This window comes from Sarcophilus harrisii, chromosome 2 (assembly GCF_902635505.1).
Source record: "Sarcophilus harrisii chromosome 2, mSarHar1.11, whole genome shotgun sequence".
NCBI classification, from domain to species: Eukaryota; Metazoa; Chordata; class Mammalia; order Dasyuromorphia; family Dasyuridae; genus Sarcophilus; species Sarcophilus harrisii.
In genome coordinates this window covers 53,274,627-53,544,931 of record NC_045427.1, presented here as the reverse complement: position 1 = coordinate 53,544,931, position 270,305 = coordinate 53,274,627, and the positions used below count along the sequence as shown (strand labels likewise).

Genomic DNA, 270,305 nt, shown 5'->3' with positions numbered 1-270,305 from the left:
CCAATGCGGCAGCTCCACTATCTTTAGATAATCGCCTTGTTTGAGAGACCAGAAAGGATGAATGGAAAGGACCAGATAGGCTAACTGCTTGGGGAGAGGGTTTGCTTTAAATCCACAGGTGGAGCAGGAATCAGATGGGTGCAACGAGCTGTATTCGCCTTGTCCATAGCAGAGAGATGGAGCAGACCCTTGAAACAAAGGAGAAGACCCAAGAAAATAGGTGGTTCTATTGCTGATTGTGCTTTACCATTGAAAGAATGTGGGTATGGCATTTGACCCGGACATCAAAGTTGTTGGATTCAAAACCCTCAAAATCATTGGATTCTCGAGACATAGGACGAAACCGTGGAATCATTGGATTTCTGAGACATAGGACTTGAAAACCCCAGGGAGTCATTGGATTTCTGAGACATAGGGATTGAAAACCTCAGGAATCATTGGTTCTATGAGAAATGATAAGACTGTTACAGGACTTCAAAATCTGTGGAATCATTGGATTCCCCAAACAAAAAAGACTTTTGCAGGACTTCAAAACCTAGGGGATCATTGGACCCTGACATGTGGCAATGGACAATAGATTGGTTTTGACTATCTCCCTTTGTTGAAGAAGGTTTGTGACATTTTACATACCCTCCTAGGACTTCGGGATCCCACCCTGTTGATCTATATTGTTTGTTATTCCCAAACTTCCCTCAATTCATGTTTGTTCCCACCAGCCTGCACTGACTGAGGGGAGGGTCATCCCCTTTAGCCTCGCTTATTGCTATGTGCTTGTGTTACTATGTGAGGGTTTGTATAATAAGACCCCTTCATCCCAGAAACCAGTTAGCAACCCCATTCCCTTTGATGCTTTTCAGCCCCTTCCTGAGAATCAGGGGGTCATGATCACCTCCCTTTTCGGCTTTCCCCCTTTCTTGAGAAGCCGGGGAGGCTGGATCACCTCCCCTTGGGCTCTGACCCCCTGAGGAGCGGGATGGCATGACCACCATGTTCTAAAACAAAAAAAGCGGGAATGGGAAGGCCTGAGGATTGAGTTGATACTGAGGTCCCCGGAGGCTAAATAGTTTGGACTATATTATTTAAAGTTGGAAAAGAATGGCCCCCACCCCCTCTCTGTGCAAGTCCTGATGTGTTGTTTAAGGAAATGACGATTTTGGTGGGTGGAGGCAGAGAACAGGAAGAGAGCCTGGGAGAATTTGGCCGGGTTCTATGTGAGCTGCTGATCGGTGGTGCTGTCTAGCTCTTCTTTGACTCATTGCCACATTGCTATCGCCGATTCTCTTCCACCTCCGATCTTTCTTCACTGACAAAAGATTGGCGATTTTCCCCTAACCTGAATTCCTGACTCTGGCTGATTTTGAAGTACCGTCTTCACAAGAAAGTAAAATTTAGATGACCCAAGGGTTTAGCATAAAACATTGGGTTAAAAGGCAAGCTGGGTAGATGAGTTGGACAAGGTTTTAGGGGTTTTTTAAAGGTTAACATGGGAAATAACAGTGGAAGAGAAGAAGGGAGAGACTGAAAATAACTAAGAGAGTAGGGATGCTAGAGGGCAATCTGCTATCTGCTAGTGGAAATATGTATAGAATAATTACACATGTTTAACCTATATTGGATTACTAACTGTCTGGGGAAGGGGAGGGGGAGGAAGAGGAGAAAAATTTAGAACACAAGGGTTTTGCAATGGTGAATTTTGCAAATACCTGTATTTTGAATATTAAAAGTTATTATTTTTAAAAAGAACACAAAAGAAAGTCATAGAAGCAAAAAAATTTGATGTAATTGGGATCACTTGTATATTTAGAGTTGTAAAATTTTAAACCCAAATTATTTAAATAAAGGGAATGGGAACCAATTTATCAAGGCAAAGTATCTTTAAAAATTGTAGGTAATAAAAGTCCCCTTTTTTGAAATTTTTTCTTCCAGCTCGAGAGGTATATGTCCATTTTGCTTTTCTAAATTAGCAAAAGAAACAAATTAGAAACTTTTTTTGACTTACAATAGCTCGGAGGGTTAATTAAAAAAAATCCTTTGAAAAATCTGTATTCGGGGAGGAAATAATCCATATTATAAGTGTTTCAAAGTATTAATCGAATACCATTTATAAGATATCGGGGAGTTTTTAAAAATAAGAAAATTTTAAAGGAAATAGTTCAAATGGCTTGGAGGGAAAATAATCCCCAAAAAGGCAAAATGTGTGGGGGAATCATTAATTTAAAATTTATTTATTGGTGGGTTTCAAGAAGAGAGAGATTATAACTTTGGGCAGGGGAAAATCAAGAAAGGTTTTATGGTAGAGATAGTATCTAAATTGAGTCTTGAGGGATTGGTGAGAGTCCAAACAGGCAAAATTGGATTGGGGAGAGAGAGAAATACAATAGTTATTTAAAGTGATAATAACATGAGCAAAGGTTGAATAGCATAGGGATACATTTTAGTGAACAGCATGGAGTTCAGTTTGACTAAAGCATGCACTACACGCAGGACAGTAATGGGAAAGAGAATCCAGGGATATATTGTTTTGTCTTCATTCAGCAAATACGGCAGGCTTTAGGAAGATTAATTTGGCAATATATGTAAGATGGATTTACCAATGGCTTGGGGTGGGAGGAGGGAAAGAGATCAGTTAATCTATTGAAATAGTGTAGGTGAGCAAACCTGAACCAGAATGATGGCAGTGGTCATGGAATGGAAAGAATACATGTGTGAGAGAGATTATGACAACAGAATGAATAGGACTTGGCAGGAGGTGAAGAAGAAGCAAAGATTGATTTGAACACCTAGGAAAATGCTTTAAACAAACAAAAAACAAAGTCGGGGCAGCTAAATGGTACAGTGGATAGAGCACCAGTCCTGAAGTTAGGAGGATCTGAATTCAAATTTGGCTTCAGACACTTAACACTTACTAACCGTTGTAGTCCTGGCCAAGTCCCTTAATCCCAATTGCCTCTCAAAAAAAATTTTTTAAAGCAGTTAGAAGAATAAATTATAGCTTTGTTTTCCAAATAGCTAGGCTTTCTATGAGCATCATAAAATGGTGACTCAAAAGAAATAGCCTTAATTTTTTCCCAATATAGATGGGACTTTTTTATGAGGACAACTAAAGAATAAATATTATAATGCTATTTTACAGGGGAAAAAGGACATTTAAAGAGCAAGATTTAAAGGAATATAAACTGTTATGTATAGTTCAGTACTCCCACTCCTTTTCAATCTCCTCTGCTGTATCATTGTATGTCCCAATCTTTATTGTGATGGCCATCAAAGCTCAGTCCTGGACCATTTCTCTGTCTTTTGGTGACCTTATCAGTTCCCACAGGTGTCTGTCTGTGTGTTTCTCTGTGTCTCTGTGTCTCTGTCTCTGTCTCTGTCTCTCTCTCTCCCCCCCTCTCTCATATATCTAGTTTGAACTCAAGTCTTCTTATGTCCAGGGCTGGAGGTCTATCCACACTTCACTACCTAGCTGCCCATCCCTCTCTCTTTATATCTAATCATTTACCAAGTCTCTTTGTTTACATCACTTTAACAAGACTAGACACTTTTTCATTCATCACTTCTTGCCTAGACTATTATAATAGTCTTCTAGCTGATGTCCTCCACTTTTTTCCATTTCTAATTGCATCTTCCATGTCAAATATAATCTTCCTAAGGCACAGTTATTCTCGTATCTAGTTTGCTCAGAAGGCAACAAGGACTTCCTAATGCCTTTAGATTAAAGTTCAAATTACTCAGCTTGGCATTTAAGGTCCTCCATTGCTTGTCTCCACCTAATTTTCCCGTCTCATTTCAAATCATGCCTTCTACTCCACCTCATTCATACACTCCACTGGGTTAATTTGCTAGTCTCCAGATTCTAGAATATTCCTTGCTGCTTCTGATGCATTCACACAAGCCACTCGTATACTTTCTCCTCAATTTGGCTTCTCTTTATCTTCTGTTAAGGTTGAACCCGAGTATTAACCCTTCCATGAAGTTTCCCTTAAATGTCCCCAGATCTTGATGTTTTCTCCCTCATCAAACAACCTTGTTTTTGTTTATTTATGAACATATTGCATATACTCCCACTCGCAATTTTTAGAAGGATCAACCATAGCCCTAGAGGAATAAAGATGAAATCTACTGCCCACCTCTTGATGAAGGAGAAGTAGACTAGAGTTGAAAAAATGGGACATATATTTTGGATGTGGCTAATGTATAGATTTGTGTCATCCTTTTGATATTTGCTGGGCTGTGCCTTATGTGAAATAGAAGAAAGGGACGATAATACCAGGCAAAAGAAATGATAAGAGCATCAATAAAGCATTAAAAAATATACAGGACAGAATAGAAGGAGGATCAGAGGGAAACAGACAAGAGAACAGGTTTGGACTAACATTCAGTGTGTTATATAATTTTTAAAAAAAAGGAGTTGCACATCATGAAAATAATAGCTAGCATTTCTATAATAATTTAAGGATTGAAAAATACTTTACAAATATCTTATTTGCTTCTCATGAAAGTCCTGGTATGTACGTGCTGTTCTTATATCTGTTACAAATGAAGTAACTGATACAGACAAGATTAAGTGACTCAGCTAAGAAATGTTTGAGGCTAGATTTAAACTCAGGTCTTCCTGACCCCAGGAAAAGTCTATCTACTCTAGTCATTGCACCACCCAGGAAATGGAAATGTGTAGTTTCACATATAAGCCTCTTTTTCTGCTCTTATCAAGTTTAGAATTTTAAAAATAATTTAATCTCCTTAAATGGAAAGATTGTTTCCACTTTGATTTCATATCTCAGTACCTAATACATAGTAGTTTCATAGATTAAGAGCTGGAAGGGATATTAGAGATCAACTACTGCATCATTTGACAGAGGAGGAAACTGAGACCCAGAGATATGAAATGAATTATCATAGCTCACAAGTCCTGTGAGTATTCTTTTTACTGCACAAACTTCCCTTCCATGTGTGTTGAACTAGATGTATTTTTAAAAATCTAAATCTAGGCTCAGAACTCTTTTAAAATTTTGCTTCATTGTGATTCTTTCCATTAATGAGATGATTGATGCCAGTTCCAATGATCTTGTGATGAAGAGAGCCATCTACACCCAGAGAGAGGATTGTGGGAACTGAATGTGGATCACAACATAGCATTTTCACTCTTTTTGTTGTTGTTCGCTTGCATTTTGTTTTCTTACTCATTTTCTTTCCTTTTTGATCTGATTTTTCTTGTGCAACAAGAGAATTGTATAAACATGTTTACACATATTAGATTTAACATATATTTAAACATATATAGCATATATTAGGTTTCTTGCCATCTAGGAGAGAGGGTTGGGGGGGGAAGGAGGGGAAATCTGAAACACAAGGATATGCAAGGGTAAATGTTGAAAAATTATCTGTGCATATGTTTTGAAAATAAAAAGCTTAAAATAAAAAAAAATTGCTTCAAATCTTGAGTCTTAGGATTTTAATTTATGGGATTGCTCTGGTATACTAATGGAGCAGATTGTATAATACTCATTATTCTTTACCTAGCACATAGGTCTTGTGTAGATTAGGTATTTAATTAATAGTTTATAATTTAAAGTTAATTTTATTATTCTCTAGATTTAGAAACAGAGGCACAGAATTATGTGAATCATGAAAACAGTTCTTATATTCGAGTTGATTATATCAGACCACATAAATATTTAATGATAGAGCCAGGACTGAAACCCAGGCTTCTTGAATGCCAATCTTGAGCTCTTGCCACTGAATTACCCTGGTATGGGTTTTCATTTGGTTTTTCTAGTTAGGGAGTTCTGCTGACTATCTGATACACAGCCAGCATGATTGCTCAACCCAGTTCTGGTTTTTACCACACCCCAGAATGTCTCCAGTAATCTCAAGAGGAACCACAACTGTAAGATCAAATTATCTGAACAAAATTCATTTTAATTTACTTTTTTAAAAATCTGCTACATATATGGAACAGGGATGGGCACCACAAACCATGCAAAAGCATTTATGCCCCTTGCCTTGTCTTGCCCCATCCTAGAGATGTCTAGTGGTGATAAATGGCCTTTGGAGATGGAAAGTGCTTTTCATGGAATATCTCATTTGAGCCTTACAATACAATGCAAGGTGAATGCTATTATTATGTCTGCAACTGAGAGAGATGGCATGATTTTTCCAGGGTCTGAGGCAATTTGAGCCAGTCTTCTTGACCCACACTTTGTCTACTGGATCACCTAGCTGTCAGTGGTATACTATATAGGGTTCTGTCCTTGGTCCTGTTCTGTGCTTACATTTGCTTATTTGAATATCTACCCCCTGCTCTTAGATGTGCCCTCTGGAACCAAAACAGGATAAATTCAATCAATCTTCCAGGTGGTATCTATACTTGAAGAGGGTGCTCACAAACCTCCTAGATCTTCTTGATTCCAGGTTAAATATCCCTGGTTCCTTTAACTGATTAGGTTCAAATGACATGACCTTGAAGTCCTTCATACACATTTGGCTGCCTCTTCTGAATGTTTTCCACCTGTCTGATGCTCTTCCTAAAATCTGCCACTTTGGGCTGAATTTTCCAGCTATCATCTGGCCAGACTGTAGGGGTACTACCACTAATCAATCTCTCTCTCTCTCTCTCTCTCTCTCTCTCTCTCTCTCTCTCATTGTGTGTGTGTGTGTGTGTGTGTCTGCTCCCTCTACTCTTTCTCTGTGTATAAATCTGTTTCTCTCTGTTTCTGTCTCTTCCTTTTTCCTTCCCTCTCCCCTTCTCTGTCTCTCTCTGTATCTCTGTGTTTCTCTCTTTCTCTCTCTGTTTCTCCCTCTTTCCCTTTCTCCCTTCTTTCTCTGTCTCTGTCTCTTTCTGTCTCTGTCTCTGTCTCTTTCTTTCTCTCCCTCTCTTCTTCTCTGTCTCTGTCTTTCTCTCTCTCTGTCTCTGTCTCTCTGTCTTTTTCTCTCTGTGTCTTTGTCTCTCTGTCTCTGTTTCTCTTTCTCTCTCTTTCCCTCTTCTCCCTCCTCTCTCTTCTCCCTTCTTTTTCTTTACTATTTCAGATAAGAGTAAGGTTCATATTAGCTTCTCATCCTGACATCTTTTTTCTTATTTGAATAGATATCTACTTATTTACCCCGATTATGTGAGGTAATTTTCCCTAACTTTTCCTCCCTTCCCCTGTAGTATATTTCCCCCTCTTATTCCCTTTTTTCTTATGATCATCAAGACCTTACAGAACCATTCCCAAGCCTTGTCTAATTGTACCCTTTTATTACCCTTGATAATGTTAGGGTTCTGAGAGGGCACATATATCCCCATACTTGAATATGAGTAGTTTTTCCTTGCTTAGTCTTTTACTGCTGTTTATTCATATTTGCCTTTTTATGTTTCTCTTAACTTCATTTTTTGCACTCCAAAATATCTTTGCAGCTCTGGTCTTTTCATTAGGTATGCTTGGAAGTCTCCTATTTCTTTAAAAGTGCCCCCTCCATATTATACTCCATTTTGATGGGTATATCATTCTTTGTTGCAAGGCTAAAGACTTTTGTCTTCTGGAAAACCATATTCCAAGTTCTTCATTCCTCTATATTTGTAACTGCTGTCTTGTGTAATCCTGATTGTATATCCTCAGTACTTGAATTCTCTCTTTCTGGCAGCTTGCTATATTTTTTCTTTGATCTAGAAGCTCTGGGTTTTTTTCTGTGATGTTCTTGGAAGTAATCGTCCTTTGGGAGTTTCAGGAGATGGTTTGGTGGATTCTTTCTGTTTCCACTTTGCCCTTTGGCTCCAAGCAATCTGGACAGCCTTTCTCACTCCCAGAATGGGCTTGAGCAACTCTGCTTCTGGGGCCATCCCCCTTCTGCTCTGAAGCTAGAAGATCACTGAGCTACTATGATCTCTCACCCTTACTCCTCAGTTGAACATGTAGCCATGTGAAAATTTCAGTGGTTTTGGAGACAGAGAACATAGTTCAAATGCTGAGTCACTCAGTTTCCTCATCTCTAAAATGAAGAGATGACCTCTAAGATTTCCTTAGGAAACTAGGTGATACAGTGCATCGAGTAGTGCTTCTGGACTCAGGAACTAAGTTCAAATCTGGTCTCACACACTCACTAGCCTATGTTATCCTGGACAAGTCATTTCTGTTTGCCTCAATTTTCTCAGCTGTAAAATGGAGATAAAGTAACACCAACTCCAAGGATGGTTATGGGGATGAAATGAGATAACATTTGTTAAGCATGTAGACTAGTGCTTGGCACAGAGTAGGCACTATATAAATGAATACTAAGCTTTTTCTCTTTTCCATGTTCTTAGGATGCTATAACCTCACAACTGAGCTAAATGCCTTGAGACATAGACACAGGAATCCTAGACTTCTGTTTTCTTGTGGTGGCTTGAAGACCATCATCAAGATAACATCCTAGTTTCCTGGTGACATCTTTCTCTGTAAGTATTAGTCCTGACCACAATAAGGGAAGAAGGTTGGCTATCCTGAAGGAGTTGTTAATAGACATATTTATTAAGCACTAATAACTGCCAGTAATTAGACAGTGTTAAGTGCTGTGAATACAAACATGAGCAAAAGGAAAACCAATCCCTACCTTTGAAGGAGCCTAATGGAAAAAAACAATACATTCAAAAGAAAGCATAAAGGGATGGGTGGAGCAGGAGGTAGATTATGATGAAAAAACAAGTCTAGAGATACAGAGAAGGAGAGGAATGAAGGTGTGAATATGGTGTGCTGGGGCACTTTCCTTATTATAGAGATTCCAGGAGGAACCATCCAATCAAAGGAAGGGACCATAGAAACAGAGTGATCTTCTAGAGTGAGAAGACTAGTAGGAGAAAGAACAAGATGAAGAAGGTTTAAATATGTCAGTCCTACCTCCATTGTGAGGGCCTCATTGGGGCATTCTAATAGAAGTTAAGTAAAAAGGGTCTATTTCTCTAAACACTGGTGGATTCAGCTACACCTTCTATGAAGCCCCTTTTAACTTGTCAGCCAACAGATCTTCATTCAATACTGTTTGAAAACATTAAGTTTCTAGAGGAATTCTTTTTCTTCTCCCTCTGTAAGAACATTAGCACTACATCATCATGCAACTCCTTCCAATTGCCCAAATAAATTTACCTCTGGACTTGTGATTTTGTTTCAAATCTTTTACTCGGTCTGATCTTTTCACCAGAGATGCTTGAAAGTCAACTATTCCACTAGGGATTCAATAGTAAGATTTATAATCAGCCTTGCAGAAAATTATTCTTAATTAAAAGTTTTTTTAAATTAAAAATTTTAATTAAGAATAATTAAAAGTTTATCTTTTTTGGAATTTGCAAAATCATTTTTTTAGTGAAAACTACCAGGACTGATATTCCTTGGAATTTGAACTGCTTCTTTCTGGATGCTTGCCATATTTTTATTTGATATAGAAGTTCTGTATATGGGTGTATCACATTCCAAAGACTTTTCCTTTCGGAATTCCTTTCTGGAGATCATCAGTGGATTATTTCTATTTACATTTTGAGTTTTGATTCTAATAGATTTGGGCAATTTTTATTTATAATTTATCAAAATATAGTCTCCAGGCTATTTTTAAAAATCATGATTGAATGGGGAAAGTTTGACATTTCTTCAAAAAGAAAACTATAAATTAACCAAGCTATGGGATCAAATTCCTGTTTTTCCCTACCTTTCCTCCCTGACAAACAGTTCCCAGGAAATGGGTAAATAGAACAATTCTGGGAATTATAGAGCAGACTGATCTGGCCCTTATCTACTCAGTCCATAAGCTGAGAACACACTCGGAGTCAGCAAAAGCCATGTCTTTGTTTAAATTTGAATTTATGTGTTGCTTCCCCATTTGCTGCAGCTTTTGCCCTTAGAATGTAAGGTCACATTCTCAGTCAGTGAAGATGAACCAACAGGAAGAGGATGGTGTGTCAGGGAACATGTATATTGCCCATGCTGCTTATGGTTGGGGCCTTACTTTCACCTTTTATATGGTGAGGGTGACACCTGTTTCTCATGAGAAATGAATAAAACTTTTTCTTTACACCTTGAGAAATCTCTGAAATTTATATACATACCACACAATTTGGGGGCTCGTCCAGGATCATGTAATCATTGGGGGGGGGTCACCAGGTTATTGGAACTTGGCAAAAGACATCCTGCCTAATTTTGGCAGTTTGTCAAGGCTTGAGAGTTCTTCCCCCACTTTGAGTAAAAGTGACCTGAAGCAGAGAGACTTAGTGTAAAGTAAAAGTCAATCCATGGTTGAAAACCTGATTGGTCAGTGAGAGGATGCAAGCCACTTTTTTGTGCTCAGAACCCAAAGACAGGTAAGCTAGATTTTGGAATCTGAGTGCACTAGATTCCAGAAGGGTCTGAACCTTTTGGGTGACTGAGGATTTGGGGAGGACCCCACTGAATTGGTGTAAGAGCCTGGGATCTAGGCACACCTGATCCTGAAAAGTCTTATCAACGATTCAAAATGGGAAGAGCTCAGTCCAGGCTTACTTCCATGGAAAAGAAAATAGAGATACTGGTTTATAGTCCCTTGGGAAGATTAAATATGATTAAAATGATTAAATATTGTTGTACTTTATGGGGACGACGCTCCCAAGGCTGATTGAGTATGTAACTGGATATGTCTGTGTGGTTTCTGTGTGTATGTGTGCTTTGCATTCTGTATATTGTGTTAAAAAGTTAGCAAGCTTGTGAGAGTTAACAGCCTGTGTTGCTGTTTTGGAAAAGATTAGGCTGAATTGTTGAAATTGTTGGAATTTATAGTAGTAATTCTTTTTTTTCTTTTAAATTTTCTTTTTTTTATTATAATAACTTTTTTATTGACAGAACCCATGCCAGGATAATTTTTTTACAACATTATCCCTTGCACTCACTTCTGTTCCGATTTTTCCCCTTTCTCCTTCCATCCCCCTCCCCTAGATAGCAAGCAGTCCTAGATATGTTGAATATGTCTCAGTATATCCTAGATACAATATATGTGTGCAGAACCAAACAGTTCTCTTGTTGCACAGGGAGAATTGGATTCAGAAGGTAAAAATAACCTGGGAAGAAAAACAAAAATGCAAACAGTTTACATTCATTTTCCAGAAATATGTTCATATTTCTCCTCTGACCATTTATCAATTGGAGAATGGCTTGGTTTCTTATAAATTAGAGTCAATTCTCTATATATTTTGGAAATGAGGCCTTTATCAGAACCTTTAACTGTGAAGATGTTTTCCCAGTTTGTTGCTTCCCTTCTAATCTTGTTTGCATTAGTTTTGTTTGTACAAAAGCTTTTTAATTTGATGTAATCAAATTAAAATTACATTCTTTCTTTGGGTGTAGCTACTTCTGTCCATCACTGATCAACTGAAACTGAATTAGGTCTCTTTGTCAAAGAAATCCACTTCCATCAGAATACATCTTCATACAGTATCGTTGTTGACGTATATAATGATCTCTTGGTTCTGCTCATTTCACTTAGCATCAGTTCATATAAGTCTCTCCAAGTCTCTCTGTATTCATCCTGCTGGTCATTTCTTACAGAACAATAATATTCCATAACATTCATATACCACAATTTACCCAACCATTCTCCAATTGAAGGGCATCCATTCACTTTCCAATTTCTAGCCACTACAAACAGGGCTGCCACAAACATTTTGGCACATACAGGTCCCTTTCCCTTCTTTAGTATCTCCTTGGGGTATAAGCCCAGTAGTAGCACTGCTGGGTCAAAGGGTATGCACAGTTTGATAACTTTTTGGGCATAATTCCAGATTGCTCTCCAGCATGGTTGGATTCATTCACAACTCCACCAACAATGCATCAGTGCCCCAGTTTTCCCGCATCCCCTCCAACATTCGTCATTATTTTTTCCTGTCATCTTAGCCAATCTGACAGGTGCATAGTGGTATCTCAGAGTTGTTTTAATTTGCATTTCTCTGATTAATAGTAATTTGGAACACTCTTTCATATGAGTGGTAATAGTTTCAATTTCATCATCTGAAAATTGTCTGTTCATATCCTTTGACAATTTATCAATTGGAGAATGGCTTGGTTTCTTATAAATTAGAGTCAATTCTCTATATATTTTGGAAATGAGGCCTTTATCAGAACCTTTAACTGTGAAGATGTTTTCCCAGTTTGTTGCTTCCCTTCTAATCTTGTTTGCATTAGTTTTGTTTGTACAAAAGCTTTTTAATTTGATGTAATCAAAATTTTCTATTTTGTGATCAATAATGGTCTCTAATTCATCTTTGGTCACAAATTTCTTCCTCCTCCACAGGTCTGAGAGATAAACTATCCTATATTCCTCTAATTTATTTATAATATCGTTCTTTATGCCTAAATCATGGACGCATTTTGATCTTATCTTGGTATACGGTGTTAAGTGTGAGTCCATGCCTAATTTCTGCCATACTAGTTTCCAGTTATGCCAGCAATTTTTGTCAAATAATGAATTCTTATCCCAAAATTTAGGATCTTTGGGTTTGTCAAACACTACATTGCTATAGTTGACTATTCTGTCTTGTGAACCTAACCTGTTCCACTGATCAACTAATCTATTTCTTAGCCAATACCAAATGGTTTTGGTGACTGCTACTTTATAATATAGTTTTAGATCAGGTACAGCTAGGCCACCTTGATTTGATTTTTTTTTTCATTAATTCCCTTGAGATTCTCTAGCTTTTATTATTCCATATGAATTTTGTTGTTATTTTTTCTAGATCATTAAAATATTTTCTTGGAAGTCTGATTGGTATAGCACTAAATAAATAGATTAGTTTAGGGAGTATTGTCATCTTTATTATATTCGCTCGGTCTATCCAAGAGCACTTAATATTTTTCCAATTATTTAAGTCTGACTTTATTTGTGTGGAAAGTTTTTTTGTAATTTTGTTCATATAATTCCTGACTTTCCTTTGGTGGATAAATTTCCAAATATTTTATGCTGTCGACAGTTATTTTGAATGGAATTTTTCTTTGTATCTCTTGTTGTTGGATTTTGTTAGTGATGTATAAAAATACTGAGGATTTATGGGGATTTATTTTATACCCTGCAACTTTGCTAAAGTTATGAATTATTTCTGATAGTTTTTTAGTAGAATCTCTGGGGTTCTCTAAGTATACCAGTAGTAATTGTTTCAAAGTGGCTCAAGATAAGATTTTTAACTGATCACTCTGGATGGGTGAGTGTATTGGTTTTTTATTTTGGTAAAGTAATTTGGGAGCTAATTTTGGGATCGTTAGCCCAAGGAAAGAGAATCTTTTTCTCCTCTCTCTCTGAGTCCGGTTCAACTACAGAACTTTGCAGAAGAGGGGGAGAAAAGAGGAAAATACATTTAACACAGTGAAGATGGTAAAAACAAGTAGAAGAAAGGAGATATATGTATATAGAAAGGTGAATGAGAAAGTTTAAGTATGTAGGAATTTGGTTGTGATAGATTGATTCTGCTCTATTTGAACTGATAAGCAGTAGGTTCTTTCTGAGATCATAGAACTCAGATTTAGTTTGTTATCTAGTATCCTGAATGTTATTAGAATATAAACTAAAAAAAATAGGAACTTGAAAATGTGTTTAAAAATCTGTTATTATCAGCTTTTCTAACTCAGTAAATGTAATTTAGGAGATTGGGTATTTCCACCTTTGCTTGTAAACTGAGAAAATTATACCTAAGACCATTTGGCTATTATTTATGAAAATTCTAAGATTGTTCATTATATTAAAAACTACAATTGGTAATTACTGTATTGTGTAAAACAAGAGTACAAAAGAGAAGATTCAGTAGTTACTGGAGTAAAGAGATCTTCTATCTGTAAATTAGTCTGAAATTTAAGGAATTGTTAATGGATGGGGATAAAGGAAAAGATTTCTGTGTACCTATATAGAAGTCACTCCTGAATATGGAAAAAAATAAAGAATAGATGTAAATTCCAGAGGTGGAGAATAATTTGTGAGGCTGAGATTGAATCAAGCAATTGGTATTGGAATTAAAAGTGTTGAAATGTTAGGTAGTATTTAAAATGCACCGTCTTTTGGTAGAATATGAATGGAAGAGATGGGGAAGTTTAAAAATTCCCCATTTAAAATCAATCTGAAAAATCCAGAGGATGTGGCATGTGTGTTAAACAATATTCTATATCATTGGAAAGAAAAATAAGATTGTATTCAGTAATAGAGGGACTTGTGAAGGATGGACTATTAAAGTTTTGTATGTTCCCTTTCAATATCTCTATTTTGTTCCTTAAGAAATCTGATGAGACTTATAGATTAATACAAGACCTTGGGGGAGTAAACAATTTAGTGTTATAGAGCATTGAAAGTCAATAACCTGTGAGGTAGTGGGAAACTGTTTGACTGAAGAGGAAAATGTTTGAAGGAAGTGGCTTTGTAAAGGGAGGAGTGCAAAGCAAATGTTTGTCCTTATCCCCACTTTGTGGTTGCCCCAATGTGTTCTAAAGAGGAAGAGAAAAAGTTGGAAGATAATGGAGCAATAAAACCTCCTTCAAGGATATTGGCTATTACCTGCTGAGAGGAGAATGTTGAATAAGCCTTCGACTGGGGAGATTTTAACTGTATTGTATTAAGAAAACCATTGGGATGCTCAAGCAATGTGTGATGTCTTTTAAGAAAATTTGGCTATATAGGGATATGTTCAATTACTACACCTTGAAAAAAATGACATTTCTGATCAATTTGAGTCTACAGAAATAGTGAAAAGTTATATAACTATCAAAAACATTTTCAGCAGATACTGGGGTTTTTGAGAATAAGTTTTAAGTTGCTTGGCACTATCAGCTAAATTGAGTTATTTTATTATGATTTTAAGTAGACCTAATTTACATGATTAAGAGCCTTCTGAGGGAACTGTCAAAAAAAAACTGCTCTCTCTGGGTTTTTCCAAGCTTTTCAGATTTGTGTAATCTATCTTGGCTGGCCTGAATTCGTTTGGGGTTTGCATGGTGCCTCAACATCTTTGATATGGGCCCTTTCCCCAGCATTTCTGAAATAGAGGGGGAGATAATCACTGGCCACAGACCTGTAGCCTGGCACCTGGGTCCAAATTTCTCCAACCCTCTTTCCCAGAGTCCTAGAGTTTGCCAAATTCTTAAAGACCTGCGATCAGACTTGAAAGGGCAGTTTTCTATTACCTTAAGTTTGGGTCTGTGTGTGGAATTGTATGTGTATTGGAATTCTATTTCTGAAATTGTATAAATAATTACTATGAACTGCATGCTAAAATTGTGAACTTGTTTATTCTGGTATAAGAGGTTGGAAATGTGTGCATTGATATTCAAGTATTGTTACTAGAAATTTAAATCTGTATTTGATTTGATTTTAAGTTAAAATTTTTGGTTCTCTGGTAACTTATCTAAAGAGGTCACATGTTTGTATCTCCTAATTAGATGAATTTTGCTTGCTAAATTATATATTGGGTAATTTGTAAAAATTGTATGAGCTGTGTTTGAACATTTTGTCAGCCCAGCTAGATATGTGGCATAAATTTTGTGAAATTTGGTACAAAGCTATTTAGAATATTAATGTTAAGGTTTGTCTTGCTTTCTCCCTTTAACAAAGAAATAAAAGCAAGAAAATTTTGTGGGGATATATGTAATTGCAGAACAAATTGTGTCTGAAAGGTGTGTGATATGTCTAAAGATAAATAAGAAGGTATTGGGGAGGTGTCCCTTCACAGGAAGGGAGTCTGTCTCCAAAATATTTAGGTTAGGGTTTTAGTGAAATGACACCAGTGAAGAAACTGAAATACAGGGAATGGGGTGCAAACCTTCCCCTGAGCTCTCCTGCTTTAAGAGTGGTTAATGGAATAACATTGGAATAAATTGTACTGAAGTATGGCTTGGTAGAGATTATTGATTCTGATAAAGGAACATATTTTACTTTTAAGGTTTTATAAGAAATAATGGGCAATTCCATACACCTGGGCATCTGCTCTCATCTGGCAATGAATCAGATTCTTAAGAAACTGATTACTAAATTGATGTTAGAAACTAAATTACCTTGGACCAAATGTTTTCGTATTGCTTTGTTAAAGAATTAGAACTGTTCCCAGAAGTGACCTGGGACTTTTCCTATGTGAAACTGGTTTGTTTTATTTGGGAGGAGAAAGGAAAGACTCTTTTGGAACAAAGGATAGGTTTTTTAAGGAATTAAATACTGGCAGTGTCTTCATCCCTTTTTAGCCCTTAAGAAGCAAGAATTGCTGATCCAGACAACACCTTTGGAGTGTGTAATTCCAGGAGACTGGGTCCCTTTTAAATCCTGGAAGGCTTGGAGTGAGAAGGACCTTATCAGATATTACTATGACCTAGACCATGATCCAGAGGCTGAGAAGAGGTGGACTCTATACCATAGCTAAAACATTTATAGAGGAACCTCAAGAATAGAATGTTGAAGACAATTTATAATCTGTAAAAACTGACTTTGCACCAGGGCAATGACCATTTTGACAGCCGTGGGTAAAGAATTTGTTTAGGTTTTATAGTCTCTAAACAAGAAATGGGTTTATTGATGATCTACACGTTTATTATATAAAAAATATTTTTAATGTTTACTGCATACCAGAATGAATTTGTGAAATATTCTCTTCTCTAAAATATAATCGTTTTCTGGGTACAGATTTCTTGGGGGATTTCTGGAGGCAGCCTTAGTTTCAGTTCAAAGTAATAATCACCTCAAATGCAGCCAGGAGTTAAAGTCCAAATCCTTTATTGTCAAAATAGCCTGATTAGCATCTTTGTGTAGTCCCCATATAATTCTTTTGCAAATCTTATTAGCATTTTCCTTAGTCAAATGTCTGGTCATTATTTCTGTAGCTGCATTTTCTCCAATGGTTCTTGTGACAGCTGTCTACAAATGTCCCACAAAATCTGCAACGGTTCATTGGGACCTTACTCTATTTTTGTGAAGGCTTCCCCTCAATCTTTTCCTGGAAGGGTATCCCAAGCTTTTATAGCAGCAGTTGCGATCTGCTCATAAACTGTTGTGGAGTAATTGATCTGTTCTGAATTCTTTCCATACTGACCTTCACCTGCTAGTTGGTCAAAAGCGATTTGTGCATTAGCTCCTGTTTGCCTATTGCATCTGGCCTGAATCCTACATAATTCATGATGCTCCAAAAGTCACAACAAGTTTTGTCCAGGTGTCCTTGCTTTGGATTTCCAATCACTCAGGGTTAAGATTTCATAAGCCAAACTATTTAGTAACATCTTAACATAAGATGATGTAGCCCCATAAAGAGTGCAACCCTTTTTCAAATCCTTAATTTTTTCCAGATCAAAAGGAGTGTATCTTTTCCTTTTTTGACCTGAAGAGTCAATCTCTTTAATCACAAGGTATGCATTTATAAAATCAGATACATCCTCTCCTTCGTTTTTTGCCTTAACCAATGCCTTTTCTAATCTTGTCATAGTCTGCTTCATAGGAGGAGCTGATTGCATTACTGCCTCTCCCTCTTCTCCTTCTCCCTTCACCCATGAAGGGTTAATTGAGGGAGGTAGGTCAGGATATTGAGAATGATCTAATTTCTCCTGCTGTGAATTCTTATCTAATTCTTCATCCTTTTACCTAGTTTAGTTGGCACCTCCCCCTCCTGCTTTTTCTTCTTTTTCCTTATTCTAACACGTATATAATTTCCTAAATCCAGTGGTATTAAATTATATGTATTAAGTGTGTCTTTGAAAATTGAGTCAGGTCCATTTTTATTGTAGAATTGACAAAGTTGCTCTCCTACTAATTTCCACTCATCTAGATCCAATTCTTTTTCCATAGAGAACCAAGGAGATGTGTACTGTACAGTTTCCAAAAGTTTAGTGATCTGCTCCCAAATTATAATCAAACCTTGGCTTTTCATAACTGACAATGCTCTCTACACATTTTCCTTGAAGAGAAACAGAAGGCTGTTTTCTAAACATCTGTCCCATTTCAGCTGAAATATTTCTTTAGCCCTTAACAAAGTTTTCTTGTTGTACTCATCCTAATTTCTGGATCAAGGCGACTTTTCCACTGGATCAGGATCAGAGACTTTTCCACTGAAAATCAGGATTGTATATATCCCTCTTCGGGCACCAAAATGTAATATTCTCTACTGTGAAATATAATCATTCTCTGGAAGCAGATTTCTTGGGGGGCTTCTGGAGGCAGCCTTAGTTTCAGTTCAAAGTAATAATCACCTCAAATGCAGCCAGGAGTTAAAGTCCAAATCCTTTATTGTCAAAATAGCCTGATTAGTTTTCTTAGAGGCCTATCTCTCTCCTTGGTTCTGAGAGCTCTTGCTGCTAGTCCTTTGTCTCTTCCAACTTCAGCCTCTAGCTCCCTTTGAATCCAAAGACTCCAGCCAGAACAAAGGTGGAAAATGGAATGAATTGAATCTGCCTCCCAGAGAGTGGTCTTGTGGGTTTCTGACTTGTGAATCTCCCGAAGTCTCTAGTGGGCTTGTGGGAGCTCCTCCTTATATATGAGCTCTTAAAGGTGTGAACTCTAATGTATGAACTAAGTACATAAGCATTGTCTCTATCAATTCCAGTGACTTAGCACCTTGTTTCAAGTTCTGGCCCATAACAAATTTGTACTATAAAAAGGGCCAAAAATGTTAAGTAAAATCTTTTATGTATGTAAAGTTTATCAAATTTTGGTTTTGATTGTATTGAATCATCTTAAAATTGTACCCATTATTTAAAGGGCGGATAATAGTTTTTGCCTTTGTCCCTCTCAACATGTTTCCACTATAAACAATAAGCAGTTTAGAATTTTTCCTATGTATCAAACATTTTAAAGGCAAAATGATTTGTGTAATGTCGAACTTAAAACCATCTGCTTAGATATGAAAGATAAGCTGTGAACTTTCTAGGATGAATCTCTTACTGTTATCAATGTAAGGTCATAGTTAATTCTTTTTTTGGGATATGTGATCCTTGAGAGCTAAATTAACCTAAAGTTGTGATTAATGACATTTGCTATTGGAGATAAAATCTCTTGGGACTGTAGCTGATATCATGTGGAGTTTTAAATTCAGATATGATTGTCTTATGGATCATCAAGTCAGTTATCCACCATCTAAAAGGAATAGGCCATAAGCTATTCATTCAAAACATGATCCTGAATTGTTATAGGTGGAAGTCAATATTTAGCTAAGAGTTGTGAGGACAACCTTGACCTCCTCTTAAGGTAGGATCCTACTGACTCAGTTTCCTGTGAAGTTCGGGTCAGCTCCCTGTTGACCTCAGGATCAGCCAGAGTCAAGATCAGCAAAAGTCCTTGGTCTTTAGGGAGAGAAATAAAGGAGATGGATGAAACTCCATGAGGCTTGCCACCAACCTCCTCTCTCTTCATTGTCCTCCTCCAAAGTGACTCTGGCTTGTCTTACTCCACCCCCTAATCCCTCCTATAATTATCTGTATACACCAAAAGATCGAGCCAGCACAGAATAGGAGAAGGGCCATTTTCCAAGCATATGCTAATAGAGTATTGTCCAATTAGTAATTAGCCTTAAGTGCTCGGTTGTCTGATTCCAGTGCACCTATTCAGAGGTTCAGCCCTTTACAGTTTCCCAGTGGTGTTCTTTTGAATAAGAACCCACCTGATTATTTCTGAGTATGGATTAAGGTAGAATTGTTACTACATGATTAATTGAAAACTGGGACAATTTATCTGAAGTAAAATTGAGTTAAGGATGTTTTATCTTGTATCATGAATGTATTCTCAGGCTAAGGCCTTAAGGACCAGTTTTGATGCTATTTAAATCAGGTCCCTGCCTTTTTTTCTCTTATGGCAAGTTTTTATAATCAGAGCAAATGGTCAGTAGAAGCCATGAGCACAATTTTTAAAAATGTGGTCATTATATCTTAAAGTAGATAAGTGAGTTTTTGACCTAGTTATCTATCTATTGCTAAGTGCATATGTCTATCTATTTATTTTAACATTTCTGTCATTGCTGACTTTTGTGGTAGACATCTTTATTTGTGAAAGGTTAGCTACTCCAATTGTGGGAGACATAACTGGTTGGGATGATAGATGGCCCTAATAACTGAACCCAAGAAGAAAACTCCAGTCAATAAGAAAGAGATGTCTATGGACTATTGCCTTGGTAAAAGAAACTACCAAGGATATTAGGAAACTAGTGCATGTTCCCATACAGACTTGGAACTTTCCCTTTGGCACCTAATGGCGGTCCTGGTTTAGTGGGAATTGGTGGAAACAGATTCTTTCATTCTCCTTGGTGACTGTGATTGGAATTATTTTACTACCTATCTGTTTACCATGCTTAATTCAGTTAATGACCTGAGTAGCTCAGGATAGTCTTAACAAGATGGTGACCATTACTTCTAATCAAACAAGGATGCTAATCTTGAAGGGACAGGGATGGATTCCCCTCAACAGTATGGGATGATAGGATCCCAAGGCTGAGGATCAGATAGATCAACAGTGTGAATTAATCTTACCAAATTATGAAGAAATCTCATTAAAATAAAGAAAAGGGATTGAATGGGAAAACTTTGATATTTCTTCAAAAAGAAAACTATAAATTAACCAAGCTATGGGATCAGGTTCCTGTTTTCCCCTACCTTTCCTCCCTGACAAACATTCCCAGGACATGGGTGAATAGAACAATTCTAGGAATGGACAGAGCAGACTGACCTGGCCCTTATCTACTCAGTCCATAAGCTGAGAGCACATCTCAGAGTCAGCAAAAGCCTTGTCTTTGTTTAAATTTGAATGTATGTGTTGCTTCCCCATTTGCTGCAGCTTTTGTGCTTAGAATGTAAGGTCATATAATCAGTCAATGAAGATGAGCCAACAGGAGGAGGCTCATATTGTGTCATGGAATATATATTGCCCCTGCTGCCTGTGCTCAGTGCCTCACTTCCACCTCTTGTATGTTGAGAGTGACCTCTGCTTCTCATGAGAAATGAATAAAACTTTTTCTTTATACCTTGAGAGATCTCTGAAATTTATAGGGTGGGTTATATACATACACACATGATTGCTGAATTATCTTTCTGTGCCCTATTTTTCAAGTCAGTTGTATTTCATATCAGATATCTCACATTTTCTTCTGTTATTATTCAATCTTGTAATTTTGTTTTATTATTCTTTGCTGTGACATGGAGTCATTGATTGCTCTTTGTTTTCTTCTAGTTTTCAGAAAATCCAATTCTGAGGGGCAGCTCAGCCTTTGGAGTCAGGAAGATCTGAGTTTAAATATGGCCTCAGACACTTACTAGCAGTGTGACCTTAGGCAAGTCATTTAATTCTGCTCCCTACCCCCCCTCCCGCCAAAAAAAAAGTCTACCCCTTATTTTTCTAAGTATTTTTTCTCTTTGAAGTTTTTTCTCTGTAGCTATTGTGAGAAATGACTGGGCATTTTGATTTCCATAGTTATGAAAATCAAATTGGAGAAATGAAACTTAAATTGGAAAATTGAAACCCAAAAGGACATTAAAAAATAATCAAGGGTGGGGTTGATCTTCTCCCAAAAGAATGCAAGTTCCTTGGGAGTAGTGTCTGACTTTTGTAATCAGGGCTGAGCCTGAGATTGAAAAGAATCTTTTGTTCTCTGCCCTTAGCCCTCTTCTGTTAGCTTCCCCCTTCTAGAATATAAGCTCCTTGGGAGCAGGGACTGGCTATATAATGAGTGGTGGAGATTCATGATAGATAACTTTTGTAATATCCAATTAATGAGGAATCAGGGGAGAGATGTGCTTCAGGATAGGAAATAAAATGCTGCCTTTAGAGGTTTCAAAGGTATGTCTGCTGACCTAGGCGCCCATTCTTGGAAAAATGTAAAATAAATCTTTCCTACATTCATCAGTGAGTCAGTAGAGTTCTTGATATTTTGTTTGCTATTATTTAATTTTCTTCCTTTTGATGAATTTTTTTAGGTATTCATGTAGTTTTTGCAGAAAATTTGATTCTTTCTTTTGTTTTCTTCTAGTTTTCAGAAAATCCATTTCTGAGGGGCAGCTAGATGGCAGAGTGGAGAGAGCATCAGCCTTGGAGTCAGGAAGATCTGAGTTTAAATATGGCTTCAGACACTAGCAGTGTGACCTTAGGCAAGTCATTTAACCCTGCTTTCCCCTCCCTCCCAAAAAAAGTCTACTCCTTGTTTTTCTAAGTATTTTGAGTTTATGTTCACTCTTACTTTTGAGGGATTTCTAGGTTTCTAATGTATATATTTTATACTAGTCTGTGTTACCTTTAATTTACTCACTACTTCACTTATCCCTTTATCTTTAGTTACTGAAGTGGGTTTTGTACCAGAACTAGGCTCTACCCTGTGTCCTGCTTTTGGTCAGAGTGGTCCCCCCTGCTTGACTTCATCCTATATCTCCTAAAATTTTGACAACAAGATTGTGATCTGGTACACTGGTCTCTTTTTGAAAGTATTATAAAGGACTAGGAGGTTGGAGTTCCCTGGCCATCAGCAGCCAAGGAATAATGAAGGCTGTAGAATTTGGACAGCGCCATCAACACTGGTACTAGGGAAAGCAGTGATGTCTTGTCCTATGTTTTACTAGCCTGTGGCAACAGCCCCAAGGGAGCAAGATAAGGAAGCAGTGACCCTTCGGCATTGGCAGCAATGAGATATTGACATTGGCAGTGGTATCCTGACTCAAACATCTCTTCTGGTCACACCTGTAGCAGGAAAATAGAGAGAATATTGGCAAACAATAAAACCATAGAATTTTAGAAAGAAAAGGGGGATACCCCCCTCATTTTACATGAAAAAAAAAGACTGAGGGGAAATGGTTTGTCCAAGGTGTCACCTAGTTAGAAATGGCTTAGCTAAAAATGAGAGCCTTATAGAACTGCAAACTGTCATTGATGCCTAAGGGAAGCAACACTTAAGGACTCCCTCAAATTAGCTTTTTTTTTTCAGATGAAATCATATACTACTTAACTGGCATTTGATTTTTCCAAATGCATGCAAAGATAGTTTTCAAGATTAATCTTTGCAAAACTTTGTGTTCCAAATTCTTTGTCCCTTTTCTCTCCTCCTCTTTCTCTTCCCCAAGACAACAAGCAATCTGATGAAGGTTAAACATGTGTAATTCTCCTAATTATATTTCCATATTTGTCATGCCAAGCCCCCCAAAACATCAAATCAAAGAGGGAAAAACAAGAAAAAGGAAAACAAATAAACAAAAAAAGTGATCCACATTCAGTCTCTATAGTTCTCTCTCTGGATGTGCATGGCACTTTCCATCACAACTCTATTGGAATTTCCTTGAATCACTTCATTGTTGAAAAGAGCCAAGTCCATCACAGCTGATCATCACGTAATCTGTCTGTTACTATGTACAGTGTTCTCCTGTTCCTGCTCACTTCACTTAACATCAGTTCATATAAGTCTCTCCAGGCCTTTCTGAAATCAGCCTGCTCTTTGTTTCTTATAAAACAAGAATATCCCATTACATACATACACATAGTATCCCTATAACTTAGTCATTCCCCAATTGATGAGCATCCACTCATTTTCTAGTTCTGTACCACTACAAAAATAACTGCTATGAACATTTTTGCACATGTAGGTCCTTTTCTCTCTTTTATGATCTCTTTGGAATACAGACACAGTAGAGAAACTGCTGGATCAAAGAATATGCACAGTTTGATAGACCTTTGGGCACAGTTCCGAATTGCTCTCCACAATAGATCACTAAATCAGCTTTTAAAGACAATTTTACTTGAGTAAGGAACACTCTGAGACCATTGCTAAGGAAGCCTTAACTTGGGAAGGAATTAGGGTAAGGTCTAAATGGAAAAGAAGTCATCTAAGATACAACTGGAATATAAATGAGACCCAAAGAGAAGTCACTTTCCCAAAGTGCCAGGCTTCCTATTTTAATTAGTTATTCTTTCTAACTAGGTGCTGAAGCAAGTTCTTTCTGTCTGATGGGATGTGAATAACTTTCAATGCCTAGGACCAAAACTCTGCTTGCATCACCTTAGTTATGTCTATGATCTTGTTATTATTTCTGGTAAGACAAAATGAAGACATTTTAGCAAGGCCTTTCTCCTCCTGGTAGCTGTGACTATGAATTTTCAGCTTTGCCAATATGTGGAGGAAGGGAGAAGGGTTAGAGATTTTCTCAGTGATCCCTTGAAATAAATGCTAGTAGAACATGCTCAGGGCAGTTCGGTGGTACAGTAGAGAGAACACTAGCTTGGAATCATCTTAGAATTATCTTCCTTAGTTCAAATCTGGTCTCAGACACTTAAGAGTTACTAACTGTGTGACCCTGAACAAATGGTTTAAGCCTGTTTACCTCAGTTTCCTCATCTATGAAATGAACTGGAGAAGGAAATGGCCAACCACTCCAGTATCTTTGCTTAGAAAACCCCAAATCTTGTGGAGATTCGGACTCATTGATAAAACTCAATAATAACAGATTGTGTTCAACCTACAGCTTGGTCTGGTTCTCTCTGTCCTCAAGCAAGGGCCTTAATTCCACAGGCTCAGCACTATTATATTTGTGGGATTTCCCAATTTGTAAAGTCTTTACTGAACAGCCTCTTTCCTTTATTATTTACTTTTCAGAACTACCCCCTGAAGTAACATTTTAATCTGAATCACTCATTTTGAAATTTAGCAACTAGGCAGAATAGCGAATTATTTCAATAGCAGATAGTGGGTTAATGGAAAGCAGACTTCGGGGCTCTGCCACAGAGTGAGTCATTGGGTCCCCATGGAACTCTAAGGGAAGACAAAGGAGCTATCATCCTTATTAGTGCCAGACCTGACTCTGCCTCTTGGGTTACCCTCTTCAGGATTGTAGCCCACCTTAAGCCCTCACTGATGGTCCATAATATCCATCCCAATCCCCAGCAGGGGAAGGAAGAAATGAGGTACAAGTCCCCTCCAAGCCTAGGACTTGATGACCTATTTTAGCTCTTTCTTAGTCTGGAGCTGAAGAAAAAGTTGATTTCATGATACAGGATAGTTCCTTGGGGTTTGAATACACCATCAGCTCAACATAAGTCAAAAGCATGATGGTACAATCAAATGAGTGAAAATTTGCAAAGTGCTGGCCCTTAGTAAGCACTTAATAAATACACACTTCTTTCCTTCACTGACCTTTTTACATTCTAGGCTAGGACTCCAAATTGTAGGGAAAGATGCTAACGTGCACTGATAAGCATTTCTCCTTCCAACCCAATGAAATCACAGATTCAGACAAATTATAAATCAAATGAGTTGTCAGCTCCACCAGACTGGAATGTGTTTCCCCATAATTTCCACTCATCATTTTTCTATCCTGCCTTTGTCTAGGAATTCACAAAATAAGTCAGCATAGTTTCTCTTTGCCTTAGAACAGTTGTAATTTGCCTTATTTTCAAGGTGTGATGCTATCGCCTGCATTTAGGCTTTGACTTCATCTTTAGCCTTGAGTGTGCTGAACAGTTTCCAAGCACAAGCAAAAGGGAAGGAAAATTGCTCCCTGGAGGGCTGCATGAGGCAGGCTTATTTTAAGCAAAGGCAAACTGGATTCCCTCGGCTGAAGGGTTTCAAAGAAAGTGCCCAGGTAAGATAAACACCAGAAAATACAGCAATGTGACTCACTCCTACACAAAGAACTGCTATGCTATATATTTAGCCATAAGTCCCAGAAGCCTTTTATACCTCATGTAAAGCACAGGACTGAAAGGAGTCACAGGGGGAGTTTTTTCCCTTTTGATTCACAAGTTGACATCAGTCAACCAAGCTAGCAGTGGTGGGAAGAATTATGAAGTCACCAACGTGGCAACTCAATTCAATTCAACAACTACTCATTAATCATATGCAATATGATTCACCCTCAGTCTAGTACAGGGATTCTTGACTTGGGGCCCCCGAATTACTTTAGAAAGATTGATATACAGACAGACATATGAATGGACAGACAGACTTCCTGACTGATAAGTAGATAAAAAGATAGAAAAAAAGAAAGAAAGAAAGAAAAAGAAAAAAGAAAGGAAGAAAGGAAGGAAGGAAGGAAGGAAGGAAAGAAGGAAGAAAGAAAAAAAAAGAAAGAAAGAAAGAAAGGTACATGAGTGTGTGGATAGATATATGGATGACTGATAGATATATGGATGGATAAAGTAGACAGATAGATTGATATGATGGATGGATTGATAGGTAGGTAGATAGATATATGAATGGATATATAGATAGATGATAAGTAGATAGATGTATGGATGGATATATGGATATATGATAGATGATAGCTAGCTAGATATATGGATGGATAAACAGACATTGGATGGATGGATGGATAGAAAGGTAGATGGGTAGATGGATGGATAGATACATGGATGGATAGGATAGATAGAAAGATGCATGAATAAATAGATGGCTGAATGGATAGATATATAGATGAACAGATAAGAGAAATAATAAGTAGATAGATTTATGAGTAGATAGATATAGAGATGTATGTATGGATATATGATAAATAGATAGATATATTAAAATAATAAATAGATCTATGATAGATAGAAATATGGATGGATGGATAGAAAGGTAGATGATCAATGGGTGGAATATGAATAGATAGATAGATAGATGTATATAGAGATGGATAAATATATAGATTTGATGGGTGGATAGAAAGGTAGATGGGTAGATGGATGGATATTTGGATGGATGGATGAATAGATACATGGATGGATGGATAAGATAAATAGATATGATGGATGATAGATAAATACATAGATGAAGTGATAGATATATGGATAGATAGATTAGATTAGATAGATAGATGGATGAATAGATATGATAGATGGATATATGGATGGATGGTTAGGTAGATAGACAAATAGATATTAATATCTATATGTAAGGGGTGGTAGTGTGGGAAATATTGTTTAGTTTTTGTCCACGTAGGTCATGTACATCTGTGTGGGTCTCTCTAGAGGTGGCTCAGAGGGAGATAATGTTTCTTCTCCCAACTCTTTTCCAAAGGACATTGCTTCTTGCCAGGATGAGAAACAGGAGATTGGGATCAAAGGCTAGCTACTCTGTTCTCTTCAAAGAAAGGGGGATATTGGACTGGATTGTATCTGTCATCTCCTTTATTACTTTAGAGAAGCAGTTTTCAGATTTAATGATCATCATCATTATGTCTAACATTTATATAGTGTTTTATAATTATTGTCTCATTTGATCCTCCTAACTATCCTGGGAGATAGGTGTTATTGTTATTTCCATTTTATAGATGAGGGAAATGAAGCAAGCAGATATTAAATGCCTTAAATGACTTGTCTAGGGTCACACAGTGACTCTGAGGCCATATCTACAGCCAGATTTTAATTTAGATCTTCCTGATTCTAGACTTGAATCTCTATCAACTGTACCATTTTAGCTCCCCTTTGTTTAAGTTAATTTCTAACAATTAGTCATTAATGGAGAAGGAGTATCCCCAGCTCTATATCCAAGGTTTGACACTCCCCACTTCTCACCAAATGTCAATTCCTCAATGAACACACATAGCAAATAGCAAATAACCCTATTTATCCAAATAGATAACAAAACAAATCAAAAAAAGTACATGTAATAGAATACATATCCCCCAGAATTCAAAGCAAATGACTTCTGCTTTTAGGAATGAGATAATTCAATTCAACTGAGAGAGAGAGAGTCATGTTATCAAAATAGAAAGTCTCCAAAGTTTCTAGTACAGTACATGGAGAAAAGGAACATGATCAAATTTCTATTTGAAAAATTGAAGCTTGAAAAATCAAGCTTTTTTCCAGAACCTTTCTCTCATTGTGGACCTAAAGAGAAATTGGAATTGCACATCTTTTCTCTTGATACCAAAAGCCAGAAGAACCCAGATCTCTCATTTCTCTCTCAACTGCTGAAGTTCAGCTCCATTTGGGCATGGGGCATTGAGAGTCCTATACTCATGAGGAGAGGGTCCTGTACAATTGTCTCTGAGCCAAAATTTTGTACATGGGCATGCACACATACACACACACACAAACACAAAAACACACACACACACATATATATATGTGTATATATATATATATATATATATGTATATATATATATATATATATATATATATACGAGTAATGTAGAAGTATATGTGTGTATATACAAATATGACTATTTGGATTTCCTTTGTAATCATACATGTTTTATTTTATGAATTTAAAAATATGATTTCAATAAAGACTGGAAAAAGATCTGGGATTAGTCACTTATATTTCAATGTCAATCTATCACCATATTCCCATTTCTTCTGGTAGGAAATTGCTGTGTTATTAGCCTCAAATTTACTGTTAGAGAATCTTGTGATGAGCAGAGAGGGAGGTTTTTGAGAGACAGAATCCCTGAAATCATACTCTGGCAGTCTGTTAGGGCAGAGGACTGAGAACCAGAAGCAACCTTTGAGATTATCTAGCTTCACCTCTTCACTTGTTTGAAAAGGAAATGCCCAAGAGTAGGGGACTGCCCCAAAGTGAGGTAACTCACCCACAGGCATATATACCAATATATATACCAATAAATGACAGAATCAGAATTCAGACCATTGACCTCTGACATCCAGTGCCCTTTTCATTATATCTTATAGCTTCCCATGATGGTGTTAACCCAGAGAAGACCATGTATGTGCTCTCTTCTCTCTTCTAAGCTGTCATGAGCCCCAGGTAATAGATTAGTTTACTTTTATACCAAGAAAGTTGGGAAAGCTCCAAAATCAACTTAGAGACATTAGTGTTATGCAATAAAGCCAAAAGAAATCTTATAAGGCTAAGACAAAACAATCGGGTTTTCAGGGAAAAAGTGGCTCCACTTGGGCTAAATGTGGGATATGCTAGATTAAGTTTTTTCAGGCTCAGGAGAGCTGGTTGTTAAATTTTCAGTATGAGCCTTTATACCTTGGAAATTGGCCTATACTACAAATCAGAGCTTGATTTATTGTTTTGTCGATTGCCTGGTTTAAGAAAGTGATGGGGGAAATGATAATAATACAAATTAAAATTAAACTTGTGCTGTGCATATATTTTCCCCCAGAGAACTGGTTGTTAACATTTACCATCAAAAGGAAAAAAAACATTTATCATCACACCCTTGGCTAAATATGTCTACTGAAAGACATAAAGAAAGATATAAACATATAAAGAAAGAGTGCTTTCCTTATTGAGGAGCAGAATATCATTGGGAAGATGTTAAAGCCAAAAACATAGAGTTTTAAAAAGTAAGTAGAGGAGATGATTTTTAAATGATAAACAATTTTTTTTTCAAAATTTTAAGAGAGGAGGCAGCTAGATGGCATACTAGATAGAGCACCAGCCCTGAAGTCAGGAGGACCTGAATTCAAATCTGGCCTCAGACACTTAATACTTCCTAACTGTGTGACCCTGGGAAAGTCACTTAACCCCAATTGCCTCAGCAAAAAAACAAAACAAAACAAAATTTTAAGAAAAGAGATGATTTTGGAGAGGGTAAACAAGAACTTTGACTTCAAATACCTTGAAGAATTTTCAGTTCATATTACAGCCATCCTAGTTTATGTTCATATCACCTCCATTCTGGCGTCTTTTTTTTAAAAAAATTAATTTTTTCAACAACATTTATTTTTACTTTCTTATACTTTTCCCCACCCTTGCTGCTTCCATGAAGCAAAAAGAAAAAAAATCTCAACCAATGTGTTTTCTTTTCAAAAATTAAATATTATTTTCTTAATGAGTAGAAATCTGCCTTTTTTCTATCCTACCTACCCCTTCCAATTTCAAAAAGAAAAAAAAAGAAAAAACAAAACCTCTCTTACAAACATGTTGAAGAAATCTGCATTGATCATTCTTTCAAACTCTGAGTTGTTCATCCTTCTGTGAGGAGATGGGTACTTTTCTTCATTGATCCTCTGGAATCACGATTGGTAATTTCACTGATCAGAATTGTTATATCTTTAAAAGTGTTTTTATTTTTAATTACCTTTTTCTAAATTGTCAATTTTTTTTCTACCTTTCATCTTCCTTTCCTTTCCATCTGGAAGCCTTGGGGAGAAAGTAGGGTAAGGAAAGACAAAACATTTAAGTAAATATAGTCAAGTAAAGCAAATCGTCATACTATGTCTAAAAATGCATGTGCCATTCTGTATAATTGTCCATTATCTCTCTGTCAGAAGGTAAGTAACATTCTTCATCGTTGGTCCTCTGAAACGGTTGTTTACTATGCTGATCAGAGTTTTAAAATCATTCCAAATTATTACAGCATTAATGATATAATATAAATTGTTCTCTTGGTTAGTTTACTCTGCATTGGTTTATACATATGTTCCCAAGTTTCTCTAAAACCATCAATCACAGCATTTCTCACGGCACAATAATATTCCATTACATTCATATGCCATAATTTGTCTAGACATTCTCTAATAGATGGACACCCCATTAATTTCCAGAGTTTTTTGCTTCTACAAAAAACACAGAGATCTTTTCATCTTTCTTTGATATCTTTGGGGGTTAAAGATCTAACAGTCATATTTTTATGTCAAAGGACATTCAGTTTAGTGACTTTTTAGGTATAGTTCCAAATTGGTTTTTAGGATGGAATAATACATGGTGCAGATGCACCATTTACCATTATATATACTAACTAGTATGACAGAAATATTAATTCAATTTATACTTTTTAATGCTAGCAATTGAGCTTTATCAATCAAATTCAGGCAAACATTAGTTCATGTTATCAAACAATACCAGCATCTAGGTGGCAGAGTAGATAGAGCCCCAGGCCAGGAATCAGAAAGATTCGCCTTCCTGAGTTCAAGTCTAGCCTCAGTCAATTCCTATCTGTATGACACTGAGCAAATCATTGCAAGTCTGCCTCAGTTTCCTCATCTGTAAAATGAGCTGGAAAAGGAAATGGCAAACCACTCCAGTTTCTTTTTCAAGAAAAACCCAAAATTGTGTCACCAAGAGTCAGACAGCAAGAACAAGACAATATGAACATCAGTCTTATAAGGAACAAAGCACCAATTTAATTTCTTAAAGCTTCCTAGTAAGTATGTCTCATACTGGCAACTTGAAAGGTTTCTTCTCTGTTCAACCAGAAACTGTCTCCCTGTGTACCTGCCTGGCAAGTTGAGTCTCCATTAGTCAACTGGCAATGCTTTTGTGTGAATGAGCTGTTGGCTAGAGTTTCAGATGTGAGTAAAGCAGGAGGCAGGCGTAGTGTGATCCAGGAACAGGCTGAAGGCTGGACTTCTGATGGTTTCTTATAATTTTAGCTATGAGCATTATTAGCTGGTTATATCCAAGTTCTGAATGGTAGTCAGTGATTTAATTTGTTGACTAATTAACTTGATCGGGACCTGAAAAAATAAGCTAATGACAGGATTGTTTACGAAATTTTCCATCTGGTGGTCTGTCCTATCTGGGGGGCCCATGAGTTTATCCACTGTGTATTAATACAAACAAGCCATTTACCAACCTTTTCCACACATGTTCTTATGTTAATACTGAAAAACAAATTATGAAAAACAGACATCAAAACACATCATCACAAAATGGTGACCTTATACAAAATGAAGCTGGTTATATCAAGGCAAAAATTGATTCTCACTACAGATGAACCAATTTGCAGCTCTACCAACAGTATGTTAGCATGCTTATTTTCAGTAATCTCTGCAAAAAATAGGCATTTTCCTTTTTTGTTATTTCTGCGAAAACTTAGAGTTGCACTAACACTTTTATTTATTAAATTATTAGGGATAGAGAGCGCTTTTTCTTATGGCTGTTGATAGCTTGTGGTTCTTCCACTGTAAGCTTCCTATTCATATTCTTTCACCTCTTATCAGTTGGGAATCCCCTGAACTCTTGTAATTCTCTCCTGATTGGTCCCCCCAAATTCAGTTTCTCTCCTGTCCAACTCATCCGTGTCAAATAGATATTTCTAAAACATCAGTATGATCACCATTCAACAAAATGCTACTCTCCTGGCACTTGTCTTGCTGATGGGCATACAATAGTCAAAAATTAAAGAACCCTTGAATTCAGTACATTCTAGTGGCAAGAAAAATAAGTATAGTGATAAGCCAATGTGATAAAAGTAATAAAATAACTAAATAATAAACACAATGAAATAACTAAAAGGGATATGTTTTACATTATTGCACACACTTATATTTGATTACTTATTATCTCAGGGAGGTGGGAGATACATAATTGCACATGTACAACCTGTATCTAGTTGTTTATTATCTCAGAGATGGGAGAAGGGGGAAAGGGAAGGAAGGACAGAATTTGGAACTTAAAACTTTAAATTAAAATATTAATACAAAAAAAAAGTAAGAACAAAATAATTTATGGGGAAGGTACTAGCATCTAGGGTACATTAGGAGAGTTGTCATGGGGGAGAGAGCACATTTCAAGCGTGGGGAAAAGCCTGTTTAAAAATGATAGACTTGGGAAATAGAATGTTAAATGTGAGAACCACTGAGTGTTCAGTTTGGTTTTTTAGTTTAACAATTTCCAGTGCATCCTTTCATTAACATGTGAAGCCCTTTATAAATGGCCTCAGTCTGTCTCTCTAGGAGGTTTCCATATCACATTGTCTTCTTCCCACACTTTGTTCTTCCAGCCAAACCAGTCTCTTTGCTATTCCCCATATTGAACATCCCATTTATAAAGTGTTTCAAGTGTTACACAGCACTTTACACATGTTGGCTTCCTGGATCCTCGCAAGAGTTAAATCCTCTTATAGTCCCCCTTTTACAGATGGGGAAAGTGAGGCACAAATAAGTTCATGATTGAGTTGGACTAGAAGGCCTCTGAGTTCTCTTGCCAGATCTAAAATTTTCTAAATGCCAGAGGCAGGATTCAAACTCAAGTCCCCTGCCTCTGAATGCAGATCACTTGACATGACAAAACCCTTTGTTATCGTTGGAGTTTTCTTGGCAAAGATACTGGAGTGCTTTTGCCATTTCCTTCTCCAGCTCCTTTTAGAGATGAGAAAACTGAGGCAAATGGGGTTAAGAGGTTTGCTCAGAGTTGTACAGCTAAGAAATATCTGAGATGAGATTTGAACTCTAGCTGATCTGAAAAACACCCTACATTAATAAATATAATTAATAAAAGTAATAAACATTAATCAGGGCCATTTTATAACCACTGACAGTCAAATCTACTACCACATGGGAGGGTATCTGAAGAACTATTTTAATCAAAATCTTGGGCCTTGAGATAGAAATCACTCCTATATGCCTGAGAAGGGAGTGACTGGGCCCATTAGAGTATAAGCTACTGGTGAGTAGGGATTATTTTGTTCTTCCCAGGACCTAACACAGAACCTGGCAAATAGTAAGCACTTAAATGGTTTCTGACTGATTGATCATATCCCTGGATTGAAGGGAGGGCTGTATTGTTCAAATGTTCTGGTTGGAGAAATTTTACAAGGGATAGGGATAGGGATAGAATGGGGAAAAGGGTGAAAAATATATATTTAAAATTAGCCATTAAGCCAGTGAGAAACCATCCTGTCACTTTGTGGACTGAAATTTTGGAGTTAAAGGCTGAAAAAAAAATTTGAACTGAGTTTAAACAGCAACCCAAAAGATTTGTCCAAGGAGGGCCTTTGGCTACCTCTTGGACAGTGAGAAAGCAGCCTCCAGGAGGCCTTCAGGCCGGGTCTGCTAAAAAAAAGTTTTCTAAAATAAATTCCAATGAGTCACCAAGTTTCAGGGAAGCCACACTAGCATTAGTGATGTATAATTTGGTTAATATAAATATTAGCAATTTCTCCAAGACCCAGCTCTTGCACAGACAAGCCATAAAGAAAAGGTGTATGTGTATATACATGTCTACTCTCTTTCTTCCTCCCTCTCTTTTTTCTCTTTCTTCTCATTTCTTTCGCTGTCTCTATCTCTTTTTCTCTCTTTTTTCTCCTTTCCTTCTCTTTCCTTCCTCTTTTTTTCTCTCCTTATTTTTCTGTGAACTCTCTTTCTCCCCTTTATTTCTTCCCTCTTTCTCTCTTTCTTCTTTTTTCTATCTCTGTCTCTTTATATTTTTGTCTCTCTCCTTATTTTTCTCTCTTCATTTCCTCCCTCTTTCTCTCCTTCTTCCTCTTTTTTCTCTGTCTCTCTTCTTATTTTTCTTTCTCTGTTCATTTTTTCTTTCTCCCCTTCATTTCCTCCTTTTTTCTCTCCCCCTTCCTCTTTTTTCTATCTCCCTCTCTTTTTCTCTCTCTCCTTGTCTGTGTCTTGTTTATCTCTCTTTCTCCCCTCCATTTCCTCTTTCTCACTTCCTCCCCTCTTTTCCTCACTTTCTCCTTCCTCTCCATTTCTCCTCTTCCTCCTTCCTGTTGTTTCTATCACTGTCTCTCTCTCTCTGTCTTTCTCTTCGTGTTTCCATCTCTGTCTCTCTCTCCTTCTTCATTCTGTTTGCCTGTTCCAAGCTGCTCCCTCTCACATCAGAGGTTGGCATTAACCCACTGTCTCTGGTGAAATGGGTTGACCACGTTTGAAGTCCCTAGAGGACAGCGGTCAGTTCTGGAAAACTTCTATGTCAAATGTAGTTCTTCTTGGCAAAGCCAACAAAATTTATTATACCAGGGCCTAGCAAGACCCGCAGACAGAGCGGTCAGCCCAGGTTAGTAGGGAGGTCAGGGGCAGGACAGGCTGAGGAAGAGCCTGCCTCAGACTTTGCTTGGTTACTCCGAGACAAGGCATATTTTGGTCTTGATCCTAGGCTGAACTGTGATTTCATGGATGTAGGTGTTCCTTCCATGGATTCAGATTGCAGCCCCTCCAAGCCATGCAAGCAATGTCATCCTATGTAATACTTGTCCATGTTTTCCTATGAATCCCTTACTGCAAGTCCAGCCAATGGAGACCTTCTCATTCTTTTAGTGCCTCAGGGTCTTCCAGGACAATCATCTTCTAATGCTTCCTCATTATGTGACTGTGATCCTGGGTTCAGGGAGTGAGTTCATTCCTTTCTACTTGACTATCAGGTGATGAATCATTTTGCCTTAGCTATTCACAAAGGCTTTGACATTGAGAATGACTTATGTCAGTTATGGAGGTCTCCATACAAATGAAACTATGGATTCTAGAAGGCTTGAATTTCAGTCTCTGTCCATCTGTGGCTTTACATTTTTGTTTCATAACTGGCCTAGTTTATCCTTTGTCAATCTATATCTTTTGTCAATAGATTGACCATCTGTTAAATTATTGAAATCTTTTTTCATTTGTTTTTCCTTGCAATTTTTATCTCCTTTCCCTCTCTTTTATACTTCATCCCACCAAGTGATTGATTTTCATATGCTATCCCATGATTGCTATTAGGAGAACTTGTGTTTTCAAATCCTGACTTTACCAACACTAGTCTTTCTAGTTTGGACTAATTTGCCTAATTGCCTCCGTACCTCAGGTTCCCCATCTGTTAGACTGGGAGACTTCTGAAATTCTGTCTAGCTCTGATCATATGGACATGCCTAAGAAAGAAGAGGAAACTGAGGTCCAAAGAGGCAAAATTATTTACCTGAGATTGTACAGCCAGGAAATAGCAGAATTCAGATCAGAACTTGGGTTTTCTGACATATGACACTTGTAGAAATAATCAGGGTTTGAAATATGTTTTGGAATAGAGTCAATCAAGCAGAAAAAAAGATGGGATTGCCTTAGAATTAGAGAAAAGTAGACTATAAGGACTTAGGATATAAACTATCAGCGTCTGGAAGAGATCTTAGAATACAGAATGTCAGAGCTGGGAGGGCCCTTAGAATATAGAATATCAGAGCTGGGAAGCCCCTGAGAACATAGAATGTCAGAGCTGGGAAGGACTTTAAAACACAAAATATCAGAGCTGGGAGGGCCCTTAGAACATAAAGTATCAGAGCCGGGAGGGATTTTAGACATCACTTGATTCAACTCCCTTTTTTATAGGTAAGGAAAGTAAGAGAGCAAAAAGAAGAGAAAGTAACCTGTTCAGAGTCACACAGCTACTAAATGGAAGAGGCAGGATCTGAATCCAGGTCTCCCTAACCACAGGTCCAAAGTGCTCCATCATGGTGCTGTCTGTGAGAAGAGTTTTTCCACTGATGTAAATGAGATCTGTTGATGGACAGAAACCTCCAGGATTTGGGGATGAGAAAGGATGAGAGAGAGTGGAGGGATGGTGAGGGGAGTAGAAGGGGTGACAAAGAAGACAACAGAATCTCAAAAAGGTTCTTAACACAGAGCAGAGAAGGATTTAACATCCAAATAAAAGGAGCTGCAAAATCCAGAGGGGCTGAGGAGCCAGCAGCTAGCTGAAGCCAAACAAGGAATTCTTGGCTCCCTTTAAAAACTGCAATGGGCCTGCTCTGCTACCACATGGGTGGCCCTTACTTGTGTTGGTATATTGTGTTGATTTGTTGTTGTGTTGTGTATGTTGTTCTGTCTTGTTACATTATCTTCCCGACTTTTAAAAACTTCAGACCAAACCACAATCTGTCCTCAGGCGCCATCAAAACCTAAAAGCATTAAGCCACATTAAAAAATAATAATAAACTACAAAAATATTGGTACAAAAGGCACAGGTTTGGGAAACCTCGTATTTTTTTTTCCTTTTTCTACTTTCATCTTGGCAAAGTGCATTGGTCCCCTTCCAAGAACTGGGGAGATGTTCACCTGAACAAATTTCTTCTGTCAGCCCCTGGAGAGTTTCCAGGGGCCAGAGAAAGGCCTCCCTGTATGCCCTTGAGTAAACACGCCAGTGGCCACAGCGCTGGCTAGGGAGAAAGCCTGGTGTCAGGAAGTGTGCGCCCAGCTGACCTGCACTCACCTTTGGGCCCCATTTGGGACTTGGGAAATCAAGAAAATGTCTTCTTCTAGTTCTGGTACCAATGCTGGCCAAGCTCTCGTCTTATCATCTTATTACTTATCATTTTATCTTATTATCTTATCATCTTATTATTTATGAATAGGGTGTCTCTTTGCCTCCCTGATAATCCATACTGCACATGACAATCAGACTATTTAAAAGTTCCCAGGGGGAGAATATGTGATTCATTAAATCCAGTCCCCTCAATTTTACCCAATTGTAAAATTATGTCCTATGGCTTAAGGTCCCATAGATAATAAAGAACAGAGCCAAGATTTGTCCCCAATGCCTCTGATTCCCAAACCATTGCTACTGATTGATTTCTCCTACCCATTTCTGTCCCTTCATTTGATCATATATAATACTCCAAAGAAGGGGAAAGGAAACCCATATATAAAACTTATGGGTACAAAGGAAAATTTTTGGTACTATTGCCTGGAGAGAGGTATAGGATGTTTTGCTGTTAATTCAGCTGTTTCAGTCATATCCAGCTCTTCATGACCCCTTGCCAAAGATACTGGAGTGGTTTGTCACTTCCTTCTCTCTCTCATTTGACATATGTGGAGACTGAGGCAAATAGCAATAAATGGATTGCTCAGAGTCACACAGTTAGTAAGTGATTGCTCCTAACTGCTTCTATATAGGATGTAATAGACATTGAAATTTGTGATCCAGATGGGATTGATGTGATAGCTCCAAAGATAGGTTCCTAGATTTCTTTTTCTTTTTGTGGGGGGAGGAGGGAAGGAGAAGGAGGAAAAAAGTTTCATTTGTTCTGTTTTCCAGGGAGGTGGTGCAGGATGACGATTAATGGGGAATAAGATATTATCTGATCCTTCTACTTCCAGATCTATAATTTGGAATCTTTGAAAACAGTAATTGGTTGAAAGGGATACGGGCAATGGGAGTGGAATGTTCCATGACTTATCCAGCTAATTAACAAGGGTAACATGGTGCCCCATATCTATGTCACTAGGGGGTGGGAGAACAAGTTCTAAGTATCAGAGCTATCTAGGGGCCCAGATGGATCCTTTAATTATCAAGTCAGCACTGGGGAAAGTAGGGGGAGACCTTCTGGGCTATTTTAGGAGGTGAGAGCCAAATAAAAGAGACACTGAATACATATAGAATACGTGCCAATTATCCGACTAGTTTCAAGAAAATTGGTCTCAGGTGATTCTCTCAGTGAGGAATCAAAACATTTTTTAGAGGTTTTTAGGTGGTTTTCCTTTCTTTCCCTTGGGAGAGATTCCCTAAGGAAAGAGAAAATCAACTTCCAATGCACAAAGAAACTAACAAGAGAATTAAAGTCTTACTTATTAGTATAGCAATATATACATATAGTCATGTATAAATATTTGTTCACACATGTAACACTGTTATAAAAATATTTTATTTAATTGCAGAGAGTAATATTATCCCTAATGTACACATAGTTCCCTCCTCTTCAGCTTTTGGTAGTTTATTTAGATGAAAAATAATGCGTTCAATCACAATCATGCTGGGACCCCAGTTAGAAAAATTCCTAATTTTTAAGCACAGGTTATACAATTTGCTTAACTTTCTATTTCAATTTATCTCTTTGGAATGGAGACGAAATTCCATTTACTGGAAATATTTGGATAACAAAACATCAGGTTATATTATAGTGTTTGTGGATAGACAGACACTAGAAGGAGAAGTTGGAGAAAGAATTTACCTTTCTATGGGCCTTTTCTCAGTCTGGATTTACTGCACTTAGCAGCCTGTAGACTTGATGATCTGACTCTGTGGCTCCTTTTTCTGCCATATCTAAAACAAAGCTTTGTTCTCAGTTATACCTGCTCCATATTTATTCCAAAAGAACAGGTACTTGGCACTGGGAAGATGGCAAAGTTAAGTGTCTAGAGAGATGGCAATATGGAGTCTGAGAAGTCAGAACACAAGTATTTACTAAGTGCTTCCTATGTACCAAGTAATGGACTATATGCTGAAAATTAAAAAAAAAAAAGGCAGACCCTTTCCTTCAGGAGCTTATATTATAATAGAAGATTAACAAGATATAAAAAGGAGCTGAAAAGGAAGGGGAAGCGGCAGCTGATGTGAAAAAGTCTAGAAGTCTAGGAATGGAGCCTGGAGAGGAACATGGCTTATCTGGATACTTTCCTTAAAATAATGGTTCTGAGAAGAATCAATCAATCAGAGGAAGTAGCCATAGGGGTGAAATTACTTCCAGTGTGAGAAGGCAATGTGTGGAATGAATTTCTAGAGTAGAAAAGTTGGCATGAAAATAACTGTATGGACATGTATACATATATTATATTTAACATGTATTGGCCAACCTGCCATCTGGGGGAGGGGGTGGGAGGAAGGAGAGGAAAAGTTGGAACAAAAGTTTTTGCAGTTGTCAATGCTGAAAAATTACCCATGCATATAACTTGTAAATAAAAAGCTATAATAATAATAAAAAAGAAAAGTTGGCATAGAATGGTAAAGAAAAGAGTCATATATGGAACCCAGGATAAAAGGGTGGGACTAAACTATAATGGTAGACAGATTTAAGAGTTGGTGGGTACTTCTTAGCCATCTGAATGGCATCCAAGGGCCCTTAAGTTAAAAAAAAATTACCCTGATATAGTATTTTATATGGAGATAGGATCTGAATCTGCAATTTCATTGATTTTTTCAATACTATTTTATTTTTCCAAATATATACAAATACAGTTTTCAACATTCACCTCTGTAAAACCTTGTGTTCCAAATGTTTCTCCCTCCTTTCCCCCATTCCCAAGACAATAAACCATGTGATATAGATTAAATATGTGCAATTTCAGTGATGTCAGAAACTCCCAGATGAAAAGACTCGCTCTGGGGGGCAGCTAGTTGGTGCAGTGGATAGAGCAAAGAGTCCTGAAGTCAGGAGGACCTGAGTTCAAATTTGACCTCAGATACTTAACACCTCTTAGCTGTGTGATCCTGGGCAAGTCATTTAATCCCAATTGCCTCAGCAAAAAAAAAAAAAAAAAAAAAAAAAAAAAAAAAAAAGACTCTCTCTCTCTCTCTCTCTCTCTCTCTCTCTCTCAATACAGGTCAAGACTTTTTTTCAGAAACCTTTGGTCTTATAGAGTTACCTGGCTAGATTTCTGAGAAATTAAATGACTTGTGGTCATACAGTTAGTATGTGCCAGAGCTGACCCTGGAACCCAGGTCTTCCTGACTTTGAAGCTGGCTATCTATCCACTATACTTCAGCACAATTATATATATAGATATAGATAGATAGATAGATAGATTTATATATATAATACATAATATATAGATAATGTCTGAATAACCCTTTAAGGTAGCTAGAATAGATGAGGAAATTGAAACTAAGGAGACCTGAAACCTTATTTTACAGGTAAAGAAATTGAGATAAAGGGGACCTATATTATGCAATTAATAAGTGGCTCAGCTGGGATTCCAACCCAGATATGGGTACTCCCTATCTGATGGTCCTTTTTTAACCACATCCCCTTGTTTCCCATGTACTCAGTCTGCCCATGAGGCCATTTTGGGCTAGGGCAGCTTCTCCAGCTGTAGCCTGGGCTGGGCGTGTTCATTAAATCATCTCACTTGAGCCGTGAGAGCTGAGCTTAAGACGACAGGCAGCTGGTGTCCAGCTCCTGGAGCCGTACCTCCAACACCCTCCCTGTTTTGACATCTCACCCATGGTCAGTTGCCTGGTACAGCAAGTCGGAGAGAATGAAGAGCGGAAAGAATGAAGGGATGCAGAAGGAGGAATATGGTTTGTATTACTTTGTTTATGAGGAACACCTTCCAGTGGCAAATAGCTGTACCCTCTGAAAAGTGTGTTTTCAATTTTCCATTTGAGATCTCGAGTCTCCCAGGATTGCCAATGCTGAGTGACTTTTCTTGAAGGATGGAATTTGTGGCAGAGTCCTTGAACAGTTCTGGAAAGTATAGCCTCTTGCATTGACAGAGTGAGTTCAGGCACATGCCCAACTTTTTAGGACCCAAATCACAGGCAGTTTAGTGAATTAAGCAGAATGGAGCAAGAAAGGAAAATCAGCAGGTGCCAGGCAAAGATTTCTCTCCCTCCATCAATCCCCAGGATGATGCTTCCTAAATGAGAGTCTTATTTACTCAAAATAGTTTGGCTTAATCATCCACAGAGATCAAATCAAATAGAAGTCCACACAATGTGTAGTTGAATGGACAAATCATCTGTAGCATATCTCAGATAGACACTGAAGTAGAGCAATTAACTAGGCCCCAAATTGAACAGAAGGAAGAGAAATCTGAGAAAATGTAATGTTTTTAATGATTCAAGTTTCTCCACTAGAAAAAAAAGCCCATCTTTCTAACATCAGTGTTTTTCCAATACTGCTATATAGTTAAGATAATTGAATACCACAGTTTCCAGATAATTTCAGTTACAGGCCATCCAAAAGATTAGGGAGAGACACATGAGTGGGATATAGGGACTATAACATATTTTAGCAAAGTACTGCAGTATTAAAGATGTTACTGAAAAGGCAGTGGCTAATAAAGAGGTAGTCTAGTCATACTGTGAGAGTGAGGAGTGACTGATGGTCAGACTATGTGCTCCCACATAGCCCCATGGAACATTAAAAGATCCAGAGGAAAGATTCATGCACATTAGGAAGGCCCTGGGAGGATAAGGACAAGAGGATGACACATGGATGAATTGGGATGTACACCACTGAAGGGAGTACTTATGTTGATGGAATCACAGATCCTTCAGGGTACTAAAGAAATGCATCAAAGAAAATGTTATCTTACCTCCAAGAAAGAAGGAGGCATTCAGAACCTTGAGATTTATGTCTAGCTCTTGCTATTTTCCCTCAGACTCTCTTGAGAGGAAAAAAGAGCCATAATTAACCTTGAACAATAGAGAGAAAAAATCACAACCTTTTTTCTCCCCAATCTTTTATATGTTGCAACATGAAAGGGATGAGTTGGTGAATAATGAATAAGGTGAATGCTTTTTTTAAAGATTCCATTATGGATATGACTCACAATTCGTGCAATATTTTTAGTTTCTTATACACAATGGATACCATCTGGTAAATGACTTACATATTAATTTATTGGTTCTGGGAGGGAGGGGACTTTGCAATAATAATTCATCACATTCAATTTCCTTTCTTCCTAACTAACCATCCCTCTTCCCTAATCTCAATAGATCTCTGATCCCCCACCCTGGGAACCCTCCCTAGAAAGCCCTTATGTTCTAGTTCTTTCTTGACTTCTCTCCTTACCTTCATCAAAACTGATTCAATTGATATCTCATTCTTTTATTAGAACCAGACTTTTAATAAAAAACAGCAATAGCAGCTGGCATGTATATTATACCTATTATGGATTATATTTCCAGGAGCCAAGATGGTGGAGTCCTCAGTAAATCACTGTAATTCTCCCATGTTCACTTCAGAGAAACCACAAAATAATGTCACAAGACAAGTCCTGGAAAGGTGAAACCAGCAAGGAGATGGAGTGAAACAATCTGTTAGCCCAAGAAACTCCAGTGAAAAAAAAATGGAAGAAAATGTAAAATATCTCATGGGAAAAATAATTGACCTGGAAAATAGATCTAGGAAAGAAAATATCAGAATGATTGGACTACCTGAAAGCCATAATCAAAGGAAAGATCTGGACAGCATTTTCCAAGAAATTATCAAGGAAAATTGTCCTGATGTCCTAGCACCAGAGGACAAAAGAAGCATTGAAAGAAGGCACAGTCATCTCAGGAAAGAGATCCTAAAAATAAAAGCTCCAAGGAACATGATAGCCAAATTTCAGAATTATCAGTCAAGAAAAAATAGTACAAGAGTCCAGAAACAATTAAAATATCAGAGTCACAATCAGGATTACACAGGACTTGGCAGCTGCAACATTAAAGGATCAGAGGTCATGGAACATGATATTTTGGAAGGCAAAGAAACTAGAATCACTTACCCCACAAAATTAAACTTAATACATCAAGAGAGGGAAAAAACTCATTCAATGAAATAAAATATTTCAAGCTTTCATAAGGAAAAGACCAAAACCAAACCAAAAATTTGAACTTCAATATCAAGACTCAAGAAAAGCATAAATAGGAAACAGGGAAAAGAAAGCATAAGGGATTCAATATATTATACCTATTATGTGCCAGGCACTAAGCTAAATGGTTTAAAATATTTCATTTGATCTTCACGATAACCCTGGGAGGTAGATGCTATTATTATCCTCATTTTTTTTATAGAGGAGAAAACTGAGACAGACAAATATTAAGTACCTTTCCTAGAGTCACACAACTAGAGTCTAAGGCTACATTTGAACCTAGATCTTCTGTACTTATGGCCAAGCTCTATGTGCACTATGACACCACCTAGCTACTAGTTAGAGCTAGAGAGAACTATGGAGATCATGAAATCCATATATTAGAATCATGCACAATTTCTTGCAAAGTGAAATAAAAGAAACACTTTTGTTTAATGGGGGCCTTATGATTATTCATGTCAAGTAATACATCAAACCAGAAGATAAGCATTCACCAGGTGTTTAGTATCCTGTGGAGGAAACCCAGTGGAGAGCCTAAAGGGATTTCCCTAGGGTTGATGAGCTCCTTCCAATGATCCTGTTTTGTGAGTTTTGTCATGATGATTTCATTCCAGTCCAAAACATTTCAGGACCAGTAATTTAATGCATAATTACTCAAAAGAGGTCAGCTGAACAATCTAAATAAGAGGAAGAACTTCCAAGCAGATGAATGAAGAATGCTTATTGTTCACAATGTGCTCTATCATTTAGCCGGATGGACAACTTACTAATGTAGTCCATCAGTGTAGATCTCAAATAATAATAATAATAATAATAGCTAGCATTTACATGGTATGCTATGGTTATAAGTACATTACATTTTCTTATTCATAAACCATCTCTACACTCTTCCCTTTCATTGTTGTAATCATTTTTGTTTCTCCTCCTTCTTTCTTCTTTCTTCTTCTTCTTCTTCTTCTTCTTCTTCTTCTTCTTCTTTTTCTTCTTCTCCTCCTCCTCCTCCTTCTCCTTCTTCTTCTTTTCCTTCTCCTTCTTCTTTCCTTTCTTCTCTTCTCTTTTCTTCTCTCTCTCCCTCCTTCCCCCCTCTCTGGTTTAGCGCCAGACAGTAAAACTAGGAGCAATAGGGAAAGTTGTCAATAAGAAATTTAGGCTTAACATACAATTCTTAATAATCAGGGTCATCCCACTGATGCATTGCTGGTGGAATTGTGAGCGAATCCAACCATTCTGGAGAGCAATTTGGAATTATGCCCCCAAAGTTATCAAACTGTGCATGCCCCTTGAGCCAGCAGTGCTACTACTGGGCTTAGATCCCAAAGAGATACTAAAGAAGGGAAAGGGAACTGTATGTGCAAGAATGTTTGTGGGCAGCCCTTTTTGTAGTAGCTAGAAGCTGGAAAATGAATGGATGCCCATCAATTGGAGAATGGTTGGGTAAATTGTGGTATATGAATGTTATGGAATATTATTATTCTGTAAGAAATGACCAGCAGGATGAATACAGAGAGGCTTGGCGAGACTTACATGAAATGATGCTAAGTGAAATGAGCAGAACCAGGAGATCATTATACACTTCAACAACAATACTGTATGAGGATGTATTCTGATGGAAGTGGATTTCTTTGACAAAGAGAAGATCTAATTCAGTTTCAATTGATCAATGATGGACAGAACCAGCTACACCCAGAGAAGGAACACTAGGAAATGAGTGTAAATTGTTTGCATTTTTGTTTTTCTTCCCAGGTTATTTTTACCTTCTGAATCCAATTCTTCCTGTGCAACTAGAGAACTGTTCGGTTCTGCACACATATATTGTATCTAGGATATACTATAACTTTACTTAACATGTATAAGATTGCTTGCTATTTAGGGAAAGGAGCGGAGGGAGGGAAGGGGAAAATCAGAACAGAAGTGAGTGAAAGGGATTATATTGTAAAAAATTACCCAGGCATTGATCCATACTTAACACCGTACACCAAGATAAGGTCAAAATGGGTTCATGACCTAGGCATAATGAATGAAATTATTAATAAATTAGAGGAACACAGGATAGTTTACCTCTCAGACCTGTGGAAGGGGAAGGTCTTTATGACCAAAGCAGAACTAGAGATCATTACTGATCACAAAATAGAAAATTTCGATTATACCAAACTGAAAAGTTTTTGTACAAACAAAACTAATGCAGACAAGATTAGAAGGGAAGCAATAAACTGGGAAAATATTTTTACAGTCAAAGGTTCTGATAAAGGCCTCATTTCCAAAATATATAGAGAATTAACTCTAATTTATAAAAAATCAAGCCATTCTCCAATTGAAAAATGGTCAAAGGATATGAACAGACAATTCTCAGATGAAGAAATTGAAACTATTTCTAGTCATATGAAAAGATGCTCCAAGTCATTATTAATCAGAGAAATGCAAATTAAGACAACTCTAAGATACCACTACACACCTGTCAGATTGGCTAAGATGACAGGAAAAAATAATGACGATTGTTGGAGGGGATGGGGGAAAACTGGGACATTGATGCATTGTTGGTGGAGTTGTGAACGAATCCAACCATTTTGGAGAGTAGTTTGGAACTATGCTCAAAAAGTTATCAAACTGTGCATACCCTTTGATCCAGCAGTGTTACTACTGGGATTATATCCCAAAGAGATTATAAAGAAGGGAAAGGGACCTGTATGTGCACGAATGTTTGTGGCAGCCCTTTTTGTAGTGGCTAGAAACTGGAAACTGAATGGATGTCCATCAGTTGGAGAATGGCTGAATAAATTGTGGTATATGAAAATTATGGAATATTACTGTTCTGTAAGAAATGACCAACAGGATGATTTCAGAAAGGCCTGGAGAGACTTACACGAACTGATGCTGAGTGAAATGAGCAGGACCAGGAGATCATTATATACTTCAACAACAATACTAGATGATGACCAGTTCTGATGGATCAGGCCATCCTCAGCAACGAGATCAACCAAATCATTTCTAATGGAGCAGTAATGAACTGAACCAGCTATGCCCAGAAAAAGAATTCTGGGAGATGACTAAAAACTATTACATTGAATTCCCAATCCCTATATTTATGCACACCTGCATTTTTGATTTCCTTCACAAGCCAATTGTACAATATTTCAGAGTCTGATTCTTTTTGTACAGCAAAATAACGTTTTGGTCATGTATACTTATTGTGTATCTAATTTATATTTTAATGTATTTAACATCTACTGGTCATCCTGTCATCTGGGGGAGGGGGTGGGGGGGGGTAAGAGGTAAAAAATTGGAACAAGAGGTTTGGCAATTGTTAATGCTGTAAAGTTACCCATGCATATATCCTGTAAATAAAAGGCTATTAAATTTAAAAAAAGTCAAAAAAAAAAAACATTATAAGGAGAAATGAAAAAAAAAATTACCCAGGCATGAATTCTGTCAATAAAAAGTTATAATAAAATAAAAAAATAATAATCAGGGTCATCCAAATGTGAATGGGCTACTTTGAAAGATGGTTAGATCCCCCATAAATGGACAATCCTTTGTTGGGTACACTTCATAGGCTTGATCACATATGGGTTGGATAAGTTGACTCTGTAGTTCATCCTTTCCAATTCTAAGATTCTGTGATTTTGTAAATTATTAGTAGAGTTAATAAGGATGTGAATTTTGAAGGCTACCATGTATGATTCAAAAAACAATCAAAATTATCTGTTACAAATATGAAACAGATTCTGGCCATGCCCAAATAAGCTCTTTAGTTCAGGCCACAGTAAATGGAATTTGAAGAGTAAACTATTTTGTTACTAGCAAGTTGGAGAGGGAGAAATTTATTTCACCAGACTTATATCAGCTGCTGAATTTTTCCTAGAAATAGTTGACTTACAATTCAGTGGAACAACTTTCAAAACAGCACTGTTTATTCAGCTTTCAGGAAATAATGTGTCCTTTCCTGAGGTAATCATTGACCCTGCAGGTGGCTGACCATTATGCCAATGCATAGAGCTCCAATAATGACCTACCTACTCCTATTTGCCTTATTCTGGGTTTGCTCCAATTCAATTTCTTCTGATTCTGGATGTCAAGTCTTTGACTCTATTACCCTTCATTTCACCTCTAAGGGCCCTGTATTACTCAGTTTTGAAAGGGGAAGATTGGACTAGATTACTTATTATTTAACCAAATCTAATAGCTCCCTATTACCTCTCTGTAAATATAAATTGCTCAATTTGACTTTTAAAATCCTTTACAATCTGATTTCAATCTACTTTGGGAGACTTACTCCCAATTTTTCATTCTATGGTCCAATCAAACTCATCTTTTTTGTTTTTCCTTACACAATACAGTCTCCATCTCTTACTTCCTTGCCTTTGTACTTCCTGTCCCTCATGAATAGAAAGCACACCCTCTCCTTGGAATTTTAGCTTTCCTTCAAAACTCAAATACCACTTTTTCTATGAAGTCTTTCTTGATCCCCCTCAGCTTCTGGTAATCCTCCCATAATTACCTTGCATTTAATTGATTTAAATTTCATACTTATATATATATTGTTGACTCTTCCAATAAAATACAAGTTTCTTGAGGTCATAGAGAAAGACATGCATTTTTTTAAGCACTTGCTGTGTATCTGATGATATTATAAATGCTGGGGGTGCAAATAAAGACAAATAAAGCAATTTCTCCTCTCAAGGAGCTTACATTCTACTGGGGAAGACAATTCATTATGCCATTCTAGCTGAAAATGCCCATTTTTTGCTGTGCAAGAACCAATCAAGATGAGGTCAAAGTTTATTTATCAAAGCCCAGCTTGGTTTAGGAGACCCAAGCTAATTGTCCCATGGGAAGACAATAAGAATGCTGGTGTGGATGGAGACCACATGCTCTAGGTGTCCAGAAAGAGTAAATAACTTTCTTTTTTTTTCCCCTTTGTATACCCGGAACCTAGCACGTGTCTGATTCATAGTAAATATTTCATTCATCTATTCAATAAAAATTAAGCACCTACTATGTGCCAGATACTGTGCCAATTCTGGGGATAGAAAAAGAGGCAAAAGGAGTCTCTTCCCTCAAAGAGCTTAAACTCTCAAACATACAAACAAATATATACAAAGTAAGTTATATAAAGGATTAATAGGAAATAATTGAAAGAAAGAAGGCACTGGAATCAAGAGTGGCTGGAGAAGGCTTTCTATAGAAGGAAGATTTTAACTGGGACTTAAAAGAAGTTAAGGAAGTCAGTTGTTGGAGTGCTCTTAATTCTAGTACCTTCACCTTATTAATTATTTTCTATTAATATTAAACATATAATCAATCCTTAACTTTTGTGGAAGTAAAATTCCTAGGCAACAGCACACACACACAAAAATGTGATTGTTGATACATTGGGAACCTATGGGAAATAGGAGGTTAGGTTCCCACAATCACCAAAACCTGTTATCTTTTGCTAGAGATTGTTGAAAACACATTTTTCTGCACAAAATTATTTATAACAAAGTATAATTCTGCTAGCATGCACTTTTCCAAATACAGTAACCATAAAATAACCCATGAAATGCAATAACTAAAATAATATCGGTAACAGGCAAAATGTTTTTCTTATTAGAAATTCCCCAGAATTCTGTGACCTTTTGTGCTAACATCTCAGTTAAAACCAAACAAAACAAAACATGGATTTCAGATAATATTATACTGCTGTAAACTTCTCCATCTTGTCCATCCTCCAAAAACCAAGGGAGAGATTGCTGGGACTTTAGTCACTGAAGAAGCCGCTGAGACTGGTGAGGTCTTGACATCATCTCCACTGGTCTGAATGCACAGGGAACTTTAAACAATGTTAGGTGAGGGAAATAAAAGATAGAGAGGTAGGGCAGAGAAGCACTCATAGTGTACTAGCTACTCCACAAACTTGCATATATTCTGACTCTTTTTTTTCTCTACTGTGCATAGCAAAATGTGCTCAGTTGCCAACATGAAAGTGAAAATTGGGGCAAAAGTTAAATGCCTAAATAATGAAGATTGATTGTAGCTTGTTTGTAAATCTGTATTTGCTTACTGTCTCCCTCATTATATTGTGAGTTCCTTCAAGGCAGGAACTGTATTTTGAAAACAAAGAATTTTTTTTTTGTATTCCCAGTACTTAGCAGATTGCCTGACATAGTAATTACTTAATAAATGTTTACTGTCTGACTGATTGACACTTCTACTGATTTGGTTGAAACTGTGAAAACAGAAAAGTGATGGTATAATTCTTTCTTGATGAAATTGTTTTAATGAACAGAATTCTCTGGGGGAAAAAGGTTTTTCTTGGTATCTTGAGTGTTTAAATGGAATTTCTCTAAATAAAGAGAAGTCATCTGCAGGTACATGATGGTTAGAGGGAACTTGTTTTTATTATTGAGGCCATTGTTTAAAAAATCACATTCTCAGTACTTTTAGTATTGACTTAATCTTAGAAAATTAAGGTATTTCATATAGGGAGAAGTGAGGAATTGCTTAGGGGAGGATCTTTTATTTGTTAAGTAATAGCTGATGGACTGGATAAGGGCTCTGAATTTAGCTAATTAAATTAGTTCTAATTTAAATAAATTAATTGTATTAATTGAAATTTTATTAATTATTTTGTCTTGGAAAAATGTTTATTATTAATAACATTAATATAATCTTTTTATTGCTGAATAATTTCAGTTATGTCCGACTTTGTGACCCCATTTGCCTATTATTTTAGAAAGGGGCATTTCACCCATAGATGCATCCCCTACAGGGAAAAGACAAATCTTACATATGTGCAAAGTGCAGATTAGGTCTTCTGAGATAAACACTGACTACATATGGGGTGAGGGCTAGATCTTTCATGTAAGCAGGTCCTTGATAAAAATACTTTATTACAGATACCACGGAAAGTTCAAGTTAGGAACTCTCTTAAAAAAGAAATCTTGCTCTCTTGAGGAAAATCTTAGTCAGGCATGTAATACATTTTCTGTAGGACTGATGCACTTCTGATAGGGACAAGACGAATTATTTCATGTAATGCCTTGAAAACCATCCTTTTTTAAAAACACCATCAAAGACTAAGGAGAAGGAACTTAGGACTCACATATCTGGAGTTCATACAAAGACCTGACTTGCCAAAAACCTAAAATGATGAAGACTAATTTTGGCAATGTATCAGTTCAAAGGGAGAACTTCCATCTGGATTTCTTTTTGAGATGCATATCAAGTTAGCCAGACTAGTAATAAAGGGAATGAAACCCTCTGAAGAGGCAGGTGTGATCAGAATGATTCAAGAAGTCAATGGACTTGACTTTAAAAATATTTTAGCATTGAAACAGTCATTGAATGATGCTGACCTAATAGATGTCTTGAAATCCCTTGAGTGCTATGAAAAAGAGCCCATAAAATAAGAAATATTTCTAGGATCTTAACTCTAATTACCACTAAGACTTTTTCTTATGCATGACCCAAGAAAAGTCATCTGAAGGATCTCACAGAAAATCTAATAAGAAAAAGACATGGGATCAAACATTCTATATTTGGAAAAGTAATTGGACAAGGGAATTCCACCTTCCAAATCAAGATGAAGAGACCTTCATAAAGTCAGAGTCACATTTTGGAACCAGTGTACACATTGCCATCCACATATTGAACACATTTGTGAAGAGAGTGTAGTTTTGGTGCTATGGATGGTGAGGTCGGTAGGACCAACATCAAAAAATAAAAATGGTGATGGAGATCTCTCTGGAGTCTGGAAACAGTAAGAATGGTCTCATCAAGAATTGGAGCCCAATGTTTGTTACAAGAATACTACCATTAAGATATAAGCAGAATAGCAAAGAATTGGAAATTAGTAGATGCCCATCAATGCAAATCAATTGGGGAATGGCTGAATAAGTTGTGGTACATGAAGATAATGGAATATTATTGTTCTATAAAAAATGATGAACAAGATGATTTTATAAAGGCCTGGAAAGAATTACATGAATTGATGTTGAGCAAAACAAGCAAAACCAGGAATATATTTTACACAATAACAGCAAGAATGTGCAATGATCAACTATGAAAGACTTGGATCTTCTAAGTGCTTCAGTGCACCAAGGAAAGTCCAATAAATTTTGGACAGAAACCGCCATCTGCATCCAGAAAGAGAACTATGGAGATTGAATGTAAATCAACACATGCTATGTTTACTTCTTTTTTCTGGTTTTTTTTTTCCTCTCTATCTCTCGTTGTTTTCTCCCTTTGTTCTGATTTTTCTTTCCCACTATGATTCATAAAGAAAAGTGTATTTTTAAAGTTAATGTATATGTATAAAGAAGAAAAAAATTAATAAATTTATTTCAAAAAGATGCAACCAGAAGATTAGGCATTGGAACAGAACTGTCATCATGTTACAAATATGGACTATGTAGTTATAAATATGACAAGTTCCCTTGAGAAGAAAGTTTTCATTTGGTTCAGAAGAAGCCCAAGGAACTAGAATTGAATAATAAATAGCTAGCATTTAAATAGCACTTTAAGATTTACAAAGTGTTTTACACATATCTCATTTATTCTTATATTAACTCTGGGAGGTAGGCTCTATTACTACCTCCATTTGACAGATAAGGGAACTGAGGCAGACATAGGTTAAGTGCCTAATTTAGGATTACATAACTAGCAAGTATCTAAGGCCACATTTGAATTCAGGTCTTCCTGAACTACAGGTCCAGAGCTCTAGCCACCATACCCAATTTCTAATTTCTTCTAATTTCTCCTATCGCGAAACATTTGCTTTCAAGAATAAAAGCAAGTTGATGAAATCCTGCTAAAACACTTTAGTGCTTAGAGAATTTTGAAGAGATTTAAACAGAAATTAAATAGATATTTGATAATTAGATAGAGAGGACTAAATGTAACATGTATCTATTGGGGAAAAAATAGGAAAGAGAGGTAGAGTCAAGATCTATCCTTATGAGAAATGAAACAAGTCATCAGCTTGATAACAAAAGAATTATGAAAAACTTAGCAAAAGAAATCATTATGATGAGGCAGCTGCTTCAAAGTGTGGATCCCCAGCTGGTTCCCCAATCAGCACCAGAATGGCAGAGGAGGTTGTTACTGTACAATAAAGCCAACAGGACATAGAAGAATGCAATAACTTTGTCTAGAATTAAGGATTTCGCTTCAGATAAGGAGCAGGAGAAGGCTGAAACCAGAGGAATACCCATCTTGTCTAGAATCCCACTTATAGAGTCCCCTTCGTTCTTGAAGGAGACCATGACGTGAGGGAGGTGATACATGATATGCAAGTGAATTGGACTTAAATAAGGGAGGGCTATGCAAGATCGCCTACCTTACTTTCCCCTCCAGAGCCATCTGGGTCCAGTGTTAAGCCACACATCAGGACCACTGGAGATGGCCCTGAACACATAGTGTAGCAACAACAACAACATCCAAGATAAGGATTTTAAACCTTTTTGAGGTTCTGGTCCCCTTTGGCAGTCTGAAAAAATCTATGGTCCTCTTCTCAGAAGAATATTCTCCAATGCAAACAATAAAAGATAGAAAATTATAAAAAGAAACCAATTATGTAATTGTCAAAAGATGGGGAAAAGATATTTGCAAGCATTAGTCCTGGAATAAGGAGGATCAGAGTTCAAAACCAGCTTCAAATATTTGACACTAGCTGTGTGACCCTAGGCAAGTCATTTAACCCTAATTGCTTCCCAAAAAAACAAAACCAAAGTCAACCAAACAAGAAAAACTTACCAAGTTCAAAGCTGAGAATGTCTGCTGGGGCAGCTAGGTGGGGAAGTGGATAGAGCACCAGCCCTGAAGTCAGGAGGACCTGAGTTCAAATCTGCCCTCAGACACTTAACACTTCCTGACTGTGTGACCCTGGGCAAGTCACTGTTCCATTTCCTCAATTATAAAATGGAGATAATAATAACGTCTACTTCCCAGGATTGTTGTGAGGATCAAATGAGATAATTGTGAAGCAGTCTGAAAGGCTCAGAGTGCTGAGGAAATTCTACTGTTGGTGTTGGTGCTGTTCCTACTATAATGTAACTTGTCTCTAAAAGTGATATTATTTCAGTCCTCTTCAAAAATGAAGCACAACAACTATAACTCACAAGAATTGTATAGGGAACTTTAACATATTTTATATGTATTGGTCAACCTGCCATCGGGGGGAGGGGATAAGGGGAAGGAGGGGAAAAATTGGAACAAAAGACTTTGCAATTATCAATGCTGAAAAATTACCCATGCATATATCTTGTAAATAAAAAGCTATAATTAAAAAAAAAAGAATTGTATAAGGAGACAAAGATAGGCAATGGCCCTTGTGGGAAAAGAGCTGGGGTTTTATTGAAATGCAGACCTCCCCCCAAAACAAATGCAGCTTTGGAATGGATAGAGAGAAGCATATCATCCCTGATGAGGGATGTGAGTGTTCCCCATGGTCCTCTGTCCCCTCAAACCTCATATATATAGGTGTATATAATATCCTGGTCACCATGTTTTAGGCAGGATGTTTACAAACAAGAGAGCACTAGAGAAAGGTGACTAGGAGAGTGAGAAGACTAACTTAATTAACATAGTGTCCATCACATAGTAGATGCTTCAGTTGTTCAGCAGTTTTTCAGTCTCATCCAAGTTTTTGTGACCCCATTTAGGGTTTTTTTGAAAGAAATATTGGAGTGGTTCACCATGACCTTTTCCAGTTCAATTTACAGATGAGGAAACTGAGGCAAATAGGGTTAAATGATTTGCCCAGTGTCACACAGCAATAAGTATCAGCATCTGGATTTGAACTGAGGAAGATCACCTAGCTGACCTAGTAGATCCTTCCTGAATGTTTATTGTGATGATGTCATAAATATATCAATGGAAGGGACTAGGGTTGTTTTTTTTAATCCTGGAGAAAAGGCTATTTTGGGATAAAATGAGGGCTGCCTTCAAATATTTGAGAGACTGTCATATAGCAGAGGTTTTAAGTTGGCTCTGCCCAGTCCCAGAGGACAAAGTCAAGAGCAGAGGGCAAAAGTTGCCAAGAATCAGATTTGAATTGGACGTCAGGAAAAATTTCACAAGCAGAGCTGTCCCAAAGGGATAGCACCTTGTCCTCAAAGATCACCTTCCATCTGCTCTGTAACTAAGACCCAGTGAAGACCTTAGCTTAAAAATGTCCAGGTCTCCCAGGGCATCCATGGTCATCTCCATCATCTGGATCTGGATCTGGCCCCTGGACCCAGATGGCTCCAGAGGGGAAAGTGAGACAGGTGACCTTGCCCAGCTTCCCTCACTGAAATCCAATTCACTTGCATGTCATGACATCACCTTCCTGATGTCATGGTCCTTTTCGAGGATGAAGAACAAAGGACACATCGGACCATTGGGGAGAGTAGCTTGGACCTGTGCTCAAAGGATTCTAAAACTGTGCATACCCTTTGACCCAGCAGTGCCATTACTGGGTCTGTATACCATAAGGGAGGGAAAGGGACCCACATGTGCAAAAATGTTTGTAGTGGCCAGAAACTGGAAACTGAGTGGATGCCCATCAGTTGGGGAATGGCTGAATAAGTTATGGTATGTGAATGTTATGGAATATTATTTTTCTATAAGAAATGAACAAGAACTCTGGTCTCGGATACTTAACACGTCCTAGCTGTGTGACCCTGGGCAAATCACTTAACCCCAATTAACTCAGGGGAAAAAAAAAAGATGAACTAGCTGATTTTAGGAAGGTCTGGAAAGATTTACATGAACTGATGCTGAACGAAACAAGAAGAACTAGGAAAACATTGTGCATAATAACAACAAGAATGTTCAATGATCAGTGATGAAAGACTTGATTCTTCTCAGCGGTTCAGTGATCCAAGGTGATCCCAATAAACTTTGGTTGGAAAATGCCATCTGTATCCTTAAAAAGAACTACAGAAACTGAATGTAAATGAACACATGCTCTGTTCACATCTTTTTTCTGTTTTTTTTTTCCTCTCTCGTGGTTTTTCCCTTTTGTTCTGAGTTTTCTCTCCCCCCGATACATATTTAAAGAAGTTAACATACGTGTATAGCCAGAAAAAAAAACAATAAAAAAAAAAAAGAATGAACAAACTAAAGCAACCTCTGTAAATTTCTACACACTTAGTTATTTACATCTCTCCATTTAGAATGTAAGTTTTCTGAGGGTAGGGACCAGGTTTTTGCCCTTTTTGCCACCCCAGTGCTTAATACAGGAATATACTGGAATATAATTTCAATGCATCTTTGCCAATTGACCAACTAGCTGAAAAAACAGAATTGTCTTCCTTGAAAGTTAATGGGTTTCAGAGAAAGAGCTCTGGGAGATGACTAAGAACCATTACATTGAATTCCCAATCCCTATATTTTTGCCCACCTGCATTTTGGATTTCCTTCACAAGCTAATTGTACAACATTTCAGAGTCCGATTGTTTTTGTCCAGCAAAATAATGGTTTGGTCATGTATACTTATATTTAATTTATACTTTAATATATTTAACATGTTTTGGTCATCCTGCCATCTAGGGGAGGGGGTGGAGGGAAGGAAGGGAAAAATTGGAACAAAAGGTTTGGCAATTGTCAATGCTGTAAAATTACCATATGCATGTAACTTGTAAGTAAAAAGCTATTTAAAAAAAAGGAGTTAAAAAAAAAGAAAGTTAATGGTTTTTTTTTTTTTCCTTCAATGGTGCTTTTAGAAACTGGATGATCATTTGTTAGGGATTTTGAAGAGGGCATTTTTAGTCTGGTCCAGGTTGAATTGAATGATTTCTGAGGTTCCTTTCCACTTTGAAATTGTGATTCTTTTGGAATCATTTTGGGGTAAGGACTAAACTAATATCATACCCTGTTTCCTCTCTGATGTAGAAAAAGCCCTTGGGCTGCTGACTTAAAAAAAACAAACCCATCAAATGCCCCCTCAATGCACCAGTTTGAAGATATTCAGAAGTTTGTGACATAAATTGAAGGCTCTGTGCTGGCCCCTGGCCTTCACCTACTGCATGGACCATTCCTCCAAAATTGCCTTCCATCTATTCTGATCATATATCTTTTATAATCTGGTTCCTAACCTGTTGTCTCCCATTTTGAATGTGAATTCCTTGGAGATAATGATCAAGTTTTTGCCTTTGTCTCCCCTGTTCTTTGCATACACAGCACCTGGAACATAGGAAGTACTTAGTAAGTATGGTTATCTGTGATGACTGCGTATTTTAAAATCAGCCAGAGTCAGGAATTCAGGTTAGGGGGAAATCGTCAATCATTATTCTTAGCAGAGATGAAGAAAGATGGGAGGAAGAAGGGAATTGGCAATAGCAATGTCAGAAGCCGAGTCAAGAAGCTAGCTAGACCAGAAGCCACACAACCAGCAGCTACCAGGATCGAACCCAGGCTCAATCTCTCCCAGCCTCTCTTCCTGTCTCTCTGCCTCCACCCACCAAAATCATCATTTCCTATATGACACATCAGGACTTGCACAGAGAGTTGGCGGGCGGGGGCCATTCTTTATCCAAGCATGTATATTAATACAGTATAGTCCAATTACTATTTAGCCTCTTGTGCTTGGGACTTCAGTGCATCAACTCAAACCTCAGCCCATTACATCTCCCGCTTTCTTTTGTTTTAGAACACAGGTGGTCATGCCATCCCTGACTCCTCAGGGAGGTCCGAGCCCCCAAGGGAGGTGATCACACCCTCCCTGACTTCTCAGAAAAGGAGGTGAAAGCACTGAAAAGGAGGTGATCATGCCCTCCCTGACATCTCAGGAAGGGAGATGAAAAGCACCAAAGGGAAGTGGAGCTTGCTAACGGGTTTCTGGGCTGAAGGGTCTTATTATGCACAAACCCATCAGCATGGGAGGTATTACACAAGCACATAGCAATAACACAGAGGCTATTAGGGATGACCCCCCCCCTCAGTCAGTGCAGGCTCGATGTGGTGAAACAAACATGAATTGTACATGCAAGTAGCGAATAGCAAACAATATAAATCAACATGGTTTTGGAAAAGATCACCAGAAGTCCTAGAAGGAGGGTATGTAAACAACAGTCACACATACACCTTCTTCAGCAGCCAAGAGATAGTCCAAAACCAATCTATTGTCCATTGCTTCACATGTCAGGGAATCCAATGATCCCCCTGAGTTTTTGAAGTCCTGCAAAAGTCTTTTTATGTATTAGGGAATCCAATGATTCCAGCAGATTTTGAAGTCCTGTCTCATCATTTCTCAGAGAATCCAATGATTCCTGAGAGTTTTCAAGTCCTATGTCTCAGAGAATCCATTGATTCTTGAGGGTTTTGAAGTCCAACAATCTTTGATGTCCATGAGTCAAATGCCATAACTGCCACACTCTTTCAATGTTGAGCACAATCAGCAACAGAACCATCCGATATTTCTTGGGTCATCTCCTTTGTTTCAAGAGTCTGCTCCATCTCTCTGCGATGGACAAGATGAATACAGCTCATTGGCACCCATCTGATTCCTTCTCCACCTATAGAAATATAAGCAAACCCTCTCTCCCAAGCAGTTAGCCTATCTGGTCCTTTCCATACACCACTTTCTGGGTCTCTCCACATCACCTGGCAATTATCTAAAGATAGTGGAGCTGCTTACACTGGACACTGCCCTTCCGGTGGGTTATAAAACCTGTCTGCCAGAGCCAGTGCATCTTTGTCAAAAATCAAGAAGTTAATAGTATAAAGGGTTAGATTTAGAAGTTCTCTAGAGTTACCTGTGGCTCCCCCTTTCTTTTGTTTTTGGAGGAGCGTCTTAATATCTCTGTTTCTCCTCTCCACTATTGCCTGTCCTTGAGGATTAAAAGGTATGCCCGTGGTGTGTAAAATCTTATACTGTGCACAAAATTGTGCAAAATGTTTTGAAGTATAAGAAGGACCATTGTCTGTTTTTATTGCTTGTGGCACACCCATAATGGCAAATGCTTGTGTGAGGAATTCAGTGACCACTCAGGCTGTCTCTTTTGCTGTTGGTATTGCAAAAGTGAATCTCAAAAAGGTGTCTACCACAACGTGGATAAAAGACAGATGACCAAAAGATTTATAATGGGTCACATCCATTTGCCAGATTTCATTGGGTCTCAAACCACGAGGGTTCTTCCCTGGAGGCAGTGTAGGAGCGTGGAAAGGAAGGCAAGCTGTACAGGCTTTTACTATGCTCCTAGCTTCCTCTCTTGTTATTCCAAATTGTAAACGTAAAGCTCGAGCAGCCTGATGATATTTAGAATGAGATGCCTGGGCTTCTTGGAATAAAGGAGTATTGACCAATATAGTTAGAAGGCTATCTGCCTTTGAATTGCCATCAAAAATGGGACGTGGAAGTCCACTATGAGAGGGGACATGCAATATATAGATCTTACCTGGATGCTTTCTCACTTGCTCCTGAAGTTTCTTAAAGAGCTGATATATATTAGAGGCTGCAAATTTTATTTGGGCTGTGGCAATTTTTTGTACCACACCTACTGAATGGCCGAATCAGATATTATATTTATGTCTCCTGGATAATAAGTAAGAGCTAGAATGATCGTGTACAATTCATTCTGCTGAGTGGACTGAAAAGGAGTTCTGACTACTCTCTTTATAGTTAGATCATGAGAGTACACAGCACAAATATTATGTTTGGATGCATCCGTGAAGATAGTTGGTCCTTTAAGAGGAACTTTAGAAACTTTTTCTTTAAGAATCCATCGCCAATTATGTAATAGGCTGGTTATCTTTAATGGAGACCCATGTGTAAAATTTGGAGCCATGGCTAATAAAATTTGCCACTCTGGGATGGTCTCACAACACACATTAATTTGTGTATTGGTATAAAAGGTGTATATCTTGTCAGGTCTTATCCCAGATAATTGTACTGCTCACTTAGTGGCTTTTAATAAAATTCTAGCCACAAGCACTGGGTAGGGAGTAAGGTTTTGTTCTGGTTGTGCTGGGAGGTTCACCCACTCTATCACACTGTCTCCTTGATGAAGGACTACTGTGGGTGCCTCTTGTGTGGCAAAAACTGATATTTCCAAGGGTTTTTGAGTGACTCTTTCAACCACATTGGATAAAGCCAGTTCAACTTCTCTCAAAGCCTCTTGAGCTTCTTTTGTAAGCTGGCATGGTGAATTTAAAGCACTGTCTCCCCTTAAAATGTCATATAATGGTTGTAACTGATAGGTAGTCAAGCCTAACACTGGTCGCATCCATTGGATATCTCCTATCAATTTCTGAAAATCATTCAATGTGTTTAGCTTCTCTGTTCTTAAGGACAGTTTTTGAATTGTAAGCACCTTAGGGTATACTTCATATCCTAAATATTGAAAAGGAGCATGTCTTTGAATTTTTTCTGGTGCTATGTATCATTTGTAATTCCTTAGTGTTTCTATGGTCTTTTGTAGACATTTGTTCCTCAGGTGCACATTCCAATATATCATCTATATAATGTAATAGCATAACTTTTGGAAATGCTTTTCTTACTGGAGCAAGAGTAGCAGCAACATACATTTGACACATAGTAGGGCTGTTTTTCATTCCCTGTGGCAAAACTGTCCATTCATATCTTTTATAAGCCTCCGCTAAGTTAATGCTGGGCACTGAAAAGGAAAATCTTTTCATATCCTCCTTATCCAGGGGGATAGAATAGAAACAATCCTTAATATCTATGACCCAAAGAGGCCATTCTCTAGGCAACTGAGTAGGATGTGGAAGTCCAGGCTGAAGAGTTCCCATAGTTTCCATCTGTTCATTCACCTTGCTTAAATCTGTTAACATCCTCCATTTTCCAGATTTCTTTTTTTACAACAAACACAAGGGAATTCCAAGGACTTAGAGAATGTTGTAAGTGTCCTTGGTCAAGCTGCTCCTGTACTATATCTAATAAGGCCTGAATTTTATCGTTACCTAAGGGCCACTATTCTATCCACACTGGTGTATCAGTTTTCCATTGGACAGGAACAGGTGAAAGTGTTGGCAGGCCTTCAACAGCAGCCCTGCTTAAAAAACCAAAGTACTCATTTTTAACCCTAATTGTTGTAAAACGTCTCTTCCCCACAGATTGATGGGGATTTTTTCAACTATAAAAGGAGTAAAAACTCCTGTTTTGCCTTCAAAAGTCCATCTCATAGGGGCAGCACTAACTTCACCTTCTATTGATCCTCCTACATCAGACATGTAGGTGTCTGCTTTAATCTTTGGCCAGTGACTGGGCCAATTGGCACTTTTAATGACTGTACAATCTGCACCTGTGTCTACCAATCCTTCTAATGGTAGGCCATTTATATAGATCGTGAGCATAGGTCGGTTAGTTGTTACAGCTGCTGTCCAGTATATTGCTGGATTTTGTGATCTGGAATCAGAATCTGGGTGACTATCACCAGGTTGCTTATTAGGATTCTGTATGAGTAAACCTGATGCTACTATTTCTCTTGGGTGATAAGTCACGCATTGTCTGCCTGTATTGGTGACTGGGATATTATCTACACATTCTCCAGTTTCCCACATCAGTGTGTGGATGGACACTGTTTTGTATGTACAAAAAGGAGGTGAAATGGTCAAGCCTACTGTGCCTGGAGGCAAGGGATCCATAGGCTGGAGAGAAACAGATTTCACCTCTCCAGGGGGTATCTCAGTTGTTCCAACTGCATACAACTCTATTCTCCCTAATTGTAATCCCTTTCTCCCATCATATGGTTTCCTGGCTGATTGATCATATTGGGGTATTGGACTTCTAGACACTCTCTGGGTGCACCATTGGCTGCCATCATGTCCCAAGTGTTTTTTGCCTGGGGCCCTGGGTCTGGGCCCCTCATCCCGTTTCCCTGAACTGTCTACATTCTGAGGCCCAATAGAAGCCTCTGTTCCATTTTGGACATGGGATATTGGTTCTTGTTCTCCCACCCTGTTTTCTCCTCTATACCAACATTGAGCTTTCAGATGCCCTACTTTACCACACTGAAAGCATTGATGAATCTCTCGGAAGCCCTTTGCCAGAAGGGACCCTGTCTTCCCATGTTGGGATCTTGGGAAGTCTGCATCATAGTCTGGCTATAAAAGGCATTTCTGCGCACTGTGGCACAGCATCTTATGAACTCCTCTAAAGGTGCATCCTTGCGCAGTCCTAATATAATTCTTCTGCAGACCTCAATAGCATTTTCCTTAGCAAGATGCCTTATTAAAACATCTGTTGATGCATTTTCCCCATTAGTTCTTGTGATAGCAGTCTGCAAACGTCCCACAAAGTCAGCAAAGGGTTCATTTGGCCCTTGTGTTATTTTTGTGAAGGCCTCACTCTTGTCATCTTTATTGTGAAGCAAAGCCTACGCTTTGATAGCATTAGCAGCAATTTGCTCATATGCTGCTATGGAATAATTAATCTGTACTGTGACATCTACATAGGGACTTACACCTGTTAGTAGGTCATAGGTGATTGCAGCATGGACTGCATTTTGACTATTTTGTTGGGCTTGTATCCTACAGAGCTCACTATATTCAGAAAGCCACAAGTAGTTTTGTCCAGGTTCTAGGCATACCTTTGCTATAGATTTCCAGTCATTAGGGGTCAAGATTTCAAAAGCCAAATTCTGTAATAACATCTTAACCTAAGCTGATGTAGCCCCATAAAGAGTCCAAGCCTTTTTCAGGTCTTTGAGGATTTCTTTGTTAAAAGGAGCGTATCTTTGACTTTCTTGACCTGAGGAATTAAACTGTTGTATTATGGGAAAAATGTGGATTTGGAGTTCTGCTACATCTATGCCTTTTTCTTTGGCCTTCATTAAGCCCTGTTGCAATCTAGTCATAGGAGTAGTTGGATGCTGAGGGGGAGGTGCTGGTGCTGTCCCTGCCCTCCCCCCCACTACCCCTTCTCCCTCCATCCTGGAGGGTGGAGTTGATGGAGGAGAGTCAATCACTTGCTCCTGAGGTGGGGCTGAAGCTGCCTCCTGAGGTGGAAAGTCACCACACCCTTGCTCACTTAAGTCTCCATGCCCTGTGGGGATATGGTCATTTATCTCTTCATTGTCTTCCTTCTTAATATCAGGCTTCCCCATTTGGCTACTCTGAGCAGCTTTTTTCTTTCTTCTAGGAATAGGATTTCTTAGTGCTAACTGTATGATATTGTATAAATAGAATGCCTGGATGGAAATTGAATGAGGACCGTTTTCGCTGTAATATGCGGACGTCTGTTGTCCAACCAGACACTAATTATCTCGAGAGATTTGTTCTTCCTCTACGAACCAAGGGGAGATGTGGTTTAATGTACCCAGAAGTCTAGCTATCTGTTCCCAAGTTATAAGTAGCCCTTGTCCTTGTCAGCTTAAGCATGCTTTCTATAGCGCCACTCCTGAGTGTGGTTGAAGGGGTTGGAGGGAGGGATGGAGAGTCTTTAGCTAGTATTTGTCCCATTTCAGCCAAAAAAAGATTACTAGTTTAGTTTTTAAGAAAATAAGTTCCCTGTTTGTCTACTAACAATACTCACCCAAGTTCCTGGTCATTGTAGACTTCTTCAGTGAAGGTAGGGTCCTTGGTTCCCACACTTGGGCGCCAAATGTGATGACCACATATTTTAAAATCAGCTGGAGTGAGGAATTGGGGTTAGGGGGAAATCGTCAATCTTTGTTCTTAGCAGAGATGAAGAAAGATTGGAGGAAGAAGGGAATCAGCAATAGCAATGTCAGAAGCCGAGTCAAGAAGCTAGCTAGACCAGCAGCCACATGACCAGCAGCTACCAGAATCGAACCCAGGCCCAATCTCTCCCAGCCTTTCTTCCTGTCTCTCTGCCTCCACCCACCAAAATCGTCATTTCCTATACAACACATCAGGACTTGCACAGAGAGTGGGTGGGGGCCATTCTTTATCCAAGCATGTATATTAACAGAGTATAGTCCAATTACTATTTAGCCTCAACGTGCTTGGGACCTCAGTGCATCAACTCAAGCCTCAGCCCATTACAGTTATCCAAACCGGGATATATGATCTGGCAAAAGATACTCCTTTTGTAAAGCTTTGATAAACTTTTTTTCCTTGAAATTGTGGTCACCATACTTCTTCCATAGTGAAAAGAATTCTGGATTTGACATCACAGAACCTGAGTTTTAATCCCAGTCCTGTTATTTATGCCCTGTTTGACATTAACATCCATGAGTCTCAGCTTGCCCCTTTGAAAATGAAGGTTGCATTGGCTGATCCCTAAGGCCTCCTTTGCCTGTGCCAGATGGTGAGGATGTTGGAGGCCATTTGGAAAATAAGGATCAGCTGCATGGCAGTGGCTCCAGGGTATTCAGCTGCCTGTAATCCCTGGGGTCCATTTAAGGCCATTGGGCAGTAGTTTAGGGACTGGTATCATTATGGAGTAGAGAGAGGTGAAGTGGAGGGGAAGAAGGAGGGAAGGAAGGAAGGAAGGAAGGAAGGAAGGAAGGAAGGAAGGAAGGAAGGAGCTTGGGCTGAAGTTAGTGTTTCATCTGAGATTTCTTTCAGTTTGATTGAGGAGAGATTTGATTATGGGATCTTGGAAAGAGTGAATAGTGTTTGGAATAGAAGGATTCCATGTTTAGAGGAAAGGGAGAGAGTCTAAGAGAGAGTGACTGAGTCATACATGTCAGGGAAAGCTAGTGAACTTCAACATTGAACTTTGATCTGAGAGAGAATGAACCATAATGTGACAAAGTGATGTCTGGGGTTCTGAGTCTCCCCTTCTTCCTCCCCCTAGTATATTTAGCAACAAAAGGAGGTCACTGATGGAGCTGTTAATCAGATTTGGAAGTCACAACTCTAAAGGACTCACACCTCACAGGATCACATGTTTAAGCATTAGCATTTGTTATCTCTATTTTGGAAAGTCAAATAGGATGGTAGTTCTAATAAGGTCTGGGCTGCTACATCAAATCTTTTCAAATGTAGACAGGACCTAACTATTCCAAGGACTAAATCCCTTTCCACATGGCCAACTGAAATTTCCCTTTTCCTTATGTCTCCCAGTCTTTCCTTTTTGAGACTAACCCTAGATTTCTGTCTAGAGATATGAATAACTCAGAATTTTCTTATGGCAAAGTTCCCATCTGATCATTTTCCATTTTTTGTGACCTGAAATGATTAGTCATTTCCTTTTTGTTTATTTGTTTTTTGGAAGAGGGAAAGCAATTGGAGGTAAGTGACTTGCCCAGAATCCCACAGCTAATTAGTATCTGAGGCTGGATTTGAATTCAGGTCCTTCTATTCCAGAACCAATGTTCTATCCACTGTGCCACTGAATAATCATTTACATGGAACTTAAATGGATTCTTTACTATACCAAATATCAATATCAACAATGCCAGTTTTAAAATTCCCAAGCCTCATCAAGTCTGAACCTCAATTTCTACAACCCCATCTCCTAGACCCGACATTTCTTGGGAATTTTCAATTGGTAGGGGCTTGCTTCTTGAGCATTGTGGTCCTAAATATAAAGGATGCAGGGTAATGTCTGTTTCCGGTACCTATATTTTCCAGCCAGAGCTTTAATGATTGACACTGAATCCATTCATAACTCTCCTAACTGGAAGTTACATGTGCCATAGACTGGCTATCAGAAGTTCCTCAGTCATACCACCTTACTATCTCCACTTTCAGGGCTCCAGAGCATTTCTCATGTATCCTCCTTCCAATATCTTCTTCATAAAGCATCATGAATCTTTTTATTTAAATGCCCGCCCTCTGTATTACTTGGCATTAAATAACTTTATGCAGTTTTATATTAAATATCCCAAACAATTCAATTCCATATTCCTTATTTTTCTCTGTAGAGATGGCAAGAAAATGCAGAGGAAGAAAAAAAAAACCAGTCAAGTTATTTATCTCACTGAAGCATTTTCTGGGCCTTTTTAGTCATAGATGTCTGTGAATGACAGTTTCCACAATATTCTACAATGCGGTTGGACTATGTCATCTCTAGATCTTGTCAAGTTCTAAATCCTATAGATACTCACCAAGAGCACACAGCCTGAAGAATTCACCTCACATGGCCATATTTTTCTCTCTTCCCCAATCTACCATACACATTTCTTCCCCATTTCTTCCTCCAGATTTTGATGAAGATTTAGTCCTTAACCTTTCCAAGGTCAATCTTTCTACAAATGCCCTTAATGCCATCTCCCCCAATTTTACTCCCCCCCCCAGTCCTTTTTTCTACTGGATTCCTTCTTTGCTTTTTACAAATACACCAAAATCTCCTTGTTCATAAAAAAAAATCATTATTTCACATCATTTCTGATCCCTGCTGGTAATTATACTATACCTTTACTCCCTCTCTCAGTCAAACTCCTATCAGAATTTGTTTATATTTAATATTACCACTTCCTCTTGTTTCCCACTCTCTTAGAACTTTTGCAACCTGGCTTCTGACCTGATCATTAACTAAACCTACTCTCTCCAGAGTTCCCATCGATCTCTTAATTGTTGATTCCAATAGCCTTTTCTCACTCTTCTTCTATAGCAACAGAAAGACTCGAGGTACTCAACAGAAAGACGAGGTGAAAAGTAGTATTTCTCAAGCTTCCAACCTAGACTCTGTTCCTCCTGAGCTGGATGGGAGCATCCTTGGCAGGATTAGTAGGAGCAGGGAAAGCAGCCAGTGAAAAAAGGAGATGCTCTAGGCTGCAGCCATGGAGAGCTTTTCCAAAACCATGTTGAAGTTGGGAGAATCCTGATAGCTCAGACTCTGCTTGGAAAGGCTGTTGACCAACATGGACAAAGCACATCTTTCCTACATCCAGAAAGAGCCCTAGGCTCTATACTACTATGAAAACACCAACTCCTTCTCATGTGTATACTCAATACACTATATATAAATACACACCTGTGTATATATTATATATTATTATTATATTACATATTTATTACATATGTCTGTATATATTATATATATTTAGAGTGTATATATATATATGTATATTTAATAAATATGTGTTTGTGTGTACACACACACTTATCCTCTTTATTAGCCTGTAAACTCCTTAAGAAATGTCATTTTTGTCTTTCTATTAGCAATGCTTTTGAATGATTAATTGATTGAATTGATTGTCAGTCCTCACCCTTTGTGAAGATTCCCTCTCAGCTCATTTTAGAAAGTTGCCCTTAATTCTTTTCCTAATAGTCAGGATTCTGTGTCTCTGCCCCATTCTAAGGAGGGACTCTCTATCTCTAGTACTTAGGAGTTGTAAGAATCCCTAATCTATAGCATTTATCATTTCATAGATTAGAATTCTGTTCTCCTTCAAACTTTTTTTTTTATTCCAAACCAAACAGACTTCATCTTTTTAGTCTGTTTTCAAAACCAGTTCCATTCCCCCACCCCTCCATCTAGTTTGAACACATAAGACTTCTCACTTCTCTTGACCTCCCTTGCCACAGAGAAATAGGGCTTACTTCTGTCATTCAGCTTGGGGTAAGATATGTATTTGTATAAAGGATGGAGCTATCTGTTTTGCTTCCAATTCCTGAGAACACCTGGCCTTTTTGCTTCAACAACAAACTGAAACCATGTTTTTCAGAAACAGCCAACAGTATCTCTAAGTTCCTTGGTCTTGGAGTGAAAGGACCTCATTATAAATCCTAGCTCTACCCTCACTGCTTGTGTAATATTGGGTAAATTACTTGATTTCTCTGGCCCTTAATTTTTTTCTCTGTAAAATGAGAGGGTTGGACAAGATAAGACGTGTCAAACCCATTGCTCAAACTAGATTAAAATTGGGAAATATTTTTTAAATAAATAAAAGCACAATAGAACATATTGTTCAGTGATTTCAGGCCTTTGTGATTCCATTTGAGCAAAGATACTGAATTGGTGTGCCATTTTCTTCTTTGGTTCATTTTACAGAAGAAGAAATTGAGGCAAACAGAGTAAAGTGCCTTGTCCAGGATCACACAGCTAATAAGTGTCTCAGGGTAAATTTGAACTCGGGTCTTCCCAGCTCCAAGGAAGTACTTTATTCACTGTGTCATGTAACTGCCCAAACTAAAATATAAATTATACAAATATGTCATTTCCAAGTCAATATGTATACTGCAGGCAATATGTCATGGACAGCTTAGTGGTTCAGTTTCTATTTGAGTTTGATATGACTTCCCTAGATAAACTAGAGTTCTTCTTCCTTAGAGTTTTCCCAGATCTAAATCTAAGATCTTACAATCTCTTTTCTGATTGTGCTGAAGGGTTGAATGCATTATTTTGCAAGTATAATGTAGGCTACTTTCCCCCCAAAGTATTACTTTACAATAGAAACATACTTTACTCTTTTCTTCATGCTTGTGAAGGCTTATGAAAATCTTTTTCTAGTTAGCATTATCCACAAACTTGGAGGATTTTAATATTATTTTTATAAACTCCTTTTTTCAGAGTTTTACAAAAATCCAGAAGAATTTCTGGGTGACCCCATTGTTTATAATCCTCCATCCAGAGAACTGTCCCTTTATTTCTTTTTTCTCTAATCCAGATTCTTATCTTTAACAAACCATTTTCCCATAATAGCTCCAAAAAAATTCTTAATAGGAGTAATCCCCACCAATTTCCCAAAGGGGAAACTTTGCCAAAGTCTTCATAAAATGTCTAAACAAAGTGTCTGGCTATGTTAACTGGACTCTTAGAAATAGTCACAAACCATATGGAGCCAAGTCTGGTGCACAAAGTAGGTAATCAAGATAGGAGTTTGTTCAAGGACAAATAGTAAGTACTATAATAATAAGGTAATTGACACTAATTATCTTGGGGGCTTTTGCACTAGGAGGTCCTCAACAAAAATTTGTTGAAAAGCTGAATTTTACTTCCATTAAAATTCCCCTTTAGCATCTCCTTCGTGTGGAAGGTGACTTTGAGTTCCTAACGACTATGTTGGGAGAACACAAAAATCTGGCAGATTCTGTCACTTTAACGCATTTTGACAAGCTTTAAAAATATTTTTAAAATATTAACATGCATATTCTTCTATTCCTTTTACTGGAAAAAAGAAAAAGAAAAATTTTCTAAGAATTATGCAGTCAAGCAAAACCAATTCTCACTTTGGCCAAGCAAAAACATATGTATCATTCTGTTCCCTTCTCTCAGGAGGTCAATAGCATGTTTCATCTTTGGTCCTCTGGAATCCCAATTCCTTACAGCATTGATCAAAGTTCTTAAGTCTTTACAAAATGTTTTTCTTCATGTTTTTAGTGCATAAATTATTCTCTTGGTTCTATTTAATTCACCCTGCATCAGTTCACATTAGTCTTCTCTTTTTTCTCTGAAAAAATCCTTTTCATCATTTCTCATAACACGATAGTATTCTATTAAATCCAAATCCCAAATTTTGTTCAATCATTCTCAGCTCTATGAGCACCCCCTTACTTTCCTGTTCTTTGGCATTACAGAAAGAGCTGCTACAAATATTTTTGTATATATGGATTCTCTTCCTCTTTCATTAATCTCTTTAGGGAATATAGACCCAGTACTGGTATCGGGGCCCAAGGATATGTATGGTTTTGTGATGACTGGGATGTATTTCCAAATTGTCTTCTAGAATGATTGGACCAATTCACAGTTCCACTAACAGTGCAGTAATGCATCCATTACCCCAAAACTTCTGCCAACAACCATTCATTAAACATCTACTATGGTTTAGCACTATCCTAGTTATAAGGGATAGAAATAAAAACAAAACATCCCTGGCTTTAAGATGCTTACAAGTTTTTTTTACTGGATTTACTGTCTAATCACCAGGATGTGTGTGTATTATCCTGGGATGAGCTGAAATAAATTTAGAAAGGTTCATTCAATATGAGATGGAGATTTGAGAATTTTTTTTAGTGGGTAGAGGGGACACCTATCAATTCATGAAAGAGGCAGCATGATGAAACAGATAGAGTTCACCTTAGAATTAAAAGACTCGGGTTTAAATCTAGTCTTTGACACTATCTTGAGAGACATATTGCCCTGGACAAGGCAATCAACCCTTATGTGCTTTTAAGAGAGTAAATTACAGAGAAGTCACCCGTCTACATTTGTAAAGAAATTTCTCATACCAGGAATCCCTCACATGGATGAAATCGCAAGTTCTAAATCATAAGACTATTTCCAAAGATTTAAGGCTTCATATCCCCAAAACTGAGAGTGCTTTAGTATCCATTCTACCCCATTACTTTTATAAAAACAGAAAATTGGTTTCTCCATAAAGAGTTCCTTGAGTCATATCTATTCACAATGGTCTTTCCCCTCTCTGAATTCCCCTAACTTAGTGTCAGTCACATACTTTTTCATATCAACATATACAGTGTAACTATAAAGTAAGAAAACAATTTTTAAATTTTAATTTTTTATTTATTTTTAATTTTTTCTCACATTTTGAGTCCCAAATTTTTCCCCTTCTTTCCCCAGCCATTGAGAAGGCAAGCAATATGATATCAATATGTAAAGTTACATATTAGCTAGCTTTTAGAGGGAAAATATAAAGAAAGTTTTAAAAAGCCTGCTTCCACCTGCATTTAGAGTTCATCAATTCTCTCTCTGGAGATGGGTAGCATCTTTCATCATGGGTCCTTTAGAATTGTCTTGGATCATTGTCTTGATCAGAATAGCCACGTCTTTCATGGTTGATCATTGCCACAATATTGTTGTTATTGTGTCTAATGTTCTCCTGTTCTGCTCACTTCACTTTGCATCAGACATTTTTTTTTCAGTTAATAAATTTAAATACCATTATGTGTGTGGCCATTTGGGAGGAGGGGCTACATACTAAGTCCAAGGATGACGCCAGTGTTCAGGACATTCTTGAATGATTCTCTAATGATTGTCTTCAGAATCAGGTTCAAAATCAAGGCAGAGAAGAAAAAATCAAGACTTCTCCAGTTATTTTATACTTCAACATTCTAGGTATCCATAATTTCATTAATGGATCTCACTACTGCTGCAGATTAAACACCCAAATCCCTTTGAGTCAAGGATAATCAGAATCACAGAAAGTCATCATTGAAAAGGATCCCAACAGGGCCAGGGAAGAGAACATGAGCAATGAATCTAGCCCAGACCTGAAAAAAAAAAAAAAAGAGAGAGAATTTTACCTATAACCAGCCTGAGAACTGATTATCAGAGATACACACAGAGATTGTGTGCAAATTATCTTCTCCCAGCCTCAGTTTCCTTATCTGTAAAACAGGGATAAAGATGCCAATAAGCACATTTTGCTGAGGATCAAATGAGATACAGGATATATAAAAGGCTTTGTCATCCTGAGAGTACTGTATTAAGTGCCTAATACAAGTCAAGCACTTACAGGCTATTTTCCTTAGTTTCTTCATTTGTAAAAAGGAGCTGGAAGAGGAAACGGCAAACTATTCCAATATCGTTGTCAAGAAAATCCCAACTGCAATCATGAAGAATCATATATGAATAAACTCTGTGTCAGGCAGTGCCTTTTACAAATGTTATTTCATTTGATCTTCACAACAAACCTGGGGGTAGGTGTTCTTATTATCCCCATTTTATAGTTGAGGAAACTGAGGCAGGCAGAGGTAAAGTTAAGTTAAGTTAAGAGGTTAAGTAAGTTACTTTACTCAGGGTCACACAGCTGGATAATTTATAAAGCCACATTTGAAATTAGGGCTTTCCTACTCTAAGCCAGTTCTATATCCATTGAGCCGCCTAGCTGCTTCATAACTGTACAAATGTTATTTATTATTCGAATATATATACAACAGGAGTGAAATTTGAGTAAGGTCTACAGGCTCCCCATAAAAAGAATCTATAATTCCTTGGGTAATAATGCCCCAATTATTAGCCATCTCCCTTTTCCAACATACAATTTGGGACCAAGTCCAATTTGGGGCATGACTACTGGGCAATAACTGATCTTAGATCACTATATAAGATGGAAAAGATAAAAGAAAGGTCTTGAAAAGCACAGATCTAAAGGTCTCCTCTTCCCTTTCCCCCCATTTTTTAGAGTTTTTATGAGTCATTAACATTTTAAATCTTATTTATCTGCTCTTAAAATAATTCCACATTTTTTTTTTACTGACGGTTATTAAATCCCTTTAAATACCAACATGCAACATCATGCTTCCCACATCCAAATCTCCAGGTTCAAATTCTCAGATCAGTCTTTTAATTCTATATCCCTTAGAAACAAACAAATGGGATTTATTGGTGTATTTCTTTTTCAAAAGATGCTCATTGGTCAAATCCCATCTTCCCATAAAACTAATACCCCTCAGCTAGAGGGGAGGAAAATTTTCTCTCTCAAGGATTTCAGCCCATAGGGAAAAAGCATTTGAGGATCAAATCATATTAAAAAGCCACTTTTGCAACAGAGACATGCTCATCTGACAGCATCTCCTATCATGGTAGGTAGTCAGAAAAGATTCTTATTGAGAGAAATTCTATTTTATTTCCTATCTTTTCTCTTTAGAAGAACATCTTCATAGTAATTCTTTATGAACATCAAACACATTAATCTTTATCTTTCCTATTTTTCTGCCCATCTCCACAGATAGAGTTGTCCCTTGTCACGAAGCAAAACAGTTAAGAAAAACAAATCGACAGAATGTTTGTGTCTGACAGCGTATGCAATATTGGACTTCCACAACTCTGCTAGGAGGATAGAGATGAATTTCATTCTTTTTCTTTTTTAATGCATGTATAATCATGTTAACATTTACATATTGGTCATGTTGTAAAAGAAAAATCAAAACTAAAGGGAAAAACTATGAGAAAAAAATAAAAAAATGAAAATAATATGCTTCAGATTGCATTCAGTCTCCATAGTTTTCTGGATTTGGACGGCATATTCCATCCCAAGTCTATAGGAATTGTCTTAGATCACTACATTGTGGAGAAAAGCAAAGCATATCAAAATGGATCATTCCACAATGTTGCTTGCTGCACAATGTTATGTTCATTTCATTCAGTATCAGTTCATGTAACTCTCTCTAGGTTTTTCTGAAATCTGCCTGCTCATCATTTCTTTTTCTCAATAGTATTTTATATTTTCCTAATTACATGTAAAGATAGTTTTTGACATTCAACTTTATAAGATTTTGAGTCCCAAATTTTTTTCTCCCTCCTTTTCTTACCTCAACCCTCCCCGAGGCAGCAAGCAATCCAATATAGATTATACAATTACAATCATTTTAAACTATTTTCTTATTAGACCTATTGTGAAAGAAAAATCAGAACAAAAGGGGAAAACCATGGAAAACAAAACTGCCCATCATTTCTTAAAGAAGAGTAGGATTCTGTTACTTTCATATTTTTTACTAAAACTTATTCAGCCATTCTCCAATTGATGAGTTTCATTATTTTTCCTCTGGAATCATTTTTGGCCATTACTGAGGAAGTGTTTGCACTATGGGGTGAGACCTCTAGGTGGTGCAGTGGAGAGAGTGCTGGACCTGAAGTCTGGAAGAGCAGATAATTATATTTAATTAATTATATTTTTATATATTATATTTCTCTAATTAATTATATTTCTCTGGGAGGCAATTCACTTAACACCTGTCTGCCTCTTCTTCTATAAAATGGGAGTTACAATAGTTTCTACTTCCCAGAGTTGTTGTAAAAATAAGATGAGATGTGTCTAAAGTCCTTTGTGAGCCTTAAAATGCTACATAAATGCTAGTTATTATTTTATCGTTATTAGTTAAAGAATCTTCTGAGAGGTAGGAGGTCTAAAAAGTGGAACAGCTAGAACTGAGCAGTCAGTGGAGTGAAATTATAAAAACTGTGGTTGGCACAGAGGGAAAGGAAGAAGCACCACATGGCATGAGGCTGCCTCCGGACTGAAGAATCCTGGCAGGAGCCTGATGATCCAGGATGAAGAAAATTCAAACGTCTACACCTTTGAGGCTATCTTCATTCTGGCCAATGAGACCAAATTGAGAAGAAAAACTTGTAGGCAAGGCATGAAACATAAGTTCCCTCTGAAAGTGGCCTGAGTTCAGAGATGGGGGAGATTAGACTATAATTCTTTTAAATAATCCTTTAAGAGAATGTGTTCATTTGTGAAACAGGGCTAAAGCTGTTTTTAATGCTTGATTCTTTCCCCTGTTATTTATTGAGAAATCCTTTTCCAGTTAAGTGCTTTGCTCTTTGTTTAAACTTCTTATCTGGTCTGTTGATGGACAATTCTCTAGCCTGGGGGTAATGAATCATATAGTAGCTTCCATGGAGGTTCCAAGTAATGGGAGATTCCAGAGTTGCTTAGGATATTCCATATGGACTCATAGATTCTTAGTATAGGAAGAGACCTTAGTGATTAAATTGAGGATCAACCCCATCTCATCTCTTCCCATTTTTGCTTCAGCTCTTTCAGATCCTGGTCTCTTATAGCAGGTGCAGGGAGGATGGGCGTGGGAAAGCAGGTCGGTATGTTACTTCATCCTGGCACAATGTGGGTCATAGATGGTAGGATGGAGAAGATTATTGGGCTTGTCAAGGAAGGGATCTCGGGTCATTTAGTTCAAGTAGAACCTGAGAAGAATTTCCATTGCCTGACACTTGACTACCCAGCCATACCAAGGCAACAAGCATTTATTGAACACCTACTTTGTGGAAGTATTGTGTTAGTTCCTGGAAATAAAAATATAAACAAAAATAAAGGTAGTTCCTGCCCTCGAGAAATTTACAATCTAATAGGAGAAAACACCACAGAAAAGGGAGCTGAAAAGTTAGGGACGTGAAGAAAGGTACATTTGGGAGGTAGTGTTGAACCCCCAAAAGTCAGAAGCACAGCTGGAAGGGGAATGAAGGAAGGGCAGTGTGGCCTTTCATTAAAATGGAGGCCCTGGGAAGAAGTCATCAATAGTAGAACAAGGAAAGATGTTCTAGGGTAAGAAAACTTGAGGCAAAGAAATCTGAGTTTAGAATTAAGAGATTGAGACAAGTCCCAGCTTGATTTTGTGAGGGACATTTTTACTTTCACTTTCTGGACCTCAGTTTTCTCAACCCCAAGAAAGATTGGCTCTAATAGCATTTCCTTCAGACACAATGGCAAGATCCCCATGTCTTGCTCAACTCTGGTTGAGAAGAATTCTGCAACCAAAGCTTCTGCTTTTAAAAGAGAACTTTTTAACCCTCTCCATCTTGGTACACTCTAGTGTAATGGAAATAGCATTGCCCTGAAAGCCAAAGGACCGAAATTATCCACTATTACATATTAGATTCATAACCCTTTAGACACTTCATTGTTTTTTCCTAGGCTTGAGTTTCTTCCTCAAAATGAGAGACTTGAACCAAAGCATTTCTAAGCTAATTTCTAACCCTAATGTTCAGTGTTCTAAGGTTCCTCTCAGCTCTAATATTCTATGAATTAAGACCCCCGCCATGCTCATGAAATGTCCATGTTCTAATGATGTGGGAAAGATTCCTATCTTAGATTTCCAAACCCCTCTAGTGAATGTAATTGCCCTTTGACTCACAAATCCTGGTCCCTTTGAATTCCAATAGAAGATCCGGACCTGTCCCAGCCCCATCCGGATCTGAGCCAACTTTGGGGCTACACCCAAAAGCCCCTCAAGCTAAGTCTCCTGTTATAAAAAGGCCATGCTGGGAACCCCTCTTTGCAGAGATTCCAAACATGCTAGCCATGTGAGGGCCCTCTGTCCACTGGACCCCCTGTTCGGTGCCCTCCTTATCTCTACCTTCACCTGTCTCCTTACTTCCAAACCCAATAATAAACCTCTTTTATCAATCTAGCTCTCGGATCAATAAATGCTTTTATTGGGAACTCACACTGCTACTAGACCTCATTTACCGCTGTATCTTTGTGCCGAATCCAAGGGGGTTGCAGGGGAGCTGTTTGACTCCCTGTACCCCAAACCTGCCACTAGACCTTAACCAAACCTTAATTTCATTTAGGTACCCCAAATCTAGACCTCAACACTAAGGCCCCTCCCACCTCTGATGTTCTATGTTTTAAAGTCCCTCACAGCTCTCACATTCTGTGTTCCAAGGTTCCTCCCAGCTCTGATATTCTATGTTCTAAAATCCCTTCTAGTTTTGATATTCTATGTTCTAAGGACCCTCCCAGCTCTGACATCCTGGGTTCTATCTAATGTTCCTCCCAGCTCTGATATTCTGTGTTCTAAAAAACCCTTGATATTCAGTGTTCCAAGGACTTTCAGCAATGACCCCGAATGCTTAAAAAGTTCTCCCCCCTCTGACATTTGGCATTCTAAGCTCCCTCCCAGTAAGGACATTCTCTGGTTCCCCAATTTGCCACAAAGCCCTTTTTCAGCAAGTGTGACACATACGGACTTGATTTTATGGGATGCTTAGCCCAATCTTGGCTCCTGGGAGGGATGCATTATCCAACCTGCCAGTCTCCACAGTTACATAATTGTTCCCTGAGGCCTGTAAACTTCCAGATCGACCTGAGGTTAGCTCAGCCAGCTGGTCCTTGTGAAGTCAGCCTTGGCCCAGAAGGAGCATGTGCCGGCTTGCTTGGCTGCTCTGCTGCTGACTCTTAAGGTACCTTCGAACTCTTCTGCTCACTGTCCTGCCCAGAATCCCCCTCGAGTCTCTCAGAAGTCCTGGGGGTGAATGCTAGCAGAGAGCAGCTGTCCCACAGCCGTGCTTAAAGACCAGGCAGTCCAAACAGGTGGGAGAAGAGACCCTCCCCTCTCCCATCCCCAGTTTTCAAATTTGGTTGTATTCCTTGTTGACAACAGATGGGATAAGGAGAAATTCAGACTCTGGGGTAAATGCTCTGAGCAGCCGGTGTTTCTAGCAGGGTTCACATGACAGGAGACATCTGGATGCAAACAGAAAAACATCCGCTCTTCAGATGAGCAGCAAGCCCTTTTACTGTCTCCAGCAAATCAGCTAGGATTGGGTATCTTTCCCTGGCAGTGCCCATGTGGGGAACGGAGCAAATCTCTCCACACTGCTCTATTTCTGGCCCATTGCATTTCACTGCATTCTCTCTCCCTTGTAATCCTATAGGGGCATCCTTCCAAGTCCAAGCCGATAATGCCTGAATTCAGCATCTGACCCCTTCATGATCCTTCACACATCTTATAGCCCTGACTTGTGACACTTAGCAAAGTGTCTTATGCTATGTCCTGTTCTAGATGCTCTTTTCCTCCCATTTAGATTGTAACTCTAAGGACCACGGGAAGAAAGCTTCATGAGCATCCCTTAGTCATTTATCTTTTTTTCACCCCACTGTGCTTAGTCCATGGTCCTAAAAACAGTAGGTGCTCAATAAATGCTTATTTGATGATAGATTCAAAACTAGGGATGCAGGAGTAGAAGGTTTGTTGTTGTTGTTAAAGCTCATTGACTCACAAAATTGTAATATTAGTTAGAGCCGACTGGGAACTAAGAAACCAGTCCATAAGCTCTCTCCTTTTTACAGATGAGAAAACAAAGGTTAAAAATGAAAATGAGGGACAGCTAAGTGGTGCAGTAGATAGACAACCAGCCCTGAAGTCAGGAGGACCTGAGTTCAAATCTGACCTCAGACATTTAAAACTTCCTAACTGTGTGACTCTGGGAAAATCCCTTAACCCCAATTGCCTCAGCAAAAAATAAAAATAAAATAAAATAAATAAAATAATAAAAAATGAAGATGAGAGCTTCTCTAGTTCCTAGTCTGATGTCTGATATTCCTGTCACACAGACAGATAATTTTATTGCAAAGCTAGAGAGGAGGCTTGTACTCTAGATCTCTCTGGAAAAATTGTGACAGTCATTCACACTAAGGTGTAAATGATGTCAGACTTGAATCTATGCTGCTCCCCATCCCCCAAGCAGATCTAAATGGGGAGATTATAGAAAGGAGAAATTAGCTAAGTGGATAGGAATGGGGGAAGAAAGGAGAAGCTAGAGTCCTTGACTGCCAATTCTGCTGATTTCACAGTTTTCCCTGGGGGTTGAGCCATCCTCGATATGACTCCTTGGGATGTCCTTTACATACAGGTGGGATGCTCCTGTCCCATTTCCAAAAAAAGAAATTGAAAATTCCATTTGAAAATAGCCCTGGATAAGCATTCAGAAGAATTGGCTTCTAGCCCTGGCTCTGACAATAATAGTCTCTGTGACACTGGAGTCCCATTTCAGGCGTCTTCCCCATAAAATGAAAAGGCTGGACTAGACCAGGGATTCCTAACTTGAGGGCCCACAGACCACGAGGGATCTATAAATACATCGTTATTTTTTGAAACTCTGATACTGGTTACCTTTGCAGTCTTCTGGACTTTATTTTAATGTCCTTAGAAATATTATTCTGAGAAATGCTCCACAGATTTCACCAGATTGCCAAAAGGTACATAAAAAAAAATTTTAAAACTGCTACATTAGATTGTTTTTCTCTAAGCTATCCTCTAGCTCTAATTGTCCCTGAAAATGATTTGGGGGGAAGAGGAGGAGCTGTCTCTAAGAAAGCAAAGACTTCAATCATAACTGTCACCTGCACCACCCCTTAAACCAACCAACAGAGGGCAAATTTCATCGCAGAGGGTTCTCCTGTAGAATCCTGATTAAATTCTACAGCCATGCTAGTTAGGCTGTTGGAACACTTGTAGGAATCCTACCCACAGTCTCTCGTTCTTACCCGTGCTAAGAAGTAAAGTAAACATTTTATTGGTAACTTATTTTTCCTACAAAATAGAAAGGTCCCAGTCACTTACTAAACATCACTCAGCAGTTTTAGAACTGGAAAGAACCTTGTGAATCAGCATGGTATGGTGGAATGAGTTTTTCTGAGGACATGAATTCAAATTCTACCTCTGAAGGGAGCTACCTGTGGGGCCTTGGGCACTTGGAACTTGCCGGGACCTCAGTTTCCTCACCTGCAAAATATGTGTTCAGATTGTACCAGATGACTTCTAAGGTCTCTTCTCTAGATCTGTGATTCTAGTTCATTCTCCTCTCTTCTCAGAGGAGAAAATTGAAGCTCAGCAAGGTTATGTGAATTATTTTTGCAAAATCATGGAGAACTTATCTCACACGTGGACAAATATAGAACTCTGGAGGGACTCAGAATGATCACTCAGCAAGGAGAACATGACTCAGATGCTGAAGGCAGTTCTTTGTGTCTTATCTCTGGAAGAAAATGTACTTCCAGTCCTCTGGGTGTTTATAGTAGAAGAAGAGCATCCAAGCAAGAATCCAGAAATGCAGGAAGCCAAACATGAAAGCCACAGCAATAAAAGTCACAACAAGTAAACTTGCAGAACTAATCTTCCAGCAGAAATCAAGCTTTAGTTTTTCTGGCAAAATTTCCCACTACCTTTGCCAAAAAAATCAGCCCAAATCAGGGAGGACCTTGTTTCTACTAGGTTGCCGGTACCTGGATTAACATAAAGCTATGTGATGAACCCCTTTCAGGGATGCTCTAAGGAAGAAGGAGATGGAACAGCCCCTTGTCTCATGTCCTTTCCAGGTCTAAGCTGATGATCCTAAGAGCTATGAACCTGTCATTAAAGAGATCTCATAAGAATAATACAATTGGTCAACCTTTTTTTGTCCAATGTAGGTATCGCCTCTACAGCACTCCAATCAAATGGTCACCTAGCTAGCCTTTGATAAAGTCCTCCAGTGACAGAAAGCCCTCTATCAACCAAGTCATCCTTATTCTTTTCCATCCTCAGTGTCAATTGTTAGAATATTCTTACTTGAGCCAAAAATCTGTCTGGTTATGATTTTCTCCATTTGAAGAATACAATAACTTTTTATTCATTTATCTATATAACCATTGTATTTCTATGATAGAAAATAGACTCATGAAGGCAGGAATTACCTTTTATGTTGTGGTCTTTGTGTAAGATCTACACCACTTTCAATACATAAACACCCAGAAAAATTATACCAAGTTCAAGGAAGTCTATGAATCACAAATACCATACATACCCTTCATTGCTATATTTATCTTTTACCAGAGGTCACATTACTTCAAAACAATGAAATTCAAATTCAAATGACAAAAAAAAATGATTAATGCACAAGTGGGAGCACACAGTCAATCAGTATTTATTAAGTGCTTATTATGTCCCAGGAACAGTATTAAATGCTGGAAATATAGACGGAAGCAGAAAGAAGATAATCCCTGCCTTTGAGGAGCTTAATTTCTAACAAGAGAAGACACAGAAAAGAAACTGAAAAGGTTAAAGGGGAAGGCAAAGGTACTTAGCATAGAGAAATTCTATAGTACAACTGGAGAGGAAGGAGACATGGCTAGCCCAGGTGATTTCCTTAAATGGAGGTTCTGGGAGGAACCTTTCAAACAGAGGCAGAATTGAAGGCCTCCCAATGTGGGAATACCAGGGTTGGAGGGAGACTTCAGGAGGAAGAGCTGGAACATGGTGCAGGAAGTCTGGAGTGTAGCCTCCTTTGGGAGAGGGCACATATGCAGAGAACAATTAAAACAACAACAAAAAAAAATACATGGAAGGCACATATATAAAATATATGTTATATGAACTTATGGCATATATATTGGGGGACATAGAGCCAGAATGCCCTGTTGTGGGCAGGGCAATTCACATGTATTGAAGCTCAAGAGTATGATGATAACATCATACTCTTTTATACTCTCAAATGGGCATTTGATCTCTGCTGGGTATATTTCCTCTCTGCTCTTTATTCAGCATCATATTGTGTCCACTGGACATCTTAACGGTAGAGGGAAGCTTCTCTCTGATACCCTATTCTGGGCTTTAATTCTTCAATGGTATCTACATTCTCTGCTCCTTCCTATTCAGGTGTAGTGCATAGAAAGCTTCTTCTTGATAAGAATTGATTGACTTTCACCCACAGTAATTGTAAGAAAGAAGAGTGAGACAATCCTGATGTATGCAAACTCAAAATTTTGACAAAGAAAACCAAGGTGGACCAGTATAATATTGATACTATTAGGGTGGGTGATGGTTTTTTTTTAATAGGAAATGTATGCAGTTGTTGTTGTTCAGTTGACCCCATTTTGAAGTTTTCTTAGCAGAGAAATTGGAGAGTATTGTCATTTCTTTCTCCAGCTAATTTTACATTATGAGGCAAAGAGGGTTAAGTGACCTACTCAGGGTCACAGTGTTTGAGGCTAGATTTGAACTCAGGAAGATGAGTCTTTCTGTTTCCAAGCCCAGTGTTCTCTCCATTCTACCATCTAACTACTCAATATAGGCAATAGTATGCTGGTAAATATTTAACAACCACTTCTTTGCAGGGGGAAAATAAGCATGACATACTTTTAATTTTATTAGATATTTTTATAACACTGTTAACATTTTCTTCATCATTTTGCCAAATCTAAAGAATCAGCAAAACAATAAATCAAGCCTTGAGTTTTAATTTGCTGATTTCCAAGATGTAAATGCTTACAATGGAAATTTAATAGCCAGCTCTCACAAGCCAGTTTGAGATGCCTCCAACATACAGAGTCTTTGGGACTCCATCATGATGCCATTGATAACAGTTCTTTTGGATGACTTCTCAGGTCTTCCATCTTTGAAATGAGGTTTTTCTGTGATTACCTCCAAAAATAACTGGGAACCGTTGAGGTGGATTTGAGGTGTGTTTCATGGACATATTTTATATGTCAGTTATGAGAAGAGAACACACCTTCCTCGTGATCCTCTCCTTCCTCAGGTATGAGGGAGTTACAAAACTCCAACTTTTCTAGATCTACTTTGGAAGGGGAGGGGTTGTCCCGATGCTTCTTTGAAGCTCCCTGTTACCTAGGAGTCTTTCAACTTGTGACCTTCTACATAGGAGACGAATGCAAAGATAGCCAAGGGTTGATCACCAGCCTTCGATCTTCAGTTTTCTATTGATCTTTAAATTGCCTAGTATCGGTTTCAGTTGATGGTAACTCAGAGGAGATGTTCCCCATATTGTGGGCCAGGACATTAATGGACCTGGAGTAGTTTGAGTTAGTCCCCATACTTTTATAGCACCAACTTACAAGCCAAGTCTCTCTGGGGAAGCTCTGTATTCATTTTAGCTAACTTTGACCCTGGGAGGGTTGCTCTAAGGCCTGGCTGTGGAACCTTTGGGCAAGGTGGATTCAAAAGTGTTTAAGAATGTTGGCAGAGAGCTTCCCCTCATGGAATTTAATCTCCTTGCCAGTAGCTTCTGCTACTTTTACTTCCCTGAGGTTCTTTTTAACCTGAGAATCTGGGGATCTGCTTCTATTAGTGGAATTATTTATCTGAATATTCAGGCTCTGAACAATTCATTGTACCTAATTTGGAACTGTGACCTGATCTGGAATATACTAGAGCCATGATATCCTCCTTCTCTAGCTTTCCTAGAGAATTTCCTAAAGAATTTTCCTAGAGAATTACTATAGAACCTATATTGTAAAAATCCTTCTTACCTAACTTATAAAGACCTATGACTTATGTAGACTATAAAGCTGTATATTGCAAATATCTTTCTACCAATCATTACTTGAGATCTACTATCTAATAAAAATAATAATTGCAAAAATGCCACAAATTATAATCACTACTAATAGAAATAATATAATGCAATTATAAATATAATTATTGCTATTATTTGACAATATAGCTCCATAATTTTTCTTATTATAGCTAGCATATTGCAATCACTTTACAAATATTATCTCATTTGATCCTCACAGAAACCTTGAGTGGTAGGTACTGTAATTATCCCCAATTAACAGATTAACTGAGGTAGAGAGAGGTTGAGTTGCTTAGGGTCTTCGGTCCAATCATGAAGTTCTACAGACCAAGGGGCATAGACCCAGGTATCGTTGCTGGTGGCCTGACTTCCCTACTTTGGGTCTGAGGCAGTTTCTATACTTATGACCCACCACCATTTCCCCAAGTTTGGAGGTCTTTACTTTCTGCCAAATCAAGCCTTCATTTGTTGTTCAAAGATGTTCAGCCTGTGCATGTCCATCGAGACCTCAGTCATAATAGGATCCAGCTTTGCTTCTTTTCTTGTATGTGTGTTCTTATTCAGTTGGGTTTGGGGAGTTTTTTTTGGTTTGTTTGTTTTTTGTTTTCCATCAGGATGTTGTGATCCCTGGTCCCATGATCCTTTGTCTGCCCACTGTCCTACTTCAAAACAGACTTTCCTTGAGTCTGAGGGGGTGAGAAGGGAGGCTCTCTTGGTTCTCAGTGACTGGCATTTGAAAAGATGTTTTGGAATGAGTTTAAACTGGCTCTGATATCTCTCACTCTGGCCTCCCATTTCTGCTGTAAACTTCACTGTTTGTAAGAATTTTTATCCAGCTTTCTTTCTTACTGCCTCCAGCCTCAATAGGTTTGCCAACAGCAACTTTCATCCTGCAGTCCATTGCTTAGTAGATGCAGACTGAAGCACCCCTTTTCTTCTGCCTTCACTGGCATGACTAGCTGCCTTGGAAGCATGCTTTCCACATTCAGTGAGGGCCATTAAGCTTCTCTCTGTCTCTATGTGTGTGTTTGTGTGTGTGTCTCCATCTGTCTCTTTTTGTCTCTGTTTCTGTCTTTCTGTCTCTCTGTCTCTGTCTCTGTCTCTGTCTCTCTGTCTCTGTCTCTCTCTGTCTCTGTCTCTCTCTCTCTCTTTCTCTCTCTCGCCCCCTCCTTCTCTCTGTCTCCCCCTTCTTTCTCTCTCTCTGTGTGTCTCTTTCTGTTTCTGTTTCTCTGTGTCTTTCTCTGTCCATCTCTTCCTCTCCCTCTCCTTCTCTCTTTTTCTCTCCTTCTTCCTCTCCAGTATTAAGAAAATGAACAGAAGACTGTCAGGTTATTGTGTATTACAGTTTTGTTGTTTGCTTATTTTTTTGTTTTCTTTCTCATTTTTTTCTCCTTTTGATCTGATTTTCTTTGTGCTGCAAACTAAATGTGCAAATATGTATAGAAGAACTGCACATGTTTAACATATATTGGATGACTAGGGGAAAGGGTGGGAGAAGGGATGAAGAAAAAACTAGAACACAAAGTTTTGCTAGAGTGGATATCGAAAACTATCTTTGCATGTATTTTGAAAGTTAAAAACTGTTATTTAAAAGAAAGAAAATGGGCATCAGCTTATTGGACATTATTGTTTCTCTAATCTTTCCCAGCATTCCCTCACTATAAACTCAGAAGCCTTCAGATAATCAAATGTTTACAGGCTAGAAGGGACCTCAGAAGCTATCTAATCTAACTCCTTGATCTAGCATTTAAGGAAACTGGGAACCAGGAAATTATGTGACTTGCCCAAAGTCACACAGGTGTCACAGATGGAATTTGAACCCTTGGACTCCATGCTCTGCTCTCTTTGTTCAGGCCACGTACCAGACAAAATGGAGGTCCCTTGAGGCTTTCCAATAATTTCTTCTGTGTCTTCATATCACTTCCTTCACATTGCTATAAAATGTCCATGGTATGGCTTATTGGGATTCAAATGGCTCCTTCACAGAGGAGAGGGAGTATCAATACTCTGAGAAGCTTCTTAACTTGCCAGTAGTCAGGTATCTTGACATTTCAGTATCAACTTCACAGGCTGGTTACCATCGCCAGCTAGTCTCCTGACTGTTTCACAAAGAAGACAGTCCATCTCTTGATGTGGAGACTTTCTCTTCCCGTCTCCCCTGAATGGACTGCTCTCCCTCCTCATTTTTACCTGCTGACTTCCCTGGATTCTTTTAAGTTTCAACAAAATCCCTTCTAGAGAAATCCTTTCTGAATCTCTCTAACTTCTAGTGCCTTTCATTAAATATATATATATATATATATATATTTCCTACTTATCCTATATAGTTTATTTTTATGTATTTGTTGACTCCCATTAGACTGTGAAGTCCTTAAGATCAGGTACTGGCTTTTGCCATTTTTTTTTCTTTTTGTATCCCCAGTGCTTAGCATAATACCTGGCACTTAATAAATGCTTAATCACTGACAGATTGTTACTGAAAGGATCTTGCCCTGTCTTCACTGCCATTCCCTCTTTGGGAGAATATTGAGCCTTCTTGCTATTACCTCGTCCTCACAGAAAGTTCAAGTTACCAATGTCCAAGTATCCTCCCCAGTTTTTATCTTTTCAGGGATGCTGGAATGTACCATTAGTGCAGACAGTTTACATAACATAGATAGTGTATTCTTGAATTCCCTTACATGTTGTGGAAAGTAACTCATATTATCCCAAATTGGCTGCTGCCTCGCAGAAAATGCTCTCAGTGTCCATACCACGCTGTGGATTAAGCACATCCAAAACCCAGAGTACCAGAGTCTTAGAAACCGAAGACCTTCATTTTGTCCCAGCGTTCCAATGTTGGTTCAGATATGGTGTTAATTTTAGTCTGCCATATAACACAACAACAATAAAAATTGTAAAGACTTAAGCGAGCTACATCATTCAAAGGGCAGTGGGATAAATGGCAGGAGGCCAGAACACATTTGTAAGGATGACTTATATTTAACAATGATATAAGGTATAGGAATCAATCCATAACTGTGGGACCTCTCTCCTCTGACTCACCACAGGGAGAGTATTGACTTCAGGTTGGAAATGGAGTACAGACTTTGTCCTAATGTTCACTATTTTTCTCATGTATTTAGAACTTGACTTTAGAGGTTTCTATTGGAAATAATAGAAATAGGAAATAAAAATAAACATCCATCTTGAACCATGTTGAGTTAAGCATCTGTTCTGAGTATTTGCTACTCCTCCCTCCCTTCCTCTGTTCCTTCCTTCCTTCCTTTCTCCCTTCCTTTCTTCCTTCTTTCTTTTCTTTCTTTCCTTCTTTCTTTCTTTTCTTTCTTTCCTTTCTTTTTCTTCCTTCTTTCATTTTTTCCTACCTCCTTCCCTTCTTTCCTTCCCTCCTTCATTCATATCTTCCTTTCTCCCTTCCTTCCTTCCTTTTTCTTTCTTCTTTTCTTCCTCCCTTTTTTCTTTTTTCTTCCTTCCTTCCTTCTTTCTTTTCTTTTCTTTCTTTATTTTCTTCTTCCTTCATTTATCTTTCTTCCTTCTTTCCTTCCCTCCTTCATTCATTTCTTTCTTTCTTTTGTTCATTCTTTTTTCTTCCTTCCTTCTTCCTTCTTTCCTTCCTTTCTTCTTTTCTTTTCTGCCTCCCTTCTTTCCTTCTATTTTTCATTCATTTCTTTCTTTCTCCCTTCCTTCCTTCCTTCCTTTCTTTCTAGTTTTTGTTGCTACCCTAGATATGCAAAAAAAGATATTGAGAGAGGCCTATACTGCAAGAGGTGTCTTTTTTGTGGAGGATTATAGAAAAGCAGGGACAAGAATTACATAGAATTACAAGACATTGCTGATTCGCCATCTGTACCGATGGAGAGGGTGTAGCCATAGTGAGGAGATCACAGCATCATGAGATATTGAAGAATTCCCAGAGATGATTGAGAACCAAATACATGTCAGTACCTAAGGAGAATTTGAACAAAGGAGTAAAAATAGATGAAGGTAGAATTAATGCTCTCAGCATAGTAGGTAGAGTGCTGGACTCAAGTAAGGAAGATTTCCTCAAACATCTACTAGACATGTTATCCTGGTTGGATTGCCTGATTTTTGTTTGCCTTAGTTTCCTCATCTATAAAAATAAAATAATAGTAACTTTCCTTCCAGATTTGTTATGATGATAAAATGAAATCTTATACTTAAAGCACTATAGAAATTGTATTTATTGTTATTGTTCTAATTAATATTCAGGGAACAGTAAATCATTGAAATAAAGACTTCCTGAAAGAGAAATAATGTAAGATAAAACTCAGAAGGTAGTGAAAAGGAGGAGGGAATCTGGACCTTATTCAGCAGGTAATGGGGAGCTGCTGAAGACATTTGAACAACAAAAATGATCAGAGATGTGCGTGGGGAAGATGATCCTGAAAGCAGTGATAGCTAGGAGAGGAAGGAGCATGGAGTGAGTAGGAGAGACCAACTTGACTATTTGTTGCCCTGTCACCGAAGACTTCATTGAAACACTCCCATTGCCCTGGGCTCATTCGTGCTGTGAGATAGCACATAGAATGCTGGGATTGACCTTGGGAAGACTGGAATTTGTATCCGGCTCTAGCTATGTGATTCTCATGAAGACGTCCTCTGATGGAATGGGTAGCTGAGAAGACATTCCAAAGGCCACTCAGGCTGCTGGAGCAGGCACTGGGAGCACTTAGAAACTGGTCAGCTTTCAAAGATGCCAAGGTCATCCCCTGCATCCTGAGCCGGTTACCTTGACTTTTGCCCTATCACTGGATTTCCATGAGGCTGATGAATTTGTGCAGCTCTACCTGGCTTAAGTCCAATTCACTCATGAATCAACATCTCCCTGTGATGTCATCAATCCTCTTCAAAAACAAAGGACAAACAGCATGTGACTGAGCAAATCAGGCGCCTTCTCTAAGTCTGTCTCCCCATCCACACAATGAAGATACAACAGCATCTACCTCAGAGAGGAGCTGTGGGTTTTAAGTGAGTTCTTGGAGGTGAACCGCTTTGCAAACTTGAAAGGATCATGTCAATATTGGCTATTACACGGCTGAGTGAATGAGGGTAGAGTGTGTAATTGAATCTCAGCTGTGTCTACATGAAGCCAATAGAACCAGATGACAATTTAAAATTCAGCAGCTCATCCAGTTATTACAAATCTTCAATAGCAAACATCTGGATGTTTGTCTTTGGCTTTTCCCATTTGGATGTTCATCCCGAGTGTAGACGGAGCCCCAGATTCCAATCCCTCTTCTATGTCATGTTCAGTAGTGACAGGAACAGAGGAGAAATCAAACCCTGCCCCAGAAGATCCCACAATGAAGGTGTTTGTTTTTTCTCCATGATGCCATTTCTTGAGGAAAGACAGACCTCATCTGGAATTTCCATCAGCTACCACAATGGAAGCCTTAGGTCGTGTTTCCAGGATGCTAAAAGAGCTTATTTCCTACTACGTTTATTATTTGTTACAGTGTTGTGTACAAAGTATCTCTATGAGTCAGTGGAGTTGGAGACTTTAAATATCATCATTAAATCTTCCTCTTTCTGCTAGAACATGTTTCTAATTCAAAGGAAGGAAGGGAGGGAGAGAGGGAGGAAATTAGGGAGGGAGGGAAGGAGGATGAAGGGAAGGAGAGAGGGAAGAAGGATTACATCCTTTGATCCTCAAATTATCCTGGCATGGAGGCAGTATTATAAATCTTCATTTTGCAGTTGAGGAAACTGAGGTAGAAATAAAGTGACTAGCCCAGAGTCATACAACTACTAAGTATCTGAGTTTGTGGTTGAAATCTGGACTCCAGGTCCAGAATTCTATTTATTGTCACATTATTATTTTTTTGATTTTATTGTATATCAATGCCAATGGGAGGGCCATACTCAGAACTCTTCACTTATCCTTGAATGCATTTATCCAGCAAATGAGATAATACTTGTAAAGCACTTGACATGGTGCTTAGCATATAGTAAGCACTTAATGAATACTTGTTCCCTTCCCACCTATTCATTCCTTTGTCAAATATATATTAAGAATCTTTGGTGAGCAGCTCAGATCACTGAGGAAGATAAATATTTTTGCTAAGATGAAGTCCCTGCTCTGAAGAAACTATTGTGGGGCTAATGCAAACAGTTTTAATTCCTTCCACTGCGTGAAAAGTGATTTCTAGAGTTGAAGAACCAAAATGTGATGGGAAATTAGTGGGATTAGGGAAGGTTTTAGAGAACAAAGTTTCTCTTCCTGCCTATAATATTTTTATTACCCTTATTCAATATCCTAGAGTTAGCCATGTGGGGAATGACTTTGGAATTTTCTCTGAAAACTCCTGCTAGCCAGAGGGGAAATGGAAGAATCAGGGAGATGACTAGGAAGCATTGATGGTAGGAAGTGGACTCTTAAGTCTGGCTTTTGGGGGAATCACTTGAGTATAGTCTTTGGTAAAGGGCTTTTTGGAAGGAAAGACTCCTTAGAGGCTGATCCCAGAGGGCTTAGAGGTGCTCAACCCAAAAAGAGGGCTTCAAATGCTTGTGCATTTGAAAAACCAGAAGATTTAGACAGCTAGAGAGTCTAGGCAGCACTAGGGATTTAGCGGGGAGAAGAAGCAGATTAGATAATGGGGCATTGGATGCAGATCAACATCAGAGAAAAATCTGTAAGTATTGGATTTGTGGCAAAAAGAGTTATGTCCATGATAGTTTTTACCTCTTTTACCTTGGGCAAAGTCCTTTAACTTATGTGTACCTCAATTTCCCCAGCTCTAAAATGAAGAAATTAAACTAGCTGCCTCTAAAACCCTTTCCCAATTTTAAATTAATTAATTTCTTTTTGTTTGCCCCAGTTACATTTAAAACAATTTTTACATTTTTTTAAACTTTGAGTTCTAGATTCTCTGTCTTATCCCCACCCCCAGTTTAAGAAGCACACGTGAAGTTATAGAAAGTATTTCCATAAAAGTCATGTTGTGAATGAAAATAAAGATCTCCCCCTAAAAAACCCTCAAGAGAAAATAAAGTAAAAGAAAGAAGAAAGAGGGGGGAGAGAAGAACACTGAGGGGGGGAGAAAGAGAGAGAAAGAAGGGAGAGAAAAAGAGGAGAGGGGGGTAGGGGGAGAGGGGAAAGGGGAAAGGGGAGAAGGGAGAGTATGCTTCAGTCTGTATTCAGACAAAATCAGTTCTTTCTTTGGGTATGGATAGGATTTTTCATCTTAAGTCCTTCAGAGTAGACATGGATCATTGTACTGCTGAGAATAGCAAATTCATTTATGTCTGATCATCCCAGAACATGGTTATTACTTTGTACACAGTATATTCCACTTCATGAAGGACTTTCTGGGTTTTTCTGAGAGCATCTTGCTCATCATTTCCCATAGAACAATAGTATCCCATCATAATCACATACCACAGTTTATTCAGCCATTCCCCAATTGATGAACATTCACTCAATTTCTAAATTTTTTGCCATGATAAGAGAGCTGCTATAAATATTTTTGTACATATGAGTCCTTTTCCTTTTTTAAAAAATCTCTTTTGGAATTCATGCTTCGTAGCCGTATTGTTCAAAGATCAAAGGGTATACATGATTTTAAAGCCCTTTGGGCATAGTTCATATCTTTTGATCATTTATCAATTGGGGAATGGCTTTTATTTTTTATAAATTTAACCCAGTTCCCTTTGTGTTTGCCCTTCCCAACTCTAAAAGCATGGCCCTACATTACCTCAACTGACCTTTGAAGAGTGCTCTCAGATATGATGGTTTGATTGGAGATGGATTGATTGATGGATTGATCTACTACTTAGGCTTGGGCAAATTAATTCCTCTCTCTAGACCTTGGTTTCCTCTTTGTAAGAGGATTACATTAGGTGACTTCTAAGGCCCTTTTCAACTCAAATGCTGTGATTCTGGGCAAGTTTGAGTTGGTCTTTAAGGACATGTTTCAGGGGACAAATTTCTTGAGAACAAAGTAGACTCAGGGTCGCTCATTGACAACTTAGTGTAAATGTGAATGAATCTGGGGGTTTGGAGAGGGCAGGTGGTGGACCCGTGCACAGAAGGACTCCTGAGATTCAGGGTGGAGTCTACAATGGCCAGTATCCGGGGGCCCAGAACTGGGAAGCAGGACAAGCAAACAAGCAGTTTCCTTTTTCACAATTTTGCCAAGGGCCATTGTGGTTATGCAGACAGAGCCTGAAACCAGTGAAGGTTTCTGGGTCCCTCTGTTCCTTCCATGGCTCTGTGCCCAGGTCACATCCTTGAAAGAGGTCCATTTAAACAAAGCCCCTCCAGCCCATCCATCTCAGAAGTTCAAGCCTTTCTGAAGCCAAATAGAAAGTAGTCCCAAGTTCCAGCTGTTCATTTGCTGATTCATTTGGTCTGGCTCGGCTAGCCTCATCTGGCCATTGTTGATCCACCCCAGAAATAAGGTTTCTTCCTCTCTCTCCCTTTGCCTTGTGCTCTGAAACACTGGCTCCCTGGGCTCTCTTTAATTTTGCTTCTTCATTACACAAATGAGGTGAAACCACCTTTGGGACATATAAACTGATTTTCTTCTGAAGGACATTTCAGGGCAATGCTGATCCACAGAATATTGAGAGGTGTTGCTGAAATTGCTTCACTGGGGAGGAAGATGTGTTTTTAAAATGTGAGGGGCATATCAGAGGAAGGGCATTCCAGGTAACAGGAATAGTGTGAGCAAAGGTTCAGACAAAGGAAAGAACTGGATCTTTTTTTAATAGTTAACTTTTTTTTTAATTTGTTGTTTCCCAATAGTATTTTATTTTTCCAAATACATGTAAAGACAGTTTTCAACATTCATTTTTGTAATTCTTGTAGAACTAGATGTTTTTAGGGAATGGTGAATAAGTTGGTTGTCTACAGGGTCAAGAATAGGTCATTTCTTAGGAATCTGTGATTTCCTCGATAATACCTCCTTTCTCAGAGATAGAGTAAAACTTGTGAATAATTCAGATGTTAATCTGAGAGACTTCCATGAGGTTCGGGTAAATTATAAATGGCATGGTTATATATATATATATATATATATATATATATATATATATATATATCCAGAAGAGGGAAGATGTGAATGTAAATTTTTCTCGTCAGTATTCTGTCCACCATGCTCTGTTGTCTCTCCATTAGGGAATATGATGGAAAACAGTGGAAAACCTGGTGGAACCCAGCCTTGAATGCTGAACTAAGGAGTTTGGATTTTCTTCAAGAATGTTTCCCCATGGAAATCTTTTGATAAATAAAATGAAATGGTCAGATCTGAGCATGTTGTGCTGGAGAAATTAAGAAAAAAGACAGAAAATGGGGAATATTGGTGAAGAAGCTGTTGATATAGTTAAGACAAGAAGTGATGAAGGCCATAATGGCGATGGTAGCAATAGAAGCTTGTTGTCATGTCTGTCCCTTCATTAATTGGATTTTTTTTCACATCATGGCATTGCCTCCCTGATGTCATGGTCCCCTTTGAGAACAAGGACAAACAACAACAACAACTTTAAAAAGCCAAGGTCTCCCACTCTGACCAGGGCCATCTTCAATTGTCTGCTCTATATCTGGCTATTGGACCCAGATGGTTCTAGAGGGGAAAGTGAGGCAGGTGATCTTGCACAGCCCTTCCTCCCTGAAATCCAGTCACTTGCATGCATTTCCCTGATGTCATGGTCCTCTTCAAGAATGATAGACATGGGAAGCTAGGTAATACAGTGGATAGAGTATCAGTCCTGGAGTCAAGAAGACCTGAATTCAAATATGGCTAATATTTACCAGCTGTATGACCATAGGCAAGTCACTTAAACTCACTTTAAAAAAAAAAAGAAAAGAAAAAAAGAAAGAACGAAGGACAAACAACAACAATGACCCTTCATGAGCCCATTTAGGGTTTTCTAGCAAAGATATTAACTTGGTTTACCATTTTCTTCTCCAGTTCATTTTTATAAATAAGGAAATTGAGGCAGAGTTAAGTGACTTGCCAGTATCTGGAGCTGGATTTGGACTCAGAAAGATTGTCTTTCTGATTCCAGTTCTAACACTTTATCTACTACAATACCTAGTTATTCCAAATGGAAGTATAGTCTGGTATATAGAACACCAGGCTTGACATCAAGAACTGGGTTCAGATCCTACACTCAGACATTACTAGTTCGTTGTGTCTCTGAGAAAGTCACAAAAATCTCCCTTTGCCTCAGTTTGCATGTGGTCTCCTCCATTCAATCATGAGCTCCTCAAGGATAGGGACTGAATTTTTGCCTTTTTAAAAAATCCATAGCATTTAGCACAGTGCTTAATATGCACTAGGAATTTAATAATTGCTTATTGCCTGACATCTATAAAATGAGCATAGGACTCAACTGGTCTCCAAGCTCTAAATCTATGATTCTAGGGAATGGGACCCAAGGGACAGACACAGAATTTCTGGAAATAAAATAATGACTTGATAGTTTCATATTGAGCACAAAAACTCCCAATTATTAGTGCTTTCAATTTTCTCAAATTCCTATGAATTAACTTTTCTGTGCATGGACTATATTTTCTCCCCAGAAGAATAAAAATCCCTGGAGATCAGGAGCAAGTTTTCCTCATTTTATTTTGTGACTGTACTCCTCATACCTAGAATAATTACTGGCACACAGAAGGTGCTTTAATAAATTATCTGTTGAATTTGTGAGGAAGAGGAAAGTAAATTCCCAAAGGAAAGCAACATGGAATAAGAATCAGTTCCAAGGAGAAATCCTCATGTCCTTTTCACTATTGCTGATTGTATCTCTACCTTCTTTCTCTGGGCCTCAGTTTGCTGATCTGTAAATAAAGAGACGGAGCTACACTGCATGATCTTTGCAGTCCCTCCCAGTTCTAACATTTGTTCTTGGCTTTGGAAATGAACATAATGACCTTTAAGGTGTGGGCCAGTTTCCTAGCCCCAGTCTTGGAAAATCCTAGCTTTGACACTGATCCAAAGAATCCATTTCATAAAGAACAAAGCAGCCCTCATTTGTGAAGGTTAAGTTAGGGATGGGTATTTGTTATTCCTTTGTTAAGTTCCGAGATTAAAAAAAAAAAAACAAGTAGAGTTTTTGATATTGTTAAGAACCTGGCTGGTTTCTGAGAGACAGGATGTACACTAGGTAGAGAGGAGGCCTCCACAGAGGAAGACCAGGGTTCAAGTCGAGCCTTTCAGCTTGATGATTTTGTAAGTCTGTGAAAGTCACTTCCTCTTTCACTGAGCCCAGGCAACTCCCTAATTCTCTAAGATTTGGATCATTTGCTAAGATCTTTAGCCATGACAGAGGTCCCTCCCTGGTAATTCCCACAACTCTTTGAATTATAGGTCTGGTTCAAAAGAATTGGTTTCTATTGCAGTCGTAGAAATCCAAAAGCAAAACTCAGTAGGAAAAGTTGTTGTGGAACAAGTAGATTATCCATTTTAATAATAATAATAATAATTTTAAAACCTGTCTTTTTTATATTTTTAGTGTTTGTAAAGTGCTTTATCTCTTTTGAAGTTCACAACAACCCTGGAAAATAGATATCAAAATTATTATTATCCTTATTTTATAGAATAAGAAACAGTATTTCAGAGACTGGAAGTGACTTGCTTAGGGAACGACATAGTATCTGAGATGGGATTTACATCCAAGACTTCCTGACTTAACTCCAATCCTCTAAGACAAAGGTTATTGACCTAGCATCCCTTAGACCTTTCTAAGGAGCAGAAAGATGAATTTCATCAGACCTGTGAATTTGTTTCCTTAATATTTTGGTAACTTTAATTCAATATCATTGGTTTCCTTTACAATCCTATGTATCTTGTTTTATGAATTTAAAAACATAATTGTGGAGGCAGCTAGATGGCACAGTAAAGAGACCATCAGCCCTGGAATCAGGAGGACCTGAGTTCAAATATGGCCCCAGACATTTAACACTTACTAGCTGTGTGACCCTGGGCAAGTCACTTAATAAACAAACATCATTGTGTGAAGGGATGCATCAGCTTTACCAGACTTTTGCTGAAGGGGTCCAACACACAAAGTAAAGAACTATAATGACCTCACTCAAGCACTGGTTTATGTTAAATAGAAATTTATATATATAAAAAAAAAACTTTTCAGGAATGATCTATACCAGAAGGGTTAAGAGCCACAACACTCCTAGAGCAAAGCCCAAGCAGAATTGTAATTATAACTGGAAAATATTTAATAAAATAAATAAAAATACAATAGAACACAGTTAATGTTAATATACAGTTTTCTGACTCAACATCAGGCTGTAGGGATGCCCACATCTGATCTGCATAATCACAAGAAAATGTGTTAGAAGAAACTAACCTGTGTTTAGAATGAAGGAAACAAGAATGTGTATATAGATAGCACTTTGTGCCAAGTATCATGTTATGTACTTTAAATAAATATTTTAAATAAAATATTATTTCACTTAATTCTCACAACAATCCTGGGAGGTAGGTATTATTATTAATAGGTAGATATTATAAATAGGTAGGAGGTCGGAAACTAAGGTAGATAGACTTGTTCAGGGTCACACAGTAGTAATTCTCTGAAGCTGGACTTGAACTCTGGTCTTCCTCATTCCAGACCACGCTCTATCCATTTGCACTACCTAACAGTCTCTATGTCCCTATGAATGGATAATTTTGAAATTGAATTGAAAGTAGGTCTGTGTACAGCTTTGTCTGAAAAGAAATTTTTGAATAAATATTCCTTGAAGCAAGTTTTCTAGACCTAAGCCTTCTGATATAATGGATACGAGGGATTTTGCATATTAGGGCTTTATGAACCTTATGAAGGTGTGGGTCTGTAGGAGATATCCCAGAAAGTGAACTGCCAAGCTCCTCTGGATAACTTCCAAGGACACATGGGGCTTGGGCCATGATGCTTCAAGATGATAAAAGAGTACACTTAACTGGCCACTGAGTAGGGAAGGTTGTGACTCAGTGGGACCTTTAAAAGGGAATCATCTACTCTTGGCCTTTCTCCCTTTTCAAATGTCACATCAGGACTATTTGAACCTCTCCCATGAGAGGTAGGAGGAGGAAGTGCCTTTTATCCTTCATCTGATCCCATCCAAGCCGCAAGGAGACTACTCCAAGATACAGCGTATACTTGGCTAGGTAAGGGCAACCCAAGTCTTCTGGCCCTTGGCTGCCTTTTTCTCGGAATTTCCTTCTCTGAATATAGGTGACTGAACAGTGGGTATGTCCAGGTTTGGAGACAACTTTATAAGGTCTGTAAATCTTAGTCCTTTGGTTAGAGCTGACTGGTGAAAGGGGAGGAGGGGCTCGACATCTTAGAGAGTGGCCACCACTACAGGGAGGTCCCCAGCCTCTGGCCAATCTTACTAAAAAACATGACCTAGTTGGAAGTGTTTGGACAGTGCTGAGCTGAAGTGATGTAACATTCCTGTCTTGTAGTTTCGCAAACTACACCATGTCTTTATGTTTTAAACAATTTTCCAATAGAATGTAAAATAATTATATTTCTCCTGTGCCTTCTTTTTAGTCTTTGTTAATGGGCACTTATGAGAGTCTTTTGTGTTGAGCGTTTTTTGTATATGTGAAAGAAATAAATAGGTTTATCCTATTCCTGATTAAGTGCTTTTCTACTAAATCCATCTTGGGGGAGAGCCTAGAAATGAGCAAAATCTAAGCAGGGATAGAAAGAGCTGAAGTGTGATAAAAAGGATCCTAACTCCTCTCATTAGAAGTCAGACTCTCGCAAGACTAGACTGAATCTGCTAACAACATATATGGGTCTTGAGCAAAGGGTAGTCTTAGTCTATTGAGAGAGGGTGTAGTACCTAGTACTCTAGTCCCTTGGATCCATTAGTAATTATAATTGTTAAATTTGTACCTGGAGCAAGAAGCAGGAAAAGCTTATAAAGTGAACAGACTTATCTGAGTCTTCAATTTATCTGAGTTCCAAGGACAACTAATTATCCTTACTAACTAAGTACTACTACACAGGTCCAAGATCTCTGGCATGGGGTTGTGGAATGGAGATTTGATACCCTTCACTCACTTGTCTCTCTTCCTTCTCCGCCCATCTCTTATTCTTCAAGCTGATGATAGTTTGTGTGACCAAGCTCCAGGCAGGGAGTGGAAAATGACCACAATCCTCCACAAAGATGCAAAAAGCTGGTGTAAGCAGAAGATAATAGTGCTTGAAGACCCAATCCCACTCAGATTGAGCCCCCTAATTTCTGTATGTTTCATTTTTCTATCTAGTATGTAGGGGAAGGTTGGCTAAAATCTAGACATTTATAGGGTAGATAGAAGGGTCATAATTCTAAACTATCTCTCCTTTCAAAGGTTCTCCTCAAAGGGGAAAGGACCAGGACTTTTAAGAGATTGGGGTAGTAGTGATGGCAAAGCTCACAGATGCCCTTTCTGCCCAGCCCCACCATCTAGCAGCGGGGGGGGGGGTCTGTGGATCCTCTGGTCCTGGATCTCAGACCAATCGGAGGAACCTTCCTTCTTCAACTGAGAAGTCCCTGGACTTAACTGGAGTCAAGAGGAACAGGATGATATACAGGTAAAACCCCATTCAAACCTGTTGTTTGGTGATGGTGGCTGCAGTCCACCTGGGCCCAGGTACCATTCGCATCCTATAGTCCACAGGTTTAAAGATTCAAGAGACACCAGCTGTTTCTATTCTTACATCCTCCTTCTGATCCTAGTTTGGATGGAAGGTGACCATGGTGTTGATGAGCCCCGGAGAGAGAATACCTGGATCCAGTTTTCTCAGGCCTTGGAGGAAAGGTGATGATGGCCCTTGGTAGGGGTGGTCCTGTAGTCTGAACTGAAGTTTCAGGAGTAGATAGGCATTGCTGACTGACTTGGTGTTGCAGAGGTCAAAGAGAATTTCCTTCTATTGTTTATTATTATCATTCTTTTCCCTTTGCTCTTCCCCATTGACTCATGTGATTATTCCACTTAGAAGGAAGCTTCTGAGAGGCTAACGAGAGCAGTCAATCCTGAGTGTGACTACTATTACTCTTCTCTCTGACCTCATCCCTTATTTCAAAGCAGAATTTATACAACATCAAAGAAAAAATCTTATTCAAACATCCACGTGTTTCCATAGCCAAAATAAAGTAGAAAGATCATAGGCTGTTTCTCAATCTCTGGATATCTCCCTTTGTACAATTAACCATCCATCACAATATCCATCGCAATACCTTGCACGGGTTTTACACATAGTAGGTGTTTGTTTTGTTAAATTTGTTGTGTTGAATTGAATTAAATGATTGCCTGGATTTCTCACCATCCAGTGTTTGGCTAGTCCTTCAGCTTGGTTTGCTTTTCAGAGCTTGGAGCAGCCATCACATGTGACTTACTGAAACGATTTTGCTAACGAGCTCTTGTTTTTGTGTTTAGGGGTTAGTCATGCAAACAAGTTCCTCGGATAGTGATTGCTTCCATTCTGCAAGGACATCCTTTTCCCTTCAATCCCTCCCCTCCCCCTGGACATCATCAGACAAGGATAAAGTTGCTGCAGTTCTTATATCAATCAGTAAGGATTGAGAAAGGATAACCGATTCCAGATGGCCATCAGCAAACATGTGCCTCTGTTCTCAAAGAGAATATTTGTTTGGTTTCTTATGTTAACAAACACTAGGATGGCTTGGGGTTCTCTGATGGGGCAGGAAGCCTGCAGTTTTATTATGCACAAGTTTTATCATGAGTGAAGGGAAGAAAGTGATAGAGGTGCTGAGGTGTGCTGCTCCTAATTCCAGGTCAAAAATCATCACTCCTCTTTTATTTGTTCCAAGTATTGTCTGCCGACTCAAGACCTTCTCAGTCACTTGAGCTTGTTTTGTCAGGACCCACCTTCTGGGGGAGCTTGGTTAGGGTCTTTATATAACAGTGTATCAAATTAACTCATTTTCAAGTTGGAATGTACATCCAAAGTCACCAACCTTAATCCTAACCCAAAACATGTATCCTCCCTATTGGAAATAATTCTTATTTCTAGAGCATATTAAAGCCTACCAAGTGCCTTCCTCACAACAACTTTGTGAAGGGATATTGTCAATACTATTATCCCCATTTTTCAGAGCAGAAAGTTGAGGTTCAGAAGTCAAGGTAAGTCTTCTGTCTGCAACTCTAATGCTCTTTTAGCTTTTCCACATTCCCAATAGTTCCAGAGTTCACTATTGAAGAAGGTAGACCATTCCATTTTTAGAAAACTCTAGTAGTTAGAATTTTCTTTTCTTTTCTTTTTCATTTTCCCCCCCAGGTAATTGGAATTAAGTGACTTGCCCAGGATCACATAGCTAGGAAGTGGTAAGTATTGTAGGCTAAATTTGAACTCGGGTCCTCCTGACTTCGGGGCTAGTGCTCTATCCACTGCGCCATCTAGCTACCCCTAGTACTTAGAATTTTCTTAGGCACATAGGATCAAAGTTCATATCTAGTCCAGCTCACTCCACCACCTCATTAGAAATGAGGAAATTTAGACCTAGGGAAGGTAAGTAACCAACAAAGTCACATCATAGGTGGCATTTGAACTCAGATCTTTTGACTATAGATTAAGTACTTTTCTTTATTTTAAACAAATACCTCTCTCCTTGAAACTTGTCCATCTCTTAGTCCTTGCCCTGATTTTTGGAGCCATGACAAATAAATTTATTCTTTCTTCTCTATGGAGAGTGCCCTAATGGATCACCGACCTCCATTTCTCCCTGACTTTTCCTTTTGTACATTTTTTGTCCTTCTCATAATTCCCTACAAGGGGTCCATTCAACATAATGGAACCATACTCTACACCTCTTGACTTTACATGGGTACCAAGAAATCCTCAGACTATTAGCCTTCACTCTCATGGCGTCACCAGCCTTTTCAGTCTGATATTTCTTTGGAGAAGCTCAGGAGTGGAGCAATAGTACAGGGCTGACCTTGGAGATAAGAAGATAGGATTCAGGTCCCATTTCTGTCACGTACTGGCTATGAAACTCTGGACCAGTCACGTAAGCTCTTATCCTTGGTATGGATGGAACTCTCTTATCCTTGGTATCATCTTCAATGTTGCTTCTAGGACACAATTCACTTGTGGATGCTGCAACCTATTTCTATGCATCATACATCTCTCTGCTGCCTTATACATGATCTTCAAATTGAATCTTTCTGCAACTGCAGTATTCCATGCTTTGCAGTCCCACCACCATTATGTTTTAATGCCCCATGAAGGACAGAGAGTCATGGGATAGGAAGGAATATTTGGAGTGTGTTCTTGATTCCACATGTGGGGAAGCTTCATTTTCCAGCATTGTTGAGGAATGAACTGTTCTACATGAGTGAATTTTATTTTTTCATAGAATACTGAAGGTTTTGTTGCATTGAGAGAATAATTAATCTTACTCCTTTAATTGAAAAAACGTCTAAAAGAATCAACCTTTATAAGTGGAAATTCTAGGAGCAGCTAGATGGCACAGTGGATAGAGTACCAGCTCTGTGACCCTGGGCAAGTCACTTAACCCCAATTGCCTCAACCAAAAATGTGTGTGTGTGTGTGTGTGTGTGTGTGTGTGTGTGTGTGTGTAAATTCTAAAAAAAATCACACTCTTCCCTCCTTCCTTAGATGGAACATAGATACCAAATACTATGTAATCTCTTCAGAATTTCTTAGGATCATCAAAATCAACAATCATTTTTGTGATCATATCATCATAATTGTTAACTTTTTCATAGTGTTTTTAAGGTTGCCAAAGCAACTTTTCTTTTCTATTGCTCCAATGGTTCCTTATCACTTCCAGGATCCAAAATCAATGCCTCTGTTTGACTTTTAAAGCCCCTTCCCAACTCAACCTCCTCCCATCTTTATAGCCTTCTTTCTTATACCTTACCCGCCTTCCTCTTACTTGGGGCCTCCACCTCCTTCTGGGATCCTTGTTGTTCTTCCTTGTTGTTCCTAGTACCCATTATTCTATTTCCTGACTCCAGGCACTTCCACTGTCTGTCCCTGATGCCAGGAACTCTCACTCTCCTCCTCTCTAATGCTTGGCTTCCTTCAAGTGTTGGTGAAAGCCCTCCCTTCTGCAAGAAGCCTTTCCCAGTTCTCCCTAATTTTACCGCCTCCTTGGAGAGGACCTCCAATTTATCCTATACACAGAGTGTTCCAAAAAGTCTTAATGCACATTTTAACTTTAGTAGTTTGAAGTTGCACCCAGACTTTTTGGAGTGCACTCTAGATTTCATTGGTATGTAGTTGTTTTGATGTTTTCTCCCCAAAAAGACTTTCTTTTGAATAGGAAATAATTAACCCAGTGTCTTCAGCAACAGCAAGATTATATGATGATCAATTATGATGGATATGCCTCTTTTCAACAGCAAGGTGATTCAAGCCAATTCCAATGGATTTGTGATGGAGAGAGCCATCTGCACTCAGAAAGAGGAGTTGTGGGGACTGAGTGTGAACAACAACATAGTATTTTCACTTTTTTGTTGTAGTTTGTTTGTATTTTCCTTTCTTTCTCATTTTTTTCTCTTTGATCTGATTTTTCTTGTGCATCATAATTATGGATATATGTATAGAAGAATTGCACATATTTAACAAAAATTGGATTACTTGCCATCTAGGGGAGGGGATGGAAGAGAAGGGAGGGAGGAAAAAAATTTGGAACACAAGGTTTTACAAGGGTGAATGTTGAAAATTATCTATACATAATTGTATAAATATGCATGCCTATATTTACTTTACATATATTTTATCATGTTTAACATATATTGGATTACTTACCATCTAGGGGAAGAGGAGAGAGGAAGGAGAGGGAAATTGGAACAGATGGCTTTGTAAGGATCAATGTTGAAAGATTATCCTTGCATATGTTTTGAAAATAAAAAGCTTGAAGTAAAAAAAGAAAATTATGCATGTTTTGAAAATAAAAAACTTTAATAAAAAAAATTAACCCAGTGTCTGGCACACAGAAAGCACTTACAAAATGCTTGCTGATTTGGTTAAAAACCCTATGAGGTAAAGTATGATACAGACTTTATTTTACATTTAAAATCACTAAGACTTAGAGAGAGGTAAAGAGACTCACTGCTAGGAAATGTCAGAATGGGGACTCTGACACCAAGACAAAAGTTCTTGCCGCTACCCATGATGCTTTTCTATGTTAGCCTCTAGCAAAGCAGTAACCAGGAATTTTTACACCTGTGTTAATTAGGGCCAAACATCATTATCAACTGAGGGGTACAACTGTTACTAATTATTTCCCACAACCTAATCCTAAATTCCACCTCATCCACACCCAAAGATTATTATAACATTAATCTTACTATTGTGGGCAATAGCAATTGTTCCAGCTCTATATTCAAGAATTCTGAAATCTCCTCTAGCCGTAGTCTACTGGTTTAAAAAAAATCATTCTGACTTCCATTACAAAACCCTATTTTTCATCTGCTTTGTGACTGCCCATCTCTAGAGCTATCAGTTCTCTCAAGGCCACTCTGTCTGCACTAACTACTCTTTTCTCTTTTCCCCATCTAGATTCCATGGTGATTCAATACAATTCGACACTGACCCTCTTTCTTGAATTTCTTATCTTAATCTGATTATTCCCAGTTGAATTTCAGTTTTGGATCCTTCTCATTATTTCTCATCTTCACTCCTATCACATGCTCTTGAATGAAAATAGAAAAAAATCACATAACTGTTCTGAATGGAGCCACTACAATTCTATGTTATACAACCTCAACTGGGCCCTCACTTCTCCTAGGCAATCTTACTATATTACCTTTATCAACGCATTATTTCATTCTCCACAGTGGCTCTTCCAAGTCTTTTCATTCCTTCTCAAACCTCCCATTGTTCTCTTTAACCCCTTGCCTCAAAATCTGCAGAAAGAGAGAGAGAGACAAAGAGAGGGAGAGAGAAAAAGAGAGACAGGCAGAGACAGAGGACAGAGAAAGAGAAAAACAGAGAAAGAGACAGAGAGAAAGAGAAAGAAAGACAGAAAGAGAAGAAGACAGAAAAACAGAGAGAAAAAGAGAGAAAGAGAAAGACAGAGAAAGAAAGAGAAAGAGAGAAAGACAGAGAAAGAAAGAAAATGAAAGAGAAATATAGAAAGAGAAAGAAAAACAGAGAGAAAGAGAAAGAAAGACATAGAAAGAGAGAAAGAGAAAGAAAGACATAGAAAGAGAGAAAGAGACAGAGAGAAAGAGAAAAGGAGAAAGACAGAGATAAGGAGAAAGAAAGATAGAAAGTGAATATTATGGAATATTACTGTTCTGTAAGAAATGACCAACAGGATGATTTCAGAAAGGCCTGGAGAGACTTACACGAACTGATGCTGAGTGAAATGAGCAGGACCAGGAGATCATATATACTTCAACAACAATATTATATGATGACCAGTTCTGATGGACCAGGCCATCCTCAGCAATGAGATCAACCAAATCATTTCCAATGGAGCAGTAATGAACTGAACCAGCTATGCCCAGAAAAAGAACTCTGGGAGATGACTAAAAACCATTACATTGAATTCCCAATCCCTATATTTATGCACACCTGCATTTTTGATTTCCTTCACAAGCCAATTGTACAATATTTCAGAGTCTGATTCTTTTTGTACAGCAAATAACGTTTTGGTCATGTAAAAAAAAAAGAAAGAAAGAGAAAGAGAAAGACAGAGAAAAGAGAAAGACAGAGAAAGACAGAAAGAAAAAGACAGAGAGAAAGAAAGAAAGACATAGAGAAAGGCAGAGAGAAAGAGAAAGACAGAGAAAGAAAAGAGAGAGGGAGAAAGAGAAAGAGAAAGAAAGACTGAAAAAGAGAGAAAGATACACAGAGAGAAACACACAAAGAGAAAAAGACACAGAGAGAGAGAGAAAGAGAGAGAAGAGAGAGAGAGAAAAAGAGAAAAACAGAGAAATACAGAGAGAGAAAGAAAAAGAGATAGAAGGAAAGAAAGAGAATGAGTAAGAAAAAGAGAGAGAAGGAAGGAGAGAGAAAAGGAAAGAAAGAGAGAAGGAAAAAAGAGAAAGAGAAGGAGGGGGGAAAGAGAGAGAGACAGAGAGAGAGAGAGAGACAGAGTGGGAGAGAGAGACAGAGAGAAAGAGAGAAAGAGAGAGAGAGAAATTGAAGTAATTTATCATGTGTTCTCTCTTTTTTCTAAAGTGATTTTCTTAAAATGCTGGTCTGATCATGTCAGCCAACATGTCAGTCAACTCAATAAACTATAGTAGCTCCCTCTTGCCTCTAGGAGCAAACATCGAGTACTCTATTTGTCATTCATTCAGAACTCTTCAATAACCTGCATTACTCCTACTTTTCCATTCTTCCTACCCCTTGCTCCCCAACATCTGCTTGTTGATCTAGTGATAAATTTGGCCTCCTGGCTGTTCCATGAACAAGACACTTCATCTTTCAGCTTTGGGCATTTTCTCTGGCAGTCTCTCATACCTAGAATGCTCTTCCTCCTCTGCTTTGACTACTAATCTCCCTGGCTCCCTTTAACTTCCAACTAAAATGCCGTCTTTTGCTGTAAACCTTCCCAAATGTCTTAATTTTAATCCCTTTCCTCTGTTAATTATCTCCTATTTATCTTGTATACTGGAATAGTTTGCCAATTCCTTCTCCAATTCATTTTTTAAAAACAGATGAGGAACAGAGATAAACAAGGACACACAGTCAGTAAGCATCTGTGTTAAACTTGAACTCAGGAAAATGAATCTTCCTGACTTCAACCCTGGCACTCTCTCATCTAGCTGCTCTGGCCGAATAGACAGACGAGCAATTTGTTCCAGAAGCCATGAAGGCAACTGAAACAGGTGCTACGGAGCATTTAAAAATGTTGTCAGACCTACTTGCATTTTTGTTTTTCTTCCCAGGTTATTTTACCTTCTGAATCCAATTCTTCCTGTGCAACAAGAGAACTGTTCAGTTCTGCACATATACATTGTATCTAGGATATACTGTAATATATTTAACATGTATAGGACTGCTTGCCATCTGGGGGAGGGGGTGGAGGAAGGGAGGGGAAAAGTCAGAACAGAAATGAGTGCAAGGGATAATGTTGTAAAAATTATCCATGCATATGTTCTGTCAATAAAAAGCTATAATAATTTTTTAAAAAAGAATGTTGTCAGACACTGAAGCTGTCATGGTCATCCACTGCACCCTGGCCATTCTGACTTTTGTCTTGCCACTAAATTTTTGTAACTCAGGAAGAGGGAGTGGGTTCAATAACTTTGTATTACTTAAATCTTATTCATAGGTAAATAATCACCCCATGATGGATGTCATTGGACCTCTTAGAAAATGGAGAACAAACAATAACTTTCATTAATTATTCTTGGTAAGTGCCTTGTTTAGTGCTATCAATGCCTTCTAAATTAGATGCTCTCTCCAAGTTGGGGATCTTCTTGCCCCACCTTAGAAAGAGGTCTAGTCTTTAGGACAATAATATTAAGAACTAGATAATGGGCCAGACTGGAGGGATCCCTGAAGGTAAGGGAAGATCTGGATTCAAATACTTCTTTAGACATTATCTATGTGGTCCTAGGATCAGAGACCTGAATCTAGAAGGGACTTCTGTTAACAATGAGAGAATTGAAACCCCAAATGGGGAAGTAATGTACCCATGATAACGAAAACCTGCATCTGTCCTTTCTACTCACAGGGTCACTGGTTGTGTAGAACTAACACTTCTGCTGGGAAGGCTTGAGGAGCCCTTTTCAAGGCTGCTCATCCACTTTTGGTGTCTACCTATCCCTCAACTCTCATCTATGGCTCCAAGAAGCTGTTGCATGTGCAACAGCCACATCCCACTAAACCATTTGGTGATTTAGGGGGTGCTTACCCCAAACATGTGAAGACTTCCTCAGAAGAATGAGAAATCCAAATAAATGAATTTAAGAGAGGCAAAGGTCATCAGTCTTTTTCTTTCCTCCAGTGGCAAGACAGGTCATCCATCACACCCTGGGGCCAACATCATTCGTTCTGACTTTTGTCCTGTTTCTGGACTTCAGTGACCTAGGAAGAGAGAGTTCTGTTCAACTTTGTTTCTCTTCAGTCCAATTCACACATCACCCCATAACTTCATAGACCCTATTGGAAAACAAAGGAAAAACAACAAAAGGCCCTCACCACCTCTTTCTAGGATTGTTGACATAAACACTAAATGATTCCCCTTCCTCAAGTGTCTCTCCTCTCCAGTCCATTCTCTGCACAGCTGCCAATCACACAGCTCTGATCATGGTACCCCCTCACCCCATCAATAGTTCCCTCTTTAAAAATACAAACTCTTCTATTGAGCCATTAAAAGTTTCTTCATAATCTGCTTCCAATTTATTTTTCCCTTCTGATTGCACATTTTACCTTTGTATCCCCCATGTTCCAAACAAAATGGTGTACTTGCTGTTCCTCCTATACAACATTCCCTCCCTACCTTTGGCTTTTGCTTTGGTTTTCCCCCATGCCCATAATGCTCCCCCTCTTCTCACCTCAGCCTTTGGCTGCCTTCAAAGCTTAGCCCAAATCTCACCTTCCTCCATGGAGTCCCTCCTGATCCTCTCCCCCAAGTCCAGGTGCTGTAACCCTCACGTACTCTATGCCAGGAAATTACATTTTGCTTAGAATTATGGGATCATAGATTTAAGCTAGAATATGATATTTATTTTGTATCTGGTTATATGTGCACTATGGTGTTTTCCTTCTTGTAAACAACTTGAGACAAGAACTTTTCATTTTTGTTTCAGTAGTCTCATTACCTAGCACATAGTAAATACTTCATAAATAATTGTCAAAAGCAGAATGGTTTCAGAAAAACTCTGGAAAGATTTACATCAATTGATGCAAAATGAAGTGAGCAGAACTAGAATATTGTACATAATAACAATATAGTATGATGAAAAACTGTGTATGACTTAGGTATTGTAATCCCAGACAATCTCAAGGATTCATGAAACATATTATCCATCTGAAATAGCTGATATTGTCTAAATACAGACTGAAGTATGCTTTTTTCTTTCTTTTTCTTCCTTTCTTCATTCCTTCCTTCCTTTCCTTTCTTCCTTTCTTCCATTTTTTCCTTTCTTCCATTCTTCCTTTCTTCCTTCCTTCTTCCTTCTGTCAGTCCTTCCATCCTTCCTTTCTTTCTTTCTGTCTCTCTTCCTTGCTTCCTTTCTTCCTTCCTTCTTCCTTCTGTCAGTCCTTCCATCCTTCCTTTCTCTCTTTCTTCCTTCCTTTCTCTCTTCCTTGCTTCCTTTCTTCCTTCCTTCTCTTTCTCTCTCTCTCTCTCTCTCTTTTCTTTCCTTTCTTCCTCTCTGCTTCCCTCTTTTTCTTTCAAGTCTTCTTGTGCAAAATGACTAATATGGAAATATTTTACATGATTGAACATATATAACCAATATCAGATTATTTCTTATCTTGGGGTGTGGAAGCAATGGATGGAAGGCTAGAATTGGGAACTCTAAACTTTTAAACATGTTTAAAATGTAATTGGGGAGCAGACAGCAAAACAATACTCGTCAAATGAAGGAATGAAAAGAAATATAGTCCTGAAGTCCTTTATAGCCCATGAGTTAACAATTTTTTTCTCTGATTGAATCTGTAAGTCAACCCTTTGGTTCATCCCATCTCTTTCTCAGTTTCCTGACAGCATTCAAGAACTGAACTGATAGATGAAGTCAGGTGAAGAGGATGGGGGTCATCATCCAGTATCATTAAGGTTCTGGAGTCTACATGGCCCGTCTTTCTGACATGTAGTAGCCATGTCAGCAGCCTGAATCCTTAAACCTGGCCCCACTGAATGCTTGCTTCCCACCACACCCCCTCCATTGGTGTCTTCTTTTTAACATCTGATTGACATTTCTATTTAAACAACAACAAAAAAAAAAATTCTGTAGCTCAAAAAAGCCTAGAGGCATTCATCCTTCCCACTGCTTACTCAGCTTTTGCACTGAAAGCGCCACTTTTGGAATCCTATTCTACGTGTCCACTTGAATAAGTGCCTTCCACTGGGCTCTGGTTTGGTTCACATTCTCCCTGATCCTATTTTAGCTCACTTTGCTCTGACAGCCCCTTTACCTGCCATGTGTAAGTGATTTCAATCCCACAGGCTGCCCCTCAACTCTCATTAACAGGAAGCCAAAGGGAATGGCCGCAGGAAAGATATTGGAAGGAACAGGAACCAGAAAAGGCAAAATTATGTGAGGTTGAACTTGACAGACTTGGCAGAGATGAAGTCACCAAAAATATAGGCTTTGTCTCGATCGTATTTTAATTCCACCTTCATTCCCTACCTTGGTTAAAAAAAGAATGTGCTTAATTTAATGCTACAGGCATTGGCCAAAACCAATTGGAGAGGAGCGAGGGCGGGTTGAGTAACGTCGATGCCTTCAGATTTCGTGATAGGACCTTCATTGTAACTCTCAGACTTGGTGACGAAGCTCTGGCTCTTAACAGGTTTTCCTTTTTGAACCTACAGCCCACTGCTACACTTCTGCAAATATGTAACCAACTCCTCTGCTGGACCAGAACTTGCTGGCTTCTCTCCGCGTATTTTTACCTTCTAGTGCCTTGTAACTTAGAATAAAATGGTATAAAAGAAATGTCTTTTAAAACTTTTGGTAAACATGGAAATAGAACCTGGTAGGAGGATTTTTGACCCAAGGGCAAAAACACCAAGTAGGAAAAATATCTTTCACTCTAGGTTAAATGAAAGCGACAGGCTTAGGTGGATTTTCAGGAACCCACATGACCTGAAATGGTATCACTTATCCCCAAATATCTTCTACTATCTTCCTCACATGTATCATAGTTGTATGAGGAGAGTGAACTAGGTATACCCAGGTGTGCTGGTGTTCCAACCTAAGGCAAACATTGTTACTGGCCCTTCTTCAGGGGATGTATTGCTTTATGAAAAGAAACAAAGAAATAATAGCAATTTTTACCCCAGGATGGGCAGACTTCGTAGACCTATATTCCATGTGGCTGCATGGTAAGACTTAGAGGAAAAAAATGGAGTTAAAAGAGCAAACCGATGGGCCATTGGGCTGGCCATCTAAAAGTAGCTAACATATGTCAGTCATGGTTAATTTTATCAGCAATTCTACAGGGATATTTAAGAAATAGCAGGAAGCAACTGGGATCTCTAGGACTAAAATGACACAAAGGCCTATAGTGAGCATTAATAGAGTGAAATGGAAAGTTGAGTATTATTTTAAGGTCAGAGCCTATACACATTGTATACTAGAATTAGGAAAATAAGTATAGGACTCTCTTTTTTACATATGGGGCCTTCTGAAAAGCTATTCCAAGCTCAAAGTATTGTATTCTTTGTATTCTTTTGATGTATATCAAAGTATGGAGTATTTATCCAGTCAAAATCATAGCTCAAGAGCCCCCACTGGTGTGTTTGCTTTTACTAGTCAAAGAGTATACTTAATTCAAAGCAAAAGCATTTCCTGAAATAGGATATAGTATAAAAGTAGCAATGAATTTCTTCTCCATTAATTTGGGGGATATTCTCCCACAAATACCTATATCATCCTTTGGAAGAATGGACACACGTATGGAACACATGTGACCAATGAGCATCTATGGAGAGCACATGTATAGGGAACATATATGGTCAAAGAATATATGCTAAGGCATATACCAGGGATGTCATGTGGCCAGGGAATGCATGTGGATGGCACAAATGGAGAGATCTTGTGTGCTAGGAATTTGTGAGAAAAGTAAAACATATCTCAGATGTAGCAGGACAGCTGAAGTACTTTGGGGATATTAACTTGATATTCTCTCTGCTCTCTTTTTGAAATTGCTTCCCTTGTTTCATATTTATTTCTCTTGTCATCAGGTAGTCTCTGAGTATCAAGATGCTCATCTCTTGGGAGCCTTTTGTTAACCATCTTGTCTGCTTTCTCTATAGACTTCCTTAGATTTCTCCAAGAGTTCAAATCCCACCTTCTGCTTGATTTTAAAAATCAATTTTCCAATCAGCTTCCTTTGGTTGCCTCCACTTCTAGTTCCTTCTCTCTGAAATCATTTTTCATTGACTTGTATGTACATAGCTGCTTGCAAGCTGCCTCTCCTATGAATGTGAATTGTTGGAGGACATAGACCAGGCTTTTGCTCTTATTTCAAACCCCAGCCCTTAGCACAGTGCCTAGTAGGCACATGGTTAATTGTTGACTAACTGAAAATTTCTCGGAGATGAGGGCAAGCTGACATTGTTGTTTTTTTTTTTTTTTTTTCATTCCAGAGCTATGGTAACTTTTATGAGCCACCACACCCAGTTAAAGACTTTGGAAAAAGGTAGGTAGAGGGCTCCTAAGCTAAGTTTATCCTTTGAGCTTTCTATGTTTGAAGCTGAAATATAGAGCATTGTACAAATGACTATCTGACTTAGGGTCAGAAATTCCCAAGCTCCTCTCCAGCTTAATTTGCAAATGAATTTGAATCAAAAGAAAAGTTAAACAAAGTAGGCTTTGACTCACTTGGTCTTGTTTTTATCATGCATATGTATGAGAAGCAAACCTTCCTAAATTTGATACTGTTTTTTGACTGAGAGGGGGGAGAGGGAGAGGGAGAACTTCCCTATTTTCCTATAGAAGTAATGATCAGATTCAACTGCTTATTGTACCAGCTGGATTTATTATGTATTCCTCATCCCTAGAGAAAAGAGTTTGACTGGCATTTAAGAGAAGTATACCCTTAGGAGAAAAAAAAACTCCCAAATCCGATGATAAATACTACAGGGAGTAGTGAGGTGACACAGTAGGTAGAGTAGATACAGTGAGGTCAGAAATATCTAAATTCAAATCCATCTTCAGATACTAACTATGTGACCCTAGACCTCTGTCTATCTCAGTTTCTTCATCTATAAAATGGGGATAATAATAGCATCTATCTCTCAGGGTTGTTGTAAGATGAGATAGTATTTGTGAAGTGCTTAGTCCAGTGCCTGGCACATAGTAGGTGCTAAATAATTGTTAGCTAGCATCTTCATTAGTAGTAATCATAATATTAGTCTTATTATAGAGAGCTCCTCCAACAATGTTAGCAGAATTAATCATTTGGATAAATATGGCTCAAGGATTTTTAAAAAATATTGTTGAATTTCCTGATAGATTAACACAATGTAACATAAAAAGAGAAACAAAAAAGGGAGGGAGGGCGACTCTATAGAGCTGGAACTTGAACTAGATGATCTTGGTTGAAATTCTCCTCCTGTTACGGGAAAGTAATTTCATCCCTCTGAGCCTCGGCTTTCTTCTCTGTAAAATGAAGAGCAGGATTAGATGATCCTAAGGTCCCTCCCAACATGGAAGTTTATGACTCTCTGAAAATGGAAAGAATAGGTACAAGCCAACTTGGACAGCATCACCTGGATAAAAAGTGAGAGCTTGCAGCACCACCTACTGGCTGAAGGAGTGTGATATAGCCCACCTGTCAAAAAGCCCCATTCCCACTCGGGATTTCTCCAACACCATCACTCCTTTCAATTGTCCTGTATTTATCAAACAGCTTTTTTGAGACTAGGTAAAAGAGGCCATTCTCTGCCTCATTCCTTACCTAGCCTTGCTCATTGATTGGGCGTTACCTCAGTCAAACAGAGATCTGAGAAAGATCTTAGCTTAAAAAGGCCCCCAGGGCCATATCCGGTGGTCCCGACCTATATCTGGCCACTGGACCCAGGGCTCTGGAGGGGAGAGTGAGGCAGGTGACCTTGTTCCTCCCTGACATCCAATTCACTCGCGTATTATGGCACCATCTCTCTGATGCTTTGATCCTTTTTGAGAATAAGTACCAATTTCAATAGACTTAGTATGGAAAATGTCATTCTCATCCAGAGAAACAACTATGGAGACTGAATGTGAATCAAATAATAATATTTTCACCTTTTTTGATATTGTTTGTTTGCTCATTTTTTCTCTTTTTTCCCTTTTGATCTGATTTTTCTTGCACAGAATGACAAATATGGAAATGTATTTAGAAGAATTGTAACCTTATTTTTATTTAGCCTTATTTAATTTTTTTAATCTTATTTTTAATCTTATTTAACCTTTTAAAAAGCACAAACAACAACTATTACTTGTCCAATTATTATGGAAAGACGTTTTAAAAAAGTTTAAAAATGACTTCATGCTCAGAAAATGCCCCCAGATACCTCTTCACACTGGTCGCTCACTCCACCCCTGAGCTTCACGCCTTGGAAGTATCCTGTCTGCCCTCTGATTGGTTGGTCCATTCCAGAACCTCCATTTTAAGGAAGGTGCTAAGGCCAGCCATGTCTTCATTTATGCCCTTCCTCTAGTACCTTCAACTCTACCTACCTCTATCCATCTTCCTTTTTATACATTAGAATATAGGGAGGGCAGGGACTTTCTTTCCTAGTCATGTGTATTCTCAGACCTTAGCCCAGTGGCTAGTACATAGCAAGTGCTTAATAAATACTTGTTGACCTGATGTAACCCTAAAAATAGAAACATCCACTGACAGAACAGTATTGCTTCAAGAGAGCTCAGAGGTTCCAATCTTGATTCTGCCACTGAATATCTGTGTAACTTTGACTAAAGCAGTTCATTTTATGGGCTTTTGTTTCCTCATCGTGTGAGGGATGTAGAAGATCCTTACCCAACATGACTACTCAGAGATCACTCAGTAGAAGGCAGAAAAGTTGTTTATTGAAAACCTCCCGAGGATGAGCCGTCCTATCGCGAGATAAGAAAGAGAAAGCTCATGGTAGGAGGGCTAAAGAAGTAGTAAAGATACACAGCTTTTATACAAGAAATTACATCACAAGTAAGAAAGCATTGAGAAGGGGAGGGAGAGGCATCTAAATAGTTGTTGCTATTTGGGAAGATTGGAATGGAAGGTTTCTGTTTCCCCTGAAATCTCCTGATTTCTAAGAAGCAGAAAATCAGGCCTTCAGGCTTAATCAAGCAGATAGTGGTCCAGCCAATAGATTAAATATCGATAAATGTCAAATACTGATAAATGTCATCAGCTCAGGTTAAGTAAATATATTTATAGCTGGCCAAGGCTCAAGTAAATATGGGCCTGCACATGTTATACAGGTCATAGGGGAAACACAGAAATAATGAAAATAAAATACAGAAAAAGAATTCACACATTCCTGTAAGTTCTTCACCTTCTCTCTCTATTCCAAACATCTGTAAAATGAAATGGTTAGGGAAGCTGACCCTTAAGTTCTTTCCCTATTCTAAATGTTATTCTTCTTTCTGTCACTTAGTCAAGCCCCACAGATTTAGCACTGGGACATTTGAAGCCAACTAATCCAAACCCCTCAATTAAAAAAAAATCCTTAGGTAATGGAGGTTAAGTGAATTGCTTAGGGTCACATAGCTAGTAAGTGTCTGAGGCCAAATTTGAACTCAGGTCCTCTTGACTCTGGGACTGATGGAGTCCTTTCCATTGTACCACTTAATTACTTCAAACCTCTCATTTTTACAGATGAGTAAACTCCCAAGTCACACACTAAGGAAATATTAATTAATTAATTCAAATTAATAATTTGAATTCAGGTTTTCTTTTCTCTAAGTCTAATGCTCCAGCCACTGGATTACACTGCCTCTTCTGTACTGATATATGACTTTCCAAGTGAGACACCCCTGAAGGAGGGTGTCTGAACTGAGGTCACATAGCTACTAAGAGAAGAACTGGGACTTTAGCTCAAGTTTTCTGACTTTTATGCTATCTTAATAGCATGTTTATTTCCAAAGATAATAGAAAGCACCTCCAAAGTAATTTTTTTAAAGTTATGTTTTCCTAACATTAAACTAGTAGGAGAAAAATCAGTGGTAACTTGGATCTTTCCAAACAATAAATAACCAATCATCCTGGGAAAATGAGATGCCACTTGGGCATCCTCAAAGGAATAGAACCACTTGGTGAGAATTATCTAAGGTGATCATAACTATCCTGGGATATTTAAGGGTCAATTCTGGAAAAAGTATAAAGTAATAAGAGCTAGCCTTTATATGCACCTTAAGGTTTACAAAGTACAGTATATATTATCTCATTTGATTTTCATAACAATACTAGGAGGCAGGTGTTATTATCTCCATTTTACAGGTGGGGAAACTGAAGCTTAAAGAAGTTAAAAGTCACTTACCCAGAGACAAAAAGCAAATAAATGTCAAGAGAAGAGGGGTAGATTTTTAACTTAGATTTTTCTGGTTTCATGTCTAACACTCTATGTCTTGCACAATTAATTGAATTAACAGAATTAGTGGAATTAACTTCTGGTACCCCCAGCTTCCACCCTTTCCTTCCATCAGTATCTTCTCTTCCCCATCCCTCCTAACTTCAATTTACCATTGTGACTGGTGTACCAGCATCTGCTAGAATTGGCTCAAGAACTGATTGTTTACAATTCTAGAGACAGTTCTAACCCAAGATAATTCCAAAGGATTGATGATGAAAAATTCTATTTCCAGAGAGAGAACTGATAAACTCTGAGTGTAGACTGAGGCATATTTTTCTTGCTTTGGGGGGCAATATGGCTAATGTAGAAATGTTTTACATAATGAAACAAAAATTTTCAAAGAAGTGATTGGAGAGGATCCTGGGAAGATAGTGGAATAGGTGAGAAAATTCCAAGCTCTCTAGATTTCCCCTATAAACAAAAGAAAATTATGCCTCATGGTGAACATCAACAAGAGGAAAAACAAATAAGATTCAGAACAGAACAGGGTTTCTCCTGGGCCGCTGGAGAAAGACTTGGGCTCAACTGGAGTGAAGTGTAAATACCTCCAGGCTAGCTTCTCAGAAACAGCAAATGGGGAGTCCTGAGGCTAGCTGGGTTTGGAAGGAAGCCCAGCCTCAACCACAGGAATTTTCACCTCTCTGACAGCTTGGGGAGTTAAGAGTCTGAGTCAGGAAAGATTGAGGAAACCTCTGGTGATTAGGAATGCCAGGCCCAGTTGTGCTGAGAAATGGCCCTGGGTGAGAAGGAACCAATATACCTAATGGGTGCAGAAGCAGTGGGGCAGGTATGCTTCTGGCTTTGGGCACTTACAGGAAGAGGGGTGTTTTGGTTTGGGGTTCCAGGCAGGAGGGAAGAGCTGAAGTAAAGCCAGAGGCACTACCTCCCCTAATCCCAGGACTAGAAGTAGTTACAGCAATAAATTCTCCTAAAAAAAAAATCAGGCAAAGAAGAAAAAACCCAACAATAAAAAGTTAGTATGGGAATAGGGAAGACTGTGGTTCATCTTCAGATGGACTATACTCCATCAATGCATGTCAGCTCCTGTTTTATAGTTTAGCACAGTTGAACAGTTCATCTGTTGAAGTTAAAAAAAAAAGTCTCTCCTTATCCCAACAAGTAATATTAAATGGCAACTTGCCCAGAAAGAACTTATAGTAGAACTCAAAAAAGACTGTAAAAACCAAATGAGAGAGATTGAGAAAAAAACTTGAAAAATAAAATAAAATAAAGACCATCCAAGAAAAACCAGAAGATTATGGAAAGAAAGTCAACCAACTAAAAATAGAGATTCAGAATCTTAAAGAAGAATATGATTCTTCAAAAATCAGAATTGGCAAGGGGAAGCCAGTGAAGCTATAAGAGATTAAGAAATAACAAAACAAAATGTAAAGAATGAAAAAAATAGGAGAATGTAAAACATCTTGCAATAAAAACAATGACTCTGGAGAACAAATCAAGAAGAGAAAACATAATAATAATTGGACTACCTGAAAATTGTGATCTGAACCTCGATGCTATAATATAAAAAACAATCAAAGAAAATGGTCTTAAAGTGATAGAACCAGAGAGGAAAGAAGAACTAAAAAAATCTACCAATCACCATCTCAAAAAGATCCTACAAGGAAATCATATAGGAACATTATTGCCAAATTTCAAAGCCCCCAAATCAAAGAAAAATTTTTATAAGAAATAAAGGACAACAACAACAATTCAAATATATTACAATTCAAATATATTACAATTAAAAATTTACAAGTCTATCAGAAGCTACAATAAAAGACCACAGGTCCTGGAATACCATGAACCAACAATAAAAAAAATTAGGCCTGTGGTAGAAAATATTATATCCAGCAAAATTAAGTATAATATTGAATAAAAAAAAGTAGATATTCAATGAACTCTTGGGTTTTTTCAACCAAACAAACCTAAACTCAATAGAAAAATCTAATATAAAAGTGCCATCATCAAAGAATAATTTCAAGGGACTCAATAAGGACAACCTGTTCCTATTTTATACATGGAAATGTAAACCACATGTCCAAGATCGACATTAGTAATTGGGTAATCCAAAAGAAAGATGGGGGCAGAGCTGATTATGATCTGAAAACAAAGCCATCTAGAAAAAGGCAAAAATAGTAATTATGCTACAGGAATTAGGTATAGAGGAAGAACTGAAACAGAGGAATTAGATGGGGGAGAAGGACTGAAAAGGCTCTGAAAATTTACCCATGTCAGTAATGATTTAAATAAAGAATACCATACACACATATGTATGTCTGTATAATGTATGTATGTGCATGTGTATATATACACATGTATATCATGTATATAACGTGTGTGTGTGTGTATGTGGACACACAAGAAGAATATAGCACTGTCCGAAATCTATTAAGAAATGGGGGGAAAGCAAAATAGGAAAGGTGGGATATAGAAGGATGTATAGATTTATTGCAGTGGGACAAGGTATATAGATTAATGGACAAAGGTGGGGTATAGAAAGGTACATAGGTTTACACAGTGGGACAAAGTGTGTAGATTAATGGGAACCGCACAAAGAGGGAGGGAAAGAATAGCATAGGATAAGATGAGGTATAGAAGGGTGTTTAGATTACCAGGACTGGGATAAGGTGAATAGATTAATGGGAATGGAGTAAAGAAGGAGAGAAAGAGTTGGGGGAAGAAGATAAGGGAGGGACCAATGAGGAAGAGGGAGTTTAAGTTATAGCAAGGCAAGTTAAGGTTTTAGAACTAAAGTAGAAGAGTTAGCAGGGATAGGAAATAAGAGATAATAAGAGAAACAAAATTATGAGCATCAAGAATAGAATTTATCAGGGGAAAAAGTAGGGAAACTTAGGGAAAAAATTGATCTTAGACAAAATCAAACTTAAAGATTCAATCAAGAGAGAAATCTATATTATATGGCAGTCATAATAAACTGTTTTAGATGCATGTTTATGTATGTGTATATGTGTATATGCATGTATATAGGGATATGTATGTTTGTATATAGATATAGTATTGCATGGGGGTGTGAGTATGTATGTGTGTATGTATATATAAATAAATACCCTGGGGGAGGGGGCAGGGATGAAAGGGGAAAAAAGAAGAAAGTAAAAAGTGCATAGCAGAGAGCAAAAGAAAACCTACAAAAAAGCAAAAATTAATAGTAATGAATATAGTATCTTCTATTATTAAATATATGATTTCTTAAAATGGAATTTATCGTTACATATTTTGAATCCTCCCTGATGTTCCACTGGGCATATGACAATGGTTTTCTTTTCCTTTTCCTTTCTTTTTTTTCTCTTTCTCTTATTTCCCCCCCTTATTTTGTATTTAAGTTTTAAATAAATAATTTTTTAAAAGAGCTGATTGTTAAGTTTTCAGTGTCAGTGTTTACATATTGGAAATCACCAAATATGACAGATTTGGGCTTTATTTGTTCTGTTGATTGTAGAGTTAAGAAAGTGTTGGAGGAAGTACTATTAATGCAGATTAATCTTAAAATATGTCCTATGTACATTTTCTTGATTGTGAAACATTTACCAATATGTGCCATTACTCAATACCTTCATGCTGTCTTTCTCCCGTGATCCATCAGTAATTCATGAGTAATGACTAAAAATAACTAATAGCCATCCCCTTTTAAGAATTTGAACTTTTAATAGATATCAAAATCTAGAATGGCTTTAGATGAAACCAACTTTCAGATGAAACACATAGTTATTGTTATCAGTATGATGTTCTTGAGCATTGAAGTTATCTCTACCACTGAAATCATACAGCACAGCATAGTTATGGCTCTGGGAATTGTTCTAGACCTAACCTGAATTCAAAGGGTCCCTGTAAAGCCCACACGTGTTACTAAGACCACCAATAAGACCTGAGGGCTGTTGCCTGAGCTTGTTGCCAAGAGCTTTGGGGTTCTTGGCATAAAGAACATGGGCTGGCAGCTGTTTTGTTGCTGGCCAGGTGAATGGTTCTTCCTGGCTGTCTCTGTACAACAGCAAAGAGCCAACGAGAAAAATGAGGAAAGGCAGATGATTTTGAAAGACATACCTGGTACATCTCTAGATTTCTCCAATCAAGTTAAAAGACCCACCTGGTACATCACTAGATTTCTCCAATCAAGTTGAAGATGACTGACCAAACATGAAACAGAAAATCCAAAACAGCAAATGATACTAAAACTGGAGAGCAGGTATTCAAATGAGACATGCCATTGTACTGCTATCACATCAACCCAAACTCACATAGATCATACTGAAATACACACACACACACACACACACACACACGATTTCTATGGCAACTTAGAGTTTTCAAAGCACCTTCTTCACAACAATCCTTTGAGATCGGCTAAACAGTTGTGGTTATACCCACTTTTTGTTCAGTTGTTTTTCAGCCATATCAACTCTTCATGAGCTCATTTGGGGTTTTCTTGACAAAGATATTGGGGTAATTTGCCATTTACTTCTCCAACCCATTTTCCCAATGAAGAAATTGAGGAAATTCCAAAGAAAGTTGAAATGACTCATCCAAGATTCCCATAACTAGCTGGAAGCAGAGCCAAAGGTTGAACTCATGTCTTCCTATTCCCCATCTATCTTTTCCTTATCGTCTTGTAGGGAGAGTAACTTATACTTCCATTAATTCACATAACTAATCCATATGACCTCCCTTTGCACACCCAATATTCTAGTCAAGCCAGACTACTCTACATTGTCTCTCTCCATGCCTTTGTACGGTCTGTCTTCTAGGTTCCAAAAGCACTTTCTCTTCACTCTCTCTTCTCAAAATTCTTGGGTTTTCCCAAGGCTCATTTGAGATGCTACCTTCTATACCACCCTATTTGGACATGCTCCCTCTACCCCCAATTATTAGTGCTCTCTCAGTCCTCAGATCATGTTGCATACATATATTTTAACATGTATAACATATTGGATTACTTGCCATCTAGGGGAGGGGGTGGGAGGAAAGAGGGAAGATTTTGGAACACAAGACTGAGCAAGGATTAATGCTGAAAAATTATCCGTGCATATGTTTTGAAAATAAAAAGCTTTAATAATTAAAAAAAGTTATATATTGAGTTGCCTCTGTCTATGTTATATTCCCTCCCCTCACCCAGAATGTAATCCCACTAAGGGCAAGAATTGCTTCCTTTTCCTTGTATCCACATATAATAGCAGTGTTTTGTTCACTGAAGGTGTTTAATAATATTACTTGCTAGCTTGAAAATTTCCTCTCTTTTTATTTCTCTCTGTGCGTGTCTCTCTCTGTCTTTCTCTGTCTCTGTCTCTATCTCTTTGTCTCTCTGTCTCTGTATCTCTGTCTCTATCTCTCTGTCAGTCTCGGTTTCTGTCTGTGTGTGTGTCTGTCTGTCTGTCTGTCTCTCTCTCTGTCTCTGTCTCTGTCTTTGCTCTGTGTGTGTGTGTGTGTGTGTGTGTGTGTGTGTGTGTGTGTGTCTGTCTCTCTGTCTCTCTCTCTGTCTCTCTCTGTCTCTGTCTCTCTCTGTCTCTCTTTATCCTGCTTTTCCAACCTGAGCTGGTTCACTTCTTACACAGTGTGGTAGTAAGTAGTCCCCTGATCCTGGGGAATCACTGTGTTATTGTTTGACTTCATACGAACACCCATCAGCTTAATCCACTGAAACTCAGTACTCCTGAACTCGTGATCCACCAGCCTCAGTCTTGCTATTAGCAGGGATTACAAGCATGTCTGACCCAAAACAAGATATTTTGGAGGAAGAGTATGTTTGAGAGAAGTCAACAGTAATCGTAAACCAAATAACATTAGAATTTTGCAAACCAAATGTGGTTCGTACTGTTGAAAAAAAAAAATTTTTTTTCCAGAAAGGCTACATATATATTAAAGCAAACATTTTAGGCAAGTGTGGTGAAACATGAGAGTGAAATTTGCTTCCCCACCCAAATAGCAGTTACATATTTCTCATTATTCCTGGTGACAAGTAAAGTTTATGATATTGACACTGGAGCAGGGCGTGCCTGCTTTTATATGATTATCATTTATAGCCTTAATGGTCTGACCACCTTATCTTTCACAAAACTGGGGGTGTCACTAAGGAACAAAGTTCAGCCAGATTTCCCAACCAGCACCTCCAGAAGGACCAACACATTTGCCCTTTCAAGTCCCTCATAATGAATATGTTTCAACTCCAAGAATCTAGGAAAGCACCAAGGAACAAGATGGCCGTCAGGGCACTGAGAGCGTGGAACCCTTCAGCTCTCCAAAGCCTCTGGTAGAAAAGGGATCATCTTCTTGGAAAGGATATAAATGGAGAATTTGAGATTGTCCTTTAATATGTCATCTTTCCCATTGGAAAGTAAGCCCCTTAAAGGCAAGAACCATCTTTCTTCTTGCTTCTATTTGTATTTCCAGGACTTAACACTTACTGATGCCTTTACCTATTGATTTGGTAAGCAAATAGAGGAGAAATGGCAATTTCCAATCCCCTCTCTTTCCAGAATAACAATAAAAGGTCCATATAAGTAGAGATCTCTGTTCCATTCCCTATTGTGTGCAGCTAGTTTCATATGGAAACAGATATAAGACATTTGTGGATCACACTGTGGTTTCTTTAGTTAAATCGTTGTGGATCATGTCTTAGGAAGCCTAATATCTGGCTATTAAGAAATAACTGGCCTTGAAGTCAGGAGGACCTGAGTTTAAATTTGACCTCAGACATATACTTCTTAGCTGTGTGACCTTGGACAAGTCACTTAACCCCAATTGCCAAAAGAAAGAAAGAAAGAAAAAGAGAGAGAAAGAAAGAAACAGGGAGGAAGGAAGGAAGGAAGGAAGGAAGGAAGGAAGGAAGGAAGGAAGGAAGGAAGGAAGGAAGGAAGGAAGGAAGGAAGGAAGGAAGGAAGGAATTAGATAAGTAACTGTGTTTCCATTATTAGCAAGTTCTTAGATGTTATAGTGCCATTGGTCAAGGAAATTTTCTGTGACATAGTATAGGAGGCTCCTGAACCTTTCCATTGGATATTTAGGTACAATGTTCTTTGCCAATTCAACTTGACAAACATTTATTGAGCACCTACTATGTACAAGGCTGAGAAGCAACGTGGCACAGCGGCTAGAGGGCTGACTTCAGAGTCAAGAAGACTTGAATTTTCAATGAGAAAAAAATGGACATTCAACGAATTTGCAGATTTTCAGGATTTCCTACCAACCAAACAGAAAATGTAACATATAAGAGTCAATATGAAAGATCAGTTTTAAGAAACTTAACTTAGACTAACTTTAAATATGGACAAATTGTTTATTTTTTTAACATGGGAAAATGTATTTTTTATGTTTAAGATTCATATCAACAATAGGGTTACTCAAAAGAAAATAACTCAGGTTATACACATGGGGTTCTTCGTTCTGAAAACCTACTCAAATTGGGAATGGGTTAAATAGGCAAAACTATTTATAATTATGAAGAGTATAGCCCTCTCCAAAATTTATAAAGAAATAAGGAGAGAAAGATGGGCAGATGGGGAAGCAAAGGGTGAGGGAAGAAGACAAGATTCTTGGGTGAGGGGAGATTAAGCAATAGCAAGGCAAGTTATAGAGCAGAATTTAATTAAAGAGGCAGCAGGGATAAGAAGGCCTGAATTCAAGTTCTTCCTCTGACATGTCCCAGTTATGTGACCGCAAGCAAGCCATTTTATTTCTCTGTATTCTAATGCGCTAAACTATAAAGCAGGAGCTGACATCCATTGGTGGAGAGCTTTTGCTCACTGGGAGTTCTCCACACCAAAGAAATCACAGATTTGGACCTGTCCCCTCCCAAAACACACAAAACATTATTCTGGGAAGATCTCTAGAATTAGTAAAGGAAGAGGGGGTGTCCCTTCTTTGAATGCTGTGGCACATCTGCCCAGCCATTCTCTGGGAATTCTTTGAGGGCAGAGATTATCCCTTTCTACTGTATATCCTTAGCACTGAGCCCAGTAATTAGCAATCATTAGGTAGTTAATAAATGTTTAATGACCAATTGACTGACATAATTTGATCATAAGGATGTCAATGATCCAATCATTAGGCTTAATGGGTTCCTGAGAGCTTCCCTCCCAGCCCCACTTCTTACTCATTTTATGTGGGAGGGATTTGGGCTCCAGAGATAAGATTCATCTGAGGACCCACAGAGGAAATAGCAAAGAATAATTTAAACTGAGGTCCTTTGATACTAAAGGCAGTGTTTGATCCATTAATGAATCCATTATGTCTATTCCTCCATACTGGTTCATGGCTTTCAACACAATTCCTTAGTCGATCAACAAACCTTTATTAGTGTCTGCCATATACCAGACACTACACTAAGCCTTGGGAATACTAAGAGAAGCTTCCCAAAAAAGCCTGGCCATTGTCATCAAAGAATACATATTCTAATGGGATAAAAAACATATTAACAACTATATATATGTAAAATGTATACAGGGTGAGTGGGAAGTGATCTCAGAGGGGAAGGTACTAGCAGCTGAAAGGGAGGGGAAACAGGAGGAAAGGTGAAATGTCTGCCTTAGAAAAAGATGGAATTTGAGCTGAGTCTTGAAGGAAGCCAGGAGGCAAAGGTGAGGAAAAAGAGCATCCTGCACATGAGAGGCAGGCAGCCCATAGAAAGACAGAGTTGGGAGATCATGGAACAATAAGCAGGCGAGTGCCACTGGATTGTGGAACCCATGGTGGGAGGGGAATAAGGTATAAAAATAGAAAGATAATTAGAAGTAGGTTGTGAGAGGCTTAAAAGAAGGCATTTTATTTGCTCCTCAGCCATGTCTCTGGATTGAAGGTGATGCTAGACAAGATGGTCAACATTATCTCCTCTCCTCATCCCCATAAAATCAGGCAGCTGAGTAAGGAGTCTCCAAAGGAATCATATACTCAAAGACCCAAGATGTTCTTAAATCCCCTTAGATTTTGGAATCTAAGGTGGCTCTGAATTCTTTTCAGATTTATAAAGGAAGAGCTTCCTGAACAGATCAATTTAATTCAATTCAATTATTTCAGCAGGCACAGACTTCACACTTATGTAGCAGGTACTGGTGACAAGGACAAAAACTATTAAGAAGAGGATTTTGAAGTGTCATCAGTTTTCAGGGGGAGGAGAGCAGTGCCATAAAGTAATACACAGCCCAACTGAGAAGTCTAGAGTCAATCAATTGATTTCCTCTAGTGGCCCCATGTTGCCCCGCCTTTTCGGTCCCATGTCATGATTAGTTAATGGTATAAACAAAAGCAGTGGTTTCCTGCTCCTCCGACGTGTCAGGGTCATGAAGGTGGGTTGCCACGTGTCCCATGTCAGCTTTCCATAGCTGTTTCTCAGAAATGGGATCAATCAGTATGAAGCATCAAGTATTGCCCTGATGACATCAGGATTTCTGTACAGAAGCTGAGATGAAGATAGTACTGCTGAAAGCCTTGGGGGCAGAGTCCAGAACATAAATCCTTATCTCACCTAAGGAGCTTCAGGATTATTCACGCAGAGCCAGGCTAGGGCTGACTGATATTGATGAGGGATTAGAACACTGTGTTAATGAGTACAAAAATCATGGATTCAACTCCAGCAATTGTGGGGGGGAAACCACAAGTTCCAGGCAGAAAACATAGTTTGTTAAAACCCAGGCTTCATGTATTCATTCAATACATTCAAGAAATTGGAACAATTATTTGCTTCCCAGGCAAGAACTAATAATGTAACTTTCTAAATGTGTATTGTTAGAAGAGAGAAGTTATAGATATTTGTATAAAACCAGCCCCGGAGCAGCTAGGTGGTGCAGGAAATAGCCCACTGGCCCTGGAGTTAGAGGACCTCAGTTCAAGTGTGATCTCAAACACCTGACACATACTGGCTGGATGACCCTGAATAAGTAAGTCACTTATCCCTGATTGCTTCACCCACACACAAAGTTATCTAAACCAATAAAGCTAGCCTAATTATAAGCATTTATTTAGCACCTATTGTGTACTCAGTGCAGTTAGGTGGTACAGTGGATAGAATGCTGGATCTGGAGTCAGGAAAACTTAAGTTCAAATCCAGTCTCAGATACTGTGATCTAGGGAACTTGCTTTACCCATTTGCCTCAGTTTCCTCATCTGTAAAATGAGCTTAAGAAGGAAAGAAAACCCATCAAAATGGGATCACGAAGAGTCAGACACAGCTAAAAAACAACAGCAACAGCAATATGTACCAACTGTGTGCTGGCCTCTTGGAACAAAAGGACAAATATTAAGAAGATAATTAAAATGCTTATTTTGCCGGGGGAAAGAGGGTCGAATTCCATTTTTCCAGCTTCCACTCTTCACAGTCCTTTGCTTCTGTCTAACAAACATCTTCTTTTCTTTCTGCTTTATTTGCTCAATGGTCAATCACCTGAACAAAAGCTGATATAGAAGCTTCTTATCTAAAAGCCTTTGGCTTCTGAGATCTAGAGCTAGAAGGCACCTGAGAAGTGTCATTGTCCGGCCCTCTCATGTTGTAGAGAAGGAACCTCAGTTTCTGGGAGAGTCATTGGTTTGCCTAAAGTAGCAGGGAGAATTCAAAACAGTAAATGTTGAGGATACAAAGTAGCAGAGAGAAGATTCCACCCAGAACTTTTGATGGAAGGCCTGGATTCAAATCCTAAGTTTGTCACTTCCTAATTTTGTGACCCTGGGTAAATAATTTCACCTCTAAATGCAGTAATCATGTGATCTCCAGAGAGTAACCATTTTCATCCCGGAGGAATGCATTTCTTCCCCAGAATAATCAAAGATGGAGCAAGAGAACAAGGGTTGTCACACTGAGGTTGAAAATGTTTCCATTTGTCTTAACCTCCATTTAGATAATTAACGATCCAAAAAGGGAAAAAAAAAACCAAAACAACAGAATGGTATTCCAATCATCAGGTAGGTAGCACAGTGGATAGAGTGTTGGTCAGGAAAACCTGAGCTCAAATTCAGCCTCAGACGCTTCCTAGCTGTGTGACCCTGGGCAAGTCACTTAACCCTGTTTGCCTCAGTTTCCTCATCTGTAAAATGAGCTGGAGAAGAAATGACAAACCAGACCAGTATCTCTGCCAAGAAAATCCCAAATGGGGTCACAAAGAGTCAGAGTGAAAACGACTGAACAAAAATCACAATGATCATAATTATGGCAGATAAAGCTAAGGAAACCCTGAGTTCAAATCCAGCCTCAGATACTTAGTAGCTATGTGACCTTTGTCTGCCTCACTTTACTCATATGTAAAACAAGAATAAAAGCATCTATTTCCTTGGGTTCAATGAGGCTCAATGAGATCATAATTGTAAAGTGCTTCGCAAAACTTCAAGTGCTACATAATGCTAATTATTATGGTAATTACACATGGAAAGGACCCTTAGCAAAGGCCATCTAAAATTAAAATTCCTTGATGAGAAAGATAAAGCTTGTTCCAGGTCACACAGATGGTAACAGAATCTGAACCCAGGTCCTTTGGCTTTAAATCTAGAATGCTTTTCAGTTTGTCACGCTGCCCCTTTAATCCCATCTCTGACCTCACCAACCTGTTATAAACACTGTGTGGCTCTTTAGCAAACCAGTTGTTGGGTCCACACTGCCTGGCTACAAGTCCCGGACCGCAGCATCCCTGCAGAACTGAAGCTAAAGACCCTCTGCAAGCCAACGGAGGCTCGTGGCTCCTGAGTGGACTCTGCCATAGATTCCAAAGAACACATTAGGAAGGAGGGGAGGCGGGGAAGAGGTGCCCAAGGAACTGGAGAGCTGAAAAAAGGGCTGTCCACATGAGAAATAAGTGGAGGATAAACCTGGAGGCCTTGTTTGTTTGAACTTGGAGAAGAGCCCAGCACGTTAAGGACCCCCTTTGGCAAACTCACAGTGAGATGTGGACAGAAATGGACAGTGTGAATGGGTTGAAATCTGCATTACTGGTGGGACTATGTATTTTAAGATGTTCACAGATTCTTTGGAGTCGTTTTGTACATTATTGTGATTCAGTCGTTTCGATAATGTCCAACTCTTCATTATCCCATTTTGAGTTTGTTTGGTTTTTTTTTTGTTTTGCAAAAATATTGAAGTGATTAGTCATCCTTTTCCAGTACATTTTATAGATGAGGAAACTGAGGCAAACAGGATGAATTGACTATCCCAGGATCATACAGCTACTGAGTACCTGAGGCTGGATTTGAACTCAAAAAGATGTCCTCTTGATTCCAAGCCTGGCACACTGTGCCACCTCGCTGCATATGGATAGATGGATAATCTGGATAATCAGACAGACAGATAGATGATAGACAGACAGACAAATGATACATAGATAGACAGATAGAAAGATGGATGAATAGAGACAGAAACAGAGAGACAGAGGTGGGAGAGAGAGAGTGAAAGAGAAAGAAAGAAAGAGACAGACAGACAGACAAAGAGAGACAGAGATAGAGACAGAGAGATAGAAACAGAAACAGAGTCAGATACAGAGAGACAGACTCAGACCGAGACAGAGACAAAAATAGAGAGACAGATGAGATAGACCCAGACAAAGACAGAGACAGACAGACAGACACAGACACACAGAGAGAGACAGACATACAGAAAGAAAGAAACAGAGATAGAAAGAGAGAGACAGACAGACAGATGGGTAAGAAAGACAGACAGAGACAGACAGAAAGACACAGAGAAATAGAAAAAGACAGAAATAGAAACAGAGGTAGAAAAACAGAGAGACAGAGATAAGAAACAAACAGAGAGACAGAGACAGAAACAGAAACAGAGATAGAAAGAGACAGAGATAGCGAGACAGAAACAGGCAGAGACAAAGAGAAAGAGACAGAAACAGAGATGGAAAGAAAGACAGAGATCCACAGACAGAAATAGAAGCAGAGCTAGAAAGAGAGACAAAGAGAGAAAGAAACAGAAACAAGAGACAGATAGACAGAGACAAAAACAGACAGCCAGAGACAGAGAGGGAGAGGCAGAGAGACAGAGACAGTGACAGAGACAAAGAGACAAAGATGAAGAGAGACAGAAAGACAGAGACAGATAGAGACAGAAACAGATAGACAGGGAGACAGATGGGAGAGACAGACAGACACAGAAACAGAGCTAGAAAGAGATAGAAAAAGACAGAGACAGAGATAGAGAGATACAGAGAGAGAGCCAGAGACACTCAGAGAAAGATAGAGACAGAGACAGAGATAGAGTAACAGAGAGACATTCTAACAAAGAGTGCAGACTAAATGATCACCAAAGTCCCTTCTAGCTCTGACCCCTTTGGGTCTTGTGGATTTTTTTTAAAGTATTCTATGATTTTTAAAGTTTGGAAACCCTTGCCCCAGATGTGACCATGCACAATTTGAAAGGGGAAAGGCTCTCCATCTAGGAGAGCCTACCAATCAGCTTATCAACAGTAATGTCATCTAGAAATATGGACTAGCATTTTAAAACCTTCATAGTGCCAGTGAAATGATTTAACTTTGACCCTGCTTATGACAAAGCTAACTGATAAATCCAGTAGGAAAAAGGCCGGAAGCCCCAGATGTACAGAGATAAAAACCAATGTTATCCCCTGGGATTCTTCCCCCAATGCCCACCAGCTTGGCTGCCCAGGAAGATGCTCTGGCAGAGAAGAAGGTTAGGTTGGTCTTGCTCTGCACTGTAGGGCCAAGGGCCTTTCCTTTGGGCTCAGCCATAAAGGACATTGTATTGAACCAAGAATACAGCCTAAATCGACTGACTTATCAGTGTCCCATAATCCCGAGGAGACACCATTCCCAGGTAGACCGAGCTAGGAAGATAGAAAGAAAAACAGACCTCATTCTAGGAGGGGAGGGGAGGCCAGGCCAGAAAAAGGGAGGGAGCTAGATAATGATTTGTCATTTGGGAGGCCTAAGGCCAACGTTTTTCTCCTGACTAGACCTTGGTTGTGATTGACACCAGGCTGTTGTGTTCTTAGCCCTGGCTTTTGACAGGTGATCATGACGCTTCACGAAACCATAATGGATATGGATATGCCAGATTATAGTGTGCCCCTGGACTCTTCTTACACCATGTTAGAGTTTGAGAACCTGCGGGGGTTACCCACAAACTCAGGTGAGTGACAGGCTGAGTTTTCCCTGGATTTTGCTCGACCGAATCCCCTCTTGAGCCCGAGAGCAACACTTGGGGAGATGAATTTGTATTTTTAGTTGGTTCAGCTACTTAAGTAGCCCATGAATCTCTCCAAGAGAGAAATCTTGGCTAATGTGTGTATCAATATTTTTACTAATTAAGTAAAAAAAAAAAAGTCAATCTTCTTTCCTTAAAGAACTTTCTAATGTTTTATCAGCCCCATATTTAGACTCAGAGAATATGGGTTCAAAATGCCACTACTACTTCCACCCAATAATTGTAGAAGCTTCTTAACATTTCTGCATCTCAATTCCCTCATGTTTGAGATTGGTTCAGATCATCTCTATTTCCTCTCAACTCTAAAATCTGTAATTCTAAAAGTTTGCATCACTTTCTGAGCTCCTCATTTGTAAGACGGCAACAAAAGTAACTATAGTCTTAAATTCACAGGGTTGTGGGGAAAGCACTTTGTAGACTTTAGCGTATAATAGAAATGGGAGGTTTTGTACTTATGGTTTTTGTGATCTTAAATCAAAATAATGACTTTTTGCAATACTGATTCTGAAATAGACTAAAATTCTGGTGACAGAAAAAAGAAAAGAATCATAAAAAGGTGTTGTTTAAGCAATTGATTTTACTTTATTTTTTCCACTTAATTATATTTTATTTTTTCCAATTGTATGTAATTCAACATTCATCTTTGTAAGATTTTGAGCTCCAAATTTTGTCCTTCCCTCCCCTCTCCCCACATCAGCAAGCAATCTGATATTGGTTGTACATGTATAATCATTTTAAGCACATTTCCATATTAGTCATATTGTAGAAGAAAAATCAGAATAAAAGGGGAAAATCAAAAAAAAAAAAAAAAAAAAAGGTGAAACGCTTTGATCTGCATTCAGCCTCCATAGTTCCCTTTCTGAATGTGGATGGCATTTTCCATCCTAAATCTATTGGAATACTGCATCGCTGAGCAGAGCTAAGTCTATCATAGTTGATCATCACACAATCAACTGTTACTGTGTACAATGTTCTCCTGATTTGAGCAAATTATTTTATAAACTACTGCTTTCTTTTGCTGGCCACATCCGGTCTTCTTGAGGGCCTTCTATGAAACACAAAGAATGATGTATTTGTTATTTACAAAGTCAGTGAATTGGAACATAGAACCTAGCCCCATGAGGAAAAGGCAGAGTGAGGGAGAGACTGAGACTTTAAGCAAATGGTATTCTCATTTTGTGCTAGTCAATTAGGGTACTATCACTTTTTTTTTTAATTTTATTTTTCTTTATTTTTTTGATGAAGCAATTTGATGACTTACCCAGGGTCACACAGCTAGGAAGTGTTAAGTGTCTGAGATCGGATTTGAACTCAGGTCCTTCTAACTTCAAGGCTGATGCTCTACCCACTGCACCACCTACCAGTCTTTTTTTTTATTATTATTTGATGAGAAATATGTCCCTCATGGGGCTGGGGGTTGCTAGGAGACCCCTGTGACATTAGGCAAGTTGCTTAGTTCCCATCCTGGACCTCCGTTTTCTCATATTTACAATGGGGTGGGGGGAGGACCGAAGGAACTCTTCTCAAAGGTCTTGGACGTATGTGATTCTACGTCTCTTTACCGTCTCCAGTACAAACTGTCAGCGTTACCCAGTGCCCATCTTTCTGCCTCCCGGGTTCTCCTTCCAAACCGTTACCGTGACATTTGGAGAAAAAGTGGCTCGTTTTCATCAAGTGCACAAGTAGACCCAAATCCTCGGACTCCGCCGACCCTCGATTCCTCCCCGGGGGGATGGGTGGGGGAGCCAGGGGGGAGGGGCCTAAAATTGACAGGATCTCGATTCTGAACTAGGTCAATGCTAACCTATTTGTCCCACGGTTAATGAGTAACTTGCTACTGCAGAAGGGGCTGTTTTGAAACGTGTTTGTCTTGGGCTAGAATCCCTCTGCAAAAGTTGGGGGGCCGGGGGGAGGGGGGAGGAAGGTTATTAAAATAAAATTTTAATCCACTCTGTGGCTGCAGACAGCAGGTCCCTCCACGGAAGCTGTGAGGGTGGGTGGGGGCACTCCCTTCTCGGTGGGGACCGTGAGCTTGTGGGGGTCCTTAAGGCCTGAGGTTTAGCTCCAGAATTGCCACCAGTGCTGGGTGGCCCTAGGAGAACATGGAAGGGCTCAGGCTTGGGGGGCGAGGTGCCGGACTCTGTTTTTATGATTATTTGTTGTTATTATACAAGAGAGAAAACGCCTTGTACACCAGGGTTTCAGTCATTAGGAATCGTCAATATTTTCAGCAAACACACTTTCAGAACCTCCTATGTGAGGTACTGGACAGCTCTGAAAAGGGTGCAAAGATTTAGAAATGAACACACACACACATTTACACACACACACACACACACACATTCTGTGTTTTGAGTTGTGTGGTATATGTATACACACAGAGCACACTAGGTATGTATAAGTGTGTATACTATATGTGTAAAATGTGTGCAGACGTGTATCTCTGTGCGTATGTATATATGGCTGCATGTGTATGTATGTATATGTTCATATTCTCATTTTGTCTAGTCAGGATACTATCACTTTCTTTTTCTTCTTTTTTTTTCTTTTTTTTTGCTGAGGCAATTAGGGTTAAGTGACTTGCCCAGGGTCACACAGCTGGGAAGTGTTAGGTGTCTGAGGTCAGATTTGAACTAAGATACTCCTGACTTCAGGGCTGCTGCTCTATCCACTGTGTCACCTAGCTGCCCCTTCTTTTTTTTTTTTCTTTACTGAGTATAATATATAATCCAGTAAACTAGAGGCTTTTAGAAGACAGGAACTGCCTTTTGCACTCCCAGAACTTAGCAAAGTGCTTGGAAAATAGCACACATTATACATGAATACGCACACACATGTATGTATAATATATATGTTTGTATATACATGCAATGTATATATACACATATACATATATGTACACACATAATTTAGTTTAAATCATTGATTTTATATATGGGGACACTGAGGTCTAGAATGGGGAGCTGACTTGTCCAACGTCCAACATTTTTGGTCTTGGTTCTGGAACTGTGGTTCAAGAAAGTCCCTGTATGGAAACTCCTTCCACAAATGCAAGTATGGTAACCCATCCATCACTTACTATAGAGAGCTGCATAGGACACTAACAATTAAATGATTTGCACCACCAGTATGTATTGGAGCCAGCACTTGACCCTAGATTATATCACAAAATTATAGAAACTCAGAATTAAAAAAGACCTTGGAGGCTATCTAATCCAATCTTTATTTGAAAAGAAATTCCTCCATCATCTTTTTTTTTTGGGGGGGGGGGGGGGAGGGCTAAGTGACTTGCCAAAAGTCTGCTACAAGTATGTGTCTGGGGCTGGATTTGAACTCAGGTCCTCCTTACTCCAAGGTTGGAGCTCTGTCCACTGCAGCACCTATCTACACCTATCGTATTCTTTTTTGAGACTGAGTCTCCTTATCGCACCCAAGCCAGACATAGAGCTATATACTCTGTATTTTGAGTTGAGTGTGGCATGTGTATACACATAGCACATTAGGTATGTATATGTGTGTATATCATAGTATATGCATATGTCCTCTTGTGGACTCTATCTCCCATGGATCAACATGGGAGCTTTAACCTGCTTCATTTCCAACCTGGGCTAGTTTACCCCTCCTAAGGCAGATTTTTGGGTCCCATTCCCAGAAGATCATCATGGATTTCCAGTTGGCATTATCCCCATTACAGTTCAAAACTCCTGAACTCAAACAATCTACTAATCTCAGCCCTCCAAGGAATAGAGAATATAGGTATAATATTACAAGATATTATAAACTGGCTATAATACTCTCATCAAATCATTGTCCAGTTTCCATTTGAAGACCTCCTGTGATGGGGAGCTCACAGTGCCCTTCAGCAGCCCATTCTTCTTCTTTAGACAGCTTTATTTGCTAGAAAATTGCTTTTCACATCAAGCCAAAATCTGTCTCTCTTCAAATTTTATCCATCATTCCTACTCCTGTCCTCTAGGGCCAAAGAAAATCTGATCCTTCTTTCACATATTAGCCCTTCAAATACTTAAAGACAACTATCATTTCCCTACCTACATCTCCTCTTTGAGCATTCTCATTTCCTTCAGCCCATCACTGGATGGCATATTCTCCAGTTCCCTGCAACTGTAAGAAACCAGTCACAAGATCACAAGCTTAGGATTGGCAGGGACCTCAAAGGATATCTAGTCCAACCTGTACCTAAGGATGAATTCTCACTCTGCAACGCTCCCAATAAATGAACAGTCATCCAGCCTCTGTTTTTTTGAAGATCTTAAATGGTGCCCAAAACCAATGTTCCTTCTACTACTTCACAATCAGTCAAGAAGATAGAACTGAGGAAGCATAAAGCAAGAGCGAATATTATAGATAATCAATGTTCTCAAAGGTCCAAGAAGGGAATCATTAAGTGGTTTCATGGAAAATGTTGGCTTTGATTAGTAGAATTTAGCTAAAAAATAAAGGAAACAGAGAGAAGGTTCCAAACAGGAGATGGCAGCTAACAGAATTGTGAGGAAGAGGAAAAACATTGTTGGACAGGGTGAGCTTGGGAAGATTTCACCCAGGAGGTGGGATCATAGTTGGGCTTTGAATGGTAAATGGAATTTGAATAAATGGAGAAGATGTAGGAGGGAAACATCCTGAGTGAAGGCACAATAAGGGTCTCTACCTGTTCTCAGATGGAATAAATAATTGAAAAATCATTTATTAAGTGCTTACTGTGTGAGAAGCATAGGAAGAAACAAAACAGAAAAATCAAGACATTCTCTGTTCTCAAAGACCTGATATTGCAATTAGAGGAGACAACAAAAAAGAGGGTTTGACTACAGGGCAGATGGCAGGGACCAGAAGTCCTAAGAGTTAGTCCATCACTTAGTCTAATGGCAACGGCCACATTGTCCATAGGTTACAGTGACAGAATCAAAGAATAGCAGGATCAGAAAGGACCTAAGAGGACATCCTATGTAACCCAACCGCCTCATTTTACAGATGAGGAAATAGATGCTCGGAGTAAGACACTTGACTTTTCCAAGGTTACAAAAGTAATTAGAGGTAGAACTCATAATTAAACTCAACTCTCTGAACTTCCAATCTGGTATCCTTTCTAACTGCTGAGATTTTTCTACCAAAATTCTAGCCTGCCCCCTGAATACCACACCTTCTTACAAATGGCTTTCCTAGTTCTTGGATCTACCTTGTGACTTCGGTCTACATAATTTAATGGAAAGACCATAGCCCTATATTAGAGACTCCAAACGTGGATTGAATTGAGTTCGGTTAGATTTCTGCTTCTGTGGCTTGCTACCTGTCTGACATCATCTCTGTAGACCTTAGTTTTCTCTTTTGTCAAGGACTATACTAGATGATGTATGTCTCCTTCCATTATAAATCTGTGACCTTGGAATCAGTTCATTAGATCAGTAATCAATGGGATCATTGGCTCCCTCAGGGTATAACTTGTTCATTAAAAAAAAAAATCATTGGTAGTTGGACTATTTGTTCAACAGGTTTTGTTTTCCCTTTTCCCTCTTTTCAAAGTGGGGGGAAGGTAAGAAGGAGAAATAAGCAAATGCTTGTTAAGTGAAAAAAAATTCATTGAAAAAAATATTGTTTGGAGTTAGGCAATCTGGAGATGAATTAATTAACCATTTGTATGGCTGTAGTATGGTCATACAGCTCCTCTGTGCTTTAGTTTTCTCCTTTGTAAAATGAGGGAGTTGAATAGTTGATCTCTAAGGTTCCTTGCTGCTTAAAACCCTATTCTGTGTCTCCATGGGAGAAGGGGGGAGGGGGAAAGCAAACAAAATAAAGCAAAAAACATGAGTAGCTGGAAACTGGGAAAAATCCAACTAATTAGATGGTGTATTTTGGTTGTCACAAGATATGTGCAGTTATTTGACAGACTATACCTTCATTCCTTCTTGGTAAAGAGGGAAGAAATAATATTTTCCAACAATCAACTCACAGTGATTATGTTGCTTCTTGATGTGATCTGAGGCTGGGTTTTGTTGTTGCCATTTTTGTTGTCAGAATTCTCCTGGTTTTCCTTCTTCAAACTTCCAGAGATCCGATACCTGAAGCATTGAGTTTAGTTACCGTATTATTAAATAAATGTAGACAAAGAGAATCGCTTTATCAGGGATTTGGCTAAAATAATGAAGGACCCTTTTCGGATGCTATATGATCATATTGGGGCAACTACAACCCTCCAGGGATGAGAAAGTCAAGAAGGGTTCACTCAAAACAGATCATAAAACCATGCACTGAAGCTAGATTTCTTCCTGAGACCCCAGTGACTCTAAACCTTTTTGACTTTAACTGAAGGTGGGTTTCTAACGGGTCTTGTGTTAGAGGCAACAACAACTATCGAATGGGGGTAGTGACTTAGACCTATATTACTATGGAGTATAATCATTCCTAATGATGAGACATTAAGAAAATATTAATTTCTGTTTAGTGTTTGAGTTCCCACTTTAATGGAGATTTCAATCCTCTATTCAAGAAGGAAATGAATTAGGTTTTAGATAGAGTTCCATACAAGATGAAGTTAATAAAAAAAAAAAAAAGACATTTAAAGAGGGTAAGCTATAGTTCTCTTGAAAATTCACTTATGTTGGAAAACTGAATCCCCAACCCATACCAACATGAATAAACCGTGACTGGGCAAATATTACTCCTCCCTCTCTATGTCTCCTACCTTTAAAATGGGTGAGCCTGTAACCCTCCTTCATGGTCACCCCCAGTAATGGCTTTTTAGAACTCTTGGCTGGCACAACCTATAATCCAGCTAATTACAAGTAACTTCCAGGAACCCTATAATTACATCATTTGATATTTTAAGTGAGCCCACAGCACTGGTTCTGTTTGCAAACAGAAGTGCTATAAGTGGACAGAGGCAGGGCCATTTTATGGGGATATGCTAAAAAGCCATGAAGGTCTCCCTTTAGTTGAAGGGAATCTTTGTCCAACATTTTTTTAAAAAGAACTTTCCATGGGTCCCACTGCCAGGGTCTTGGAACTGACTGACATTCCTTAAGTCCTCCTTGGCCACTGGCTGCCTCCTCTCCCCTCCCCACCCATTGAGAGGTCACCAGCTGAATCAGTAGATGCTGGGCCAGATGACACCCAGGGGAGATGTAGGGAATGCAATTGAGCGGCCAACTGTTTGATATTCTCTGGTCCGATTTCTGGATGATTAGCTGTACTCTGGGCTCCTCATCCAGATGTGCTGGCATCTGGGACATGCAACTACTTGGTGATTGCCCCTCTAGAGGCTAGAGCAGTGTTTTCTGGGACCTTGCTGAATATTTAGCTTTTCATGGAATATCATCCCGGAAGGGACCTTAGGCACAATAGAGTGCAATGGTATCAAACTCAAATAGGGAATAGGGCCACTAAGTTTATGGGGCCACATATTGACTTAGAAAACCATCTACGAACATTATCTCTGTTGTACTGTTTTTATTTATTTTGTTGAGTAATTTCCCAATTATATTCTAATCTGGTTGGACAGCCTGTGGATATGATGCCTTTGATTTAGTACAATTTTCTTGTTTCACAGAAGAGAGAAGAAAGGGTGACTTGCCCAGAGTGACAAAGATAGTTCAATCTCCCTAGAATATGGACTTGAGGTGAAGTCTCTGCTTGCAAGTTCTGCTTTTGGGGGGATAGAAAAGGAAAGAAGGAAGCAGAGGACTTAGAAGTGGACTAGCAGGCCAAAGAACCATCTTTTGGGGGGAAAGGCCATGCAGAGTAGATTTAGGAGCCAAAAAGCTACATTAAGATCTGGATTCTCTCTGGAATTTGCTGTATATTAGTGAGGATCCCCCCCACTCCAAGTAAGTCTCCATCTGCTGTCTGACCCAAGTCTCATCTGAGATTACCTCATCCTTAAGTCTTTGACCTTTCTTTGTATTTTCAGTGCTTAGCACATTACCTTGCACATAATAAGTGCTTCATAAATGTTTGCTATCGACTAACTAACTAATGGACTGGTATAATTGAAAGGGGAGTCCGAAGATGGAAGCCAAGCCTCTTGCCCCTCAAGTCAAGGCTCTTACGGCACTACTATCTAATTTCCCCTCCCTTTTCAGTTGGGGTGTTGAAGAAATGGAGTCAAGATATGTGAATCCTGTCACATTGGAGATGTATAACCTTAGACAAGTAACTTCCTCTCTGTCTGTGTTTCTCCTTTGAAAAACGAAAGGATTAGGCTAGATTAAGGGCTTTTAAGCTGGGGCTCAAGATCTTGTTTGAAAAAACATTATGAGAAGTGTATTTCAATACAGTTTTTTTCTTTGATATCCTATGTATTTTTAAAAACATTATTTTGAGAAGGGGTTTATAGGTTTTAGGAGACTAACAAAAGGGTCCAGGACACAAAATAGGGTAAGAACCCTATGTCTAAACAATCTCCAAAGTTCTTCATGGCTATGGTATCTTTTACAGCTCTTGATAATTTATAAACAGCTTTCTTTCATTATCTTGTTTAATCTTTGCCTTGTATATAGCAGTGTACATATATATTTATACACACACACACACATACATACATTTTATATATAGCATGCACATACATATACATACACACATATACACACTATATATATAGTATGCACATATATATACATACACACATACACACACTATATATATAGTATGCACATATATATACATACACATATACATACACTATATATATATAGTATGCACATATATATACATACACACATACATACACTATATATATAGTATGCACATATATATATACATACACACATACATACACTATATATATAGTATGCACATATATATACATACACATATACATACACACACATATATATATATATAGCTCCTAAGAACATCCCTGTGAAACAGGAAGGGAGAAGACTCCATTTTATAGCTGAGGGAACTGAGGCTTGCTCAGAAAGTGGAGGGGATTTGCCCGGAGTAACATGGTCAGTGCCAGACCCACTCAGGCTACCTCTCAGATGGAATGACCATCAGGTCCATTGTTCAAGACTGGACATCCTGATGTTTGTTGATTATTAGATCATTAAGGACAAGGGATCTGCAAGAGAGCCAAGCGATCCCCGTGAATTACACAACTTGGGATTTCATTGGCTTTTGGCTTTCAAATTCCTTTTAAAGAAACTTTTTAAAGATCATGTGCTTATTCTTATTTGAAGCAGATGTTTGATCTGCTGGCTAATTTTCCCTTCACACCCTAGTTCCTCTAGCTCTTCCAGTTTAATTAATAGGGGGCAAATCTTGAAAAGTATGCATCCTTACTCCCGGGCCTCCCCTTTCTATTTGGCCATGGAGCTTCTCACAAAAGATAAGTAAACTGTTCTGCTGACCAACATTAATATAATCAATCAATCGGCAAGTATTTATTAGGCCCCTGATGTTTACCACGCACGGTGATAGGGGCCAGCAATACAAAGACAAAAAATGAAACAGACCCTGTCCTCAAGAGTTTACATTTAATCCTGCGCACACATAAAAAATGCAACATAACAAATAGCTAATATGTAGCGCTTTAAGATTTGCAAAACAATACACACATATATACATATAGCACCTATCTCTTAGAGTTGTTTCAAAATATGTATACATATATGTGCAAATGTATATATTTGTATGCATATACAGCAATATTTTCATACTATGTATACATATTATCTCATTTGATCCTCACAACAACCCTAGAAAGTGGGTGGGTAGGTCCTGTTAAACTATCCCCATTTTACAGATGAGGAATCAGGGCCCGGGGGGGGGGGGGGGGGGGGGGGTGGTGGTAAACGACCTGCCCGGGATCATATAGCAAGTGTCTGAAGCAGAATTTCAACTCATCTTCCTGCTCCAGATCTAGCACCCACTGAGTATTACCTAGTTGCTTCTGATGAGCTTTTGCTATTTGTCCATCATTCATTCACTTGTCTACAAATAAATTTTAAAACCTCAACCTATTTATCTTGACCTTGAAAACCAAAATGGCACGTCCTCTTGTCTGTCTCCTGAGATGCTGGAAAGGAATCCTCAAAATATTGCTACTTGCATTATATTAAAAATTAAAACAGTGAAGAGTGAAGAAGGCTGAAAGAGGCAGATGGTAGAAGTTGAAGGACCAGCCCCAGCAATCATGGAATCAGGTCCATCTCTACTTAGCTTTGCATTTTACAAAATATTTCCATCACAACAACCCGATGTGAAAGGAAATGAAAGTGTCATATTAAGTTGAGTTTAAGTAAGTGATGGGACTTCCTGAGAGTTTCCCATTTGGGGGGAGAGGGAGGGTTGTAAACCAGAATAGAAGCTGGGTAGATTGGTAGCTAGAGCACTAGATCTGGAAAGAAGGACACTTGGGATCAAATCCAGCCTCAAACTCTCACTAGTTATGTGCATTTGGGCATATCAACTAATCCTTGTCTGCCTCAGTCTACTCATTTATAAAAGTAGGGATAATAATAGGATAGTTGGGAGGATACAATGAGATAGTAATTATAAAGAGCTCTGGACACTCACTATATATAAATGATAACTATTATATCATTTAGACTCCCAAGCTCAAAAAATGAATATCATGGAATAAGATTGTTTCTCAGGGAGGATTTTCAAAGAAAGAAGAAGGAATGGCAGGGAGGGAAAAAACGGGGAAAGAAGACAGCATCAGTGTTGTTAAGTGACTCTGTGATTCCACCTATAGTTTTCTTGGCAGACACTAGCGTAGTTTGCCATTTCCTTTTCCAGCTCATTTTACAGTTGAGGAAACTGAGGCAAACAGGGTTAGATGATTTGCTCAGGGTCACACAGCTAATTTCTCAGACTAGATTTAAATATTAGGTCTTCCTGACTTCAGACCTGGCACTCTATCCACTATCACCTACCATCCCTAAATCACTTTATCTGGTTTTCTCATCTGTAAATTGAGAGGATTGAATGAGATGATCACTAAGGGCTTTCCTAAATTCCACATTCTGTCACTATATGGAATGAGCTCCAGTTTGAAACCAAATGTGTCTGAAATCCATTTTGAAAGCAGAGGGGAGAAGAGATTCCTAAAAAGGAATAGTTGTCAAAATCCCTATCTCATATCAAATATGTTTCATCTAGTGACCTTACCCAAAATGAATTACTGGGGTTTGACCACAGTTAGTTGATCTCAACTGGCTTTTAACTTAACTGGGTAACATATGTGAGAAGTGGTTCTAGGAGTAGACATTCTAGTCTTTCAAGGGCTGACTCTTGACAAAATGGTAAAAGCCAATATTGAGAAAGCATTATGGAGTGATAGAAAACAGACTGAATTGGAATCCAGATGCTTGGGTTCTATGTAGGCTCTGATTCCTTATGAAACTATAGGAAGGTCATTTCTGAAACCCAGTTCTACTCTCTATAAAATGAGGGGAATTTGGACTAAGGGTTCTTTTACATCTAACATTTTTAAATTTCCTTGGAAATTTGGCCCAGCCATAGTACCCTAGAAATTGTCTTAGGCTTCTATGTGCCTTTCCTAGACATAGACCTGCTCACATAATATATTAATCCCAACTTTTCCCATAGAGAAGTCCTAGGGGGAGAAAATGTGTTGCTACAATTCAGTTGAACTAACTTTATTTTTTTTAATAGCCTTTTATTTACAGGATATATGCATGGGTAACTTTACAGCATTAACAATTGCCAAACCTCTTGTTCCAATTTTTCACCTTTTACCCCCCCACCCCCTCCCCTAGATGGCAGGATGACCAGTAGATGTTAAATATATTAAAATATAAATTAGATACACAATAAGTATACATGACCAAAACGTTATTTTGCTGTACAAAAAGAATCAGACTCTGAAATATTGTACAATTAGCTTGTGAAGGAAATCAAAAATGCAGGTGGGCATAAATATAGGGATTGGGAATTCAATGTAATGGTTTTTAGTCATCTCCCAGAGTTCTTTTTCTGGGCATAGCTGGTTCAGTTCATTACTGCTCCTTTGGAAATGATTTGGTTGATCTCGTTGCTGAGGATGGCCTGGTCCATCAGAACTGGTCATCATATAGTATTGTTGTTGAAGTATATAATGATCTCCTGGTCCTGCTCATTTCACTCAGCATCAGTTCGTGTAAGTCTCTCCAGGCCTTAGTTGAACTAACTTTTAATAGATGTTTGCTTTTCATAAGAGACCATGTGCTAAAAATATAAAGATTAAAAATTATATAGTCCCTGCTTTCTAAGAGCTTATAGTCTTTTGGGGGAGGATATGACTTGCACACAGACAAGTATAGTATAGGGTAGAATATAAGGAGATAAAAGGAGAAACCCAGAAGAAGCATTCTAGGAAGACATCTGTGTAGCATCTTGAAAGCCCTTAAAACACTTATAGAGTGCCTTTATGGCCACTAACTCGTTTGGTTCTTAGGTAATTCTTTGAACAGACAGTGGCTATTGTGATTTCCATTTTGCAAATGGACAGAAGCTCAGAGAGATGTGACTTGCTCAGGGTCTCAGAGAAGCCAACAGAGAGACAGAGTGGAAGGTCAACTGAATGTGGTGTCGAGACACCAGGATTCTAATGCCAGTTCCCCTACTAACTATTTCTGTGATCTCAAACTAATGGTATAGTATAGTAAATTCAGAAGATGTGGGGTCAAATATCAATTCTGCCACTTACATTCCTTTTCCTCCCTAGATCTCAGTTTCCTTAATTACAAACTTATGGGACTGGATTGCAAGGTCACAAAGATACCCTCTGTGTACATTAGTGAGAGATGTGACCTAGGTTTATGGCTACACTGCTATGTTTTGATTAATCTTGCTCTTGCCTTCTATTGAGTAAATGTTGTTATTATTCTTGTTGCTACCTTTTATTGGGTAAAGGTTGTGATTATCCTTTTTCTTGCCTTATCATTAAGTAAATGTTTCCTGTTTAAGGGTCAATGATGTCAGTGTGACTGATTTTGTGTAAATAGGAAGCACACTAATGGGGGCTCAGGCACTCCATCTGTGAGAACTAGAAATGTATTCCACCCCACCTCCCAGTAGACTTTTCTAAAAAGCAAAAGAACCTAGATTTAAACACAGGTCTTCTGACTTGCCATAAATGAAGTCGCCTTGGTTTTCTGGGCCATACATCTCACTTGAGAGCATATTTCAAAAAGCCACCATATTTGAGGATACCACCTGCCACATGGAAACCAAAGTACAGCTACGATTGATTCCATTTGCTCAGACCTGATGGGAACATACCTATTTCAAAGCCCTTGACCCAATTACCCCAGCAAAAATCTTCTGCTACTCAAAGAGCTTCCAAAGTGGCAGGAACCAGTTGTTGTTTAAGGGGGAAAGGAGATGGAGCTGTGCTGCAAGAGAGCATTTAAAGGGCCATTATCAAAGTAAATCAGCACTTTAAAGCACTTCCCCAGGTTCCTAATGACAGCCTGCAGTTCACAAGCCAAAATAAAATTTGAAACCAAGTTCCAGTAGTCTACCATCCCCTGCACTCTGGGCCCTTTTGGCTTGGCTAGGAAAACAACATTCTTTGAGCTTAGAGTCTGACTCTCCTCCATCGGCCAAGATACTGTTTGGCTTTGGATTTCAGGCAGGTTGGAGGAGGGGATGGTCAAAGGGGAGGGAAAAGAAGGGGCTCTCCTGGAAATTTCCTATTAGATTAGGTCAGGCAGCCTCCACCCTTTTACCCCCTCCCCCACACTGTGGTTTGTTTGTGACAGTGTCTCTTTGAAAGCAATGGAAGCCTGGTGAAAAAAATCTGGGTAGGGCTTTAGAGTTTAAATGGGATCCTCTTCTAGGAAAAACAGCTGGCAAGAGCTGCGTTCAGGTAACCTTCATTCCATGGCATAGATGCGGTCCAGAAAAATTGGGTCTTGGATAAATGTTGATTTGCCCTCCACTTGAATAATAATACTGGCAATGTATTCCCATAGGAAAATTTTCTAATTTTGGATGAGAAAAGGGTTAAAGAGCACCATGGAAAGATCCCTGGACTAAGAGTGAGGAGACCTGGGTCTGGGTCATACTAGCTATGGGATGTGGTATAAATTATTTAAACTCACCGGCCTCAGGAAAAGTAGAATATTAAACTAGGTGGTCCCAAAGGACCCCTAGAGATCTAGATCTGTGATTCTTTGACTCCTGAGTCTCCAATAGTCCCTCTTCCTTATAGAATCATTCCTTCTCTCCCCTAACTCCCCCCCGCATAAAGGATAAAATGTAAACTTCTTAATTTGGTTATTGAAGTCCTTCCTAACTACTTTTTCAGCTTTGTTTCACTTTATTCCAATGGATGGGTCACATGATGGATTCCAGTCAAAGTCATCCTACCATTTCCTAACTTTACCCAGGTCATTGTCCTTACTAGAATATACTTCCTCTAGAATATACCTAGAATACAGAAATGCCCTTTCTGCAAGGAACAACTCAAGTGCCACTTCCTCTATGAAGCCTTCCCCAACACCACTACCCATACACGCACACAATCCAAATGAACGTGTTTTTTTCCCTTCCCCGAATTTTTTTTCTCTTTCCTTTGCTTACATTATCTTCTACTTTGTACCATAACTGATGCATGTGCATGGTAATGTAAGTTCCTAGAGGGAAGAATCTCTTGTTATTTTTCATTTGTCTTCCCAGTTGTGAATATTGTGTTCTCCTGTGAGACTCTGAGATCCCCAAGAGAGGAATCATTTTTGATGTTTCTTTACTTCTCTCAATGTCTGGTTCACAAGAAACACTTAAATGCTTATTGGCTGATCCAGTGTCTACTACAGGGCTTAATAAGTTGGTCTAATTAATATTTGTTGACTTTAATTGGTGATCATCTCTGTACTTCCTTCACCAAACAAGGTGCCTTATACGATAGGCAATATGCATTTATTAAGTACTTACTATATACCAGGCACTGTGCTAAGTACTGGGGATAAAAGCAAAAAGAAAGATAATCCCTGTTCTTTTTACATTTTCCTCCCTAGATCTTTATATTCTAATTCAAGGAGACAACACATAAAAGGGGAGTCTGAGAAAAGGAAATTTAAGAACAAAAAGACTAATGAGCCCAAGTATTTAAGTCCTCAGAGAAGTTCCTAGGTGGTGCAGTGGATAGAGTACCAGTCCTGAAGTCAGGAGGACCTGACTTCAAATCTGGTCTCTGGCACTTAACACTTCCTGGCTGTGTGACCCCGGGCAAGTCACTTAACCCCAATTGCCACAGAAAAAAAAGAGAGAGTGAGAGGTTCCGGCAGCAGAGGGATGAAGCACGGCCAGCCAGGATTCCTTTTCCAAATGCAGGCCATTGGGAGTAGGTGTACAGTACTGAATCCAAGATGCCCCGCATGTAAGGAACTCCCATAGGCAGTCTCTTATCCTTGAGGCAAAAAAGTGGTACCTGTCTTAGAAAGTTACCTGGAGAACTAGGAAGTTAAAGGACTTCCCTGTGGTCGCATACCAGTGTACATCACAGGGACAAGTTGAACCCCATCGTTGACTCTGAGACCAATTCTCCACTCACCCATCTTTGACAGCTTCTTTGCCTTGTACTGGTAAGCTAGGATAGGTACTACCCAGGACTTCCTATAGTATAGTACTTCTCCCAGGAGGGAACTTTGCAGATGAAGCAACTTGACCAGTGCAAATTATCATCCATCCCTGGCAACTTAGTCTTAGAGACTTGCCCAGAGAAGAACCAAGAGACAAAAAGACACAGTCAGTGCAAGTCTCTGGCAGAATCCACACTCTGGTCTTCCTTATTCTGAGGTCAGTTTCTATACCGAGTAATTATTTAATAAATAAGTGTTTGTTTAATTGAACTCTTAAAGCAACAGAGACTGAAGTACCTCTGTTTGGGTGGCACCTTTAAAGACCGTCCAGGCCAATGGAAGCCTCTGTGCCATCACCTTTACCAGATGTTGGACCGAGTCTCTCGAGTTCCCGGCAATTGGGAGAGGTGCACAGGCAATTTTGGAGCTAAAATTAAAGCTGTGAATTTTGGCTTTTCCCCACTTTTGTGGGGGAAGAGAAATGAGTTTTTGTGGCACAGTTGGTTGGCAGGTTTCTTTGAGCCACAAGATCTGGGCTGTTTTTCCTGAATGGACACTGCTCTGTGCTTTATTAGAACAGCAGCCTCCGGGCCAGCAGAGGGTCTGCCTGAGGCGACATCCCGACAACGGGTCAGGTCAGTCCACTGGGACACTCAGTCAGTGGAACAACGAGCAACTGAACTTTTCACTTTTTGGGAGAAGGCTCCAGACTCCCTTATGTCCAGTCAGGGGAGCCCCTGCAACTGCCTTATAGGTAACTTTCTAAGGCTGCTGACCTATAACAACAAAAAAGGTTTCATCCTAAGGGAGAGAAGACAAGCCTCTCTGCTTCTTTCTCTTCTATAAAGGGACTGACTGACTCTCCTGTCACAGATGCTCAGAGGTCCCCCTCCAAGGGACACGCCGAGCCCATTGGGCAAAAGAAAATCCTCTTTGGTCAGCATGTGTCTGTAGCTCAGCCACTGAGCTTTTCAGAGTTCTCAGAGATGAGTATGCAAATCACTCATCAAAGGGAAGCAGTAAGATCAAAGTTGCCTTGACCAATAATTCCATTTTACAGATGAGTAAGTAGAGGCCAGAGTAGGAGAAGGGACTGGACACAAGAGGAATCCAGAGAGGGAAACGTCTCTGCAGGGCCTGTGCCCTTCTACTGTCCTTGACAGTTGGAGAGGAAGAAACAGATCAGGAAGGATCTGTTTCAAATCTGTTTTGCTATGAGAAAGGGCTTGGTTTGCTGAAACCTGACTGAAAAAAAGAATATTCCCTAAATTTGAAAAAAAAACAGATTGGGAAGAGGCTGGATAGCCCAGTTGCTACCTATAACTTGAGAGGGAGAGACTCTTCCCCAGAGCCAAAAAGCAGATTTGAGGTGTTTGGCAGTTTTCTGGCTTAAGAAAATTGCTTGTCACTGAAAAAGCATAACATTTTCTCAGTATTCTGCCATGGGCGTCTATGTGCTAAAAGAGCTTTTGTTTTTTGGCTTTTTATTGCTTCGGCAGCCTGAGAATAGCAGAAAATCAGCTTTGCCGGAGAAGTTAATAGTAGAGAAACAGATTTGCCTAGCAGGAAACATGTGGTACAAACTGTTCTCTGAAGAAACCTAAAACATCAAGTACCACCACTGCCCTCTCTCCCCAACCAGCAAATGGGTTTACATAATCATGTGCCTCCCTGCTGGTTTTCTATAAATGTACGTACCATCCCTCCCGTGGATACTGTGTACAGTGGTGGGAGAGTAAAACCCAGGTTTCTGACTATATCTTTTTTTTTTTATTATTAAAGTTATTGGTCAAGGCAACTTTGATCTTATTGCTTCCCTTTGATGAGTGATTTGCCTACTAATCTCTGAGAACTCTGAAGAGCAAAACACATGCATGGACAATTTTTCAACAATGACCCTTGCAAAACCTTGTGTTCCAAATTTTCCCCTTCTTCCCCCTCCCTTCTCCCCTAGATGGCATGTAATCCAATTAACGTGTTAAAATGTATGTTAAATCCAATCTATGCATACATATTTATACAATTATCTTGCTGTACAAGAAAAGTCAGATCAAAAAGGAAAAAAAGAGAGAAAGAAAACAATGCAAGCGAACAACAGCAAAAAGAGTGAAAATGCTATGTTGTGCTCCACGCTCAGTCCCCACAATCCTCTCTCTGGGTGGAAATGGCTCTCTTGATCACAAGATCATTGGAATTGGTCTCAATCATCTCATTGTTGGAAAGTCCAACTATACCTTTAAATCTAAATTATTCTTGTTTTTGCCTTCTATTGAGTATTATTTCAGCTCTTATCTCCTATTGAGTAAAGATTATTATTCCTGATTTTGCCTTATTGACAAATAAATATTTCATATTTAAGAGACAATGGTGTCACTGTGACTGATTTTATCTAAATGGGAAATACATCAATGGGGGGATAGTAACTACAGTGGTTAGAAGTAGAAATGTTTCTCTCTGTGCATACACACCAGGGTTATTCTTGTATCCTTAGAGTGAATGCAAGTGAGGGAGCCAATCCCAACCCAAAAGAAATATAGGTCCTGAGTAGAGTAAGAGTTCGGGGTCATGATTAATCTACCTATAGACAATTTATGGGGCTATAATTTGGTCATAATATAGAACTGGATTTAATTTTTTGTGCAATAGAGAGCCACAGAAGGCTTGGGAAGAGACTAGTGCTTCAATCAAGAATACACACTGAAAAGGGGCTTCTGCTAATATGCACAAACTACATTGACTTTTGTAGTTTACCCTCAGGGAACTCCAGGATGCTAAGGTTCTTTCTCTGAAGAGTTAACTGGAATGGGGAACTCTGCTGAAGAAAAGAGGCCATGTTATTTATAAGGAACAAAGTCTAGCTGGGTGAACAAAAGGGATGGCTGCTGGTACTTGGATTTCATTTCCTCCTTTTCATTCTTCCTCCTTTTTCTTCATTTTAAAGGACACAGAGATTCAGGTCTAGGCCCCCCAGAGGTCACATCACCAGAATCCAGCCAGGCCAGCTTGCTGACTAATGGAATTAATTCCCTGTGTTCCATCTGTGGGGATCGTGCTACAGGCAAACACTATGGTGCTTCCAGCTGTGATGGGTGCAAAGGATTCTTCCGGAGGAGTGTCCGCAAGAACCACGTCTATTCTTGCAGGTATTGATAATAATATCATGGACTCTTCAAGTTGGAAGGGATCTTCGAAACTATCTAGTCCCACTTGCCACCCCCTGCAGGAACTGCCCTGGCAGACAGTTTTCCAGCCTCTTCTTCAACTACTCCATAATTCTGTTAACAAGGTCTTCCTTTAATTGAACTAAAATTAAACATGAGCTTCTTGACCATACATTTGCCTGTTTTTGAATTTCCAGCACTTAATATAGTGCTTAATAAATGACTGTTGACTGACTGATTGAAATCTACCTTCCTACAATTTCCCCTTTCACCTCCCTCATACTTCCATTGATCCTAATTCTCTACAATCACTAGCCAAATCTTGTCATTTCTACCTTCAAGATATCTCTTGCATGCTCTCCCTTCTCTCCAATTATACAACTCCCCCTTTACTTCAGGTTTTCATCACCTCCCTCCTCGGTTATTATAGCAGCCTCTAATTGGTCTAAACGCCTCAGATTTCTCCCCACTCCAATCTATCCTATGTACTCCCACCAAATAAATTTCCTTATATCATATAACTCCCCTGCTCAATCAATTAGCTTCCTATTGCATTTGTAGTAAAATGCAAACTCCTCTGTCTAACTGATAGGTGGGAGGGGCCTGGGAAGATGAATCACAGCTGCGCCTTAGAGAATGCCTTAAACAATCTGTTTCCTCCTTTAAGAGATTCAGCAAAGAATTTACTTAACTATTTGGGCTGGGTCCATACAGTGCCACAAAAATCAACATTTTGGACAAAGATTTTGTTGTTCTGTGAACAAATTAATGTATGAAGAAAAGCATTTATTAATCACTTCCTATGTGCAAAGAATTGTGCTGGGAGCTGGGGATACAAATTGAAAAAGAATACAATCCTTCCTCTCATGGAGTTCACATTTTGATGGGGGATATAATACAAATGGAAGGTTGCAGCTACAAGTCAGATGGAAAAATCCCATGATCCTTAGGATGCAGGGACAAGAGAGGCAGTAATGTCTCTTCTTCAACGTCATTTCCAATGATGAAAATGATATCAGTTTCTGCAGTGCCAAGGATGCGGGGGAGAGAACAGGAGAGGGGCAAAAATGCTTTTTTTCTGGATCTTCAGAGGCTGTGGCTGCAGTATCTGCAGGAGCAGTCGCCAGTCTATGTTGCCATGGAGATTGTTTCCCAGGATGTTGGCCATGGGCGCTGGACTATAAGCATGATTATTCATGAGGCTCTTGGGCAACTAGATCCAGGTTGTCTCCATCAGGGTCTAAAGAGCTGGTAGTCAAGGAGGTGATGGGGGTTGGTCTTGCCTGGCACATGCTGCTGCCTCCTACCTCCCCTTGCGTGAGCCCAGCTGTTTCAGCTTGGCTGGCTTGCCCGCCACGTGAGTGATGGTTGGTTGGCAGGCAGCGGGTACAGCTGACCCACTCTCTGCAAAAATTTCTTGCCCAGATGATGGCCATGAGGACTGGTCTGGAAGAAGGATTGGTGGTCTGGGATAAGAGGAGGATGGGAGTTAGCGGTGTATTGCCAATCCTAGGACTTGCTGCGCTTGTTTTCCTGTTGAGAGCTGATAGGCAGTAATTGTTGCTGGCGATGATGAGGAAGGGCCTCTTCTCCACGATGATTTCTCCCCAATGATGGCTGTGGAACTGGGTGAAACAGGTCTGGTGATACAAGGATACCACTAGTCCCACAGCTCTGGGATTCAGGTTCCTGGGTTATCACCATCAGGGCTTGAAAAGAGATGGTGGTCAAGGTGGTGATGGAGATCTGATTTGCTTGGCAAAAGAAGCCCCTCAGAAGGGCTTCCTGCTTCACAAGGCTAGCTTGCCAACCTATAAAGGCAAGGGCGTGTTGTCCAGAGAAAACTGATGACTTTTATCTGTGCCGGCTAACTGCAGGCTTTGTAAGAGTGAGTACCATCTAAGATGCTTCTTTGTATTCCCACAGTGTCCTGGGAAGTCCCAACAATGTTCATAGAATAAATGAATGAATGGATAGATGGATGGAATGGTTGGTGACATGTCTGGACTCACTCGCTCAATGTCAGGGTTTTAAATTTGCTTACCCAATTCAAAACAAGCTAAGAACCCAGAGAAGTCCTCTACATGGCTTTGTAAATAAATCTAAGCATGGTTTACTTTAATTAATCAATCAACCAGTGGCTATTAAGCCAATATGCTCTTGCCAGACTTTGTGAGGGACAGAAAAATAGTAAAGAGCAGCTACTAGCTCACCTGTCTAGTTCAGAGAATCACAAATTTAGAGGTGAAAAGGACTTCAGAGACCATCTAGTCCAATGTTTTCATTTTACAGATGAAGAAACTGAGGTCCAGAGAGGCTACATGACATATAGGGTCACATAAGTACTAAGGTCAAGAACAGGATTTGAACCCACAACTTTTGACCTCAAAGTTAAGGTCCTTTTAACATTCCCTGCCTGACTAATTAGAAAAACTTGCTTATGAACTTATGATTTTGTTGTTGTAGGTCCTTCCTCTACCATGTCTAAACAAATTGTAGCCCACGAACGTCAAGTGAGCCTTAGGAGCCTTTGCTGAAAATAAGGCTAGTGGGTGCTAGGGAGAGGGAGGAATTCCAAGTGAGGTACTTAAAACCCTGAAAGATGATGCTCTTCAAGGGCTGTTCTCAGTAGGCCAGGAAATTTGGAAAATACAATAATAATCACTGGATTAGAAAAGATCAGTTTATGTCCCATTCCTGAAGAAGGGCAATACCAAAGAATAATCAAATTATCAAAGAATTGCACTCATTTCATATGCCAGCAAGGATATATTTAAGATTATACAAGTCAGGCTTCCACAATATATGAATATAAAATTACCAGAAAAACAGACTTTCAAAGAGGCAGAGGAACTGGAGACCAAATTGCCATTCACTGGCCATGGCAATTGCCATGGCAATTCACTGGATTATGGAGAAAGGCAGGGAGTTCCAGAAAAACAAACAAACAAATAAAAACCATCTACTTCTGCTTCATTGATTACTGAAGTCTTTGACTATGTGGATGACCACAAAGAGTGACAAGTCCTCAACTGATGGGAGTGACCAATCATCTTATTTGTCTCCTGAGAAATTTGTATGCAGTCAACATGCAACAGAACTAAACATGGATTGACTAAATTGTTTTAAGATTGGGAAAGGAGCACGACAAGGCTTATTTATTTATTTAACTTATTTTATTATTATTCACCTTATTTATTTAACTTAAATGCAGAGTACATCATGTGAACTGTCAGATTGAATGAATCAAAAGCTGATGTTGAAATTGCTGGAAAAATATCAACAGTTTCAGATACGCAGACAATACCTTCCTGGTAGCAGAAAGTAAAGAGAAATTAAAAAGTCTCTTAATGACAGTAAAAGAGGATAGTATAAAAACTGACTTGAAGCTTAACATCAAAAGAACAAATAGAGGAAAAATGAAAGCAATGTCAGATTTTATATTCTTGGGCTCAAAGATCACTGCAGATAGCAATTGCTGCCATGAAATTAAAAGATACTTGCTCCTTGAAAGGGAAATTATAGCAAATCTGGATAGTACCAAAAAGCATCACCTTGTAATCAAGGTTTGTATTGTTAAAACTAAGGGTTTTTTTTTTCCAATAGTAATGTATAGCTGTGAGAGCTGGACTATTAGTAAAACTGAGTGCTACAGAAGTAACACTTCCAATTGTGGTGCTGGAGAAGACATTTGAGAATCCCTTGGACAGCAAGGAGAACAAATGAGTCAATATTTTAAAGAAATTAATTTAGGGTATTCACAGGCATGGTGGCTAGAGGTGAGTTAGGAATATTTAAGTTCAAATCTGGCCTCAGATACTTTCTAGCTTATGACCCTAGGCATGTCACTTAACCCTGTCTGCCTCAGTTTCTCACCTGTAAAATAAGCTAGATAAAGGAAATGGCAAACTGCTCCAATATCTTTGCCAAGAAAACCCCCAAAAGGATCTTGAAGAATTGGACCCAACTGAAAATGGTATCTCCCCAATTTAATGTAAGTTTGTTGAGGGAAAAGACTTGTCTTTTGTCTTTGTGACCCCAGTCCATAGCTCATAGTAAGTGTTTTGCAGACAGCATCATATAGTGGATCAAGTATGAAGCTTGGAGTCAGGAGGCACTAAGTTCAAATCCTACCTTTGAGAATTTGTGATTTGTATGGCTGTGGGCAATAAATCAACAAATATTAAGCACCTTCTGTGTGCTAGGTACTCTGCTAGTAGATACATATATAAAGAATGCAATAATTCCTCCTCACAAAGAGCTCATATTCCAATGAGGGAGACATATGTGTGTGTACGTAATGTATATATACATATAGCATAGATACAAAATTAATAAATCCAAATATATACAAAATAGCTAAATACAAGGTAATTCAGGAGGGAAGGGAGGCTTCATACAGAAAATGGTGCTCAAAATGGAAGGGAAGCTTGAAAAGGAGAAAGAGACTATATGAAGTGAGGGGAATGAAGGAATGCATTTCAGGTATGTAGGAAAGCCAGGACAAAGACACAGGTGGAAGATCAAGGGTCACGTGTGAAGATCAGAGAGATCATTTGTTTGGATCACAGAGTATAAGAAGGGGAACAATGACCAATGAAGCTATAAAAATAAATAGATAGGAGCTTTGTTGTTTAGTACTATAAAATCTAGATAAAGATTTTAATTTATTATGGAAGTAATATGAAAGCAATGGCATTGACTAAGTATGGGGGTAGCATAATGGGACCTACATTTTAGGCAAATTATCTTGCAGTAGTATGTAGCATGGACTGAACTGAGGAGAGACTTGAGGCAGGAAGGTCAAGAAAAAGGATGATGACTTAAACTAACAAAATAGCTGTGTAAGTGACAAAATGGGATGGGATACAAGAGATATTGTGAATATAAGATTTGGCATCTGACTAGAGAGAAGTCGGAATTCATCAATTTTTCCTTCCCCCTCCCAAAAAAACCCATTCTGGGGCAGGTAGGTGGTTCGGTGGATAGGGCACCAGCGCTGAATTCAGGAGGACCTGAGTTCAAATCTGGTCTCAAACACTTAACACTTCCTAGCTGTATGACCCTGAGCAAGTCACTTAACCCCAATTGCCTCAGAGGAAAAAAAAACCCTTCCTTTCTTTTAATCTTTCCTATTTCTGTTAAAGGTACCACCCAACTTCAGTGTTATTCTGGACTTCTCATAATCCCCCCTAAGTCTCTACCCTGAGCTTCAGATCTACATCACTCATTGATGGACTGGATTTTTCAAACTGGAAATCCCAGAAACCTCTTGCACACCTGGCCCTTCTGAGCTCCACATCTCCTGGAAGTCTACCAAAGCTCCTATTTGTTGTTTCCATGATATTATCTATCCATCTTGTCCTCTGCCATCCCCTTCCCCTTTTGTTTTCAATCCTACCCAACGACAAGGTCTTTTCCAGTGTGGCCAAAGTATTTAAGCTTCAGCTTCAGTATTTGTCTTTCCAATAAGTAGCCTGAATTAATTTTTAAAAATATTTATTGTTTTGATCTTCTTGCTATCCAATGGGACTCTCAAAAGTTTTCTCCAGCACCACAATCCAAAGGGTAAGAGATAGGTCTATTATTATCTCCAGAAAACTGAGGCACAGTGAGTTAATATGATTTGTTTAGTGTCATACATTTGGGAAGTACCCAAGGTGAGATTTGAAATCAGGTATTTTTGATGCTGCTTCCAGAACCCTATCCATTTCTCCACTTGGTGTGCCTATTCAATAGGTTCTAGTGGCTTTTCCAAGATAAAATATAAAGTTCTCTATTTGGACATTCAAAATTCTTCCCAATCTGTTCCAATCTTACCTTTCTAGCATTATTACCCAATATGTATCTTATCATACTCTACCATCTGGCCAATTTTTTTTTCTTTTTTTGCAGAGGCAATTGGGGTTAAGTGACTTGCCCAGGGTCACACAGCTAGGATGTGTTAAGCATCTGAGGTCAAATTTGAACTCGGGTCCTCTTGACTTCAGGGCTGATGCTCTATCTACTGCACCACCTAGGTGCCCTCCAAATTTATTTTCTTAACAATTCATTATGTGTGCCTTCATCTCCCAGCTCAGTGTCTTTTCATCTAATGTCTCTCTTGTCTGAAATACCCTTCCTCCTTACTTTTAGAAACCTTAGCTTCCTTTAATACTCAATTCAGGCAACACCTTCTATATAAGGCCTTTCTTGAATCCTGACCCTCTAAGATTTTTTTGACCTTGCACATAATTTATAATATACGTATATATTTATTCATTTATTTCCCCTTCAAAGCACCTTCAAAAGAATGCAATTTCCTTGAGAACAAGGACTGTCACTTTTGCCTTTGTACTCCTAGTGTCTGGCACATTGTGGGTCCAAATACTTCATTTGAAAGAAGAAGAAAATTAGAGTCAGTTAAAGAAGTGATTGTGCAATTCAACATCAGAACCCGGACTTGAATTCAGATCTCTTGCTTCTCAGTCTCATAGTCTGTTTTGCCTCTCCTTTGACTCCCCTATAATCCATGAAAAAAATCCATAATTTTTGCTTAAAATCCTTACCTTCCTTCAAGATTCAACTGTTTCATCTCCTAGCAAAACCCCTGGTTACTAGGGTTCTCTCTCCCTCCTTAAGTTATCATATATATTTTGATCTGTTTGCATATTGTATATGGGCACACTGATGCATGTGCATGTGTGTGTCCTGGCACACATGAAATCCCCAAAAATATCCCTTAAGAGCAGAGTACATCTCCTCCCCCTCCTACACTTAGCACATACATCAACCTGTCAACATGTTGGTCTTATCAAAGGCAAATTCTATGGTCTGAGAGAGATGTATAAGGCTCAGAGAAAGTGGGACCTGCTCGTTGTCTGACAGCCAGCTGCTCCACATACCAAAACCGTGACCAAAACTTAGGTTTTGTTGACTTGAAGTCTAACATTCGATCCAGTACACTATGTTGATTCTTTAGTAATAGTAGGCACTTAATAAATGTTGGTTGAATTCAGTTGACTTACGAGTACATACAAAATATAGGAAATAAATGCTTAGAACACAGTAGACAGAGCACAAGACTTAGAATATGGAAGACCCAAGTTCAGAAACCTCTATCTACCTCAATTTTGTCATCTGCAAAATGGGGATAATATCTTCAAGGCTCTGAGAACCGGAAATCCAAAGTTCCTGCTCCCAGGAACAAGTCAAGCTTCCCAGTCCTTATGGTTGTGAGGAAAGAGATCTCGGAAAACAGGCTTCCCAGCCTGGAGAAGCCCCCACAGGGATAATTAATAACTTTCTCCTCTTTCTCTTTAGGTTTAACAGACAATGTGTAATTGATAAAGACAAGAGGAATCAATGCAGGTATTGTCGATTGAGGAAATGTTTTAGAGCAGGAATGAAGAAAGAAGGTGAGTCCGGAATTCAGTTCTTCTTATTTCCCATGTGTTATGATGTCCAAGATCCTAACGCTGCTTAAATTGCACTTGAAATTCAATGTTTACCTAGGGCTCTAGATGGATTTTCCCCCTCATTTTGCTGCGGCATCCTCAGTTCCTAGCACAGTAGTCTTGTACATGCCAGTTTTAAGCACTTGATAATTGTTTATTGACATAACATTGATATTCTAGAGCTTGAAAGGACTGCAATGAGCATACTTCCTGTTCATTTTACAGGTGGGAAAACTGAGGCTCAGCATGGCTGAGGGTCTCGCCCATGGCTAGCACATAGTAAGCAAATCCCATAGAAGTGGGATTTGAACACGTGTCCTTTTACTCCATAAACTATTGTTCTTTCCATTAATAGATTAGTTTGGACCAAAGGCTATTTTAATAGGGTCATAACGGAAGGAAGGTGTGGATGAGACATACATTGTGGAGAAAGAATCCATCCAGCTCGGCAACTGGAATTTGGAAAATGAAGGAGGAGGATAGTTCAGGGCTTGAAGGATGGGTGACTCATCCAATGATGGTACCATGCAAAGATGATAATGAAGGAAAGGAAAGAGAAGGGGGCTTTGGTCTTCATGACTCACTGGTGTGTTGTGTCAAATCCACTGTTTGGAAACAATCAGCAAGGGTCCTGGGGGAATTTTTTGAGGCTGGGAAGGGAGGAAGAGCAAGCAGGCTGTTGAGAAATATGTAGGTTGTGGAAAAACAGCAAATGTGGCAGTGGGAATAAGAGAATGTTGGCCTGGAAAGAAAAGATGCTTAGGTTGGTGTTTCCTGACTGGTGCCTCATGGCAAGGCCACAGGCAACTACAGACTCATCCATGGCCCACAGTAAATGGGCATTCAGCAGTTCCAGCTGCCTCAGAGTCCCAGACAGGGCTAAGCCACAACAAAGTAGTAAAGGAGACCAAGACTGAATTTCCCAGAATCCTCTTTCCCCCCCAATTGTACCCCTCCTTAACATCTCTCTCTGTTTTTCCCTATTCCGTAACCCAAAAACAAAACAAAATCTCAAAGATCTGGGATCAGCTCTTTCAGAGTGAATTTAAACCAGTGACACCTTTCTGAAAGGGTAACTTAGGTTACAACCTCATCTCTACTTGGGGAAGAGAGGAGTTGTTCTCTGTTAAAAGCCATAGGCATTTGTAAGCCAGACGCTCTTAGATTCTAGGAATAGCATAATAAAATGACTCCATCTCAAACAGCTTATCTTCCCGTGGGCTTATAATACATCCACAGACACGAACATATAAGTAGGAGAGCAGGGAGAAGTAGAATGATTGGAGATGTGACTATGGAGAATAGATCATGGAGAAGTTATAGTCAAACTGAAGAACATCTGAAACAAAGAGATTTGTTCCTCTCCAGGTGAGAGAATAACCTTGAACCCACGTGGACCAAAGAGATAGCCCCACCTGCTTAGTCAATGGGTTTCAGGATGAAAACAGAGGATCTCTTTCCACCATGGTCCAGTCTCTGTCCCAGATGGGCATCCTACTGCATTCCTAGCTTTCTCTTTTTGGGGTAGACTTAGAGATACACACTTTATTTCCTTTTCCCCTGGATGGCTTGATTTGACTCTTTGCACACTCTTCTTCCTCTCCCCCTTATCCTAATCCTGCCCCATCTTTCAAGTCCCCCCTCAAGCTCAGCCTCCTTCAGGAAGTTTCCAGTCTTCACTCCTGTTTCCCTTTTCTCAACCCTTCCCACATGTCCTTTCTGTCCTGCTCAGTCCATCAGTTACATGTTAGCTCATATCTCTATAGCATCCGAAGGTTTATAAAGTATTTTCTTAATAACAGCCTTATGAGGTAGAAAGAACAAATCCATTTTATAGGCAAGTACAATGAAACTCAGTCAGGGAGTTTCAGAGCCATGATTCAGTTGTAGGGTCACCTGATCATGGTTACACAGATTTAGGGTTGGAAGGGACCCTCATGTTGACCAGTTCCCTTCGTTTTACAGATGAGGAAATCTGAGCAAAAACAACTAATCCATGCTAGCCAGCTAGTTGAAGATGATAAGATAACCACGATATGTGTTAGCTTTCTCTGACTTCAGAGTCATCCCTCTCTGGTGTAAGAAGTGGGCTCAGCTCGGTCTTTGTTGTCTCCTGGCAATTCCTTCCCCTGAAATCTTGTAGATCTTATCATCTCACTAGGGTCAAAGGCCCCACAAATCTGCGTCAGCTCTCGGGCCATCCTGAGAACCAGGAAATGCTTGGCTGCCGTGCTCAGTAACCATTTGCACAGTTCAGTGCTGAGAAGCTTGGTGCTTGGAGATGATGAGGCTAAAGTGATTGGAGCCTTTAAGGGCATTGCCCCAGGTTTGTTGTTGTCAAGTCCTTTTTCTGTTATAGCTGACTCTCGGTGACTCCATTTGGAGATTTTCTGGCAGAGATATTGGAGTGGTTTGCCATTTCCTTCTCCAGCTCATTTGATAATGGAGGAAACTGAAGCAAAATAGATGAAGTGACTTGCTCAGGGTCACATAAGCCAGTCAATGTCTGAGGCCAGATTTGAACTCACAAAAATGAGACTCCAGGTTGGGTGTTCCATCCACTGTGCTACCCAGCTGCCCTAATAACCACTTCCAACCACAAAGAGAGAGACAGAGACAGAGACAGAGACGGAGAGAAGGGGAGAGAAACACAGAGAAAGAGAGAGAGAGAGAGAGAGAGAGAGAGAGAGAGAGAGAGAGAGAGAGAGAGAAGATAGAAACAGAGAGAGAGAGAAACAGAGAGAGAGAGAAACAGAGAGAGAGAGAGAAAACAGAGACAAAGATGGACAGAAAGAGAGACAGAAGAAGGAAAAGGAGGAGAAGAAGGAGGAGGAAGAGGAGGAGGAGGGAGGAAAGAAAGGAGGAAGGGAGATCTGTTACTCCTTTGGGACTTATCCTTGTCCTCTGAATTACCTTTGCCTATGTCTATTAAAGGTCTCAGAAGGGTCCTCCAGAGTATACAAGGAAAAGTAACAATAGATCATCAGAACCGACAGGGAGCTAGACATCTGGGATTCAGAGACACTGACGTGAATATATGAGTTCCCTTCTTGGTCTGGCATTCCCCAGGTTGGTGCTCATTGCAGTCCCTCCACGCTTTCTCATCCTGCATGATTCTTGTCCATATTTACCTTACATAATATAAAGCTGCCTCTTAGAGGAAGCCAGGTAGTTTAGTGGACAGAGCACTCAGTCTGCAATCAGGAAGACCTGAGTTTGATTCTAAGTCCATTCTTAGTGAGTGTGTGACCTTGGCCACATCCCTTTAACCTCAATTTGCCTCAGTTTCCTTATCTGTAAAATGAGGGTAAGAATAGCAGGACTATTGTAAGAATCAAATGAAATAGAATCAGATATAGTAAGTATTATATTAATGTTTTTTTTATTATTATTACTATATGACAAATATGGAAAAATGTTTTGTAAGACCTTATGTCTTAATACCCCTAAGAGTATACATGCAGGAACTTAAATGAGGAAGATCAATAAATTTGGAATCAAAAGACTCTAAAAACACCTGGATTTGAGTCTTGCCTTGGGCTTTAAGTGAAATATAAAGTATTTTTTCTCTAACATGTGTAAAAAAATTTTCCTGAAATTTTCTTAATTAGAAGGTTTCTCTGAAATGGATTACTGAGTGCCTTTTTCCCTCTAACTAGATTATATGTCCCATGAGATCAGGAATGATGTCATATATGACTTCCCAGTATATGTGTATCTCCCAGAAGAATGTCAGTTTTGTGAGGATTGAGATTATTTCATTTTTTCCTCTATGTCCCCAGTGGCTAGCCCATAATAGGGGCTTAATAAATGTTTGTTGAATTCAATTAAATAGGCATTCGATTAATGTTCATTGTTGATAAAGGGAGATAAAACCCAGTTTCCTTTTTCAAGAAACTAACAATCTGGGGCACCTAAGTGGAACAGTGGATAGAGCATCAGCCCTGAAGTCAGGAGGACCTGAGTTCAAATCAGACACTTAACACTTCCTAGCTGTGTGACCCTGGGCAAGTCACTTAACCCCAATTACCTCAGCAAAGAAAAAGAAACTAACAATCTCTTTAGAAAGAGAATTTGTGTACATTAATGCCGTCTTTTGCCTTGTTTAATAACTAAGTGCTAAGCCAAGTTCTAGATATAAACTCAAAGGAGGCAGAATGGACTGATATGATTAGGAGAGGGTTTCTCAAAGGGTAGGACTCAAGCTCAGTCCTCCAAAATAGAATGAATTTGGTTAAAAAGAGATGGGAGTGGGAAAGGGATTACAGGTATAGATTATAGTGGTAGCAAAGCCGGGGAAGTGGGAAGAAAAGTTTGACATCTCTTTTATAGATAGCATGTGACTAGTCTCGATGGAATGGAGAATTTGAGCAGAAAAGTCCTTGGAACAGAAGGCCAGAAGACCAGAACTAGATTGGGAAAAGCCATTTATGGCATGTTAAAGAAAGTGGATTTTATCCCAAAGGCAATAGGGAGCTATTAAAAGGTTCTGAACAAAATCAGAGTGGTGATTTAATGCAGACAGCAGTGCCAAGGATGGACGAGGCAGCCAGGGTTCCAGTTAGGAAGCTTTGGCAATGGTGCAAAAATATAAGAATAAGAGCGGTGGTGACGAATGGAAGAAGAAAATCATCCTGGCTCAGTGATGCTCTCTAGGGAGGAGATAAAGGAGAGAGGAAAGTCAAAAGTGACTGGGTAACTAGAAATGTGATAATACCATCTATAAATAACAAGAAAGCAGCAGGGACAAGTTTTGGAGGGAAGATCATAGAGATACCTCAACCCCTTCATTCAACCCAGAGAGAAATGATTTCCCCCCAAAATATCACAGCAAGGACTTAACTGAAGCTGGGGAGATGTTGAGTTCAGTTACAGTGCCTGGAAGGGACCATTTTGGGGAAAGACTGTTGAGAAATAAGATGAACCAGTCAAGCCTTTGGCAATGGGGACACCAAAATGTCAGGTGCAATGTCGGGGTGGACATTTAAGAGGGAGACAATCCTTCAACCACAAAGCCAAGATCAGAGGGAGGGCTGACCTCTGCTCTACTTAGGAACATAATAAATATTGCAGCATTAGAGGATGCGAAATTTGCCTGGTTTTCATCTTGGGTGAATCATTAACAACTTTGTTCAGGCCCTAGCCTGACTTCTGAGGAAACTGTAGTGATCATGGGGGAAAACAATCACCTGGAGAGGGTTGAAGCAACCCCATAGCAGCAATTAACCTTATCAGAGTAGGTGCCATAGAAACAGTTTGGAAATTTAAGATAAGTTGGGAAATCTTGAGATGGTTCCTTTTAAAGAAATATTAATAATGCTTTATCATCACTTTTTTATAGTCAGACATGACCAACACCCACCCTTAATCCCTGATAAAGTAGAGCAAGAAATTGCCATGCAATCCCAATCAGCAAGGTACTTTACTGGCCAATTCCAGGGCCCAGCCCAACCCTTCCCTCCTTGGTGAAGTCTCCACTGACCACCCTAGATCTCCCTGCTTTGGATCTTCTAACACTTAACTGTTTGCCTGGTGCTATGGGGAATGAGAGGAAACTGCAGCAAGAAGACCTGGATTTGAGGGTTGGACCTAATTACCAATGGGACTTGGCTTTCTGAGACAATATGGTGAAGATGGAAAGAGTCTTGGACTTAGAACTGGGGGAGACCTGGGCTCTGAAACTGCCTCTAGCATTATTTACTTTGGCGGAGTCAACCTAACCCGTTTCAGTCTTGGTTTGCTTATCTATAAAACAAAACAGCTAATAGAGTGCTTATCACAAGTCAAGCGCTTTACAAACATTTGATCCTGTCAGCAACCCTGGGAAGGAGGTGCTATCATTATGCCCATTTTACAAATGAGGAAACTGAGGCAGGCAGAGGTCAAGTGACCTCCACAGGGTCACAATCTAGTAAGAATCCGAGGTCTTCTTAACTCTAGACCCACTGAGTCACTTAGCTGGGTATGAAATCTCTAATGCTTCACAAAATTATTGTGAGGATCTGATGAGATTACAGATGACAGAAATGTAGATTTAAATGTAGATTAAAACTTTAAAGGGCCAAAATCTAAGCTAATATTCTTAGTTTATCATCTGAAAAATGAAAATAATACCCTATTTCTTAGGGTTATTTTGAAGCAAGTGCTTTAACCATAAATCTCTATAGAAACACACACACACACACACACACACACACACACACACACACACCAGGGCTGAATAAGGCTGCAAGGTACAGTTTGATGATGATGATGATAATAATAATAAGAAACATGTATATGAGTGTGTGTGTGTGTGTGTGTAAAATATAAAGAGCTTTGGATTTTTCACCAATAAATCTTGGATCTGCCCTTCACTAATTACGTGATTGTGGACAAGTCAACTCTTTTGGTTTCATACAATAGCTGATACAAAAGGATTGGATCCTTCCCATGCTATCCCTGTGACCCTTTCTCTCAATTTATACAATGAAACTATAGAATTCTAAAGCTTGTGAAAGGGGGCTTAGAGAACACTCGATGTGACTTGCTTTTTGACAAATGAGGAAACTGAGACCAAGAGAAAGTCACTGTTTAGGGTCTCCCCACCCAGTTTCATTTATTTATTTATTTATTTTTGGTGGCAGGCACATTTTCCCATATTTCTTTGTATCCAGAGCCAATCTCAATGCTTACACATGATTACTGCTCGATAGATTGTTGTCGGTGGGTTGATTGTCTGTTTAGTAGATTCAGTCAGTAGCTGGGCAGATATCATGGATCAGGGATGATTTGACATGAGCCCAGCTTATGCTCAGTTGACTGTGTGTATCTCCTTCTCAAAGCTGTACAGAATGAGCGAGATCGGATAAGTATTCGCAGGAACAGCTATGAAGACAGTGGGTCCCTGTCGATTGCCATCCTGACCCAGGCAGAAGTGATGGCAACCCAGGTAGGAGAATGCTTTTATTATTGTTCCTTCTTAATCTTGGATTTCAAATTTGGTAATTGTTGAGGTGGAAGAGAGAGAAAAGGAGAAAGAAGAGGTGGAGGAAGAAGAGGAGGAAGGAAAGGAGGAGGAAAAGGAAGAGGAGGAGATGGAGGAAGAAGAGGAGGAAGGAAGGAACTCCCTATTCTCTTAGATTCTGTATACTGAGGATGTAAGGGTTTTCTAGATATCTCTAAAGAAAGATCACCAATGTTACTTAGCCTCCATCCTTGACTCTTCATTGAGTCTCGTGTGCAGAAGGTGGAGAGTCTCCACAGGGACTATGATTATCAGGTGTTACTTATCATTTTAAGACAGATGATAAACTTGCCTGATGAGGAAGGGACTTTATAGGACACATAGGGGAGTATTTAATGGCACCTGGATTCAATTTAAATTGACTTTCAAGAGTGGATTCTTAAAATTTCAGCACTAGCATCTACATCTCGGAAATTGGCAAACACTACAAATGGAGTCCAATTTATTGTTTTATGGATTGTTTAGGTTTAAGAAAATGATGGGGAAAATAAATAAGATTAATTAAAAATAAGATTAAACTTTAAAATTTACAATTATTTTAAACTTTAAAATGTATCATGTATACTTTTTTCCCCAAAGATCTGGTTGTTAAACATTTACTAGCATACCTTTTTCTTCATTTTCTCTCCTTCAGCTCAGTTCCCAAAATGTGAGCCACCCCTGCTCACATTTTGGATGGGTCTTTTTTTTTTGTAAGATACTTTCACATCTAAGATCTTTTCTGACTCTCACAAGAACAGTGAGAGGGCAGTAAATATTAGCTCCATTTTTCTTCTTATAAATAACATTTACATTGCATTTTGAGGACCTAAGATCTGTTTGAAAAAGATGGGATCAGAGAATACCTAATTAGGAAATCATAGTTCACTTAGTCCAACACAGACTAAAATTAGAATCCCCTTCCAGCATTTTTGACGAATAGTCATCCAACTTTTGTTTGAAGATATCAACTATCTCTTGAGGAAGCCCATTCCTCTTTGGATACTTCTAATGATACAGATAGTTTCTGTACATTAAGTAAAAATATAACCATGATTTCCACCCACTGCTCCTACTTCTAAATTCAATCTCTTCTTCACACAATTAATTATCTTTTAAATAGTTGAAGATAATCATTATGTCTAGATGCCCACCTCCTTTCTTTCAACAATTCCAAATATAGTCTGATCTCAAAGTCCCCAATATCCCTTTATGAATGCTTTCTACAAAATAATGCACAATAATGCAAATGTGATCTGACTAGAGTAGATTCCAACAGCACCATTCCCTCTCTTGGACTCCACTCTACATCTATTCAAGCAGCCCAAGACCCCATTAGCTTTTTTGGCTCCTATAACCCACTGTTGATTATTATTGACCTCAAAGTCTCCTGAAGCTTTTTCAAGTCTTTTTCAGACAAACTGCTGCCTCCCTTTCTCCTCCACTTTTTACTTAATGCAATTGACTTTTTGAACACAAGTCTATGACTTTACATTGATGCCTATAATATTAACATATAGACCATCTGATATTTACACTTATACTTACATTTACAGACCATCCAGTTAAACACCCACATTTTACAGAAGAGAAAGCCCCTTCTTAGAGAAGTAAAGTGATTTGCTCTCTGGGGTATTTGTATATACATACACATATACATACATATACACGTATACACATACACATGTATATATAGATATAGATATATACACGTATACACATACACATGTATATATAGATATAGATATAGATATATATACACACACACACACACACATATATATATATATATATATATATATATACAAATACACACATATATATAAACCTCACAAGGGTATCAGAGTCAAGTTCAGGACTCTTTCTACTCAACCATACTTTAAAGATTAGAAAATGCTTTATATGGGTTGCTCATGTAATTTATTAATGAAACCTGGGAACGAGGGGGACAACTAAGGAATCACAAAATGATAAGCTCCTAGAATTTACGGGCTAGATAGTGAATCATAGCTACAGACAATGACTCTGGTGAAGCTTATGAATATCCCAGCTTGTTTCAAATGTCATCAGCGTCCTTTCTCCCAATCTCCAACCCCTCCAGCAGCACAGAAGAGAAGCCAGAGAAAGGCTGCCCCCCACAAATCATCAGAATCGCCCATGATGAAGTTGGGTTGGGAGAGAGAGGCAGTCAGCCCCTCGGAGAGGGAACCCAGATTTGTAGCCACCTAGCCAGCACCTGGAGCTACTCCCCGAAGTGACCTCCACCAGCAGGGAGGCAATGTACGGCCCTTGGGTCCTCTTGCTACCCACCCCCTCTCCCCATGTCCCTCGGAGAGGTGTGCAAAATGACCAAAACAGGCAGGAGAACCAGACACGGCTGACCTGCCCCATCATGAATAGAGAATCCTGTCTAAGGCAGCTGTCGAAAAAAATAAAAAATAAAAACCAGGCCTCTGGCAGCTGTTTACTAGTTTGGTTTCTTTCCTGAAACCACCATGCATCTCGGCTCAAATGTCACTTTTTTTGAGCTGATCCCCAAGGGAACAGATTCTGCGGGGTCTTTCCCTGTCTTGATTATGGGTGTCAACTCAACTGGCCACAGAGTCATGTTGTTCTTTGTCTGGGGGGTTGTTCCACCGAGGCTGAGGTTGGGGGCGTGGGGGAGTGGAGGTTTGTAAACGGCTCCACACGGTTTGGATGGAAGGATGGAGGCAGGAGTTGCTGGACCTTGCCAAGGACAGACTCTGACCAATAAATCGCTCAGTAGTCGCTGTTGTGAAGTGGGGACAGTGGGTGCCAGGGCACCAAATCACCAAGGTCACCACCAACCAAAGGCATTTTTTTGGAAGTGACAGTGTAACCAGAGACCAAAAACACATGGAATTTCACATTTCCAATAAATCTGTCGATGCTACTTCACAGAAAAGGGCCTGTGGCCTCCAAGTTAAACAGCCAAGTGGGAAGTGAATGAGCCAGCGTAGTCTAATGGAGAGAACACATGGGCCAGGAGGGAAAAGGCCTGGGTTCCAGTCTGAAGCTGAGCTGGGTGACCCAAGGGAAGTGATTTCCTTTCTCTGGGTCTCAGCTTTCTTCACTATAAAATTAGAGAATTAAGTATAAATATGTATGTATATATATATATATATATATATATATATGTAGAGAGAGAAAATTATAAAATTCTCTATAAAATTATAAAATTTATCTTATAAGGTTAATAGTAAAGATATTCGAGGCACATATTAGAAAGGTAAAAGACCCAATGACTAGTGCTTTCTAATTCCAAAAATCATGGGGCAAGAATATTTTCTGGGGAAAATCTTGTAAATATGATAGATAAATATGATAGGTCTATGATAGATCTAGAAAGAATAGGTTTTCTTTTTTGTTTTTTAATGGATTAAAAAAACCAACAATAAAAACCAAGATCAGCTTAACTGTTAATATAAATACAGTAAGGATCAAAACCAAGCGGGAATCAGACCTCCCAGTGCATTTTGGATCGGGGCCCTTTACTGGGCAGTGTTGAACAGCGGCGAGTGTGTGGGCCCCTACATCCAATCATGGCTGTTTATTCACCCTCTGGGAGGCTTCGTGATATGGTAGAATGGGAATTGGCTCTGAAATCAGAGTGCTTGTGTTCAAATTTGATCTCTGACAGAGGAGATCTGTGATTTTAGGCAAATCATAGTCTTCCTGAACATCACTTTCCTTAACTTTAAAACATGGACTTGGTTGGGTGGCCTCTGAAGAGCTCTGATCATCCAGAGCTAAGAAAGTCTTAACCTCTTTAAATGACAATTTCTTCCTCTATAAAATGGAAAAAATCATCTCAGTTGTGCTGCCCACAATGGATTGTTATGTATGATGTCTTGTGAAAGCCTTCAATGTCACAGAAGTGGGAGGCAGGGCAATTATCACCCTCCACTCCTAGAAATTTAGTCTTCCAGGGTATTCAGAATAGGAATAGTAGGATAGTGAATAGGAGACTCAGATTTTACAGACTCATAGAATGACAGAGCTAGATGTCCCCTTAGAAAAGGGAAAGTCACAACTGGGAGGGCCCCTAGGGATTCTCAAAGAGGGGGATTGATTTACTCCAAACCACAAAGGTAGCAAATGACAAAGCTGGAATTCAAACTGAGGTAGTTTGAATTACAGTTTTTCTGTCTGCTGTCATGTGTCATTGTTGCCAGTGCCCTCACCCAGAGAGCTCCCTCCTTCTGATTTGCCTTTTCTGATTTATTGTTGGTTGGGAAACAAATAACTAAAATAACTATGGGTAAGCTAAGAATTAACAGGTTCTCAGTGGGGTTGATACAGCTTTCCTAAAAAGCAAAATGCATGAGCCTGGAGGTGAGCACTTTATGATAATTTGTTCTGGTTACTCAGGGTTTTGGTTTTTGTTTTTTGTGTTTTGCTTTCCTTCTCATTCTCGACTCACTTTTGAATAAAAGGGATTGTCAAGCACCTCCACTTTTTAGATAACAGAGGTGTTGCTATGCTAGACATACATACCTCTCTCTCTCCTTCTCTGTCTCTGTCTCTCTTCTCTCTTTCTCTCCCTCTCTCCCTGTCTCTCTCTCTTCCTCCCTCTCTCTCTTTCTGTCTCTCTGTCTTTCTCTCTCTCTCTCTCTCTCTCTCTCTCTTTGTCTTTATTTCTGTGTGTGTCTGTCTCTGTCTCTCTGTCTCTCTGTCTTCTTGTCTGTCTCTTTCTCTCTGTCTCTGTCTCTTTCTGTCTCTCTATCTCTCTCTCTCTCTCTCTCTCTCTCTCTCTCTCTCTTCTTGTCTCTGTCTCTCTCTCTTTCTGTCTCTCTGTGTGTGTCTGTCTGTCTCTGTCTCTCTCTGTGTGTCTCTGTCTCTCTCTCTGTGTCTCTCTCCTTCCTTCTCTCCCTATCTCCCTCCCTCCCTCCTGGGAGGAGCAAACAAAGCATCTGGAAAGGTGTTGCTAGGATACAAGGGAGTTGAGAAATGAATGGGACTCAGAGCCCGGCTGCCCTGATCCTGAGCAGAGAAGGGACAGGATGAAAGCTGGCAGACACCTGCCAAGGCCGGAGCTGTTCATTAGCCATGGAGCCGTGCTGAAGGGCCCAGCAGCATCACTCCTCTGCGAGTAAACACTGAGCAATAACATGGCGAGAAGGACCCAACTTCTTGTACTTGGCCCTAACAGGCAGAACGAGAAATAACTAGGGCAAGCTGCACAGTGGCCATCCACGGCTCAAAGTAAGACAAACGTTGGGAGATGCCCCAAGTGATAGTGAGATGGTAGGTTTCCCATTACTGAGGGAGAGAATGGATGGTCCTTTGTCAAGTACGCAGAACATTGTACTTAGGGTCAAGAAGACCTGAGTTCAAATGTAGCCTCACACACTGTGTAATGTGACCTAGGCAACTAATTAAGCCTCTGCCTCAGTTTCCCCAGCTGGAGAATGGGATAACAATAGCATCTACCTCCCAAGGCGGTTGTAAGGATAAACTGAAATATAATCTGTGAAGCACTATTTAAATGTTTCTTCTTTTTCTCCTCCTTTTCTTCTTCTTTTTCTCCTCCTACTTCATCTTGTCCTTCCCTGTCTTTCTCCTCCTCCTCTTTTTTTTCTTCATCCTCCTCCTTCTTCCTCTTCTCTTCCTCCTTTTCTTTTTCTTTCTCTTCCTCCTCCTCCTCTTCCTCTTTCTTCTTCTTCATCATCATATTCTTCTTCCTTCTTCTCCTGTTATTGTTTTATAAAAGCTGCCCTCTCTACTCCTTGACTTGAGAAATTGAGAGCAGTTTCTGGTGATTCTAAGAGAACTGGTCAGACTTGCCAGGTAAAAGTTGTGTCGGGCTGGCCAAAGCCCTGGAGCCTGGCAGGAAGGGTGGGGTTTCCTAGGCTTTTGGTGCAGGCTGACAGAGCCTGTACATCCTGAAGGCCCAGCTAATGAATCAGGATGAGTCCCAGTGAGGTCTGAGACTGTTTCTGTCTATTTCTGACATCAACTTGGTCCCAAGTCATCCCTGACAACAGCATGAGTGAACCTGTCTCCAGGACCTTGCATCTGCCATATGTAAAGGTGTATTTGAGTGTCCCAAATTCATTCCTGTCCCTGGCTAATGCATAGAATTCCATCGTCTGAGTTTTATTGCTTAAATCAAGGATTTTCCAGAAACTTGAAGTTAGGAGGTTCCTCAAAGTCTTCTGGTGCAATCCTTTTCTAAGAAGAATTCTCCTCTACAATATCTCTGAGCCGTTATTTCAAGATCTCCAAGGAGGGGGAACCACTACTTTCTGAGCCAACTCATTCCTTTTTTAGTTCTGACCATTAGGATGTTTTCTCTTATACTAATCTGAATCTGCCTCTCTAGCTTCCACCCAATTCTATTTATCAGGACCAAAAAGAACATCTTTTTCTCATTATGATCCTCCAAGTATCTGAAGACAGCTCTTACGTTCTCCTCCTCCTATCATCAACTCATCCAAATATTCTCTTCTTCACCCTAAATGTCCCAAAGTCTTTCACCTCATTCTCAACATGCCATATTTGCCATTCTGATTGGGTACCATTCATTTCTCAATTCCTTTGCATCCTGGCAAACCTTTCCAGGTGCTTTGCTCCCCAAAGGGGAGGGGAGAGAGGAACAATAGAAGGGAGAGAAGGGGAGAGAGAGATAGAGACAGAGAGTGTTTTGGGGTGGCTCCCAGCTTTTCAAATCCCTCCTAAAATGCAATGTCCAAAATTAAAACATAATACCCCAGAGGTGGTCTGAACAGAGAAGAATATAGTGGGACCATTTCCTCTTTAATTTTGGACAGGTTGACAAGGGTTCGTAACTTTTCTGAGTCTTAAACCCCATTGGTAGTCTGATAAAGTCAATGGACCCCCCCTCTCAGAATAGGTTTTAAGATATAGCAGAGAGGATGACATAGGAAACCAATTGTATTGAAATATTGTGTCAAAATATTTTTAAGAGTTCCTAACTCCAGTGAATCTTTGCTTTATGATTTGATACTTATAAAAATGCCAACCTCCCTGAAAAGGAGCCCACCTTATCTGCTTTCAGTCCTTTATGCCTCGCTATGAAGGCACTTTGAACAGGTTTCCGTGGTGTAAAGGTGTTATGAAGATACTTCTGACTAGTCTTCTAAAAGGATGTCGAGTCCAGACACAGTAACCCCTCATAACATGGCAGTATCTACTGCAGACCTCTAAATCAGCTTCTCCATCCTTACTCATCCATTGCTGAATGCTCTTGGAGAGAAAATCATGCAGCCATAGTGGCCGAATGTACAATCTTTTCTCATTTCAACGGGGTCCTCACCATTGCACAACAATTTTTTTTTATTCCTTGACTGGGTCTCTATCACACTCTCCCAACGGCTATTAGAAATATCCTCCTCTCTGCTCACAACTTCTAAACCACTTTCCCTCTCTTTCTTTCAGGAGAGGATATCACTTTCTACTTTCTGAGGAAATAGAACATCTGTCAGTTCTGAACTCCCTCTATTCTCCCAATCCCATCCCTCAAAATGCTTCTTCATTATTCTCATTCTTTTCTTTGCTCCAGATTCTGATAAAGATGGGAGTCTTTTCTTTGCTCAAGGTTAATTACTCTGCTTGTTTCTTTGACCCCCTTCCTTCCTGATGCTTCTAGGAACTCACTCTCTCAATCACTTCCTCTTTTTCACTTTTCTTTAATTTCTCTTTAGTCATCAGATCCTTCCCAATCACCACCAACAACAACAATAAAATGCTCAGGTCAACCTCACACTAAAAATTTAATTTAATTAAAAAAAACCTCAGTTACTATGACCCTCTGTTCTCTCTAACTTAATCAAACTTCCAAGAAAAATTGTCTATTCTTTTCTTACCTCCAATTCACTTTTAAATTCCTTGCAAATCTGGCTTCTGGCCCTACCTCTCAGGTAAAACATCTTCTCTCCTAGGTTACCAATATCTCCTAATTGCTTTAGACCTTTCCTTGGCCCTGTCGACATTTTCTTCATCTTATAGATGAGGAAACTGAGACATAGGATTGCTAAGGGTCACACAGCTTATTAAGTGTCCAAAGCTGGATTTGAACTCATGAAGATGACTCTTCTCCACTTTGGGCCTGGATATTCTCTCCTTCCTTAATTTCTCATAATTCTCCTCCTTGCCTATCTGACCATTCTTTGCTGTTTCATTATCATCTTTTTGACCAGCAAAGTCGGGCAGTTCCTGCCTCTTTTATTCTATACTATCTGTTTTGGCAATCTCATCAACTCAAGTGGACTCAGTTTTCTCTACTTAGATGACTCCCACATCTATAGCTTTCATCTTTTCCGCAAATTCTAATCCCCTACTCTCAGCAGCCTGCTAGATATCTCCATAGGACATGGCCCCCAAAACATCTCAAACTCAACCTGTCCAAAAGAGAAATCATTATATTTCCCTTCAAAAGATAACAGCAACTTATTAGCAGGATAATACACTATGACCAAGTGGGATTTATCCCAGGAATTCAAGGCTGGTTCAATATCAGTAAAATTATTACCATAATTGACTATATCAATAACAAAACCAACACAAATCATATGGTAACTCAATAGATGCAGAAAAAGCTTTTGACAAAATACAGCACCCATTCCTATTTTTTAAAAAAGAGAGCATAGGAATAAAGAGATCTTTCCTTAAAATATAATTCCCTTCAAAATTTTTCACTACTCCAAATTTTGAAATTTCTGCTCACAATTCTACTGTCTTCCCAATTGCTGAGGTTCATAACCTTGGACTCATCCCCAACTCCCAATCAGGTGCCAAATCTGGTCAATCCTCCGTTCACAACAACCATCCACTCACAAAGCCTCTTCAGATGGTCCTATCACTTCCTACTTAATCAAAGCTTCCATCATCATTCTCATGAATCACTGCAGTAGTTTTCTATTGCCTTCTTTACCTCCTGTATCTTTTAACTCCAATTCATCCTGTTTTTATTGTTGGCCAGTCATTTCAACAATGTCCAATTCTTCAGGACCCAATTTCCAGTTTTATTAGCAGAGATCCTGGAATGGTTTGCCGTTGGAGCTCTCTGCGCTATGGTCCCATTTAGCTGCCCTAACTCCTATAGATAACTGCCGAATATGCCTCCCATATAATCGCCTTTACTGGCTTATTTCACGGTGTATCCATCTACATGTTCTCCATCACAATAAAACTGACTGCTATTATACCCCATATACAGTATATCTGGGTATTCCTTGTCTAAAATGTACTCCTATCTCACCTTCCCCTCTTAGATTTCTTAATTTTCTTCAAAGAATCCTTTCTGAGCTTTTTCCTATAGCAGGCCTTTCCTGATTTTCTCAGTTATTGTTACATGGTCCCTTTTGAAATTCCTTTGTATTTACTAACTTGTGTAGATGTTGTATCTCTATCCCTTATCCCAGCCCCAGAAGAGTATAATCTCTTTGAAGGCAGGGGCTAATTTATTTCTGTCTTTGTATCCTCAGTTCCTAGAATACTGTCTGGCCTAGTCAGGCATTAATAAATATTTGTTTAGTTGAATTGAATTGATTCCTAATTCAACTAGCCAATAGGATAAGCTCTAAACACCAGAGTTAGACTTTCAATTCAGTCCACTGAATATTCACCATGTGCCTACAGAATATTTGAAAGGACCTCCTGTAAGTATTGAATGAGATAGAGAGGTAGATAAGGTCCTTACCTTGCTGTTGCTGACATTATTATTCAGAATCCTCTGTCTCTCTGATTCCATTTTGCAGGATTAAAAGCTCATGTTTCTATAACATTTGAAGATTTACAAAATTATTTCTAACCTTTGGGTGGGGGAGCTAGACCAAATATTATCTATCCCTATTTATATTATTATATCATAATTATTATATTATTTATATTTTTATTATTACATTATATTATTAAATACTATATCATATAATTTTTATATATTATATATTAATTTATATTATAATCTAATATATAATAATAAAATAATGTATTATCGTATTATCATAATTATAATATAATAAATTATAAATTTATATTATAATATAAGTAATAAAATTAATATAATATATGTATAATGTATATATATGCATATGTATGTATGTGTATATAATATGTAGTTTTATATATTATATATTAATTATAAATGTATATTATAGATATTTATATTATATTGTATGTATTGTAGATATTTATGTATATTATAGATAATTATATAATACATATCATATGATATACATATTATATAATATGTATCCCTATATAGTATATAGTATAATATAATCCCCATACAGCATATAATATAGTATCCCCATGTAGGGATATAAAAATCCCTATTTATACTCTTTTACTATCCCTACTTTACAGATGAGGAAACTGGTAGAATTACTTGCCCAGAACCATGTTCTTATGCATACACTGCCTCCAGTCCTCTTTTCACTCCATCATGCTATCACCCCTCTCTGACTTTCTCTCTGTGTGTTCAGATCTTGCTCACTCCATGTTCTGGCCCCTAGCTGTCCTGAACCCTAGACTATAGTATCTCAGTTGGGTCAAACCAAGAGCCAAATGCTTAAATATTACTCTCTATGTCCTGACTACCCAGAAAAATTTCCATTCCCTCAAGGCCCTACCCTCAGGTAGAGCGGAGCAATAAACTCCATCATATCTGATGGTAAATAGCAATAACAATTTATTTGTTGAGTGAATTTAATGCTGAAATAGGCACCTTTTGACATAAACACCCAAAGGAATGGCTTTCTAATGGTTGAATTTCACTCAGCACAGTGGGATTGTGATCTTGTGGATCTCCAAAAGAGTCCAAAGCCTAGGACCTTCTCACCCTATAACTCACACAAATGACACCTTCTCTGGTAGTGCTTCAGGTTAGTCCAAGTAATTCCATGTCCAGGTTCAGAAAATGAGTGACATGAAACAGTAGATATATTATTACTATCAGCATGATTTAAAGGAATCAAAATTTGAATCCCAACTCTGAAACTCTGTGTGATCCTGGGTAAATGATTTCATTTCTTAATGAACTGAGTAAGCTGAGATTTACGCCTGTGTAAAATGGAGATAATAATGGTACTCACTGCATCACTGAGGTGCTGAGAGGGAATCATTTTGTGAGCCTTAAATTAGTCATCATTTTACTTTGTTCTTTGCAAGTTCCCTTTGGTACCAACCAAAAGTTGGGAGGTTTGCTATGGTGTACATCTCTGGGTGTACCAACTGTATACACAAGAATATGTAGACTCACAGGAACCCAGTCTGACAATCGTGTCTAGTCAACTCACTAGCAAACACCAACAAATTGGTTATTTGGCAGTGAGGGGATAGAGACCCAAGCTCATTGACATTCCCCCTTGTAGCAGGACCACAAGTTGATTTGGGAGGTCTGCCCGGGGCTTGAGGGGGGCTTGGCTCTGTTCAGCTTGTATGGCTTCCCCAGAGCACAGAGTGGCCAGGCTACTGACCACAAATGAATGGGCTTTCAGAGCCCTTTCAACTAGTAATTGTCTGCTTGTATTACATGGGCTCTGGTCTTCTAGCCAAAGATTAGACACACACAGAGAGAAAAAAGAGACACAGAGAGAGACAGAGAAGGATAGAAACAGAGACAGAGAGATGAATAGACAGGGATAGAAATAGGGACAAAGAGAGAGACAGAGAGAGATGGAAAGGGATAGAGACAAGAGACAAAGAGACACAGAGAGACAGAGAGGGATGGAAACAGAGATAAAAAGACACAGGAATAGAACAGAGGGAGAGAGACAGACAGACAGAGACAGAGACAGAGACAGAGAGACAGAAGCAGAGACAGAGAGACAGAGTCACAGAAACAGAGAGGGAAGAGACAGAGTGATGGAGACAAAGAAACAGAGAGGGAAGAGACAGAGAGTGATGGAGACAAAGAAACAGAGTCAAAGAGACACAGAACAGACATATAAAGAGATACAAAGAGAAACAAAGTAGATACCCAGAAAGACCCAGAAGTTATAAAGTTGTGATTTTTTAGAGTCTTTGAGCCATTCTATCCAGCTCCCACATTTTACAGAATAAAAAACTAAGGCTCAGAGAAAAGCAGTAACTTCATCAAAGTCAGAAGCTATGGGAGGAACTAGGACTCACATCTCCTAACTCCCCAATCTATCCTTGCTCTGTTGTCCTAAACAGTCTTTTCTCATTGCAGCTGGGTTTAGGTCCTGGACCCGATATTGATACGGACAATGTCTGTGTGTCCTTCCTCGGGCGCTACCTGTATAAGTTTTAGCAAAGCATTTGTTCTTCCTTGGTCTCAGTTTTCTTATTTGTAAAATGGAGGATGAGACTAGATAGCCACTTTACATTTATAGGATCTGAGCTGTTAGATGTTAATATCTTGGGCATGAATGTAAGAGAAATAATGTATATAATACATCTACTGAGTAACTTTCAAGTCAGCAGGATGGTGTAAGGGGAGTGTGTGTGTGTGTGGGGGGGGGGGTATTGGGAGTCTCACTTTCCCCAAATGAGGGGGTTGGCCCAGTCCAAAAGTTCTTAAGCTTTTATCCTGTCATGACTCTACTCTGACAGTCTGGGGAAGTCTGAGGACGCCTTTGTAGAATCATACATAATGCATAAAATAAAAAATATGTAGGATTACAAAGGAAATCATTGAAATACAAATACCAAAAAAAAAAAAAAAAAAAAAAAAAAAAAAAAAAAAAAAAAAAAAAAAAAAAAAAAAAAAAAAAAAAAAAAAAAGAAAGAAAGAAAGAAAGAAAAGAAAAAGAAAAAAAGACCATGGGCCCAAATCAAGAACCTGTGATATATATAGATAATCTCTAAGGTTCCATCTTGGCCTGATATGGTTTTGTTCTGATTTTTCCTTTAAAATCAAAACTTGTCCTCCCTTGGCTGGTGCAGGGACTTTGTTAGCTCTAAGCTCCCTCTTCAGGAAAGTCAGCTAAATGACAGTCTTTCTCTTTGCTCCACAGCACTCCTCCATAAACCCTACGAACAGAACCGATGTGACCTCGAAAAAGGTGGCCACCATCAGCGACGTGTGCGAGTCTATGAAGCAGCAGCTATTGATTCTGGTTGAATGGGCCAAATACATCCCAGTGTTCTGGGAGCTCCCACTGGATGACCAGGTAGTGACATTAAGGTTATTAATTTAATATGATTACAACATACTTTCATTCACCTTGTCTCATCTGAGCTCCATCACATCATCCCCCCAGGGGATATCAATTGGGCAGGGATTAGAGAGGAAAAGTTCTAAAGCTTCTCTGAGCCTCAGTTTCTTCATCTGCAAAATGGGAATTATTAGAGCACTTACTTCAGGTTGTTGTGAGATTCAAATGAGATAATATTTGTAAAGTACTTGGTATACAGTCAGTGCTTAGTAAATGTTTGTTCCTTCTTGTGCAGCTTTCCAGTTTCAAGCTAGAGCTGAGGACTGAGAAGAGAGAGGGTTACCTATTAATAGTTAGACTTCAGTTTAATATTCCCCAGGTACCCTAATCCTATGTCCTACACCAAAACAATACTTAAAAAACAAACAAAAATAAAAACAGGACAGCTAGGTGGCAGCAGGCCTGGAATTAGGAATTCTCTTTTTCCTGAGTTCAAATTCAGTTTCAAACACTTACTAGCTATGTGACCCTGAAAAAATCACTTCACTCTGTTTGCCTCCATTTCTTCATCTGTAAAATGAGCTGGAAAAGAAAATGGCAAACCACTCCAATATCTTTGCCAAGAAAACTCCAAATTGAGTCATGAAGAATCAGACATGACTGAACAGAAACAACATAGAAAAAATAAGGACCTAATGATGTTTCTTCTATTAGAGCTAACAAAAAAGGGAAAGGGGCTTACAGAGAAATAGTTGCATAGAGGATGGGAATTACAAAAAGAAAAAAAAAACCGCTAACACAGAGTCTGAAAGTAGTAAAAATGAGCAAACAGTTGCAAAAAGGAGCCATTTCACTGATCAGGTACAAGAGACAGAAGGAAAAACTCTAGAAAAATTCCCAAAGGGGAAAATTCTCTGATACATTTTTCTAGACCACCAGAAATGACAACTATAAGAAGCCCCAGGATGATTGAGAAGACCCACAAAAGAATTAAAAGAAATAAGTGTGAAATGTGTACAGTAACTAAAAGTTTCAAGTTAATAAAATCAAGAAGAGACTTGAATACTTAGAAGAGATGAAATTCCTTTAATAAAAATATTATTACACATATGCAGTGTAAAAACTCCAGAAACAGAAGAAAAAGAACTTAAAAATGAAAAGAAAACATAATTGGAAGAACATATGAAAACTCTATAAACTATGGAAATTGTATAAGATGGGAAGAAGAAATAATAGAATTAAAAGTGTCCTGGCCCGAGGCATAAAATTCTAACTATCAAAACTCAAATCAGATTAAAATGCAATTAGGGAATTAACAAAAAACAATACAATATAATGTTAATTTTCTAAGTCAACATGTAGACCACAGGGATCTATTTCAGTTTGATACTACTGTCCCAGACAAGCAGGAATATCATAGATAAGAAAATAATACAGGAAAATTTCCAAGAAATAATGGTAAAGTTATTCAAAAGTATTGTAAAGAAAGCAAAATTCAAATAATTAGCATTCAGAGGGCATCATCCACAGAGAAAAATCCAAGGTTGAACTCTACAAGAAATGTCATTCTCAATCTTGAATTTTGTACCTACTAACCAAAGGGCCTGGATGGAAAGGATAAGCAAGTAGGTAACAGACATTTCTTAAGTATTTATTGTATGCCAGGTACTGTTCTGAGATCTCAGAATACCTATAGGAGCAAAAAATAAAGATTCTTCCTTCCCTGAAAGAGTTTATACTCTAATGGGCAAAGAGAAGGGACAAGAAAGATAGCAATGGGCTCTAGGTCCTGGTTGCCAGGTAGCCTGATGATAAGCTACAGGAGGATTAAAACTTCTTGAAAATAAGAACAATTTTTCATGTTTTTCTTTGTATCTCTAAGATCTAGCAGAGTCTCCTGCACATAGATGCTTGATAAATATTTGCATTGAAAAAAAAATAAAGTAGAAATCAAAGTAAACTTCAATAGTTTGAAATGAAGTCAAATAAAGAAAACTGGCTAGGATGGATGGAAGAAATCTGTTTGAGGAGACAGGGACCAGATTAGTGTAAGCAAAACAAACCACAGAGACCAAGTGCTCATTTTAAAGAGGTTTTTTGGGTATAGTAATTGACATAAAATAACTTAATGGACAAAAACATAAACATAGCAATTATAACTCTAAACAGGGATGGATTAAACTTTTCCAGAAAAAAAAAGAAGGTAAATGGAGGGGGAGGGAGGAGGACGAGAAATCTGCTGAATAAAAGACAAACATTTAAAACACATATACTACTACTAACTTAAAGTGAATGTCTGGGCAAAATCTACTATTGTTCAGGCAACTCTAAACAGAAAGAAATTGCAGTCATAGATAATTCAAAAGTTGAGACATTTTTTAAAAAAGAAAAGTGGATAATATCAAGATATCTAAGCAGGCAAACTAGATTATATTTGAAGATACCATAGTCAATGAAACTTTAGTATTTAAGTACACATTCAACAATATTGTCAGATTTTTTAAATGTTTTGATCACTTTATGTGATTTTTTTTCTCCTCTTCCTCTTTTTCTATTAAAAAAATCTTTCTAATAAAGAATGCATAACTGATGGGGTTGGAGAAACAGAGAGAAAATTTAGGTGATGTAAATGCAAAAGATATAAATAACATTTTAAATATATATGCAATCAATAGCCTACCTTCTAAATTCTTAAAGTAAAAGCTAGTCAAATTGCAAAAAGATATTGATGGCAACATAATAATTCTAGGAAACTTTAACATTCTTTTTTTCAACTGGATAAATCTAACAAAAAGATTTCTTGGCAAAGACACTGGAGTGGTTTGCCATTTTACAACTCATTTTACAGATGAAAAAACTGAGGCAAACAGGATTAAGTGACTTGCCCAGGGTCACAGCCAATAAGATGAACAGAATGATAGGTCAATAATATTTTAAGACTATTGGTGATTTGTAAATTAGCACATTATACATAATATTTATTAGAATCAGAGGATGGGGGCAGTTAGGTGGTACAGTGGGTAGAGCACTAGCCCTGAAGTCAGGAAGACCTGAGTTCAAATCTGGTCTCAGACACTTAATACTTCCTAGCTGTGTGACTCTGGGCAACTCACAACTCCAATTGCCTCAACAACAACAACAAAATAATAATAATAATCAGAGGATAACTTTACAAAAATTGATGATGCATTAAGGCATACAGAAACAAAAAAGATGGGCAGCTATTTGGTGTAGTGGATAGAGCATCAGCCCTGAAGTCAGGAGAACCTGAGTTTAAATATGACCTCAGACATTTAACACTTCCTGGTTGTGTGACCCTGGGCAAGTCACTTTACCCCAATTGCCCCAGCAAAAAGGAAAAAGAAATTAAAAAGTGAACGTTTACAATAAAAATATATGCTTTTCAAATAAAAAGGCATCATAAAAATTATAATTAATAAAGAAAAGAAAAAGAGTCTAAGTGATAGCATATTAAACAATGAATGGGTCAGAGAATAAAACATAGAAAAAATGATTATTCTATAAAGAATGGAAAAAAGGAACTATACCAAAATTCATGGGATGTCCAAAAACGGACTGCAAAGCAGTCCTTAGAAGAAAATCTAAAAATATTTATATTAGTAAAATGGAAAATTGGAGGAATGAGGAGGCAACTTTAAGAAAATAGGAAATCGAGAAAATAAACCCAAAACATATATAAAATAAGAAATCTCAAAAATTAGAGGAAATAGATAAAATTAAAAATAAAAAGATCATGAACTGATATGAAAACAAACTATTATGGGTTATACTAACAAATCCAATAATTATGATAAAATATTTATTTTGTTAAAGATCAAATTATCAGAAAAAAATAAACAAGGTAAACAATGAGAAAGGAACTTTTAAAAATGACTATCAGAAACTACTCTGCATAATTCTGTGCATTTAAAGGGAAAATATAGATAAACATCCACAAAATTATAAAATTCTCCAATTAACATGCAAAAGCTAGAGATCTTGACCTCAGAACATCCTAGAGGTTGCTTCAGATAGATTTATCAAGCATTTAAATAGCAATAAATAGCCATGCTACAAAAATTATTCTCAATAATTGAGAAAAGCATTCTATCAAATGCCTTTAATGACACGAATATGTCCTAGAGATGCTAGATAGGTGAGTAGCCTACAGTCAAGAAAACCTGATTTCAAATGCAGTCTTTGATACTTCTTAGCTCTGTGACCCTGAGCAAGTCATTTGACCCTGTTTGCCCCAGTTTCCTCATCTGAAAATGAACTGGAGAAGGAAATGGCAAACCACGTCAGTATCTCTGCCAAGAAAAACCCAAATGCGCTCACAAAAAGTCAGCAGGATTGAAAGCAATCAGCAACAGAAATTCTCTCTGGTTCTTTGATATCATGAAAAGTTCTATGATGGATGTACAGTTCCAGGTACCATGCTAATCACTGGGGATACAAAAAGAGGCAAAAGGCAGTCTCAGGCCTCAAGGAACTTATGGGGGAGACAACATGCAAACATATATACAGGATACAAGATATATATTGGATAAATGGAAAATTATCAATAGAGTGAATGGCTAGGCAAAATCTATTATCCTTCAGGCAACTCTAAACAAAAACAAAAAAAGAAAAGAAAAGCATGAGAATTAAGAGAGGTAGGGAAAGGCTGCAATGAAAGATAGGATTTTCCTGGGTCTTGAACAAAGTCAGGAAAGCCAAGAATTGGACAAGAAGAGGGAGAGCATTCTAGACATTGAGAACAACTAGAGACAATACTTGGAGCAGAGACATGGTTTTTTTAAAGAAAAAATCAAAGAAATCAGTAAAAAGATGAGGGGATGGGAATGGAAAGGAAGTGAAATGTGTGTGTGTGTGTGTGTGTGTGTGTGTGTGTGTGAGATGTGTAAAAAGATCAAAAAGGGAGAGCATCCAAAAAGTTATCAAACTGTGCATACCCTTTGATCCAGCAGTGTTACTACTGGGATTATATCCCAAAGAGATTATAAAGAAGGGAAAGGGACCTGTATGTGCATGAATGTTTGTGGCAGCCCTTTTTGTAGTGGCTAGAAACTGGAAACTGAATGGATGTCCATCAGTTGGAGAATGGCTGAATAAATTGTGGTATATGAAAATTATGGAATATTACTGTTCTGTAAGAAATGACCAACAGGATGATTTCAGAAAGGCCTGGAGAGACTTACACGAACTGATGCTAAGTGAAATGAGCAGGACCAGGAGATCATTATATACTTCAACAACAATACTAGATGATGACCAGTCCTGATGGATCAGGCCATCCTCAGCAACGAGATCAACCAAATCATTTCTAATGGAGCAGTAATGAACTGAACTAGCTATACCCAGAAAAAGAACTCTGGGAGATGACTAAAACCATTACATTGAATTCCAGTCCCTATATTTATGCACACCTGCATCTTTGATTTCCTTCACAAGCTAATTGTACAATAATTCAGAGTCTGATTCTTTTTGTACAGCAAAATAATGTTTTGGTCATGTATACTTATTGTGTATCTAAGTTATATTTTAATATATTTAACATCTACTGGTCATCCTGCCATTTAGGGAGGGGTGGGGGGTAAGAGGTGAAAAATTGGAACAAGAGGTTTGGCAATTGTTAATGCTGTAAAGTTACCCATGTATATATCCTGTAAATTAAAGGCTATTAAATAAAAAAAAAAAAAAAAAAAAGATTGAGACAGATAATAGTGGACAAATGGAGAGTTATGGGTAGGCAATATCTAATATTTGAAGAAGTTAGGACAGGTTAAGTAGAAGGAAAAAAGTCTTACATAGTGCTATAATTTAAATAATAAATCAAAATAAAAAAAAAAAAAGGGAGAGCATCTTATGAAAGACCTGAACAAAAAACAATATTTTGTATTTGATCCTAAATGTGATAGAGAGCCACTTTATGGAGACATGGTTAGTCTTGCTTTAGGAAGATCAGTTTGACAGCTGAGTGGCAGGGAGACATCAATAAGCTATTTATTGCACCATAAGTGAAGTGATGGGGGCCTACACCAGAGTGGCAACAATGTCAGAGTAGAGAAGGGGCAGATGAATATAGTAAAATTGACAATTTGGATAAAGAGAGGGTAAGGTATGATGGTACCTGATTGTAAGGAATGACAAATACAAAGGTGTGTAGATGACAAACAGAAGTCACTCATAGAATCAGTGAGAAAGCCAATCAAGATGATTATTAACTTTAGCAAAGGAAAATAATATGAAATAAGTCTATAAAAATCAGAATTTTCTATTCACTACTAACAAAACTTAGGAGAAAAATGATAGAAAGAGTTATAACATTCAAAACAACCACATAAAAATATCTGAATTACAACTACTGAGACACACATAGTTCTTATGAAAATTCAACCATAAATCATCCTTTACAACAATAAAGGAAGACAAATAATTGGAGTCATTGTTTGTGGTTGGACTGTGTCAATATAATAAAAAAATAATAATATTTGAATTACTTTATGGGTTCAGTGATTGGCCAATTAAATTCCAAGGAGTTACTTTGTAGAACTAAACTAAATAATAAAGTTCATGAAGAAAGTGCAAAAAAAAGATGTTGGGTTTTAAGAGAAATAATGGAAAAATATGGATTTAAGGGACATCATCATCATCATCATAACCAACATTTATACAGTGCTTATCATGGACCAGACACTGTGCTAAGAATTACACAATTATTCTTTTCATCTGATCCTCATAAAAACGCTGGGTCATAAGAGAGAGTATACAGCACAAATGTTATGTTTGGATGGATCTGTAAAGATAGTTGGTCCTTTAAGAGGAACTTTAGAATCATTTTCTTCAAAAATCCATTGCCAATTATGTAATAGCCAAACAGATGCTCTACTTTACCACATTGAAAGCATTGACGAAGAATTCAAGGAAAAAGCATGATGATAGTAAAGACTAAAGGTTCTTTTTTTTTTTTTTTCCAGAGGATATTATGCTCATTGCACCAAGCTTGGGATAGTAGAAAGCTTTCTGGTACATATCTATAATCCTTTAAAACAGTTTAATCTGACTACCTCTACAGTAGATTATAACTGGATGAAAAATGTTTCCAATAAAATATTTTAATCTTTCTTTAAAAAAAAAAAAAAAAGAAAGAAAGCATTGACGATTCTCTCTGGAAGTCCCTTGCCGAAAGGAAGCCTGTCTTCTGATGTTCAGATCTTGAGAAGTCTATATCCTAGCCTGGGTATAAAAGGTATTTGTGCTTACTGTGGCACAGCGTCTTATGATCCCATCTAAAGGAGCATCCTAGTATAATTCTTCTACAAACCTCAGCAGCATTTTCTCTAGCAAGTTGTCTTATCATAATTTCTGTTGCTTGCATTTTCACCAATAGTTCATATGACAGCTGTTTGCAGACATCCCATAAAATCAGCAAAGGGTTCTTTTGGACCTTGTGCTATTTTCATGAAGGCTTCTCCTCTATCTTGTTTTCCTAGGAGGAAGCCCCATGCTTTGATAGCAGTGGAAGCAATTTGCTCACATGCTGTTATAGAGAAATTAATCTGTGTAAAGTGTCTACATAAAGACCTAAACCTGCTAGTTGATCAGAGGTGACTGATATAGTAACTCCAGTTTGCCTATTTCATTGGGCTTGTGTTCTACAGAGTGCACTATACTCAGAAAGCCACAATAAGTTTTGTCCAGGTTCTAAACATGTCCTAGCTATAGATTTTCAATCATTATGGGTTAAAACTTTAAAAGCCAAATTCTCTAATATCATCTTAACATAAGACGATGTAGATCCATAAAGAGTGCAAGCCTTTTTCAGATCTTTGATAATTTTTAGATTAAACGGAGTGTTTTCTTTTTTTTGTTTTGACCTGAAGAGTCATATTCTTAATTACAAGATACTATTCTTAAATCAGATGTATCTTGCCCTTCCTCTTTAGCTTTAATTAGTGCCTTTTGTAATTGTGTCATGGGGAGGTGGACAAAGCTGTTGCATGGGTGGTGCTGATTGTGTAACTGCCCCTTGCATTCCTCCTCCTCCCTCCACCCATGAAGGGGAAATTGAGGGGGATGGGTTATGAGATGGGAAATACCCTAATGGCTCCTGCTGTGAAGCACCACACTCCTTAATTTCATCAGCACTGTACTTAATTTCTTTCTTATCTAATTCTTTATGCTTTTCAGCTGCTTTGTCAGTACCATCCCCTTCCTGCTCTTTCTCCTTTTTCCTTATTCTAATACCTATGTAATTACTCAAAGCCAATTGTATTATATTGTCTATATAGAATGTTTCTTCAGAAATTAAATCAGGACCATTATCACCGAAATATTCAATTAGTTCCCACATAATCTCTAATTTTTCTTCCTCAGATAACCAAGGAGATGTGTATTCTAATGTATCTAAGAGTCCAGTGATCTGCTCCCAAGTTACAATTAAACTTTGCCATTTTATTAACCTAACTATGCTTTCTACACACTTCCCTTTATATGGGGAAGGTTCTTTTCTTAATATTTGCCCCATTTTAGTTGAAACACTAGTTTAGCCCTTACCAAAGTTTCCTGCTTTTCTATTTTTGTACTCAACCTATTTCCGGGTCACAGGGACTTCTCCACTTAACTCCTGATCGTGTCAGTTGAACTGCTGAGTGTAAATCCTTATGTCCACGTTCAGGCGCCAAAATGTAAAGTTCAGACTAGCTTTTTGGACAGCCTTGGAACCAGCCTTGGTCTCAGCAGAATAATCACCACAAGAATAGTCAGGAATAAAGTCCAAAGTCTTTATTGTCTCCTTCAGTCTCCCAGTCTGAACCAGTCTGCTCCACAGTCTCTTCCAGCAGTCTGACTCATAGTCTGACTGACTGTCCCCAGTTTCTTCCATCAGTCTGCCAGTCTGCCAATCTCCCCCATAGTACAGGAGGCAAGAGAGCCACCACGAGGATAATCCAAGATAGATTGTAGAACTATTATCTCACCATGTAAACTAGAGAACCATTGTCTCATCAATTCCACTGAGTTAACACCTTGTTTCAAGTGTACTTCTCCACATAAGTTCTATCATCACCCGCATTTTACAGATGGATAAACTGAGGCAAACAGAGCTGAAATGATTTGCCAGCAAGCATCTGAGGTTACATTTGAACCAGGTCTTTCTGACTCCAGACCTGATGCTCACTACCTGGTTGCCAAGAAAAAGACTTGTGTGAACTGATATGGAATAGAGAAAATAGAACCAATAGAATAATATGCATGAAGTCTATAATAATGTCAATAAAAGCAACAGGAATATGCTACCAAACTCAAATTTAATAGAGATGAATCAACAAACATTTAGTAAGTGCTTACTGCATGCTAAAATTGTTCCAAGTCCTGGATACCATTAAATAATCATTTTAATTGTTCTATCTTAGTCTCAGAGAAAAGGTGATGAAACACACTTAATGCCTCTAAAAGGAGAGAATGAATCATGTAGATGTACAGGGTGTGCCAATGCTATGACTACTTTTTCTTGAGTTTTATTTGATTCTTTTCTATTTCTTTAGAGGATTGAATGTGGCTGAAGGAAGACAGGTAATACAGGAAAATGATTATTGTTTTTTGCCCTTTGTTCTCAAAGAGAACCATTATATTAGGAAGGTGATGCCATGACTTGCCAATGAAGTAGATTTAAATATCTAAAACAAAAGACAAAGAAAAAACCTTCTTCTTTTTTAGAAACTAAAAAAAAACTACTGTACAATTATATTTGGATTCTGGTCCTAGTCCTGCCCTGAATTATGTGATCTTAAACAAGTCAAGTGCCCTAAGTTGTTTTTTTCACCTATAAAATGAAAGGGCTGTTTTTGTTGTGGCAAGGAACTGGAGGAGTGGATGCCCAACAGTTGGGGAATGGCTGAATAAGTTATGATATATGAATGGAATGGAATATTATTATTCTATGAGAAATGATAAGCAGGCTTATTGTAGAAAAGTCTGGAAATACATTAAACTAATGCTAAGTGAAGTGAGCAGAACGAAGAAAACACTGTATACAGTAACAGCAAGAGTATGTAATGATTAGCTGTGATGGACTTGGCTCTTTCAACAATGAGGTGATTTAAAGCAATATATTTGAGATGGAAAATGCCATCCATATTCAGAGAGAGAACTTGGAGACCGAATATAGATCAAAACATAGTATTTTACTTTTTGTTATTGCTGTTTGTTTTCTTGGGGTTTTTTTTTCCCCCATGGGTTTTTTTTCCCCTTTTGATTTAATTTTTCTTGTACAATATGAAAAATATGAAAATATGTTTAGAAGAACTGAACGTTTAACCTATAATGGATTGCTTGGTATCATAGGGAGGGAGGAGCCAGGAGAAGATGGGGAAAAATTTGTAACACAAGGTTGTGCAAAGGTGAATATTGAAAACTATCTTTTTATTTGAAAAATAAAATACTATTTAAAAATTTTTAATGAAAGGGCTGACTGGACAGCTCATTCCAACTCATTCCAAGCTCATTCCAAGAAATCCTTAGCCTTCAGGCTAAAGGAAAGTCAGCATGATTCAGAAGGGAGAAAAAATGGGAAGAGCCTCTTAGTTTTTAGTACTGGTCCTGACTAGACCTGTATGAAATGAATGTTACCTCCTTTCTCTGGGCCTGAGATTCCTATAAAATGAAAGCAGATTAATTAACATTCTAAAACTGATTAAAAAGTTAAAATTCAATTGAATTAGTGAATTTATTTTTTTAATCTTTCCTCTCAGCTAAAGGATTGGTCTAAATCTCAAAGATCTCTTCTTCCAATATATAATCAATTCTTTTCTTTGTCATATGTGACTTGCAGGTGGCATTGTTGAGAGCCCATGCTGGGGAACACCTTCTTCTTGGAGTTGCCAAACGATCTATTCCCTTTACGGATTTTCTACTTTTAGGTAAAAAACAAAAATTAAACATTTCAGAATTCCCTTTTCTTGCTCTGCTTGAACTTCCACTGTACACCCTTTACTGGCATTAAGTAAAATCATCACTTCCAGCACTGAAATGAGAGGTAATTAGGCTAGCCATGGATCTGTAGTTAGGAGGAGCCAGTCGATAAGATCAATGTTATAGAATAGCTGGGATAAGCTACTTGGAGGAAAGATGATACCCAAATTGCGCTTTGATGGATGGAAAGCACATTCAATTTGAAAGACAAAAGGGAATAAGGTATTTCTGAGTGAAGTAATCAAAGATACAGAGGCAAATATGTGGGGGGAAGAGAGAGAGAGTCACAGAATCTCAGAATCTTAAATTTGGAAGGAACTGCAATCCAACCCATACCCCAAATGAGAACCCCTACTACAAATATATTTGGCAAGTGGTCATTTAGTTTCTACTTGAAGAACCCAAGGAAGGAAGAACGCATTACCGTCCTGAAGCAGCCCATTCCATTTTTGGACAGCTCTAATTGCTAGGACGTTTTCCCTGACATCAAACCTAATTTATCTCTTTGTAACTTATACCCAGGGCTCTAGCTTCCTCTCTTTAGAGTTGAACAGAACACATCAATTCCCTCTTCCATATAGTAGCCATTCAGATACATGAAGGCAGCTCTCATTGCTCTCCTAAATCTCTTTTTCACTAAATATACATCATAGGATTATAGTTCCAAAGCTGGAAAGGACCTTAAAGGTAAACTAGTCTAACCTCCTTCTTGTACATATGAAGAAACTAAGGTTCCAAGAGTTAAGTGACCTGTTAAAGATCACACAAGTACCAAGGAGCAGACTCGGGCTCAAACACAAGTCCAAATTCAGTGACATCTGCCTTATATTTTGCTGTCTGCCTATATCCACAGTTTCTTCAGTCTTCATATGATATAGACTCAAGGCTCTCCATCAGCTTTGTTACCTACCTTTAAATAGTCTCCAGTTTACCAATATCCTTTATAAACTACAATGACCAGAATTGAACACAATATTCCAGCTGCGGACTGACTAGGGCAAAAAGGGTCATCTCCTTATTCTTTAAAACTATCTAACACTGCATTAACTTTTTGGACTAACTTACTTTTGATTCATAGTAAATTCACAAACCACTAAGACCCCCGATCTTCTTCAAACTGTTGTCTAATCATGCTTTTCCTCATGATTTCTTTGAACCAGGTATAAGATTTTTAAATATCTTCAATCTATGTATAATTCTCTTTCATTCATTTCATAAAGCAGTACATTATGCTGCCTTTAAGGAAAACAGGATAGTATGAAAAGAACCCTAGATTTGTTGTCAAAAGACACAGTATGGGCCTGAATAGGCAAGTCACTTCCTCTAATCCCAAGTTTCTTCCTTTAAAGGAGAAGGGGATAGTTTACATCTGGGTCTCATACTGTTTGATTGGAATATATTTCTCCTTATCTCCAGCTCTCAGAATTAAGTAGATCATCTAAAAAGAAAGCTAGGAGGTTGTAATAGACCGCAAGCTCAAGAAAAATCAGTGGGTGATACAAAAGCTACTGTGTTCTTAGTGTGCAGCAAGCAAAGCAGCAACCAGCGGCTGAACTAGGGAGGTTTTACTCTATTTTCTACAAATAGAGTACTGAGCGTCATTCTGGACTCAGTATTTCGGAAAGAGTCACAGAAGCCAAAATCTTAGTCTTGGAAAGGACCACAATTCAACCCATATCCAAATGAGAACTCTTACTGCCCTGAGAAGATTAATAGGGAGGGTGAAGAGCCTTAACATCATACCTTAAGAAATTGAAAGAAAAGGGGAAATTTTAGCTGAAAAAAGGAAACATTTAAGGGAGGCCATAATAGTAGCATGGTAGCAATAGCACTGGTAACCTGGGTTCAAAACCTTTCTCTGATGCTGACTACATTAGGTTAATAAATTAACCTCCCTGCGTCTCTATTTCCTCATCAAAAAATGGAGGGTTGGATTTTATAATTTCCAAGTTTCCTTCCAGCTCTAGCATTATGATTCTTTAATCATCTCCAAGTATTTGATAGATTCCTTTAGAAGAGAAATTTGCTTTTATTGACCCCAAATGTGGAGAAAGGAGCTCTGGTGGGAATGAGTGGAAGCAGTGAAAAGATAACAAAACTTGATCTAAAACTTATTATTGCAATGCAAAAGTGGAGTAACCTGTCCCAGGAGGGGAAGGGCCCCCACCTAACTTGGAATTCTTTGTGACATATAAAAAGTTCAAAAGACATAGTTTCTGGGTAATTAATTACTTTATTAATCATGCTGGCATATAATTAATAAAAGGGGTCAAAGACCCCCTTAGAGAATGCATTCAATACTTATATGCCCTTGAAGAATGGGTGGCAATCAGCTCTAGTTACTTTACAATTAATGAGATAATGAATATTATCATGAGATGTGGGTTAATCTGATCACTCAACTCACTCTTGGACAAACAGATCTATCTATACATATATCATCTCCTCTAAGGTCATCTAGACCAAGGCTTCTTAAACTTTTTCCACTCAAGACACCTTTTCACCAGAAAAAAAATTTTAGACAAGTACATAGGTATTTAAAATAGGTATACTAATCAAACATTTACTGATAATTATATTTTTGTGATCCTCACATTCAGTGATGATGCACAGTTTAAAAAGTTTTGATCTAGACACAAGAGAGAATCCACATTTTCCCAGACCTGTCTGAGTAAAACACAATGGGCCAGAATCGATCAATTCACTTAAAGTAAAATTTCTTTTCCTTTTGAACAGATAAGAGTTTTCCCTCTCATTATCAGCTATGCACTTCAAAGACTGCCTGAATAACCTACAGGGCCAGATTTCTGAATGAGGAAGTAGAAAGGGGCAGGGAGAAAGGGAGGAGGAAGAAATCTTCATTCTAATTCAATAATTGTTATTGATATAAGAAAGAAAGAATCATTTTTCTCACCTTCATGCAAAGACTGGATGACCACTTGTTGAGTATACTATAAAGGGATTCTTCTTCAAGAGGGTTATGAAAATATGATTATCAGCAAATATTGGATATGAATATGAACACTGAGGTTCTTCCAACCCAGATATTTTTTGATTCTTTAAGAATTCTTAATCATCCTTCAGATGTTAAATATTCTATGAAGTCTTCCTGCTCTTCCCTCTCTTTTCTCAAATGACCTTGTATTTATTGATCTGTGCATATATTGTATATATGGTATACATTGAAAGTGCAAAGACCAACAACAATCCATAGGCATTATACTTTGAGAGGCTTTGTACCAAAGGGAAACTGCATTGTAATATGCAACATGACAGAATCATAGATATTTAAGTGTATATAATATATACAAAGATAATTAAATACGATGTATACAAAAGTGTTTGTTTTTTCAAGGATGGCATAAAAGCACTACAAAGTGAATAAGGAAACTCCTCATGTTATAAAAAGTGGCATTTGAACTAACATGTGAAAGGATCTAGGGATTTTAAAAGGCAGAATACAGACAATGCTAAAACAAAGGTAGGAGGCAGAATACTATATATGGAGAATAACAATTAGACCATGTGAGCTGGACCACAAATACATGAGATAGAATAATGTCAAATTAACCTAGAAAGTCTGAAGCCAGATGAGGAAAAGCTTTAAATACCAATCACAAGAAAAAATATTTTGTCTTGCAGACAAGAAACAGCTTTTGAAGCTTCTTGAGGAGGGGAGGGACGTGCTCAGATCCATGATATCCATTTGGTAACTTTGAGGATGATGGATTTAATGGGGAGGGATTGGAGGAAGGGAATTCGGTTAGGGGGTTATGGTGATAGTTCAGTCTAGAAGTAATGAGGGGCCAAACCAGAAAGGTTACTGTAAGAGCAGAGAGGGGACATTGTGGGAGTGAGATAGAATCCTGGGGCTTCAGAGCAAAGTCCATTCTAACGCTAAGGATCCAACTCTTGGCCCAATCTGTTAACAGCTGCCTACTACTGTGTTCCCGTGTAGAAGAAGGCATTTACAAAAAACCAACAACATGGCATTTACTTAATAAATGAGCCAGTCCCAGAAGCTTTAAGAAATTTTCTTGACTTTTGGTGCTGAATTGAGTTGGATAGAACAAGGAAGGGAAAAGGATAGACTGAAGTTAGAGAAAAATAAAACCTCTAACAATTCACCAAATTTCATCAGATTAGCTGAGCATATCCTAGAGCACCACCTACTGTCAGGAAGAGTTATTGTATTGTACTAGTTGAGTTGTCTACAAATCAATAAACACTTATTTAGCACCTACTGTATGCTAGAAACTGTATGTTGAGGACAGCTGGGTGATGTTAGGATGACCTAAACTGAAATCCAACCTCAGACACTAGATGCGCAACACTGGGCAAGTCACCACTCCTATTTACCTTAGTTCCTCATCTGTAAAATGGGGGCATACTAGAGAAGGAAAATGGCAAACCACTGCAGTATCTTTGCCAAGAAAATTCCAAAAATGGGGTCTTAAAGAGTCAGAACGACAACAGTGTCCTAGACACTGTGCTAAATACTGAGAATTTTTAAACTGAGACAAGACAGGTCCTGTGAGACAACAATTAGCAGAGGGAAAGCCCTAGAAATTAAGAGCAGTTCTCAGGGTTTTTTTTTCTTTTTGATTCAATTTTTCCTGTGCAGCAAGATAACTGTATAAATATGTATATGTATATTGAATTTAACATATTTTTAAACATATTTAACATGTATTGGACTATCTGCCATCCTTGGGGAGGGGGTGGGGGGAAAGAGGGAAAAATTTGGAACAGAAAATTTTGCAAGGATCAGTGTTGAAAAATTACCCATGCATATGTTTTGTAAATAAAAAGCTTTAATTAAATAAAATATATAAAAAAAGAAATTGAAAGCAGTTGGAAAAGGCATCTTATAGAAAGTAGGATTTTAGTTGGGATTTAAAGGAAACTCAAATTTACTTACTAAATGTGAGCTTCCCTATCAGTATTACAGAGAGCTAGATTTAATCATAAGTGAAAGAGGCAACTGCCTGTATTGTGCTATAATGGAATTACCAACTCCTAACTGAGCCATTGCCCTAAAATTCCTCCTAAAACCATTTAACTTTTGTTTGAAATTTGACCACTGCAATTCTACATTCTCAGTAATCCTCAGTCATTTTTGTTGTTGTTCAGTGGTGTCTGACTCCCCATGACCCACTTTGGGTTCTTGGCAAAGATACTGGAGTGGTTTGCCATTTTCTTTTCCAGCTCATTTTACAGATGAGGAAACTGAGGCAATCAGGGTTAAGTGAATTGCTCATCGTCCCATAGTTACAGTGTCAGAAGCTTAATCTGACTCCAGGCCTGGTGTTCCATCCTTAGTACCACCTAATTGCCCTATATTATGCCTTCAGTTCTATATTAAAATGTAAATCCTCATCAGAAGATTGGATCTGATTAATAAACGAGCTAGTCCTGTAGGCTTTAATTGACTTTTTGTTGAATTTTAACTGAATTAATTTGATTGAAATTTAATTGAATTTTAAGATTAACCATTTAAGATGAATGAATTCATTTGTACCTTTCCTGAGAGCAGAGTTTAGGGGAGAGGACCAGATCATAAGATGTGTGGAGAGGAGGTGATATACCTACAATTAAGTGAAAAGAACCCAAAAGGAGTGGCTGGCTATCTAAATGATTTTTGCCCCAGAGTAGGCTTTAGTACCAAATGGTCATTATTTAAATGGGCAAAGGACTGTGTTTATTTGAAAAGTATCAGGTGGTCATTTTCTTACATACTTATTCTCTCCCAGTCCCCAGTCTAGAAGGATATAGACTCCAGTATGTCTACACATAGATATGCTAAAGGTCATTTTTTTTTTTGTTGATACATTCTCTGTATATAGGCTTTCATGTCAAGTGTACCAGTTGACAGAGTTCTATGCAGATGATTATATAGAATGCAGATGATACAGCTGTTTTCATTCCTCTCCAGGAAATGATTTCATTATTCCTATGCACTGCCCAGAACTGGAAATTGCTCGAGTTGCTATAAGAATATTGGATGAGTTGGTCAAGCCTTTGAGAGAAATACAAATTGATGACAATGAATATGCTTGTCTTAAAGCTATTATATTCTTTGATCCAGGTAAGAGAACTAAAAGTCACTAGTCTCTGACTCTGGTTATGCAAGGGAAGAAAGAAAGAAATGAAGGGAGAGAGACAGAGATAGAAGCAGACAGAGACAGAGAGGAGGGAAGAAAAAGAAAGAAAGAAAAAGAGAAAGAAAAGAAAGAAGGGAAAGAAGGAAGGAAAAGGAAAGAAAAAGAGAGAAAAAAAGGAGGGAGGGAAGGAGGGAAGGTAGGGAGGAAAGAAAAAAGAAAGAAAAAGAAAGAGAAAAAGGGAGGAAGAGAGGGAGGAAGAGAGGAAGGGAGGGAAGAAGAGAGGAAGGGAGGGAGGAAGGAAGGAAAAAAGGAAGAAAGGAAGGATGGAAGGGAGAAAGGAACGAAGGAACGAAGGAAAGGAAGGAAGGGAAGGAGAGAGGGAAGGAGGGAGAGAGTGAGGAAGAAGGGAAGGAAGAGGGGGAGAGAGGAAGAAAGAAAGAAATCAAAAGAAATTGAAAGAAAGGAGGGAGGGAAAAGGAAAGAAGGGAGGGAGGAAGAGTAGGAATGGGTCAGGATGATAGGGAAGCATTTATATAGCAGAGCAAAAACTAAGTGACTTGGCCAGGTTATACAGCTAGTGAATGTCTGAGTTAGATCTTCTTGATCCAGGTCCAGGGCTACCCACTACTCCAGGTAGTGTATTTTTAAAGCTGACAAAGCCCCAAGAAAACAACCAGGTCTAGCTGCTCCAGGTGTCTGTTTTGGTGCAGTGATTGTTAGGGAACTTGAAACCACATCAAAAAAAGCAGAAGTTGTCAGACAACATCTTCAAACACCTAAAGGGTTTAGAATGAAGGAAGAGAGCCCTGGCTCATTTCACTTGACTCCAGCAGGCAGAACTGGGACACAAGGACAGAAGTACAGGGAGATGGTTTGACAGCAGGAAACACCATGTGGCAGTTTTAAGACAATGAGGATTGTCCAAAGGATTCTTACATTAGATTCTGGTTGGCCTGAGATTTTTAAAATCACACAAAGAAACGGGGGGAAGGAGGATTAAAAAATCGAAAGGCATTTTTTTGCCGGGAATTTCGGGGGAAGCCGGCTCCCAGCCCCCCCCCCAATTTTTTTCCCCCTTCCCTCCCTTTTTCCCCCCTTTCCGCCCCTTTTCTTCCCTTCCTTTCCTCCCTTCCTTCTTTTTTTTCCTTTTCCCCCCTTCCCCTTTGCCTCCCCCCTCCCTTTTTCCTTTATTTCCTTTTCCCCCCTTTTCTTTTTCCCCTTTCTTTTCCCTCCTCCCCCCTTTCCCTTTTCCCTTCCTTTCCTTTTCCTCCCCTTTCCCACCCCCTTTCAGCGGGGGGTATGAAAACCCCGGAGATTCCCCGCGGGGAAGTCAATGCCCATTCCATCCCCCTTTTCGGTGGGTCGGGACCGGGGGGCCTTTCCCCCGCCTGGGGACCGGGCCCGCCCTTTTTGGGGGCCGTTTCCCCGGGAGCGCCGGGCGCCACCGGGCCTCGCCTTGCCCCCCTTCCTTCCTCGCAGACTGCAAAGGCCTGAGCGACCCTGGCAAGGTGAAACGGCGCCCAGGGCAAGGAACCCGAGGACCCGGCCACGACCGCCAGAGACCGGGGCCAGCACCTCCTTTCGCCGCCGCTGCAGAGCATCACCTGGCAGATGATCGAGCAGATCCAGTTCGTGAAACTCTTCGGCATGGCCCGCATCGACAGCTTGCTGCAGGAGATGCTCCTGGGAGGTAGGGAAGGCCCCGCCCAGCAGCCGCCCCACCTGCCCTCGGGGCCCGCCCGGACCCCGCCCCCGACCCCGCGCTTCGACCCTACCGCTGCCCTCCTCCAGCTACCTGCCCAGCCCATGGGCCGCCGCGGGTTCTGGGATGAATTTTTACCAAAGCTCCCAAAATGCTGTTTTCTGTTGGAAGAGTTGGATGGGATACAATGGCAAGAGCGCTAGACCTGGGGTCAGGAAGGACCAAGTTCAAGTCCCATTTCAGACCCTTTCTAATTCTATGACCCCTACCTCACTTAACCTCTGTCTGTTTCCTCTTCTGTAAAATCAGAGTATTAGCATCTCAGGGTCATTGTGGATTCTGAGACCGTATCTCTCAAGTGCTTTGCAGACTTCAAACCACTATATGTTCGCTATAATAATCTTGGGGTAGGTCTTTATCGGGATATTAGCATGTACCTCAGGTCCTTGAGGATTATATGAGACCCTATCCGTCAAATGCTTTGCAGGCTTCAAACCACTTTATATTTACCATAATAACATTTGGGGAAGAGATATAGGGAGATATAGCCCAGACAGCCTGAGGCTGGAATAGAAAAAGGGGTGGGGAATGGGAAGCTAGATAAAACTCAGATGAACTGAAAGGAAGTATAAGTTAAAAAGACCATGGGGTAAGCAGATAATAAGGGTCCGATTTACCCGAAAAAAGGGATGGAATCAGCTTCTGTCCCTTCAGTGGGATGGGATTGGGGGGAGAGGGTTATGGCACAGGGTTGATAATAGCAATTGTTAATAACAATAGCTTTACTGTTCTGTCACCTACATTCTTTCATGTGAGTCTTTTGAAGGGTTAATGAAGTAAATGTATTTATTCCCATTTTATAGATGATGAAACTGAATCTGAGGCTTGTCCAGGGAGAATTCCATTTCACTCTGGGGCTTTATTTCCCATCCACTCTACCTTTGAATACATAGAAATTGTGGGGAAAGGGAATTAACCTTTTATTTCTTCCTTTTATTTTCTCAATTTCTTGATACTTCCTTTCTAGTTTTCCTTTTTTTTTTTAACATGTTTTATAATCTTTTGCTTTTACATTACCATTTATTTCCAAGTACATCCTTCCTCCCTTCTGTGAATAAAAAAGGGAAAGCAAGAAAGAACAGTTCAGCAAAGAGAATATAAGTTGTTAGTCCAAACCAACACATTGACTGAGTCTGATGGCATATGCAACAATCTACACCCATAGTTTCCTCATCTCTGCAAAACCAACTGCCTCTTTCCCTATTTAGCTATGATATAAAACTTGATGTTTATTCATAACTAACTAAATGAAGTTTTGCATTACCTCTTTTTAACTGAAAAAGTGACTGACCTGAATGCTTCACTTCTTCCCTTAAAGTCCTCTTCTGATACTGGCATTGTTGGGAATAACCCCTGGATTCTCAAAAAGGCAGTGTCAGCTAGAGGTAAAATTGGGGACAGGTTCTGCCAGGCTACAAAGTCTGTGAGGTCCTAGGACAGACTGTCATCCAAAAGCAAACCCAAATCACCCAAATTTTGGTCAGTAGTCAGGGAAGTTGGGAGCCACAGCAAAATCAGACCCCAATAAAGTCAAGGGAGGCAGCAGACTGCATCAGTGAAGAGAATTGCACACTAAGGAAATCATAGATTTTCCCTTAAAGGTTTTATATTTCTGTCACACAAGAATGAAGTCACTTGTGAACTGTCTCTTCTGCTTCCTTCTTCTCCCCTTGCTCAGTATATCCAAGACTTTGAATATGAAAAAGAAAAACATTTCTCACCCCTGCAGTTAAGATTTTGTTTTTCTTTCCCTCCATCACACTACTGAGTATCAAGGCAGTACAGCTTTTGGGTCTAATTCATGGGACAGAAGAGCTCTGTCATACCCCATTATCACAGTCTTCCCAGACCCATGTAGGAACTAAGTACTACATCCAGCTGCAGCCTTGACCCAAATTTTCCCTTTGTGTTTGCTTACAGGGAACACCATGGAAATGCCCCAGTACCATTCTGGGATGCCCAGCTTAAACTTGGAGCCAGTCACAAGCCATATCCTTCCCAACACCCTCAGTTCGGTGATCCAAGCCGCCCCTGGATCAGGCCAGAATTGCTGTTTTACACCGGGTCATGGTGAGGACATCAAATAGGGTTGTTGGACTAAAGTTACCCCCCCCCCCCAAAAAAAAAGAGCAGTTGGAATAATTGGGCTTTGAGTTTGTGGAGGATGTCGTCTATGAGAACAGTTATCCCTATGTTGTGCTGTAAGGGTTTCCTGCTCCCAAATCTCAATTTTGTCACTATGTCATGGAGCCTGAAATTCTACCTCAGAGTTGCATTTAGGTCTGACGGAATTTTAAGATGGAGGCATCTATTAAATGCAAAAATACTCAAGGGAGGCCATGTATTAGCTAGCAGCTAGCTAGAAGCAAGGGTCTGTAGGACTGTAGGTGTTTGGGGCACCATGAGATATTTGACCATCATAGATCAAAAATTCTTTCCACGGAGTCTGTGAACTTTAAAAAATATACTTTTCAAAATAATTGATTTTCTTTGTGCAGTGAGCCTTATTCCAAGGGGTCCATTGGTTTCACCATTTGACAAAAAGGTTCATGATCCAAAAAAGTCTAATCATCCTTACTTTAACTGAAAATCTTCCTTATTGAGAATCAACTTGATTTTTTTTTTTTTAAGAGGAGGTGGGAATAGAAGCTAAATCTGATAAATAAGCATTTCAGGCTGTACACTTGTCAGCCAATTTAGCTAATAGATCATTCTGTTCCAAGTTTTCAAAGTTTACATTTTAGCTGGCAGAGAATATGAACTAACATCTTTTTCCCTGACCAGTGTCTACAGACACATCTGTCTCTTCTCCTACAAGCCCTGGGAATGAAGATTACAAATTGGACCCTGCCAGAGGATCTGAAATGCCCATTCAAATACTGCCTCAGACTGTCGTACCTAAGCAAGAGATTTTATAAGCCATGAAAGCCAAGAGACTTAAGCCCCCTTGGAAGTCAGCTACAAGCCAATTTCTTTACCTTTCCAGATGTGAGCCACCATGACTGTCTCAGCTCCACAGCCTGCCCAGATTTCAGGGGCTGGGAATTCAATGTTCACATCCAGTTGGCCACTTGATTAGGAATAGGCTTGCTCTTGGATTGATTCCCCAGGATCTCTTTCCTTTTCAAAAATATAAGATGGCTAAAATTTGGAGGTACTTGAAAATAGATGTCTCCAACAGCTGTCCAACAGAACTGAAAAACCACTATAGTCTAACTCCATTTGGCTGGAGTGAAACCTCCGGCTTTCATTAGCATAACACAAAGCCATACAGATCCAACTAATTTATGTCCTCAGCTTAAGATTTTTCAGAAGTGGAGGCAAAACTGGAACTATACAGAGAACGCACATCTTAAAAAAACAGCCCATTTGGAATTGGGCGGAGGGTTTTGTTGGGGTATTCACCTGATAATTTGAAGAAGGGCCCAGCCATCTTTCATTCAATTCCAGACATATTTGCTAAGTGCCTACTATGCAAGATATTGTGCTAATCACTGGCCTGATTTCTACATACAAATTCTAACTTCTAAGACATCCTTTCTCTGTATCCTCCTTCCTGCCATTCACATGACTCGCCAAAGCATTCCAATGCAACACCTATTAAAAAACCATACAATTTCCCACCTCAAGTACATTACACCAATACCTTAAAACAGAAATAACTGGTTAGTGCTGGGGAATTTTGGGTTGGTTCTGATGAGACACAATAAAGCCATTACAGAGTGGTAATAATGGAAGGAGTATTCCACCTGGAGTCAGATCTAGCCTCAGGTACTTGCCAACTGTGTGGCCATAAAGGGAGTTTTGGAACCCCATTCAATTCATCTATAAAATGAAGATAACTTATGGTTCCCACCTTGCCAAGTTGTGATAAGGATCAAAGGAGACTATGTTAAGGGACCCCCCCCCCCATCCCTGCCTCCATTCCTCACTATGCACTTCCTAATCTCTCAGACTTCTTCTAAACCAGTTTTTCTCAGTGGTCAAGTACCTGAATCAAGCTTAAAGTCACAAAGGCCTTTTTGCCTGTTACAGATGAGATTCAGAAAGAAGTTGAATGTCCAAGTAAGTATTATCTCTGTTTATTTTTAGGAAGCTATTGACAGAACTATTTCTTGTTCAGGATACTACTTCTCAAAATTATCTTTAGAACCAAAATCATTTCTATTCCCAGGGTTGACAAATCTTTGTTTTATGACAGTGGAACTGAGTATTGGAAACAATAGTCATTCTGAGTCATAGCAGGTGACTGAGTAGGGGATCAAACTGGACAAAACCATTCGGGTAAAAAATGAAGGATGATATAGAAAAGGAATTAGTCTGGTTTCTGTTCTGCTTACCAAAGACTCAAACCAAAATAGACTGATCCTTGAAGGTATAACCTAAAGAGGACCTACACACATATTTAAGTAACGATAGCACCTTCAGCACAAGTATAGTCTTCCATGGTGACTTTCTTGAAGAAAACATTATACATTTGGATGTGTAAATTCTATTGTTAAAAAAAAATATGTCCCATGACTTCATAGTCACACCTTATATAGGAAGAATATAATTAATACAGGTATTTTCACATTAGTCAAGAGTTGTGAAAATGTCTCATTACTGATGTCCTTTTATAGCTAAAGCTTTAAAAAAAAAAAGACACAAATGTGCATATTTTGGTATTACAGAAACTGTAGAAACAGGAAAAAATAATCTGATCCATGTCCCCACATATATAAAACTGCATATCTGAAACTTCTTGAACAATTTTCTATGCACACTATTAATGCTCAAAAAAATCTAGAAAGTCAAGTAATATTTCTATTCACTGAAGTTAGCCTACAGCATGAAAATGTTATGACTGTAATGCCTTAAAAATCTTGCTTCTTTCAAATGGAAAGGCAGAAATTACACCAACATACAGAAATGCCTGATGCCTTTAAGTTTCAAGTCAGATCATGACAATAAAAACTGAAGATAAGCTAACGTACCTCAGATAAACCTGGTCTGGCAAAGACCCTATCATGGACCGACTTTGAGTGAATCCCTGGTCTGATCACTGCCAATGAAAAATAAAATATATCTGTTGATTTTTACAGCTACATTAGCCTTAAACGGGGAGCCTTGTAATCATTAACCAATGGCCATTGAACAACACCATAGCAGAAAAGTTTTAACTATTATCATGCAATGATCAGATCACAATTTTCTCTTGAACTCAGGAGTCATTTTCCATTCTATGATTTAGGTGGAGGATTTTTTTTCCAAACTGATTTGGCAGCTCAGGAAATGGAATCCATGTCCATAATTTGCATTTTTTTTTGGTGCTTTTTACAAATTACATTGGGCATCCCAACCATGACTAAATATTTGAAGGAAGGGGCAGAAATCTTGAGCAGCACATCACTGAGAAGGGCAGCAAATGCCATCTTCACTGACCCCAGACACCCTGTAGGTCCCCAAATTCACCGATGATATAGGCAGTTCTCCCCTGTTGCAGCTGCATTGGTGAGGAAGCAGAAGGCAGACTCAGATGAGGTTTATGAGAGCACTATCTAGGACCAATAAATGGATGTGCACACTGGAGGTAGGGGAGCAGGGACATACTAGGCAGTGTGAGGCAGTGACCTTCTGTTGTCATTGGCACACGAGGGTGAGGTCCCATTGGCTTCTGCCAACTACAGCTCTGCTCACCAAAGACTCATCAGAATGATGAGATGCAATAAAAAGAAAATTAGAAAATCCAAGACATGTTTCCTTTTTATCGGATCCCTTTATCAGTGTGATGCCAAAGGGTCCCCCCTTAAGGGTCTCTCAAAAACAATATATACCAACTACTCTTTCCCCAGTTTCTGTTAGAAGTTCTGTATATATGGTTATTACAGGTGTCATTGCTGAATTTGTTTTTCCAACTTCTGGCTTTCTTTTTCTAAATAAAATACAAGACTATTACAAAATTTTTTAAAAATTTGTGCTGGGCTCTTCTATTGGTGAAAGGGAAATTTTGCTCAGGGGCTTCATTTACTATCAACAGAAACAAGAAAACGAGCACTTACTAAGTGGCTGGTGTGTGCTAGGCACTGTGCTAAGCATTTTGCAAACTATCTCATTTTATATAGAATCATGGCACAAGTTCTGTCACGAACTAGGGTGTCTGGATTCCACTGCCCAATATTTCTTTTGGCTAATGATCTTGGTGACCTCCAAGACTTTAATGCTGTCACATGTAGATGATTAATAAGAAAACTGGAGAAAACCAATCTGTCTCTGGGAATTGGGGAGAGGGAAGAGGGATACAATAGAAAGCAAACTGGTGATATTGCCAGCTGACCACAAGTCTTGTTATCTCAGCCATCCTAGAAAAGTAAGACTTAATTCCTGTCATCTACTCTAATACAGATAAACAACTATCCTATATCTTTATTGAAAGATGGGTATCAAACAGGCCCCAGACTTTTTTTTAGTCAGTTGAAAAAAACAAGGTTGAAAAATCAGTCCTGTTTACAAATACAAAGGCAATTCAATCAAGAATTTATTAAGCACCTAGTCACTGAGTACACAGAGACAAAAAAAAGTAAAGTTTTTGCCCTCAAGAAGCTTTACTATCGATTCTGGGAAAAAGGTGAAGATACATGAAGGCCTTGGTTACCTACCTGTCTTTCAGTAAAATAATAATAGCTCACACACACAGTGCGTAAGATCTGCAAAATACTTTATCTAAAATACTTTACTTCCACTTTATGATGTATAAAACATTGGTTTTTCAGTATATTAAAGCAGCATGGTTTTGTCAGTGTGAGAACTTTCCCTACTAAGATCAGTAGTTGTTAAGTTTTTCATGAGTTGTTATCAAAAATTGTTTATCATCTGGTCATCGATCTTCTGTATTTAGCTAGGCTAGCCCTCATACAACATTTGTTGCTGGCTCACTCAGTCTTTCCAGTTTGATATCAGCAAGAGCCAATTCCCTACTGACATAACCCTAGGAAACCCAGAGTCACTTCTACACCAAGGTAAGGCATCAGAGTTCTGAATGAAAATATATAAAAAGCAGGTATTGAAAGAAGATTGCAGCATAAAATCTTACTGGAACTTTGCCAGAGTCCCATCATAAGACCTGACTCTTCAGCTGAAGTCATTGTAAGTAAAGTAATACTGGCCTATTTTGAAGTAACCTTCCAAAAACTATCTTTTCCTGACTCCTGCCCTTATAGAGGCAGGTTAAAAAAGTCACAGAATTATAGATTTAGGTCTAGAAGGGGCTTTGGAAAATATTCAGTTTGATTCCCTCATTTTACAAAGAAAGAACAGAGGCCCATAGGAGAAAAGGCTTAAGTGCCTATGCCAAAATCTGAATCTTTATCCTGAATCCAAACCCAGCACTCTTCCCACTGCTGCCTCCTGCCTTGGTGGAAACAAATAATGGTTGCATTATTGGTGGAGACATAATAAAAATTCAGGTAGGTTTCCCACAAGGCTTATCTGCATTTAGCTTTTGCTCAGAACAATCTCCAATTCTGATTCCCCCTATCACTTGATATAGAAGCCACTGAAATATTTCTTTGGAAGAGTTTACAGTGGGAACTGAGGTCTCCGAGACAAAGACTTTATTTAAAGCTTTATTGGGTCAACCTCTTCAAAGTAATCATTGCCACCACGTCCTCCACTCTGAAGGAAGAGGGCAATTGGCAGCAATATTCACCCCATAACCCTTAGTTCTAGGGTGGGGGACTCAGAGGCAACTCACATCAAGTTTACGAGATTCTGTCCTCCTTTTTCTCCTAAGGTTTCAAGTTAAGTGAACCCAACCTTAAAAAAGATTGGGATGGTCCAATTAAATTGATAAATGTCTACTCATCACAGAAGGCTATAATGGGGTTAAAGGACCATTTGCTCTAGTTGGAGTATGTCTTTCACATCAATACAACTATGTCTCCTTGTCTAGAGCATACTTTTCTTCTGTTAAATAGGTTTATAAAAAGTAAATGTGTGTAAATTAAACACTACACCAACTTCTCACCCTTGGGAGAGGTGGACATCTATCATCATCCAACATATGCAGCCAATGTGCTTGTTAGTATTGTGGACCCTTAAAAGTTCAGCTTAGAAGATAGCTTTCATTGCACAGGGGCTTCAGTAATACTGGTTAACTGAATCAGAAAGTCCTGTCTAGAATTAAACGTCAGCTGGACACTTCTAAAAAATTGAGCCAACCACTTAAAATTTGACCCTATTTGCCCAAAGGAATATTACACCAAATGACACCCTTTTGATGATAAAATTTAAATTTCTACATAACTACAACTATAAGAGACAACCATTATTTCTATCTAAAAAGAAATTTGGTCATCACCGATAAGAAGGAAGCTAATGCATTTTCTTTTCTTGCAGACATATTCTACTTCTGTATCTTTGCATCCACAGTCCTTAACAAAAGGCTGTGTAATAAGTTTTGTCTAATGACCATTTAAATAGATCCATGCTTCTCTCTATGGCTCCACATTTAAGGCATTTTCCTGTATATGAATGTATATTATGTATACATACATGAATATATACATACATATACATATATAAAATCACTACTACCTTGGTTTTTGTTTTTTTTTTTTTTTAAATACAGCCCAATGACATCTTCCTACATGTAATTATGCCATATTTATCCCAATTCTACAATTATCTAGCATGGATATGACTGCAAATGAGACAGATTATGAGGGACAAGCCAAGAAGCTGCTAATATTAATGGGAAATAACTCATTAGTAATGAGGTGGAAAAACCTCAAGGGATTTTTTCCTAACAAATTCAAGCCAACTCCTCAGAGTACCTAAAAGAAAATCCCATTTGTTTTAAACATTTTGAACAGAAAGCCATATAAAATACAATGCATACAACCTTAAAAACAGAATGATTTTAAGTTTTTTCTTGTTTTTTTCTAAGCATTATGATATCATGCTATAATTCAGGCCTGTGGTGTGCAGGACTATCTGTCCCCAAGTTAAATAACCTCAGAGCTCCGTGCTGGAGAAAGCAGATAGAGTAATAATTCTCCCTCTGATCGGCTTGTGACTTTATATTAACTATATTCTGCTGCCTTATTTTAAATAGAACTGTCGGGATTGAATGTAGGTACACCTTAAGATAAGTCCTTGGATCACAAACACATTCTAGAGATTTGAATTTACTAGAAATTTGAACTCTTCACCAGTCAATAAATACTCTTTGAAAATTCAGTTTGGATATTAAAATTATTCCACAGGGCCTGAACACTGTGTTAGTATCATAAACTTTGTTCAAAACAGAAATTCAATGAGCCAAGGAAAGAAACAGACTAAATCCAATGAGACCCAGTATCATTTAATTACCAACTTTGAGAAATGTCAATGAATGGCTTTATTTTATATAAAAATTACAATGAAAGGGGTTGAAAAAGCCAAGTAGACCTGATTTCAAACACACATACTTGCTAAGTCTCACAGGATTCAAATTCTTAATAATCTTTAACCAACAGAATATATCATTTCAAAAGCCTCATGATGAAGCCTAAAATATGGTCCAACAGATGTGCAAAAAAAAAAAAAAAAAAAAAATAATTCTTTTGGAACTTGCCTCCTTTGTTGATCATGCCATAAAGTTCTTGCTTATCTGGCTGTTCTTGATCAATTTCCTACAACTTACAGACATTTTTGTGATGATCTTTCACCAACTGTTTGCTTTGTTCATTTGGCTTTTGAGTGCTGGGTTGATCTCTTGACGAATTCCATCTGTATTAATACAGTTAAAATACATGTTTTCTTTGAAGATCTTCACAGATAAACAGAAAGGCATTGTGTCCAGAAAGAAAATACCAAAATGTTTAGTGTGAGAGATCAATTTAAATAAGGAAGACCTGTTAGCATGTTAAAAATTGCTCCTAGAAGCTTCTGACAAAATATACACAAGCCAGGTGAGTTTAAGGCAATATCTCCCCTCCCCACCCCACTCTTTTAAAGAAGCTGTTCACTGTTCAGGCATAATTCTCACTTATACCCCAAAGTTCCTGGTTCTCTATCAACTGTAGGATGAGAAAAGAACAGCATTAATGACAGTCCCACATCCAGGTCTAGGCATCCTGGTAATTCAGCTTTGTTTGTGTTTATTTCTAAAAGAGTTAAAACGTGTGCTCTGCTCTCCTCTACACAGGAGCCACAAAGAAGGGCTGATGCCCCATGAATTATCTCTTTAAAGCTGTGATGAAGTGCACACTGGTCTGCCTTCAGTAAAGGGCTTTGTGATCTCCTCCTTGCTCAGAGTAATAATGCAGCATTGAGATACAGAGACTGAGGTTTCCTTAACATGAGGCTTGACTCTTCTTTACCAAGAGTGACATTCATCCAGATAATGCAATTTTGGCTGAAGAAACAAAACCACAACAGTTCCAGCTCCTTTACTCTCTCAGAATTTTAAAATAATTAAATCCACACAAGATCTTAACAAGGGAATAGGAAGGGGAGACAACTGATTGTTCTTTGGATCTGTAGACTGTCCAATTGGAAATACATTCATAGTTAGTCCCAAAGGAGAATATCATAGCAGCTTTTTCCTCTTCCCTGAACATAGGTTTTTAAAAATAGCTTGCCATTAAAAATAAAAATTTTAATTTTTTAAAAAAGGAAAAACTACACATATATTAAACTTGCTGCTAGGATCAAGAAAACACTTTGTCCTGGGGTTAGGCAGGGAGGGGAAAAGGAAGTAAAAGCAATGATAAATGGGGGCGGGGGGAGAAAATTAATGAGTATATTTGATATTTACCTATGCTGCTCAGTGCATACTTAATCTTCTGCAACTTAATTGCAAGAGAAGATAAAAATGAAAGATTGAAATGAATCTCTAAGAAAGGGTCCCTGTAGCATTAAGACATGGGAAAAGCAATAACGGAATGAAATTACATGGTAAACAGAAACTCCCTGATGCTACTGGCTTGAGAATTCTTATCCCCTGGGGATTTTTTTTTTCCATGATTGACAAATGCAGCTCAGTACACAGGATTTTTAATAAAATAGCATATGTAATACAACATTTGATCAAATGAAAAAGATTTAACAGAAAACATAATCTCACAGTAGAATAATGACATTTGGCTTCTTTAGTGTGGCCACATGCCTTTCATTAGTGGTACAGTTGAAAATTCCTTACAGCATCCAGTTAACATTTTGGAAAATTTGTGATCTCCGTGACTATAAATGTATAAAATTCTGCTTGCTACAAGCAACTGGTTTGTGTTGGTTCAGTCCCCATTGGTCACAGATTGTATGTTGATAGGCTTTCAAACCCCAAATAAATATCCTAGAGTGCATTTGCAAGTTCCAGTATGGGAAAGTGGGCCTCACACAGAAAACTCTGGACCACCTCTCTTTGATTTCAGTAGGAATCTCCTGAATCGAAATCCTGCGAAAGGATTCATCCATAGAATTGAAGGCTGGCCCCCAAAAACAGACTTCATCCCTTCCCATCGGAGCCTCCGTTCCCAAGTTGGCTTTTCACTTTTCAGTCTTTCAATCTCCTGTGCACAAATAAATAATGGTAAAACATTACTGCTTGACAACAGACAGTTAACATGAAATGGAAATTCAGAGAGAAGAGTTCAATGAACTCATTTTTTACAATTACTAAAATAAATCAAATTAAATTATGTATTTTTGGTTTTGACTCGATATTGGATCCAAAGAAAGGATATATATATATATATATATATATATGTATACACACACACACACACATATACCCCACACACATGAATGCAGATACATCATATGTGTACATCTGTGTATATGTGGAGACACACAAGCATATATAAAACAAGTGTTTTTATGTGCAGATATAGAGTATATATATATATACACACACATATATGTACACACACACACACACACGTACCTATACATACACACACTAAGTACTATGAAAAAGAAAGTACAAACCATTGGGGCTATCAGATTTCATACAAAATAGGGGTGCATTCCATGCACAGAGAATGGGCACTAGAAAGGCACAAAAATATGAGGCAGGTGCTATTAGTGAGGAACAGAGAGAAGGTGTTTGGTGGGATTGTTGAGTAGAAGAGAAATAATGTCAAGTGAATTCCTACTGAATAGGCTAGAGTCAGATTTACTTTAATAGGCTCCAAGAAGCCAGTGAAGTTGACCAAGTAGGGGAATTACATGGTCACAGGTACATGTCAGGAAATGACTAGTGGCATTTTGTAGAACAGTCTGGAGTAACAAGAGACTCAAGGCAGGGAAACCAGGTAGGACGTCATCACAGTTACTGAGGACAGGGGTAAAAGTGACAGCTGTGTTAGCTAAGAGAAGGGCTCAGGTTGTAATATGTCATATATGTGGAAATATTGTGATAGTTGAAAGAGAAGGATGTGACGACAAGGGAATGGATCCATGGGGACAGGAAGAATAGAGTTGACGATACTGGCAATATTATGCACCTGAGATAATGAAAAGATTGTATAACCAAGAGAAATAAGCAAGTTGAAAATAAAAAATTTAGAGGTCAATATAATAAGTCTAGTTCTCTTTAGCTGGTAATTCAAACAGCCTACAATTAAGTCCTTTTACTTAAAAGAAAGTTTAGGGTAAAAACAAAGTTGGAATGGTAAAACAAAAACACCTTTTTGGAACTGAACTTTGTGTTGTAACTTCACTGTAACAAGCTCAATAGTATCCTATCTCCAAAAAGCCATCTTCTTAAAGACAGAAATGGCTTGATAGTAAAAGTAGTATTTTTTTAAAGTAAATTTTTAAAAGAATACTACCTCTGAAGTCTGTGGGCAAGAGTTCAAATCCTTCCTCTGATATTTGTTTTCTATCTCACCTGGGCAATCATTTGTTTAAACATCCCGGACCTTCAGCTTTCTCAAAATGGGACTACACAAACTCCTCTTGGAGGATCCTCTTGGAGGATCGTTCCTGAATCTGTGAATCAGTGTCTGAACCCCTCTAAAACCTCCATCTCAGACAACAGCACAAAAAGCAAAATTCTCAATCCTACCGTTTCGTCGTTGCATATTGAGTGGATCTGAGTGCCAAACATGACTGCGGTGAAAGTGAGAAACAGAAGACCCTCAAGGCACAAGAAGATCAGCAGGATTACAGTTACAGGTGGAGAAAAATCACTGCATTCTGTGAAACAGGTCAAGAGAATCATTCATTAGCATAGAGAATATATCCCCAAATTGTGTCACTTTGAAATCCTATGTTCCTGATAGTACAGGAAGGATTGTATCCATCTTGCAGAAAGGCAAACCCACTTGCAAACAGAGGCACCAGGGCCACTCAGAGAAACAAGCTTTTCTGTCTGGGTGTCTTTGGGGACTGGAGGTCAACCCTACACCAGTACAAAAAATGGCCGACAACTGTGTTTCCTAGTCAGTAGTTTCACTGTCTGATTAGATGGTAACTGCTTGATTTTTTTTTTAACTCTTTAAAAAATGAAATGGGATTTGTTTAGTTTGATTTTTATAACAACAGAAATTACATTATTTTTAAAACTATGTAGGAAATTTAAAAACTCAAAGTAATATGTCCTTCAAGAAAGTACAAATAAGCCATTTTCATCTTTCCACAGTGAAGCTGCTGACTACTAAACAATATTTGTACTTGAGCAAAGCTAGCCTGCCTCATTCCCAAAGAGAACTACAACTATAAGATAAGGCTTTTTCTTTTTGCACTTTATAAGTATGCCTTTTTACAAATAGGCAAACCCATTTGTTGTCAAGCACATCATAGTTTTTAAGTAACAACATAATTTTTAGCCTTTAAAAAAATAAGAGAAAATGGCATAACAAATAAATGATTCAAATTTCACTCTAAACAAAATATATGTATGTTGGCTCACATCCTAAATTATTTAATTTAACTGAAATAAAGATATTTTTGTCCTGGTATGCCTAATCCTTTTAAACAAAAATTTATTTTTCATACTACATGTAAAACTATAAACATACATGAAAGCATGTATTTTGTGTACTGAACTATTTTTGTTTCTCAATCTCATTCAGCTTAAATGAAGAAATGGACATGAATTTTCTTCCACACTTGGGCTCTAAATGAGTTCTTTCTGTTGTTTCTCATCTTGAGAAGGGTCTGCAATTCAGGACTTTCTCTTAGTTTCAGCCCAGATGTATTGTTTCCCGGTGGCCCAGGCTTCATTTTTCACCTCTACCTACAGTTAGCTCTCACCTCCTCTGTAGACTAACTGCATGCGGCCTGCAATTCAGCAGAAGCCCGAAGGAAAGGTTTGAGAGAGCGGAGGAGACCACTGCATCCTTGGACAGCATTTCAGTTCAGTAACTTGGAGGTGTCTCTCCTCTCCCCACCCTGATTCATCCACCAGGAAAGGCCTTTTAAACAAAATCAGAATTACCAACCCTAACCCCTTAACTTACCCAGGGAAGAGCTAAACCAGACACACAGTGAGATGACACAAGGATGGGAGCACTGCTCAAGCTGGCATTTCTAACACCAGTCTGAGAGATTAAGACCATGAATCTCTACCAAAACTGAGGGAGGGTAGGGACAGGATAGGGATACTGGATTATTTTCCAGTTCTTCTTTAGTTGAGCTATTTATTATGTGACTTTTTTTTTTCAAATGCTAATTTCTAAGATATCAAAGCCAACCTAAATATAAATGATTTTTTGACTGTTCCAGCTACTGTTTTCTTCTCTTAGCATTCTCTTCTAACACATATGACTGTATGTCATTTACCTACTGTGTTAGAAAATTTCTCCCTTCTTTACATTAAATGTTCAGGGTAGGCTTTAAGAAAAACTTAATGTCTTTCTCTTGAATTTTTTAGAGAAAGAAAACACAACCATCTTTAAAAAATGGTTAAGTACTGATTTTTATCTCAAAGAAGAAAGATGAATTTACTTAATCTCTTGCTCTTAAAAAGGGAAAAAAAAAACCTTTTTTTTATCTTTTTCTTTTTTTTTTTTATCTTATTTCTTTTGCTCTCTCTCTCCAATTAGTGAATGTAATTTAGTTTAAAAAATTTTTAGTGTGGGCTGGTAATATTTTACACTCATTTGTAAGGCCATCCTAATCAACAATGCCATCATTCAGAATTTACAGAAAATCTAAAATATGTCCCTGCACCAAGTCAGTACGACTTGTTTACACAATCACCCAGTCCTTTTGAAACAGTAACTATATCACCATTGGCATCTAATGATAACATTCACCTTCAATGAGGATTCATATTGAATATGTACACATTATTAGATAAATACTGTTGAGAGTTTTTTCCCCCAATGGTGATCAAAAATTTGTATTGACCACGCCCTTTATAATCAATCACTGGATGTACAAAAGAATTGCCTAAGAATATTGCAAATTGTAGTGAGTGGTTATGACAAATCAAAGGTAATTGGGTGTAAGGAAACACAAGCCTACAATCACTTGACCATGATTAGGCTCATTTCTTCACCCCTCCCACTCACACTGTATACATGGTTTCATCCTTAAGTATATTCAAGCTTAAGTAAAAAGTATATGGCTAAAGAAGGCAAGAAAAATATAGTTAACTAAAGTAGGACAGGCCTTCAAGCCAATGTATAAAGAGTATGAAACTGTGGTTGGCTGTTTCTTTCTTTCTTTCTTTTTTTTTTTTTAACAAACAAATCATCTGAGAAAGAAGGGAGAAATTTTTAGTAGAAATTTTTTTTGGTAGAGTATTAACTCTAATAGGTGAAAAAAAAATTAATATTGATTTCTACCTAAACACAGTATCCAAAACAAGCAAATTATATAACCCTCCCAAAGAGAAAATATGTACATGATTTTAAGGGAAAGTTGATTATATGGTTTCACTATGATAATAGAAAGTCTTGGTGTCATGATGTAAAGATAATCTCATCCTAGAAAAGCATTCAAAGTGATAACAAAAGATGGTTTTCTTTTTTGGCAATTGTTTGCCATTGAGTGTAATAGTTTGTTTCTCTCCACATGCAATAGTATGGTAATGCTATTTTTGTATTTCTACAATTTTTTTTATACCCAAGCATCTACTTACCAGTCCACTGCCCTCGAACACAGGAAAAAAACTGAAATCCACACAGGATCAGAGCATGAGCTGAAGACAGAGCTATATACATCTGAGTAAGAGAAAAAGGAGGAGGGAATTTTAAGGCTGTAATCCATTGGAAACAGAAAAGACTGATAGATAATAGTTTTCTTTCTATTCAGTTTCAAGTGTCAAATAAAATAAATGCACTAAGCACAGAGTGATAAAAGTTTTAAAAGTTTAAAAGTTAAGTATTGTGACATTTATTAGCATCTCAAGATCATACTGGAAAATTTCTTCTGTGAAGAGCAGCAACGGGTAAGCATTTGTGATCTATGATGAGAGAGACCATTATAGCCCATGGCAGACAATGCATGCAGCACATAATTAGCAGCCAAGCAATTGTTACAATTTGTGCATTACTGAGCAGTATAGTTAGGGAAAAACTGGCTCAATCCTAAAAGAAATGTGTCTACCAAAAGCAAATTTATAATCTGTCAACCACCAAAATTTAATTTTTACTCACGGTAAAGAGCACAAAAAACCTCTGATTTTTTTCTCCTACACAATTGTTCACCCATGGGCAGTGGTGATCCATCTTCCGAATACATCGCTTACAAATACTAGAAAAAGGAAGGGTTTTTTTTTTTTAATTTTTAATATTCTAGCATAGAAGGCTAATATAATTAATTAAAATATAGAATAATATAACCAATTAAAACAAAAAAGTAGAGAAAATAAGGAGAAAGGAAATTAAAATGATAACAATTATATTAAGTCTCTCCAATAAGTCTCCAATTTGCAAAACAGGCTGTTTCCAAAAGCAGCAAAGCATTAAGAAATAATGTTTCCCATAATATGAGGTTCCCAGGCCAGGTCATAGACTTTAAGTAATAATAGTGCTATACTAAAAAAATTTATCACACCATTTTAAAACATGTTCTTAACTCCATCCCTGCACACTCACACAACCCAAGCTGCTTCAGTGGCAACAGGACTTCCCCAGAATGAGCTTTATGGACAGCTGCTCCAGCAGCCTTAGTTATGTCCTGCACTGTTTCTGAGGGCAGAGGAAGGGTGTGAAAAGCAGAGCTATGGGAAGTCAGGGTCTCCAAATGGTCAAACCAGACGGAAAAACAATCTGTCAAGAGCTAGTCTTTTTCTTGAGAAGACCTCAAGAATCAGGTCTTGAGCTGTCACTGTTCCCACACAAGACTTTTAACAAAGATTTCTTTCTCCCTTGGTGACCACCACTGTGGACAAGAATAAAGACTCACCACTTATTCCCTACCTTCCTGTTCCTGGAGCAAGCCCTTCTCCCTCTGGGAGTTTTTGAGTTCTTCCTAACCACAGCAACTGGAAAGCAAAGTTTTGATTCTATGGCTCCTCACCTGCCCTTTTCACTTGGTCTAAGAAGGAACAACAAAGTTGTCCACAGATAATTATGCCAATCCTTTTAAAAGGTGACAGAGGATTTTTGCAAGGTGATTTGTTCACCTAAGAACTAGCCGTCCCAGTATTTCTATCCCCATTTTTTGGTACTGAGGAAATCAAGGCTGAAAAAGGATGTCTGACCCAGAGTCACACAGTAGCCTGGACCTAAACTTAAAAACGTAATTAACTCCGTTGACTCCAAGGAGAATTGTTGCTTCCACTTAATGCAGAGGTCTCTTTGGACACAAAAAGAACAAAAGATTCATACCCCTATTAAAAGAAAACTCACTACTAGAAAATGGAAGAAAGGAAAGAAAATTTCAATAATACAACACTGACCACAGTGGATATTGACAGGAAATAGAGAGGTCAATGAGAATGTACCTTGTCCCATGTACCCTCTGTCAGTCACATAAGAAGTTGCTCTCTCCTAGTCTAGGATTAGGAACTGGAATTCAAGGGGGAAGATGGATTCTAGGCAGTAGCAGAAATAACTGCAAGGAAGAGTCTCTGTAGTAACACAGCCAGGGCAGTCATTTCAAAGTGGCTGTTTCTATGTCTAAATTCTTTCTGCTTGTCTTACTACACCCATGTAAAAAACAGTCCATACGAAGGGAAAGGGACCTGTATGTGCACGAATGTTTGTGGCAGCCCTTTTTGTGGTGGCTAGAAACTGGAAACTGAATGGATGTCCATCAGTTGGAGAATGGCTGAATAAATTGTGGTATATGAAGATTATGGAATATTACTGTTCTGTAGGAAATGACCAACAGGATGATTTCGGAAAGGCCTGGAGAGACTTACACGAACTGATGCTGAGTGAAATGAGCAGGACCAGGAGATCATTATATACTTCAACAACAATACTAGATGATGACCAGTTCTGATGGATCAGGCCATCCTCAGCAACGAGATCAACCAAATCATTTCTAATGGAGCAGTGATGAACTGAACTAGCTATGCCCAGAAGAAGAACTCTGGGAGATGACTAAAAGCCATTGCATTGAATTCCCAATCCCTATATTTATGCACACCTGCATTTTTGATTTCCTTCACAAGCTAACTGTACAATAATTCAGAGTCTGGTTCTTTTTGTACAGCAAAATAATGTTTTGGTCATGTATACTTATTGTGTATCTAAGTTATATTTTAATATTTTTAACATCTACTGGTCATCCTGCCGTTTAGGGGAGGGGGGGGGGGGGTAAGAGGTGAAGGGTTGGAACAAGAGGTTTGGCAATTGTTAATGCTGTAAAGTTACCCATGTATATATCCTGTAAATAAAAGGCTATGAAATAAAAAACAAACAAACAAAAAAAAAAACAGTCCATACATATAGTATTTATAATACAGTACATATCTCTTCAAAAAAAAATGGTCTGCCACCTATGGGCTCTTGAAAAACATATCAAAGCTAAAAAGAGGACTAAGTTTGAGGGATATTTTGGTCTTGTAACGTATGACAGAGCTGGCAACATGGAAATATAGCACAAGAAAATTCTAAAAATCTAAATGGCAGTGTCTTTGAGTTTTTGTATTCTAAGTCTTCTCAAAGAAACAGTCTTTTCTAAAGAATGCTTTGGCGGTCTCATCAGAAGCAAGGCTAATATCAAACACCCCCCAATCCCCCAAGAGCTTCTACCTGCAGTGGTGTGCACGCTCAGGCTTGACACAGCAACATTTGGGACACTTGTAGATCACCTCGCCAGGCTTTAGCTGCAGACTCTCCATGTACTCTTTAGTAGCATTGCCTTTGGGTACCGCCCCCTATAAGGTGAGAAGTTAGAGAAAAACCATTAAAATGTGTCTTTGCAGATGCACTTGCTTCTGAAAAGATATTCTATATGAACACAACCTCTTCCACTTCCACAAAAGGACACCATCAAAATACTTCTGTAAAGAAGTCCCACAACATTAATCTCAATTAATCTCAAACCCTTTGCTAGCCAAGAATCTCAATAGTTTTCTAAGCTTAACCAAACCTATACTACAGACTAGATTAACCTTTAACCTGAAGGTATTCCAACTTAACAGTGGTTTAACATTAGAAATAATCAACTCCTCCAACTCCAAGTAGTGTTAGTTTTAGTACCAAATACCAAATACAAATGAGAACAATACTGGCCTTAAAATGAATAATTTAGCTTACCTTCTAAAATCTAATATATATCTAGCTCAGTATACTTTGAAAAACATTCAAATGTTCCCAAATCAATTTCCTTTTGTTCTAATCATCCAAATCTTTTTTTTTTTTTTTTGCTGTATCCTATCGACTCCTTGCTCATTTCTACCATGCCTTTACTGCTTTCTCCACTTTAATGACTTAGTCTTTTTTTTTTTTTTTTAATTTTAACTAATAATACAAGTTTATCTCAGGAATCTGATTCAAGATTTTGGGCTGAAAGGATCAGAAGCATTAAAGTTCTTTTATGTCCTCAAGAAATAAACAGAACACACATAAAAATCCCCAAAAGAAGAAAAATGGCTCAAAAAACTGAAAACTCTACCATACAAAACCAAAAAAGCTTTTTTAGGGTGGTATAGTGTAAAGAGTGCAATTTCTGGAGTCAGAAAGGAAAACCAATAAAAAGGCAAAAGTAGAAAAGGTAAGAATCTTAAATTGAGTTTGGGTGACTAAAAGAGGCAGTCATCAGGACCAGTACACGAATAAAGCAGCCATAATTTGAGATTATTTTGTGTCCAAGAAAGGAATCAGCTAAAGAGCCCAACTGCTATACTGGTACTATTACACTATAAAAAGAATTCAGGGACAACACCAAACATATTGGCTCCGATACAGTTAAATTCTTTTCTGTCTTCTTCAAAAGAGAATATTAAACATATTGCACTTTTCTTCATCACACAGGATCATCATCATATTATGGGGCAACTTGGGGCAGTATCAATAGCACTGATCTTTGAATCCAGAAGACTCAAGTTTGTATTCTATCTTTGATATGCACTAAGCTCTGTGACCTTTGGCTACTCACTTCTGTACTCTCAGCCTCAATTTCCTTTGTTGTAAAATGGGAATAATAGTTCCTATCTTCTAAGGTTGTTGTGAGGATCAAATGAAGTACTTTATGTAAAGTACCCTGCTTTATATAACATGCTTTATAAATTCTCATTATACTAGAGATTCTCATTATACTGCATTACCTAATTCCATACCATAATGCAATGAGATCTCGGGCCATTCAAATATGCAGGGCTATTTGTGCCATCAACCACAGAGACTCTCTATTGTCCCCACCCTTTGTTCCTCTGACTAAAGGGCAGAGCCACAGCCTCCAAACTCCCCACTGAAGGAGGAGGTTCAGCTCAGATATCTCCTCACTGTTTTACACCTCTGCTATAATACTGTTGCTCCTAGAGGGAGAGGATTATCTTTCTTTTTTTCATATTTGTATCCTCAGTGTTTAGCACAGTGCCTGGCACCAAACAGGTGCTTAATAAATGTTTACTGACTATTCATTATACTGAATAATCCCTAGACTGATGTGTTTTTATAATTGTCAGATCTTTTAGTTTTGTTTTAGATTTTCTAATCAGTTTATTACTTCTAATCTGTTCTAGGCTGGGAAACCAGGTGACTGAAGACAGCATACCTTTGTATAGTATTTTAAAGCTTCACAAATCACTTTCCTCGTAATCCTTCTAAGTTAGTATAATTGTCTCCATTTTCCAGATGGGGAAATTCAAGCTCTAAGAAACAAAATGATTTTCTCATGACCAGAATGAAAGTATCAAAACTGGAACTCTTAATTCTGCTGGTTCCACTGTTGGGTGTAAATTTAAAACAAAACTAAAATAAAAGATCAGACAATTGTACAAGTACTCATCTGGCATTTAATTGGAGTTCCCAGTAACAGTATTCATCTTTTAATGCCTAGAGATTGCATCAGGATGGAGTCCTTTGAGCGGACAAGACTAGAGCTTTAAATCTCACCTCTAAGCCAGCAGCTTTGTGAACTCAGGCAAATCACTTAACTTCAACATACCCCAAGTAACACCTAGGACTTATTTATTAATCTGTGTTGAGCCATATAGCCTATCTAACCAATTACAATATTAGGTCCTAAGAGCAAGGGCATATTTTTTTTTTTTTAAGTGTCTTTGCATATCCCAATGACCTAGGCACAGAAGAGGTTCATTAACAATCAATATTCATTAACAATGATACATTTAAAGTAATACCAGCAGGTTCCAAGGGCTTTTGCTGCTTTGGAGAGAATCACAATTTTCACTCACTTCCAAGTTATTAACCAAGGTTCTAAATGACTAAATTCCTGATGACCTTTAGATAAATGATTTAATACACTGTTCCATCACTGACTCAAGCTTAACTCACACTCTGTTCCCTGTTCAAAATGTTAGGGACCAAATATACTCATGTCACTGTTATCAAAACCACAGCCAGCATACCAACTTTGGACTTGGGGATTTGGCAGCAATTGAAGAAAGTTAGAACAAACTCAGAACTTTAGTAGGACATGCAACAGTAGAGTTTAAACCACGAGTGAAAGCCATTCTATTGAACACTACAAAACCTCTTGGTAGTACACTAAACAAATGAAGAAAACTGCTTAAATCCAAAGGAGAAAGTTCACTTTTTCTAAGCTCTCTGAATTTTTGTGCTTTGGAGATTAGTGAAGGATGGCCTAGAATGAGCCTGAAAGTGTGAGTAAAGAGCAATATTGAAAGATAAATACTACTTGATGGCACAACAAAAAGAAAAATATAATGAACTAAATTACAATTCAATTCATCTCTTGATACCATATAAAGAGCACACACTTAGACACTTTAAAAAGGATTTTGCATATATTTTTTTCTATCGCCTGCAAGATGCATCTAAAGAGACTGCTTTGTGAACAGGGGATAGAGCAATGGGCCTGAACAAAGAAAGATTTGAGTTCAAATCCAGCCTCAAACACTTATTAGCTGGGCGAGTCACTTAACCTTGGTTTATCTTAGTAATTGTAATTGTACAATTATTTTTTAAAAATGGAGAAAATAAGCCGTAGGGTTGTTGTGAAGAAAAAAATGAGACCCTCAGGTTTGCAAAGCCTGGCACATAACAGACACCCATTATTCTTATTTCTTCCCTTCTCCTCCTCCTCCTCTTTCTTTTATGTACAGTTACACTCCAAATAATTCCAAAGCATAAAGACAAAAATCACAGTCAAAAGAAGGAACAGAAGAGATCCCAGGCTCCACACATCAACACAACATGGCAACCCCAACGCCCATGCAATTTATACTATCACAACTTTCTAGACAAAAGGAACCTTCCCGAGATTACCTAGTCCAAAATCTGATTTTGTTAAAGACAGTGAATGAGACCTAAAATGTAAAGTGCTTTGCCCAAACTCATTCAGCAGGTATTACTCAGCTTAACTCCTAAGTTAATGTCATTCCCACTAAACTGTGATGTCTCTCACCTCTAAGGTGACATTTTTCTTTTCTAATTTATACAATTAAAATGCCATACATTCAGGAAACATTCAGGAAAATAAAAATTTAAGATTAAATGAACAAGAAATCCTCAGCTATAGACTCAAAGGAGCCAGCTAAATTTAGCACAATAAGAGAAAATATCAATAGAATAAGAACATACTTACAGGGTCAGTAAGCATAGTTCTCAGATGAGATGACAGGGCTAGAATTGCCAAGCAGTTAAAAACAACACCGTTGATCATAGAGTACCAAAAGTCTTTGGAAGGCAGCAACATGACAAAAGTCACAACAAAGTCTGCATAGACAACTAGAAGCCATGTCATGACAGCGCAGACCATACCACAGCCATCCCGGATGAACCAAATCTTGTCTGCTGTGTCAGCTTCAGATGAGGATGAGGATGAAGAATCATAATTCTCATTTTCACCAAGAAGGGGATGATGTTCCACATCACGGAACCTGTGCCCTGATGACTGCATGATTTCCTGGGCTTACCCTGAAGACAGGAGAAAGGCAACATTTATGTACATGTAAATGCAACATAAAAACCAATAAAGAACAGAGCTGTGCTAGAAAATATGCACTTGATGATTCAATGTCTTGAATAAAACAAGTAAAATTAATTTCTTCCATTGTCCTTTAAAAATCTAATTTAGGTTTGAAAACAAAGAACCAAAAATAAGTCTAATTACTTCTGCTCTAAATTGCAATGCCTTTTTTTTTTTTTGCTGAGGCAATTAGAGTTAAGTGACTTTCCCAGGGTCACACAGCTAGGAAATGTTAAGTATCTGAGGCCAGATTTGAACTCAGGTTCTCCTGACTTCAGGGCTGGTGCAACTTCAATGCTTTTGACATTCTCATCCATGTCCATAATATAATCAACATCACTGATTTTACTCATATAAATTGTGGCAATTCTATCTACACCATAAAAAGAATAAGAACAAAAGCTTATACAAGGTTACATATCCATATGTAGCACAGTTTCTTCCTACTCCTAAAGTGCCATGTTGATTCCAAGTTCACAGGATCACAGTCCATTGTCCTCATTTTACATAAAAGGAAACTGAAACTGAGTGAGATGAAGTAACTTGTTGAAGCCACACTGATAGGAAGTATTAAGTCCCAGAACTTCAGAATCAGAAGAGACCTCAAGGTCCATCTAATATCTAATTACCTGAATTTTTAAAAATCCTTTCTACAGAAAGGGACCTGTAAGTGCAAGAATGTTTGTGGCAGCCCTTTTTGTAGTGGCCAGAAACTGGAAACTGAGTGGATGCCCATCAATTGGAGATTCTTTTTGTACAGCAAAATAGCCGTTAGGACATGTATGCTTATATTGTATTTAATTTATACTTTAACGTATTTAACATGTATTGGTCAACCTGCCATCTGGGGAGGTGGATGGGGGAAAGGGGAAAAAATTGGAACAAAAGGTTTGGCAATTGCCAATGCTGTAAAATTACCCAAGCATATAACTTGTAAATAAAAAGCTTTAATAAATAAAATTATATTAAATTTAAAAAATAAAAATCCTTTTGACAAAAACTCTCAAAAGGATCACACAGATATGACTCCAAGTAATCCAGTGACAGGGAAGTTAATACCTTTTTAATAATGAAAGTCATTTCTAGAAATGCACTAAAAATGCATTAAATACAAGGATTTTTTATATTACAGAAATTTGTCTCTCTTTACCATCTAGTCATTGCTATCCTAGTACTAGGAAGCAGAACAAGGAGTCCTTTTTCTAAATAGAAGTCTATTGATGTCTTGAAGACAAATGTCTTCCTAAACTTTTTCTTCACCCAACTAATTATCTTCAGTTCCTACATGATGTAGTTTCCATTCTTTTCACTGAGCTGCTTATTATCCTGTGAATGTTCTATATCCTATCAATATTCTTCTTGAAAAAGATGTTAAGAAATGAACACAAAATTTCAGAAAGATGTGCTAGGACCAGGACCGAAAGACTTCAGCTGCTGCTGCTGTGCCCACCCCACGTCCCACCACTGTTTTCTGGACTGTTTTGGATGTCATGTCACATTATAACTCTAGTTTAGCCAAGTGCAGTTCCCCTATCCTATAACTTTTTTAAAAATTCAAATCAAGGACTTCAATTATCCATGGTATTAGTAGAGAAAATGCTAGATTTGGAGTCTGAGCTCCTGATGCCTCTCTGCAGCCTACTACTTGTGACCTTAAGAAGACATTTCCAAAGGACAGGTTTATAAGTCCTCTAGTATAACTTCTCATCTGACTAAATGAAGAAACTAAGATACCAGAATGGCCTCTGGATGACCCTGGGCCAACTTAACCTCCTGGAACCTGAGTTTTCATCTGTTACATGAGGAAGTTGGACTGTATCTCTAACATTCCCTCCCCCTCTTAATCTAGGATTATGTGATTTCTAGATTATGTTCCATTGTATTAACCTTAGGCAATCTGAGGTAGGTGACAAACCAAGTTACTTCAAATATTTATTAAGCTAATATAGGTTAGGAACTAAAAATGACACTGATATACAAACACAAAAGAGAGTCTCAGCCTTTTAAGTTCCACACAAAGGGCTTACAATAAAACCACATTCAGAAACAAGAAGTACAAGTGTCACTATCCATTTTACAGAAGAGGAAACAAAAGGTTAGAAGCTCTAAGTTCCCCAAAACCACAAAGAGCTAGCCTGGAAGCAACTTGACTCCAAGAATAGTTATCTGTGCACTGCACCAGATTGATACTCTCCTCCTTGTTCATTAATTCTGACATATAAGTAGATCCTCCATTTCTTCCAATTCTTAGGTGGTAAGGGACAAGTCAATTCTCCGAGAGCCTCCACAGCTGTGGATAACAACATCTGAAGGGGTTGCAGGGCAGCCTTTGCTGACACAGGTATTGCGGACTGGGAATGAGATAAATTGGAGGCAGAGGGAAGAGCAATAGCCTCTCAGTGAGAGAGAGAGAATAGCAATGGCCTCTCAGTCTTCTTGTATCATCCCCTCACAGGAGGAGATCCATTCTGGGTTGGATCTCCCCAGCCACAGTCAGGTGGCTCCCATGTATTCCCACATGGCACCTGAACGTGGAGAAAAAATTACAAGAACCAGAGCTGTTCGTGAGAAAGATCCTTCTATAGTTAAGGAAGAAGAGCCCCATAAGACTTTTTTAGTCGGGGTAATTAAATGGACGATCATATCAAGGGCCAAGCCAGGAGACTTAAATGCCTATTCCTCTTCTCCGCTTGGAAGTTTGCCTCAATCAACACCTGCTACAGTCATCCAGAAGTGATAGTGCTGCTTGCACTCCTCAGTGTGCGGACCAAGCTGTGGAAGGAAATAACAGCAAAAAAACAAAAAGCGGGGAATTGTTAAGGGGCAGGTCAATTCTCCAAGAGCCTCCACAGCTGTGGAAATAACATCTGAAGGTTGCAGGGCAGCCCTTGCTGACACAAGTGTTGCGGACTGGGAATGAGATAAATTAGAGGCAGAGGGAAGAAGAGAGTTCAAGAACAGCACTGGACTCTCAATCTCCTTGTATCATCCTCTCACAGGAGGAGATCCATTCTGGGTTAGATCTCCCGCAGCCCCTGTCGGGTGGCTCCCATGTATTCCAACACTTAGGTGTGTTATGTTTCCTACAATTTGCCCTTATCATTTTGGTGTGAGATGTAGCATGGTATAGTGGATAGAGAGCTGGCATTGGAACCAAAAAGACTTGAGGTCAAGTCTTCAAGTATGTCTGTCAAACTGGCTGTGTGACCTTGGAAAAAGTCACAATCTCTCACTAACCCAGGCAACTACCAAGCCTATAAAATTGCAGAGTACTAGTGGAGAGAGTTTCCCATCTCTATTCTTTAATTCTGATATCATTTAATGGAAGATAGTGTGGCCTAGTAGATAGAGGGGCTGCCCTGGAAGAAGGCCTCTGAAACATATTAGCTGTGGGGACCTCAGGTCAAGGTCGAGTCATTTTATCTCTTTAGGTCTCAATTAACTCTCAGACTATAAATTATAGATGAACTACAACTGCCAGATCTGTAATGTGGAGGGTGTTTCCATGCCAAAGAATTCTTTATATTGGTGAATTTATAAATTCAATCCAAAAAAGGAAAAATAAATTTTTTTAAAAGGTGGTACACCAAGTAATGAACTGAACCAGCTACGCCCAGCGAAAGAACTCTGGGAGATAACTAAAAACCATTACATTGAATTCCCAATCCCTACATCTTTGCCCACCTGCATTTTTGATTTCCTTCACAAGCCAATTGTACAATATTTCAGAGTCTGATTCTTTTTGTACAGCAAAATAGCGTTTTGGTCATGTATACTTATTGTGTATCTAATTTATATTTCAATATATTTAACATCTACTGATCATCCTGCCATCTGGGGGAGGGGGTGGAGGGTAAGAGGGGAAAAATTGGAACAAGAGGTTTGGCAATTGTCAGTGCTGTAAAGTTGCCCATACATATAACCTGTAAATACAAGGCTTTTAAATTTAAAAAAAAAAAAAAAAAAAGTGTTGCACCAGCCCTGAAGTCAGGAGGACCCGAGTTCAAATCTGGTCTCAGACACTAAACACTTCCTAGCTGTGTGAGCCTAGGCAAGTCACTTAACTTTTTTTTTCCCCTGAGGCAATTGGGATTATGTCCCATTTCCAAGACCACCTTGGGATACTTATACTTGGGAGTTCACATAATTACTCAATAAAAAAGTTTTATCTACACTTTTGCTAATGTTTTCTTCTCATTCCTACCTTCAATATGAACCAAGATTTTTCTATTTCACACCTCTTTAACAATATATACATTAAATAATAGCAACAATGGTCTACTGTTAATCCTTTAATTTTGGTTTGGAATGACAGTGTAGAGGGATAAGTGAAAGGACAAAAACAATTTATATCTTTCAATTATGACAGATAAAACACCAAAGGAAGAAATCCAACTATTGCAAGTTAGGGGGGAAGGGGGAGGGGTCAGGGAGAGAGAGAAATAGCACTGGATTTAGAATCAGGTGACCTGGATCCAAAATCTAGCCGTAACTCTTAAATTCAACAAATGTGTTCTTCTTACATGTAACACTGTGCTAGGTATATCAGCAAATCTATCATGATTTACAAAGAGAACTTCCTGATTTGGGGCAGCATTTTTCCTGGGTCTATATCTAAGAAATTAAAATGGAAGTCAATGAGAAAAGACAGTACAATTCAGAGATAAATGTCCTTTAATGACTTTACAAGAACATGTCTATTTCATTGAGGAGAAGCAATATTCCTATCAAATTTTAAAATGAACTTTGTTCCTCTCTTGTGTTTTTGATCACACTGCTCCCAACCTAGACCCATACTCTTACCCCATTCTTGCTTCCTCTTTGTATTCTTCCAGGTCCCATTTTACTGCAACCTTGGATCAAGATCTCTGTCAACTCCATCCACACCCTCACCAATCAGAATTAATTTCTGCTTTGAATCTGCCTCTTCACTCTGTGCTATTACCTATAAATTTATAATTTTGCATTATAATTGTCTAGGTTCCTATATTATTGCCCTTACTAAATTACAAATTTCTTGTTTTATTTAATTTTACATTCTTTATCACTTGGTATACTACTTTATATACACTAGTTACCTTAAAGCTTTGGTGAATTAAAATAAGCTAATACCATTAATATTCTAGTTCAATATTAAAAAACATCATTTCAAAGAATGACTAATATAAACGGGAAAGATGTTATACCATCATTACTGAGAAATATTTTTTTCAAATTTTCTAAAAGCAGGATGCTTATGCCTCTTGAGGCTTCTGTTGGCAACAAAATACTAGGCAAGGTCAAGTATGAGCATTACTATCAGTACATTTTATTTCTGCAAATCTAAAAATGTTTTTAATACAAACTTTCTGGAGACATGTCTTTTTTTCTCTCCATAGATAAGAACAATTTTACAAGTCTAATATTAACATTAACAATATATATCTCTGTACAACTTAACATTCAAAGAACATAGAGGGGATTCTATAGAAACATTAGTGATCTAAATAATTTAGTTTTTTGCCAAATAGTATTTTTCCCCACTTCAGGGAGAGGGAAAAATTAACTCTCTTCAATGGCAGCACGGACAAGGAAAGTATCAGCCAAGTCATTAATTGTAGAATCTGGGATTTGTTAATGTACTTATCACTTAGGACACTAAAGAAGAAACAATCTGAATTTCTTTCATTCTTCTAAAGGAGAACAAATTATTTCATCCAAGAGGATGTTTCAGTTCTTACAAAAGCTTTTGAAAATGCTCTAAAGTCTTTGCATGAAAGACAAAACAATTTAATGCTAGATTTTTTTCTCCTATTCCTCATTTGCCAAACACACATAAATAACAAAAGGTTATATATGTTAACAAAAAGCCAAAAAATGGAGCTATTACCACTATTAATAGCTAATATTTATAATAGAATTTTAATGTGCAATGAGATTTTTACATATAGTAACTCATTTGAGTCTCACAATTTTTACAAGTAGGTGCTATTATCATCATCCCCATTACATATGTATGCAAACTGACACAAAGATAAGTAATTTGCCTAGTGTCACACACCTAATGAGTGTCTGAGGTAGGATCTGTCTTCTTGATTATAGGTCCAGCACTCTTATTCAGTGAACCCTCCTAGTTTAAAAAAAAAAAAAAAAAAAAAAATTACTTAGAGATATCTCTAATCTCCTTTTCCCAAGATGCTTATCAGGTTCTATAAAGGAAATCTGATTAAGATTAAAAAAAAAAAAAAAAAAAAAAGACATGTATCTAGGATAAGGAAAGCTGTTGGTTGGAGGAAAAAATCGTTGCATGAAATATTTCCATAGGAAATTATATGTATATATAAATATAGATATATGTAATATATCTACATAATTGTAGATTAGACTAAGGGGCTATTTTCCAATGAAAAAGGAATCAAAGGAATTGAAAAAAGAATTCTCAAAAGCATTATAAGCAAGTAACAATCATTTGAAAGACTGCCTTATATTAATGATCAGAGAAAGGCAAATCAAAACATCCAAAAAATTGTCAAAGATTAGAATAGTCAATGTTATGATAAGATTATGGAAAAACAGCACATTATCTTATAAGCAGGCAGAGTTATAAATAAGCACAATTACTCTGGCAAGTAATTTGAAATGAGGTAAATAAAGTGTCTAAAATATCCATATTCTTTGACCCAGAGTTTCCACTACTAGGTTTATATCCCATATAGTTCATAAACAAGATAAAGTCCCCATAAACACTAAAATATTTATAGCACCACTTTCTATAGTAGGGAAAAAAAAGGAAATTAATAAATGTCCAGCAATTGAGGAACTGCTAAACAAATTGTTCAATGTGAATGTAACAGAGTATATTGTGGTACCATGAGAAATGACAAAGATGATAAATACAGAAAAGTGCAGACTTAACAGGTATTGATGTAGAGTGAAATAAGCACAGCCAAAGGGGAAGGGGGGAGGCAGAGGAGGAGACAAGCAATGACTATAGCAATGTAAATGAAAAGATCAAAAATCAAAAAGGAATACTGCAAAATTACAAAGAACAATTATTGCTCCAAATAAGAGAAATGAGAAGACACCCTCACCCCACCTCTTGAAAAAGTGGGAGGTCCATGGGTGTAGTTCTCTGCATATACCAACAACTTTCTTCTTCCTTTTTTTCTTTTCCTTTAAAAATATTATTTGTTATATGACATGACTATCTGAGAATGGGAAAAGGATACACTGAGAGAAATTCCAGTGATGTAAAAAGTCAAATATCAATAAACTTATTTTTAAGACTACTCCAAATCACTAAGAAATATGCAAATATACAAAAAAGTATATTAAAAACACTATTAGTAAAGCTATGAAATTTTGAAATGTCCATACCCTTTGATCCCAGAAATCCCAAACCTAAACAGGCTGTGTGTGTGTGTGTATGTATGTATCCATATGTATAAAATATTCATAGTAGACTTTCTGTGGTAATAAGAAAGTAGAAACAAATTATATGACCAAAGACTAAGAAATAATTAAATTCTAGTACACAAATTAATACGTCACTACTGTCTTATAAGAAACTATAAATGAGAATTCTATATTGTTGTGTATGTATGTATATGTGTGTATATATTTATATATATAAAACTGATACAGAGTGAAGTTAAACATAACCAGGGAAACATTATACACAGTGACTATAACAATGAAAACAGGAACAACAACAAAAGGGGAACTGGACATTACATAATTATAAAGACCAAGCTTGGCTTAAAAGAAGAAGTGAAAACATTCAACCTCCTTTGCAAAGGTGGGGCTGACAGAGAGCCGCACTGGGAGGCAGGCAAATATGGATTCAAATTCAGTCTCAGAATTTGAGTGATCCCTGGCAAATCACTTAACCTCTGTTGGACTTAATTATTATTTGTAAAGTAAGAAATTTAGATCAGGTGACCTTTATGGTTTATTTTGACTGATTTTGTTGTTTTTCTTCCTTTTAAAAAAAATTTTGTTCTAAGATGGATAAGAAAATTATTCAGAACTAAATGTAAAACCAAAAAAAAGAATAACATAAATTAAGAAAACCTTGAGAACAAGGAGAAAATAGAAAGGAAAATCTGGTTATCGGGAAAAGAGAAAAGCATTGTAGACTCACTTTATGGGATATATAAAGAGCACAAAAAAGGACAAATAGTTTTTTCACAGAACAAAGTCAAAGGAAAAAAGATTTAAAAGAAAGTAAAAAAGTAGTAAGAATTGGAGCAAATAAGAATTTTTTAAAAACTCAATATTAAATAAATTTTACATAAAATTTAGAGCAGGGTTAAATGGATAAATGAGATTAAATTTTAAATAGATTAAAGAGTTACATACAAGCAACTCTCCAAAATCTAAATATGACATTGCTGAACAACTTGTACAATTCAGTAGTTATTGTTTTTATCCCCTAAACATGTAAAAAAACATACAACATAACTTTTAAAAGATATTTAGTCTTTCCCCGACCCACACAATACTCTTAACTATAAAGATAAAACTTGTTCTTAGTTCTGTGATATTATAGAAAGAACATCAGATTTAGAATCAAAGAAGTTTTCAATCTCCAGTTCTATTACTTACTACCTTATCTGTAAAATGAAGACTAAATAATACAATTGCAAAAATCCCCTCATAAAATCGTAGGATTTTATGCATAATTTATTTATGTGAAACTGCTAAATGGCTAGAAATAGGAAAATTCTTTTTTCTTTCTTTTTTTTTGCTGAGGCAATTGGGGTCAAGTGACTTGCCCAGGGTCACACAGCTAGGGAGTATTAAGTGTCTGAGGCCACATTTGAACTCAGATTCTCCTGACTTCAGGGCTGGTGTTCTATCCACTGTACTACCTAACTGTCCTGAAATAGAAAAATTTTAAGGAAAAATGTACAAATATTTTTAAAAATTAGCCAGAGCTAAATGGAGGAAAGCTAAAGGATGATGGCAGCTAAGGATTCCAAAGAGTGGTTTCTGGTTGTAGTTCCTTCATCTTTGTTCTTATCCCTCCAATATTTATCTTTTTTGGGGGGGGGAGGGGAGGGATCATCTTTGTCACTGGTAAGAAATGAAATCTCAACTACAAAATGGAATCCAGGGATTTACTTTTTAAAAAAAATTTTTTAAAAGCAGGGATTAATCCAAGGATTAATTTGCACTTCTAATTAGCAGTGATTTAGAACTTTTTTTTGTAGTAATTTTTCTTTTTCTTTTCTTTTTTTTCATTTCTTTCCCAGCTATAAATATCCTGAGTTTCTACCTTTAAGAACTACTAGTTCATATCCCTGGACAATTTATCAAATGGTAAATGGCCCCTGCTCTTACTATAAATTTGAACTAGTTCTTTATATATCTTAGAAATGAGACCTTTATCAGAGAAGCTTAGTACAAAATTTTGTCCCCAGTCATTTGTCTTTTAATCTTGTATTTGTTTGCTTTGTAAAATAAAAACAAACCTCAATTTTAAGTAGTCAAAATTATCCATTTTATTCTGTGACCCTCTCGTTTGGTTATAAGTTTTTCTCCTATTCAAAGAAAAACTTAACTGAATGTTAATTTTTTTTTAAATATTTCCCTAATTTGTTTATGTAGGACCTTTTCTATCTAGGATATATTTGCCAATTTTCCCAATAGCTTGTCAAATACTGAGTCTTTATCCTAATAAGTGTTTTTGTGTTCATCAAATCTGGGGGTACTAGACATATTTGCTTCAATATTATGTCTTTCTATTGATTGATCTCTATTTCTTAATACCAAATTGTTTTGAGAACTAAACGTTTTGTAACAGAAGCTGAGATTTGCCACTGCTAGGTTCTCTTCATTCCCATTTCCTTCCATAATTTCTCTTGAGATTCTTGACCTTTTTTTCCCCTCCATATGAATTTTATTATTTTTTGCTAGTTCTATAAATTATTCCTTTGGTAGTTTAATTGGTGTGGCATTGAATAAAGAATAAATTAATTTTGGTAGAACTATAATTTTTACAATGTTAGAAAAGCTAGCACCTACCCTATCCTTGTATAATTCATATTTTCCCGATTACTTATTTCTATAAACAGTTCATTGTAATAACAATTATATAGTACTTGTGTCTTAGAAAGTTAATTCCCAAGTATGTTATACATTCTATAGTAAGTTTAAATGGAATTTTTCTCTCTCTTCCTAATGCGTTTAATTGGTTTTATGAACAAATATTGATGATTTGGGGGCAACTAGGTGGAGCGATGGATAGGATCTGGACAGAGCAATGGATAGGCTTGAAATCAACTAACTGTGACCTTAGACACTCATTTAATCTTGTTTGCCTCAGTTTCTTCATCTATAAAATGAACTGGAGAAGGAAATGGTGAATCATTCCAGTATGTTTGCCAAGAAAACTATTTAGGGGTCAGGAAGAATGAGACATGACTTAAAACAACAGAAAGATAACAACATAAACCTGGGAATCATCAGCACAAAAATAACTAAATCAATGGTAAATGAGGAGATCTCTAAGTCAGGTAGTATAGAGGAGGAAGAAGGCCCAGGCCAAAGCATGGGGGACAATTCATGATTATTGGATGGAACCTAGAGGAAGAATCAGCAAAGATTACCAAAGAATCATTAAGTCAAGTCAAGCAGCATGGACAACCAGGTAGTGCGATGGATGGAATGCTGGGCCTAAAGTCAAGAAGAACAGAATTCAAATCCAATCTCAGGTACTTACGTAGTGCCTCAATGTGTTTATAAAATGGGGATAATAATAGCCACTCCCTTGCAGAGCTGTTGTGAGAATCAAATGAAATCATATTTGTGAAACATTTAGCCCTTTACTTTAGTACTTGACACAGTGAGCACTATATAAATGTTAGCCCCTGCGATGTGATGGACTGAGAAGTGATTTGAAGTAAAAGAAGCAGGAGAGCAGTGACAACAACTTAATCAGATTGGACCTGTGTCCAAAAGGTTACTGACCATGTCAGATACCACAGGCAAGAAGAACAAAGATTGAGGAAAGGGCCATTAGATCTGGCTATTAAGAAAGCATCAGTAGCTTTGGGGAAAGCAGTTTCAGGAGAATGATGGGACTAGAAACCATATTACAGAGTGTTTAAAAGACAGCGAGGAAAAAAGGAAGTCGAGGCACTGAGTGTGAAGAGCATTACTATAAAGAGGAAAAGGGCAAGCTGGAATGAAAAGTTCCTGGATTAACCACCAGGATCTGGATTGGATGATAAATTGGGATGGCTTAAAACTCAAAGGAGTATGTTTAGTGAAGATGAAAGAGATGGGAAGCAAGGAATATTAAGGAGCTCCCACCAGCAACCAAGTCAAGGCAAATGACTCTGGGGTAGGCAGGGGAAGAAGCAAATAGATAAGAAGAAGCTGAAGATTAGAGAATGGAGATGACAGTGCGGGAGGAACTTGTTGGAGAATTCAAGAGGGTATATGAGAAAGAATATATGCAGACAGTCTGGCAACTTTTCATTCAAAACTAGAGGGAAGGAAGAGATCAAGGGGAAAGGTGTCTGAATGGTGTGAAATGAGGAAGAAAAAAGAAGTGGAAAAGCCTAACTTTTTTTTTTCAATAAAGAATAAGATGGGTCCTCAACTGCAGGGATGAGAGGGAGAATGGGAAATTTGAGGAAGGAAGTCACTGGGGTAAATGGGATAGCAAAAACGTTCTTCGCTACATTAAAAGCCCAAATGATGTAATGTAGCATGAATTTGTATTGGAGTCAATCAGCACAGTTCCATGATTTTTTATCTCTGACAGCACATGACTATCAAAAGTAGATACTAGGAGTAATCCAGGGTTGCAATATGGAAAGATTATGATCCCTGATGGAACAGATGAGTAAAGAATTTGAGAGTATTTTTGAAAGGATACTGCAGAGTTAAATTGATTCACCAAGAATTGGGAAAGAACTGAAGGGTGGAGGGAATGAAAGATTACTATGAGAACAAAGGGCTAAGAATCACTAACTAGGGGTCCTCAAACTATGGCCCGCGGGCCAGATGCGGCAGCTGAAGCCGATTATCCCTTTCACCCAGGGCTATGAAGTTTCTTTATTTAAAGGCCCACAAAACAAATTTTTTGTTTTTACTATAGTCTGGCCCTCCAACAGTCTGAGGGACAGTGAACTGGCCCCCTATTTAAAAAGTTTGAGGACCCCTGCACTAGACATTAGGAAAGGTGAAATGATAAAAAGATTTTATCAGAAAAAAAGTTATGCCAAAATTCACTAAAAGAGAGGAAGAACACAGCGTAATGACAATATTAAAGATACGGCTTTCTCTGTGTCTCATTCAACCAAAGTAGAGAACAAAGTCATGGCAATTGATCAGAATGATGAACTGAGGATTTAAGGTGTTTGAGGGAGCACTAATATGTATGCTGAAATGTCCTAGTAAGGAGGCATGAGATGGGGAGGAGAGAGATTGGGAGCCAGGTATTAAACTCACTGAGGAAGGAAGATTTCCTAGGAGTTGAGGGTTAACCACCAGGATCTGGATTGGATGATAAATTGAGATGGCTTAAAACTCAAAGGAGTATGTTTAGTGAAGATGAAAGATGGGAAGCAAAGAATATTAAGGAGCTCCCACCAGCAACCAAGTCAAGGCAAATGTGATAAAGAGTAACCAGTCCTGGTAATGGTGTGTTTTTCATTTTAAAGCAGACCTTCTAACCAGCAGAGGACGGTGTGTGCAGAGTAAAACTTTGGAGATCAAGTAATTCAACTACATTACATTATAAAAGCAGATGGTTGTAGTTTGTCCTTTATTCTCGAAGAGGACCATGACATTAGGAGTGTGACGCCATGACATTCGAGTGATGGAGCTGGGCAAGGTCCCTGGCCTCACTTCCCCCTCCAGATCCATCAGGGTTCCAGTGGCCAGGTATAGCTCAGAATGACTGGAGATGGCTCTTGAACAGTGGGAGACCTCAGTCTTTGTAAGCTAAAATCTTCAACAGGTCGCAGTTTGAGGCTTAAACCCATTCAGTCATTAAAAACCAGTGCCCAAACACAATCGTCTAAAGTCACAAAGGTTTGTTAAGCATATGAGGCAAAATTTAAATACATGTCCTATGACTTCACATTAATTCAAATATGAACAATATGAAAGTTCCCAAAGAAACTGAAACTACCAATTGATATACTTTAAGAGATGTGTCTTTAAAACATGTACAAATATCTTATGGGCGGACTCATTTTAATTAATTTCTTACAGTGCCTTACACAGATTGGGTGCTTAATGAATGTTTAATTAAATTGTAGGGTTTATGTGAAAAAATCTAAAGACAAAAAGCAAAACAGAACATTCCTTGATGCAAACATTATGATTGTGTTTTAGCGCCAACATTTTTATAGAAACATCTTTCTGAAATTATAACAAAAGTCAATGAGAAAATGATTTAATAATCAAAAAACAATTATTCAAATTTTTCAAAAGAGCAAATAATGTATAAAACAATATCAAGATTACATAAGTTTCTTCACAACATGGAAAAAATGTAACAAATTACTATAATTGTCCTAATTAGGACAAAGGCAGAGGCCAGAAGTAAAGAAACAATTCTTTTGAGACACTAATCTTAGGAAAGTTGTACTAATGAGAATTTATAAAAAATATGCTACTAAAGTACTATACCCATTAAAGAATAACATGAACACCTAGAGTTACTCTTAATATCAAAATCATTACTGATTTCATACTAATTCATGTGAAGTTCATTTTTAAGAGAAATTGGAAAGCATTCTATTGATTGTTAGCAGTCAAGACGATGCTTGATCACCATTTTTCTGCTCTAACAGCAATAGTCAGTTTTCTCAGATTTAATGGAATTTTTACTCCATTCCCAATTCAAGGTATTTACTATCATGTTAAATAAAAATAGCACCCACTTCTCAGAATATCAAAATTCACAAATTTCTGTTAATCAAGAAACAGCTTCTAGATTAGAAACTTTCAATTTCAAATAAATTAGAATATAGATTTAGATCTGCCAGCGAGGCGATAGTAGCCAAGTAGTCCAATACACCTAGAATTTAAATGACTTGCCCAAAACCAAAGGGAGAAAGCAAAGCATGGATTTGACTGCAAATCTAAAGGTCTTCAAAATGTACCAAACTTGAAAGGCAAAAAGTTTTATATTTATGTAATAATACACACACATATAGTTATACTGTGATACTGGCTAATTATTCTAAACCACCTCACTGAATCCTAGAACTAGAAAAGTCCTTGGAAATCACCTCTAATACAATTTCCATATTCTTCAGAGAAGGAAACCAGTAAAAGAAGTCGAGTTTTTGGCAAGCAGACTATGAGACACTTTTTCCTGTGAGGACAGTTGGACTACCTAAGAGACAGAAAATAAGAGGAGCTAAAGAATAAATGTAGTTTTTAAGGCAGAAAAGACTTCAGTGACATCATTTTAGCTTGAATAATAACTTTCAACCAGAAAAGTGGACAGGTTTTGGGGGGAGGAGGGAAAGAGGAGATAATGTCCATAAAGGATTCTTTACTGTAGATAATTGGTTATAAGTAGATGAACTGAAGATCAGGAATGCACAGTCTTTGAGTGCCTAAGGCTCCCAAGAGGTTCTATTTACTGAATATGGAACCATTATATTCTCTGGAATGGAATCATTTCCTATGGAATATAATCAAACAAGAGCTTGGATATCTACTGACATGTTGAAAGATGTAAGGCATTCAAAAGTCTAGAGATAGAAGAAGCAAGTCAACTATTGAAGGTTGATTTTTAACTTCATCTAAAGAAAAATGTTTACAACTAGGGCTCTCCAAAAGTGGAATAGAATGTTTCATGAGGTCCTACATTCTCCCCTCACTCGATGTCATCATGAAGAAGCTCTTTGTCTGCTAATCAGGACACTCTAAAGGAAAAATTTGACTAGATGGCCTCTGAGGTCTATAAAATAGGTAACACTATTTAGGATAAGCTACAGCTCCAAGCACACAAGATAAAGCTAATTCAATGTGCCAGGTATAGTGCCACTAAGCACTGGGGATACAAAAAAAAGGTAAAAGACAGTCTCTCTGCCTTCAAGAAGCTCACAGTCTGATGGGGGAAGACTATACACAAAAGAAAGCTGAAAAATCAGGAGGAGGGTGACCTAGCCACCATATGATGTTCCATATATCAAAAACAAGCAGTCATCAATGGAAAATGGAGACCTAAGAATACTGATAATCAGCTAAGAATATCTGAAACAAATAGTCTCTTTTCATTTATGCTCAATTTTGAAAACTCTGTATAGGAATTAAATTCAAATACAAATCTCCATCACATTAAAGGATTTTAGTTCCTGCCTACTAAAGCCAAAGAAAGCTTACAAAATCTAAAAGCACAGGAATAAAGAAGGCCCACTAGACTAGGAACAAAAAGATCTCTAGCTCTCTCTTCTTTGCTCTTTAACCTCTCCAGTTTAAAAACGGAAAACAAACAAAAAAACCCTCTTTTTCTATGTAAATGTGGAGGATAATGATTTTACAAAATATTTAAGAACTATATTGCAGGAGCAGCTAGATGGTACAGTGGATAAAATCGGCTCTGAATTCAAATCTGAACTCAGACACTTACTATGTCCTAACTATATGACCCTAGACAAGTCATTTAACCACAACTGCCTCAGCCCCTCAAAAAAAGTTTCAAAATGCATCTCCCAAAACATTTTTACAGTTAAAAGGTTCTGATAAAGGCCTCATTTCCAAAATATATAGAGAATTGACTCCAATTTATAAGAAATCAAGCCATTCTCCAATTGACAAATAATCAAAGGATATGAATAAACAATTTTCAGATGATGAAATTGCAACTATTTCTACTCATATGAAAAGGTGTTCTAAATCACTACTGATCAGAGAAATGCAAATTAAGACAACTCTGAGATACCACTACACATCTGTCAGATTGCCTAGAATGACAGGAAAAGATAATGATGAATGTTGGAGGGGCTGCAGGAAAAACTGGGACACTGATGCATTGTTAGTGGAGTTGTGACCGAATCCAACCATTCTGGAGAGCAATCTGTAATTATGCCCAAAAAGTTATCAAACTGTGCATACCCTTTGATCCAGCAGTGTTACTACTGGGCTTATATCCCAAAGAGATATTAAAGAAGGAAAAAGGACCCACATGTGCAGAAATGTTTGTGGCAGCCCTTTTTGTAGTGGCTAGAAACTGGAAAATGAGTGGATGCCCATCAATTGGAGAATGATTGGGTAAATTGTGGTATATGAATGTTATGAATATTATTGTTCTGTAAGAAATGACCAGCAGGATGAATACAGAGAGGCTTGGAGAGACTTACAGGAACTGATGCTGAGTGAAATGAGCAGAACCAGGAGATCATTATATACTTCAACAACCATACTATAAGAGGATGTATTCTGATGGAAGTGGATATCTTCAACAAAGGGAAGATCTAACTCAGTTCCAATTGATCAATACACCCAGAGAAGGAACATTGGGAAATGAATGTGGAGTATTTGCATTTTTGTTTTTCTCCCCAGGTTATTTTTACCTTCTGAATCTAATTTTTCTCGTGCAATAAAAGAACTGTACAGATCTGCACACATATATTGTATCTAGGATATACTATAACATGTTTAACATGTATGAGAGTGCCTGCCATCTAGGGGAGGGGGTGGAGGGAGGGAAGGGAAAAGTTGGAACAGCAGTGAGTACAAGGGACAATGTTGTAAAAATTAGCCATGCATATGTTCTGTCAATAAAAAGCTATAATTTAAAAAAAAAATGCATCTCCCATTTGAAAACAAGAATCACTGACAAATCTATATGTTCCCTATCCCAAATTTAACCACTACTAATCTGATCCTAGCAACTCCCTCTAAGATAAGGACACAGAGGAAGAGAATGAACCAAAATTTTTCAAGAATCACAAAAACATATTATATTAAGTCACATAAATGACAGCACATTGTACTATAATATGCCACAAATGTTTACTCTGACAGTTGGCTGCCTTAAGAACTAATTTCTTAAAGGGACAAGACAAACCAAACCAAGCTGATTCAGCTATACAAAGATTTCCCTCTGAAATTATTATACCATTATATTGACCATATGATATGGTCTAGTTTCTGCACTTATTTCCCTAAAACTGGGTCTATCTAATGTAGGCCTTTCAGGGGCCCAATACCAATACTGGTCAGCATAGAAGCTTTAACTTGCTCCATTTTCTAATCTGTTCTGGCACTCCTCTCCTTAGGCAGCCTGATGACCGAGACCCTCCAATTCCCAGGGCTTACTTTACTGGTGTCAGTTTGTGCTGATACAATCAGCTTTAACTCTTTTATAAGTCTGAACTTCCTAACTCAATTGACATGCCAGCCTCAAGTTTCCCCAGCCTCAGGGACTTCAGCCATGGCCCACCACACTTTTAAAGTAACAATCAAGCCTACTTAAAATAACTCTCTAATCTTCCAAAAGATAAAAGAAAAATTAGAGTTCATATCCATAAACTGATTTAACTTACCTCACAGACTTTTTTTTAATGTTCCTTGGACATTGTGCCTTTTCTTCAGAATAAGGTGCATATTGTCATATATGATATGATCTGAAAAAAAGGAAAAATCCAATTATTAAAATAATCTAATGGAATATTGTTCTATCAATGGAATATCATTGTTCTATAAAAAAATGAACAAAGTGATTGTAGAGATGCCTCGAAAGATGTATATTCCTTTCTCAACATGATCATAAAGCAATGTATATTAAAAATAAATAAATTTACTAAGAAAAGATAACCAAAAACAAAGCTAAGCACAAAAATCTATTGACAAAAAAAAATAATTTTTTTTTTAGGATTACATATGTGGAACTTAGAAGACCTTAAAAGTAATTTAATTTAAATTCTTTTGTTTTATAGGTGGGAAAACTAAAGATATAAGTGCCTAAGAACACACAAATAGTAACAGATCCAGGATTTCAAAGTAAATCTCTGACTGGAAATCTAACACATGTTTTACTGTAGCACAGAAGTTTGGCCTTTTTTTTGCCCTGGTGGTAAGCATAATTAACCTACTCAGCATTTTAAGCACACATCACAGAACTGTACAGTTAAGAGCTATCAAGAAGAATAAGAATGAGTTTTCTTTTGCTCAATCTCAGAAAGGATCACTAGAAGCAGTGGGTGGAAATTGTACACAGTCTTGGGCCTGATAGAATGGAAAAAAGATCTGAGCTTTCACAAGAGTGAAATGGGGCACAGGCAGGTTCTCCTCCACTAAAGATCCAAATGATCAATGACTGTTACAGAGGGGCTTCTCGATCAGGTAGGAATGGGACTATGCATTCCTTCCTGACTAGAGGAGCGGAGCGTTGGTGTCACTATCAAATACTGACTCAGACGGTCACCAGTTGTTAGATTCTGAGCAAGTCATTTAACTTCTCTCTACCTCAGTGTCTTCATCTCCAAAATGGGGCTAATGCTCATAACTCCAAAGGCTGCCATGAGGACCAAATGAGTTAACACAAGTAAATGCTTTAAAATGCAGCATGTTAGATGCTATTAGATAGTTAATCAGCTATTAAACATCTACTATATGCCAGTCAGTGAAAATGTCCTAAATCAGAATATAAGATGTTTATGATTCTGTGATATATTTATTTCTTCATTCTTTTAATATTGAGAAAAATTGTAAATAACAGAGGAAAAGGTACTTAATTAATTAATCCTATCTTATCAGTCTTTGCCTAATTATATCATATGTTAATGAAAAATTATAAGTTTTTCTTTTTTTTTCTTTTATTTGAAAAAACAGTAAAAAAAAAAAAAAAAGGTGGGGGGAAACAAGAAATTAAAAAAAAAAAAAAAAAAAAAAAAAAAAAAAAAAAAAAAAAAAAAAAAAAAAAAAAAGCAAAGCAAAACCAAAGAAAATATTGTTATGTGCCCAGCAGAATATCAGGGAGGATTCAAAATATATAAAAACAAATTACCAGCTCAAGAAAGTATGTATGTGTGTGTGTATAAAAAACACATATGTATCAGAATTATATTTATGAATGACTATTTTTTCTTTACTTCTTTGTAAATTGTTCTTTGGTTCTCTACTGCTCACATTATTTACTTTATTCTTTTTTCTCCTCTTTCATCCCATCCACCACTCCCAAGCAAGCTACATTTAAGAAAAAATATACTTAGATATACATATATAGACACACACACACCTCTAAAAATACATACATGTCTTTCTTGTCCTTGCTGCCTCTTTAAATTCTGCTGCATAACTTGGCTTGCTTTTAACCTCCCCCTCCCCCCAAGAATCCCTCCCTCGGCTTCTTCCCTAATCCTTTGCTTCCTCATCCAACCATTCTTTTCCCTCATTTCTTTATAGATTTCGGAGAGTGTTATATTCTTTGTGGTACATATATGTAAGTGTTACCTATTAAACCCATTCCCAATGTGAGTAGGTTTTCAGAACTATGAGCCCTCTTCTCTCCTCTAATACCTCTGTGTTTATTTTTTTCTCAGCACCTCATTTGTTTAACATGATTGTTATTTTTACTTTAAGCTATCCCACTGTTGATATGTATCTTATACACCCCCCCCAAATAATTTGTCATTTAAACCATCTGTCCATGTTAAGTTTCTTAAAATTGAGTTTTCATATCAGTTCTTATATGTTACATTTTCTTTTAAATTCGGATTTGGTTAATAGGAAGTCCTGAAAATCTGCAAGTTTGTTGAATGTCCAATTTTTCTCATTTAGGATTATAGATCATTTTGCTGGATATGATACTTTTGGCTGCAAGCCTAGTTCTTTTGGTTGTTGGTATATATGATTCCATAACCCACGGTCTTTTATTAAGCTGCTGATAAATCTTGTACAATTATAATTGTACCTCCAGCATATTTGAATTTTCCCCCCTCTTACAAAATTGTTTCTTTGACCTGGCAGTTTCGAAATTTGGCAACAATATTCCTGTGTTTTCCACATAGGATCTCTTTGAGGTGATGATTGATGGATTTTTTTCTATTTCTACTTTCCCCTCATGTTCTATCATTCTAGGACATTTTTCTTGGATTATTTCCTGCATTACTGTGTCATAGTTCTCTTTTTGGTTAGAACTTTCTAGCAGTCCAATTATTCTTATATATTTCTCTCTGTTCTCCAAATCTGCCATTTTTCTTGTTTCACATTTTGTGAATAAGTTTTTCTTAAATATATCCCACTATCAATCATGTCCAATGCTTATACAGAATGAAAATCTACTAATTTCCTCTCAAAAAAGTATACCAATGTCATCCAAATGAATTTACCAAACCAAATCTTTAAGTACTGCATTCCCAATATTCAAAATCTCATGATCTACTGAATCATGAAAAAATGGGATTTGAGAATCAATGTTATTAAGTATAAAAATCTGGATGGAAAACAACAAAATGTAAAAAACAAAGATATAAATCCAACAATCAGTCCCTGCCCTCAAGAAGGTTACATTTTGTATCATTAGATGACATGTATATGTATATTAAAGATTACATACACACATATATGTGAATAATCATATATTCATATGGGAATATATACTTTACATATATGAAATACATATTACAATATGAATAGATATGTATGTGCATACACACAAACCCCTTTAATACATTAATACTTATCATCTAACTGAAAAAAATGTAAGCTTCTTAAAGGCAGGAGCTGTTGGGTTTATGTTTTTGTCTTTCCCGAGAGAATCTGTATAGCAACTGGCACAGAACAGGTCCTTTAACAGGTTGACTTTAATAGGTTTAATAGATTGACTGATTTACCTTCTCTATGCCTCAAATTCCTCATCTGTAAAATTAGGGCACTGAGCTTGAATTTTAAGGTAAGAATTTTAAGAGTAAGAGTAAGGTAAAGAATTTTAAGGTAAGTGACAGCTCTAACTTTTCTATAGTAACCATCTCTTAGATTAATGATGCTTAAGGACACAAGTGAATACAAAAATTTAGAGAAAAATATCAGATATTTTAGAATTCTAAGGTATCAACATTACCAGGCCACACTGTGAGGAGCCATGGACTGACTTTTGCTGTAGCTTAACCCTCATTGCTCAGTTCCCGTACAGCACTGGTATCCATCCCTACAATCTCCACTACCAACAATATCCCAGAGCCTCATTCTCTATTACTCACAAAGCCATCGTTAGCCAAGATCCTTTAGGTCCTGCCAACTGTGGTGCTAAAACTTAAGTACTAGCTGGTCTTTCCATCTATACTGAGGTTAAGCCATGCTTTCTTTATGTGTTGTCTTGCCAGACTAGCACATGAAGTGCTTGAGAAAATGAAATGACTCAAATTTTCTATTTCAATACTTAGCATGTTGTAAGCTCACAATAACTTCTAAAAAATTCCATCCAGGTAAATGTGATTATTAGTTTATTACAAGATTCAGAAATGATTCAATGTTAGCCATCCTCCCCTGCTATCTGCAATACCACCAACTCCCCCCCCCCAAAAAAAATGTTCCCCAGAAGAAAAGAAAAATACATCTTCATGAAGACCTACTTGCTTTACTGAACTGCAGACTACATTTAGAGATATCATATAGGAAACATATGTTAGTTACCTAATCATTACTTCTGTATTTTCAGAATTTTATTTTTAAAAAGTCAGCACATCTCCTTGGAAAATGTATCAACATATCAAGCATATCTTATACTTATTTGGAGGAGCTCTAAAAACTTCTGATTCACTGAAGTGATTTATCCCGAATTACACTGCTGCTTTTACAATTCAAGTACTGACTCTGATCCATACTGTTTGATTCTGTGCAATTGACTTAACTTCTCCATATGCAAAGCAATTCTTTTAGGACTGCTGAAGCGAAGGTAACAAACTACAATGGGAGCGGGCATTTCCTTATCCAGGAGTTCCCAATATCAATGAAATCACAGATCCAACATTAATTCCTATACTTTAAAAATTATCTTCTTTAAAAAGTCATCTGATATTCAAGGACAACTAACATTGAGGCAAATTTACTTTCACTGTTTGACTTTCTTGACTAAATTTCTACTGAGTTTCTATAGATAGCAGAGGCTTAGTGGTGGTTAAAAGAATTTTTAAAAGGGCTTGTTCGATAAGAATGAGACATTGGTTTATGTCAATCTGTAAGAAAAGTAGTGTAGAACAACAGAAAGCACTGTGGATTTGGAGTTGGAGTGGAATTCAAGCTCCTGCTACCTTTTTCCCCCTTGGTTTCCTCGAATGTAAAATGAGAGAGTAAATTACCTCTAAGTACCCTTTAACTGAAATAATGACCCCATGAAGCACCTACCTCTACTTCTTTTGACTGAAAGAGTTCTAGGATCCACAAGGGGTATCTCATAACTGGGTTTTCAGCTCAAGAAAAATGCTACTAGAGAGCAGTTGTTTCAGAGTAGGTGTGAGAACACTAGGCTCAGGATTCTCTTTAAGTCAAAGCTTTACTTCAGCAAAGCAGGCAGGACAAGCAGCATAAGTAATTGGCAATTAGGATCAGGAGGAAGAAAACTTTTATACAAAAACACTGGCTCTAAGCCATCTTAGGAATAGTAAGGCTGCTAAAAACAACCTTTTTCAGACAGCTTAGCCACAGAGTCTATTAAAAGCAGAGCTAATCAAAAGAGCAACTTGATTACCTGGGTTCAAGGAACAGTTTACAAGAAGTATTCTATTCCTTCTATGGGTTCAGCAAGTCCAAACATACTTATGTGCAACTTGGTTACCTAAGTTATGTTCAACTTGGTTACCTAAGTCCTATACCTAAGGAATAGTTTACAAGGCAGGGATTCCTTATGTGGGCCAAGCAAGTCTAAACATATTCATGTTAGTGATTTTAGAAAATGTTTCATTTTGCAATTTTCATAAACTAGCCTAGCACGCCGAGTTAGGGTCCAACATATTCTTTATACTTCTTATAGACATACTCAAGTATGTCAATGTCCTCCTCATTCTGTAGAACCAACAAGTGAACTTTAATACTCCAGATATAGTCTGATCATCAGAATATAATCAGGCTATTGCATTTGTTTGTAACCCTGATGCAGTACTGAGTATATCAGAGGGTTAAACTCCTGTATCTTACAAAGGCCTTGGAGAACAAGAACTTTTAAAGAGTATTTTGTACTTCTTTGTATATCCCTAGCCTAGCATACAGAATAGATACTTAATACATTTTCAATGCATTGAAAAAAAAGCTACTTTTCCTACCCATTCACAAATGTTAGTCTATAAACATTTTTCACTCTTGGAAAAGTAGAGTAAATGGCATCCTTTTTTAATTCATTAAAAGACTATGATATAATCATTGCATCTCCATCCCCTCACAACCAGAAGTATATTTTAACCACTTTATGAACTGCTGGTGACCTAAACAACTGTATTTACCTCATGAACAAAGTTCTGGTGATAGTTGAGCCTCTTCAAATTAAGCTGGATTGATTCTAAGAAGACACTAATCTTAGCCCACCTGAAACATTCCCAGCACTTAGAAGAATTTGGCAGATCTTAACATAAGCTAGCAGAGCCTTAAAAAACCTAGTCACTGCCATGCCAAAATAAGATATTGTTTAACCCTACTTTCAAGAAGCTCAATTAATGGGGAAGTAACAGAAGAATATGTAAGATGTATAAACAAGATATATATATATATAGGACAAAGTGGAGATAAGCAACAGAAGGAAGGCACTAGCATTAAAGAGGACAAGAATGGTTTCTTGTTAAAAGTGGGTTTTAACTGGGACTTGAAGAAAGCCAGGAGACAAAGATGAGGAGGGAGAATTTCAGCCATGGGAGAAAGTCCAAGTCCAGATGCTGCATTTTCATTGGCTATGCTGTGAGAACAACAGCAAAGAAGACAGAGACACTAAAATATAGGAAACATTGAAGGCAGTAAAGTTTAAGACATCTGCACAAAGATCAGGTTATGAAGGATTTTGACCAACAGAGGGGATTATTATTTGAGGCTGGAAATGAAAGGGAACTGCTGATGTTTAATGAGGAGGAAGGAAAGAAGTAGCCAGACTGTGTTTTATGAAGATTAACAGATGAGTGGAGGCTAGACTGGTGTAGAGACTTAAGGCAGACCAATGCAATAGTTCAGGCATGAGGTAATAAGGGCCTGCAAGAGAGTAGTGGCAATGCCAGGAGGAAAAAAGAACAAAACTGAATAAGAAAAGTCGAAAAGACTTAAGAATCAAGGACAGGGAGGCAGCAGGCTTAGACAACTGGGAAGATGAGGATAGCATCCTGGATAGTAATGGTTGTTGTCATCCTTTGTTTTTGAAGAGGATCAATATGACCTCACTGTGTTAGTGTTGAGTTACAGTGTGTCTGCAGCCAATTAGACCAATACGAGCTCAGAATGCTCTGCCCAGAGGTCGGGCATATATATATAGTCCCTTATGAACATCGGGGTTGAAGGATCTAACTTTGCACATTTTGTGCTTTTTTTCTGAGCTATTTCAATTCTGTTTTTGCTCATAGAGCACAGCACCTTCCCCAATGAGGGCATACCATGCTGGGCAGTCATGTGCCAGTGTCATATAGTCAATTCTAAAGTTAAGGGAAAACTTGGGAGTGTCTTTGTATAGATTTTTCTGAAATGCCCAGAGTCAAACAGCTAGTAAGTGTCTGAGGCCAAATTTTTGAACTCAGGTCCTCGCGACTTCAGGACTGGTTACTCTATCCACTCTATCCACCTAGCTGCCCTTAGGGAAGTTTGGAAGGAAGGAGAGTTTTGGAGAGGGGAAAGAGAGTAAGTTCAGTGTTCAGTTTTAGACATGTTAAGTTTAAGATTCTACAAGACATACAGTTTGAAACATCCAACAGACAGGTAAATTGCCTTTGGTAAATTCCTTAGTTCTCTCTTAGTGACCCAGACAAATCTTAAAGACCATAAAAAAAAAAAAAAAAGATAAAAATAGTCTGCATATTTGCAATGGTAGAGACAGTTTCCTCAAGACAATGAATAAATACAGGTAATTTTCCTATGTGCATTCCACTTAATCAAAAAATTTCCCATTATATACATTGTTCTCCCTTCTACAGAAACAACAGTGGAAAAGCAATATTAAGTATTAATTCCATATGTCTTACAATAATCTGACATCTCTTTCAAAAGTTAGGGAATTATCTTGGAATTAAAACTTTTTTTTTTTAACACCGAGTAAGAGTTACCTCTACTAGAGCAAAGTACAAACTGAGCAAAGATAAGTGCCTCTACAGCATATATGAGAGTAGCATATATTATATTCTAGTTATTTCCCCAAAATTATGTAAATAAAAATCTTTTAGGATGCTTTAGCAATAATTTTTCATTCTAATGAAATATAAATATAATGTTATGTAACTCTGATACCTAGTTTGGCTTGTTAAAACAGGACCTGTAGCCAAACAATGAGGCTGCAAGTCAGGAACCCAGTCTAGAATTGGATATCTACTTTTAACTGTGACTTCAGCCCAAGTTAATTTAGGCTCACCCACATCTCTTGGCAGCGAACAAGGATATTAACACTGAAAAATATTACTAAAACAAATTAGGTAATAGGTAAAAGTGCTCCAGATTCTTCTGAAACAAAGGTACTATAAAAACCCAAGATATAAGTAATAGTTTAGTATTACTATTACATATACCAAATTGGCTATCCTGGATTTTGGTATGTAACACCTGCAATGTGTTACACAAAGTATGCACTAAATTCCATTAGACAAGTATTTTAAAAGCACTTGTTATGACAGGCTCTATTTTAAAAACTGGAATGTGAGCTAAATGAAAGCTTGGATTAAAGTATGGTCCTCACCATTTACTTGTCCACTGACTACCTCTTAAGAAAAAAAAAAATTGCTGGGCCTTTTTACTGCCTCAGGAAGGAGTTAACTATGGATCAAGCCATCAAGTATTTACAAACATATTCTAAGTGCAGCACTGTATTAGGCACACAGCAACAGAAAGACAACAATGAAATCATCTTGAAACTATCTTGTTATCTCCAAGGAGTTAGCACTCTATTAGGAAAGAGGCAATACTCACATTTTATAAATAACAACAAAATTATAAGGCAAAATTACAAGTTTGGGAAAGGTACTAAGGAACTGAGAAAATCAAGAAAGGACTCAGAAGTTGGTATCTGAGGCAAGTTATGAAGGAAACTAGAGCTTACAAGGATATAACTTTTAGATAATCAACTAAAGTGCAGATGTAGCAATTATGTTCTTTAAACATTCTTTCTGTTAATTTGTAATCATGAAATATTTAGTTTGTTCTTTAAAAGCTTAGCAATTATTCACTGAACACAAAAACCACTATTTTTCTCTCCAATTACAGAATCTAAATATTCAAAAGGAAAGTCCAATATTAATTTATTATGCCAACTACAATCAGCCCCCAATTTTATGCCAACTTATTATCCACAATCTATATTATCAATATCAAAATATGGCTATTTCAAGAAAGAGCTTTTCAATCCAAACACTTCAATGTCTTGGAATCCCCTTTGGGAAACTGTAATTCAAAGAGATGGCAAGTTTAACAAGATTGAGAAGACACTTATATTTTGAATGAGAATAAGAGGAAATGTTTCAAATATAATGTTCACATGCCCCATTTAGTTCTTAAAATTCACAGCACAACTGAAATCAATCATACAAGAAAAGTTGCTACAATGGTCAGTCCAGTAAATGAATCCAAAAGAATCTTAAATTTACAATTCCACACTTGCACATCCAGGAGCCAGAATCTCTCCCCAAGTACCAGGTCCTAAGAAAATTATGCATGAAGTGAATTTACAGAGAAACACACCCACCCATATTCAAATAAGTAGCAAAGGATTTCAAATGCAAATGTACTAAATTCTCAACCATATCCATGCAAATGGAGATAGCAAATGTTAAGAATAAATGTTCACAGTATCTGGTTTCAAAAGGTAACTTTAATTTAGATCTATCTAAGGGAGTCTCTAATACTGTGAAAACTTCAACAGAAATACTACTACAAAAGTCTGATGGAAGAAACTGGTTCATTTCTCCTTTTATTCTCCCCTATCTCCAATTACTCCAAATTGATACAAAGGAGATAAAGCAAAGCTGCACCCTCTCCAAATTTATTTAGTAACCACTGAAGGATATTAAATGACCCTTGGAAAAAAACAACCATAGAGGGATTATTCCACTCAAGGATTACTGTACATAAAACAGTATTAAAAAAAAAAAAAAACCAACAACTAAGTATCAAGGAAACTGAAGTCCAGAAAACAGAGCATAGAACATAAAAAACTGATCATAGAGGGAGAATGTGGAGTTACAATTATACAACATGCATGTGGCACTGTTATCTCCAAAAACACCTAAAGAAAAGTCTCCAGCACACTGTATAGAATTTCTACCTCCCTTATCATCCCAGATAATAATGGGTTACCCTAGTCATTTAATTACCCTTCTTCTAATTACTTTGAACTTACTTGCATGTGTTGTAAATCCAAATAAAAATTAAGCTTGTTGATACTTTTTTTTTTGTCCCTGTATCCCCATAACCTGACCTGTTGGCACAATGAGCTTTCTCATTGCAGGTACTCAATAGATGTTTAATAATTTGAATGAAGAAAGAATAGATTTTCATCTAGAGGAGTGTAAAGTAGTGTCTACAATGACAATATCACAAATCATCAAATTATTGCATATCTATGTAGAGGTTTATGCCAAGCCATCGGAAAAATATAAAATTATACATGAAATATTCAATACACAGAAATATATCAAAGTAGCATGTGACTAGTACAAAGTTAAGTGCTTATACAAAGAGCAAAGATGAAGAGCTCAGTTTTTCCATAGGTAGTTTGGTATCAAGAAACCATTCAGAGAGTATGGTAACTGAGCTGGATTCTGAGTTGAGCTCAAGACTGAATCATCTACATAGAGAAAATAGCATGAGAAAAACAAGAGATAAAAACATGTCCAAAGACAAGGAGTATTCCAAGTCAACTGAAATATTGAGTTCATTTGGGAGAAGTGAGAAATAAGTTTAGGAAAAAATGCATAGTAGCCTATTAAAAACACCAATCAGGAATCCTAAAACCTAGGTGGCTAGTTCTGCCTGTATCACTAACTTTGAGCAAGTGTCTGATGTCCATTTCTTTATCTGTAAAAATAAGGATTTTACCTCATCTTTAAATGGCATTTTTACTTGTTCTGTGAATCTCACAGAGTTACTGGATCACTAAAGATCATCTAGTTCAACCTGCTTCTTTTACAAATGAGGAAACAGGCCACAGGAGGTTAAAAGATTTGCCCAAAGTCAAGAGGTAGCAAAAGTGATAAAGCTGAAATATGAATCCCTATCCTCTGACTACAATATTCCTTTCACTTACCCCTTAAAATAAGATACAGTAGAGTGCTTAAGTGTTGTACTTACTGGCATCAATTAAGACTTTACAGACATTCATATACATGATTTGCAATTTGAATAACTGCAAACAACAACAACAAAAAAGTAAGAGAATGTGTTCTACTTTCATTAACATTCTAAGCTACTGAAAAACTAAATATATTTTTAAAAGGCCTTCTCTGCTATCTTCTTATTTTAAAGGAAAACTAGCACCCAGGTATGAAATAGTCTTTTAAATTACCACACTGGCTTCCAAAATTTTATTATGCTTTGAAATTTCTTTTAAAATCACTTTTTAGTTGATTATTATAAATCATTTAATCAAATAAATTCTAGAAACTGAAAAATAAACTTCCCTGTTTTCAGGGAAACTATTAATAAGAACAATAATAATGATAACAGAAGAAAAGTAGCATGGTGTGGTGCAGAGGTTAAACGTGGCTCCAATCTACATGCAGCCCATAACAGTGCAGCCTAAACCAGATTAAAACTGGGAAATATTTAACAAAATACGCAAAAATATAACAACAGATATTTTAAAACTAAATTAATATGGGACCCACAGGAATCCTCAAGTACAGATTAGTGGCTTTCTCTTCTATTTGACATTCTTGTTACAGTGGATATTTAACAATCACATGACCCTGACCAATCCCTTAAATTCTTTGTATTCTTTCTCTGAGACTCTAAATTGCAAAGAATCTGCCAATCTAAATCAGTAGAGACTTTCCTCAATCCAGGAGTTTCCTATATCAATATAATCACAGGCTTAGAGTTTCTCCCTAAGAACAGCTAATATTTTCATATCATTTTAAGGTTACAAAGAACTTTTTATGCACTATTTCATTTCTCACAATAACCCTGTAGGGTTGGTGTTACTATTATTATCCCCATTTTATAGATGAGATATTATGAATTAACTTTCAATCACAATATTAGAATATCAATGGCCATCAGATCTAAACAAAAAAGAATTTCTTCCTATAATATACTAGATACTTGCTTTCAGCATTTGAAAAAGAATCCATCATCTCCCAAAGGATCTCATTCCATTTTGGGACATCCTTTGGGAAGCTTTTTCTTCCTACCAATCCTCTCTGCATATAGAGGACCAAATGTAGTCCTGCAGAATTGATAGGTATCTATATGATGTTTTCGAATATTTTAAAGCTAACATGGCCCCACTAAATCTTTTTTCTACATAGAACACTTTGCCTGCTCCTTCAAGTGAGCCTCATCTGGCAAGATCGCAGGGCCCTTTGCCCGTTCTTCACTATTCTTTTTGCTCTTCAGTTTATCAATGTCTGATCAAGCATTTTGCAACTAAATGCAATAAGACTATATCTAACTAAGAAAAAATACAAAGAGACTTACATCTCCCTAGTTTTTGGATACTATGTATCTCATAACTTGGTATAACACACTGTTAAGTTTTATTGAATCTGAAGTAAATTAAAACTCCAAGATCTTTCAGGTGGACTGATATCTAAGAAGAAAGCCTCTTGGACCATACCATGTTTAGTGAAGTTTATTTTTTTAATCCTTACGCTTCACATTTATCCCTATTAAGTTTCACTTTACTAGACTCATTCCCTATATTCAGCCATCTAATGTTAACTATGCTTCTAGTATTTTCTATTATAGGTTGTTGCCTCAAATCATTTAATGAGTTTTCTTTGGATGTAAATCCAGTCCAAAAGAATTTCATATTAATGTTATGGCCTATCACTAATATCATACAAGGATTACTAAATCTTGATCAGGTAGTGTGGTATAGACTGGTTGGGGAGTCAGGTATACTACATTTTATTTTAGCTCAAGTTCTATCACAACCACAGAATAAATTACTTTAATGACGTCTATAAAATGAGAGGAATCATCTACTAGAACTTTATAGTTGTAAAATATCGTTATGATTCTCTTACTATGCATCTTTAAAAGAATGTCTACAACAACTATAAGCAAAGAGTTATAATAGTCAAAAAATTTTAGCACACTGAAGCTTGTTGAAAATTAAAAATTTAAATGAATTCTGATTAAATGGTAATCTAACCTAAAATGGAAAATTACAAACATCAGCAATTTCTTATTCTCCATTTAACAATATCTATCTATATACACACACACACACACATATATATATGCGCACACACACACACACACACACACACATATATATTTTAATGTTTTTATTCCAGGTCTCTCCTATGGCTCCACATAAGGCATGAAGAACGCATAACTATTTTGCAGAGTACCTACTAGAGAAAGGGGTAATGTTCAGGGTCTTAGTAGCAGCAATAGCACCTTTAGGGGGATAAGAAGAGTCCTGACTACAGGAAGGGAACATACTAAAACTTGATTTCCCAGTCATAGAATGTTAGAGCTGAAAAATACTTAAGAAATCATCTAATTCAAACTCTTCATCTTACAGATGAGGAAGTTACCCAAGGTCAAAAAAGGGTACTAGAAAAATGCAACGATTGTTGGAAAAGATAAAATTTCAATTAGATGCGATTGTGGCCCTCTTTACATTTTTATTATCTCAACTGATTTTCATAATACAATATCCTGCATCAAGTCCCAACCCTGATTTTTTCCTATCTCTTAGGCAAGTCTCAACCTTGCTTAAGCATCTGTAAAAGACAGAGACTGAATCATAGAGATCCTTTTAGCCTTAGCTCTACAGATCCTATAACTCTACTCTCTATACTATTCACAGAGACAGGGATATATAACTGTCTAGGGCAGCTCAGGGCCTTAGAGAAAGTACAAAAAGTGAGGTTTTGAGAGGGAGGGTCATTCATTACCTAAGGGAAGAGACCGAGACCCAAGGAAGGCTGCCTGGAGATAGGATAATCTCAGGCTCCAGGAATCTGTTTTCCCTTCCCTACCATAATTTTTACTAATATTTTTAAGCTACCTTACTACAACTAATAGGAAAAAATGCTATTATTTCCTATGGAAGAAATAAAGTGAAACACTTTCCTTATTAAACCTAATGTAGCAAAAAGACCCGAGTAACAATCAATCCCAACTGTATTACTTACTTCGTGCTGATCTTGGATCCTTCTAAATCTCCATTTTTTCTATTAGTCAAATGAAAAAGGTTTGACTGAAACATTAATCTGGGATCTCATGAACTTTTAAAAACAACTGATAACTAGATTTTACCATAATTCATTTCCTTTCTTCTTTTTTTTTTTTTTTTTGCTTTAAAAGATACTTATTCCGAGAAGGGTCCGTAAGGTTCACCAGACTAACCAAGACACATAAAAAGGTTAAGAACCCCTTCCTAACTGGCACTTTTATCAAATTCAGTATAAAAAAAAAAAACGCACACCAGAAAACCACAAAAACGGTGGCTTTGTGAGGGAGAAAGAAGGTAGAAGAGCGGCAGATGAAAGAAAAAATGGGGTTTGGCACCCGGTGCAACAAGCGTGCAGGGAGTAGTCTCAAAAACACAAAGACTGGAGGAGAAAGAGAGTAGAATTACAAATGGGAAAGGGAAATCGAGGAGGACTCCGGGACAAGGAGAACATTCAGCCTCTCAGAGTGGCAGAGAAAAGTCAAGTGAGACGGGGAGAGGGAGGGGAGGGAGAAGGAAGGGCAGGGGGAGGGGAGGGAGAAAGAGAAAGAGAAGAGGGGGAGGGGAGAAGGAAAATGGGGGGAGACAGACCTCTTCTCGGGGTCTTTTCTCAGAATTAAGTTTTCGAAAGCATAACATTAAATTGGATGATTCGGGCGGAAAAAGGGGGATGACAGAGAAGGGAGGAGGCAGTGAGGGGAGAGATATGGAAGAGAGGTAAGGAAGGGAGGCGAGGACAGAGAAGAGAGGGAGAGGGGAGAGGGGAGGAGGGAGGGCGGGGAGAGGCCGGACCGCCGCGCTCACTCACCCGGGTCCCCGGGCCGGGCTGGGCGGGAGCCCCGGGGGTCCGCCCGGCGCGGCGGCTCCTCCGGGCTTGCGGGCGGCGACGGCGGCGGCAGCCGGGGCGGGCGGGCGCACATCATGCGCCTGAGCTCATGACCCGGCCGCAGGCGCCGGGAGGAGGAGGCAGGGCCACGGCCGCACGCTGGCTCCCTCGGGCCGGCCTCGCTGCAGCTCGTCGTCGGCGGAAGCTCCCACAGCAGCGGCCGGCGCCTCGCAGGCGACCCCGCCGCCCAGGGCTCGCCTCGCCGCGCGCAGCCCCCGGAAGTAATCCCGCGCGCATGTGCGGAGGTCCGGGGCGGCCGTTACCCGACTTCCGCCACAGGGCGGGGAGGGGCGAGGCCCCGGGGAATTAGAGGCATAAAGCGGGTGGGGCAGAAAGGTGGGATCGAAGATCCGCTCGGGAAGCGAACGTTTCCGGGGGGCGGGGAAAACCCGTTAACCAATAGCGGGCTTTCCCTAGAGGTTTGCTCCCGGAGAATCAACTCCTCGGCGGGCTGGGAGACTTGGAAATGGACTGTGGGTCCCCCCCCCCCCCCCCCCCCCCCCCCCCCCCCCCCCCCCCCCCGCCCAAACTCCGATGTTAGTTACTGTTCCGGGGCGGGGCGGGGGACCCCGGCGCTGCAGCTCCTGCTGTGCACGGACCTCCCTGCAAGCCTGGTTCGCAGCTTAATTAACCGGGAGCTATGAAATTTACAAACCCGCAACCTGGAACCTAAGATAATGAATCTGTCCCCTAAGGGGAAAAAAAAGCTTCCCGGCTCTATTCCTTAGCTGAGATTACACGGGAATATAGTTATTGGGTGCATGGTTTCTGTACTTATTTAATGTGTAGATCATTTGTTCCTATGTGTTTAATAAGCATCTATATGCTTATTATCCTCAATTAGGATCTCTGCTAAAAAGCCCCGGAGGAAAAGCATCATTAAATCAGCCATTAAAATATTTAAGACTGCAGCAGTAATAATAGAAATAAAAACAGACCATTATCTCATTTTACCAAACCAAGAACATACGATGATTCGAGCCATGCCCATTCTTTCTTTCAGTGCTCTTCAGTTTCCTCCTTTGTAAAAACAAACAAACAAAGGCACCAAAAAAAATTACAAATAACGCTAGGATTAGGACCAAAATCTAAGATTCTATTCCCCCATTCAATTCAACTCAACAAATATTTATTTGGGGTCTATTGCATATGGTCGGTCAAGAAGCACTTTTAAAGTATTCTGTTGCAACCACGGAGCCCTAATTCTTGTTGATACAAGGAAAGGCAGAAAAATGGTCCCCTTTCTTAAGGAGCTCATATCCTAATAGGGATGACAACATATAAAATAACTATGTATATATAAGATCCAAATAGAGCTGATAAAAGGTAATTCAAAAGGGGAAAACCTCATGTAAAATGTGAAAAAATGAGGTTAGTCTGAAAGAGAGCTAGGAAAACCCAGAAGCAGAGATAAGGAGGGACAGTATCACGTGTAGGTACCACAAGAGTTGGGAGATGGAGTCCAGTAGGAAGAACAGAAAGGAGCCTCTTTTGGGGGACAGGGGAAGAGGAAAGAGAAGAGGAAATATAAACCAGTTTAGAGAAGATACTGTCTAATTTTTTTGTCTTAAATTTATTATTTTTTAATATTGTTTTAATGTTGAGTCCCAAATTCTTTCCCTCCCATCCCTCCTCCATCTATTAAGACAAGAAAAGTAATATTAAATGTCCATATGAAATTGTGTAAAACATTTCCATATTTAAGCCATATTGCCAAAAAAAAAAAAAAAAAAGGCAAGAAAAAGAAAATTTAAAAATTGTGCTTTGATCTGCATTCATACTCCATTGGTTCTTTCTCTGGAGGTAAATACTTTTTCATGATACATTTCTTCAGAATTGTTTTGGATAATTGTATTGCTGAGAAAAGGCAAGTCGTTTATAACTGACCATCATAGAAAATTCTTATTATATACAATGTTCTTCTGATTCTGCTCATTTCACTTTGAATCAGTTCATGTCAAAGTCAAAATCGTTCGAGGTTGGAAAAATATTGTCTTTACCTTCATAGGGTTTAAGGTCTAATAAGGAGATTCACACCAATAACTAAAGACTATGTAGTTCATCCTTTGTTTCCAAAGAGGACCAAAGAGAACAAGCAGAGTGACTTGGATTTAAGTGAGGCAGAATTGTACAGCCATCAGCCTTACTCTGCCTGAGTCATTGAAATATGTTGGTAGGATAAAAGTCAAGATGGCTGACAGTGCCCTGGGATGAAATGGATGATCTTGGCTTCTGCAACATCTGACCAAGGTCTAAGTGCTCCACAGCACCTGCTTCATTCACCTTCCTGGTCCTTGGAACAAATTGTTCTCATCCACCCATTCCTCACATGCTTAAGGCGAACCCTCCTGTACCAATGGGTTTGAGACCCATCAGTTACCAACAACTTGATTTTTAGCCCATCTGCTGAAATGGCTTACCAAAGTGTGGCCGCTGCACATGCAACAGCTTCTTGAAAGCAAAGGGAAATGTTGAGTCCCAAGTGGATGAACAGCAAGTCTTCACACCAGAGGTGCTAGTCCCCCCATATGTCCCACCAAAGACTATAGTATACTTGGGAAGGTATAGCAAATAGTGCTAGGCTTGGATTCCAAAAGACCTGAATTCAAAACTTGCTTTGGGCAGTTTTCAGCCAGGTAACTATGAGCAAGTTATTTAACCTCTGAGTCTCAGCTTTCTTATTTACAAAATGGGACGATCATACCTATAGTGATTTCCTCACAGAATTGTGAGGAACAAATAAGATAATTTATGTGAAATGCTCTGTAAAAATTTAAATTGTTAAAACCTATGCATATGTTTTGAAAATAAAAAGAAAGCTTTTAAAAATTTTTTAAATTGTTCATTCATCTCTTAATTATCCCAGGTGGGGCTTTCTTGGCAAGTGATTTGTCATTTCCTTCTCCAGTTCACTTGACAGACAAGGAAACTGAGGCAAACAGGGTAAATCAACTTGTCCAGGATTATACAGCTAGTAAATCTAGATTTGTACTCAGACCTTTTACTCTATCCACTATACTACCTAGCTGCCTTGCAGAATTAAAATATAAAATTGTATAGACATGTCAGTTACAAAGTAGTAAATAAGTTCAAAGTGCTTTGTGTGAGGTGCAATAGAGGAAAGACCATTATAATTGGGGGATATAAACTGGTATTTTATATTCATTGCACAAGGCAGCTGTGACAGTGTATAGAGCACTGGGTGTGGAATCAGGAAGATAAATTCCAGTGTAATCTCAGACCTTTCCTAATGGTGTGACCCTACACAAATCATTTGAATGCCTCTGCCTAGATCTCAAATGTAAAATGGAGGTAATGAGTTGTCCCAAAGCCGATCCAGAGGATCAAATGAGAGAATTGTTGTAAAATACTTAGCACAGTACCTGTCACAAGTTTCTAATAAATGCCCCTTTCCTTCCTCCCCTTTAACAGGAAAGCCTTTTAAACATGGTCACCAGAACTTTCTGAGATCCAATTTCAGAAGAAAGTGAACTTTGACGTTATCATCTTGATTTCTGCCCTATTAACACATGACAAGATAAAAACTCCCAGCTACTGGGAGGGGCACATTTCTAATCCCCTGTATACAGCAGGAACCCTCAGGCAAATACTGTACCAAAAGAGATTAGAGCTCTGACTGGAGCTGCCACAAAGTCAACAGAATAGATGCCAGACCCTTCCTGCTCCCTTACCCCATGAATTGCAGCTACCCTTGGTCAAAGCACAAAGCTGCTCCTGGGCAGACCCAGCCTGGGCAGAGCCCAGTGGTCACTGGCCATCCCCCTTCAGTCTCCCTCCTTCCCTCTGTATTTGTCCTTTTACATTATCACCCTCAAGACAATATTTAATTGAAGAGGAGGGACAGAACAAAGGAAGGTTCAGCTACAAACTATAATTTGTATCTAATAATTGTCATGATGGCATAGGAGATAAGACGGTGCACTTGGCATCAGGAAGGCCTGATTTCAAATCTTGGCTCAGACATTTACTACCTGTGTGATTTTGTGTATCACTTCATTTCTATGGGATTCAGTTTCCTTATCTGTAAAATAAAAGGTTTGGACTTGATGACCTCAGCAGTCCCTTCTAGTTCTGAATCCATGACTCTATGATTCTGTCACTTTACCTCTTTGTGCCTCAGTTTCCTCAATTGTAAAATAGAAGCTAAATATAGCACCCACTTCCCAAGGTAGTTGTGAAGATCAACTGAGAAAGTTTTTATAAAGGGCTTAGAACAGTGCCTGGCACTCAATAAGCATTTAAATGTTTATTTGTTTGCTTTTTCCTCTTTTTCTTCCTCCCTTCATTCCTTCCTTCCTTTTTTTCCTTCTTTCCTCCCTCCCTCTTTCCCTCTCCTTTCTTTTCTCTCTTCCTTTCTCTCTCTCCCTTCTTTCCTTCCTCCTCACCTTTTCCCCTCCTTTCCTCCCTTCCCTCCTTTCTTCCTATCTCTCTTCCTCCTTTCCTTCCTTCCTTTCTTCCTTCCTTTTTTCCTTTTTTTCTTCCTTCCTCCATTTCCTCCTTCATTTCTCTCTTTTCCCTTCCTTCTTTCCTGTATAAAAAGAGATCTCACAGAGCATGTAATTGAATCCCATCATTTTAAAAAGAAGGGAATTAATGATGTGCAACCATGTGATATAATGGAGGAAGCCCTAGAAATGGATGCAAAGAAATCCTGACTCTGCTTTTGTGTGACTCTGGGTAATTCAATGAACTTTGACCCTCAGTCTCCTTATCTACAAAATGATAACATTGGAGTTCATTCTTTTTACTATTGGGAAACTAAATCACAGAGAGGTCAAATTACCTGCCTACAGTAACATAGTTAGTGACCATCAGTCAGGTTTTGTATTAAGATCTTTTACCACCTAGACCCATGCTCTTTCTACTCCAGCTCTCTCATATACTGCTCTTGACAAACAGCTTTAATTTACCTAGCCTTAGTCACCGAATAGGTGGTTGCCTCTGTTAAACACCATAGTTTAAAAGTCCACCAAATCCGGGACTTTCTCCAGTTATCCTGATCGACATGTTGCCACTGGATCCAGATGGCTGGAAGGAGAAAGTGAGGCAGGTGACTTTGCACAGTTCTCCCTCACTTCCAATTCACTTCCATGTCATGGAGTCACCTCTGGAGTCATAGTTATCTTGGTCAACACCTTGGACAAACAACAATCGAAGAAGGTTTGTAGAATATCGTGCTAAGAACTAAAGAAGAAGCAGAGCTTATAGATGCATTCCTCCTTTCATGAAGTTTATAATCAAGTGGAGGGATGCAGTGCAAACAATATATGGAATATATGGTAGATCCCTTAGTGAAGTGCATAGAATTATAATAGAAGTCTTTTTTAAATAGTAGTTTATTCTTCCAAATACATGCAAAGACAGTTTTCAATAATCACCTTTGCAAAATCTTGTGTTTTTCTCCCATTCACTCCCTTTACCCTTCCCCCAAGAAAGCAAGCAATCCAATATAGGTTAAACATGTGCAATTCTTCGGAATATATTTTCATATCAATCAGATCAAAAGTGAAAAACACGAAAAAGAAAAAAAAGCAAGCAAACAACAAAAAAGATTAAAAATATAATTCTTTGATCCATATTCAGTCTCCGTATGTAGTTCTCTCTCCGAATGTCGATGGCTTTTTCTATCACAAGTCTATTGAAACTGCATTGAATCACCTCATAGTACAACAAAAATCTTAAAGACTTTTGGGAAACGAACCTAATTCTTTAGTAAGCTTTAGTAGCCTAAAAATGCCATAAGGCTTTTGGGACACTATGTATAAGGTCCAAAGGAGAAAAGGTAGGTTAGGAGTTCAAATCTGGCCTCAGACACTTCCTGTGTGATCCTGGATAAGTCACTTAACCAAGATTGCCTCAAAAAAAAAAAGTGCTTAGTATAGTGCCTGATATATAGTAGTGTTATATAAATACATATTCCCTTCTCTTCTTCCTCCCTTACTAATGATGAATCAGGAAAAGTTTCCAGGAAGAGAATGAAAGGATCAATAGGAAATAGGAAAGGGGGGAAATAAAGACATCTCAGGCAACAGAAAATAACATAAACAGACAAAGGCTGTTGCTAAGTGGTGCTGTGAACAGGGAAGGCCCTGGTCTTGTAATCAGAAACCCTTGAGTTCCAATCCTGCCTCAGAAGCTTTCCAGCTACAACTGGGCTATGACTTGACCATCTCACTTTATCTATATCATGACTTGATGTCCTCAGCGTTCTTTCCAGCTTCAAGTCTGCGATCTGTAGAGGATCTGTTTCCAACAATTCATTTTGGCTGGAGCATAAAATGCAGAAGTAAATATAGGAGTAAGGCAAGGCTAGGAAGGTAGAGCTCCTCCAAATTATGGGGGTTATTAAGCAGATTGTCTCCTGTTTATTCTTTAACCAAGTCCCATGTACTACAAATGCTTCACCCACATCACCAGTTCGGTGCCATTTAGCTCAAGGCTAGCTATCTAGGCTAAAGAACCAAGAAGGGACTGTGAGAGGCCGTTGAGATTTAGTCTTAGCTCAAGCTTAATGTGAGAATAAGCAGCTGTAGGAGACAGCTCTGTCTCTGTATCTGTGTGTGTGTGTGTGTCTGTCTGTCTCTCTCTCTCTCTCTTTCTCTCTCTCTCCCTCTCTCCTACCCTCTTAACCCTTGAGAGTTACACTTTCCTTTTCATCCAGGTCCTAAAATAGATCTTCACCATATGGGCCTCATCTAGGGCCAATCATTCAGCTGCACCAGGTTGCAAGGGTCCTCAAACTTTTTAAATAGGGACCAGTTCACTGTCCCTCAGACTGTTGGAGGGCCAGACTGTAGTAAAAAAAAAACAAAAAAAAACTTTGTTTTGTGGGCCTTTAAATAAAGAAACTTCATAGCCCTGGGTAAGGGGGATAATCGTCCTCAACTGCTGCATCTGGCCCGCCGGTGTAATTTAAGGACCTCTGTAATATGAGTCTACAACCTGTTCTCCCTAATCTTCACTAACTAATTTCAAGTAAATTCTAATTCCCTGGAAATCCAACCAACTCCCTTATGGGCACCAGATAGTTGTGATACTTTGTCTTTCCAGGGTCCCAAATATAGTCTAGGACTTTTTCATAGATTGAAGGATGGCCATATATTTCACCTACTTGGTACGAGGTAAGTATCCCACCAGCTGGATTCCTTGGATTTGGCTCCATCATCATTATGCCCCTGTGCTTGGTACTTTTCTCCACCCCCATCTCTGCACCATTTTAAATTTTCTCCTGGAGGGAAGAAACTGTTCTTTAAAATTGTAATCCCTGTGCTTAGCAGAGTGCCTGGAATATAGTGGGAACTTAATAAATGTTTGATGTATTGTGTTGTGCTGTATAATATCATAGTTTTTCACCAGTCTGCCATATTGTGTTTTCCATGGACACTAGGGATTAACTGCAGAACTCTATCTAGACCTTTTAATAGTACATTTGACAATGTCATTCCTTGTTCCTCTCTGAATAACTATGGTACTGAGACTTTTAAATCTGTTTAATTGAATTGAATTGAACTCTTCTGAATTGAGTCTAACTAACTGGTAGGACCTTTTCCACTCTTCTCTCAGCTGAAGGACTGACCAGCTACAAGTTACATTACATTCAGAAACTCCAAAGCATAGATCATTAGGTCACTGAATTTCATGCTCAAGCAATCAGCAGATATGAAGTAAAACTGCTACTGAAGTAGTTTTCTGCCTCAACCTCTATATTTGCTTTTGCACACATACACACTTTCCAGTTCTTTGGAGCCAAAGAGAAATGGAAATATATGTGTAAAGCTGGAACAGCCTCAGGGATTCCACAAGCTGGCATGGTTACATTTTTCTGGGTGATTAATTTATGAATTAAGCTAACAAATAAAGCAGAATGAATTGTATGCGATCATTCTAGCTCTTACTTATTATCCAGGAGACATAAATATAATATCTGATTCGGCCTATTCAGTAGGTATGGTACAAAGAATTGCCACAGCCCAAATAAAATTTGTAGTCTGTAATATATATCAGCTCTTTAAGAAACTTCAAGAGCAAGTGAGAAAGCATCCAGGTAAGATCTATATATTGCATGTCCACTCTCATAGTGGACTTCCAGGTGCCATTTTTGATGGTAATTCAAAGGCAGATAGTCTTCTAACTGTGTTGGTCAATACCCCTTTATTCCAAGAAGCCCAGGCATCTCATTCTAAATATCATCAGGCTGCTTGAGCTTTACGTTTACAATATGGAATAACAAGAGAGGAAGCTAGGAGCATAGTAAAAGCCTGTACAACTTGCCTTCCACGCTCCTACACTGCCTCCAGGGAAGAACCCTTGTGGTTTGAGACCCATTGAAATCTGCCAAATGGATTATAAATCTTTGGGTCATCTGTTTTTTATCCATGTTGTGGTAGACACCTTTTCAGGCTTCACTTTTGCAATACCAGCAGCAAAAGAGACAGCCCGAGTGGTCACTGAATTCCTCATACAAGCATTTGCCATTATGGGTGTGCCACAAGCAATAAAAACAGACAATGGACCTGTATACACTTCCAAACATTTTGCGTACTTTTGTGCACAGTATAACATTTCACACACCACTGGCATACCCTTTAATCCTCAAGGACAGGCAATAGTAGAGAGGAGAGAGACATTAAGACTAAGACGCTCCTCCAAAAACAAAAGAAAGGTGGAGCCACAGGTAACCCTAGAGAACTTCTAAATCTAACCCTTTATACTATCAACTTCTTGATTTTTGACAAAGATGCACTGGCTCCGGCAGACAAGTTTTATAACCCACCGGAAGGTCAGTGTCCAGTGCAAGCCGCTCCACTATCTTTAGATAATCGCCAGGTGATGTGGAGAGACACAGAAAGTGGTGAATGGAAGGGACCAGATAGGCTAACTGCTTGGGGGAGAGGGTTTGCTTGTATCTCTATAGGTGGAAAAGGAATCAGATGGGTGCCAACGAGCCGTATTCACCTTGTCCATTGCAGAGACGGAGCAGACCCTTGAAACAAAGAAGATCCAAGAAATATTGGGTGGTTCTGTTGCTGATTGTGTCTGCCACTGAAAGAGCATGGCAGTTATGGCCTTTTGACTCATGGACATCAAAAATTGTTGGACTTCAAAACCCTCATGAATCACTGGATTCTCTGAGACATGATAAGATTGTTGTAGGACTTGAAAACCCTCAGGAATCATTGGATTCTCTGAGACATAAGATTGTTGTAGGACTTGAAAACCCTCAGGAATCATTGGAATTCTCTGAGACATAAGACTTGAAAGCCCTCAGGAATCTTTGGATTTTCTGAGAAATGATAAGACTGTCACAGGACTTCAAAATCTGCTGGAATCATTGGATTCCCTAACACATAAAGACTTTTACAGGATTTCAAAAACTTGGGGGGATAATTGGATTCCCTGACATGTGAAGCAATGGACACTAGATTGGTTTTGGACTATCTCTTGGCTGCTGAAAAAGGCGTATGTGTGACTGTTGTTTACATACCCTCCTTCTAGGACTTCTGGCAATTTTTTACAACACCATGTTGATTTGTATTGTTTGCTCTTCTGCTACTTGCATATACAATTCATGTGTGTTGCATCACATCGAGCCTGCACTGATTGAGGGAAGGGTCATCCCTAATAGCCTCTGTGTTATTGCTATGTGCTTGTGTAATACCTCCCATGCTGATAGGTTTGTGGATAATAAGACCCTTCAGCCCAGAAACCCACTAGCAACCCCCACTTCCCTTTGGTGCTTTTCATCTCCCTTCCTGAGATGTCTGGGGGTGGGGGGGGAGAGGGGGGAGATAATGATCACCTCCCCTTGGGGGCTCTGACCTCCCTGAGAAATCAGGGATGGCATGACCACCTGTGTTCTAAAACAAAAGAAAGCGGGAGATGTAATGGGCTGAAGCTTGAGTTGATGCACTGAGGTCCCAAGCATGTGAGGCTAAATAGTAATTGGACCATATTCTATTAATATATATGCTTGGAAAAAGAATGGCCCCTGCCCACTCTTTGTGCAAGTCCTGATGTGTTGTATAGGAAATGGTGATTTTGGTGGGTGGAGGCAGAGGGGCAGGAAGAGAGGCGAGGAGAGACTGCTGGCTGGTTTCTTGTCACAGCTGCTCACATTGCTATCATGATCCCCCTTCACCTCCAATCCCCCTTCACCTCCACAAAGAATAAAGATTGAAGATTTTCCCTTAACCTGAATTCCTGACTCCGGCTGATTTTAAAATACGCGGTCATCACAAGTGGTCACTTGAGGTAACCAAAAAATCAGAGTTGCATTTCATTTATTTATTTATTTATTTTTGCTGAGATAATTGGGGTTAAGTGACTTACCCAGGATCACACATCTAGGAAGTATTAAGTGTCTGAGACAGAGATTTGAACTCAGGTTCTCCTGACTTCAGGGATGATGCTCTATCCACTGCACCACCTAGCTGCCTCTGGAGTTGTATTTTAAAAGGCAAGAAAAAATTTTGTGATAGACTCTCTGGTTTAGTGTAGTCTAGGATGTTAAGGTACAGTTAAATTAGGAGTATAGTTAAGTTAAGGTATAAGTTAAATATAGAATGTTAAAAGGTAGAAAAGCCTAGGCAGTCAAAGGAAACTTGGTCTTCCCAAAGGCCATTCTGCTTGAAAGTGAAACAGTTTGCTGTTTATCAAACTATGTCATCAGATTTTGTAAGGCAAATAGCCAGAAGTTGAAGTCAATAATTGCCACCTACAAAAAAAGAAATGTTGTGGACTGATTGGGTGAGACACTGACTTTGGAAACCAAGAATGAAATTGGCACTATTATACTAGGACAGTTTGGGGGCATCTTTCCTCACCACAAGAACAAAGGGGAAGAAAGTAGAAGAGTGAATAATGAGAAACTGGAAATTCATACACCAGAAGCAATCTTAGCACTGTTACACATTACTTTTCTAATTTTGCTTTTTGGAGCTGCTCAATTGGGAACTCAATATCAGCTGGAGACAATAGAAGTCAGAAAGAATCATGATTTTTGTTTTTTTGGAGAATTAATTCATCCCACTAGAATGGAATGTCAGATGAGAAGATTAAGTATATTATAGAGGTTCAGAGATATTAGAAACTATAAATTGTAAGTACTCAGTTTGCTGAAGCTAGTAGTGTTCAAACTCCAAGTGCTATTTATTGTTGCTTATACCATGTTGCAATTAGTTCAAAACTACTTACAAAAAACTAGATGGTAAACACACAAATATATGGTTGAAAGGGAGAGAGGATTGTTTCATATAATAGAAATATTATGTCTTGACTCCACTAAACCTTGTTCTCAGGTTCTGAATGTTCATTAGAGGTATATTTAAAATACTGTGACTGTGAATGACCTTGAGGAAGGGAAGGTTTAGGTCTAGACCAAAAAAAAATCTTTATCCCACACCTTAACTATCGGGGGAATCATCTGAGCTGGTTCTTTATTGAGTACACCTGCTTCCCAATTCCAGATTCTCCTGACACTTCCTTTTGTGACCAGATCATAAGCCTTTGTATAAGTCCCTTTGTGGAATGCCTTTGCTTCCTCCTTGAGTATCATTATGGATTCAGACAGATGTGACATAAAGAATAGGGCATCTTGGCTGGCTAGTAATGTATGCTGAACTCATGCTTGTACTGCCCATTTGTGGCTGGCGGCATCCAGCTAATGTCATTAGGCTGTTGTGCATCTATATTTGGAAATGAGCTCCGTACACTGTTAGAATTTGACAATAAGAGAACAATTTAAAACAAAATCTTCTAATTAGTCGATAATGTAATATATGAGCCAATGTTACTCTCCTTTTTCTCCCTTGCACTGAGAATATCTGGTCCCCAAAGCATGGCTACAACATTCCCTCAAGGGTCTAGCATTATCCTCAAGAGTTTAAGGATATCTTTCTAAAGCTATTGAGTTCATAAGCCCCCATTGCTGCTTTCCACCATTATTATCAGGTGATGTTGAATGGAACCAGGTGAAGATTTCTCAAAAAGTCTTTGAGATGGAGTGGATCACACTGTAGGCCTCTGAGTTTCAGGAAGTCAATGTGATCCCTATAGGACCCTAGGTCTAAGATAGGATGTTAAGAACTATTAAAGACTGGGCAGCTAAAGGAAACTTGGTCTTTTGGAAGGCAATTCTGCTTAAGGAGAATCTAGGTCCTAGGTCAGAAAGTTACATGACCCACAGGAAGAAGACAGCAGTCTTCTGGTTACTTCCTTTTCAGTCCATCCAAAGAATCTACATCCTTTTGTTATTTAACCTATCCAACATTTCCAGTTTGCTAAGAAATGGAAGCTGAAAGCCTTAGGGTCTGCTCAGCTGCTGTGCTTGGATCTCTCCTTGCAAGGACCAAACAAATGCTGAAGATGCCTCTGAATAGTCAATTTGAATAAGGGGATCTAGCCTCCATCCCACACAATATAATTCAGTCAGACAGACTCAATTCACTTTTATTAGGCAGAATTTTTTAAGGTGATACTGTAAAAGTTGTTGTTATAAAATATCCCCTAAAAGTGTATGACACATTCTTTCACCAGAACATACAACATCCAAGCGGAACTAGGTCCAAGTATCCAAGTACAGAGAGCACATATGACAAAAGTATACTTCAGTTTCTAATTAACAGAACTCCTTTCTTCTCCTTCTTGAAAAGTTCAAGAAGTTCCCCCTAAGAATGATGTAGTCTCTTTGCTTGGCTCCTTGTAGAGTCATTAAACTATATCCAATCTAGCTTTTAACCACACACATACATTCAGGCATTGCCATCTACTGCCAGAGGTGCCATTAGAACACTGATGAGAATATGGGAAGTCCAAAATCTCCTGGACCGGAAGCTCACAAAATTTTCCTGTATCCAGAAAGGGGATAAGCAGAAAGGAGACTTAAGCTAAGGTCGATATTGAGGTCTCTCTTTCCATTCCAATGAATTCCTAGCAGTATTAGAAACCCCACTTACTCCAGTCTGAGACAATACCAGTTCTAAACTAGTTTGATATTTTATAAGTGATCTCTAAGATATGACCAATTTTCCTCACCTAATCCTAAGCAACATCTCAACAGTTTCAAGGACTTCTCACACTTAATCCAAAACCTATGACTGATTGATCAACCGATTGAAATTAAACTCTATGATTGAGCTTGATTGTGTTTACCAACCTAAAATACCAGCACACATATTATCACTTAATTTAAGCTGGGAGTATGGTTTGATTGATTATTTAATCAAAACCTCATCTTTATATTCTTTGTTCATTTCTGCCTTCTAACTTCCTTTATACCTCGATTCAAATCCCATTTTCTGCAAAAAGTCTTTTGAGATCCCTCCTAATTAGATTGTCTCCAATTTATCCTGGATATGTGCTATTGCACATAGTTGTTTGCATTTTTTTTTCTCCTCCCTTAGATTGTAAGTTCCTTGAGGGCAGTGTTTTTCTTTGTATTCCCAGAACCTAATAGAGTTAGGTTAGCACTTAATAAATGTTTGTTAACTTGATTTACACTCATATTGGTAGCAGTTCCCAGCTCAAAGAGAAGGGTACTGGTACTGAGTCAGTGGGAAAGATGCCCCTACCTTAAGCTGAACTTTGGAACTAAAAGCATCAAAATCACTCAAAAACTCTAGGCAACAGTCGGGGGGGGGGGGTGCAGAGGAGAATTAGGGTAACTAATTTCAAAGTTCTTCTCTCACTAGTTATCTCTTTGAGATTCTTGGAATTCCTGATAGATAAATAAAAAAAAAAATTAGATATATTCAGCACTTGACATTTGCAGGGCAACAACAACAACAATAAATTTGGGCTACAAATGAAACATGCAAGGAAGCCCCTGCCCTCAAGAAACTTACATTCTAATGGGAAATTTTGTTTAGTCACTTTTCAGTCATGGCCTACTTTTCATGACTCCTTTTGGGGTTTCCTTGGCAAAGATATTAGAACGGTTTGCCATTTCCTTCTCTAGCTCATTGGGACCGAGGCAAGCCAGGTTAAATGAATGCAACTAGTAACTGTCCACAGCCAGATTTGAACTCAGAAAGATGAGTCTTCCTGGTTCCAAGACCAGTATTCTATATACTGCACCACATAGCTCTGTCCATCTAATGGGAGAAGACAACATACAAAGGAGAGCTGGAAGGCATGGGGTGATAAATTTGTGCTGGCCTGACTAGAGATGCTAGGCAATGCTGGCAAAGTCTGGAAATGGACAAGATGAAGTCAAAGCTGTCCTATCAAAGCCTAGGGAGATTCAGGAGGTGGAGTCTAATTTTCCAGTCAGTAGAAACTGAAGGTATGTCCTGGCAAGAGATGTCAAAGAAGTAGTATTCCAGGGAGTTCACAGAGAACACTGAATAAACACCTTCCATTTTGCCTGTTTTGCTCAATACACGATGTTCTCCCAAAGAGTCCACGGCATGGCATTAAATCCCTTCAATGTTATTATCACAGAGACTATAGGTCACTACTGACAGACCAGCCCCACCACTGAGCACCAATTAGTCAATAATTGGGCAGCCATAATTATCACAGCTCTTCAACAGGGTTGAAGGTTTTTTTTTCCCCAACTATGATCCCTGTAATCTTTGGGGGGGTGGGGCTGATGTAAAATGTGCCCCCTTTGGGGGGAAAGGTCAGAAAGGAACCTTTGGGGGACAGTGCTCCTGACTCTCAAACTCTCCTGGCCTCTGGGAGGGACCCACCATTTATGAGGGTATCTTCCAGATAAGTAATCTCATTCAATTAGAAAACTCAGCTTGGAGTATGGTCAACTCTTCTAGGGCCTGTCAAACCATCTCTGCTAGTTCCTAATTAGGAAAACCCACTAGAAGTTGGTTCTTTTCAGTGTAAACCCATCTTAGCAAAAATATCCTAACAGGATTCTTTGCCTGCTAAGAAAGCTGTCTTCTCAGTGTAAATAAAGCCCTTTTTTCCATAAACTTTGGGTTTGTGAATTCTTTTGCAAAGAATCTGCAACGTGGACCAGAGGGGATCTCTCAACTCTCAATTCTCATACCCCATCTCATATATATATATATATATATATATAATGGATCCCATAAGATTCTGAAATTTCTGATGTTCAGTTGAAGAGGGGACCCGCCCCCCCCCCCCCCACTCGCCCCTCAATGACAGGTGTTTGAAGGTTATCATAGTGAACGAGATGAGGTGAGATCTTTCAAGACAGTTGTGAAAATCGAGTAAGGCTTCATCTATTTCAGAGTTTGTGGAGGTCTGAAGGACTTTAAGCATTGAGTCAAGGGCATACTTAAGGCCCCTTCCTGCTATCCTCCCATGACATCAGTGTCTCCCTATTTCAGTCAAATATGGGCAACTATGTACTTATTGGTCAAGTTCAATTTCTTGGGTAGTTCCCGAGTTTAGAATTTAAGATCTTCAGCCAATGAGGATGAGGAACCCCTACAGTGCTTCCTCCCTTGTCTGCTCGATGGGTGGGATCCGGATTCTCATGAGAACATATAATAAACTTTGCTTTGCTACCAGAGATCTCTCCAACTTTTTATTAAATGGTGACCCCTCACCATTTCTGAACCATACAATAGTTATGGAAATATGACTCTATTTAGTACATTCTCTACCTACAGAAGTAGATACAAAATAAATGTACTTTTCTAATAGACACTAATAGTTGGAGTGGGTCATGTAGAAGATAGTACTAGAAATGAGTCTAAGAAGAAAGAATTATAGATTAAATGGAAAAAAGGAACAACAAAGGGAAAATGCCTTTGCACAAGGGATAAACTCTCCCAGACAATCAATATCCTTGGTATTCCATTTTCATTTCCACTTCACCTTCTTGTCATAAGCAATGCTATACATCAGGAATGCACTTTCTATCTCCAAGACTTTTGAACTTCTTTCAAAGGTCAATTCAGATACTATCTCCTCAGGGAAGCCTTTTGTAATTCATTGAATGATTAAAACTCTTATTATCCTCAATTATATTATATTTATCTGTTTAAATGTTGCATTCAGCTTTCCCCCATTAGTATATATAGCTCTTCTCCACTAGCATATATGCTTCTTTAGAAGGAGGACACTTTTGGGTTTTTTGTTGTTGTTGTTGTTGTTGTTGTTCAGCTGCACCCTGATTAATGTGAATAATCAATCCCCTGAGGTGGTCAAATGCATTCAAATTTGTACTATTTAAAGTTATCATTATGTAAAATATGGTGATTGGTCTCAGTCCAATGTAAACATGAAATGCAAATCACAGTGATGTGACACTTTAGAGGATTCTTTATTCACACTAAGGAGGTCTTAGCTATATTCCCAGCATGTAGTTCAGTGCCTTTCACATAGGTGACAATTAATAAATGTTTATGAATAAAACCTTTTTTTCTACTCAGTAAAGGTAATTTTCAAATTGTCTCTGGTTTTGGCCATGGTTGTTGCTTTAAAGTCCTGAAGTATAGAGATTTGGGATGCATTTCCTCTTTACTGCAATGCTTTCCAGAAAGAAAGAAAAAATCCCTGGCTCCTAAAAAAGAGCATTAGAAACCAGTTCAGACATTAAAGAAATTATCAACAAACAATCCCTGCTCATCACCACAAGGTGGCGCTCCTGCGGCTCTTCAGATGGGCAAACATTGAGAAATCTGCACTGGCCAAAGTGTACCATAAAGAATTAGCTTTGCCACTGAGGAGAGATGGCATCATATTGTATTATTTCCATCTTATTTATGTTCCTACATTGCATGTTCCAACAATGTCTTTCTAGAAGTAAAAAAAATCTCCGGACTATTATTTTAGATTTTACAAAATTGTAGAAATTTGAAAGAGCTGGGGATGATCTGTGTGAAGTGTTTGGATTTATTTATTTATTTGCCTCTATCTTTGGGTTTGGGGCTGAGATGGCATATGGGAAGCAGATTTTAAGAAGCACTTTAAAAATTATAAATTTAATCATCAGCAAATACAAATATTCAAATAAACAGGAAATATTCTTCATGAATTCATTATTTAAAGTTTGTTAAGGTTTTAAAATTATTTCTTCTTCTTTGGCTAGGCAATCCAGGTTAGGTGACTTGTCAAGAACTAATGCTAGATTTAAACAAGTCCTTGAGACTTCAGGATTGGTACTCTATCCAACTGCATCACCTACTTATTACCCCAAGGGGGGGTTTTCAAATACATTTTTCCATTCTATTATAATACTTCACAATTGAATTTTCAAATATATCTCACTTTACTATGATGTAATGTAAAGAATAGTGGATTGGAAAAAAGAGGACACAAATTGAAATCCCAAATTTGCTATTTGTTACTTATGAAACTCCTTCTTCACCTCAGTCTGAATATTATCTTCTTTTTGTACAATATTCAGTATATTTTTTCTTTATTAAAGTTTTTTATTTTTCAAAATATATGCGTAGACAATTCTTTAATATTAGCCCTTGCAAAACCTCCCCCCACCATGCCTTCCCCTAGATAGCGAGTAGTTCAATACATGTTAAACATAGTAGAAAAGTATATTTTTTAACAGATGTTTTTAATTAATGTTTTCTGTAGCTATTTTAAGAAGCCTTTCCCCTTCCTCTTCAAGACACCCATTCTAAATGACAAATAGTAATTTTTAAAGAGGAAAAAAAATCAATAATACTGATTAATACATTGAAAATATCAAAAACATGCAATGTTTAACACCTGTGGACTTCCCATCTTCACAAAACAATAACTTGGAGATGTCTTCTTATAACTTGTGCATATAAAATTTTTTACATTAAGAATGTGAGCCTTGAGAACAAGGACAGCATTTTATTTATTTATTTTTTTGGGGGGGTAACATCAGCCCTTAGCCCAAAGCCTTCTGAACCTCAGAATAAATGGTTAGGAGACTTTAACTTTTTCATTTTGAAAAGTAGTGAAGGGGAAGTCACCCAACTAGTGAATGGCAAAGCTTCCTATAGAAACTCATCTCCTGCCATCCAATTCAAGGCACTTTCCCTCATGTCATATATTGCTTCAATGCCTTAGGAACAACTCTATCCCATGGTCTCTTCCTCCCCTTAAGGAGGGCTCACAGAGTAAGGCACAAATGGAGACCTGCTTTCATCATCTGGTATGTTTTCTCTCATTGCTTTGAAGGGGTACTATGATACCCAGCCATTTACATCTTTTGGGGATAGGGACTCCCATAGATCTGCCTTATACCAAAAGAACAGAGATATAAGGAATCTAGCAACAAACATTTTAAAGTAATTCCTATGTCCAAGGCACTGTGCCAATTTCAAAAATAAAGCAGTTCATGTATTCAAGAGCTTACATTCTTATTAGCAGTTAGGAGGTACAGTATTTATTAGTAGCTAGGAGATAAAGCACTGGGTTTGTAGTCAGAAATATTTGAATTCAAATTTGTCCTCAGAAACATACTATCTGCATAAACTTGGGCAAGTTATTTAACCTCTATTTTCCTTAGGTTTTTTTGCCTGTAAAATGGGGAGAATGGCATATATCTCCCAGGAGTATTGTAAGAATCAAATAAGATAATGACTGTAAAGCACTTAGCCCAGTGCCTGGCATATGGTGAGTGCTACATAAATGATAATTATTATTGAAACAATATATACCTATGCAAATAGATACAAAATAAATATAATATTTTTCGGGTAGGCACTAGCTAGGGTGGGTCCAAAAAGATCTCAAGTAGAAAGTAGCCATAGAAATGAGTTTGGAAGGAAGCTATGGATCAAAGAAGCAGAGTGCATCCTGGGCATGGGATACAATCCTGTACAAAGTCATGGAGGTAGGAGATGGAATACCATGTGTGAAGAACTGCAGTAATGTCAGTTTGGCCAAGAGGGTGAGGAAAGTTATGTAGACCATGTCTGGAGAAGTGAATTGGGAAGGTTTGTATTTGACTTTAGAGGAAACAGAAAGTCATGGGAATTGATTGAGCTATATTCTGAGAGCAAACAGGGTAGTTTCTGGTGTTTCTGGCTTACGGATCATCAGAAAACTGATAAAGAAAGTGAAGAAATTATAGGCTAGGAATTTATGCTTGCTGGATACATTCATGCTAATGTGATTTGATTGTTTTTGACTATTCTGATTAAAATCTATATGTAACTTTATACAGATTCTTTAAAGGAATTTCTGGAGTGGGAACTAGTAGAATTGATGGAAACACCAATTCATATCCTAGAAAGACAAGGACGTGGCCGCCACTAAAAAAAACATACATAGGCAAGGGGTAAATTGCTTCTGCTACTCTCAGAACTAACGTTGATAATTTCAACGGTACCCTCAAGTGCTGGGTGGGAGTAAGAGAGGTGGACCTAAATGAATCACTCAAGAGGATCAGGAACAGGTCAAAACATCCTCTCCCTTATGCCCTCCATGATGTCCTATTCATAGATACAGGAACTGAGACACACTAAGAAATGGCTTGCACAAGGAGCACCTCCCTTCAGGTTGTTGTGAGGATCAAAGACTATACTATTTATTAAGCACTTGGTACAGTGCCTGGCACTAGTATGCGTTATGTAAACACTTGCTTCCCTCCTTCCAAGATCACACATCATATTAATGGCAGAATCAAGATTAGAATTTACATCTCCTAGGAGAAAACTCTGGAAAGACGACAAAATAGATTAGAAAATTCCAGGCCCTCCAGATTTTCCCAGCAAAACAAACAGATCTCCTCAAAATGAACATGGAGCAGGAGAAATTTTAAAAAGTTGGTGTAAAGGAGTTGTCCTCCTAAAACAATTTGAGAGGACTTCAAGAAAGACATTCTGCTCAGTGAGTGGCAAATGCAATCACAAAGCACAAGGGAGAACTGAAGTTTGCAGGACCACTTTACTGGGAGGTCCTAGTCATGGCTTAGGGGTGAAGAGAAATACTTGAGATTGGACCCATGGACAGAGCCCAGAAAATAAGAAAAAGCTGGGGCAGTTCTGGGGCATCACTGCACATATCCCAGGGTTGGGCTGATTGCAAAAATAAGTTGCTAAAATAAAATAAAACTAAATTAAATTTAAAAAGTAATAAGCATAAAATTATTAATAATAAAAAACAGATTATAAACAGTTTCTATGGGGACAAAAAGCCACTTCTAATTCACAAGCATCAAATGGTACAAGCCCAAAAAGAATTCTTAGGGGAATTTTTTAAAAGACTTCAAAGATAAAATAAGAAAGACTGAGGAAAAAGAGCAATACAATAAAATTAAGAAAATTATGAAAGGAAAATTATTGGAAAAGGAGATCCAAAAACTTAAAGAAGAAAATAAAGATAAACAAGGAAACTACACTATGTCACCAATATTACTTAATATTATTTTGGAAATTCTAGCAATAAGAAAAGAAAAAGAAATTAAAGGCTTAAGCACAGGCAGGAGGCTCCTCTCACATGGACACAAACATGCTTGGGACTTGCAGCTGCTTCCACTTGTACAAACCAAAGGAGACTGGACAGGGCTGGGACCATGGCAGGAAAGTCTGCGATATAGTTGCCGCCTGGAACTTAAGAAGGACTGAGGGCCCTGGGTCCTGGGTGGGTCTGCTGCTCTCAGAAGTTCCACAGCTGTTGTCTGAGGGCTGATGGAACTGCCACCCAGTTCTATTGGATTAGAATGGTTTATGAAAAACTGAACTTTATCTAATGCTCCAAAGGAGCCTTTGTTTACATACATTCTTTTTATAATGGAGCATCAACACATACCCAGTAGTAGATAATTAACCTGCTGAACAAATATAAAGATTTAAGTTTTGGAGATAAGAATTCATATTTGGTAAAAAAAAAATTGTTTGGAAAGGTGAAAAGCAGTCTGGCAGGAATTAGACATGAACCAATATCTTTTTTTTTTTTTTTTTATTTAATAGCCTTTTATTTACAGGATATATACATGGGTAACTTTACAGCATTAACAATTGCCAAACCTCTTGTTCCAATTTTTCACCTCTTACCCCCCCCCTCCCCTAAATGGCAGGATGACTAGTAGATATGAACCAATATCTTAATACCTATATGACCTACCAGGAGTCCTCAAACTACGGTTCGCAGGCCAGATGCGGCAGCTGAGGACGTTTATCCCCCTTATGCAGGGCTATGAAGTTTCTTTATTTAAAGGCCCACAAAACAAAGTTTTTGTTTTTACTATAGTCAGGCCCTCCAACAGTCTGAGGGACAATGAACTGGCCCCCTATTTAAAAAGTTTGAGGACCCCTAAAAGAAATTAGAACAACATGGAACATAATACCCATCAGACTCATGCATAGGACAATAATTTACAAATATATAAAAGAGAGAGAACATTGTGAGGTATAAAATGGATGGTTTCAATTATATTAAATTAAAAGGTTCTTTTACTAATAAGATAAATGTAGCCAAGATTAGAAGGAAGACAGATTTATTTTTAAGTTTTTTATTTTCAAAACATATGCACGGACAATTTGTCAACACTGATTCTTGCAAAACCTTGTGTTCCAATTTTCCCCCTTTACCCCCATCCCCTCCCCCAGATGGCAAGCAATCTAATATATGTTAAACATGATAAAAGTATATGTTAATTCCAATGTATGCATACATATTTATCCAATTATTTTGCCACACAAGGAAAATCAGATCAAAAAGGAAAAAAAAAATATGAGAAAGAAAATAAAATGCAAGGAAACAACAACCAAAAAAGTGAAAATGCTATGTTGTCATCCACACTCAGTTCTCACAGTCCTCTCTCTGGGTGTCTATGGCTCTCTTCATCACTGAACATTTGAAACTGGTTTGAATCATCTCATTGTTGAAAGGAGCCACGTCCAACAGAATCGATCATCAGCCCTCTTGTCGCCATGCATAATAATTTCCTGGTTCTGTTCATTTCACTTAACATCAATTCATATAAGTCTCTCCAGGACTCTTTGTCATCATCCTGCTGATGTTTCTTATATAACAATCATATTCTGTTGGACTCTTTGTCATCATCCTGCTGATGTTTCTTATATAACAATCATATTCTGTTACATTCATATACCATAACTTATTCAACCATTCTTCAACTGATGAGCATCCACTCAGTTTCCAGTTTCTTGTCACTACAAAAAGGACTGCCACAAACATTTAAGATCTCTTTGGGATATAAGCACAGTACAAACACTGCTAATCAAAAGGTATGCCCAGTTTAATAGTCTTTTAAGCATAGTTCCAAATTTGCTCTCCAGAATGGTTGAATCCATTCAGAACTCTACCAACAATGCATCAGTGTCCCAGTTTTCTCACATCCCCTCCAACATTAGTCATTATCTTTTCCTGTCATCTTAACCAATCTGAGAAGTATTTAGTGGTACCTCAGAGTTGGCTTAATTTGCATTTCTTTGATCAATAATGATTTAGAGCACCTTTTCATATGACTAGAAATGTTTTTTAATTTCTTCATTTGAAAATTGTCTGTTCATATCCTTTGATAAATGAGTCAATTCTCTACATATTTTAGAAATGAGTCCTTTATCTGAACCTTTGAATGTAAAAATGTTTTCCCCATTTATTGCTTCCTTTCTGATCTTGTTTGCCTTAGTTTTGTTTAAACAAAAACTTTTTAACTTAATATAATCAAAATGATCTATTTTGTGTTCAATAGTGAACTCCAGTTCTTTGGCCACAGATTTCTTCCTTCTCCACAGATCTGAGAGGTAAACTATCCTTTGTTCTTCTAATTTAAGACAGAAAATTATAAGGAAAATTTTGTAGACACTCTCATAATAAAGGTTTCATTTCTCAAATATTTAAAGAAATTTATTAAATTTATAAAAATATGAGTCATTCCCAAATTAATAAATGATCAAAGGATATGAACACGCAGTCTTTTGATGAATCAATAAAACTATATGTAGTTAAATGA

At 38.2% G+C, this 270,305-nt stretch overlaps 2 protein-coding genes across 3 annotated transcripts; one reads left to right on the top strand and one right to left on the bottom strand.

Moving 5' to 3' along the window:
* The first annotated feature begins 125,493 nt into the window (after positions 1-125,493).
* Positions 125,494-197,864, top strand: LOC100922348 (hepatocyte nuclear factor 4-beta-like). Its single transcript, XM_023495082.2, is given in 12 exon segments — positions 125,494-126,131; positions 126,310-126,446; positions 145,005-145,206; positions 152,527-152,621; positions 159,485-159,591; positions 172,611-172,766; positions 183,586-183,673; positions 189,661-189,813; positions 191,309-191,357; positions 191,359-191,519; positions 193,512-193,661; positions 194,376-197,864. Coding segments are annotated over 11 exon segments (1,410 nt in total). The 5' UTR covers positions 125,494-126,131; positions 126,310-126,331; the 3' UTR covers positions 194,510-197,864.
* Positions 197,865-200,951: 3,087 nt separating this feature from the next.
* ZDHHC7 (zinc finger DHHC-type palmitoyltransferase 7) lies at positions 200,952-247,691 on the bottom strand. 2 transcript variants are annotated; one of them, XM_012540353.3, is made up of 9 exons: positions 247,364-247,691; positions 232,586-232,666; positions 221,119-221,187; positions 214,695-215,026; positions 210,713-210,837; positions 208,163-208,259; positions 207,646-207,727; positions 204,622-204,752; positions 200,952-203,122 (listed from the first exon to the last, which is right to left on the bottom strand). In XM_012540353.3, exons 4-9 carry the CDS (start codon positions 215,007-215,009, stop codon positions 202,946-202,948), a joined length of 927 nt encoding a protein of 308 aa, XP_012395807.1. In that variant the 5' UTR covers positions 215,010-215,026; positions 221,119-221,187; positions 232,586-232,666; positions 247,364-247,691; the 3' UTR covers positions 200,952-202,945. The 2 variants fall into 2 exon arrangements, with proteins under 2 accessions (XP_012395807.1, XP_012395806.1); XM_012540352.3 differs by lacking the exon at positions 221,119-221,187.
* Positions 247,692-270,305: the final 22,614 nt, after the last annotated feature.

Excerpts from the sequence above, each read along its gene's own strand:
- ZDHHC7 (XM_012540353.3), bottom strand. The coding sequence starts at position 215,009 with ATGCAGTCATCAGGGCACAGGTTCCGTGATGTGGAACATCATCCCCTT. Across the intron at positions 210,838-214,694 it reads GAACTATGCTTACTGACCCT|GGGGCGGTACCCAAAGGCAA; the intron begins GTAAGTATGTTC and ends CTCACCTTATAG. Across the intron at positions 207,728-208,162 it reads GGTTTTTTGTGCTCTTTACC|ATGTATATAGCTCTGTCTTC; the intron begins GTGAGTAAAAAT and ends TCTCTTACTCAG.